This window comes from Periophthalmus magnuspinnatus, chromosome 6 (genome assembly GCF_009829125.3).
Source record: "Periophthalmus magnuspinnatus isolate fPerMag1 chromosome 6, fPerMag1.2.pri, whole genome shotgun sequence".
Lineage (NCBI taxonomy): Eukaryota > Metazoa > Chordata > Actinopteri > Gobiiformes > Gobiidae > Periophthalmus > Periophthalmus magnuspinnatus.
The window spans coordinates 24353772-24609764 of NC_047131.1; the positions used below are offsets into that span (position 1 = coordinate 24353772).

The 255993-nt window shown below is 38.5% G+C and overlaps 9 protein-coding genes across 13 annotated transcripts; 4 read left to right on the forward strand and 5 right to left on the reverse strand.

The window, feature by feature from the left end:
* Positions 1–8687: 8687 nt before the first annotated feature.
* On the forward strand, positions 8688–55426 carry LOC117372851 (NT-3 growth factor receptor-like). Its single transcript, XM_055222429.1, has 18 exons — positions 8688–9268; positions 19939–20013; positions 20690–20761; positions 25503–25574; positions 29624–29778; positions 30163–30305; positions 31903–32041; positions 34786–34898; positions 34987–35173; positions 35456–35479; positions 35595–35638; positions 36340–36442; positions 43844–44032; positions 45669–45799; positions 46826–46998; positions 49129–49372; positions 50936–51094; positions 53302–55426. Exons 1-18 carry the CDS (start codon positions 9012–9014, stop codon positions 53485–53487), a joined length of 2466 nt encoding a protein of 821 aa, XP_055078404.1. The 5' UTR covers positions 8688–9011; the 3' UTR covers positions 53488–55426.
* Positions 55427–58194: 2768 nt separating this feature from the next.
* On the reverse strand, positions 58195–90584 carry LOC117371885 (cytosolic carboxypeptidase 4). Of its 2 annotated transcripts, none has more exons than XM_055222428.1 (27): positions 90415–90584; positions 82980–83053; positions 78463–78526; positions 77939–78085; positions 77741–77872; positions 77398–77491; positions 75767–75804; positions 75191–75399; positions 74922–75087; positions 74770–74837; positions 73742–73858; positions 73051–73189; positions 72831–72921; positions 72285–72551; positions 69134–69217; positions 68967–69056; positions 68720–68868; positions 67556–67643; positions 67322–67454; positions 67099–67252; positions 66206–66386; positions 65728–65857; positions 64482–64607; positions 64018–64080; positions 63839–63952; positions 63127–63281; positions 58195–60632 (listed from the first exon to the last, which is right to left on the reverse strand). In XM_055222428.1, the coding sequence occupies exons 1-27, from the start codon at positions 90497–90499 to the stop codon at positions 60407–60409; spliced, it is 3384 nt and encodes a 1127-aa protein (XP_055078403.1). In that variant the 5' UTR covers positions 90500–90584; the 3' UTR covers positions 58195–60406. The 2 variants fall into 2 exon arrangements, with proteins under 2 accessions (XP_055078403.1, XP_033823450.1); XM_033967559.2 differs by lacking the exon at positions 90415–90584 and adding an exon at positions 83215–83339.
* Positions 90585–99528: 8944 nt separating this feature from the next.
* ska1 (spindle and kinetochore associated complex subunit 1) lies at positions 99529–104387 on the forward strand. Its single transcript, XM_033968193.2, has 7 exons — positions 99529–99599; positions 99754–99839; positions 100003–100118; positions 100490–100584; positions 100697–100828; positions 100954–101123; positions 101194–104387. Coding segments are annotated over exons 1-7 (750 nt in total). The 5' UTR covers positions 99529–99597; the 3' UTR covers positions 101343–104387.
* A 240-nt stretch (positions 104388–104627) lies between these two features.
* Positions 104628–179465, reverse strand: LOC117371886 (UPF0606 protein KIAA1549L-like). The gene is made up of 23 exons (XM_033967561.2): positions 179347–179465; positions 147477–148088; positions 145824–146684; positions 144658–144773; positions 141378–141600; positions 137255–137388; positions 134852–135020; positions 130264–130323; positions 129103–129263; positions 125739–125910; positions 125197–125357; positions 123818–123853; positions 117654–117841; positions 113614–113753; positions 110894–111018; positions 109864–110072; positions 109124–109256; positions 107444–107688; positions 106946–107102; positions 106603–106697; positions 105027–105184; positions 104786–104940; positions 104628–104695 (listed from the first exon to the last, which is right to left on the reverse strand). The coding sequence occupies exons 1-23, from the start codon at positions 179417–179419 to the stop codon at positions 104663–104665; spliced, it is 4416 nt and encodes a 1471-aa protein (XP_033823452.2). The 5' UTR covers positions 179420–179465; the 3' UTR covers positions 104628–104662.
* Positions 179466–180688: 1223 nt separating this feature from the next.
* Positions 180689–203502, reverse strand: LOC117372054 (homeodomain-interacting protein kinase 3-like). Of its 2 annotated transcripts, none has more exons than XM_033967776.2 (18): positions 203125–203502; positions 200338–201293; positions 200058–200249; positions 199621–199802; positions 194641–194764; positions 193266–193385; positions 188963–189049; positions 188700–188884; positions 188455–188617; positions 188220–188343; positions 188047–188141; positions 187815–187969; positions 187578–187733; positions 187143–187505; positions 186565–186726; positions 186205–186482; positions 185231–185382; positions 180689–184502 (listed from the first exon to the last, which is right to left on the reverse strand). In XM_033967776.2, exons 2-18 carry the CDS (start codon positions 201289–201291, stop codon positions 184014–184016), a joined length of 3981 nt encoding a protein of 1326 aa, XP_033823667.1. In that variant the 5' UTR covers positions 201292–201293; positions 203125–203502; the 3' UTR covers positions 180689–184013. The 2 variants fall into 2 exon arrangements, with proteins under 2 accessions (XP_033823667.1, XP_033823668.1); XM_033967777.2 differs by having other exon boundaries at positions 187815–187966; positions 203125–203493.
* Positions 203503–207177: 3675 nt separating this feature from the next.
* tcp11l1 (t-complex 11, testis-specific-like 1) lies at positions 207178–211380 on the reverse strand. Of its 3 annotated transcripts, none has more exons than XM_055222482.1 (10): positions 211140–211160; positions 210844–210985; positions 210567–210699; positions 210371–210491; positions 210022–210242; positions 209794–209930; positions 209432–209601; positions 209168–209349; positions 208905–209077; positions 207178–208821 (listed from the first exon to the last, which is right to left on the reverse strand). In XM_055222482.1, exons 2-10 carry the CDS (start codon positions 210977–210979, stop codon positions 208598–208600), a joined length of 1497 nt encoding a protein of 498 aa, XP_055078457.1. In that variant the 5' UTR covers positions 210980–210985; positions 211140–211160; the 3' UTR covers positions 207178–208597. The 3 variants fall into 3 exon arrangements, with proteins under 3 accessions (XP_055078457.1, XP_033823670.1, XP_033823671.1); XM_033967779.2 differs by lacking the exon at positions 211140–211160 and adding an exon at positions 211211–211380 and having other exon boundaries at positions 207300–208821; XM_033967780.2 differs by lacking the exon at positions 211140–211160 and having other exon boundaries at positions 207302–208821; positions 210567–210695; positions 210844–210924.
* A 573-nt stretch (positions 211381–211953) lies between these two features.
* On the reverse strand, positions 211954–215336 carry LOC117372056 (DEP domain-containing protein 7-like). The gene is made up of 12 exons (XM_033967781.2): positions 215192–215336; positions 214802–214987; positions 214583–214721; positions 214389–214484; positions 214174–214298; positions 213676–213880; positions 213388–213488; positions 213104–213280; positions 212827–212969; positions 212614–212739; positions 212293–212368; positions 211954–212196 (listed from the first exon to the last, which is right to left on the reverse strand). The coding sequence occupies exons 1-12, from the start codon at positions 215292–215294 to the stop codon at positions 211985–211987; spliced, it is 1689 nt and encodes a 562-aa protein (XP_033823672.1). The 5' UTR covers positions 215295–215336; the 3' UTR covers positions 211954–211984.
* A 477-nt stretch (positions 215337–215813) lies between these two features.
* On the forward strand, positions 215814–227900 carry LOC117371887 (coiled-coil domain-containing protein 73-like). The gene is made up of 20 exons (XM_055222223.1): positions 215814–215874; positions 217183–217261; positions 217370–217501; positions 219510–219581; positions 219652–219723; positions 219976–220050; positions 220576–220614; positions 221085–221220; positions 221435–221514; positions 221571–221696; positions 221765–221824; positions 221905–222009; positions 222460–222570; positions 222651–222791; positions 222874–223042; positions 223105–224609; positions 224695–224779; positions 224935–225074; positions 227272–227354; positions 227732–227900. Exons 2-20 carry the CDS (start codon positions 217217–217219, stop codon positions 227898–227900), a joined length of 3345 nt encoding a protein of 1114 aa, XP_055078198.1. The 5' UTR covers positions 215814–215874; positions 217183–217216.
* Positions 227901–242454: 14554 nt separating this feature from the next.
* On the forward strand, positions 242455–253793 carry LOC117372305 (Wilms tumor protein homolog). Its single transcript, XM_055222415.1, is given in 9 exon segments — positions 242455–242717; positions 242720–243040; positions 245377–245499; positions 246748–246850; positions 249771–249870; positions 251476–251620; positions 252204–252293; positions 252591–252683; positions 252824–253793. Coding segments are annotated over 9 exon segments (1236 nt in total). The 5' UTR covers positions 242455–242578; the 3' UTR covers positions 252946–253793.
* Positions 253794–255993: the final 2200 nt, after the last annotated feature.

The window sequence follows — 255993 nt, forward strand, 5'->3', positions numbered from 1 at the left end:
CACATTCCCATCTCTTTCTCTCTTTATATATATATCCTCCTGACTACCAGGAGAAAAAATGTTACATTTATTTTAAAATTCTCTAATCTTTATAGGGTAATTAGAATATTATAACTTTTTTTTTTTTTACAAAAAAAAGTTTTTATTTTCTAGATATCATGTGTCCACCACAGTGGACATCGGAACGCCATACATTTGAAACTGACCCTTGATGGAAATCAATTAGTGCCAAAGAAAATATCAAAAAGTCAACATGAAAATGTGTTTAACATCCACATAACTGTCAATTATAACTTTTGTTTGTTTTATTTTGCTTTGTTATTGTGTTTATTTGCTCTGATACTTCAAAAAGCAATTCCCCTTCTTGGAAACACAAAGGAATACTTTGCAATTTGTGCACATCACATATGTTTTGCTCTTGCAGCCAGATCTCCAACACCTTTATGCATGTGTTTCATTCACCATCTCTGGAAGATGGATGGCACCATAGTGTCTCATAGCTGCATTTGGCTGCCATTTCCACTTTTGACGTGGGGGAGTGTGTTCATCTTCGTTGCCCCTTATGATTCCTGCTTGAGCCCGGTTAATCAACTCTTCACCAAGGAGCAGTTTGAAGTAAAAAAAACTTCAGGGTTTTTTTCCCCCCAGAAACTGGCAGTCACTATAAATAAATAAATAAATAAATAAATAAATAAATAAATAAATAAATAAATAAATAAATAAATAAATAAATAAATAAATAAATAAATAAATAAATAAATAAATAAATAAATAAATAAATAAATACTTATTTATTTATATATTTATATATATATATATATATATATATATATATATATATATATATATATATATATATATATATATATATATATAAACAAACAACATGGATTTTAATTTTGAAAAAAATTAAGACATAATTTTGAAAAAAATTAAGACATAATTTTGAAAAAAATTAAGACATAATTATCAGTATTAGATTTGTGTCCCTCAGTTGTTCATGGTACTTGGATGAGTGCCGAAACGTATTCACTATTGTCTTTTGTCCAGTTGACAGAGTTCAGTTTTCATTTGCTATCAATATTATCAAGACTTAAGCTACACAGGATTCATATGTACAGTTACTTGAGAACAATCAAACAGTTATCATGAGTGTACAGCAAAGTGTAAAATTAAATATATACATTAAAGTTCAATCAACATTAACCAAAATTAACAAAGCAGATTAAAGATATTAGGCCTATCTTATTCAACTCCAGTGATTGTTTTTATGCCACCCTGCTGCCCCCGGAGTGAATGTGAGTGTAGGTCCTATCAGTGAAAGAGGATCTGAGGCAGAGTGGACTGACAGATGATGAAGGTCAAGGGCTGACGGTTCCCATGTGAAAGCTCAGCACTGTTAGCCCAGAGCCTGTCAGAGCAGTGCCACAATGTTAGCAGATGCTGGGGTCACGTTGGGGTCATGCTGGGGTCATGGCTGTCCGGACCTTGGATTGTACATGTGACCCGCAGCAGTTGCAAATTCACTGAAACATTTAAATGCACAGTATTAGTTTATATGGTTCACTTTTACACAGTATGGTCTGTATGGTAACGTTCTGTACAGTATTGTTTGTCAATATTAGAATCAGAAATTCCTGATTTAGATATTATTAAATCAATCTAAAAAAAAATAAAATACTTGTCGTAAGAAGGAAAATTTACTTGAGAAAAACTGAGAGCATTAAGATTTTCCAAAGCTAGTTATTTTATACATTTTGTATAGCAAGGTTATAAAACTCTTGAACTCAATACTTGAGTTTTATGCTTTTGCTTTGGTTACACTACAAGTCACAATAAAACATCCATAATAAATTACCATTTCAGAAACTATGTTATTCATCCAATCACACTTCAACCGTGCCAATAATAATTAAAAAAAAAAATATCCAAAGTAATAAAAGCATCATTGTGTTCACTGTGGCTTAAACACAGTTTGAAATCTTTGCAAGAATCTCTGTATTGATTGGCCAATTGTTGTGTATAGGCCCAGTCTGGAGATGTAGGGGGGGGGGGGGGGGGGGGGGGGGGTGTATGAGGGCAGGTCAGAGCAGCAGATGGACTGAGCAGCCAGTCCAGATGCTTCATCAGGTTTCAACATTCTATACCGATATCTACAGTGTACACACAGCCTGCATTGTAACAGGTTCTATCCACTTGTGGGTAAATACAACAGTTAGGCCTCAACAATCATGTCAGTTGCTATTTCAGTATTTTTTGCATTTTAGTGTTTGGTCAGAAACCAACTAGCGTGTCACACCAATGAACTACATATGTATGGGTCTGGTGATTTCTTTATGTGAGACAAACCCTGTGGCTAATTTCTTTAAATCCAGATTTAATTTTGTAATATCATCATATCAATAGGTCTGCAAACTTTTTTTTTTTTTTTTTTTTAAATACCACAATAAATTCCTCCCACGCATTTTTGAAAAAAAAAAAAAAAAAAGTCAAATCCAAAAAAAATAATTAACATAACATAAACAAAATAAAATTTTAGGAGTAATATTTAAATGGAAAGATAATGACATAATACATTTAAGGTCAACATTTCAATTTTTGAACATTCACAACAATCCATTGAAAAAGGCCACTGCTCAACAAACAATCCATAGTTAGTCCATTGTTTCCAGAAATGCTTTTTAATCTTTACCAGTTTCACCTCATTTGAAAAACAAATAACTCCCCTGCTGGTGTGTAATGTTCCCAGAGGCTTTTTGTCATAATGTTGTGGGCAGTGCATTAGCTATTCTGTGGCCGGACTTAGAGTCTTACCGGGAGCTCCAGGAATGCTATTGTGGTGCCATGAAGTCACATCTAAGGCCACAAAGAGCTGCTAATGACCCGGTCTTCTGCTCTATCTGTGCATATACAAACTGGAGATACACCAGCCTGCTGACTACTGGGGTTTGTGGTTAGGTTGCATTAGTAAATTAGGACATTAGTGAGGAGTTAGAACTTAGGAGACATTTTGGATCTGTGGTCAGCTTCCATTTACGCAGTTCAATAGACAACAAGTCACTCTGGGTGTGCCAACATAACAACATAATGCACTATGAAGTTGTAAAGGGGGAGATGGAGATAAAATGGCTTCAGATAATCAAGTTGGTAGGGATTGGTTTACGCCTCACTCGGCACTTTAGTCAGATAAGACCAGAATCATTTAGCTCTTTATTTGATTAATGACAAAAACAGCTTAAGGTGTATGGTTCGCAGTTTTACAAGAAATAGAAAATTGTATTAGTGGTCAAAATGGACTGAAAAGTATGGAAGAAAATGGAAAATTGAAGCGTAGTAGGATAAAAAAAAAAAAAAGAAAAAAAAGCTGAGTGAGAACATCAATATTATGTAGATGTAAAAGGTGGTAGACATTTACCTAATAAGAAATAGAATAAATAATGGGAAAGAATCTGTATTTCTGACTGAAACTACTCATTTTTGCTGCAAGCTGCCAGTTTACACAATGATGTTGTAGGTTTATATAAAATTGAATGCCCCAGGTAGAGTCTGCTGGGGACAAAGGACAAGTGCCATAGTGAATCGGTTTTCAAAGTGATAGAACAGGTCACATGCTGCAGACTCATTTGAAAATGTGAAAGAAACCGTATACTACACTGAAAATGTGGAAATGAGTGACAAATCTGTGTGTGAGAAGATGGTGGGAAAGGCAAACATTAGCAGTGAGGATTGTCAAAGTACTGATCCACTTTGTGTTGCAATCAAGCCCAAATACACTTTCTGCACTTGCATAGTTCTAAATCGAGGGACTTTGTTTGAAGAAATAAGTCTCAGTCCCTTATTACACAACTCACAGCATTTCAAGTACAAGCTGCTATCACATCACATGTTTCTCTTCATGTGCAATGTTCTACAGCAGCAGCCTGAGGGAGGAAAAGGAAGAGAAAGAGGAAGAGGAGGAAGACCAGCAGCATCCCGGGACAGTGCAGATTACAACCATTACCAGGATGGATGGTGCCTTAACAAGAGAAACAGGAGGCATTAGGAGATCTGAATGATGAAGACTGAGGTAATTGGACTTGGACCATGGATAAACAGGAGAAATGGTAAATGTATTGTGTGTGTGTGTGTGTGTGTGTGTGTGTGGGTGTGTGGGGGTGTGTGTGTGTGTGTGTGTGTGTGTGTGGGTGTGGGTGTGTGTGTGTGTGGGGGGGGGGGGGGGGGGGGGTGCGCGTGCGGGGGTGCGTGTGCGTGTGTGAGGACAGTGGTCTGGTCCATTAATGGATAAAGGCCCCATGGCTTTTACTGCAGCACACTTCATATACTCGTGCATGTTGTCTTTGATAGGACACAAACCAAAGCTGTTAGTGGCCAAATGGACTCAACTCCCTGGAAGGATCTCAAATATAACATAAAATAATCCAATAGTATGGGTATAAGTATATTTATTTGGGCTGAAAGTGTATTAAAGGGAAGGCAGATATGAGGAGGCCTTATCGGAGCAGGCAGTGTGCAGGTAGATGGACTGACCTCAGCCTCATGGGCCGTATCATCCTCAGTATCTCAAACCTCTTTAGGAGCTGCACTTCACCTTCACATAGGGGACTCCAAAAACTACAGCTTATAGGCCCTCAAATGCTGTATTTATTTATAGAGCTTACAGGAAAGGTGCAAGCTGTACTGCAGCTTCGTGAAAGTACGGTAGTCAGAATACAAAAATGCATAATATACCTCTAATACAGATATAATAGAACATCTTAACACAAACGTTTTTAACCCGACATTACATGTCTTATTCCGTAAAATATTTCTAAGTAAGAAAACCTGATAAACTTCAACAATATGACTGTATAATGATACAGTATATATATATATATATATATATATATATATATATATATATATATATATATATATATATATATATATATATATATATATATATATATATATATATATATATATATATATATATATATATATATATATACTTATATATGTATATAAGTATACATATATAAGTATTCTGTGCATGGCCCCGCCCACTGACTGCGTTTCAATTCTCACATGCATTAATAGTAAAAAAAAAAAAAAAAAGTAAATAAATAAATAAAAATAGCTTTACCAGAGCTTTACCAAAACAATATATTGCACCCTACAAATAATGTTGACTCTCAAGGATTAGCCTGATCCTGGAACAATGTTCATTAAAGAAGTGTGGTAGACAACACCCTCAGAGTAAACTCAGGGATTGGAGTGACCATAGCCATGTTTTTATTTAGAAGACATTGTAAAATGGGAATTTGCCCTTACTGATCTACCTACTAAATACAAAATGTTGAATGTTAAATTAATGATCAACAGTTATTGTTGTCATGGAATAGCTGTTTTCATCTGTACAGTTTTATCTGTGTTATAAATGTGTGTGTTATAAGTACTACATATGCTGTATATTTTGTACTGTGCGGTCTATTCCATGTCAATAGCTTCCACAAACCAACTTTTTTTTTTTTTTTTTTTTTTTTGCAAGAGGCTAGTTACATTTTATAAATTTTATAATAATGATTCTCAAAATATATCTTTCTCTTTATTTGTTTTTAACCAGATTCACATGTTCATGTGCCTGTTCCTTTTGCTGACAAACACAGCTTGGTGTGGTCCATAAAAGCCTTGAGTGCATGTCGGCCTTGATAACCACATAAAGCGTGTCATGGTTTGGCCTGTGTATGTGTGGCCTCTGATGTGTTTAGCTCTTTAGCACAGGCCACAGTGAGGAGCGGAACTTGGACCCCGAGGGCTCAGCGGAGAACGGGACGTAGGCAGGAAGCACATGTTTTACAGCTCTGTTAGGGGGAAATGGACTGACACCACACAGATGTTCACTTGTGTTTTGTGATTAGATTTGATGTTACAATGGACAAAAACTTATCTCATAATTTAGTTTCATGTGGGATAGTGAGTTATAGTATTTGGAATTTGGACCACAGCTGTAGGTGTATCTTCACTTTATTTGAGAAATTAAAGTTTAAAAGAAAAGCTAAATTCAAAGAAAGACTTTTTAGTTAAACACAGAAACTGTTAACTTACCGTATATTTTTGCAAAGTTCAAGCTAATATTTCGTCACATCCAATGATTTTATTTAAATGCATTTTATACTACTTTTTCTTTTTTTTTTTCTTTTTTTTTTTTTTTTTACATTAGGCAGTGATATATTCTAGTAACTGTTACTTTGTTTGCTTGTTGTTTTGTTTTTTTAACATTTGTAATATAGAGCCCCCATTTGAAATGCTGTGGTCACCACTACAAACTGCTGTAGTCTGTGAGGTAGTTTACTGGACTGTAAATGGTGTAAGTGGCCTCTGTGTGCCCACAGCTTTGACTGGTTACATTAGTGAGCCAATATCTGGAGTCCCAGCCTAAACCACAGGCCTGTTGGCATCATCAATAAAACATGATGCCCATTAATGAAGACTGTTGTGCCTCTGTCTCTAACCTGCAAAATAAATGTGTCCAGCAAAACATGGTTCCACTTTGACAGGCCACTGTGTAGAAGGACTTAAAAATAATGTTAATCATAATAGTTTTACTGCAGTAAGTGAATGTGACATTCATGTTTAGACAAAAACAATAACAAACACACTTTTGTGTGTAATCATAGTTTAACATACAAAAATAACTGTATGTTAAATTCTAATGGTTACGCTTACAGCTGTGTTTTTGCAGAAAGTAAAGAATTTGTCATTTCAGTCCAAAACTGAAAGTGATTTGGATGAGTAGTGAAATGTCTTCACTCCTATGACGTTTTGTCCAGTTGACATATTTTATATTCTTCTACTAAAGTTCATACCTGGATGACTGAGGGATTACACAGACATCATATGTGCAGTTATATTGATTTCAAGAGTTGGCTTTGATCCTGTGTCTTGACTTTGACACTATTATAATGTTGTATTCCTTTCTCTCACTTTATGCACTTGTCACTTTGTTGTTGCTTTCCGAGAAGAACCTGAAGGCATGGAGAGCTGTCAGCCACGTCCCTGCAGCAGTCCGTCACACTGATGAGGGGGATCCTCAGGTAAGACACCCTCACCCCCCCCCCCCCCCCCCCCTCACTGAAAGTATTTTAAGTATTCAGAATACAGTACTCTGATTGGACATAGTATATGACACAAAATACATTGTAATGCAAGTATTCAGTGTTCTCTAAATAAATACACTGAAAAGGCCAAAACTCAACTGCAGTCTCGGCTTTTATTAATTTTGGTTTAGGTTATACTGCTGACAAAATGCTTTATACTGCTTTAAGTCATCACTGATCACTCTTTATAGAAAAAGTTTAACATATTAATATATTTGGCCACAAAATTAGCACTGCTTTGGGGCTCCATATAGTGCAGCCTTCATGCCATGACAGCAAAGAGATTAATTGTATACTCACAGTGTTATGGTCTTTATGGTTAAAAGGCAAAACAAAATGTCAGCTGGAGATGCAGATCAGCATAACTGAAGATGGATGAGGTCATGGATGTGTCTGGGGAGTGGCATCTGGTATCGGCCAACCCAAGTGCCATCCCTGTCATACTAAGGCATTGGGGAAAATAACAGTTTTAGTTTAATTGCACATTTTCTCAACAATAAGGCCTCAAACATTTGTTATTATTTATACACAAAAATGCTGAAAAGGAAATGTTAGGTTCTCAATTGCAATTTTTCTTAAGCCCTCTGTAGTTTATAGAACAACTCCAATGAAAAAAAAAGACTGGACACACCTGGGTCAGTTCTTTGTACTTCTGCTAAATACTTTTTTACCCTAACTTGAGTTAGTATCCAGGGCGCTTACATGATTAATAATGCTACTTCAGTAGCCTTATATTAGTATTATTACTTGATAACTTGAGTTGCCAACCTGATATAAAATGTGATTAAATAAACTGGGTGGTATTTGCATTTATGGTGAAGGCATGTCTAAAATACATAGCTGTTAACCACAAAATAGGTCGTGGATTCTCAAGTTAATGACATTGATGAAAATGTAATTCAAACCTTATTTATTTAAATTACAAATTGGACAATCAACTTTGTACAACTTCATTTTAACAGTCATCAGTCAGTCTGATAGTTGGACTGGATTATCTGAACAAAAAAAACAAAAAAAAAACTGTGAAAAGAGAATCATATCAGGAGCCATCCATCATGAAACCACAGCCTGGTACACACAGTACATTAACTATCCATTAGGAATCAATGATTCATCCATAATGCATTACGGTCAAAGGTACATTAAAAAAGCATGGTTGGTCACAAAAATATGTCACACGAATGGGCGGGGCCAAAGAAATATAGTCTTCTGCTTCAAAAAACACATCAACCTTTTTATTATTTTGGGAAATGTGCTGAAATTTCATTTTAATAATTAATGCTAATGAACAAACACCAAAGCAAAACCAAAAGAATGACTTTCAGTTGGTGGATAAATAGGATAGGCTAATAGTAGGTCTAGGAGTGTATAAAAGGAAACCTACATACAGTATTCCTAAATGATGAGCCTGTCTATAACGTGCTCCTAACGTGCGTCAGTCAGTGCGCAATGTGGCCGCTAGGTGGAAATGCTTTAGAGTCTATTTCTCACATTGTTGGAGAGAGAGGCAGCGGAGGGGGAGACGTATAGGGATGGATGGGTGACATACACACACTGAAGAGGAGTGGAGACCGCGGTGCACCTGCAGAGGGCTGCGTGGATGTAGCACGCAACGTGGATGTGTCACGCCGCTGTTTTGCTGCAGGAGGTTGATAAAGTGGCATTATTAAAGCTAACCTTACGTAGGTACGCATTTCACACCTCACACGCACGCGCACCGGTGCTACCACGCGGATTTGGACATGTAGCCTTGGAGAAGACACTTGAACACGGACACAGGGACAGTGACCACGCTTTCAACATCTACGTACACAGACGCGGAGGTTGTTAGTGGACAGTTGCTGAGCGTGGAGTGGGATTGTCTCAGGACACACTATGGGGGGATTCGGGGCGGTGTGGAGCGCCCTGGATGGGACTTGGCGGTGGCCGAGGCTGCTGCTGGTGCTGAGCTTGTTGCTGCAGCGTTACCTGGGCTCCGTGTTGGACTGCCCGCCTACCTGCAGCTGCTCGCCCACCGACATATTCTGCAACAAGTCGGACAACAGCAAGTTCTTCCCGCTGCTATCCTTTCAGGGTCACAGCTCCAACGGCAGTGGTGGCATCGAGGAGCTCTTTCAGAACATCACCTCCATGTAAGTCACGCACACGCCGGTCTCAGTGCGTCTTTACAGCTACAGGCGCTTAGGCTTTGACTTATCCACATATGTGTTTCCATAGCTTATGCTTGATAGCGTACACAAATGTGCTAGGACGCCGCACATTGACCAGAAGTTTTTTTTTTCTTTCTTTAACACCAAAATGAAACTAAAATCTCATCTTAAGCTAAATCTCATCTTGGATCTAGAGTTGGATCTGATGAGGGTTCACAGTGCTGGGCTTTGTGCACGACGCATTGGGTAAAGACTTGTGTCACAGTTTGCCATGGTTACAGCGTGGGATACACAGAAAAGAAAAAAAAAAAACTAGGCCTATAAATAATAAGCATCTATGGCTATTCTGCATGCATCAGCCGATGAGATTCACAAGAAAGCAGACAACAATCTATAATTAAACATAAATAGACTAGAGAAGCAATTGCTATACTTTTCTCTAGATACTATTTGTGGAACTGAAAAAAAATTGCTGCACTCTTTAGTGAAAAGGCCTAGCCAAACAGTTTTATTGTGAAATAAAAGCAGTCACACAAAAATACAGAAGCGGGCCTAGATGAATACAAGTTTGCTCAGTCTTTTGAATATATCAGTAGTCTATTTTGTGTCAGCAGCCACATATGGTATTGTAATTGGTTTTGGTGTTGAACAGAAACCGACAGCCTACTACAGTTATATTTTAGGCATTGTTGAACTTACAAACTTTGGTAAAATAATCATAATAATAATGTCTTGGATTTATACTGTGCGAAAGCAGCATCAATCTCACTGCACTTCTGTAGTCACAGCTGCCCTAGGATTCACTGACGGAAACGTGGCTGCTGATTTGCAGTACCAGCTTGTACAATTCACTCACAAACTCAAACTATTGATGCTTGGGCCTGCAACAGTCTGAAAACCAAAACAATTGTGAGTCAGTGTCACCCCACTTCAGCTATCTCAACATCTTTTATTGTGCTTAACAATTTGTGCAACATCAATTTATCAGCAACTCCAATGCGTAAAAGGCTACTAATTCATACAGTCTGTATATCATACCTGTAGGAAAGTAAACTTAAAATAAACAAAATAGACATAGGCCTGCGTAACTTCCATCGCTTTCGTTCTATTATTACAGCAAACATTTAAACAGTTTATTTTAAATTATGGTTTGGTTGAAATGTAGAGCTTTTTGTCTGAAGCTCCCATTTAACATTTAGGATCTATAAATATACAAAGGTTTAGTCAAGAAACAGCTCACCATTGTTTCCCCTAATCTCATTTAATACCAAAGGCTGTTTCAACAGGTGACTTCACAAGACTAACTTGACCTTGCAGCTGTAGACAAAGGACACGAAGTGCCGAGCTCAGAGAACATTTAGGAGAATACAGTTAGTATTTTCTCCAAACCCCCCTTTTTATGTGACACAGCGTAATAAGCTGTGTTGGAAATAGCTTTGTTCTCTCAGTCATAAAAGCAGCCGTGATTCAGTGGCTCATAAGCACAAATGGAAATGTAAATGTCACTTTTCTTGGGATTGAGCCAGTCATCCGGATCTGGCGCTCTTCCCATGGCCCAGTACGCAGCAAACAGCATCACTGAACATATATATGGATTTATGGAGCTAGTCTTTTCTCACTGCTTCAATACTAGAGCCCTGCTTTCAAATGAGGATTTTCCTTTAGACTTTTGCTGCAGTTTAGATATACAACACAGAATGTGCATGTGACTATTTAATTCAACTGGTAGTTCATGGATAAAATATAAACTGATCGCAGGAGTTAAAAGTATGACTTTTGGTTGTGATAATTACCTTGAAAACTGTGTTTTACCCTGTTTATTTTAGTTAAGCTGTTTGTGGATTGGCAGAACCAACTGTGATATCCAATTAGACCAACGCCCTTTTGTAAATAGTTCAGTGGTTGAATTGTGTCTTCATCACTAAACTTAAAATACAATCAGTTAGAACTTTCACAAATTTACTTTATCCATTGATTAATGTTCTTGGTTTGTTTATTGTTTACAATGGGGGTCACAAGTAACCTACCTAAATGGAGCAGACCCAGAAGGACAGCAATCCGCTGCCTTGTGACTAACAAATGTAACACATTTAGATTATTTTTATTTCTGTTAATTGTTTCAGGCTGGCCTGGATATTTACAGGAAAAATGGTCTTGAGTAAGAGCTTACTGGAACCCTGCAGGTGGTGGAAAAGTATAGCATGTTTTATTTTTTGGCTGAAGAAAACATGCCATCGTGAAAATACTTTGGATCTTTGGATCTTACTTGAATAGGTCTACTAAATTACATGCATATACAGAAGGAAGGTAATGTCATGTGCATGACAACAAATACTATAAATACCGTATACCATAAATAAGCACTTACCATTTTTATTTTGTAACCATGTCACAAAAATGTACATCTCTACCTCATACTGTATTACTACTTGCCTTGATATAAGTATGAACCAAATTAGTTAAAATCGTAGCCTGGACTTTCTTGTTTATAGATGTTTTACATATAGTCTTTGGTGCTTTAGTCCTGGTTATGGAGAGGGCCTCACTGTATCTAAATGGGCCTGGTTATTGTGCATGCAGAAGCGGTGCCTGTGCTCCCTGCTGGGGGTTTTGGTGATTTCCCTGTTTACATCTGAACTGTGGCTGCCTCCTTCAAAAGATATACCCCTCCACATCCAATCAGTTTGTTCTGTTAGTGTCAAGTGGGCCTGAGGGGGGTAAATAACTGTGTTAATGTCTTTGTAGAATTTACCACTACGTCAGAATATTAAGTATGCTGCCATACACAATGGCATGGCTTATCAATGTTAAAGGTCCTGTATTAAGCAAATTGACTTGACTTGGCTTTAAGCCATGTTAGAATGTTGTTACCTCTTCAAAAAACATATTGGGAGTTGTGTTTTGTTTCATTCATGCAGGTTTTAGTGATCCTGCATTATTAGTCTGTCTAGCCTGTAGACATGTCCTGAAACCTGAACCTGTCTACGTCTCCAAAGCTTAAAATGCTCTCTTCCACCCTGTGATCTCATGAAGTTGTAGTTTTCATGTTAAAAGCTCCCTTTTACATTTAGTTCTGTAGAGATTGGCAATTCCAGTTCTGAAATCACCCAAATGATATGGAGTTTAAAAACACAGTGAAGCACGTCCTGACATCACGAGGTGGAATTAGAGTGTTTTCTGTTTGTCTCTAAATATGCAAGCTCTGTGTGTTAAATTAATGAAATAAAAAACACAACTCTGAGTATGGTTTTGATGAGGAAACAACATGCTAACATAGATCAGAAAATAGTGTAATATAAGCCCTTTAAGTCTTAATATTTTCAATAGACACCTCTTCATGCTTTAAAGCCAAAATAGCCCTAAATGTAAATGACTTCATTTAAACATATTTTCCCTCCTCATGTGACCAGTGTTCTTTAGCATGTGTTACAATAGTATGGATATTTTGCACTTACATCATTGTCTGCCCTCATATTAGGGCTGGGTGATATGGGGATGAAAATTGAATTGTGATCTATTGCTGTGACGACATCTTGCGATTCAGCACTTTTCTGTTTACCCACCCACTCTTTGCTTTGAGTGAGTGACAGGCAGATCTAACCAATCACAGAGAAGTATAATCTCCAATGAGCTGTAGGTGGCATTAATTGTTTCTAGGTTTGTCACAGTAATTACTATATTGATTTATCTTTCAGTAAATGATGGATGGAAAAGGGGTCAATGTTAATCGCGAGTACTTTTTCTTTGTTCTATTGGGGAACTGTTTGGCATTTTTCGGTACAAAAATACAATACAATACAATTACATTTGAATACATAACATGACTCATTATAGACCCAAAGTAACTACTAAAATGTTTCATTCTACAGTTTATTTTTAGCAGCTCATTTTCCCATTTGATTTTTAACAGTAATGTACAAGTATCAACAACTTTTTTGTCCATTTGACAGATTTGAATATTTCCTTTACTATGGATCATACCTGGACGACTGAGAGATTACACAGACAATATTTTTAGGAGGAATAAATCTGCTTTACTGTCATTGTGTCAGTGGCATAAAGTAGCTTCAATATTCATATAGAAATGTATGGTATATCATCTATATTTTTTATAGCAATATATCGCACATGAAAATATGCTATCATGACAGACCTAGTTTCTTCTTATTGGCATATTTAAAGATGCTTACTGCATGAATCATGATTAAAACAAAATTCTGATGTAGGTTCTTGAATATTTTCATATTTTTAGCATATCCCTCACCACAGCAGATGCTTTATATGACTTATCCAGGGCAGCATTCAGAGTTGCACCCAAGTCACCCTGGCATCAGTGAATAAAACCCTGTCTTTGCCTGTCACAGTCATCTGCCTGGAGGCACTGCAAACAGCACAAGCATATTATACACGTTCAAATATTCAATAACATTAGGTGCCACTGCAATTATGTCCATGTTAGAGTGACAGGAGCCATCATTGTGAAGGATAGGGCTAGCTGCTCTTTCACACTGTTAGGCCAGTTATGTGACTAGTGTTTTGGGGCACTTCTCTGGGCACTTAGCAAGAAGAATACAGGAATAATTAAAAGGAAATATTTAGAGCTGCTGCATATTTGTAATAAAAGATGGTAAAAATAAAAGATGGTCTGCTAAATGTAGATGAGAGGACTGGTATCTTGTGGTGTATGAGGCTTATTAATTGTATGAAGATTTTTTTAATGTGTGATATTTTGGTGATATGCAAGAGAACTGACCTCTTAATATACTAAACATTGTAGGCTAGATTTGCGAGATATCGGACATCTGCAAGATTTCAGATTATCCTTGCCTTCCTGGGTAGAGCATATTAAATTAGAGTTTAAAAAGTTTTACGAGTTGATATTCCACTTCTGTTTCTAATTTAATGGCAGATCTTTACTACAATCAATGGTTGATTTTAGGCTTTCTATAGAGTACTTGGGTACATTGGTAATGGTATTTCACATTGATGTATAACTTCATATTTATTACTTCAAATAACGGCCGTGAGAATGCAGCAAGGAGTTCAGACAGGAAGCCAGGATCTGAAGCCAAAAAGTAAATACCAAATATTCTATAGTAAACTTAAAAATACAAACTTTGCTAAAGAATCAATCAGCATTTGTATTTTTATGCCTTAGTTTTTTTTTATTATTTGCTAGTCCAGATAACTGCAGAAGCTATGATATTGTGGAGCCGTAGACGTGGACGGCCCGTTTCTCCTTCGCCTGGAGTGAAGCAGATGATGCAGTGGTGCTCTGCTGCTGTGTGAGCAGGTCAGTGCATTTATGCTCAGTAGTGCCACGCAGCGACAAGAGCAAATACACAGCACCTGTCAGTGGGTCAACAGTGTAGGGTTTTAATAGTCATAGTGCTAGATAAAGCCTCTCTCTTTTGAAAGCTCAAAATGTGGGAGTTGTACACAGTTAAATGCAGAACAGTTATACAAAATAACTGTAAACAAAAATTACTTTTTTTCTTTTGGTCATTTGCTTTCTTTTCTGACAGGGGTCCATCAGAGGAAACCAGTCACATGGTTATTAGCCAGATGTTTAAGTTGGATGCCCTTCTTTTTGCAGCTAGCCATGATCTTGTGATAGGAGTGGGCAATGGGGGACTTGAAGTGGTAACTGATTATAGTACCTACCGCTCTTTTAGCTTGTTTAAGAAGAGGATTTTTTTTTTTTTAATTCAAGAACACTTAAATGCCTGTGCCTGACAACCACATCTCATCAACGTTGTACAAAACATACCTTCAGTTCATGACTTCATTTCATAATCACAAAACCATCATCAAATCCCTTTTATGCTGGTTGTCTGTGGAGCTGATAATGAACAACATTATGACAGATGATCAATATGTGTGAATCTATGTGTCTTTGTCATCAATATTAACATGCTGTCCATTACACTTGCTGTCTCATATTTCATGAAAATGAAAAGACCAAGTCAATACTGTCCTCAGTAATGCATTAACACATTCAAAGAGGTCAGTCATGCTCACTGTTATGGATGGGCACAGGTCAAACTGACATGCTCCTTTACAAGGACATTGAAGAAAGAAGTGCTTTGTTATGGCTTATGTAGCTTATTTTACAATAGGCTGTATTCACGAATTTGATGTCAGAGGCCAACATAACTCTATGGGTAATTTACTTTGAACAAAATAAACAAACCACGTATTTTAGCTGGAACTGGGCCCCCAAATAAGCCATATTAAATTGTAGCGGAACGTTCTTTCAACTGGCAACAACTGGGCCTGTGTTTTGGAATCTAACAGCAAAAACCTTACATTACTGGTCAGACACCAAGCAACAGTTAGAAAATGTTTGAATGAATGAAAATCCCATGTGTATGATCCTGAGCTTTATAATGTCACCAATTTTAAAAAAAAAGGGTAAATAAAGGGTTTCATATGGTTAGGCTCTTATACATAGACTAGGTTATAATGATCTGCATTTTAATACCTTATACCTTACTTAAAAACATGAAAAACAGAGTTAGTTTATTTTAAATCAGAATGAACTAGCTAAACCAATAAACAACAATAATTAAACCACAGTGACACAGTGACACACAAGATTAGCTCTAATTTAAACTTGCTTTAGTAATATATTTGGTCTTCTTTGTATATAGGCCTGGTTTAGATGTTTGCGTCCTGATTTATTTAGCTCACAGTCCTTTTCTAAACAATAGATGACAATGAATCACATATTCTCCTCTGTTTATGAATCCTAGTATGCACCATAAACTGTTTAATAATTTCCCTGCCCTTTTTAGACACAGAGACAGTCCAAAATGGCACAGTCTGCTGGCGATCTTCTTTCCTCTTGAGGCTCCATTTTGGTGTTTTAATCATGTTAAAATGGGCTATGGCAGAGTCCTGTCAGACTTTACAGAATTGTGTGATAACAGTCTCCTAGATATAAATGTTCGACTTTCAGAGGAATCCTTGGAACAATACTAGTACTGTTTATGGGAAGGAAGTTAAAATTGCCATATCTTGACTCTGTTTGACTCTAAAATGTCACATAAAAATTGATGCCATAACAAAAAAATGACAACTGCAAATCAATCTTTTAACTAAATATGTTTATTTTGTTTATTTTAAGCCCATTCTTTATCATTTTTATTGTTTCTTTATTAACCTTGCCTTTTATTTGCTGGTTCTACAAACTGTCTGTTAAAGATAAGAACAGCTTGAACAGCGTTGTGAAGATCAGTTGCAAAATCATAGGTGCACAGATGTCCTGCTTAGATGCCCTGTGGATCAGGCAAGTGGTCCGCAAAGCTAAATGCGTATTAGGCCACCATGATGGCCACAACCTTAAGCAGGAGATCTTCCTAATGCCCTCCGGGAGGCGCTATTTTGCCCCCAGCTAAAAAACAAACTCACACTCATTTATTCCAGCAGCCATCACTTTTTTAAATTCAGTGGTCTGTAGCATAGAGTGGGCTAGCTTTATCACTGATTTATGATGTCTGGACCTTATTTGTTTTATTTGACAGCAGCACTTTTAGCTTCTGCTTTTTAACCTAGAGGTCCTGCTGAACCTACACTGATTAAAGTGACACTGTTGTCATTGTTTCTATTCTTCACGTCTGAACTGAATTGCCCTTTTGGAATGAATGAATAAAGTTATCTGTTTTTGATTCTGATTCCAATTACTCGGCTCAACAAACCAGTCTTATTCCCAGTAAAGGCAGATTTTGCTGGTCCAGCATTTTGAGCAATCCTGACCGCCCAAGCAGGAGCGTTATGATGATAACATTTGTATTATGATCTGATACCTGTAGTAATTTTTTGTGATATCCTCATTTCATATAATGATTCAATGCTTTTCTGTTCATTACAGCTCTATACTCAACTCATTTCTTCACTCGTTTTTCCTTCTCATCTGGCTCTGTCATGCTTCGACTGAGTGACAGGTGCATTTAACCAATTGTAGTTTGAACTCTTAGGAGCAGTCAATAGCTTTAATTACCTCTTAATGACATATATAAATATACTAGCTACATGAATTGTGATAAAATCGTGAACAATGCAGGCTTAAGTTCTTTGGGTTCCCATAGGGATTGTTTTCAGGCAATGATTTATTTACTAAATTATTTTTACCACTTCAATATACTTTCATTTTACTGTTAAATAGCCACACCTACTGATACTGTTTAGTATACTATTCAATCATTACATTACATGTTCCCTGATTTGTCAAATAGAACTTATCACAAAATTCAGACCAAGTGCCCCTTTTCCGCTCTTTGTGTCTGTTGGACGTGTCCGACAGTCATGTAGAAAGTGAATTGTTTGTTTGACATTTTGGATTTGTCAAGTCTTCTTTGCTGAACCAAAACTGAACACTAGAAGTTGTGCTATGTGCCTTTATCTCTTCTTGTATAACTCTTCTTGTGTTGTGCTCTCTCTGGCCCTGACTGTACACTAGCTGATCTAACCTAAGCCATCATGTCTTTTTCTATAGTTGCCCAATGCAGATCTCCTCTATGTGATGGAGGCCTGGACTGCCTCCTCTCAGTGTGTCATGCTTCTGAATACAAAGTGAGAGCGTCGAGCTACACGGACGCAGAGTGGTCTGTTGCCATAGCGACCAGCCACCGGCCACAATATATATTTATCTGCTGCTTCTTCAGTGGAGGCGCTTGTGTTGCACTAAGGCTGTTCCTTCAACATTAAGTGGATGTATTGTGGGTTTGTGGGATAAATAAGTAAAAAGGCTACTTCGGATAGAACTGCCACATATCTGCTTTAAATAATAACAGCTGTAATATTGGTGAAAAAAATGTATCCATGTTTTTACTTTTTTATGGTATAGACTAATATGCTGATGTACATTGGCTTTCACTGTGGCCAGTAGTAACACACTAAACAGGAGAGGATCACTCACATGAACCCACTACCTCTCTCTCTCTCCCTCCCTCTGTTGGCCCTTTAGTAAATGCAGCCACATGAATATTTAATGTGCATGAAACCAAACACTGCAATCAATTCAGGCCTTCACACCTCACAGTGCTACAATCTCAGCTCATAAGACTCATTCCCTGCTTTCTGCATCTCTGCTTTCTTGTCCAACACTCTCCTGGTGTAAACACATGCGATGACTGAAGACGTAGGAAGCTGAAATTGAGATTCAAGATTCATTATATACTGAGACAAAAGTGTGAAAGCATTTACAAGACATATTGACACATATTGTGAGCATACAGAAAGGACATTGATAGAGGGATGTAGAGGATAAAGGTTACAATCAACACAGAATGTAAACTTTTTAACCTTAAAAGTTGACATCTCTGAATAGTTTATACTATACTACTATACTACTACTTGCAATAGTGTGCTGACAGAACTAGTATTCATAGTTTATTTTGATAATTGGATCTACTTTAACCTGTTCTCAAACTTAATATTTCAAATTATTGCAATCCACTAATGCAAAGGCCAAAAGGGGACTAATCCATGGTGGTTTAACTTGATATTTTACCTTGCTATAACTTAAAGGTCATTTTTCCACAGATAAAGACATTCTGCCTTTCCCTGGAATGTTCCACACTATGGCATTAAACATGTCTATCTCATAAAGACAAGCAGGTGACAAGACCAAGTTAAAGAGACAGGCGACCCTGCTCACAGTAAGAATACATGTATTTCAAGTTGTTTTGAGTAATAAAACAATTTAATAAATGCAAGATAAATAAGTTTTATGCCATAGTGCGAAACATTCAAGGAGAACTTTCTGTGGAGACAAGCATGTGGCACACTATTCACCAGAAAAGGTACATGGTGCACTTTTAAACTAATAGGTTTATTTTCATTCTTATACAGCAGAATTCCCCCCCAAAACAAAAGCAATATTTGGTTTGTTATCTCCCTAACACAAGAAACAAGTTTTCATGTCAAAGAACCTTCTGCTTTTAAATAAATAAATAAATAAATAAAAGAAATCGCAAGATTAGTGTATTTATTTATTTAGTTTAACCTTATTTTAAGACTTGACAGCAGCTGTAGTGTGTTTGTACAAGCATCTGAAGTAAAATGTGCCGGGTGTGTAGTTTGTGTGAGGAGACTGCTAACTGGTGTCTAAATGGGTATTTAGATGTCTAATTTGATTGATCTCATTTGATTAGGCTGTAAGTCTGTGGGCCTTGGGGGAAACAGAAGCTGTGTCAGGTAAAAAATAACCCACAATCAATGAGCACGCTCCACTGAGTCTGCTCCGGTGCAGACATGTCCTCGTCAGCCCATCTGTAATCTACAGTCACGCTTATGTTTAGAGAAAGAAGTTTGTATTATTCACTTCTATTGTAATATTGGTGTTTATGTCTGTATTCAATATCACTGTCGTAAAAGTGGAGTCATTTGGAGAAATATGGAAACTGGAATTGGATTTCTTTTTCAGAAAATATGAAATGCTGTAAGGGTAATGTTATTTTGGAAATGTAGTAGAATTAATTTTAGAGTTTTGTTTTCAAGAATAATATCGACTGCTCGCTGCAATGACTTTGACATCCGGCCCGTGATCTATGCTATTGGCTGCATAACAGTGTTGCCAAACCCAGGAATCTTAGCACTGAAAGTGCATAATTGACAGCCTGTCTGATCCATGTGTTCTCTGTCCATAGATACATAGAGAACTGGACTGGTCTGCAGACGCTGAGAGATGTAGACATGGAGCTGTACACCGGTCTGCAGCGACTGTGAGTTTACAATGTTAAAGTGCATATAAAAGATTAAACTATACATTTACTAAAACATAGTTAACATCATAACAAGATATCGCTAGAAATCTTGCCATGTTTTCCCCTAGCCTCAAATTTTTTTTAAACGGGCATTTTCCGTATTGATGGCATGGATAACTTTTTACAACTCAGCCCTACTTCCTCTATTCGTATATATTTTTTTGTTTGCTTGGGTTTTTTTGTTTGTTTTTTCTACTTTTCTGTTCAAATTGACTCATGTAATGCTATGATAAATATTTACTACATATAGTATTCCACCAAACTAAGTAATAATCAGAAAAACATGAAAACCTGCCACATAAACTTTAAGAGTTGACATATTTCAAAGATTTTCTCATGTGAGTTTGTCTGCTAGTTTTGCCCCTGTGCTTTCTGTGAGAGTCTCCTAATTAACAGCTCCTCATTACAGTTACAGCAGGTTGATGTGGTGAACTCACATTGGTAGAAATGCATTAGACACATACATTTATTCATGTATTCTCCTATTTTAATTATTAATTACACTTCATGACTTACAAAATGAAATTAAAAATTGTGATGGTTTTAAATTGCAGCTAAAAGTATTCTGAGAATAAAAAATGTAATTCACCTCTTACAGTGATGTTGCTAACATCTTTTTTTGTTTATGCCACAGAACCATCACAAGGAGCAACCTACATTACCTTCAAGCTCGGGTCTTCTCCAAGAACCCTCAGCTACACTACATGTAAGTACCATAACAAGGGCAGCATTGTCACTCCTTACATTAGACCTAAGCCAATATATATGAACAATATTACATATCATCTCCACCCAAATCTAAGAGATTTCAGGGAGAAATTCTCCTTCCAAGCAAAAGGCATATATCACTTTTCCTAACCAGCAAACTATCAAACATATCAATTGGGCATACATCACTCTTTCCAGTGAAAATTAAAAAGTCCTAGTCCTTTTCTTGAAATGAAACTTTCTAGAAACTTTAACAAGTTACATATCACATTTGTCTGGTTGGTTTACTCTATCAGTTTGTGAAATGACTAGTAAGGCTCTTAAAAGCAGTTTCTACTACCAGGCCAAAGGTGGGTCAGAGGGTGAAGGGCATTTGGGAGGACACCTGAAATACTGTGGGCGATGTTGCGGCAAATGACCCTCTGAGGCTTTTGTATGTGCACTGTGCCTTTGTGATCAGATTGATATTCTACACAGCTACGGTTGTCCTTGTGTTTAATGGGCTCAAGGTGAGGAGCCCTGTGAGAGCTGCAGGAATCAATCAAGAACAATATCATTTGTTTTGATGTTTATTTAAATTACTGAGATTGGTTTTGTTTTGTAGCTCTGCATTCATTTTCATTATGATTTTAATCTTGAATATGGAGCCCAGATTCCATTTCAGTGTACATCTTGATGCTCATCTGAATTAAAATTATATATTGTTGATGTTTTGAAGTGGATTCTTACAGATAATCTTGGAGATTATATAGTACGAATATGGTGTGGTCAAAACTTCACTTAGCACATTAAAAGAAAACTATTTAGAACTGATGACCCCTATGTTACATTCATAGACTCTATTGCTTTTGTTAATAGCTTTGAACTTAGGGTTAAGATAGTGGTTAACAGTTCACTGAGATTTTCATATGCATCCATCAAAAATTAGAAATATGGAGTCAATATAATACACAGGTCTATGCTAAGTGTTTCCAAGGAGAACTAACCAACCAGGGTCTGAGCCGGCTTCACACAAGGGCGGCCATCTTGTTGCTGCTTCTGCTTCCTGAACAGCAGGAAGTGGGCAGATGGTGTTTGTTTCTCTCTTTGTACACTCTTGTGCCGCACAGTGTTGCTAGGAAACATTTTTCATTCACTCAAACAAGCAAGCGCCTGCAAATGTCTTTTTTCAGGTCAGATTAACAAACACACAGTTTGTGAATCAGGTTTGAATCCTCGAGCTTACTGTTAGGATTCAAAATGCCAATTTTATTTTGAATAAGTCCAATTTAATCATATCAATATCTGTAGCAATAATGTGAAAAAAAAACTGTATGGTCCAGTTCAGTTCAAAAGGTAAGTTAGGTAAGTTACCATCATATAAATTCTACAATTAGTTGGCCGTCATGTTATGCCTGAGTGGCTCTGTAATGTTTCAGAACAGTCATTTGCCAACCTTTGGCACCAACATGGATCTACTTGTGTTGATGTTTCCAGAAGCATTTTGTCTGTGAGGGTCAAATCTCCATATGCTTGGCATACTTTCTCTGGACTTACTTTAGTTCAACATGGCAGTATGTGATAAATGGTTTCTTATGATGGTTGTTTTTCAAAGTCGCAGCAGTTGTTGAGAAGGATGGTGGGATGGTAGGTGAAGCACACCCACAGTCAGCCACACACTGACAGATGTAATTACTGACACTCCAGCTCCGGGCCCAGTCACACAGCTCAGAATAGACAGGACTCATTCTGTTTGCGTGTCTGTGCCATTACTGATAATAGAACCATGCAGGGTTTAAAGAGGAGATAAAAATACTCATCAAAACTACCGTGGTGGTGGGAGGGATGTTGGGAGCTATGTATATGTCCAACCCCAGCAAAACACTCATCAGTACATTTTGAAATATATACTATGGAAAAGTTTATTTTAAATTATTTTACTACATTTGAATTAAAAGCACAAAATGATTATAAGTATGTAAGTAAATGGTAAGCATTGTAAGTAATAAAATAACTAGGTTTAGGGGACTAGCACTTGATAAATGACTCAGTACTGCTATAAAAAGTACACCTAGAAAAGTGACTAAAAGTGCATATAGTTACAGTTACTTTTGTATTTTAGCAGCACTGGAGCAGACAGGAAAGTGTCAAGCACAGATGGTCTTTCTGCCTGCCGTCTTGCACAGGAAGTGAAAGATTTATTCAAGAGGCTCATTTGAATCTTCTTATGATGCATATATTTACACTGATTCCACTATAGTCTTTCTAAGCTCTGTTGGTACAAGCAGCAGACCACAGCAGTGACCAGTGACTGTCCAGATCAAACAGAAAGAGAAAAGAAATGATTTGAGAAATATGTTCAGTCTTGTGGGTTTGTGCGCTGAGAGGAATACTGATGAAGTAGTCTATGAATAATAAAGACAGTTACATCACACGCTGCAGGAATCAGCTTCAGATGAGCTGCAATCAGACAGAGACAAGCAAGACCAGGAAGCAGAGAAATAGTTGTACTCATCCATTCATGACAGCTCAGCACTGTACAACACTCAAACAACAGGAGAGTCCATCCATAACAGAGCACACAGGTTTGGAGATGTAGGTGCTCAGCTGGGCATGGACAGAGTCTTCTATAATATGACTGTGTGGGTGAGTTAAGGATTAGGAGTTTCAGTTTCTCCATCAATGCTATAAAACAGATTTAATATGTGGCTTGTTTTTTCTTAATTTTTGTCTGCAAGTCTCTATACGTCAGAACTTTGGAAATTAGGGCAAATAGACAGCTTGTCAAATTCTTTTTCTATTTCCTTCTCAAAAGTTATAATATTTTATTTAAAATTATTCATTTTTTAATTAATTAATTCATCTAATTTCTTATCAAACCAATGGGTAAGAGGACAAGTAAACTTTCCCCTAAACTTTTCCACTTTCCTTAATAGAGTTTTTGTTTGGCAATGACAGTAATAAGGCTAATTCTAAAGATGCTTTGCTCAACAAGTGTACTTGCATTACATGACTGGAGCAGGAATATTCTTTCACTCCTCAACACAGGCTGTGAAATAATTTAGCCAATATGATGATGCAATGGTGTCATGCAGTACCTGTGCTCTGGTGGACAGGAGGCCAATGGGACCCTGACTAATCTGAATGCCATTATTAGCATGACCCTTTTAGCCTGGCAGCACATTAACCATGGAGCTGTGTTAAACATGGCGACACGCTCACAGTGTGATGGAGCAGCTCTCATTAGGTTATAATTAAAGTCATTTCTTTGGCTTGGCGCTGATATCTGACAATCACCATGGTAACGCACAGACAGCTTGACGAATGGGAGTGTGTATGGTGAATGGAGAGCCTGCTGTCTGCTCACATGTGACGGGTTTGGTTTTATCTTCTCTATTTCACATAGCTCAACTCAGAACTAGCCCTGGTTTTGAAAAGTCTTTGTAAAGTGAAAAATAGCTCATTACAGTTTCAAAACTCTGTAAAGTTTGCTGTCGATCTCACTCTAACATGATCTCAACTTTCAGACACAAGGTCTATGTTATACATCACCAGTTATATTTGTGTGAGTGTTTCTATATTCTACCCTTTATCTTTCTTTCTAGCCTTTTGGTAATAAGTAATATAATAGTCAAGTTCCTTAAACACATGAGATGCTCACAGTTAGATAATACTTTTATTCTAAATAAGCTTTTAGTATGAAATGTTTTCCAGGAGGGAAAATAAAGACGAGAGGGTGAGTTGAGGAGCATACATGTTTTATTTGGACACATCTAAATGGATTAAGCAAACAAGGATGGATTACTAAATTAATAAAATAATAATAAAATAATACCTTTGGTTTTAGTTTAAACAAGTCAATGGCTGATAATTGAAGGCCTTCATATAGGGATGATTTTGGTCATTTCTGGAAAAATATATCACACACATTGGTACGCATGTACCTCACACCAGCAGCTTACACTATCACATGGGCCTGTGTGCGTCCAGTTTGTGACCTCCATATGTTCATGAGTAATTTGCTGAGCGCTGATAGGAGAGAGTATAACAGAGGCGCGATGTGCTTGGTTTAAATGTGCATTATTGTAGCCAGGTTGACCTTTGTAAAGGACACATCTGCATGTTCACAGGCATGGACACATCCATACTAATGTGTTTTCATTTAAAATCAGAGGCAGCTTGAATGGAAGTGATCTCCACTCTCATTACTGTGGAACAAAATATCTCCGGTTTGTTATTTACACTTAGTCCTGAAATACCTATGTACCTAACATACTGATGTACTACATACTTATTTTAGTTAACCAAAATTAGCCTACTGTTAAACCTGTGAGAATCTTGTCTCCCAGGGGGATTTTCTGCCTGTCAGCTGCTCACTGTTCATATATAGAGTCCAAAATACTGAAATTACACTGTAAAAATACAATGAAGCTGCCTGGATTCAGCTCCTCTCCAAGGCTTCATGTTGTCATGGAAACACATGCGATATTTGTGAGACTCACATTTACAGGAAAACTGAGTCATATCTGACCAGGACAATTATGAAGGAACTGTGAAGCAATACATACTGTACATTCTGTTTTCTATTATTTACGTAACACCATGGGGAAATGATTGAAATATCTTTCTACTCATATAAATTGGCTAAATCAAAAGAGATCATTTTAAACACTAAATTAAGTGGAGATACCTGGTTCAATATTTAAAGATACATTAAACATCTATTTACTGATTGTATTTTGATATTTTTCTTCCCTCAGAAACTTATCGAAGAACCCCATGCTGACCACATTGTCATGGCAGGTCTTCGATCAGCTGCAGCTTTTAGAACTGTAAGTAACGTTTTCTACATGTAACATTGTACTGCATTTGGAGAACCTTGTGTATATTGTATTTTAGACATGTTTGTTTGTTTTTTTTGTCTATTGTAATATTAATTGCTATGTAACTTTATCTGTGCAAGGTTAAGGTTTCTCTGAAAGCAGACCTTTAACCATGTTATAGTTATTTCCCCTTTTCATATACCCGCTAAAACTTATATTTGGAGTGATTCCTGCGTGAACAATTTTTGAATCGCTTATTTTCAAAAAATTATATTGCCGATCAACCCCCTTTTTCACCGCCACCGGCATACAGCCACTGCTCTGTACTTCATTCTACCATTTTATTTTCTTGATTGGTGATAGGCATGGGATTTCAGCATCACATAGTAATAGTAAAAAACAGTAAAAATTTGAACTCCTCCACTTGAGGAAAGGACTCACCACCCACCTGGAGAGGGCAAGCCACCACTTCCCAGTCAAGAACCATGGCCTCGGATTTGGAGGAGCTGATTCTCATCCCAGCCGCTTCACACTCGGCCACTCACCGCCCCAGTGCCTGCTGCAGGTCCTGGCTCGATGAAGCCACCAGGACAACATCACCTGCAAACAGCAGATGGATGGATCTTGTCCAGCCCGGAGCCTTGCCACCGAGGACTCAGTGACTTCAGCCAGGATGATGGATGAGTCTGCCTCCGGGTCCCCAGTCTTTGCTTCCTCCTCGGAAGACGTGACAGTGGGATTGAGGAGATCCTCAAAGTGTTCCTTCCATCGTCTGACAACATACCCAGTCGAGGTCAGCAGCTCTCTGCCTGCGCTGTGAACAGTGTTGGTGAAGCATTGCTTCCCCCCTGAGACGTTTGCCGAATCTCTTTGAGGCCGATACTCCACGGCACGCTTGGCCTGTTGGTACTTGCTTGGTACAGCTGCCTTAGGAGTCCCACAAGCCAACAAAGCTTGATAGGACTTGTTCTTCACCCTGACGGCATCCCACCCTCCCAGTGTCCACCATCGGTTCGGGGGTTGCTGCCGTGGCAAGCACCACAGACCTTATGACCACAGCTACAAGTGGCATGGCTCACTCAGAATCCATGTCCCCAACTTCCCCGGGATGTGGGGACTTGGATGACGTTCCCAACAGACCCTCACAATATGCTTGGGTCTGCCAGGTCTGTCCAGCTTCCTCCTCCTCCAGCAGATCCACCTCACCATCAGATGGTGATCAGTCGTGGGGGGCTTGCGTCGAGCACCCACCGCGGCTCCATGGGTGGGCCAGGTTTGGGCGACATAGCTGGCCTTACTTTTTACTCGTCATGACGGACTTCTGAACCGCTCTTAGTCTGACCCATCCCCCAGGACTTGTTTGCCATGGGTGACCCTACCAGGGGCATGAAGCCCCTGACAACATAGCTCCCAAGATCATTCGGGCACTCAAACCCCTCCACCACGTTAAGGTGGCGGTTCAGGGAGGGGATTTAGCAGAGATATATTTTGTATTTACTGTGTTGCTCTTTGTTATAATATTATATTGTGATGTGTGAGCTGCTGTGTCCAAATAATTTCCCTTGTAGATAACAAGGTAAGTCTAAGTTGTGGGCGGAGAGAACAGAGAAGTGTGGGAATGTGTGGGGTCATGGTTAGGACATGTGATTGCCAGCTTGTAGAAAGGACTAGGACAAGACTGCTGCTGGAGTATGTAGGAGCAGGTATAGCTGCTCATTAGAAATACAGAAAAAAATCTCATGATGGGTCATGATAAATTCTGTATTTTTAGAATCCTTTTGGTCAAACCTGTTGACTTTTTACTATCAATTTGTGAGTGAATAATACGCCATAATCAATTAACCTCATGTGGACTGTTTAGACTGCCCACCCAAATAGTGCCCCCTGCTGCATTTATTAAGGAGGCCCGTACCCTTGCAGAAACCATGCAGCTGTACAGTGTGATTATTAACATCTGAGCAAGGTGCAATTTGTCACACACTTTCTTCCTTGCGCCTTCTCCGACTCAGCTGGCATGAAGTGTGAACCCTGTGTTTTATTATAAATCTTAAATTAAGTTGTTTTTTGTTTTTTTTTGCAAAAAGAAATTATTTTCTTGATATATAGGTAGATCTTTCGATGTATTATGTTTTGCTTTACAGCTTGATATTACTTCTATTTGAGTCCTGTGGGTTTTTCCTTCTGCAGACAAATCCAGTTTGTTCTATTTATCAAACTTGTGGTGGGAGGACTAATAATGCACCTATTGATCTGGGAGCTTGCCATATCCGTGTTTATGACTAGTGCACTCATACACAGTGTAGGCTGTAGGAAGCATTCATCACAACATGCCCCCAAGATGCTACACACATATACTCCTCTGTAAATACCCAACAGGCATCCATTTTTGCACGTGTTGCTGACAGATTTGATCACCGAGAGGCAAAGAAAACTAGTAATAGCTACTAATTGAAAGTAACCAAAATAAACTATGAGATCTATTGACTCTTGTTAACCTGATCAAGGAGCATATTATAGAGTGTGTATTTTATATAAATATGCACGAAAAATCTTCTGCACATTTGTGAAATTAGAGAGATTAGTAACATTGCAAAGATTGAGCTGTGTATTGTATTCTGTGACTACTTCTGTGTGCCCAGTATGTTCTGTTTCAGTGTGGGCTTATATATATTGTGTTCCCCTGAGTATATAGTCATCTTCAGTCCAGCCATGCATCACCGTCTTCCTGTCAACAACACGATCATCTCACATATGAAACCTCTTGTTTGGTGGCAGTAAGAATAATGCAGCTCCTTCCTCGTCCTTCACTGCTCTATAATTCTCAGCGTCACAAACATGTCCACAGCTGCAGATAGTGACATGAGAGGGGTCCAGCGGTGGAGATGGCTGTCAGGATGATGGGTGGGACCCCCAAAGCAGAGCCACTCGAGAGGAGATGCTGCTGTGTGTGTATATATCAGCCCAGGACAAAGGCCGTAAATATAACAGCGGTCTATGGAGTAAATGTAGCCGTGTTAGCACCGCTGATAGTTAGGGCTGGATTTATGGAAGTGCCCCGTACCAATAATGTACTGTGGATTATGTTGTCCACAAAACCTGAATGGAGTGGGCTGTGTCTTGAAGTTACTCCTCTGTCATAGGGTTGTGTTGTGTGTGTAAATATGTATTCTGATGGTCAAATTGAAATTGAGACGACAATTTGAAGGTCGGAGCTCAAACCAAGCTGTGCCGTTGTGTGCTCAAGCAACACACTTCACTCAACTTGCTTAGTATGAATGTGTAAGTAAAGTGCAATACAGGTGTAGGGTGTAGACATAAAGCATCATTTTTTTGTAAATTACTTCAGTTCAACTGCAACATTGTTCAAATGGCAATTAAAGTGTTGTTTATCATTGTCTTTCTTTAGTAGCCGTTTTTATGTGGACTATTTTGGGACATAAGTCTGATACAGTCTAGCACTTATCAGATTTTTTATAGTATACTATAGCTTCTTCAGATGCCCAATCTTTAGCTCCACAGATAATCTTTGAAGTTAAAAGAATAGATTTGATTTAAACCAGGGCCACATGTGAAGCCTAAGGCAGTTAAACAAAGGACGTCCAACCACTCAGCTCAGTTCTTACAGTCTGGTATATGTGGGAGTCTGGTCAGAAGGGTTTTAGTAAATACTTCACATGTTCAACAATTGCTTTACAATACACAAATAATACATGCATAATAAGGCAAAAAACAAAGATTAACAAATACCATATATAATCATTGATTGATTGGCATGTAAAATATTAACTACAGGCAGCCACACAGAGTGCCATCTCTGAGCCTGTCACTCAAACCTGTGTAGCCTAATCCACAATTTTCAGTGTTTTAGTAGGAGAAGTGTGTATTCATTACTTGTATTGAATTGCAGAGTGGTCCATGTCATTCAAAGCAAAGAAGAAAACAGCGCACCATCCTGATCACTGAGCGCCTTGCCTGCATAATGAATTGTGTTGTCATTTTGATGACTCTAAACCTGCAGATGTCAATGTTGAACTAATCAAATCACTTGTTGTCTACAGACATTTGGAGGACGTGGTGTTTGAGTGTGGCTGTGGCATCCGCTGGCTGCAGCTATGGCAACAGAGAGGAGAGGCGGGGCTGGGCAGTCAGGAGCTGTACTGTGAAAACGACTACGGGAAAATGCTACTGCAGGACATGAACATCAGTGGATGTGGTGAGTTCACACATAAAGCTCATGTGAGTTGGGCTTTTGCTAGTGTAGTTCAGTGTTAGAAAGGTCATTATGTCCCATGTAGAGGCAGTAAAGATGATACTTGCAAAGTTTTGTTTCTTGTTTTTCTTTTTTTTTTTTACTGACCTTTATAATCTGTTTACATTCACAAACAAATCTTTCCTCTGTGCCCAGTTCCATAAAGAGGAATGGATAAGGAATGAATCTTCAGAATATGATGCTTATCTCTTCAATGATAGAACCACACTTGTTTCATTATGTCCTATTGTAGTTTTTATTCAGCTGTAGTAGACTAAATGTCAATTATGCCATACTTTGTATACATTGTCTTCATTTATATTTGACCAGACTTCCTCTCACTCACAGAGCTGCCAGATATCAGCGTGAGCCACAGCAACCTGACTGTAGTGGAGGGGGACCGTGTCATTGCCACCTGTAATGGGACAGGTTCTCCGTTACCTGAGGTGGACTGGCCTGTCCATGGACTTCAGTCTATCGACATACAAAAGGTACCTCCACACTCGTGCTCCACTGGACGCTGTAGCGAGCTCTTACATTATTTACACATGTGCCTGTTTGCATCAATCATCAAAAGGCTGTTACACTCAAACTAGCCTGCAAGAAGGAGTGTTAGACTGTGCACTAGTGCTGATTCTAATTCAGTAAGAGTATTGTGGACACTATTTACAGCAGCTCCTTAAATGAAGCTCTTAACGTGCATCACAAGTAGACTGTTATTGTGTGTAACAGAGCAGCATTATCCATTTCAGTATTTTGCTTTGTTGCTGTTTAAATTATATTATGATAAGTTATATTCTAGATCAGAGGTCGGACACCTTTAACACGCAAAGAGCCATTTGGACCCAGTTTCCACGAAAAATAAAACACTGGGAGCCGCAAATACTTTTTGACACCTAAAATGAAGATAACACTGTGTATAATAATAATGTAATGGAATAATGTAGGTTTTATTTTCACGGACCAGCCTTCTACACGTGGCAGATAAATATGGCAAAAATAAGTTAAGTGCATAAAAAAATACAACTCACTATACTGCTGAATCAGTGGGAGCCCTGCTCTTGTTTCTTTGGGATGAGGTGGTCCCATCGAGGAGTGACAAGAGACAATGACACCCACAGTGTGATTATGTCTAGTCTGCTCTGCAGTTTCTTTCAAAAAACTCTAAAGGCTTATCTTTTAATTCCAGGTGCTTAGTCTCCATGTGCTGAAGCAATTTTGAAGGTTTCATTGCCTCATTTGCTTTTCCCGCATATTACGCAGAGTGGACTCTGCACGTGTGAGTCACCTGTAGCGACAAACCCATATTTTAAGTAGGACTCCTGGTATTGTCTCTTAAATTTAGTTTCCTTTTTCTTGGTGGTTGTAGTCTCCTCTTTTGGCTCCTCAGTTGGCCTTTTCCCCTTTGTTAAAAACCTCTCCAAAGACTTTTGTTTTGGCTCATTTTCACGCGTTTGTGGCTCTACTTTTGGGTGACGTGTCTGACGTGATACGTCATCGCGGAGGATAAGAGCAGATCCAACACTGATATAATATACTCGCCATTATATCAAATAGATTTCTGTAGTGATTTCCTCTCAGGATTTTCATGCTATATCTATGAAAGAGTTTATTAGTGCGTCATGAGGGACGGGCGAAAGTTACATCGGAGAAGATCCTCCTGCTCCTGACCCCTGTGCGCACAGAGTCTGAAAATCAGGGCTGTGTCTTTACGCAGGACTGTGAGCTGTGTCTGTGAGGCGTGAGCAGTGTTTGTTTTTAACATTGTTCCGCGAGTGTGTGAAAATATAATTTTATTTTAATATTTGAAGATCATAATAATCTTCCAGTTTAAACTACAATAAGAAAGAACTAATACAAATAAAATACACTTCAATTAAATACTTGAAATTTATTTTCCCAAGCCACACAGAGCGTATAAGGATGAAAAAGCGGCTCCTGAGCCGCAAGTTGCCGACCAATTACTGTAACAAATTACAGTATATATTAGTCAAATGTAAAAGAAAATAATGCTATAGCCGGACCAACTCATCTGACAAGTGTAGTACGTCTATTGTGAATGTGAACTAGTGCTGTTTGTCTCTGAAGGCGATGTTTTATGAGAACACTCACTCTGTCAACCTCACACTGGTGAATGTGAGTCGAGATGACAACAACTTCTTATTGACCTGCATCGCCACCAACATCGTGGGAATGACCAACGCCTCAATCCAGCTCACTGTGCACTGTGAGTAAACTCAATCTCTAGTAAAAGTGCTGCTATGGCAACAAACTTATTTTCTGATCAGTTATTATTTCAACAGTTAAACTGGAATATGTTTATAAGGTTGTTTATATCAGTCTTCTTTTGACAACTTATTTAATTTTGGAATAAAAAATACCAAACTGTACCTCAGTGTACTTCAATTAATTTGAGAGGATAACACATGACTATAGATGATCCATAATGATGATTGACACAAAAACAAATCAACTAATCGCTAGCGTGATCTCCCAATGATGATCCACTTACTTCATAAATTATAACTATTCAGCAGACAAAGGCATAATATGTCTTCTTTAAAAGTCTTTCAGAGCAATGGATGCTAACAAAAATGTGTATCCTTAAAGAGCACCTGCTTTTTGATTACTCTCTGGACCCAATTAACTATTCTTTTATCATTTCTTGATCCAAAGCTTGTATATACACATGACAATATGTGTTATATGTAGACATGAACAGGGAGTGCTTTGAGGGTTCTAAGGTTTAAAATTAATAAAATAGATTGAATCAAACCATGTCCTAATGCTTGTCCTGGTTTAGTTTATAAAATGGCAAACATAGATGAAGTCATTTTTTTAGCATAGTGTTTTTAATCAGTACGCTTTTTTTGGTTGTGTCAGCTAACAGATTGCATTGGTGATATAACAATGACAATATATAATAGCCAACAAAGTGACACAGGTTCACATTTGGCTGTGAATCAGGCTTTATAAAACTATGTTCAATTGTTTTATTGAGAATAGAATAAAGTTAAGAAAAGATCATGAAATTGTTTATTTGTGACCCTAAAACTGACATGTCAGTCTAGTTGAATATATTTGAAATACCTTTGTTCCTGAGTTAATTATGACAAGCAGAGTACATGACAAGTTGCAGACCTAAACCATCTGTTTTCAGACTGAACACCAAACACACTGCAGCATGACTCATCTGACCCCAGGCCTGAATAAAAGATGCTATTTTTACATTAAAAGTGGCAGACGGGTTAGCGCTTCCCTGCCACAAAAGACCATCATTGGTTTTTCTTTTTGCGAATTTAGTCATGATTTAATGTTGGTTGTGTGTTCTTGTCATTAAGCCACATTGTGCAAAATTTGAGCGAAAGAATAGTTTGTCAGTACCCATGAATTGTATCCTAATATGTACTAAACATGTTAAAAGTACTCTGACAGCTTAAGAGGTTAGTACCATTACCGAGTATCCTCCACACAATTGTAGCTCTGAACTACAGCTAGGAAAAGCCAGTAGAGAAACAAGTTATTATTGTATAGGAGCTGACTCTGTTTATGTGACAAGTTTTAGGTTGAATGTTTTGGTTTGTGTTTTGGTGTGTTGTCTCTGCCATTATAAGACATTCCCAATGCCTTTCATGGTCTGTTTATGCTTCTCCATTGGGGTTGTTCTTAATGAAGATGAGCATCTTTGCTTGGTAGACATGAAGCCATAAACAGGGTGCTATTGGGTCAGTGAGCGTGACGGGTGGGCTCTTAGACAAAGTTGATATATGCGTGTACTAAAAATGCCCATTAAATGAGTGACCCATTAAATGAGGCGTGCTATAGTATTTACAGATTATCATAAAACAAGGTGATGTGTTTGAACAGATGCTGCAGTGCTATTAAACAGGTCGAGAGTGGGAGACTACAAGATGGGTGCTTCATGTTATATTAATGTGCAAATTAAGTTTTTAGACATTATGCATGTAAATAACAACATTTTAGACTTGTACAGCATGGGTTAGTTTCATTATACAATTAAGTACAATGTAATCATTTTGATGGCAAGTAATGAATGAGATGCCACTATGTGAGACAGTTTGTAGAGCGACACACAGTTAGTCATAGGTTTAAGCTTTCAAAATAGACTTTTGTGGCACTGCCCTTGAGTACCATAAGTCATTCATCTATGAGCTATATTCACTTACAGCGCATTTTTGTCACTGCTACACAGGGCTTTTGCACAATAAAAAATAATAATGTTTCCTGATTCAATCCTGTGTCTGTTTATTTGACCCATTCTCAGGCCAATGGATAAACAGGAGCATTGAGCAATCACACCTCTATGATGTGTTTTGATGGCTTAGTGTCAGTACTCTCTGATTCTGGGTGTCTAAAGGGAAGCCACAGTAACAGGAGGAACCTGCAACAGCAGGCCAGTGTTTACATACACACAGCTTTCAACAGAGAAACACTAGAACACCAGTCACACGCTCACACATAACAAATCAATGTGGAGCCACTCTGATGAGAGAAGCGCATTAATAGGACAACCAACCTCAATGTGTCACCATAATTTTTATAGATTGTACAAAATATAGGCTATGCATACATAATCATATTGTATTACAAAATAAATTAAGTAATGCATTTGGGAGAGATGAAAATAAATGTAGTCTACTATGAGCACTCATTGCCAATAATAAAATATATAATGAACAGATAGAATTCAGAAGACTGGAAAAATATCTTGCCATTGGATATACCAATTCATTTAACCATAGCAAACCCCTGGTCTTTGGCATTAATGCAGGATATTTTGTCTGAGCTTGTTGAGCAAAGTTAATTGTAGGTTATCATCACCAAAGTCAACTTGATGAGACGAAAAACATTCTGAGGAAATCTTGCATTTAGTTATACCATTAGAATGCAATGCAGTTCTATAGCTTATGAATTATATTTTAACTCTAAGTTTAATCCCATCTGTTGCAGTCCCTCCAACCATAGTGAGGCTGAGAGAGCCTGAGCGCCGCTATGACACCTGCATAGAGTTCACGGTGAGGGGCTCTCCTCATCCATCCCTTCGCTGGTTCTACAACGGAGAGGTCTGTCCAAGTCCCCCTGTACTGCTTACTCTTGCTACTATTGGCTTAACTTTTATTTGGGCTTTATTGTCCTTTATATTCCTGACAGGAAATCTCTCACTCTGAGTTTCTGCGTCCAGACATGGAGTTTTTCCAGGACTATATTGAGGGCTGTCTCACCTTTAAAAACCCAACTCACCGCAACAACGGCAACTACACCTTAGAGGCCATCAACTACCTGGGTGTGGCCAACAGCACTGTGTATGGACATTTCCTCACCCAGCCTTTCGAAAATGGTGAGTGAAGATAATAGGACAAAGACAACCAATCCTTTAGATTTTTATGTAAATGTGGTAAATAAAATACAAAATCTGACATATATTTAGAAAAGGGAGTTCTAGCTCTGTCACTGGAATCATGTGATCTGTGAGTTGACACCATGCTTTAATCAGTGTTAAAATTATGAGGTGTAAATAATGAAGTCTTATTTTAGGAGTTTCACACACACCTCGTTCTCACTTCACCAAAGAAGCTTTTCTAACAGTGTAACTGTCTCTTTATCTGTCCTTCTCTCACAGAACCAGAAACGGACTATGACTATTGTAAGTGCTCTGCCTCTTGTCTATAATTAGTACATGGTAGAAAAAGATAATAGTTTAATATAATTAACCCAACATTACGTAATGCAGCACGTAATACTAACCTTCTTGTTTTCAGTTACTCCTACTCCAGAGACACACAAGCCAGATGACACCTTTGGTGTAAGTAAATTTAAATTTAACCTAATTTCAACATGAGCCGATCCCCACAGTATATCTCTTTGAAACTTGGATCTGGTAACTTATTGCCTTTATAGCTTACTATGATAAACAATCCACTAAATCAATCATGAATGCAAATTGATTTAGGGTAGGAATGCTCAGAATGCTAATGCTAGAATGCTACAATTTTGTTGCCAACAAAGTCAGAAATGTCTTGTCTTCAAAACACTTTAAATAAATTAGCCTGGTTGTAGAACAATAAAAACATTTTTTGTGTAAAGCACTTTAATGGAAGAAATGAAACACAAGAATCTCCAGTTTAATCCCTATGTTGAGCTCTGCCTTGAGTCTATCACTGGATTCCCCTGGCGCCTCCGAGCCTTAGAGTTCGCTACAAATGTAATTGAGTTAATCTTTTTGCTGTAATTGAGTGAGATATGTGCAAACGTCTTTGGAAGGGAATCTGCGTCATTGCATTATTCAGTATTATATGATTCAAAATGTCTACCGTACAATGCTTTAACACATGTTTTTGGAGTTTGATTTAAAAACTTTGTCCTTGTCCTGAAACCCCTAGGTCAGTTGTGTCAAATATTATGAGTTAATAAATAAGGAGTAATAAGAGAACTAGTTTTTACTTACAAGATAAATTCCTAAAGTACCAGTTTTGAATGTAGTTTTGATGTTCTTTATATTTGCAGGTGTCCATTGCAGTGGGCCTGGCATGCTTTGCCTGTGTGATGCTGGTAGTTCTCTTCCTGCTCATCAACAAATATGGACGCCGGTCCAAGTTTGGCTTGAAAGGTCAGGCTCATTTTTAAGTATTTTGAACATTAAAGCAGCTAATAGATGTACCAAAATAAAATGTTACTGGTGTTTTAGATGTCTCAGTGTCTAACTGTACTCTGACTTTAGTGCTATTTATTTATACTTCATTACTTCGTCTTTGCTCCTTTTGTAAGGGCTTTCTTTTAACCATAATCATGATTCCTGTGAGAAGTTTTTTATTAGGCCACTTATATAATTGCAATCATCAAAGCATTTCCTATTATTTTCTATTTTTATCTTATCAATCAAATTGGGCTTGGTTATAAAACACTTACATCATGATACACCAATGCTACACGTTTTTCCTGTGTTTATGCAGTGATGTTAAGGTAATCTAATCTTGCTATTATGCAGGAAAACAGTAAGCTAAAGTAAGATAACATAACGTTTGTAACCCTATTGACATTGGGTTGCAAGACCTAAGTAAAACCAAACAAAAAAAATGCAGGTTTCTTACCAAACCTCTCTTTCTTGGACAGTTACATCAGATTACACCATACAAAGTCCCCCCAGCACTGTAATGTTTTTGTGATAGTATGTTCCTAACACAGACTTGTGTCTCCAAGTGCCTCGGGGCCACTCTGAGACTCCCCATATCTCCATCTGTGGACCTGCTCCTTCTGTTCATTTAGCCTCACTCACTGCCCACAGGCCACACACATGATAACTGTTCTTATGGATGAGGCTTTGTCCAAATGGATGCTTTCTGAATGAGGACGAGATGTTGGATGACTGATGATCCTATCAGACACCATTTGTCCCCTCTCTGCTCTGGTAGAAATAACATTGTGTCTGTGCACACTGGAATATTGTCATCTTTATCTGGGAGTCATCAGATTTTAGCACAGGCCAGGATAAGAGATAGCTCTTACTGGGACTCTGAAATATGACATAAAAGAACCACATTATGCTAACTTGACATTTGACTCCAGTTCTTACCCTACCCCAATTCTTGTTGCCATGAGCCAAGAGCACCTTGAAGAGTTGAAGAGCACCTTACAAATGTACAATATTTGTACAGTACAGTAAAAAAAAACCTAGAAAATCAATTTCCTAAACAAGGAAAATTTTATGAAATATATACTTTATGAAATTACCACTTTTGTCTGTACTGTGTATTTACATATTGATTTATAGTTATTGATGCTTGGAACCAGCACAAGGGGTATGCCATGACCCATGTGTGTGCTGGATTACTCAGAATACAATGAATAATATTCCCACTGTGGTGGCATGGGCTGGATAAAAACTGACCTTAGAAGCTAAAATTGAAAAAGGGCAGTAATTTGACAGGCTGGTGAAGGATGCATGAGCGTGGAGCTAACAGCAGTAATAAGAGAGGAGCACAGTGCGTACCAGGCTGGTGCTGAGATGAGTGGATCTGAGAGTGAGAGAGGTACTGCTGCCTCTTATCTGTGTGTCTCAGATCACATCGCCATCTGCTGCGGCTTTTATTAAAATCCAAACTGCTCCTTCAGGCCTCAGCACGGAGCACACAGCCCAGGGCAGGACGTGACCAGCTCAGCTTCCATTGGCTCTCATATTTACACAAGATTTATTTGGATTTTGAGATTTCCATAAAATATAGTTAAATATAAGATAGGCAGTGGTGTTTTTTTGCACCTGACCACTGCATTGTCCAGTCTTACCTGAAATGCATACTGAGTCATGATCATTTGTCTGAAGACAACTGGTGAACAAATGGCTCAATTAATGGCAAATGTCTCATTTAATAATCTTTACTTAACCCCTCCCTCGAAAATTAGCAGCAATTGAATCGCATTACATTAACAATTCCCATATTGTTTTGTTCCCTGATCATATGTTTGATACAGGGTGTCCATGTGTCTCAGAGAGACTGTCAGATCAATATTTTAATAAACTGTTACATAACTTTTATATGCTTATGGAGTCAAAAATGTGATTCAATAAGCATGAATTAGCCTGTAGCACTGGACACTTGCTCACATTGTCTCATGTTGTCATGACATCTTAAATTGTAGCTTATGGCAAAGTGAATCATACTTAGCTCACATTTAGCATTTGTTTTGTGTTGTCCTGATTGAATCCACCATGACTCATGCGAAATGAGTTAGAGGCTCTCTCAGTGTCACCACAGTAAGAGCCAGTGACTAGAGAGATGACAGTAGAACAGTAGTATTCACTCATTCGGTCTCATTTATTTCCATTTTTATATCTCAGCATTTCCTGTCTCTCAAAGCACATTCACCCTAGATATAAAGGTTTTTGGACTTGCTCCATGCTATTGACAATTTTTTTGTTTGTGACTTACATCAGTAACATATGTGAAAGTACTTGATGCACTCCGGTCTGTCCATTTTGCACATTCTATTATTTATGCCTTGTGAACGTGGTTTATTTGTGTGCTTCTGTCTTCTGTCAGACATAATTGAGCAGATTGCAAATATTTGTGTAGGAAAAAAAAAATCTGGAAATTTAAAAATGGCAGCAGACCTTACCAACACAAGACAGTATACAAACCTGGTAAATTAAGACTAGAAAGAAAAGATATCCAAATCCGTGTCACAGAATACACATTACATCACACTAATCAAGGCATTTTTTAAATAATGTTCTCTACACTAATGCTAAATTTGAGATTTGAAAAACTATAAAGTGCAGTGTTTATAATAGCAAAATGCAACTTAGCAATATGCATAAACACTGACAAGGCTAAGTGAGCATTATTGCTGAGTGAATGACTTAAGAGCTTACATTATGGATTATTGACCATGCTCCTTTTTAAATAAATAAGCAAAACGCTCTGCATGACAGGAGCAGGCGGGTGGTCCAAGTCAAACCCTGGTAGTCCCAAAGCTCAAAGCAGCAAAGCAATTATGAGGACGAGGCAGGTTGTCCACAGGCTGAGAAGAGAGAGCTGCCTCTGATATTTACTTGCACTGAGGGAGGGACAGTCTGTACACTTCAGTAGTACATAATGAACCAAGGGGAAGCTATTTTTAAACATATATTTTCCATGAATAGGCCTTGTTGACTGCAAAGCAAAGAAAGGGGGAGAGAATGGAGAAAGGTGACAATTTTACAATTTTCTTATTAATTGTACACATGTAGCATTTTATCCTATTTATTACCATTGTTTTATAAAGAAGTACAAAAAACAGACAATTAAAAGTAAAAATTATATGGAATATATCTTGATTTGGCAATGATCAGCTTGAGTCATTTTAATTGGTAGATCCACAGCCAATCTCTATGTGTTTTGGAGCAGAATTCAGACTTTTAGAGAAAGAAATGTTACATTTTTTTGTTGTAAATAACAATTAGTAAAGTCTATATTATTTATGCTCAGAATAGTAATATTTAAATCCATTTGTTGTATGAAGACTAAATCAAATCAAACAGAAAATTGGATCAGTCAATATGAGAAAAAAGACTTGATAATTTTTTGTCATATAGCCCAGCCCTTTGGGTTCTGTTGCCTTGTTGCATCCAACCAGTTTATGTAACTATGAAATGTGCCAAATGTGCAGGTTAAGCATTTCACATATAAGGGAGGTATTTTTCTTCAAGCCAAAACAACAACCAATGTGTCCAGCATTATGTAACCATAGACTATGAGTGGTGAAAATGTCGCTTGTATAGAGCTCTATAAAGGGGAGGGCCTAATGGAAGTGACACAACTGAGATGCAGGGAGCTACAAAAGGTGAAGTAATTATAAGCCATCAATTAGCAACAGTGAACCCGCTCCACTCGGGATATATGACATGCTATCAATTTACACTGCTAGCCCCAAAGGACGTGTGTTTATTTCTGTATAGACTTAGTGGGAACTCATTTGTGCTTGACACCTTGCAGAAAGGACAGGCTGAACTAATGCTTCCCTCGTGACACTGGGGTAGCTTTGATTTTCAGGTCAGCTGTCAGAATGTTTTTTGAATTGTTGTTTACAAAAATCATTTTATAAAAGGATAACATGACCATAAAGAAACTATTGGATTTCATTAAATTTCTCAATGTCTTTGCTTCAATCTTGGCATTTCATATTTTTTATTTATCCTTTCTGTTACTGACTGTTACCATTTCTTTGTTTGAGTTTGTAAATTTTGTAAAGCCCTGTGAGGCAATAAAAGCAAAACTAATATTAGAAAATGAATTAAATTAACTGAATTACTGCTCTATCTGTGGAATCTATTAGTCACATTTTCATTCATTGTTAAATTTGGACACATATCTGAAATGAAAATGATTCATATGACCTGAGGATGCCCCCATTCAAAAACTTTTAGCCCCTTCATTATAATCATTCAAAAAGATGAGAGATGTGTCCCCAAGCTGTCATCAAACAAGCCAATGAAAAGACCTGTTGTACTGAATTCATATTAGATTTACTTTGGGTTTTTCTAGTGTCTACAACAATCAGAGTGACAAAACATCTCAACAGGTTATTTAGTGAGGTCATATGTTCAGGTAGACGCTTTTGGCACTGATACTGCCACCTGATCAAATTAATGTACGTGACAAACTGTACTGTGTATCGAGTGTAGAGCTCTGAGCACCCATTGGCCACTAAAGAAAATTGAGTGGGTGATCTAGCAATAAACTTACTGCATAAATCTCTGAGACTTGTGTACTTTTTGCTCTGTATGTTGGACACATTGATTCTGGGGTAGAGGGAATGTACCATTAGGCTGTTCCAGGAAAATAGACCATAATTGGGTACAGATGTCCCTGAAAAGTTCCAATGCTCTTCCAACTGTGTGGTATGGATCTATCAGATCTAAGTGTTATAGTCAGTAAGCTTCAGAACATAACATTGGGGTTGGATAAAATTGTGTCTTCATTTACACTGTATAAACCTAATGACTTATAGTCAATTCTTTTCAGAAATCTTATTTTAGCTATACATCTCATACATTCACATGCATGCTTATGACCTTTTCCTTCAGACATTTTGTATTTGACGCATTGAGAAACAAACCAATCAATCAATCAATCAATAGACTAGCATAACCTTCCTGGCCCATTTGATATTGACTAGTCGACACAGGCTGCTGTTGGTGTTAAAGCCTAAATTATCTTTGAAGCTTCATCTTTGAAATGTCTGCTGCTTGTCAAGCCGCTGTATTCCCCATTTTGCTGTCAGTCTGCTTCACTGCAACCTTTGACCTCTGCACTATAGGAAAACTGTCCACTTCACCAATTCTCATTTATTTTTCATTTTGACACTCTGCACTGGTTTGTGGTCTACTCCATACCTCTTTGACTGGACCATCCATTACCAGTGTCATCTCCTCAGACGCAGGGATTTTCCATTAACATACAGCCGTCCCGTAAATGACAGTGGTCACCGCCCTGATCCCAGCACAAACTGGAATGCCAGTCAAAACTGTTCTTCTGATGTGACCTTCAAGAAGAATTATGCTTGACATTTAACACATTGATTAAGGTTATTTGTCAATGTAAATGCTTTGGAATAATCTAGAATGAATATAGAAAGGATTTACAATGTATTTCATTTTGATACACTAATTAGTCAGGTCAATAGGAGAAACCTAAATGTGACAGCTGCTGCAAATATTTCAAAAAATCTAAAAGTATCCATGAACCTTTTGGAAATGAAATACAAATTATAGGGATGTGCTTACATTTGGATTGGTCAGAAAAAGATGGATCACTGGTGAGTTACAAATCTTGAGAAGCTATAGTCCAAAATAAACAGCTTTATAATTACAGCTAATACATACATTTTTTAAAAGTTTAAATGTGAGGTCAAAATTGTGAACTGAACAGCACAACTTGCATATAATTTATGTTAAATCTTATTTTGTCTTGTTCTCGTGGATCCAGTAGTGAGTCTTGTCTTGTCTCGTCAAATTTCATTGAATTGTGTCTATTTCCATCCCTAACAAAAGATAAGTTAGTGTATAGGACTATTTTATTTCAACAGATTCTTTATTTTGCTGTCTTCCTACTAGTGGAGGCAAGACGGCAGCGCCATCTGCAGTCTGACTTCTTCTTCAGGATATCCCAAAACACAAAACAGAAAAGGAGCAACTCAAATTTCTGAGTATTGTAAAAGAGAGAATCACATTATAGGACGGAGCAAACATCATTGGGACAGAGGACGATAAACACTGTCGCTGGATTAAGGAGGTAATCGAAATACGGAAAAGTGCCCACTGGGACGAGGGGGGCGTTTTTACTCTCACACACCTGGGATACTGTCCTGAAGAAGTCAGACTGCAGATGACATTGTTGTCCTGCCTCCGGTAGGAAGATTGAGCCAAAACCTGTTTAAATCAGCTGACCAGACATGTCATAACAACATCACATGACCACTCTGATTAAGACCACTAGTGAGCAGTCGAAACTGTCAGTTATGAAAACAAACAAAATCTTGGTCTTAAAAAATAATCCATTAAAATACTTTAGTGGAAGACCAAATTAACCTCATTGGACGAGTGTGTATGACTGTCATATCTCTTTCTATGACCATTTGAAGTGTATTTTTATCTCATTAAACTTGTGTCATGATTGTTTATGGGTATTTGACACACGGGCCACAATGGTTGACAGAGGGGCCGGGCCAGGATACACACACACACACACACATATATATATATATATATATATATATATATAGAGAGAGAGAGATAGATAGATAGATATGTATATGTATGTGTGTGTATAAAATTGAGATTTGGCCTGTAACATGTAGTAAAGCATGAATATGCAAGGCTCATTGTACAAATTGTTTTCCAAATGCATTCTTTTATAAAATTTCAGTTAAATAAAATTTCAGTTAAATAAACACAGCAGAAAAAAACTTTTAACAAGGTTTACCCTTACCTATTTTAATATAATTTGGGCACTTTTAGCGGGCCGGGTTAATAAGCTCAAAGGGCCGTGTGTAGTTTGCCCATGTCTGCTCTAACACTTCTTCTTGAGCTGTGAAGCCACCCTCTGTCTGAATCATTAACAGCACAAGTCCTCATGCTTGTATGTCCTTTGTACATCAGGGACCACAGTGGAAAATCATCCCCATGTGCTAAATTCAATTATAACAGCAGCACTAGAGCAGGATATAACCAGATACCTATATGTGTGAACTGAAACATTCCAATTAAAACGGTATAATTATCATCAAGTAAAACCAGAAAAAACGAGGAATTGGCCACAAATTAACCATCAAATGTGACTTCTATAATATGTTGTTTTTCATTGCACTAATGAGTAAACCTTATTTTTCCCTTTGTCTATTTCACTTCTGGGCAGAATGACAAATGACATTTATTTTGAGAACTGGAAAACAAGAAAATAAACTAGACTACTAAAGCCCTTTCCCTCATATGTTTTTAATTGGTCATTGTACTTGGCTGTGTTTGTGTGTTCAGGTCCTGTTGCGGTTATAAGTGGGGAAGAAGACTCAGCCAGTCCTCTTCATCACGTTAATCACGGTATCATGAGTCCCTGCACCCTGGACCCCACCTCAGACGCAGTGGTCATCGGGATGACCAGGATCCCCGTAATAGAAAACCCACAATATTTCAGACATGGACACAACTGCAACAAGCCTGCCACCTGTGAGTTTCCAGCAAAATCTAAAACGCCATGTAAGCAAAATCTAAAACGCCAGTTAAAACGTCTATAGACACTGTGACACATAATAATTCTGGCATTGCTTTTGGACAACAATAAGCCTTCGAACAATCACAGATAAAATGTAAATTTCTGTTTTGTCCCTGGGCAAGACACTTCAATCCCATTTAACAGTTCACTCATGCCAGGTAAGGCATCAGTTATATAATGTGTTAAATTACTATAAATAGCTAGTCTGCTGTGACATCCATGAAAAACGGAGCACCTGAAATATTAAACTCCACATATTAATACATGTAAGATGTACTTTATAAAAGCTTTATGTGCATTCATTGATTGGAAATAATAGGCTTCCTGGCTAATATATACAAAAAGTATTACTATTAACAAAATGCAGTCAGAATCTGAACACTACAGTACTGTAATATCTTCAAATATTTGTATTATTCTGAGACAATGTTGACCTCATCCATTCATCATTAATCTACTACGAGTTTAAAGTAAAGGAATATTGGTAACTCTTGTAATGTTACATGTTATTAAGAGTATATTTATCCAGTTTTAGCCATAAGTTTTAGTTCCATGACTTTTTCCTGACATATTTATCATTTGGGGGACTTTTTGACTATTCAAGAGATGTAATATTTTGTTTTGAATTGTTAATTGCTATGGCAATGATCACATTTTTTCCATTACTCTGAAAAGCTCCTTGTTGCTTATTGTCACTTGTATTCCTTGTCTTTCTTTCTTATTCACAAGCCTTTGTACTATAACAGCTATCCCCTCGTCTCTTTTCAGTCATGCCTAGACTGAATGGCCAAACAAATCATTCAGGCCTTTACTTCCTCCCTAGACCACCTTAATACTCCTAATACAGAAGTTACCTTGTGCCATCATCACGCAGCATGGATTCTTTTCGGTATTTATTGAGGACATAGATTTTTTTAGTGCAAATGCTGAAACTAATAAGAGACAGAAACCTTACCATGGAACAAAACACATTTCACCTTGACAAAAAGGTCATTAACTATTTGGGTTGTGTTTAAGTTTTTGCACACTGCGGTCCCCACAAGGCTAGATAGCAGATATAAATTGTATGTAGATGATATGGGTCCCCAAGCTCATTATCTTGGCACTAATTGCAAGCCAATAGCGTAACGGTCATCTCATTCTTTTCCTTGCATTTTGGAGTGGTGAGTGTGCGGGGCTATGCTGGTGTGGGGGGCACCCATGGCAGCGCTAAAGCCACTGAGCCGTGCACTTACTGCTGACAGCTACTGATTTAGAACAGGCCAAAGTTACACAGACTTTCACAGTTTAACACTAGAGGTCAAGGCAAATAAATGGACACCAATGGAACTGCATTGAGAGACTCTCTATAAAGCTTTGAAAATGTTATGTTTTTTGTATGTTTCTTGCTAAGAGTGTAAGATTTATTTTTCTCAGCCCTGAAATCCAAAATCCACACTACAGTCCAGCTAGGGACCCTTAGGATTGGGTCACTGCCTTGTTGGTGGTCTGCACCTTGTGTATGTGTAAATAGTCCATCGTGGTTACTTCTAAACTCACAAATTGTCTTGAAACATTCCTTCTCATGTGACCCTAGCTGTGTCTTTTCAGATGTTCACCATATTAAACGACGAGATATCATTTTGAAGAGAGAACTGGGAGAAGGAGCATTTGGCAAAGTGTTCCTGGCAGAATGTTACAATCTGAGTCCCACTAAAGACAAGATGCTCGTGGCAGTCAAGGTATGTCAAATACATCCACTGTTTTAGCATTTATACTCCAATGCATGTGCTGATTGATTAATTTCTTACACTGCAAGATCCACCCACAGTAATCAGAAATGTTCATGAATGATTCAGTGGTTTTAGTGCGTAGTAAATTAATGGAGATTCTGACAGATGTGAAGATAAATACTCAAGTTAATTTTGACTATTAAGTGTTCTGCAGTGTGATAAATGTATTCACTAGGGGTTACCCAGCAGGTAATAGGGTTGTTCTGTGGTTCTTTCCTGTTTTGGCATGACATCTCTATAGATTCTATCTGCTGACATAAACATGGTGGATTGGTCCCCCAAAATTAGATTATTGACACCTGATCTCTAGGCACTGACATCTTAAATAAATGTATGTATTACGCAACCATGTGTGATACTTGACCTCTATGAATGAGATTAAAGTTAGAATTAGTCCCACAGTGAAAACAAAGGGATTACGACATTTAAAGACAAATCCCTGGAGACGTAAAATGAAAGCAATAAGAACAGTGAACTGACCTGGAATGAATTGGTTGTTTCCATGGTGACAGTGTTGTTATAAAGCTATTAACAGTAATGAGAGCACTTAAAGCCATTACTGTCATTCACAAGATGAGGATGGATCAGTGCAATGTCTGTCTATTGTGGAGTGTGAATGGAATGGACCTAGTCTTTGTGTGTGCGTGTGTGTGTGTGTGTGGGGGTGTGTGTGTGTGTGTGTGTGTATGTATGTATATATATATATATATATATATATATATATATATATATATATATATATATATATATATATATATATATATATATATATATATATATATATGTGTGTGTGTGTGTGTGTGTGTGTGTGTGTGTGTGTGTGGGGGGGGGGTGTATTTATTTATTCTAAGTGTTTGTGTTATAACAAAATACCTACAAAAAAATACATTCTTACTGTGAGTGGTATCGCATTAGGTAGTGTACCTTTAATTCTAAAGATGCTTAAAATTGTTACCTTTCTCTCTCTGATCACAGACTTTGAAGGACCCAACTCTTGCAGCAAGAAAGGACTTCCAGCGGGAGGCTGAGCTGCTGACCAACCTGCAACATGAGCACATAGTGAAGTTCTATGGAGTGTGTGTGGACGGGGACCCTCTCATCATGGTCTTTGAATACATGAAGCACGGAGACCTCAACAAGTTTCTCAGGTCAGTCAAAGTGGTCTGGTTTTTGTCCAACCTTTTCCTAAAACAATCTGTCTTATTGGTTGATAGGTCATAATTAATCATTAGGAAATGCTGTTGCTTTTTCGGTTTGGAGTAATAGTTTGAGTTTGGCAGGATTACAGAAAAGCACAGGTTCCAATGAAAACATGCTGAGGTTTAGTTTTACTGTGGTGAATAACAAGGTGTGTAGCCTATCTAGTATTTTCGTTGCAAATATAGAAGCCACTCTATTCATAAATTCAACATGGAATCACACATTTTCAGAAGTTAAAATCTTTTATTTAGGTTTTCAGGGGATAAAGTATGGGAAGCGGGGGTTCTATGAACTTATAGTCAATGAAAGATAGATGCGACTGTCTCTGTGAGTGGATATTTTATTTAAACTATAGTATCCTACCTGCAACTTCCTCACTGGCATCTGTACTTAAAGAATAAATTATAGAAGGCATATTTAAAACGTGAGTGGGCTGCACAGGAAATGACAAATATGGGCCACTTGCAGTGTGGCTGGGATGTCGTGATGGTAAGGCACCAGTGCTCTTCGAGTGATGGATGAGGCTGTCTGTGTGAGTGGCAGTTTGACAAAGGTTAGATCAGCAAACACAGAAACTGCTACATGACACAGATCTACATGGAGACAGAGCATAAGTAATACAATGAAAATACAGTCAGAAATAGGGTTTTCAAAGTATTGAAAATCAGATACTAATTGATACAAATACTGATAGATTCTAAAACTAATATCATACTAGGTTCTCATTTGAGCAAGTATTGATACTGCAAAAAAATCACATTAACATTACAAAATTAGAGCTTTCCTGAACAATTTTAGAATTCATTTGAGATTTATCAGAACAAGTATAAGATCTCATCTTAACATAAAAGTACTATTATTTTGTGTTTTTCACATTCAACATTACATTATCTTCATTGTGTCATCCTGATTGGTAACAAGTATTGAGTCAATTCCTTAGTATTGAAATCAAGTTTGAAATTTTAGTATCGTGCCAACACTGGTGGTGGATGTGGATGCTGTGGATTGGTTTGATAATGCTAGCAAGAATCTGAAAAAGTATTTAGAAATATATATATTTTAAACCAAATTACCTCTTGAGCTTTGTTGAACATACCCTTGTAAGTCCTTGTTAAAATAGTTTCGTATACCAGTATTAAAAGGAATGAAAAATGTATGTATTTATATTGTCTAGTGGAACAAAGCATTTAGTGCTAGTACTCGTGATATAAAGTGTAAGCGCTAATCTCTGCAGTGTAGTCTGAACCTCCCACAAAAAATTCAATGGATAAGCACACTCTCTGAATGCCTAAATTTGTCCATTGGACTGGTAAACCAATGAGCTGCATTATGACCGCTTTGATTAGATGTTATTTCTTCCCATGATGCTTTACTCCACAGAATAGAACATTGTTGTTGCCAGGAAGTGAAGTCAGCCAGCGCTGTGTCTGAGTTCCACTGAGTCGCCCTGTGCCTCGGATGCTAATTTCAGCTCCCTAATTGTGCTTCCATTAAAATGCTGGCATCAATTCATCCAGGACACACTGCTAATTTAGCTCGTGCCCACTGCCCTCCAGAAACCACCTCAATCACACGACTCTTCACTGGCACCACTTCCTCCAAGAGAGAGGCTTAACACTCAATGAGGCTAAAAAGACAAACATATAGGGCTCCATTCCACTGGACTTTATATAAGCTAATATCAAGTCAGTGTAGTATGAACCCCTGGTATGTATGGGAATGTATGAGGAATGTAAAATAACAACAACAATAACAAGAATTTCTATATATTTCATTTTTATTGGTTTGTTATAGCATTTTACTGTGTTATTGAGAACAGGCAGTGTGGGGCAAAAAAATGGGTTCAGTAAATTCCCATTCTGGACCCTGCCTCTTTGAGTGTATTGTAGCATATTGCAAACCTATTATGAATACAAGAAACAAGTGAATCAGTCAAAAAGACAGTATGGTCAGCAGTCTTGTGAGGTACACCCAATTTGAAGGTAATGGACTAAAACATGTAAACCAATGGAATAAGATGGAGTATGTCAGGCTACATTAGTTGTATGTGGTTTTCCTGACACTGTGCTTCTCTGCAGAGCTCACGGGCCAGACGCCATGATCCTGGTGGACGGGCAGCCGCTGCAGACCAACGGAGAGCTGGGCCTGTCCCAGATGCTGCACATTGCCAGTCAGATCGCTGCAGGGATGATCTATCTAGCATCCCAGCACTTTGTCCACCGAGACCTGGCCACCAGGAACTGTTTAGTGGGCAATGGCCTTCTGGTGAAGATAGGAGACTTTGGCATGTCCAGAGATATATACAGCACAGATTATTACCGGGTAAGTAAAAAATAAAGTGTACATTATTCTGTTGTAAAGTTTATACACAAAGACATTTTAAAAATGTACATAAAATTTTAGATACTATTTTCGAAAAGTTTAACATCCACTACAGTCAATCTTAAATATCCACTAGGAAAGGCAAATAACATTTAACAGCACTTGGTAATAATGGAAAGTAGCTATAGAAAACATCCCTCTGCAGTAAACTTAGTATGTAGCACCATTATGCCATAAGGTATAGTTAAGCTATCTTGCAATACAGACATGAATAAAGTTAAATAAGGCTGGAAGGCAGTGTCAAAAATCCTCCAACTCTTTGCATGACACTAGAGCCTAGTTGATATTCATGCGACTATTTCAGCTCCATAAAAGCTGGACCGACCTGGTCAGAATGAGGTGCTGATTTACTTGCATTTTCACTGCACTCACTGACAGCCCGATCATCCTCCTCTGGGCCATTGTTGCCTGCCTCCGCCACAGCTCTCCTCAGCCTAGGCCGGTCGCACTAGAGTTTGGCAGCTGAATAATCCAAGACAACCTGGATTTGAGGGTCAGACAGAGTACACTCCCGTCCTGAATCCTGATCTGCTCTGGGATTCACATAACACAAAACCCCCAAAAGCATTGTATTCTTTTTCTACTAAACCCTGGTCTGGTTGGATCCAGCCACGGCCAAAAATCTATTCTGTGCCCCATGTGCAAGGATTTCCAAATATGAATTAACAGAAATTAACTTCTCAATACACATAACTCAATATGGTTTTACTACTGTGATCTGTAAGTAGAGCCTGTCCAACTAGCAGTGATGCACAAGGTCTCATGGCCTCTAAACAGTTTATAATTCTCAAAATAAAAATATAAATCAAAGATTACCACAAATTCAGCAAATATATTCAGAATTCAGTGAACACCCATATGTTGTCTAGTACTTTTAGGACTGCAAAGGTCCAAACACCTTTATATTTATTTAATATTTGCACATCTGTCTGAGGATATGACTGATTGAAGACCTGGGGTTGTAGGAAGGACAATTAGTTAGCAGTGCAATAGAGGACTTTGAGTTTGAGGTGCTGCTGATTAGGAGACACATATTTCACTAGATTAGTTCAGCTGAAGATGATTTCACAGCAGGACGACATCGCTGATGAAGAATGACTCTGTGTCATCATCAAAGATCAGAGGAGACGACAGCTTTGTACGCCTGCCCATATCTTTACCATTAGTCATGTTTGATTAAAGCAAAGATCCACTAGTGTCACTAACTCACAAGATGGCTGCCCCAAGAGATATAATGATCTGCAGCAGTAAAAAGCCTTAAACAAAGCCACTAATGAGGCCTAATAGATTTAATTAGGTTAAGCTGGAAACAGTCATGAAGATTCTTAAGCAAAAGTGACAGTACAGTATTACAGCCAATTAGCTGTTGGCTTTTTATATAACACCATACAATTAATTTGAATGCATATTCATGTTAAGATGGTTTTAAAATCAACAGTTTCTGTTCCCAGTGTGCTGATCCTTTCACTCAACCTGTCGCTGCATGCATTCTCATGTGCACAGGTGGGGGGTCACACCATGCTGCCTATCCGATGGATGCCTCCAGAAAGCATTATGTACCGAAAATTTACCACTGAGAGCGACGTCTGGAGCTTTGGCGTCATTCTGTGGGAGATCTTCACTTACGGCAAACAGCCGTGGTTCCAGCTTGCAAACAATGAGGTATACACTTCCTGTAATGTTTGCTCCCTTTAATATTGTATTGTTGAAGTGCAGTATCACCATTGTTATGTTTCACAATTATTTTATGTCATAATATCAAAATATTGTGTGAATCATTGATTGAATTTAAAATATCCCTTATTCAGCTGGCTACTGTAGAATTGTTTTGCTTGTCAGACTGGGTATGTAGCCTGCGCTCATGGCTACGGTAAAATCACAACTGAACCTGGATTGTCAGCACCTAACCTGATAACACAAGTACAATTTTGCTCATTTTCAGTATATGTCTGCAGGTGCCAGAGTCATTTTAGGTTTATTTCGAACTGGTTTTAGTAATAGAATCTGGCAACTCAAATGTGAGGCTCATTCTGTTTTCTCATTGGATAATCAGCTGGAGAAGTAAAACACCAAATGACATCAACAACTTGTCCAATGTTTTTGTGATTAAGAATACATCAGCAATGTTTGATGTATTTAGGGACACAGGTGGGTTATGCTTATGAATCTTAAATACAAATTATACTACATAACTCTTTGATAACAGTCGAAGAGTGAGGTGTTTCACCATAGGATTCGCCTAGGCGTGACCATCAGGCTCCATCCCCTCTCATGACACAGTTAGCCTCCTCCTACTGTAATCATTCTAAAACAATTTCTTTCTGCTTTGCATGGAGGGTAATGAAGGTGAAACATCTCACTGTTATCAAAGAACTGGGGTTATATGTAACCTTGAGTTATTTTTCTAAAGTTGTTTCACTATGAGAGAGACGTGGCCCACTCCAGGACTGCAAATAAAGCTCCTAAAGCAGTGGGTCACTGCGGTGCCAGACAGTAACCTTAAACGTAGCCAGACACCTTCAGTTTTAGGACTGCCTGTGCCAAAGAGGGCCAGAGACATCGATTCTATAGAACTGTACAAAGGTATGTGGCGATGCCCAACTGGATGATTACACCTCTGAACAGGGTCCAGTTGCTACAACGCTGGTGGAGTGTGCCCTCAACCCCTGTGGAGGTTCCATACCTCTGCAGGTGTAAGCCAAGGAGATGGCTTCAACAATTCAGTGAGAAAGCCTCTGATTAGACACTGGCATGCCCAAATGAGGAGAAGCCCATAACACAAACAACTGATCTGCCTTTTTAAGGCAGATCAGTTGTTGTAGAACAGCTATAGGCTGTATCCACCTTTGGCACAAAGGCTTGGTTGGGGTGCAGGCACATCTTAGACAAGTCAAGGGGCAAACATGTGAGGCTAACCGACAAGGCTGCAGTTCCCTAACACATTAACAGATGTTAAAGCAGGAAGCAAAACTGTCTTTAAAGCAGCATATTTCAAGGAAGCAGCCTCCAAGGCCTTAAAGAGGTGAAGACAAAGGGCACCCAGTACAGCTGAAACACTCCACAGAGGAACCAGGGGTTTAACCACTGCAAGTTTTTGACAGGTGTCCTTCATAAAATGACAGACTAGGGGGTGTTGACCCACTGTCCAAAACCCACATGGCAGGCTGAAATGGCAGCCAAATAGATGTTGATTGCAGAAAAAGCCTTACGCGTGTCCACCAACTGCTGGAGACCGATAAACCTGTGGGAGCTATTGTTGTGGCTTCCACACAGGAAGATAGCAAGAATGAGTACAGTAGGAGGTGGATGACTGTATCATAAGAGGGGGCAGAGCTTGACATACAGTCATTAGTCTGTCAGAGACTCATGTGGTGCCATGGATGGTCACACCCAGTGCAATTCCCATAATGAAACATTGAACAACCTTAGAAAAAGAACGTACCTTTAAAGGCAGTTGATTTTTAATCCCATCTCACTGGGGCCTAATTTCATTCATGATCATTTTCTAGTGACCCCTTTTTACTGAACCTATTTATTTTATTAAAATTTTAATTAAAATATTATTTGGCAGATCTAGTTTAAATTCAGTTCCATCCTTTGATATAATTGAATCAATGCTTAGACTTTGAATAAGGACCCATTTTTGGAAGGTTTCTTGTTTGTTTGGGATATTTTGTGTATTTTCTTTGCATCTTGACCATATAAATAGAAATAACATTGAAGAAACGCAAAATTAAAATACTCAAAATTAATATACTCAAAATTAATGAATGGACTCTTGTGAAGCCTTTAACTATTAAACATTAGTATTGTTTTAGTGATACCTGAAATAATACTACAATACTAATACTCTGTGTCTGTACCCTCAGGTGATTGAGTGCATAACTACGGGCAGAGTGCTGGAGCGGCCGCGGGTCTGTCCCAAAGAGGTGTATGACATGATGCTGGGCTGTTGGCAAAGAGAGCCTCAGCAACGACTCAACATTAAGGACATTCAAAAGATGCTGTTCACTCTTATGAAGGCCACGCCTGTCTACCTGGATATACTGGGATAGACATTGGGATAGACACTGGAATAGCCATTTTTGGGCTTTCTGGGGTCAGAGTTACTTGGTTGCTCACGACTTTTGGACCAGACCTAAACCATGGGCTGGTAACTAAAAATGAGACCACTTTTCCTCCAACTGCAGGAGAGAGAGAACTGACATGGACTCAAAGCATCAGGAATACATTGTAAGGATATGCCCATGTGGTACTATGGTATGGTAGGTTTTGGTTACTAGTATTTCAAGCTATGAAGACATATTTTCTAGCAGGGAGTATTCAGCAGGATTGGGTAAACATGATTGTATTAATTGGTCTGACTCTTCTCAACACTTGTTTCTCAAACTTATGCATTCATACTTCACTAGTTAGTGAATGGGTTCTTTTCTTCTCTGCTTTGAAACTCTAATTGTGTTACTATTTACCACTTCACAACCCACAACAAGTTTACAAAGATAACATTTACTGCTTTGGTGTCAGAATTTTTGTCATGACTCCTCATGTCCAACCATTGCTCTTAAGAAAATCCAAAAAAATAATGTATTCTCCAATAAATAAGCAAAACACAATTACCCCATATTATACTTTTTGGGCAATTGACTTACTAGCTTTGAAGTTTTACCTACTAACACAATACATTTTACTGTTGGTGTCATCTTTGATCTGATATTGGTGAAAAATATTGATTGGTGAGTTAGTCATTTTAAAGTGAGTTGTTTACGTAACAGGTTTACAATATAGTGACATGCAAAAGCTTGACACATTTTATATTTACTTTGATACTTATTGATTGATTTGATTGAAAGGCCAATGTTTTGTTAGTTTTTTTTTGTTTATTTGGTATTTACATTTGCAAAGCCATGTTGACTTGTTATTCTGAGCAGACCTTGTTAATGTGGGCAGTGTGGGCTGAGTGTCTGTCTGTCGCCATAGACCTAAAAGTGCCTCCTTCTTTCACTGAGGACTCCAACAATAGTCTTTTATGATAAGAGCACCTTTACTGTACATTTTGTTTACCTGCTTCAAATGTACACTAAATGTTTCTTTCTGTCTTTTACAACAAATACTACAACAGGAAAAAAAACAAAAACAAAAAAAAAAACAAAAAAAAACTCACACACAAAAACTTGAAATCTTTTAAAATAACCCTGTAGGGGAGGACAAAAAGTGCTTTTTCTACTCTTTGCAGCTTAACATATTGTGAAATACCTGAAAGATTAGTTACTTTCTGTTTGTAAAAGTCAATACAGTATATATGTTACATATTTTCTATTTATTTTTTATTTGAATTCAATAAGTGGACCTCTGCCATGCTCCAAAGCCATTTGAATATTTTGCTACAGGCTTTCATTGATAAGCTAGAAATGAATAAATTCATTTACCAGGAAGTATTGACATACTGTATGACCAACACTGTTCACATAATGACAACCATGCACAAATAAAGTTTTGTGGCAAGAACAAAAGATTGTTAATGAACAACGTTGTGTTGCTTTGATAAAGAATGTACATAGTGTAAATTTCTCTATGTATGGGGTATGTTAACTTATTTTGAGTTAGTTTTGTTCCTTAGTATGTTGTTATAAAAGTATGTACAAACAATATATTTTGATAATCTTCTTTACAAATATGATAATTGTCTCATCATGCCATTGTCGCAGCCATCTTAAGTTTAATATTTGAAGATAGTCAAGAGCAAAGGACAAACTTTCATTTGCTTCTATATTATAGTTTATGTTTTGGCAAACTTGAGTTTGCATAGTCAAGAACGCTGAGATTATATGAACATGTAACTTGTCAGCTATGATACGCGTGTGGGTGAATTGCTACATGAGCTTATAGAACACAATACATGGACAGTAAGTTGAATGTAAAGACTGTTGACGGTGAAGTATCTCTGTCACTAATCAAAAAATCCATCAGCGTAACCTAAACCCAGAGTGATCTACTGGTACAAAAGTCATAATCAGACTATGGTACTCTGTGTTAGATTTATAGATTTATTTATATCACAGGAAAATATTGGCTTGTTTCTAATATGGCAACACATGTCAACAAAAGGCATAGTAATGACTAAAAGATACATGTTTGCCCTGTGTAATTGCAATAAAAGTGGACTTATTGCCATGAGTGTACAGACTTCAAATGCCATGTATCAGATGTTCCTTTAATAGTTGAAGCACTAGTCTTTTCTATCTTATATTATTTGTCCTAATTTATTGTGTGACTGTATGTATCACGTAAGTCATACATGAAGTAGATTCATCTGTAATTATTATTTTAACACACTCCAGTTCTCATTTGTTTGCAATGTTCATGTCACTATTTTTCATGAAACCTTTTTTTCACTGCTCTTGCCCCTCTGCATCTGGATAGCATTGTAGCCTGTATGTATTCAAATCCTTTGATAACTCATATACAGTCCTTTTAAAATGTTGAGATGTGGTGAATTTTTGAGGTGGCTTTGTGTATGAATTTGACTCATTAAAATCTCCATCATTTAACCTAATAACCATCATGTCTTCATTATCTAAACATTATTTGGGTTGGGATTACAATGTACTAACTTGTTTTCTCCATAGTGTGGTCTTACTACTCTGCTCTACTGCACTTGTTTGGACAAGCACATGAGGACTGCACATCAAATCATTTGTTTTGCCTTTTCACATTTTCAAAAATTAGACCAACAACATGAAGTTAAGATACATATTAGATAATTTAGGTTCAAGTTAGACAAATAGTGATGATGGGTTGGGTTACGATCAGTCTCCAAGAAATGAATGTAAGTCAATGGTTGTGTCCCCACAAAGCATGGAAAAATAACCTGGGTGTGTGCATGCTGTTCACTAGACAACAGCAGCAGACAGGTGACCTCTGGGAAATGAGGATCTCAGTCAGGGCAGGTGGGCCAATTTGTTCAGAAAAGTGTGAGCTGGTGCCAGAGAGAGACAGCCAAAGATAAACAATAGAGGAAAGAGAGGAGCGATCAGAGGCTTTCACCACAAACATTTGGACCAGATGTTACCTATGTTATGTGGGCCAGGTGGATTCATGGTTTTGATTGGTCGTATAATATATATATAATGGAATAACTAGGATTTGATTTGGAACTAACAATAATATGTGGATGTAAAATAAAAACTCAAGGGTAACCTACAGTAGACACAACACTGTGGTGTACAAACAAGACATCAGATGGTTTTCTTTGGTGGGATGAGGTGTGTCAAGTAGTTTCTCTCAAGTTGTTCTTGAAGCCATTGTCAGTTTGAAAGTAAATTGTAGATCTTCAGCACTTTTGTTGAAATCGGCTTCTGGATTGTAGCTAAAAGGCTTCAATAAAAAAAATAAAAAAATAAACAACTATCCCTCTTTTCTGAGCCTCTGCGACTATCGCCCTCAAAGAGAAAACTACATGTCTAATTATTTATTTAAATATATTCATATTTTTATTTGTAGCAGTTGTAAAATTGAATTGCACTGTTAACCACTCCAGCCTTACACACTTGAATGTCTATTATAATAGACACATGTGGCCTGTAATGGATCTTTCTAATCAGTATTCAGATCTGGAGCCCTATCTATCTGAGCGTAATTAAGAAGGATGTGGAGAGGTGAGACGTCATATCGGCTCTCAGGGGGGATTGGGTGTCATCACTGAAGACCTCCACGTTTCACTGAGAATGATAACTGCAGCTTCGTATGGCACCACTTACACATTCTATTGATTAATGTTAAAGTGCCACTAGCCAATTTTGTTCTGTTCTGGGTGTAACACTGGAATCAGTCCTTTCCTATGTTCAATTCATGAGAGAATAAGTTTTTAAAAACAATCAACTAGTTCTTCATAAACAAGAAATGCCTGAATTGCAACCTGATTTAGCACACTGAGTAATCAGCAAACTGATTCTCAGCTAAATATTCACCTAATCACTCTTTCTCATTCATTTAAGATGGCACATTATACTGGAAAATTTAAACCAAACTGAGGTAAAGCATGTAAATGTCAAGTAGAGAAAGTAAATCAGATTTTTTAGATCAATTTCAGTTGCTGTTTGAATGTAAAGATACAGCACCAATCCATATTGGATGAAATGCTGCTTTTCCCCTGTCCAAGGTATACCTTATCTAAGGCCCAAAGCCACTCAAGACCGCTGATCCTAACAAGAAAATTAAGCAACAGGTGTGGCATTGAATGAATGAATATGAAACATAAATATGAAAACCATAAATGCAATTATGGGTTTGATTTGAAGTTGTTAATGTCTTCTGTACAACCCAGTGTGCAGTTCCTCTTTACTAGTTTATTTCCAGTAAGACATCTCTCTGCACTGTTGAGCCTTGAAGTGGTCCCTGAATACCACAGATCTGAAAATCCATACTGGACCTAAGGAGGCAGAATGATGCTCCGTGTGTAGAGTTACTGAGACTCTCAGTGTAGAGGTCTGACCTCTCCAGATACTGTTACGCTTTAACTGCTGCTTGTCAGAGCAGACGATGGTCCCAGGACAAATTTATCAGTAATATGCTACCAGTCCTGATTTTATGAATTTTTAAACATCAGCTTCCAGCTTTCTAGAGCAAAAGCCTTGTTTACTTTGTTTGCTTGAATGTGAATTCATTTTATCAGTGTGTCTGCACATTGGTATACGAGCAGTCATGAAGACAACAGAGTATTGTAGATAATTTCTCATTTTAGATACTATTTTGTTTACTTTAACTGAACGATCAACATTTCTCTATTTCAATATCTTGGAGACTATTTATTCACTGAAGTACTGAAATAAAAGTTTCCACAATATTCTCATTTATTGACATGCAGTGGTGAAGCCAATTTTTGCCCCAGTATCATGTTCTCCTCTGTGTCTGGAAAAGCCTCTGCCTCATCGCACTCAGATGGCTTTTCAATACTCAACTCAATTTGTGGTTTCTAGTGTTTCATTCAGACATATCCATTTTACTATAACTGTTATTATTCAGTGTACACGTGCTCTGTGACTCTGCAGTCAGGCTGGACTGCTGTCAGGCTGTGTAAGCGCTAGAGGTATAGTACAGCAGCCACATTAGTCTTGTCAACCAGACTAACTGTTCCTTTTCACTGCATAAACGTTTAGTAATTAAATTGTACTGGCATTTTTCTGAATGAAATTATATTCATGAATGCATTCAGTATCTCAAGATCTGGAAAAAACAAACAAACAAACAAACAAAAAACAACAAAATGTACAGTAGACCTATCTGAAATATTTTCTGAGTTCTTACAACATGTTTCCACTTTTTACAAAATAAAAATGTGATAAATACATACACTGTACGCATTTCAGGGCAAATTTGGATTATTTAAAAAGTGCACCTATGTAAACAGATGCATTGCATATTAGCAGAGAAGTTGATAACCTTGCGAAGTCTGACTACATATCAATATCTGTGCCTTGGTTCTGGCTTAGGCTGGATTACCTTTACATGAGTCACTGTGCCCCTGGGCAATAGGCCTTACCGTAGGACCAGAGGCTTTCAGACTACTAAATTATTCACTCATCACAAATCATAGTACACATTTACCACATGCTCCAGTTTCATATTTTGTTTTGGTAAAAACCTGATATCAGAAACTTGGCCTCAGAGGAGTGGTCTCTGTGCCTCTGTTTGATGGGCTCTGCACACCACGAAATGTGATGCCGAAAACTAAGGCCTAAAGACAGTATTAAATGTTTCTTAATAAATACATATTTTGTATTTTGGACAAGAGCCACATGCTACAGCTATTCCAAAATCAAAGAGGCCTGGCTGAATAATAACTATAAGCCACATCAGGGTATAATTATTCTCCCATTTTAGGCTACTATTGTTTAGCTGATATCAAGAAAAATCACATTGTGTTGTCGCTATATGGGATATCAAAGATGTGAACAAAGTCACAGTGTACATTTGTGATGAGGCAGAAGCAGCTCTGTTTCCTGTGGTTTCTCTCGTCCCTCACACTCTCACACAAACTGAAACCATAGCTGTGCTGAACAGGCCTCTGGGATTGGACAGTTAAACGTCCAATTAACAGAGGCGATCAATAGCGCTCCCTCCTGACTGGGCTAATTAACTGCTATTGTAACAAGAGAACTGCTCCAACACTACCATGTTTACTCTGCTCTACACAGATAGGTCTTCAGGGGCTACGGGCGTTAACATATTTCTATACAAACATTTTTCAAACACACAAAATGTCTGACCTACCCCTCTGAGGGAGGACGGCTAGTATTTTGTTTTATATATTATTTTCAATAGCATTGGCTGGTAAAAGCGGGGTGCAAGCATTCTTAACAGTTTAATTATTTAAGTCACTCACACAAATAGCATAAAAACAGTGGCAGGAATCAGGCCTGGCCTGCTGAATTTGGATGGGCAGACTGAAAATTTTGGCGAGAAAATGTGTATTTGCATTAGGTAGTAGGTTTGAGTGGGTGCTACAGAAGCACATATATCAGTATTTATATCATCACACATTATTTAGTTACATTCACCAAACACAGTCTGATAACATCTGAGTACAGACTACACGTTATTTTAACTTTGTTTAAATTCAAACTGAACCACATGCACCGCACAAGACAGAAATGGTATTATTTACAAGAGTATTCTACACACTTTTAAACTCTAAAGTATTTACAACATTTTATGTTAGTAATTAATCTGTTTTTTTTTACTTGGCAGACCACACAAACTGAATTATAAGACGTTCACACTAGCACCTGTAAAAGCCTCTTATGTAAACATGGATAAAGTAGTGCCAGTTTTCTAGATTTGCATACTCACATAACAATTCAAAATATGATTCATTTCTGTGAATTATATTCTAACATAATGCAATTAGCCTAGTCCAACCCATGATTAAACTACAATGAGTGAACTTTTGAAGCCCACGTATGAACTGTCCTGTGTTCACTCAGTCCCGATGGAGGTCTGTGAGATGAGGTGATAGAGTCTGCTCTTCATGCTGGATTGGCTGAAACTGTTCCTCTGCTGCTCTCCTTCACACTCCTCGTCTTCATCACAGCATGCCATGTTGTTGTTGACATCTGAGTCCAGGTCAGCTCCTTTTAGAGCAGGACAGTCTTTGGAATATTCAATTTCCTCAACACATGGAGGCTCATCGTCTTCAAAACAGCTGCAGAGAAAGAAGATGTTACGGTTGGAATAGGGCATATTTATAATTAGGTCAAAATTTTATTTTAATAAAGCAATTCAAGATAAAAGTACAGATTTGAATTTAGTTTTTCTTTTTATATAACTTCCAATCAGTTGAACAACTTTTTTTCTCAGACACAAATAAAATACATTACTGTGAAATTAGTTGCGTCATAAGATGTGACAAATGATAAGTATTGCCCTGAAAAGAAGCCAGGGATTAGACCTTGAATAAAACATGAAGAAGTTAGACGTAGTGTGTTCACAAGCAACAGGTACTAAATCTCTAATAAATTAATATTTATTTTACGGAGTAGTATATATAATGATCATTCATATAATAACTAACAGTAATATTTTCTTAATTCTGATGTGAACATAAACTGCACATTGTGGCTTATGTGGGAACTCTCCATGTGACTTGGGCTCCTACAGTTGAGATGATTGGCAAGTGACAGTAACACTCATATCCAGTAATCTGATTAGCCAAAGCCTGTGGGACTAAGAGAGAGGGAAAAAGAGAGAGGGGGAAAGAGAGAGAGGAAAAGAAGGAGAGATGAGGTAGGCACTCGTCAAAGGGGCATGTACAGACACACCAGGACTCCATTGGGACGGGGTATGTGACATGCACACTAATTCTCATTTTGGAGTGTCTGAGAAGAAGCACGGTGAAAAGGGAGAAGAAGAACGGGGACTGAGAGAGCACCCTGACAGGCTCAAAGGCAGCGTGAGGGGCCTACACAGAATACCAATGTGGAGGGAGATTAGCAGTGGATTCAAGTCTGCCATGGATGTCAGAATACTGGATATAGTCTTTCAAAACCACCAGTAGTAGAAAGTAGAATGGTACACAGATTTTTTTTTTTCTTTCTAGACAGAAAGCTAGACATAATACCAAAAGAAACAAAAGGTTAATCTCCAAAATAATTGTTTTGTTTCATTTCACTTATCGGGCTGCCACACATTATCTGAAGCTTGATTGTTTATCAGGTTTAAATTAGTATTTAATTGTTTAATGTGTCTTCATTTAAAAATATACTTAATGCAGCAGTATGTAATATATTTAGTGATAGGCATGTCACCTGCATATTCCCATAGAGTAACTTTTAGAAATCCGGTTTGGGAAGAGACAAGCCCGCTCATAGTTTTACACTATAACACAGCTATAATAACATAAATTACACTTTTTGGCTGAAAATGTTTTGCAGTAGGACTTTAAAATGATAATGAAAACCTATGTCCATCTTTTGTAACAAAATTCTACGGAAGCTCTGAGCGGCAAGTGGGACCTACATCATTTGGGCTCCAAGTTCTTTTCTTCCCAGGACATTATTTAAATTTGCAGCTCAAATTTTAACTTAAGTGTAGTTTTTGAAGTGTATGTATTCAGCTGGACAAAATCGCCAAAAAGCCCCAATCTTGTCTTTTTTTTTACAGTGAAAAAACAGGTTTTATTTGTCTGTCAATAGTAAGGTGGGAATATGAATCAACAATTACACAATCACACATGATATAGTTTGGAGCGTATGTAGCCACCCAAATTCAATCAAACTTTATTTATGAAACCTTTTTCATTAAAAATGTAAAACAAAGTGCTTTGCTGTCCATTAAAAACAATCCCACTTGCTCTTACAAGCACCCTCAGCCACTCTACCCCTACATTGCCTTAACCCCAATCAGCTGGTACTGGTGTGGTGCATAAAAGTGTTGTGTCTTTGTGAGTGCGTATGCCCCCAGCAATGTGTTAGTTCCTACGTGTTTCTTTTTTGTGCCATGTAGCGACAAGGCTCGTCTGACATTGACTGGACTGAAGGAGTGTAAAACCGTAGTGTAATTTAGTGTCATAACAAGATTGCTATTTCATTTTGAGATAGTATTTGACAACGTACTTGGCTACATACTCTCCAGCCTGTACAATGTCTGATTGTATAGTAAAAGAAAAATTCAAATCTGTCAACTGGACAAAATGTTGTTGGAGTGAAGACGTTTTGCTGCTCATCCGTGTAGCTTCTTCAGTTCTGGTCAGATTACTAGTGGACACTGCCTTATATCAATCTGAAGGGAGGAGCTAATTTCACTGAAGTCAAAGCAAATACATACACTTCAAAAACAACTGCAGTGGTGGGATGTGTAACTAAAAGAGCAGCTGCTATTTGAAAGTAAAATTAATCTGTAACCCTATAAATTCTACCACACATTGTGTGTAAGGCTGTAGTTGATTAAAGATTGATTAAAAAATTCTTGGTTGACTAAAGACATGCCCTGTGCATTGATTAATCTACAAAAAAGACTGGGTTGGTGTTGTGCTGGCAAAAGCTAGCTTAGGATCTTGTTCAAAAACAACTATGTATGCAAAAAGTACAAGCACACAGCACTTTCATAAGTGAAAAAGTGGAAAACTCCCGCCTAACTCAATGTCTTCTCCTTTATGCTGTTGTCTAAGTGATAAATTGTCTATATAAGTGATAACTTACTCATTGGACGTGTGGTCTAGAGTATTATGGTCCAAGTCTATGTGGTTGATGAGCCTCCTGCTGTAGAGGGTCTTCACATCTTTGGAAACTGACAGCAAACTGTGGCAGAACTTGAGCCCCGTCTCCAGCAGCTCTCTGGTTCCCATCTGTAAGCCCTGGTAACAGGGAGAGTGCAATAGATTCTATAATGCACAGAGCATAGACACTATACATGGCTAAGAGTGGTACTTCACATCGTTACAATGTGCTGCCTTGACCATTTATTGTTTGTCACACTGCAAGTTGATTCTTTTCTACATGGATTTCTTACAAAATTAAATTTGCTCATTAATATTATATGAAGGATAAAAAATTGCTTTATGGGGTCTTTTTGAGCACAAGTTCCATGCCTGTCTCCATGAAAATGTTGTTTTGTTTAGATTTTTCCACAGAATGGTGTTAAATTTATTTAATCTCCATAGAGACAAGAAAGTGATTCCACCAGGCAAAATTACAGGTAAGATCTGTGCAGAAGTGACTCTGCTCACAGTAAAGATGCATGTTTTTCAAAGCATTCTCTTTTGCAATATAAACGTGTAATTGAATAAACGCAACATTGATATATTTACTGTTATACTGTGAAGCATTTTAGGCAAAGGAATAACATCTCCGTGGAGGCGAGCAGGTAGCACATCCATCAGAAAAGGTTTGTGCTCCAAAAGAATACTTTTACCTTGTATATTCCCTGGTCACAGCCATTGTAGGTGCTCTCCATGGTGTAACTCCTGAGGACACCAATTTCCCTCCAAACCACCACTCTGGCCGTGGCTGAACGAGATTTCTCCACCTATTAGAGAGAAAGGGCCAATTCAATTCGATATGAAAAATAAACCATGTTTTCATTTATTTTACCAGGTAGTTGCAGCTGTTGAATGAAAATGCAGGTGCTATACGGTCCAAGGTCTTTGGAATGGTCTGATGAAACAAAGGCATAAATGAGAATTCAACACTGCAGCTCATCTTTGTATGCATATTCTCTAGTAATACACAACACTAATAAAGATGTATAGGAGAAGGTAGAAGTGAGTGAGCTGTTGTTTTGAAGATATGCAAAAATATTGAGTTTTAAAAAATACTGCAAAAATAATACAAAAAGAAACTTGCAAGGTATACATTGATATTTCTGAAGTTTTGTGGTTAATTTTACAGTCCAATCATTTTTACTTCAACCTAAATCAAGCCATTTAAATTTTTATTTTTATTTTGTCAGTATCTAGACAGATGATAAAACAAATTATCACTCAGACACCCATAGCCAAAAACGGGTTACCACTACATCCATCATGAAGTATATAGAGGATTCTGAGCATGTGTACCCTGTAGCCGGGGTCCTCCTTCACACCCACAGTGTCCACTGCAGACTGCCACAGCGTTTCCTTCACACTGCAGCCATACAAAAACACATTCTTCTTCCTTGAGTGACCGTGGTAGTCGCAGTACACCTGATGGCAAAACAATAATTTACCTATGTAGTTAATTTGGCACATTAGGATAGCCTAAATGTACCAGACCAAGCCTTTTTCTACTGAAAAAAAAAACACCTGTAATTGAACGAATGCAAGATAGATACCAGTAAGTTTAATGTCATTCTGTGGAACATTCCAGGCAAATCAATGACATTTCCACATAGTTAAACTGTTATATTATATATCAGTGGTGCCACAAAGGCCAAAAGGTACTATCAGCAAATGCAGAAACAAAAAATATTTACGTAAACCGTTATTACTAGGCACAAGTTAATTTTTGATTATTTTGCTCTGAAAGTGCAGACACGTGCAGCTTGTTTTCAGTCTGAGGTTCACTTGATAAATTGGACTAAAACACCACATCTCTCTAATCTAAACCAATTAAAACAACCAATGAAGGTCAATTCATTATATGTCTTTCTCATTAACATCATCTCATTACATTTGATTCAGTCGGTGGAAAACACAGACACACCAAATGGGACAATCAGACATTAATTTGATTGCTAATAAACTTTCTATTGATCAGAAAATCTGCTGCTGATGGAATATCTTCGAGGGTAAAAAATAATCTGGAAATAAAATTTAATTGACTGGTGATATCAACTCAGGTTAGAGTTAGATAGACTTATTGTTCAATTTTCTTCATTAAGATTGTCACAGCTTTGAGCTTCCTTTGGGACTGATGTTCCTTATCAAAATACCTTTAAAGTGCCACTGATTACATTTGTTAATAGATGTGTTTTTGAAAAGAGATTAGTTTGATAATCCATAAAAATTGTCATGGAGAAAAGGCATTTTATTAAAAATCAATTCAATTTGTAACTTTTCTTTACAAGTTAACAAGGGTTGTAGCGTGTTCTAGGAGGAATGTTTTTCACAAACTCCTCACTAAAAAAAACAATTTGATATAGATAGCCAGTTTGCCTGAATATGCATGGAAATAAGTATATTCCAGGGACAAACAATGTTTTCCTAGTTACTATTATTGTATTAGTAGTATTTTATTCATACATTTCTTCTCTGCTGTAAATATTAATCATGTGCCTACTCTTGTGTCCTAAATAAACATAGTTTGAATAAATTAATAACGTACCAGAGGTGTCCTTCCTATGCTGTTGAGATAATAGAGAAATCCCTTAGTGTGGTAGATGGTTGGACTGAGGACCGGGTCTGGTTTAGACCACTGTCGGTTCAGATCCTCACTGTTCAGATTACAGCGATGTCTGCGGACACATACAAAGAGACACAAATTAAATCAGAATGGAAATCATCAATCAGAATCAATATGATATGGTGGGATAAAAAAAAAAAAAAACTTCAACAGCTGAAGACATATATACAGAGAAATTGTCCCTTTGTTCAGGCCCCAATATGGTAGGAATTATTGACAACAAATATCAATGTCCCTGTTTTACATAATGCCTCAGGGAATTCTTCAAAATTAGTCTCCAGGATCCCTTAAGAAATCTATCTTTCAGATGTTAACAGAAAGACAATTCCAGCCGCAAAATGTTTGTCAAGCTATTATATGAACACAGGTAAATCATTGTTTTTTCAGCAACTGTACTCACGTGCCATTGATGACTCCATCAGGGTTCAACATTGGGATGATCTTAAAGACAAAAGTTTCCCTTAAACTCTGGGCTACCGGGTCATTGCTGCAGAGAAACTCCAGTGTGCCTTTCATAACCCAACTGGCATTGGACTCACCAGGATGGACTCTGCCAGTGAGCACAATGTAGATGCGATTACCTAGGAAGAATCACAACATCTACTCAAACAAAGTCAAAAATGGAGATGTAAATTGGGGGTGGGTCAAATGACAAAATGAAATAAAAAATATGCCCTTCTGACTAGAGACTAGATTATATTGTATTTTGGGGCATTTCTGTTTAGTGCAGCTGAATGCTAAATCAGACATCAGACATTAAACTGTCTTATTGTTCAATCTCTCAGTGTGAATGACAGTCAAATTCAACCAATCACAGAGAGGTGCGATCTCTTAGAAGAGGCTTATATCCTCAGTGAATAAGTATTACACTATGAATCACACTTTTTACTCTATTTGTAGGCACATGTTTGTGAGCATACAGGTGTTTTTGTTTTGTATATATTTGTTTGTGAATTCTGAAATTAATCTGATAAAAAAATGTGATTTAGAGCAGAGTTCAGAAGAAATTTGACTTTTTTTTAGCTTTAAACAGCAATTATCCGACTTGTTTGTGTTCAGGGAATTATTATTGAAACCTATTCAATTCATTTTTTATAAAACAAAATCTAAAAGACCAGTCTATGAAGCATTACATTTAACATACTGTTTCAATCAATATGAATAATAATATATGAGTATCAATATGAGTATAATTAGTAATAGTATAGTATTTTTAAATATTTTTATTTTTATTCATGTATTATTATAATAATGTGGAATTTTCAGAGATTGAACGTAAAAAGCAGTACTTACGTAACTGATGTAGATCCTTCCAACCTCGACTGGCCGGACAGGCAGTGATAGTGACCAGTGGACAGGAGTTTTCTGCCAAAGACCCGCACAGAGTCTGCTGCCGGAAAAACACTTTGGCAGGATCTACTGACTTTTGCAGCACTTTAAGATGGGCCTGGGACATAGTTTGCACAAGTCAGAAGTAAATCTAAACAAAGCAGTAATAGTGAAGCACAGGTAGTACCTTCAGTGCAGAGTAGGAGTATGGATAGTGGTAGGCCAGATAGCAGACGTCATCACTGTGTTTGAAGGTGATGCTAAATGTCAGTGTATAAAAGGTGGCCATCATTCTGCCTCGCACAGGACAAAAGTGGTTTCTGCAGGACACAACAATAGTGGACTAAATTACCATAAAATGCTCACTGAAAAGGGAAACTTCAAAATATTTAGGATAGATGTGACTTTACAGTATTTATACCTGTAGTAGCAGATTTCGGTTCCAGTTCGGACCCAGTGAGGTCGACCTTCTAGAGCCTCTCTCACAGAGTACAGGACTGGCTGCATGCCTGTCATAAAGAGACACAAGCTATTTTATTTACCATGTACATAGGTCTATTAAACCAAAAGTTGCATTTTGGTACACAAAGTAATAGATGAAAGTGAGTAGTGGTCCATTCTTAAAGCAGCAAGACACAATTTCAGAACCTTAAAATCTACCATTATTCTCAACAAAAAGGCAATCTGTTAAATAGGCACATATTTGTGATGACCTTGATGATTGTCAGATATAGACCCTGCTAACAGAGAGCCCTTTTTGTTGAGCACCTGAAAAGTCTCTGTTCACCCCCTAATGTATCAACATTTAGAGGTCCAAAATACAGTTGACTTTTTGTTTGTCATCAAATTACAACCTTTCAGAAGAGATGTCATTTTTGGAACAATACCTAGGGTCTATTTGGGAAGACAAGCCTTTCTTCTATTCATTCATGATTTCCTATGGGATGTTATCAAAGGCTATTTTCTGCTACAAAGGACACTGCATAAATGAGTGTGTGAGGAAGTGCATTTGAAACGAAAGATGCTATGGGAGAAATGCCCTTTTGTGAGTTCATTTGTGTGCGCCTTAGAGGTAATAGATGGTGTATTATGGCTGCAGAGATGTCTGTACAAAGCTTCATCAACTGTCACTCAGTGAGGGGTCAAAGGGCAGGGGCCACACAAAACAACTGTTTCCATCTGACAGAGAGTTATAAGAGGCAGTCATTGTTAGCCAGAACAACTGCTCTATTCTGCTCAGTGACTCAGTTCAACCATTCATAAAACATATTATATGTCAAGCATACATAGTTTAAGCATACAATACCAGTGTTATTCAATTGTGTGGAATGTGCACAACTTAAGTTTTATGTGAAGGGTCTGCCACTTGCTTGTCTCCATGGAGATGTTATTACTTTGCCTGGAAAGTTCTATGGTAGGTTATTAAACTTGTATATGTCCAGGTGACATCACCAGACCCAATTACAGATCAGATTTATGGAGAGAAGACCCTGCTACTGTAGAAAATTCCAGGAAATGGAGACCGGTGATGAAACCTCCAGCAGAAAAGCTACATAGTGTATAATCACCTAACACCATGATTTACCGTAGTTGAACTGGCTGTTGGTCTTTTCACAGTTGATGATGTTGAAGCAGTAGGGCACATTTGGCTCCATGTTACTGACCTCAAAGTAAAACCACTGAGTGTGCTGAGAGCAGTTCACGTCTGCATTCAGAATCAGATCATATTCATATCTGAAGAGAAGGACAAAATGATTATAATCCTTTGAACTCAAAGTCTGTACTTCATGTTTTACTTCTTAATTTACTAAAAACCTCAGATTAGAGCTTACCTGCGGACCTGAACAGCTTTCCGGAGGTTTCCGCATTCAAACTTGGAAAAGAACCTGAGAGACTCTGTGCTGTCAGAAGGGCACTGCAGACTGACAAACAGAACTTTTCTTGAGTCTGGCTCTACTGCATTGTACTGTATAAGCAAAAATACATGTCAGCCATATACCTGCTGTCCTCCACATCAAAAATAACCTTGTTGATGATGTCATCTTTATTCAGGAAGCGCTCGACATCCTTCAACACTTTTTGCCTAAGAGCAAAGACACTGTCACCAATGAGGCAAGTATAATGACAAGTTTAACAAATGACAAAGTCCAATAACACATCGGGTTCCAGTTACTTTGTACTACATTGTAATCTGAACACCTTTAGTAAATGCACAATAACAGGGCACAGTAGATTTTAATAGTAACTTGCCCATATTATTAAAGGAGCTCTATGTAACTTTTCTGGTTGAAGATCTGCCCCCTGATGGTCCAACAGTATGGTAATGAACATATTCATTTCCTAAGAGACGAGCAGGTGATGTCACAGGGGCACTATACAGGTCAGATAGAAAGACAAACAGGCTCTTTTACATTCTGTTAAGGTTTTTCTGAATAAATGCAAAATAGATTAAGTTTAAATGGAACATTCAAGGCCTAGCAATAACATCTCCATAGTAGAGGACCACAACCACAGAAGTTACATAGTGCCCCTTTTAGAGGCAACTTCAAAAAATGTTAGAACCTTCAAAAGAATTACTGCAAGTTATTCCTACAGTAGCTGTGGTAGCGACAATAAAGCCATACATATTTAGTAAATGTGGTCCAGACATGTGCAACTATGGCAACGCTTCTAAAGATCTTTTGCATCGTGTCTAATTTTACATTGCACCTGGGACAATTTTCTCATAAAGTCCCTTCAGAAATGGCACTGGCATCTGTTCTGTTAAAGAACTGCAGACGCCTTAACATGCTCTCTTTAGATGAGCACCAACAAACTGGCAACATAATTAGATTAAGGTCAAAGGGAAATTGCATCTTTAACATTTTTAAATGTCAGCATCTGCCGACCTCTTGAAAATGCTGAGAAAATGTCTCAGAGGAGGCCAGTTGAAAGACAGTACACACACTCTATGTTCAAGTTCAAATACTACAAAAAAAATCCTTCAATTGTTTTACTCCTGGATGAGCATTTACAGATTATGACAAACTGACTCCTATTCACTAGGTTTTATTGTAGCACAGTAGACCTTGTGGAGTCTGGGAATGAAAACTATAGCTGTGAGGCAGATGCACTCATTGTTCCAATGCTCAGACAAAGTGTTATAAACATTAACCACCATTTTATGTTTTTCAAGTGAAATAGCACAGTCAATTAGTTGGCAGTTCTCACAGATAATGTAAATGAAGATCTTATTGATGGGATTCTAGCAACACCAAAACGTTCGGCGGCAGAAGCCCGAAGCTCAGACACTGTACTGTAGTGGTTTAAAGATAGAGAGCTATGAATAAGCTCCCTGTGTTTACAAGGCCCTGCTGGTGGTGGGGACTTGAAATAAAAGACACTGTGGCACTCACTATCAGCAACAATCAACATAGAGATGAAGAAGGTCCCATTGAGATGCACTGCACAGAGAGGGGGAATTTTACACACCACTTTAAACAAACAGTTGTCTCTTTGGGCTCTGTGTTTAGGTTGTCTTTAATTCAGGTACAAATATACTCACAGAATACACAAAGAGCCAGCAAGTCAGTATTATAGCCTTCCACTTTTACACCCATTGTCCTTTGTTACTGAAATAATTACCATCTTTGCTATTTGTTTATTGCAACTATTTGCAGTCCTAACAGCTAAAAATAATAAGTCAAAAGAAATGCAAATTCTACCTACTTCAACATAATAAGGTCCCATTCCATAAATTGTCATCCTTGCTTTGCACAGCATGTCACTTTTGCTGTGAGACAATCACTCTCCTTTTTCAAGTAATCTAATGAAATTAATGAAATATTGGTGTCTGTCTCTGTTGAATTGTTGGGGAGTGCTTAGGATATATTTATTAAAAGTGTATTTTTAGTACATGACAGCAATTTAATTAGATCTTTTTAGTTTACAAAATTAAATTAATCTGATTGTATAGTGCTTTTGCACCTTGGTATCCCAGTAAAGATAATCAGTAGTTAATTCATGCCCCCACAAACACACCATTAATGTTTGTGGCGGCCTGAATTAGTAGTTTTCAGATTCTATAATGTGATGATGTCATAGTCCCAGATGAGGGGCAATAACGACTTTTCCCGATTGATTATATTGTACTTTGCCATAAAATATCCAAAAGGTAAATTCCAAAATGGAAAACTGGATCATTTAGGAACTAGACCTTAAAACTTTCTATATTACAACACAAATCTGCATTTTATATTATATTACTAATTACACTACACAACATTACAACATTGAAAATATCACCTGTTACCTGAAACCCAACAATAGCTCACAGAACAGTAAAAGCACTACAATGGGCTAAACACTAGATCTAAACAAGACAATGGCAAGGAGGGATATAATATAACATAGATACTCAAAGATAGATTTGCTGAGGCCATTTGGAGAATAGACAGGCACAGCTATAGAATAAGGCTTTCCTGGCTGTCAGATCAACTGCAGAGCAGAAATGATGGCGTAATAAAAGAAGAAATGGAGAAATAATGGAATGTGACAGGGAGCCGAGATATCGGTGGGGTGTGGGAAGACGGTAATAAGTGAAGAAAGAAGTGTGTGTGGTGGCGGAGTATGGGACAGGTGCAAGAGGAGAGGACACGGCAATCCTGTTCTGTCCCACTACATGCTCTGTCTGACAGCTGCTCTGTGGGAAATCACATCCAACTGACTCACAGTTTGTGATTCAGCAAACAGCATCTGAGGGCTTTGTTCTGCACAGTTTGATTCTGGATGTGACTGTCCCACACATTTAGGTATGCTGTGACAGAGTATATTTCATACAACAAAATGAAGAGGCAATAGAGTTTTGCAGCAGACTGCTGCCGGTCATCAGACCTACAATAGAAACTGCTGTATGTATTTTGCTTTTAGTTTCATAACTAAGGTACAGCAATTTCAGTTAAATAAGTAAAGACAAATACAAACATATATGTATCAGTATGTATCTATGTATGTATTTCACTGTTTGTGTGCTATCTGTCTTATTCATCACAGTAGATCCTTGTCCTCCATATTTATAGAACATCATTGCAAATATTTACATCTAGAAGAGCTTCATGCAACAGTTACTGATTAGACAAAGTTGCGTAAATAAAACAAACTGAAAATAGTACCTCTGCACATTGGGTTTACGTGGAGCCATAGGTTCGTGTCCTTTGGGTGGAAGGTGACCCCAGAAGTCAGGAAAGCCCAGGATGTTGAAGTCAGGGATGGACTTAGTTTTTGAGGCGGCAGAGCGGTACAGTTTGGGATCGTGGTGAGGGATACATGAGGCATTTCTCTCAAGTAATCGATCTATGATGGTCTGATGGCAGCTCTCATCTCCTGTCTCCTCCTCATCATTGTGACCATGGTCATTTTGCTGCAAAAAGTGGTCTCCCCTTTAAAAGAGACATAGAAAAAAATACATTGACAAATGATCTTTCTTGATTATGCTAATAGTGCATCATGAGTGATCTTTCCAACTTTTTGTGTGAATGCAGGAGGATATGGGACCAGACCATACAGAGCATCAAACAATAGTAAAGCGTTTTACAGATCAGTTAATCCACCTTTGAAAGAATGGTAAAATGTGGGCTTTGTTGCCCAGGCAAATATCATGTGTCCCTGGAATGTGCTGTGTTTAAATTTGAGCTAAAGAGAGATTAATTTTACTTTACCTTGTTTCTTTTGGTATAGCTCTAAAACTAGGACTGGTGCCAAGGACAGTGGACCGAATGTGAAAATTGCGAGAATCTGACTGTGCAACACCTGCAGAGGAAAAAAAGCATTCAGATTGGTGTTCAAAATATTATAGTCTGTAAAAGATGAACATTACAGTAACAAAATATAACTAGATACGTTTCTAAGTCTAATACTGTATAATGTAATTCCTCCCACCTTTAGGGTATTTCCTTTGGAAAGGATCACTCCCATTTCTTTGAGAGCCATGAGGTGAAGAGCTGTAACAGAGCTCATCTTCATCATCTGATGAAGATGCTGGTGAACTTCTCTCTGTTTCTGAACCCAAATCTAGCTCCTGTGGCAAACAGAAAAATGTGTTTTTGTGTAAGAAGAATTTCTGACAGTAAACTTTTGTTTAATGATTGCATTACACTGAGTTAGTTACTGTTCCTGTCTACGATGCCTACACACATTTTCAGCAAACCTAGAATGCATAATTTTTAATGCTACGCAATTGCAAAAGAGCAATGCATAATAGGGATATTCAAACAAATAAAACCAAAAGAACCAAGAAGTTAAAATGAATGAGCTAATTTGAGCGTGTTTACAGTTTCTAAAATAACCTATAGGTTTAAAACAGTCTTGCAGGGTCTCCATTAGTCTAAAATGAGAACATTAATCAGGAGTTGTGTCAGATCAGATCTTGTGTTGTATGACATGAAATATTACCTCAGACGGAGACACTCATTTATTACCCATTCCACTATTTCTGTGTCTTGATGCATGGGCACATTTATTCTGGTTTTTCAGCTTACATCTTAAGCATATGGTCCCAGGCCGCACATATCAGCATGTAAAAAACACCTAAAAGCGATATATAAGACTGAGATGTAAGGGAAGCCATTACCTGAAAATCATGGTAGAGCTCAGGGCAAAAAACGTTGTACTGTGCCAGGGCTTCTTTAGGTCTGTCCGGCTCAGGCCGATGGCGTAGTTTGCTCTGGTCAGTCTCCAAATCGTCATCCTTAATAAGAAAATTATGAGTTATAAATGCATAGCCTGGTGTTTATGTTGTTAGTCATTTTAGCCACTGTTTTATCCCAGGATGAACAAATGAAAATACAAATTGCTATTTATGAAATCAACTAGGTCAGACGAGAATTTTAAGATTCTCACTAGATAATCCTATCCGCATGGCCACAGAATGCACAGGTTTGATGAACCAGGTTGTGTTAAAGGCTGTGTGCCTGTGAGGAGCAGGGAAAATGTCAAGGATTAGGGGGATCAGAGTGTGCACCTGCTCTGATACAATACACCACAGGGAGCAGTCGCAGCTCAGTCCTGCAAACTGGCGGTAAAACCATATAATGAATAATAACATAACATTAATGCATTCAAACAAACAACCAAAATCCAAGTTGCATGTTTTTTCTAATGTTGAAGAGTGTGTAAAAGTTAAAAATAATAATAATAATAATAATAATAATAATAATAATAATAATAATAATAATAATAATAATAATAATAATAATAATAATAATAATAATAATAATAATACATTTTATTTATAAGGCGCCTTTCTGGGCACTCAAGGTCACCTTACATACAATATATAAGGTATAAAATAAGGCAACTGCACAACCAGATTATTGTAATTAATGCCATTTAGTTTGATCTCTAGGGAATAGAAATCTAAATGTTAAGCATCCATTTAAAATAATTTAATATAAAGAGTAATGTAGATTTGCTAAGAGGACATGTGCCTTGTTGGAAAAATACCATGTGAATTAAAAAAACTCATACTTTGAAAATACAATTATTTCAACAGCAACTAATGTACAGTGATGTAATAGTTTAGCATGTATGTCATCTTATACCTGTCATAACCTGTAACATAATCATGTAACTACGTATGAAGAGATACGCAGCACTCACATAGTTATTGTGTTCAGTCTCCTGATTTTTTTCAGGTTCCTCTTCATCGCTGTCCCCACAGCTGTCACCTACAGAAAGGAATAAAAAAGACATATTCAAAAACGTTACGAAATACACTATATAGGGCGACAATGTAAATGTGATTTTTGTACTGAATGCCATGTTGACATGAAGGTCAGAGTGGGGTCGTCCCGGTATTGGAAAGGAGTATGCAGACAGATCTGAGGTCAGAGGAAGGCGGGTTTTAGGTAGACATTTTCTCATGAGCTGAACTGAAGGCTCCACGAGAGAGGAGAGAGCTTTGTTCATCAAACATGTCTGCGTAGAGTAAAGAAGTAACAGACAACATTTAAGTTGCAATAAAATGAATAATGTAAAGTGATGCTGTCACATTGTTGAGTCATACAGAGACATGGGTCACCTGTGTTGTTTGGTAAATAAGGCGGAGGCCTCCGAGTGAAAAGAATGCCTCTCTGCCTGCAGTACTGTAAGTGACCTTATGAAGGCAACGCAGCAGCGCATGGCGGATTGCTATGGCAACGTGATGAGTATCCTTGCAGTGCCAGTCCTCATAAAGCCGCAATAGTCCAGAGATGTAGCCCTTAGATACCACCAGGCAGACGTTAGCCTCTGAGGAGCAAGAGGAGAGGAACAGCATTACAACCATATGAAATCTGTGAAACTGAACTGACATCATCAGTCACTCATGGTTGTCAATTGTCAAAAACAGTTGTTAGTAACTGCAGGACCATGTTTAACCTGAGAATTTGTGTTTTTACAGATAACAGGGGTTATCTAAACACTACCTCAATTAATCACTCCAACACAATTAATTCCCTTTAAAACTTTCCTTAAGGACAACAACAACTTCAACTGCAATATCAAAATCGCATACAAACTGCTCAAGTGCTCTATCAAGCTACAGTGCAACACTGACCCCTGTGGGTCATATAAGGCAGTTGCAGCTATGAGGCACGTCTAAGTCAAATACACTTACTTGTGCAGAGCACAGCCGCAAAAGCATTAATGGCTGCCCTGAAAAAGAATGATGGTAGTTAGATCATAATCACGTGTGTGTGTATGCCAAAATATATGTGTACAAACTGTTAATTATCAGAGCTGGTGTTGTTATTGTGACACATAAACTATGAATGGTAAAACATGATTTTTAATAAACTTGTTTGTCAAGTAAACCCACCACAAGAAATATCCTTTTGCACAAATACATGTTTCTGTGTAGGCATGCATTGTACAAATTATATTACACTATGAGAATAATGTTCCTGTCAGTAAGTAAACTGGGCCTCAGTGGCAGGAGCAGGGTGACGAGGGTCATCAGAGTTCACACAAGGAAAGGTCAATCAGTCTGGCCTCAGTGCACTCTAGGTTTATGTAATTTGAATATTTTCATTTTTGCAAAAAATACAAAATGTTAAGTCTTTATAAAATGTTTCAAAATATGTCAAATAAAATCAGTCTATTCAACAGTGTGGATGACTGTCAGAGGCTATTTTCTATGACTATGGTCATAGAAAAAGTCTCACAAAGGGTACAATGTCAATCATTTGGTGAGCTCAGAGTAATGAGGGCTGCTGCTGACAGCTCTAAATTGAATTTCTCCATAGATTTAGTTGTAGAACATCAGACAGCTTGAATGATATCACTGTTTTAACGTGTGGACAGCAGTCAAGCAGCACATTCAGTGGCACTATGCTGCATAGATCACTGTGACTGACACATCACACAAATGCCTTGTTTCTCCTGTTACATCAAAGGCATTCCCAGCTCCCAATTAGTCAAAGTCAAAGACGCTGCACGCGTTGTTATGGAATCTCACAATCTTCTCAATAAGTTAGCTCCTCTTGTCATGTGCGAAATGCATTAATGTAAACTTGGGCACTAAAACTTTTAATGTCCCATGAAACGGCATATTTACGAGGTGCAATGGCAAGAGCATGAATATGGCAGTGAGCCAGAGCTCTTGGCTCTAACTTCACTAGAAGCTACTTGAGCCAATGCTTCTACTTTTGACATAGATAGATGGGAAGATACCAGATAGTCCTTCCCTTCTTATGTAAGAACTGTGTTGCACCAAAGCTAAATTCTTCAGTAACATGATAGTGATCATTTTAACACAAGGAAATAAGCCTTACAACCTATAGCATGTATACTCACAATGCACTTACTGTATATTGTCTCAGTAGAGACAATATACAGTAGGTGCGCCTCAGTTTAATGTATGTACAAACTGAGTGGCCATCAGTGGTACTAAATTTTCAACACATGCACAAAATGTTGTTTTTCACTACTTACTACTTATAAAGGGAGATATTTTAAACATACAAAGATATTTCCCGTCATTAACCCTTGCATGGCTCTGTTCTGGACGTGTGAGGAAAGGATCTAGTGTCACATTGCAGGTCAGTCAGGGGGCAATACACATGTCATCTATCATTCATAGTTGCTGACACTGCCAGCTACCAGGAGGTGTTGAGTTGATGGAGTGATATTTTTAAGACAACTCTGCACTGTACCACACTGTTGTTAAAAATATGCTGGTCAGTGCCCTGCAAAGTCTATTTGCAGGTTATTGTGTGTTATGGAAATATCACAGTTTGAGGTACATACTTGATAGTATGAAGGTTCTTAGTGGTATAGTGTGGGATGAGGCGATATATGACATCTAGTCCACAGTGTTCTCCAATCAGGTTTGCAGTAGAAACTGTAACACAGAAATGACTACCTTTCATTTGTTCCATCACAGACATTCAAAGTTATTATCTTTGCTTGACTTTACTTAAAAACTTAAAATGCAAAACTTAATTGACTCCTGCTGTTTAGAATATATGACCAAGTATGCCCAGTTATTACAGTGTGCATGTTCATTTTGTAGTTGTGCATGTATTCAAATAACTCACAATTAATTGGTTTTAAAAGAATAATCAATATGTTGAAGATTAATTTATTTTACCTGAAGAAGCAAACACTTGAATAACCCAGAGGCAGGCGGCAGCTCTTTTGGCATTTTTGAGGTTTTGTTTAAGCAGATTTAAAGTTAGCACAACAGCACCAGCATCTTCTGCTTTCATTCCAATTCGGCGGTCTAAATGATACACAAATTATTAGCAAAAACACACAACATTGAGAAAAATGCCCACAGATATTGCACCTCTGTATCCCACTTTGGCCAGCAGGTGCAACAGTGGCAGTAGTATGGTGTAGTTGGGATTAAAGCAGCGAGCCGTATTGACCAGTGCAGTAAGTAGAGCCTCGCTTCCCCCTTTACTGATCATGTAGTAGATGCGACGATCTGTGCCTGAAAACACATGAGACTGAGCACCTGTACAGTCTAAAACTCAATATTAAAAAGTGCAGTGTGTAACTTTTCTGATGGAGGTTCCGTTACCTTCTTGCCTCTCTGGAGATGTTGATTGCTTTGGTTAAATTATCTATCTCCATGGAAACAAGTTACAGGCCAGATTGGTGGAGAAATTCACAGCATGAATGCATGTTTTAATATTATTTTTGGCAATAAAAACCTGAAAATAAATAAATAAAATAAATGCAAGACAAATATGTTTAATGCTATATTTTAGATGATTCAAAACAAACACAGTAAAACATGGAGACAAGCAGCAGATGGTGGACCCTCCAAAAGAAAAGCTACATAGTGCACCTTTAATGAGTGCTTACCAGCTGACAAAAGTTCATCTAGAACACTGAGAATTTTCAGTGTGCTTTCCACGTCCCCAGCATTCTGTAGAAAGAACAATACCATATTTATTATCATTGAAAATAATAACAATAACAATAAGAAGAAGAAGAAGAAAAAGAAGAAGAAGATATAGAAGAAATATTATTATATTGTTATTATAATTAATTATACAATTAATATAATGAATGATAAAAGTTTGTAAAAGTTTCTAAGCTGCATAAGTCATCCACAGAATAAAAAACAATATTAATTATAACAATAAGACAGGCTCGTGCAGCATTACAGGAGATGGACATTTCCAGTTCATCAAGCACTCGGGAGTAGTGTCGATTTTTAAAAGTGCTTTAAATTGAGATAATAAATTACAATATCATCAAATTCTGAAGTGTGCACCTAACCAATAAAATTTTGTCTGTGACTGCAACTATTTACCCCACCATGGAGAGATCTGGCTTTTTGGGGGAAAGAAAAACCTGAGCACCAAGAGGAAATGCCGAGATAGGGAGATGATGCAGGGAGATCTCTCCAGTGTAAGAATTGACACCAGGGCCTTCTTAAATGGAGACCAATGTCTTAACCGCTATTTGATAAATAAAGTAATTCTTAAATCATACAATGATACAACAGCAGAGCTACTTGTAGAGTAGGGATGAACGATTTGAGAAAAAATAGCAATAGCAATTGCACTGCAATTACAATTACATTATTTAGGACTCAAAGTTGACATTTTAAATGTGTCCAGAAGAATTGACAAAAAGACTGAAATAAAAAGTTACAAACTAATAGAAGAATCACATCTTAGAACACGTTTCCTAACCTAACTGCAGGGTTAGCAGTTTTCTATGCAGAAGATGACAGGATGTCTTGTTTTTTGTGGAGGAAATTATGATACTTAAAACATTGCAGTGATTTGCTAATTGCATTCAAATTGCACTTTCAGGTCCATTATAATTACTCTTGCAGCCCTATATAATATGTTTTTCACTCACATTCAGAATAACCTGCATCTAGTCAGAAAACAACTAAAATAAATGCTGGATTAAATTCTGCAGTTTCAACACTCCCCCCTCATTAGAAGGTGAATTGAAGGAAAAGCCAACTATCTATCTGATATTAATATCTGTATGTGAGATAGAACGGGCCAACAAACTCAGTGTTTACAGACAAACAGTGAGAAGATCTGTTGAGCCACTGTAATAAGAAGCTGCTGCTAAACGCAGACAGAGCTCACAGTTATCCAGTAGATCCTATTAACCTGCTGCACAAGCCCATTACTTACTGGTGCGGCCAAGTAAAGGGTCAGGCGTCACATTACCATGGCGCTAATGGGTTGTTCACCCAGCACACAGTGGAATAATCAAATGTGAATTATAGTGTCCCCTTTTGTTGTGTAAATTTGACATTTTAGCGTATCACAGAATTTAAACCTGATGCCCATTCTGATGCAACCCTGTTCATGTTTTGGGTTTGAAATTGTCTCTGTTAATTTGTAGGATTGCTTGAGGATGAATTTTATGTGTAATAAACACAGTTTTATTCAATATATTTAGGAATATTTGTATTAGTAAAGTATAGTTCGACAGTACTATTTGGTTTTGATTGGATACAGACATCTGAGCACATTTGATCACATTCAGTGTTGATGCCTTTCTATGCGTCAAGTGCACGTAGATGTTTCCTTTAGTAATGTAACACTGCCACATGTAGTGTGGAACTTTCAATCACGAAGTTTCCATTTGAAATGGCAATTTCTAAAGATAGTGCCATTTCAAAGTGTGTGGAAGTTCATATGTACTTTAATGTATAGCATGTATAGCTTTACTACTCCAGTCGAGGACAGTATGGTGGTGGTATAGCGGTTGCCAGTTGATGCCTCTATCTCACAGTAAAAACATGCAAATACAGTCCCCCGGGGTCTTGGTTAATTGAAGATTCTTTTGTCAAACCAAAACATGCAGTTGGTATAGTAAGAATATATACTGAAAGTGCAGACCATGCATGAAATGATATGCCACACTGTTCCAAAACTGATTTTTTGTGAGCTTTTACTAAAACATGTTACATTGTTCCTCATTATCTTACTCAAAGTTGCATTTGTAGTTTTTGTCCTACGGCTGTCAGCTTGCTAAATCCCTTAAATGTATAGGCATTTACTAAGCACTTTTATCTGATTTTTTTTTCTAAAAACTACACTCTTCAAAATTATTTAATATTATGCTGTTGATTGAAATTCTGTGTAGAGAACAACTGTGATAAAATTTTGTTCTGTGTACACTTCTGCATCTGAATGACAATAAATTCTAAGTATGTTGATTGATTCATGCATTTTTGAGTAATCCTGTATTATAAAATGTCTGTTTTCACCTACCCTCTGTCCATGCCCACTGCTCTGCATTTACTTGTAACTTACAGTTAAGAGATGTTGCATAGACATTTTTAACAATAAAAACATATAAATGAAAATCTGCTGCTTGTTACAATGAAGTGAAGAGGCAGGCTTCTACAGTTTTAAACAGGAAATTAATGGACCTGGTTCTAATACTAAGACGTTTTAGATTAGACTGGATTTTAATTGTTGTTATACAAAATGCAATGGCACTATGACGGAAAAGACAGCTGAAGGATCTAAAACTAATAAAATTAATAAATACCCACACATTCTCGCTCTTTGAGGTCAATATTACGGCTACAATCAACAAAACAAAAAATAATGACCTATGAATGTAATAATAAGTAACGGTGCCTGAAAAAAGGATGTTAAAATCTTGATAGTTTATGTTCTCGCCATAATGTATTTACTAAAACAAAAATGGCGTGATATGATACTATTGAGCCGCTTTGACCGGAAAATACATTTGACATCTATTTTTAATGATAGAGTTTCACTACTCATCAAAATCAGATCTCATTAAAATATAAGATGCAGTTTCATGATGTAGCTGAAACCACAGTGTTGGGCCAGGTTGAAAATGAATTTGCCACTTTTGGCCGAGTGTCAACCACAAAACCTCATCACAAGAACTTGATATGGCACATATACAGGCTGGGTTAGCTTTGATGCACATTTGGGGCGACAGTGGCTCAGTGGTTAGAGTGTTGGTCCCCCAACCCGAAGGTTGGATCGAGTCCAGCTCAGACCAAGATCTGTCGTTGTGTCCTTAGGCAAGACACTTTACCCACATTGCCTAGTATGAAAATGGTGTGTGTGTGAATGATAGGTGGTGGTCGGAGGGGCTGATGGTGCAGATTGGCAGCCTCGCTTCTGTCAGTCTGCCCCAGGGCAGCTGTGGCTACAATAGTAGCTTACCATCACCAAGTGTGGAAATGAATGAATAATGACTATAGTGTAGCGGTTTGAGAGGCTTTGTAAGCCATTACAAGTGTAAGTCATTATTTGATACACTGCACTGAGAATAACATGCCATCCTATCTAAATGCTGCACACATGTCATTGTTATGAATTCACTTTTGGGTAAAAAGACACAGAACTCAGTATAATTTGTTAAGTTTGTATCTGAGAAATTATTGGTTTCGGGCCACATTGAGAGTCTCAGTGGGTTTAGACTGTAAGCTCCAAGAGATGGTGTTAATGTTATGTCCCAGGCCTTGACCTTGGCAGAGATTAAGCCTGGATGAATTCACAGAGAGGAAGCAGATTCAGTATCAGCTGTCTCGGAGCTTGTTAGTGGTGATAGCTGCAGGAAAACTTAGCCCTAGCGACATACAGTGTAACCTACAGCTAAGACTGTAAACACACATGGTTTTACAGGCGTCAGTGCTATACAAATCTAAATTTTATCAGGGAGGACTTATTGGTCATTGGAGTACCTTACTGAACACACTCCCCTCCTAGTCTGTCTGGAATTTTACTATATAGCTCAAATGTGGTCAAATAAAACATGACTATACATTTAATTACATGTTATGTTGTTGTTATGAACATTACACAAGAAACATTGCAGTTTTTATCAATGAGTATCAATGAAAAATATTCTCCATCTAACTTGCAAATAATGATTTCATTAGAACATGCCCCAGTGAATTATCTCTCCTCCAATGCATCCACCTTCATGAAGTTCTCATTGAAGTTCTCATTCATAACATCTTGGGTTGCCTGTCCTTGTGTGTTTTTGTTTTATATCAGACTTTGACAACAAGCATTTCCTTATCCACATTCTCCTGAACCATTAATCAACATCATTGTTTTATATAAAGTGTACGTAAAAATAATGTGCATTCAGAACAAGGACCAAACCAATGTGTAAGTGTTACAGCTGGTATTGTTAATAATATTAGTAATGTTATGAAAGCAATGACTTGAGCAGGAAATTAATGTTTTGGAGTGCAGAATTTTTAGTTATCATAGGAAGTTATAATTTCCAAAGGTAATTTCTAAAGTTGAAGTAATACTTTAATAGCAGTTCAAATATAATGTAATCGTTTCTTGATGAATGACAATATGGTTATTTCATAGTAATAGTTTGTACAGTCCTACCTCCAGGGCTGACAGCAGGACCTCCAAGCCGCTGGACGAGTTGGAAGAGTCAGTCATTCTGGAACGGCGTCCCTCTGTGGCGATGGGTTATGGGTCAGACACAGACAAAAGAAGACGAACAGTTAAACAGCGGGCAGCAGAGTGGACAGGTATGTAGTCGGACAGAATGAGTTTGAGTCGAGCGTGTCGTCAATCATATGCATGAAGACAGCAGCTCTCTACGGCAACAGCTCACCACAGTGTTTCTGTGAGGCTCACGTCAAACGCCAAGCATCTGTCTCTCGTTTCCCTGCAAATGCCAACCACGACACACGCAGTGCTCACTGTACGGAAGGACACTACCCCCCATGCACCTCATGGGAAAACCCAATAGCACACGGGTATATGTACTACTGTGCAATCTGTTCATGTGTGAGTACATCCATAAAAGTCACACATTATCAAGCCTATATGATGGTGGTAAGCTCATATTTGTGGCTCACTGATCAGGGGACTGGTAAAATTATGTTTTGTGTGAACGTTCTTGAGTAATCCTACCCTTGAGAACAAAGTGCTGGAGAAAACATTTGCGCTGTGGTGTTGAGAAGACTGTCTCTATAAAAAGGCCTTGACAAGACCGGCTAGGCAGCTGCAGCACCAACTATATACACACAGCAAACTTCAACAAATAGGAAAAATAAAAACATCCAGTGTAACACACATTCTAACTTATGACTTTTTTCACCCTCATACTTAAACATATCTTTGCGCACTATGTAAATTAGGAGGTTTTGAGAAGCTATTGTAACATCTTTGCCATGACTGTGATCTGTTTTTAAAATGTGATTTAAGTTAATGTCCCTTTCTGTTGGGACCCCCCCCCCCCCCCCCCCCCCCCCCCCCCCCCCCCCCCCACACACACACACACACACACACAACAGAAAGGGACATTAACTTAAATATGTATATATAAAACACCATTTTTAATTGAATGAATTGACAACTTATCACAAAGCAGTGTCATCAGTTTTTATCTGCCAGTATAAATGTGTCCTGGAAAAATGTGCTGAGCTAAGTTCCCCTTTAAAACTTTGTTCTCAACAAAAGCTTAAACTAAAATCAAACCGCCTCAGTTTAAATCATCATAAGTCTGCAGTACATATAATATAGGCCTATGACTGTTATTCTATCGGGGAGGAACTAGGCCTCCTGGCTCTGTAGATGTCACCCTAACTGGCTCTCTAGGTATGTGTGTTTGAAGACAGACTACGTGAAGTTGAAGGTCACTGATTGAGAATACCCTTCCTTAATCCTCACTTTTAGCTGTTGAGCCCACGGCCTGCTCTCCAGCCCTCATCGACTTAACAACAGTTCATGCATGCCAAAAATCACAGAGGGACAGGGGTCTTGCTCTGTCATGTCCACACTGAGCGTTTTGACAAGCTACGCACACAGCAATAAAAAAATTTTTTTTTAAAAACGCACAGAATTTGGTATCTGATCTCAAGTCAAAACTGAATGAGAAATTGAGTTATACTGCCATTTCAGCCTAATACAATACAACTTTTCTTTTACCTGAGAATACTTTTTCCTTTTTAATTAAAGGATAATTTAATATATCTATACTTGGATGGTTAATACTCCTTCTAAAGTGTAAAGTAGTGAGTTGTTTTGGTCAGTGACGTAAATGCTCCACCTGTCGCAGCAGAATCAGATAAACTTGGACAAGGACACAGACAGTTGTACAATTAGTCCAGCTTCAAATGCAGCTTAACTAGGCATTAAAGGTATTGAATGACAAGAACAAATGTGACCAAATCAAACAGTCATGTGAGCGGCCACTTTTGAATCCACTGTCAACATATCCTGAGACCTCATTATCTCTAACAGGCCTTTAATCCAGGAAAGATAGCACCGGACAGGATTCCCAACTACACACGCACATGCACACACTTCCCGGCTTTGTGGGGACATTTGCTGGACACTGATCCTGACCTTAACCACAATCATTTACCTAAACCATAATTTTAAAAGAGACAAATTAAGCTATGCAAACTTTTATGAGCTTTACACCACGTTATAAAGTAGTATTTTGGTTGATTCAAGCATCTTCTGAGTAATCTTCTATTGTCCCACATTTGAGGCTACCCCCTATCTCAGTCCATATCCCTGTACTTAGTTGAGATTATTTGAAAATTAAAGAAAATAAAAACATATAAATGACAATTCAGTTTTACTATGGAAATTAGCATGATACTATAAAAAAGTGGGAACTTTCATTTCTATAGTTTTGAGCACAGAGACAATGGATCCTTTTTTATTATTAAACCATTTTGTATCAATATTGCAGTTTATAGTGAACACAATTTTAAAAAATGATCCATGTATGCAAGTATTTAATACTAAATATGTCTTTTGTATGTGTTTCCACGTCTTAACTTTAAACCATGTTGTTGGTCTAGTATTTAAGAATTTTTATTTCGTTCCCAAAAGGAAGGCCTGTCCCCATAAATTGACTGTATAAAAATTTTAGTCCCCGCAGTCTGATAAATACCCGCCCACACACACTCACACACACTGACATTTGGTAGCATTGAGGGAAGACCTGTGTGTTGTGTCAGCTGTGCTCCTTATCTCTTCTCCTGGTAACTACAGACAACAGTCGGAGTGTTACTGTGGAGCATAAAGGAAACATCAACAGCTGAGGCCCACTGACATTTCAACTACTTAATTACAAGTGCATCAGTTCTAACCAGGTTTCCAAAGCAAGTATAATTACCATGGAAAAAGAAGATGGATATGAGAGGATTTACTTATTATTTTCACTTTACTCTTATTTCAATTGGTCAATATAACAAATAACACAGCAAATGTAGTTTTAAATATATGAAAAATTCAAACATTGGACTTATTGTTTATTTTTAAATACAACCTCAAATGTTGCAAAAGAGAGTTTTTAAAAATTAAAAGTGATTAAAAGAAGTGATATTTCTGCAGTGTCCTTTCATAACTGACTGACACTTAAACCTCAACCTAACCTAATACATTTAAAAATGTCTTTTGGCACACTTCTGTTGAACTGCCCTTCGACAAAATTTCATCTGACAATCATTAATGGATTTGTACCACACAAGTATTTAGCATACCCAAATGAAACGGCAAACTTTAATACATACAACATCAACAACTAAACAGACTACAAGAGTGTTGGAATACTCAGAGAAGGAGAGGTCTCTGACTATTGAAAGCATTCTCATTTCTGGCTTCCTAGTTTGGCAGCTGCAGAGCTTATGAATAACAATCTATCTATATATATTTAACAGTCTGAATGTTTGGTCATGGTGCCATCGTTATGAAAAAACAATGTCTGTCATAACTAAACATTTTATTAGTGTCTTTAATGTCTATACGATGGACTATGGGTTGCTGTAATAAACACAGTAGCCTCTGAGTGTCAGTAGTGAGTCTATATTCTCCTCATGTATTTATGGGTCTTCAGTCTCTTCTATGGCAGGGAGGATTCTGTTCTTTTTGCTGTAAAGCCAATGCCACCTCTTAAATAAATCACAGCTATTGAAACCTGAAGTATGGGAGGTCCTTAGTGATAAAGTGAAGTCATAAATCAAGAGCCATACTGAGAAAAACAGGTGGGACACAGCCAGATTACCATAGCAGACTGTGGCGTCACTGGTCTCGAAATAAAATTAGCAAAAGACGGTACCTGAAGCACCCTAAAGAAACTCTAATCTGGATGCAGGCCATAACCATCTCCGCTGTCTGCAACCTGAGACCTGAACAAAATGCAGCCACAATTCCACTTAGGCCATCACTCACATGTCACCTGGGCATCTGAGTCCAATTATCATCATGCCATCTGCAGCTTCTAGGATACGTATGAGGAATGACAAGTGCACATTTACATAGAGGAGCAGTGACAGTAGAACCTGAGACAGGAATCTATAATTCCTGGTAACAGTAATAATACTCTGACAACATGACGGTTGGACAACAATAGAACAATAATGTAAGTGTATTGTTACAGTGCATCTGACAAGTTTTCTAATTATTACCTCATCTTCACCGTGTTGTACCTGTGTTAAATTGTTACCTTTTTTATATTAGTCTGCAGTTTGTGAGGAAAAGATGACAAAAGTTAGAGACCATACAGTCTATGTCACCAACACAAAATGCAAGGACAATTTACATACAAGGAACATAATTTTCTGTATGCTGAATGATTCATTTAATAAAAGTATTGTCATAAATATTTGAGTTGTCATGAGAGAAGCCTCAGCCCTTGTTGAGAGTATGGTTGCAAGGATTACAGAAGCAGAGTCACCTCTATATTTCACATTTGCTGCCTTCACCTTGTCAAACCAGGGAAAACAAGATTTTTACACAATAATTAAATGTAAATATGTTAACTTCCTTTCAGTGACATACCACTTTATATGCAGATGAATCTGTATCTGTGGTCTCAATAATTAATTTCAACCAGCCTGTTAAGCAGTGCTACGTGACATTGCCATGGAAATGCACTGAGAAGAATGACTCCGGGGTCAGGAGTAAGTAACAGGGTCAGGGTTAAACCACTTTAGATACCAGTCCACCCAAGCAATGCCAAAATCTGCATAACACACATTTCAGTTTTACTATTTCTAATTTGAAGGGTAACTGGGTCCTCCAGGTTCTTGTCTTCATAGAGATACTATTGTGTTGCTTTGAATGTTCCACAGTATGAATTTATCTTGAAATTATTTCATTACAGTTTGTCAAATTAACCTTGAAATACATGCATTCTTACTGTGTGTGGGCAACCCTCTCCATAGATCTGACTGCAACTTGGCCTGGTAACACCACATGCTTTTCTTGAGATGAGTTAGATAAGTTTAATGCTAGACTGTGGAACATTCCAGGCAATACAATAACATCTCCATGATTAAAAGCAGGTGGTGTACCCTCAATCAGAAAAAAATACATAATGCACTTTTAATGAGAGGCTACTCCAGCAGATCGTAAACCACCTCTTTTCTACTATTTAACAGCAGAAAAGAATAACTTGTATTTTTGTTACAATATCTTTCATTGAGGCAAAACAAAAGAGGGATATTAAAATAACTTATTTTTGAGGGTACAAAGAGGTTTTTACAGCATTTTGCTTAGTAGTGTGCAAGAATTGTGCAAGAATGACTTCAGCATTTTGTACAAAGTGCATAATGCTAACACTAAAGAGACACAAAACTGCTTCCAATGGTGAGACAACCCAAGAACACGTACAGCAGGTTTTGGTAATAGAATAGGTGCCAAAAATGTGTTTTTTAGAATATGTTATTTTGTCATGAACTGATTGATCCTTTCCATGAATATGATCATGAGCAAATTAATAAAAGAAAGAAACAGATTTAGTACTGTGTGATCACAGTTGAAATGTATTTCCACAATTGCATATAAGTATATTTTTTAAACCTTTGATAGCGGGTTTTCGTAGACACAATGATTTATTTTGTGTTCTGCAGAAGCCCATAAATCAGAAGTGAAGCTAAAGACGTACGAGTGCGTGTCAGGACGAAAGTGGAATTCAAACCAGAGGTCTGCCTTTTCTGTCCGACTGATATAGAAACATAACATGATCCAGCACTTAGGCAACAGGCCTCTTAACATACACATTTCTTCAGAGTAGCTCTAAATTGTCTGGAGGTAGCATGGACAGTAACTTAAATGTCACTGGGAAATAAGTTGAAATATCAGTATTAAACTACAAAGAATCCAAGTTTTAAATGAAGTGTATTTACTACTCTAAATTCAGAATAAAGGTGAAGATAACTATGTGTCATTACAGCATTGGTTATAGGGATGAAACAAACTAATACCAAGTGCCAGTACTCATTAATGTGCTCCCAATACCAAGAACTGATACCGCTATAAGCGCACAGCAGCATCTCGATGCTCAGTCTCAGTGCCCCTCAGCTGAGCTGTGCACAGAGAGCAGAGTGACCCTTGGTGACCATAAAGAAGTTCTGCACATTCAGCTCAACTTTAATCATATATGACTGGTCCATGAACTAGGGAAATATGTAGGACTCTCAAAGGTTTTTATAATTCAAAAAGGATATCGGTGCAGTGTTTGTGTTTACATAGTAGCAGGCTAATGTGGCCAAGTGGTGCTGGTGACTCTTTACTTGTGCATGCACTGGGACTTGTAATTGTAATTGACAAATTTACAGACTCAAGAGAGTGGTTTCAGTGCTTTTAAAAAAGGTATAGCATGTCCATATTGGCCAAAGTGTGGCCCTGGCAAAGGAACGAGAACATACATTGTTATGCTAAAGTGGCTCCTTAGCAGTTAGTGCGCAGTTAGCAAAGAAGATCACATAAATATTAAAGGTACTTATCTAAATTATATTGGAATTACACATAACTGCTGTTATTTTAGTAGAAATTTAAATCAGCCCCGCAAATAAGTATTCATGTGAAAGGGTAATAATGATACTGGAAAATAAATAATAAAATAATGAATTACATTTACCATTGTAATAGAACCCATGGAAAAATAATGCCTGTTATTGGTATCAGTACTCGGTATTGGCAAGTACTTAAAATGAAGTACTCATAAAAAAGTATCAGTGCATCTCTAAAATGTGGTTGTATCTAAATTATTGTGATTTTGTTAATATCACAGGACTTGGAGCTTTAGGAAACAGAATTCACACTGACATTGATGACATAGCTGAGCCGCATAGCACAGATAGCACTGACACTTGATCAGACGAGACTCGAGTCCAGCCAACAGACCAGATCCAGCAACAAGAAATATACTATGTTGTTATAAATTTCTCCTCTGTCAGCTTAACAGGTTTTGGGAAGAGCCATAGACGTGTAAGTGTCCTCCTCAGTATTCAGGTGCATGTCCAAGTCACTTTTTAAAAAGTTACAAAACAAAAAACACCAAAAAAATGTGAGAGTGGATTTTTTGTTGTTGTTGTTGTTGTTTCAGGCAAGACATCATTAACATGTGGAATAAATGAAAACTTGATTCTAATCTATTCTAAACAGTTTTTAAGATTCTACTACAAATCGACCTTCTAACTACACTACTATATACAAAACAAATCAATATCAACTACATGCGAACTTAACCTTTAGAATCCAAAAACATGACCTGAATTTAAAACTCAGTCAATATAAGTGGCCCCAAATCCATGTAAATAAACTGTGCAAAATTTCAATCTAATATTATTTTCACATTTCATTTCAAAGCTGAATCTCTTCTGTATAAGAAAGATACCACACACATCAGAGACTCTACCATACTGATCATAGGCCCCATAGCTGAAGAGTCGGCTGGATGACAAGAAAGACGCTGTCCCACTTCAGTTCCCTGCCAACATTCACACAGCCACAAGAAGAGTGACGGGTCTAATACTACATAGTTAGTTAGTGTTAAGTGCGGATTTACCTTTGCAGACAGATGAATGATAGGTGCCCTGCAATTCTTTGAGAGTCCCATTCCAGGTAAAATTACTCCGGCCATAACCAAACATTTTATCTTCCTACTTAATTCAAACCCGATTATAATCTATAGGAGTCTGTCTGTTAGCCTTTCTGCTACTGTTATCCCTGTCAAGCTTATGCTATGTGTTGTGAGAGCTTGTGGAGCATGGGCCGGCAGCACTTTTAAGCACCTGGCTCAGTTTTAAAAAGGCTCCTGTGCCATTTGCTGGAGGCCTGGGTTTGAAGTCCAAATGTCACCATGAGTGTGGCGGTGGCAAATGAGGTTGGGGTGTAGATGGGGTGAGTCTGTGCTGCGTATGCGTGTCTCACTGAACAGAGAGGAGAGAACGTGTAAATCAAACCCTGTCAACAAAGGCAGCCAGAAGGTCCACTGTTTCCTACTGACAACCTGCTGTGGAAGATGTCAAGAGGGGTGAGAGAGAGGGGGTGTGAGTGAGAGGTGGAGAGAAGAGGGGAGTGATGGGGAGGGAGTGGGGGAGAGAAAAAGGGAGAGAGAACATTGGTGAGGATGAGAGAAGGGAAGAGAGGGTGGGTTGGAGAAAGAAAAGTGGGGTTAGAAAGAATGAGAAAAAGAGTGAGGAAGGTTGTGAGAGGGGGTGAGAAATAGGGGTATAAAAAACCGTGACGGTGAAAGAAGCAGCTGAGAGGGTGAGAGAAAAGGGAGCAAAAGAGAGAGACACTGGGGGAGGGAGAGACAGCGGGAGAGAGAGGAAAGGGGGGTTGGTGTGGGGGTGAGAGAGGGATGGAGAGTTGAGAGAGGGGGAGAGAAAGAGGAAAAAAAGGGGGGGGGGACAGAGACACAGATAGGGTCAGTGGGAGAGAGGGGGGTGAGAGTGGGAGACAGGGATGGGAGAGAGAGGGGGAGAGACTGGTGGAGGGAATGCGCATGTGGTGTTCATTTGTCTTTGATGGGATTCCAGGGGTTTACTGTTGCAGCCCAAACTCTAAGTGGTGTTACAAAAATAGTCAGCCATTTTTAATTTGTGCAAATGGACCCCATACTGCTTTGCTTATTTAAATAATGTGTGTTATCATCTTGTTATTATTAACAGTTATTACTTAGTGACTAAGTGGCCAAGATTGTACTTTGACAAGGGCCCAGTTTTAAGCAGTAGTACCCAATAACAGTAAACAAAATAACCTGAAAAAAAACAAAAACAAATACTACATTACTTGTCTAGTCAGTTCCATACATTTTTGACATATTTATAAACTGGACTAAATATCTGGATTTGAATTGCTCTACTATAATATAGTCTGATATGATTTTTTTCACATTAGAGCAAAGCATATGTCTGAGCAAAGCCTGTCTTTCCCTAGAGCAGATGTATAAGCAGCTATGGACGCCAAAATATGTTTGCTGCATGCTGTCTGCATCTGATTATTAAGCATTTTCTTGTCAGATAATCAGGAAGTGCACATTAGCATGCTAGCTGTTGATAGCTTTACCGATGGCAAAACTCTGAGTCTCTGAGAGTTGTGAAAAACACTTATAAACGCATTGAAGTCAATAATAGGATGCTCTGAATAGGGTAAATGGGGAATAACTTTGCACAGCAACCCATTTAAAATGTTTTTCAAGTTTTTGCATTTTTACAATCACTTACAGTGGCTTTAATATTGCTGTGGCAATAAAACTGTCAAGCAATGTTTCTACGGTGAATTCACACACCGCTTCTCCTTAAGGCTGTACTTGTCCTGATCTGACTTCTTCAACTGCCCCTTTATTTTATGGTCTTGCCTTGGACTCCATATTCTATTTCGTCAAAGTCATGACTTGGCTTGGGTCATGTTGATCTGTGTGGACACTGGAACTTTTATATAAAGATCTATTACAAATAAACCCATATGATGCATTTCACTAAACCAAAAATAAACTTACACATTTGATTGGTATATCAAATAGCGATCCAATAAACAGAAAAAAAACATATTATAGCTGGAAGCTTCAAATGTGTTTTAAGTTGATCGCTGGGTCTATTATTTAATTTTTTTTTTAAACCTCATGTTGTTTTCATTCACAAGGATATGGATGCTGTTCCAGCAGCACACCCTGGACACTTGCCAGTTCCTCCTGTTTGTTGTTGCAGTTGTTGTTAGTTTGTGTTAGTGCTCAGAGCTCAGAAGAAGACACTGAATAAAAACAATTCTCAATTACTAAGATCTCCATGTGTTTACATTTGGACTGAACAAAAAAGGGTAAAGTGCTGGTCAGTTACACCTCTTGTGTAGTAGCTGTATTTCCAAAAGAATATATCGGATATGATAATTCATAACTAAATTATCTTGTGTCTATGCTCATCATGTAGAAATTGTGTCTTGGCCTCCCCAATCCTGCATCTCTAAATGAATTAAAACAAACAATAAAATTATGGTTGCTTCTTTATCTTATATTGTGTCTGAAATGTTCATCTTTCATCTTAGGAAGTAGTGTAAAGAATTCTTCAGAAAGTTACATCCTGATGGTCTTCAGGACCACTATCTGAAATATAAAGTTCAGTGTTGAGTAAACTTAAAAGTTTTGTTTCCCTCATTATTCTTCCCTGGTCCTTAGTGAAGACTATGAATCAACATTCATGTTATTCTTTATAAACTTGTTTAGAATCAGAATATGTTTTATTACCATTGTTGTGAACAAAATTCACAAAATATAGGAACTTGCTTCAACAGTTATAATAGTGTTAAAATAGATAAGAGGACGAATACTTGTCCAAGCGTATGGACCAGAAAACTGAGTTGTTTCCTTCATTTCAGCGAAAATAATACATCAACCACTATAATATTTATTCATAGGGAACAACAATTGTTTATAATGCAAATCAGCCAGTGGCCGATAAGCTAGGCCAGCATTTTGGGGCTGATGTATAGTAGCAATTTTGTGGCAAAAGGGGCAGGGGCAAAAAATATATATATATATATATATATTGTGAAACTATTATAACACTAGTTACTGTCAACACAGTTGACTGCTCTGCAGGTAGTCGGCCTAAACAAACATTGTCTTCTGCTGCAACTTTAAAGCTGATATATTGGCTAACTGATCTCTATCTCTACTGAATACAACCTTCCTGGTGAAGCATAGTCTACATTATGATCATGACACACTCAGCAATAGCACAGTCATAGAATACTCTCATAGTGCCTCCACCTCTCACTCTGTTTCTCAGTCAAAGCCCAGTGGAGGGACAAAGATATCTTGAACGAGCTTCTCTGATCTATGTGTCTGGCAATAGAAAAAAAGCCTGCTGAGTCGGACTGTGCAAAAGGAAATAGCATTTGTAAACAGTGTAGAAGCAGCTGTTACTGCATAGCAACATGTTCAGGAGACACCAGGGCTTCAAGCTTGAACTTTAGAACGACAACAACTTCCTGTCCCAGCAACAAGCATCAATGAAACAGACATGAGAATGATGTCTAGTGGTTTGTCAGTCTCATCTTTGAAATTGACAATGTGTCCTTAGGCAAAACACATCAAATCACAGGCATGAAATGGTTGTGGTTGATTGACTGTTGGAACAGAATGGCAGTCACATCTTCACCACTCTGCGCCAGGGCAGCTGGGGAATAAGGAGTTGCCCAACACCAAGTGGAAGTGAAAAGTGAATGATTAATGTAATTAATACAGCAATTTGAGAAGGTTGGGAAGTATGACTTCCGATATAAATCTGAGTTATGACTTATGTGTACATTTGGAAACTCATCTGGATGGCTATAAGTCTATTCATATTTCTTTTACTGTATGCACTAAATAGCTGTGGAGTATAATTTATCAGTGTTATATTATTAATGTTTGAAAGTGACTTTGCATGGCTGCCATGCAAATCCAACTACTATTTCATTGTTTCTGGCGTTTATATTGATTATGATAATCAGATCAGACTGCAGAATTTTTTGTTATTTTATTTAAGAAAAGGCTATATTTGATGAACCAAAGAGGGTCCTACTGAGACATACTTGTCATCTCAATGGCTTAACAGAACATCATCTTGACATGCCAACCATGCACTGCCGCTGGCTCCAGTTTCCTGCAGCTCACAGCTTGACTAAACAGGTAGAGGTTGGTGTTACATGGACTATGATTAATGACTGTCTAATGAGAATATATCTCGGAATCACTCAAGAAGACATTAACAGCTAAGTGTGGTAGCTGTTAATTAGATGTCAAGCAAATAAGTTAAGTTTAGGTAGAAAAAATATAGTTTATTCCACCCATTGGTAGTAAATCTTACTCTGAGAAATGGGAAATCAATGGGTTTGTATTAAATGCTTTCAAATGTCATTAACTGCAGTTCATATCTAACAGGTGACCTTTGAATAACTTTGTTGTTATATGCCACTCATCAGTCGCGCAGTAATCCTCTTCAGTCCGTAAAGGTAAACCCTAAAACATCTGTCAGATCTATTTTGCTCACAGCTCTCATTTGTTAGAGGTGCCATGCCAGGGGAAAACAGTTGATACAGCTTTAAATAGCCTTTGGTGTAACATAGTCTTGAGTGAAAATGCTCTGGCTTCATCACTTGAATTGGATTTGGCTCTATTTCAAGTGGATCAGATAAAATAGTGTCTGTGCAAATAGGTGGATGCTATGTGGGTATGGACATGGATCCTGCTGAGATATGTCCACTGTCAGGGACTCCCCGTTAGCAGTATGGAGCTTTGATTTTACTTTAATCAGTTACACAGCTAGTTAGAATATTATATTTTTTAATACTGCCATTGCCTTACACAACTAAGATGCTAAAAGGTTAAAGGTGCACTATGTAACTTTCTGGTGGACTGCCCCTCACCTGCTTGTCTCCACGTTATTACTTTGACTGGAATGTTCTGCAGAAAACCATTAAACTTCTATTTTACATTCAACTGCAGTGTTTCTATTGCTCAGAAAAAAATTTCTCCTCTCCACATATCTGACTTGTAACTCGGACTGATGGCATCGCTTACTTGATCCATGGACAAGCAAGTTTAATGTCATACTGTGGACCATTCTAGGCAAAGCAATGATATCTCCACGTAGACAAGCAGGTAGCAAACCCTTGGCCAGAAAGTTAAAATAATACAAACTGAACAAAGGGAGGGATATATTTTCAAGAGCATTACACTGCTGTCTCAACAAACAAGCAATCATTTGTAATAAAATTGTTTAAAAAAGGTATTGTAACTGACAATCGTGTACCTGTTTGACAGAATATTGAAGTAAAAAAATAAACTGTACAGTAAATTGTAATATAATGTAAAATATATTCTCAGTATATCAGTATATTATTGCTTGACTTTTCTGGTGAAAGCGAATCCTAGGCCTCCCTGCCTCTTCTGACGTGAGCAGCTATCTATCAACGCTGAAGGTGTAACATGAGTTTGCATTGATAGTCTGAACACTTGTCATGCCACCCTGAAACTCCAGCCGTTCTCAGGCACACTGCCCATTTCCAGGACAGACACACAAGAGACCAAGCCAAGAGAGGTGACCCATGTCTACAGCCACTGCAAATGAAACAACAAGACAAAGCATCGTACTTTTGAACAATTGCTTTAATCTGATGAGTGCAGGTTAGTTAGGATTGTTAAGATTCTGCAAATTAAAAGGAAAAATAATAAATCAAGACCTAGATTCAGTCATCTCTAATGGTCAATGATATGCTTGGGTCTTTTAAATGGACTGGTCTATAGCCAGTCCTTTATCTGTAAAAGCATGTAGTTTGGTGCAGAATTCATAATTTGGAGGAATAAATTTTATGACTGTTTTGTGTTAAATGGCAATTAAAGCTGTATATCATTTATAGTTAAAAAACTAATACTGAAAGCCATTTTTATTTTGTTTTTAAGACAGAATAAAATAAAATCAAATCGAAAATTGAGATCAGTCAGTACAAAGAAACAAATTTGTTTTATTTCTTTTATTGTCATATCGCCTTGCCCTAGTGGTTTCTGTTGTAATGCTGCAACATCTAGATTGGATCAAAATTTATTTTCTGCAAATGAAAAGTCTGTATACAGTCTATGGGTCTAATCCAGTTGCTCTCGAACTTGTTATGTCAAGTACCTCCTAGAAACATATTTGGTCTGTCGGGTACCACCTGTTCTACACCAGGACTTAAAGAGGACTATACAATTTCTATGAAGTTTCTAAACAAGGATTAACCTGAAGAAGCTCAGAATGTGAATAAAAATTACACTAGACCTGCAGATGGCGCACTATAACCAATAAAAATGAATAATATTATAATATTGTTAATAATATTGTTATAATGTCGGCATTTGATTATACAGTTTACTTCTCCTTCTGTCTGATATTTGTTCTGTGTGTATCCGATTTTTAAAATAAATTTACATGAATGAAAGTAACAGTAACATTAAAGCCGCAAGCGGCATCGAACGGCCCTCGCGGGCCGTGCTTCGCACTCGGCCGACCCGGCACTCCCTGTGGGTGGCGCTGACGCGCCACTTGCCTCTGTTTTATTGCGGCTTTGGACTCCGTTTGGCACCAAACAAGTGAAAAGACATCGGAAGTGCTGATGCACAAAATGGCAAAATTTGGCTTTTTCCAGGCATCGCCATGGCAACACCGTACAAAATACAAACTTGGCCCCTTGGACTTTTGTGACGGGGACAACCTGAAGAATCACTGTGCCAAATTTTATGTTCGTCATTGACGGTAATAAGTCGTTATAAGACTTTGAAATGTACGAAAATTTGGAAATTTCCCCTTAGGATAACATGGGCGCTTTCGCGCATCGCCATGGCAACCCAGTGAAAAATATGACATGGGTCTCATTGACTTTTTTGATCAGGATGACATGAAGAGTCATGGTGCCAAATTTCACATTATTCCATGAAACTAATATTTTTCCCATGAATGGGAAAAATTGGGAGGTTTCCCATTAGGATAACATTGGCAGTTTGGCGCATCGCCATGGCAACACAGTGCAAAAGACGACATAGGTCTGTTTGACTTTATTGATTGGGATGACCCAATGGAATTTTGTGTCAAATTTGGTAACATTTGGGAAAACTAAATTTTCGGCCTTCCATACAAATTTATTAGATGTTCTGTAGGGGGCGCTATTGCGCCGATTTAGTTTCTATCATAATGAGTAGCTTTAGACCCGAACGTTTTACAACTGATTCAAATTTGAGCCAAATCGGACTTTGCTTGCGCAAACGGGAGCAAATTTAGAAGTTTGAAAATTGCAAAAATTCCGATGGAATTTTGCGGCTTCGCCGCACGGAAACCGTGATAGGCATCATCATGAATTGGATAACTTTTGATGCCCCACTTGTCTAGATGATGTACAGTGAATTTCAGCCCTATAGGTGAAGCGCCTTCAGAGGAGTTGACGAAAATGCGAGGTCAGCGAAAACGCTGACTCGGCATTTTGGAATTTTCAATCCAAGATGGCCGACTTCCTGTGTGTCAGAGGGCGTGGCCATAATAATCTTTTTTGTTTGGCATCACTTGAAGAATGCATGTACCGAATTTGGTGGCTGTATGAAAAAGTTGACGTCGACGTCTCCCATTGACGTCAAAAATTTGACTTTTGCAGGGGGCGCTGTCGCGCCATCTTTTTATGTCCAATGATGCACCACATAAAAAAATAAATTTTTCGCCAGACCTGAATTATGGGCAAAATTTGGTGAGTTTTTGAATATGTTCAGGGGGTCAAATTCCTGCTCAAAAAGCAGAAGAAGAAGAAATAAAAAAAATAATAATAAAAAAAATAATAATATTTTTAGCAAAAACAATATATCCGATAACATTAGAAACACATATTATACGTTTTTTGAAAGCTCTCGACCTTTCCCACGTCACCGTGGGGTCAATGGCGAATGACGAGCGCTAACGCGCTCGTCATTCGCCATGACGTCGGGCTCCGCCATTGACCTCCCATTGACTTCCATTCATTTTAGCAGTTATAAGTATGGCCCATGCCTGCGGCATGGGGGCTTGGATAGGGCTCGATGCCAGGAGTGTGTTTGGGGACATTAGCGCTTCGCGCTGCGTCAGCGTCAACATTGAGTCAATGGGCTTCGCCCATTGACTCAATGTTGACGCTGACATGCTAGCAAGAACAAATATGCATGTCCCATGCCTACGGCATGGGTTGCTAGGACACAGGAGTCCGTGCAAGGTCGCGGTGCTGCCACGAAGTTGCGCGCTTCGCGCGCAACTTCGTGAAGACAGTTTGCAACGATGAGTGCTTCGCACTCATCGTTGCGGAAGCAATAGGCCCTACGCCCTGTAGGGGCTCGGGCCTAATGAAAGTAACAGTAAGAAACTGAGTACAAATTCAAATAAAAATTCAATCTACAACATGTACTCACCATGATTTATTTGAAGACATTCATCTTTCTGGGCATGTCTTCTTGATCTGGAGGTCAAAAATATTTTTAGAAGAAACACACATTCCAGATTAAATGTATATATTCAGATGTACACTTTAGTATCTCATATTAATTATTGTTAATGAACAGTCGGGGTCAACTCTTTCTCTGAAGGTGGATGCTGTAAAAATAGACTGAGGTCTAGAGTGTCAACCACAGGATTAAGAAACTGATTCATGGTAAAAGTCCCTGGGTTGAAAGTCTCTGGGGTTAAGAAAGGCACGGTAACTTTAGTTAGACAAGAGTTGCATGTGTGGTAAACGTGCATGTTTAAAATAGGCTCCATAATCTTTCCTATAATCCACAGAGCCTAGCTCTAGTTCCAAAATAGTCAGTGTATCCATTATCAGTTTAATGAGTCCCCAAGATAAATTACACTTTACCTCATCTAATATTTATCTCTGTTGCTAATGTATCTGTCAAGAATACAGGCTTATTCTGACATGCTGTTATGACTACTTACTGTTCCGTGTATTTTAGATATATGGGTTATACAATGAAAAGAATAAATGCTTAACATCCAAGTACTGCCTGGATGTAAAGCAAATCCCAAACAAAAATAGCCTACCAAACGCGCATTTTTACTCACCTTCAGGAGGTTGGGGGATGCTTTCCGCAGCGGTAGGGGGCGCTAGCGGTAGAGTGTCGCCACCGCACGATAGAAGAAGTGACGTATGAAGTTTGAAATTTCACCGGGAACATTTGAGCACATTTTAACATCTTAGAGGAGGAAAAAACGGAGTATTTATGTAAGTACAACATCACGCAAAGGATTTATACATATTTTGACAGTGTAGCATATTTGGCTGTTACTAGAGTCAGCACAAAGCACTCATAATCAGACTGCGTATACTCATAATATTGTGCTTGTCTAAAGTCTTGATCTAAACTCATGTGTTACAGGAACATGGCTGAACTAGAGGACTTCTCCAAACGTATTCAGGAAAGGCTGGCATCAGTTCAACGAATGCTGGATCTGTCGATTATAGGTAGACTTATTACTATGTATTTAGTGCAACAATAACAATGTGCACACAAGACCACTAACTATACATAGTGGCTGTGTAATCAAACTAGTCCGTGATGATTTGTATTCACGGTATAACTACGTTGCCATGTATGGATTTAAACAATTTATTTTTTTTCTTACAGACTTGCCTCAGAATAAGATGAAAAAACTTGGTCAAGTGCTGTTTGCTATTGAAGGGATTTTGGAGGAGTCTGAAAAGTATGTTAGTCGTCAAAAAGACCAACTTCAGCATCTGAAAGTATGTCACGTACATAATACATATTTTTTTTGTGAAGTATTGTCGTTTCACAGTACACCTTTTAACCATGTCCTGGAGCATTAACATTTGGGATATGTCTAAAATATGGATGAAAAACTCAATAATCTCATAAATTTCTGAACATGTTTGAAGGGGTCTAAACTGAACAGGACAAAAACCAAGTATACATCAGAACTAAACCGGCTATCAGGTGCTCTGGTTTATAAATTACACCCAATTAAAAAAAACAAAAAAACAACACTGGCCGGCCACAGTACTAAAACATGTTTCTTTTGAAAGGTACATTCTCCTTATATGAGAGATGTTTGTGTTTTCATCATTTTGTAGTTGGAAATTTGTTTGTTTTTCAGACACTTGAGCAGTCATCACAAAAATATTTGGAGGACCTCCGGCACCTTCAAGACAACATCCCCGAACATTTGCCAAAGAAAAAGAACCAAGTAAAGTGAGTAACAAACCAATAATTCTGAAGCTGTTAATTATAATTTTTCTAAGCTAAGTATTATTTTAGCATTTGCATAGTTGCAGATAATTTTCATTTACCTTTGTAAATTAAGTGAGCCAGTAAAGGTCCAGACAAACACGGAAGATAACCAGTCACGGCAACCTGAGAAGGTCAAAAAGGTTTGCAAGGGGTACATAAAAGAAATGGAGATCATCACCATTCCTGAGTATGAGAGCATTCCTCAGTAAGTAGTGTATCAAGTTGTGTCTAAGACTATTTTTGCACAAAGTGTAACCTCTGGGGATTTTTTTTATTTAATAGAGCTTGCTTGCACTAATAATACATAATAATATATTTTTGTTCCTGAAGGTATATGAAGGGGAGAGTGACATATGATCAACTTAATGCTGCTGTGCTTTGCATCAATGCATCTGTGTCATCGAAGTACAAGATACTGCATCAGCCCACAAAAACACTCAACAACCATTCACGCAAGTTACATCAAAGGTTTAAGGAGCAAGAGACCAAAGACACCAAAGGTTCAGTGAACCAACAAAATAGTTGCAGCTCTTGTTTGAATCGATCTCAATCTATTTTTAATATTTTTAGGTCAATTCTTCATTGTTGAAGCTGACATACGTGAATTTTCTGAGACGAAGGTTGACAAAAAGTTTCAAGGGATTTTGAACATGCTACGGCACTGCCAACGCCTTAAGGAGCTACGCGGTGGTGGTATTACTCGCTATGTTCTGTTATAAAATGTTTTTGTGTAATTATGTAAATGTTGTCATCAGAGTTTCATACATTTTATACCTCTCAGATTATGAAATATATATTTTAAAAGGTAAAGTTGAATGAGAATAAAAGTCTGGTTCACCAGTGCAGTTTTCACTAGTAATAATAATACTAATACATTTTCTAACAACACTTTCACTATTAGAGTGTAGAAATGAAAGCAGAAATATTTTGTATTTTTTATTTGTCTTTGTTGTTTCACCAAAAAGTTTGCTGCATAACTACATCCAAAAGCATTCATTATTGTCGTCACTGTGCTCTATCATTGCTCAAGTGACGATAGTGTGACATCATCAGTGCCGCCATGACATCACAGCGTCACGGCATGGCTCAAACAGCAGGGACAACAACATCTGACAGTGTATCCCATCAGCTGTCATTGCCCATAAAAGCAATTGTCCATTGCCCCTGGAAAAGCAAAACATTGCACATCAATTTAAATAGCATAGCATCCAATATCTTTCTTCAAATACCTTCTGAGAAACCAAACCCACCCACTAGCCCTGTCTTGCAGTTTACAATGAAAATTATATTATTCATGGTTGTATGATTTCACAGAAAAAAACAAATTGTGAAGTATAAGTTTAAATTAAACCAACAAATAAGTGGGCAAAATGAATAGCTAAAACATTTTTTATGATGTTTGCAATCATGTAACTAAAGTGACGTACAGCTCTATCCAAAATTTAACATTGCTTTGTAATTGTGTGAATTCAGTGTTCCATCCAACAGCATCTATGGCACCATCTACAGGCTTATAAACATTACAGAACAAAATAATTTTTGGCTTCCAATTAACAAAATACTTTCAAATAAATGGTACAAAAATGATCAAATAACTCATATCTTTGCACTGCCCTCCTCAGATCATAAATAGCATTTTCTTTAAATACATCATATACTCTACACATTTCCTTCTACATAAAGTCATATACTCTCACCTGGCAGAATTTATGTTTTTATATGTTCAGTGTACTTGGATGTGAAATATCTAGAGCTATAATGAATTAATGTTTGCTGTGATCACTATATTATCACACAATTAGCTCTAGGTTCTATTGTTTCTCCTCAGAAAAATTGAGGGCAGTTGGGTTTGACATTCACTCATAAACTACTAAAATGGCATCTATTTATTTATCTGTCAGATTAGCCTTATGCGATTTAACCACTTCCTTGACTTTTTTTTTTGACTTGCTCTCTTCACAAGGCCTCTGTTAAAACACAGTTGTAACCTCAAATTGTAGGCCCCATGGTTTCTGTCTGTGCTCCAAAGTAATTGCCACTATTACCATTAATTCATCCACAATTCTGCTTATGAACAAGCTGATTTGGTTGGGACCTGAAAGGTATAAACCTAAAGTAATATAGATCAACCCTCTTCAAAGTGCAAACTTAAAGATAACAAACGAAGCGAGCACTTTATTATACACTACACTGATGCACCAAACTCATTCAGTACAATGTAACATTATGTAATAATATGACCACCCTAACCCTTACCTCCATGTAATTACATTGTTGCAGTCACATGTACTGCAAATTAAAGTGTGAACCAAATGTATTTTAATGAAACATGTCCTGCGTACCCTCCCACATAACTTGCATAAAACTCTTCATTAAATCCTCTGTTATGTACAGTAATACATTAAATTCTTACAGACTGTGGGGCCCAGTGAGCCCCAACATCCCAAAACTTTACCAAAATCTGGTGACTACTGCCCATCAGAGCTAAAACACAAAATCAAATACAGTAGATTACAGTAGACAAGTTCAAGTAAAATGTAGGAGAAACTAAAACAAATCGTCAGAATGCTAATGCCATCAGTGTGTTTTCTACAACTAAAAAGAGATGAGGCCAGGTTGTGATTTTGAAATTGAAATACAATGATTTGTTTTGTTTCTAGACTTGATACTAAAACTGGTCTAACACTAAAGTGGACATTAACATTCTTAAAGCCAGACAATGTTGAGCTTGTTTTTGGAGTCTGTTCAAAATCAGACAGCAAAAAGTAATCCAATGATTACACAGTGAGTTCATTGTATTTTGTTCAATTAAGGAAAATTAAAAATACTGAAAATATTTTAAGAAGTACAGAAATGCTATTGGAATCACAGACAACTATAAGCCATCGAGTTCTTTGCATTTTGCCTTAAAATATAGCAAGTGAAATAGAAACACTTCTAGGTCTTTTTACATAAATAAATTCATAATTATTAATGCGCAAAAGTAAAAGACAAAGTACACATATATCCCAAAAAATCAATTTGAGACGGTTCAAGACAAGATTTTTTGTCCTTTTGGGGATTTTTTTCATACACATATTAGTCAGCGCTAGATGGTCTACATAAGAAAAAGCACAGTTTGAAGTCCAGCATCCTGGCTGTGATGGACTTATGTGAGAAGTCCCAAATACAAATGGTCCGGTCCAGAGGAGAAGTGGACCACTGGCCAATGGCTGATTTATTCCGCCATGTGCTGGGCAGACAGCAGTTTGTGTTACGTTTTAGTCCGGCTGTGGCCGGGTCAGTCCAGCAGCACGAGGGGCCTGCCATTTGGTGCTTTGACAGCACAAGTCTCCACAGAGTTGGGATTCTCGGGCTCAGGAGCAGAGAAAATACAGGAGCAGTTGTTTTTGAAGTTTTGCATCACTAAGAGAAGCAGTCCATGGTGTAGGGGCAGTATGAAAAGCCAGATAGAAGAGCAGGAGGAGGACCTGAGCGGGAAACGAACGAGGGCAAGAATATGAACCAAGAAAAGATGGCTTCCATATGATTAACACCTGCAATAAAACAGACGTGCCGTGTTTTAATGGTAAATAAATAACAAAGTATTACTTCAAATCTAGAGGAGACAGCCTTTGCAGTAGCAGGCCCTGAAGTGGAACGCCCTTCCGTTACACATCAGAGCCGCTACTTCCCTGTAGAGTTTTAAATCGCTGCTGAAAGCACACTTTTTTTACACTGGCTTTAAATCAAGTTGATTTTCTATAGTTTTATCTGTGCTCTTAACCTTGTTTTATTGTGTTTATTGTTGTACTTGTGTTTTACTTATGATATTATATTTTTACCTCTATTGTTAAACACTTTGGAACAGTATTGTGTTTTTAAAAGTGCTATATGAACAAACCCTAACCTTGAAGTATGTTTTTTCCACTGCATCTTACAGCACTGTACTGCATTTAGGATTCACAATAAGTAAATAAACAGCACTGTGCGTATGGATTGTGTTGAAACAGTACTTACTAGAGTTGCTGCTTGCACTCAGTGTCAGGGCTGCGACACTTCAGCAAATGGTCTCCAGGTGTCGTGAGTTCTGCTGTAAATTATAAAAAGCACAAAACGTACAGTGAATACATGCAGATGTACATTAAACACTATTATATAGTATTATATATAATAGTCTTACAGGAGCATCGCTCCACTGACGGGGAAGGTCCTCTGGTTCAGGGGGGTAGGACATCCATGAGGGGCTACGGTATGATGATGGTGGGGACATGACAAAGTAGTCTAGGCATCCAGGCCGATTGGCTGATATAGCATACACTGCTGTGATTGGGTTTCCTGTCATTAACACAAATCAATGCATGGTTCAGGAAGCTACACAGAAATACACATCATATAAAAACAGCTTGTCCCTAGTGACTTACCTGTAGCTGTACCTGAGTATGTACTGATAGACTGATCAACAGTGACAGCAGGGAATGGGGTTCTGGACAATGGCAGGTAGGGGGCGCCATTGTGTTGTTGAGCCTGCAGCTCAGAGGCCTCAGTCACACGGGGCTTGAGGCTCATGTCAGGAGTGGAACTGCAAACACAGACAAGAGAACATCTACTTTATCAAACAGATACCCAAGGACCAGTGATTGTGAAATCCTAATTTACTGAAGTTTTGAACGTGTATCCATTAATAATAGTCAAATAGAGCCAAAGCCTTAGTGGAGGTCTTCAAGTTAATGAAGTTACTTGGAATTTCTCCATACAAAACATTTCAGTTCAAACCACAAAAGTGAATCATCACACTACAAATTAGCATGTTATTTGAGACAGGCATTTCTTCCTCCCTCCAATCTAATTATAGAGTTTTTCAACTACAAAATGTATTACACATTTTTCCCTTGAGGCTGAGCTATTGCTCAGTGAACTGACATATTTTAATTTTCACAGTGACATGAACATGAAAAGTCATCAGAATCATCATTGTTTTGATCCTCTGCGGCGCCCAAAGGCATACTGCATCGGTGACTTCACAGCACAGAGAAGGCGGATGGTGTCAGAGCCATCAGAGCGCAGGACCAAGATGCACTGCTCTCTCACTTTGCATACTAAAGAGGGAACAGCAGCTACAGAATGAGCTGACTGATACAATATGGCTGCTGCTTGTTTGAACACTGATGGTTTTACGGTTTTACTGTTATACTTAGTTGCTTTGCACTGTATTATCCTTGACGGTGTGATGCAATTCACTTTTATGTGAAGCACCTTGACCAGCTGAAGTTTGAAAAAAAAGTGCTATATAATTGACTTGAATTAGTTCTAACTAAAACTGTATTACTGTAATGCAATTCAATTATTAGAATTTTTACTTTAAAAGAAAACAAAAAAAACATGCTATGTAAGTAAACGTTGAATCAAAAAAAAATTAGGTGCTGCAGGTGAACTCAGGAGATTTCAGTGTTTTTCTTGAGCTTTTGACCACTTGATGGCGGTGCTGTCCTTTGCATGAGTTCAGCCTGTCTGCAGTGAAAAGTGCCCAGCAACCAAGCAACCCCGCTCTCATCCACAGCATCCAAATGAACGAACGGCTTAGTTAACATGATGCAGCCAAACACATGGGTGAGCGAGCAGGGACATTAATATTCTGAAACTCTGATTCCCCTCTCTGATCCACCCAACGCCACTTTCATCATTTATACATGAATATAGTACAGCAAATGAACTCTGCCTCTGATTGGCTGAGCAGCTTCACGGAGAGATTTTGGAGGCCTTGTGTTGGTATTTGTGAGATCTATTTTTTATGAGTCTCATCTTTTTACATAACATGCTGCTTCAGAGAGAAAGGACACAACAAGTAGCCTAAAGAGGTTCATAGTGTTTCTCTTCAGTATTAACCAAACGTTTACTGTTACACAAAGCAAAGCCAACATAGACTATTATAAAGTGTAATTAACCATGTAAAAATGTATCAAGTAGAGCAAGCCAAAAGGTCTTGAGAATGTTTCGTACCGTCGTGTTGAAGTCCCAGGTGGCGGTCTTGAAGGGACCAGGGGAGGAGGTGGAGATCCTATGCCCATATCAGGCAGCTGGGTGAACCGAAAACCCTGAGGAAAGTGATACAATAAACAGTCACTACTTGATAAATCAGGAATCACAGGCAACATGTCTTGAAATATTTAGATTTATAAAACAACCCAACCCAAGCCCAAGTGAACATCTGTATTCATAATATTGAAAGGTATATATATATATATATATATATATATATATATATATATATATATAAATTGTCAAACAAAGGCTGCTGATCCATTGAAAACATATGACATTTATTTAATCTCTGTACATGTACCGGCTTTGGGAGGCTGCACTGGTGCATATCCTCATAGGGTACACTCCTCTGTCGGCCTCCACATGGGTGGTTCATGGTACCAGGAGCACTGGTCACCCCATCACTGTAGTGGCTCACGTGGGATGGGTTGTAGGCGCTGTGGGCATGGCGATGATGGCTGATAAAAAATGAAATATGTTATTAAGAACATAATTATGCAAAAGAATACGATAACTGAATAATAAAACCATAACTAAAGGTTGAATAAGTATGTTATAAACATGCAATAATTAAGAAAAACAAGGACTTGTGTTGGTTTATTTAACTATTGTCTTAAATATTCCTCATTTTAAATTAACTGAAACACTAGGATCTTTTTGCTGTTGTTACTTCCTCATGTTTTCTCTGCACTTTTAACTGCCTCTAGCAGACATGGGAGTGTGTGGGATCTGAGTTCAGGGCAGTTTCCTACACAGAACAGAAATGCTGAAATATGTTTTGAGGAGTGTATAAATGTACTTAGTTGGAGGAGATGGTGGGTCGTGGTCCGGAGGTGCCAGGCTGAAGGCGTTGCCAAGCAACATATGCATCTGTGTGCGGACCTCGTCAATGGATGGCTGAGAGCTGAGTGTGGAGGAGTCTGAGCCGCGGTGAGCTTTGACTCCCAGGCTGCCGCCAGTTCCTGTGCCTGTGGAGCCCCCACCGAAGCCCAGAGAACTCATCAGGCGGTCCACGTTTGTCTCCTCAAATGGCTCTGGCTCCCCCTACAGGTCAGACAGGGACACAAATCCTTAAAGTCTGTGCCACCACCAAAGCACTTAATTATACTTTTGATTACAGAAAAATAAAACAAATATTTTAGAAAAAGGCATCTTATGCACCTGTGTTGAGGCTGGTATTCAAGCTTTAATTTAATATATAATGAAACTCCATGAATATGAAGCAAAGAACTTGTGCTTTTCTTCAACACAAACTGCTGCCAGTTCCTATTAGCATCAAGTGAAGTGACTAATTTATCAGCACAGTTTCTAACAAACTTGGCGACTTTCCACAAAAAGGTTTACTAGACAAAAAAAACACCCATAGTGATTATGAATTTCATAAGGGCAACAGTTCATTGATAGGTACACCAGGGCTGACACAGTAAATGGTTTTGTGTGTATATTAATTTAAAACAGAACAATGATTATCTATATGTGCAGGCAGAGTAAGCGACAACTCTGAACTAATGGATGGCAGGAAAGAGGAATGCGCTGGCACTACGTAATGAATCATTATTGACTTTCAAATGGATGTTACAGGGATCTTTGGGTGTAGTCCAATCGCTGTCTGCTGGACCCAAATCTGATAAGACCAGAAGTTTACAATCTAGAAAAAAAAAATACTTTACTGGCATCTTAATAGTGCTGGGTGGCAAATACTATCCTTAATGTTAAAGTCTGTGAAATGTTAAACTAAGTACATTTTAATAGGGCCAGTTACACACCAGTTACACACAGTGTCACAGCACTTTTCATAACTGAACTGAAGCAGTTCTGCAATTACTTTTTAGCTCCTGGTTCCAACTTGCCAAAAATATAAAAATATATGTGTTATTTCAATATTTACTTCCACTACTACAGGTAAATACAAACATACCCACAATCCCTCCTGATGGCTGTCTTTTCCCATTTGATTTGGGTACACACAGGACCATTAGGCATTATCCAGCCTCCATCTGAATCATTAACATTCAGTATGGAGCCACATGCGGATGCTGTTACTGTGGCACAGGAGAGATTTCACACACATTGAGCTCATTTTCTCCTCTTTCCTCTCAGCTTTCATTGCTTCTCATTCTCCGACTGTCTCAGTCATTGCTCATACTTTAATATCTCTATTTTGTAAGGTTTTGTGCCGATCTCTTCAGGTTCAGCTTTAGGTCACTTGTTAAACCTTAAGATATAACCCCAACACATCAGAAAGTGAAGGAAAGGTGTGAGTAGAAAGGATGAAACTAGCACAATGGTAAGACTATCCTATTCATTTGTGGTAAAGCTTGTATGACTTTCTTGCCACACATCAAGATCAATTGACATGAATAAGGGAAAACTCAATATGTGCACTTGTTTCTTTTTAAGGTGTTGGATATGAGTTGAACTGAAGATAACATTTTTATCAAAACTAATAAAAATGAGGTGAAATCTATCACAGACTTACATCGTAGCCGTTATTGCGTATGCCCCTCCTGGACCTCTCTCTGAGCACGAGCAGGTCCATCTCTGTCTCCACAGGGCTAGGGCTGCTCAGGGACTGCCTGCTCCAATAAGTGGGCTCCCGCGGGTGAGAGTACCTGACACACCATATACAGACATTAGATATAAAACCTACTTTTTGTCAAGACCAATGAAACACTAATTATTAAAATTGCTGTCTTTATAAATTCTAGACAAATAGTAGTACTTTGAACATTTTTTTTGGGCATTTGCTTATAGTCAAGTCCAAACACCATAGCCGTAACCCTTTACCGTGTAATTTAAAAGCGATAAGAATAAAGGCATAATAATGATGTGAACACAGTGTCTCTCTGTGTGTTGCTAAGCAACTCTGTTCTATCACATAGAGCAGCAACTCAAGCTGTCACCTAAAACACATTTAAAATAGCCCTTTAATTATTATTGATTACATTAAACAAATTAAATTAAACAATGAATAGCATGAAACCATTGTTCAATACACCACTGTATCCCAAAAACTCTTCTAATAATGCAACACTTGTAAAAGACATAGTTAAACATGGGCTTAAAAGTAATAATAATAATAAACTTCCTTTTCAAATCTTCTTATAAGAGAAATGCTACAACATATTGATTTAGGTTTTAAGTTATGTTGTTAGAGTAATTTCATGTAGAATTAATTTACATGAGCTGAAAACAAAAAGCAGTTTAAATAAAAATGACCTCTTGTGGCAGCCGGCAAATGAGGCCCTCTTCTCCTCGGCTGTCATGGGCTCCTTCAGTCCATTGCAGCTGTACTGGCGGCGGCTGTAGCCGTGGCTGCCGCTCTCAGACAGAGAGAACTCCCCGTAGCCTTTTCTCCTGGGCTTCTGCCGCAGCTTGTTTCTGTAGTGCTCAATATCAGGCTTCGGCTTCAGTCCACTGTTGTTTGCCTTTAGTTACAAACATATAAAAAAAATTAGATTTTTTATTTATTTATTTAAATTACATTTTTTTTTTTTTGTGACACGTACCGACAAACCCCATCTTAGTGAAAGCCTACTGGCCTATATTTTGTTTAAAGATGGATAAATAATCTAACTTATACTGTGTATATTATACCTCATATACATTTCTGAGTGTTGGTACAATGGCATCAAGAAAATGTGAAGCAAATTGTACTAAAAGGGAAAAAAAAAAAGAATTAAACCTGACCGACAAAAGTAACAGGCATGCAAACAGTGTCATAAATGATATATCGACAGTAAAACAGTCCATTTCCCGTTACATGTCATGTAATTAAAAGTGCATTATGTGCTTACAGAAGGCCATTAGCTAAAACGTGGCTACAGTTTGAAGTAGAGGATGAAGTATTAATACCTCACTTCACAGATCATTTTAGCTTGTTCCTGAGGTAATTAACCCCTATCCGCTCTCCAATGTGCAGCATGAAAGTGAAAGCTAACACTCATCATTAACTGTGCAGTTTCCCACCAGGGGCTCAACCAGGACAAAAAAACATGTGACACACAGGCTGGGTAAGGGGTGTTTGTTTATTTCAAAGGGAGAATTTATTTGTTAAATGTCACTGGAGTCCTCCTCAAAATAACATGTGTCAGTTGCCCCAAGACACTTAAGTATGTACCAGGTGAATCACTAAATTAAACTAGACTAAATCAAATATAAAGGTATAGTAGAGGTGAGTATATTAAACATTTTCTATTGGCTAATATGTAACTCAACATGATGTGGTCAAGAGTGTGTCCAAACTCACATCTCCGTTTGGTATGACAGAGTCCTGGCTGTGGGACGATGATGTGGGGTAAGAGTAAGTGGGGTGAGCTGTCATGGGTTTGATAGTGATGAGACGAAGAGAGCTGGAGTGGTCCTCATAAGGGTCTAGAAGAAGAGCCAAGAATACAGCTGTTAGTTCAAAATGCAGTAGGCTATATGATGTAGTAATTATATTAAAATAATAAATACCCCTTAAAAGCTTGTAAACCATTAAATTTTAAAATCTGGAGTCAATTGGAGATAAAAGTGATAAATATACATGGCAGCTACGACAAGCCAGTAAACTGAAACTAACACTAAAAATGTACTTTACATAATTATATAATTAAGATTCAAGATTTGGCAATGTTTTTCCTTTTTTGACAATTTTGGTGATGTTTTTAGTTTTACCTGTTGATTGGACACGGGCAGCAGATGTACCATGCATAGAGATAATTCCATTATTGTCCATCGTTGATTAATGACAATAAGATTTACAATGTTCACACTTCATTATCATGTTGCAGGAGCCTAACAAGTTCACCTTATGAAGTTGTATATCTTGTTTCACTAAAAAAAAACTAAAGCCATACACATTTTTGTTCTTGGCGTGCTCAGAGTCCTATACAAGGCAGTGTTTCAGTGGAGCAGGAAGCAGCAGATGGAGTGTGTTGTCTTGTCCTGGCTCTGAGTCACTGCTTGCTGACATCATATGGACATTGGACATTGTGGGGCCACGGCAGTTTGTCATTAGCCTAGTCCCACTTCGCCTCAATTGGCGTCTTTTAGATGTATCTTTTGTAACTCCCAGTGTGACAGCTAAGGTCAGAGGCTGAGAAACCCAATTGGAAAACACACTGGTGCATGTAGACAATATTGTGAACACCCAGACCTAAGATATGTCCTCCTTGCTGAAATAAAATGCTTTTCTTAGCTTTTAGTTTTATGTAACCTTTTCCTGGAATAAAATTGTTCTATTTACATTCACACCAGGTGTTTGTTTGGGCTAAACCAAAGGAGGTAAACATTTTGCTATCATTTATCTCAACAGGCCACAATGGCTTGCTTGTTCTTCTGATATACATTTTAATCTTTAATTTTCTTGAACATGGCACCACAGTCTAATCTCCCCTGCCTGGCCCATCCAAAGCGCAGTAAGAAAAATGAAGCAATTACTCGTCCGTTTTTGTAGGTATTCAATCATCTGCTTGCATATATACACAACAGATCACACAGAGTACAGTTGTTTGGCGATGAAAAATGTCAGAGATCAGAAATGGTAGCATTATCAAAACTTAGGGCCATGTGTCCAGGAAGATCAGTGAAAACAAATTAGCATATTGATTTGGGAAATATCAACAGCAACTTAGCATCTTGATAAATTCTACACATTTATCCAGGCTTAGAACTGGCACAAAGAGATTGCGTTTCAATTTAGTTCAGATATTATTATTAAACCTTGTATATCATTTCATAGCTATTTAAAAATTTATGTCAAACTTTCAAATGAATAACAATGGCCTATGTTATTTTGAACCATATTTCAGTACAATAGATTATTCTTGCTGAATACAGATTATGTTATATTCACATAAACGAAATGCATCTTACTTCAATGCCATTACAGCATGTTTCAATGACTTGGTATTGTTAAAGGGCCTATATTACGGCCTATATTACAGTATTTTCTGACATATGTTATAATGTTGTTTCCTCATCACAAACATACCTGGAGTTGTGTTTTGTTTCATTCACACATGTTAACACATAAACCCTGCATATTTAAGGTGAGTTATTTTCCCAAACAGAAAACACTTTGTTCCAACTTTTGATAGCATGTGGTATTACAAAAAGTGCTCCACTGTGTTTTTAAACTCCTTACCTTGCATAATTTAAGACCTGAAATTGCCAGTTGGATCGTCAGTATATGACTAGACATTGGTGTTCAATGAATCAGTAGAATAACTATAAAATATTCGCAGTAATGACATCATAGCTGTAACTACAATAGAAACCACACTGTGTCCTTGACTTTTTGTATTTTTCCCTCATGAAAATCTGTCTGAATCTCACACATTTTCCTGTGAGTCATCAAACTAATGCAGAACCATATGCTCTGAGCTGTACAGGTGCAAATGCGGTTAGCCACTGTCACCACTGTCAGTACATTCTTCTCCCACTTCCTAGTATCACGGTGATTCAGCTCCATGTGTGTTATAAACAGAAACACACACACACTAATGCCAGCATTTGTTATCTTTAAATGTATTTTACAAACCCTTCAGCTCATATGTCGCTTGGAGTTAACTTGCTTGTCAAATTGTTAACTGAAACTTATAGTCTTTTTGACATTCAATGAAAAAGATCAGTTTGAGTAGCTTTGGATGTTAATAAAACAACTAGTTCTACAAAAGTTTATGTATCAGGCTGAGTATCAGACTGCTGCCATGATGGTCAAGCTGTTAGCACTTAGACCTCACAACAAAAACTTATTGGGTTTGATTCCTGGACTGGGTAAATGTACTCTCCTGGTTTAATAACATCTCACAAGAAAAACCCTCACTGAAGTTGACTCTAGCTTATGTTCTTGGATCCTGATTCCTGATATGGTTGTTTACTACTCTGCCTCCTACCCTTTTCTGTTTCGGGCTTATGTACTGGTGACAGTCCTTTGCCTGGCAGGCCTTCCTCTACACATAATCTCCCTAATCTCCTCCTCACCGCTCCTCTTGTGCAGCTCCTCCTTGGCGCTCTTGCTGATGCTGCCGTTGGTGGTTCTGCGGGCTGAGGAGCTCTTGCTGGTGTTCAGTTTCCCGGAGCCATTACTCGAGACAGAGCCGTCCTCTTCGCTTGGCAACCGACTGTAGTAGCCATAGCAACAGAGACAGAGGGGGAAAAGAGGACAGGAGAAGGTTTGTGAGTCTGGGCATGTACACAAAGAACAACGCTGGCACCAACACATCATTATGGTGAATTATTGTAATCCTTCAAAGTGTCCATAATACAAGTACAAAAGCATTTTCAATATCTAAACGACATGTGTTCACCAATAGGACAAACATATACTACCCACCCACCCCACCACACAAAAGTGACAGGAGATGTGTGTTTAAGAACTGATTTAACACATATAACACATAAGTCACATTATAGTTATGCTTTTGGTTGATTACGCCGACGGTAGCTCAGTTGGAGAGTTTGTCCACTGAGCCGAAGGTTGGCGAATCAAATCCTGCTCTCGACATAAACATCACTGGTAGAGCGATCAGATCCACTAACCCACAGGCTGGTGTGGTGATTCTAGCTCCCGCAGACAAATGCTGTCCTTGTGTCCTTGGGCAACATACTTTGCCACTTTGCCCACCTTTCCCCCAGTGTCTGTGTACACTAGTGTATGAATGTGTGTGAACAAGTGAAGCGCTTTGAGTACCCAGAAGGTGGAAAAGTGCTCTATAAAAATGTGACCATTTACCATAATTGGCTGATAGTAAAGAGACCAAAATTTGTATTGGTATTGCATTTTGGATAGGCCTATATCTATGTAAGAATTAATATGAACAAAAGCAGAAATGAGAGAGATTGAAGAGAGTTAAATGTTGAGTGTGAGTTCAATCTGCCTTTTTACATAAGGTATTCTCCGTACAATGGTAAACGGTCACATTTTTAAACGGGGCTTTTCCACCTTCAAGGCACTCAAAGCGTTTTACAGCAAGGATCCACTCACCCATTCACACCATTATACATTCCAACACCAGCGTATGTAGACACTGGGGCAAGGTGAGTTAAGTGTCTTGTCCAAGGACAGAATGACAGCATTCATCTGTGGGAACTGTGGGTCAGTGGATCTGACCGTTCAACCATGCATGAATAGTTGTTATCGTGTCAGATGTAAGTCAGATCATAGAAATACTTAATAGTTTATGCACTACGCTACGCCCCCTTTTGGTCGAGTAATCACTGCGCAGTCCATGTCATTTTTCAACTACAAATTTATTTTGTTGAATACATCTCAAATAATGATCTCATTGTGTTTTTATTTCCTAAAAAATGCATGCATTCTGGTCATTCACAGGCCTTCCACTCTCCTAATCCATGGATCTAGCTGTGGACAAACACAGAAGGCCTGCGGGGATGTAAGCTACAACAGTGCCTCAAAATGACAGGCTGCTCTACAGGTGGCAGGAACACAGCTCCGAGAGAGAGACAGAGATGAAGAGATCTGGATAGAGAAAGAGAGAGAGAGAGAGAGAGAGAGAGAGAGAGGGAAAAACAGAAAAAGAGGGAGAAACAGTGTGATAGGGAGAGAGACGGAGAGGAAAGAGAGCCACAGGGTTTTTCACACACTGGCTTATAAGGGCAGAAGCAGTCAATGTCCAGTCAAGTCCTGGTCAAGTGATCTCAAATCAGGCAATGAACCAAAACAGCCACTGTATGTGACTAATGTACATATGCATATCTGGGAAAGTACTAACACAGTTTCTCTTTTCTGTTGTTTCAACTGATGTATGTACTGTGTGTTTAAGAGGACAAATATTTTTTGAATTAAAAACTACTATATCCCCAAAATACTTTATGCTTTCAGACATATGCTAACCCTAATCTTCAACATATTGAAGCAGATCATATATACTCAATACATTCTCTGCACACTTCTGCTAATTCCTTGTGCACAGAGCTTGAGGCCCTGTGATTAGCATTCAGGCTGCACTTTTCTTATGCTTCACACACAAGTGAATAATGTGCTGGAATAATTGCAGTGGTCTGAAAGCTGTCCCACTTGTTACATGTTCAAAACAAACAAGCGGTTTGAAATGAGGCAAAAATGATGATGCATTGTGTGGAGACAAAAGCTCAATATTCAGAATTAGCAGGAGGCAAGAGTAAGTACTTCATCTAAAAATGATCAAACGTGAATATGTGATTTACACAAGTCTGTTAAGGACAAGCTAATAATTTGTAAGAGTAAGAGTTTGAAAGCTGGCCCTTTTTCTGTTCACTTTTTACTTCACACACACAAAGAGAACCATGGCAGGGGATAAAAAAAGAATATCTCCCATAACTGTTTTATGTGAAGATCTTGTCATGTCTGGCTCAATGAAAAGTATCTTATATTTATCTTAATATGTTTCAAATGAAAGCAAAAAGTATTCTATATTATGATTCTATTCTAAATGTTTTGAATATGTTGGTCCTTTAAAAAATAAAACCAATAAATATTTTAGAGACTAATTAAATGGGTATATGTGGGTAGCTCATTTTAACACTATTTTGTTTTTGTGATTATTTGTATCTACAATTCTTTTTGGAGTGTTCAAAATGCTAATTGTGTAACTGATGTAAGTACATGTGTTTGAATATCTTATAATTCACCACGTTCAAACATCTCCTCTTATAAGAAATGTAAGCGCAGCCCATCACAGCAGCTTTTAAATCTGTGATCAGTGCCGCTCCCTCAAGCAAAGCTGCATCCAGCCAACCTTCTAAATATACATGTGTTTATCAACCCCCAGAAGCTGAGCGCAGCTAATCCTGCCCCCATTCATGTCAGTTATAGCGGTGTAAATACAGGGCTTTGTAGTGAGTGTCCACATTTGCATTTTAGGAGGAGGAATCTCATTTTTCATTCCAAATATTCTTCAGGAAACATGTCACAGTTGGTTGGAGCAGAACAGAGTCAAGTCTTTGGGTTAAAGTTTAGAGTTTTTTTCGTTATGTGGCAAATGGTCATGGGGTTAATACACAACACTGGAGATAGTAAATCTCAACTCCAAGCAACATCAATACTTACACTGTATTGCAATGTGCAGTTTTTACAGTCTTGCACATAGTCTTAAATATTGCACTGGGCATTGTTTCTGAGCCAAGGCATTCAGCACAGTGTTGTGTCTCAAACACCTGTTTGTCCACAGTGTGAGACACAGATGCCAGACAACCTCTCCCAGAAATACTCATGTCAGTATCTAAGTGGAGTCAAAGATATTGGTTAATATGGCAGAAGGTGATCTCGTCTTTGTGTTTCACAGTGATGTTTGCCACCGTCTCACAATTAAATGGTTCGTTAAAACATAATTATGAGTTGAGTCTTTGGTTGTGCAGTTTATTATCTTATTATAATTGAGATGGGAGAAGCTGTGATCCCAAAATGACACTGGAGACAGATACCTCAGAAAGCTTTGGAGTCTAATGTCACTTTGAGTTATTTAAATGTTCACCGTTCCCTCTCTTTGATGATTTTTCAGGCTGACATCAGAGCAGTTGTGAGGCAGACATATTTATGTGTATCTTCAGGAGCTCCTCGTTAACACAGGACTTATGTTCAGATCACATCAATCTGTCTGAGTGTGCGCAGCTTGCACTGGGCTTCTCCGGCTTAACACAGACACACTCAAACACACTCTCATGTCAGAGACCGCACGGCTGTAAAGCTCGGGTTTTGTCTCCGGCTTGTTCACTCACTAAAACAGTTGCTTTAGAACATTAAGGCTTAAAGTGTAACAGCTCTCTGCAGGATACAGTATGTTCAGTCTTTAATAGTGGTTTTGAGGTAAATCTCTTTTAACACACCACATTTGGAAAGACTTTATACACATTTTATATATTGATCTTGTCACTTCACATTGCCTTCCCTCAGTTTTAAATGCTATGCCTTTATTGATACCTTTAGAGATACCAGTACAATTACATAGTTATCACATGTATCAATATAATGTGAATAGAGTAAAATGAGAAAAACAGAAATAAACAATGAATAACTTCCATACCCTCCTTTGATGTCTGTTGACGGGGGTCTTTTGCTGCCTGTCCCATCCTGGAGCACCTTCTTGTCCAGAGACATAGACAGTGGAGCATCCCTCACAGGGAGACCCAGCACAAGCGTCTCTTTGGTCACCGAAACAGCATCATCTGTACGACCCAAGTGCTTTTTAGCATAGTCAAATCCCTGGACAGGCTGTGAAAAAAAAAAAAAGTTTTTGATGAATGTAGAAAAAAAACGTAATCTTGTTTTAAATAAGTGTGCAATGACCAATGACCAAGACCATCAAATCATTACAAACTAAAATATCAGACGTGTGTATTATAAACGTAATCTATGTTTTGCGTCTTTGCTTAGTAAACGTTGTGAACAACACCACATTTTATGGCATCAGTGACTGAGGGCAACTGTGCTAACATTCAGATTTTACTCATTTAACTATCCTACTTTCTAAGTTTATGTTTTCTTTTTGCCGTGGTGTTTGCATTCAAAAGACAAGACATACTTTAATTGGACAGAAAACAATACAAATCCAGATCAATACTCCAATAAATATCTCAAAAATGTTTGACCAAAAGGACAACAGCAGTAAGCCTTTCTACAGTGCCTGAAGTGGACATGTCTTCATTACAGATAAAGGTAATTGGATAAACCTACACTTTTATATCACTGCACTTCCAAATTAAGAGTACCAGCACCTTTGAAGTTTGCTGCTTGGGAATAAAGAAGTAACATTAAAAAAAAATATTAATATGAATATGTTTCACTTAAGCTTGCAAGATCTTAGTTAGCTCTTTGGGTGGTTAAATGCTTTTCAATTTAAGATGCTAAGATAAATGGTCTAAGATCTCACTCCAGTTACACAACAGCACAGACCAAACCCTGATTCACCCCCCTCCCCCCATTTTCTATTTTGGGAACACTCTAAAATGGGATGCCTAATGCGTTTGATGATGTGCGCTGAATTGGCAGTGCATGTAAGGTTAGGCAGCATCTGAGGAGCATGCTACGTTCATGTTAATAATTTTTTTTTTTTTTTGTGTACAGTATGGTGACATTGAGGGGTTAAGCAGATGTGCAAATGGTAATATACATAGAAGTCTCCAGTAGCATAAAACATGGAGTGTGAGTGTTTGCATGTGTGGACTGAGGTGATGTATGGTGACAGCTGCGGCTCTGCATGTGAAAGATGTATGCGCAGTACAAACATCAACTCGCCTATGGCACCTCAGTGTTCCCAGGATGGATGGAGAAGCAAAAGCCCACAGACAAGTGTGAGGTTCAAAGGCAATGCAAAAAATATATGTGTTACAGCTTTAACTATGTGCAGAGTGGAATATGTTTGTCTACACATGTGGTCAATGACTTAAATGTAACCTACTACAGTAAATATCTATGTTATCTCTATGTTATGCTGTCTGTCTAAACGAGTAATGTGAAATATAACTACAATGCCTGTAGTTCAAACTAAGCTGGGGGACAGGTCAAGATTCTATGCTGTTTAACCATCTGATAGCTGATATTCTGTGCTGATTTATGGTTGATATCTCTGTAATTAGGAATCTAATTACTGGGCCTACCCAGATGAAGCAAAAATGGGGACAGTTCAATGTCTTCTCACAAAAATTAAATCAAAGTGAAATTATGGTTTCACAATAAAATCAGATTAATAATTGTAACAATAATATGGCAGGTGTGTGGAGCAAATCACTAGCAAATAATGACAAGTTTTAACATTTGTGGATTTTATGTAAAACTGTGAATCTCCCATAGAGTAATATAGAGATACTGTATAAAGGCCCCTTCTCTGGGATCCAGAATACACACTTCAATACTTTATGAAGGTGTGAGTCTGGTGAGCTCTCCTTTTCAAATGGACATGATTGACAGGTGGATTAGCCAATCATGGACATGCATGGTCCATCCATATTGGAAAAAATAGAGGAAAAAATATCACAGGGGGCTGAAAAACATTGTGAATTTCTGCAGAATCAATGACTGAAGCACTAAACTGTTAATCTGAGGTGAGATACATTTTTATTTTACAAATAATAGGCAATGTTGGGAGTAACGGCGTTAAACTATAACGGCGTTACTAACGGCGTTACTTTTTCAGTAACGGAGTAATCTAACTAATTACTTTTCCCAGCGTCGTAACGCCGTTACCGTTACTGACAATAAAATGTGGCGCGTTACTTTTAATTGAGTTCACTCTTCTCTTCATCAGAGTCTCAGAGATAATAGGTTTGTTTGAGATGAGGCGGGTTTACATTTGAATTGCCTTAGTTTTGCAAAACATGGTAATGTTTTCAGTATTATACTGAAAGCACTTTATTGTTACTGTAAATCAACATGTCACCCTGAAACTGCGCAGATACGACACCGTCGATCGGTGCGCAGTGCATGCCAGTTAGTTTTGTGTCCAAGATGCCACCGACTTGCTCTGACGTAACTTGTGCGCCGGTAACGGGGAGTTTTTGAGCGCAGCAGCTCTCCACCGACTGCGGCCGCCTGCATGGACTACAAACGCGTAATGCATGACATGTCACACTGAAATTGTGTGACATGTTGATTTATTTGCACTTCAAATGAAATGTTTTTTTTTTATTTTTGTAAATTCTATAATTTACTTGGAAACAAATGCAAAATAATTGCAATCTGTTAAAATAAAATAAATGTTAAAGGTTCACATCTGTGTTTTTATTGTTTTAACATAATAAGTAATGTGGAGTAAAGTAACGCGGAGTAGTTACTTTGCCTAGTAACTAGTTACTTCTTTGGTGACCAAAGAGACCCTTTGGTGACCAAAGAGACCTTTTCACATCACTGAAAAAAAACTAATCTGATTTCAACACAACAGAGAGATATCAATCTGTATAAATAATACAGAGAGATATTCTGAATTTGCCAGGCAAATAGGTCCCTGTCCTCCATTCAAAATTGTGACATTATCAAACTCTATAGGGATAATAGATTACATATTTTTCACATAGAATTTTTTAAATAATATTTACAACAATGGCAAAATATGCCATTTTTTTTTGCATGGGATTTACAGATCAATAAGATAAGTGCAGTGGCATGGTGCATTTTAGTCTACAAAGTCAATAAATTCTGCCGTGAACACATGAGGTGGCACACAACTGTTACATCACCCAGTGGCTTATGGGTAATGGCTGTCATCCGGGAAAATGGTATAGATTCTCAGAAATGACACGACCAAGGGCCATAACCTTGAAATGAGCACATGGCCTTTCACGACGATGCTCTTTTATAATGCTATGTCCTCTCCTCTGCCTCTCGCACATCCTTCTCTCCTAATTGCTTCTGCTTTCCTCAGAACCCTTCTCGTCCCTCTGTAGCCGCTGACAATGTTGACTTAACCAATGACCATCTTTCATCTCACACAAGCTGCTTGGTTTAATAAAGGCTTTGATTGGACCCAAGCCCCTGTCTGATCTGTCACTTTCAAATCATTAGCTAGTTTTTCAGACTTGTTAAGTGACGTGTTTCGGTCAAGCATTACTATTGGTGATGTTTGCCTGTTCACACTGTATACAACATTTTTTCTTTTAGTTTAAAGACCTGATCATTTATGAGCTTTCTATCCATAGAGCCCACTGCCACTTTCCCTTGGGATATCACATACACAAAATTGCTCCCCTGAGATTGTTTGCAATTAGGAGTCAATCAGTCTCCCTTTAGAGCTTCATAATCTGAACACGAGTAGTAATACAGACAGTACTCTTTAATCTCATAGGGCTATGGGCTATAAATAAATTAAGTCATTTAAGTCAAGGGAAATGAAAATGCAGTCTTGTCTTAGCAGCTATACATGCAAAATGACCAAGTATACTGATAATTGGTTTAAAACAATCTGACTTGGTAGTTCAGTGGTAAATGTTAGATCCAATTTTTCTTTTTTTTTTTTCTGTTACAACGACCAAACTTTTCCCCCAACATTCCTCTTTTCTTTGTAAAGTACAATGGTGAAAAACATATTTGAAACATAACATCTGACTTTTTTGTCCACTCAGTTAAAAATGTTTAGACATATTACAAGTGGCATACAGTGATTGACAAGAAAGCATTGATCACTTACATGTCATACCCTGCCGCACTAGCGCATTACAGACACTCATTTTCCCTGCTTGCCCCATCACAAAGATGTCTAATTTTAACTTGAGCAACAGCCAACAGTGGCTTGATGAGGTGCAGCAGATGGACAAGATATGCTCTACTCCCCTGGCGGCCATATTGATTTAAATTCAGATAGAGCTGGGAGGACGCTGAAGTGCTTTCTAAAAGATTCCCAAAGAATCTATGTATCTGAAATGAGGCACAAACAGCATTAGAAGTTGAAGGCGTTAAATAAACCTCCTCAGGGCCAGGTGGGCTATGAAGCAGCAAAATGTAAAATAGTTTGAGACCTTCAGATCTCAGCCACAAAGGACATAGGAGCATCCAATGAACCGCTAACAAATTAAATATTATGGATTACTGCTTGTGCTGAATCCACCCCTATCGTAATACAGTACTACAAGGAATATATTTGGCAATCTGCAACTATAGAGAATAAGAACAGAAGGGGAAATTCAGAGCAATGTTCCAGACTCTCAGTTAAGTTGAACTCGGCACAATAGCTCTTAAATGCCCAAACGCACACCTCATCAGGCCACGGTATTGATCCAAAGATAGTCTACCCAGTGAGGTGATGAAAGCCAAAGTGCATTATAGGAAAATGACAATTCCCCAAGTGCAATTAACGGCTGCCAAAGAGAAATAAATGAACAAAAACTCTTCTTATGTATTTAATTTAAAACATTTTTAAAAAATAATATTAATCCTGCAAACATCACTTCTACTGGAATGGATCATAAATCAGTTAACTGTCTTTTCATTAGAGGAGCCTAAATGTATTTGTGGATAAGTAATAGTAGCCTCATGGCACCACTTGTGAATAGCTCTTAGTTTGGGAGTCATTAAATATGTATGCAGCCTCTTGCATTACAAAACATGTGTTTAAAGAGCATTAAGAAAACAAACACATCCTCACAGCGTGGAAAATAAGTTATAACCGAAACATTTCAATGTAATTTATAAGTTGGACACAAATGTTGCTTGTTGTGGTATAGTTTTGGCCAACATGAAATCCCATTCCTTCTCTCATTCTTTTTTTTGTTTTTTGTTTATAAAGCCTGTTACATATGTATGTAACAGGCAAAGTTGATAATTCTAAGAATTCTATAGCATTTGGTTATCCTTAAGCATCATTCAGATGCTTAAAAATGCTGCTAAAACTGAGACAGCAGTGAGCGGTATGAAGTAGGCTAAATCTACCAGAAAAAAAGCCATAAACAGCTGGTAAGATATAACAAAGAATAAAAGCATGCTGATTTATCAGAGAAATAAAGAATGACTGCAAACTGTTTCTCTACTTTGCCTAAAGGCCATCAGGCTTCAATAGAATGCCTAGACAACCAACACACCAGTTGAACATTTTAATATGTCTTTTTCCAGTTATGAAGTCTGTATTTCATGATGGTGATATGTATGAGGGAACAACCATCCTAAAAATAAGTGAACACCAGCTGGCATATCCCACCAGAGCAGTCTGAGCCACAGGGACCATCCCCATGTGCTTCTGATGCTGCTTTCAGACCATAAATACTTTCCTATTTGTTTTGCATGCCCACTTTTGATCTATTGGAGACACTGGGGCTAAATACACTGCCTTGGTTCATAAGTGTTTAGTTGTTCTATTTAGTAAAAACCTAAAATATAGTATATGGGCCGACAAATTGCCCTAATTTGCCTGAAATGGGAGTTCCTTATTTATTCAGGCTTTTGTCTCAAACAAAACAATACAATGCTTATAGATCGTGTCTGTGAATTTTAACGCCCCTATTATAGTTTATACACTCCTCCCACCTAAGTATTGATCTCCAGTGGTCAGGGAGGACAAAGGAATAAGTCACGTTCAAGCAGCCACATGTAAAAATCTACCCTTCAACAAGAGCACACAGCACAAAGATTCACACTATTTTAGGAGGGTTTCCAGGATTTGAGAAAGAAATCACAGACTAAGAAAAAAGCCAAGCAAAGACAATGAATGCAGCAATATGCTTTCATACATTCCTGTATTCAAACAAACATAGCGACGGGAGGTACCTGGTGGTGGTAACTGCCCTCTCTGCGATATGACGTCTAAACAGAGAGAGGGACAAAGGGGAAAGGTCAAAGGAAAGAACAAGAGAAGCAGGCAATAGACAATAGGGTTTTGTTAAATGAAAGAGTGGGCTTTGTATTATTATTAGAAAATAAGTTTTATTTTTTACTTGAAACAATAACTAGATTGCTGTTGAGTAAAGGAGTAAAGATTTGGTCAGGTCTCTATCACATCAGTATAATCACTGCAGAGTAGAGCTGAAAGAGTTATATAACTGTGTTATATTAAGCTAAAATTGGTTTACTGAAAGGTGCACCTTCATATCTATGGAGATGTTATAGCTTTTCCTGTAATTTTTCTGTGTGGCACTAAACTTCTCTTTCTTCGAAAAAGCAAGTAATGGCCCAGGAGAATCTGCCTTCAACAGATACGGAATGCCAACATTCCAAGCAAAATAACATCTACATGGTTAAAAGCGAGTTAAATAGTGTACCTTAAATGAACATATATTTGATTGAATATTAAAAGTTTGAAAATACACAGATATGAGTCTCAGATCTGTATCTTGGCAGCCATAAATGGTGCTTTTAATAGCTTCACCATTTTGAATAGGCCCAGCAGGAATGCTGCTGCTAGTGCTGGGTTTCTCGGCAGCCTGCCAAAAGCAGATATATTCTTCATACATGACTGAAGTACCAGATTGCTATGTCTGCTTTAAAAATAAAGTGTGGGATAATAATCTTAAATATTTATACAAAGTTGGCTTCAAAAGTCTGTGCAACCTTAAGTAAACTAAAGGACGACTGCAATCCTGGAGTGCACCTCAGACGGTGGAGAGGAAACCTAATCAGGTCGCCAATCTGAGCCTATTCCAGCACAGGGCTCAGACACGCTCCAACAAAACACTTGTGGACTAACAAGTTTGGTCTGAGTCCAGCTTGTTTACCTCTTCACTCAGACATAGCCAACCCTTGAAATAAATCACATTCATTTGACAAGAATGATGTAATTAGCTGGTGACTCACATGTATAAGATTTTGCCTTAGGTTTGGTTTTGTCCTTCAACAATGCCCACTTTCTTTTTGCTGATTGGTCTTTTTTATCACACATGATTATCCTTGACCAGAGGCTACTGGACAGAGACAGTGAAACTGCCGCAGATGGCTCTTAGTTTAGGGACCAGAAGGACTGTCGTAACACAATCACTTTGAAATGTGATGTGACACACCTTATGTAATATTGCTTCAATTTTCACACTAGATTTGAATGTGCAGTCATGTCTATTTGGTGTGTGGAGATTAGAAGACAGACAAGAGGAGAAGAGTGGGAGGGGTAGAAGACATTTATGAAACGTAATAGTGTTTAAGTGTTCATCTCTTACCTTGGAGCGGGACTTGAAGTTTCTGAATGGGCCTGTTTTAAATATGACTCTGTTCCTTTTACAGATAATGTAGGCCACCATCCCGATAACCACCATCAACAAGAAGAGAGGGGTGAGGACAGCCATAATCCAGAGGTCACTGGGTGGGGTCTTTACTACAGCTGCACAAACACACAAATACAATAATTAAGATTTTTTTAAATTATCTTAATAATTCAGCAGTTCTGTGTTTTTTATACAACCTTCATTCTTGTTTTGACACAAATACAAATGAAATGTTAATGTTGTTTGGTGCTTCTACTAATATTGATCAGTTTGTAATGTAGAAAATCATGTTATATAATCCTCCAAACCATTTGGGTAAATATTTGATTGCCTCTCAGTTTGCTTATTCTGATTCCGAGTATTATTTTCAACAGGAGAGATCCTCGGGTGGTGTTAGTTAACAACTTCACTACAAATTCAGCAGATCTTGAAGAAACAGATATTCCTATATTATTTCAATGAAATGTATTATGTTTTGTTTTAATAATAAAACTCACGTTCAGCCTGGACTTGTACAAAATATCCCAAGGTCAGAGCCATGGTTTGGGAGTCCAGGCTGCTCAGGGTCTTGGCTGCAGTAGTCCCGGTGATGGGTGCTCCATTGTGCTGGGTGTAGTAGGTCATTTCAGCTGGATTTTTAGGGCCAGGCAAACGACGAATGCTAACCATCTGACAAGACAAGACAAAAATACTTTTTACAATAGTGTACATTTTGTATATAGAAGGAAATAAGACAAAATAATAAATATGATCACAAATAGTTTATGCATATTTATAAAGTTCAAATCTTTCAGTGAATAGCACTTGAACATAATTCCTTTACTGCATTTGCTTAAGTAGTTTAATCTGATAATAAACAGTGCAACTATTATGGTCAGCCATATTTCTGTAACTACTTTTATCAGTAAAATATGCTCACACAGAGAAATCGTTCCTTTCAGTTAAAATGAAACATGGGTAATTTGCTGGATTAGGAGGCAGTGTAAAAGTGCCTATAGAGCCATATATCTAGACCTCACACCATCAAACCAAGATATATAGAATCCCATATTGCACCCAATCCCATCTCTTATCTCTTAACATGCCCTTGGTATAGAACGATAACACAGCACCCTCCCCAATCAGAATTCACCATCGTCTAGCTTACTTTTCATACAGACCAGATAAGTACACTCTGCCGAGACACTCGAGGATAACTGAGCCACTTGAAACCCCAATTTCCTCTTCATCGTACATCAAACACATTTTTAATATGGCCAACACATCACACGCTTTAATCAAGTTTGATCATTTGATTTTGTCATAAAAAGAAGGGACGTGTTATTAAATGGCTGGTCCTCCCCCCTTTGCGCTATACACATTTGAGTTACTTCCTCCTGCATCACTATGGTGATAAAAAGGACTCATCTAACTTCTCATAAAACCTTAAGGCAATCTAATGGCAAAACCAGGAAGTTGCTCTCTTGAATTTGAAAAAAATTGACAAAACAACAAACACAGAGGAGAGGATTAGGTGGGCTCCAGGAGTAAAGTACACTTATCTCTACAAGTTTCCAAAGCAATTTCGAGTCCAAGACATGAGTAAGATATAATCAGGGGAGCGACTAATAACTACACAATCTGCTGGTCTATTCAGTCAATTAATTAATAATCAGTTCAATATAATGGAAATAGCAACAACAGCTGAAGCTAATTTCTGACTGGGGCTTTTGTGAATTTAAATGTCACCAGATGATACGAGAAAGCACAAAGTTAATTGGATGGCATTTTTTCATTCCACTCTTCTTTAATTGCTGTTTGATATGAAAGGGTATCATGTTGAGTAAGTGAAGGCAGAATTTATCATATGTTGAATATAATCATATTAATGATTTGTTCTTTTCTGAAGTAATGAACATAAATATGGAAAAATATACATATATACAATACATACACACACACACACATATATATATACATATATACATACATACATACATATACATACAAACACATATATTAGAGGAATAATGTTGATACAAAAAACACTGTCATGAATCAAGAAAAGCCCTCTTCAGTTATAACTTGCCTGGCCACAGGAGCTGTCTATGGTGCTGATTCTTGAGCCATGATGCACATAGTTTTGCAAAGTCTTATTTATCTTTCTCAACAGAGAGTATCATGTTTTGGTGGTCAAACCCAGCTTGAATTAATTATATGAGTATCCTTTTCATTAAAAGCTTTTCATTGATTTGACTTTCCCATGCTCGTAAATCGGATGTGTAGTGTTTACTCAAAAATTCCAGTTTTGGACTGTGGCTGTTGGGTTTTTGGTTACTTAGTATATACAGTAGGGTAAAAAAGTATTGTGCAAGTTCTCCCACTTAAAAAGATGAGAGAGCCCTGTAATTTTCATCATAGGTCCAGACAGAAAGGGGGGAAAGAATCCAAGAAATCATATTGAATTGGTAAATTCTTTGGTAAAATAAGTATTTGGTCACCTACAACCAAGCAAGATTTCTGGCAGACCTGTAACTTCTTCTTTAAGTCTGTCAAAGGACACCAGAAACAAAATTGTAGACCTACACCAGGTTGGGAAGACTGAATCTGCAATAGCTTGGTGTGAAGATATCAACTGTGGGAGTAATTATTAGAAAATGGGAAACATACAAGACCACTGATAATCTCCCTCGATCTGGGGCTCCACGTAAGCTCTCACCCCGCGGGGTAAAAATGATCACAAGAAGGCTGAGCAAAAATCCCAGAACCACACGGTCGGACCTAGTGAATCAGTACCAGACGTGTCCCCCTGCTTAAGACAGTACATGTCCAGGCCCGTCTGAAGTTTGCTAGAGAGCATTTTGGATGATCCAGAAGAGGATTTGGAGAACGTCATATGGTCAGATGAAACCAAAATAGAACTATTTAGTAAAAATTTAACTTGTCGTGTTTGGAGAAAAAATAATGCTGAGTTGCATCCAAAGAACACCATACCTACTGTGAAGCATAGGGGTGGAAACATCATACTTTGGGGCTATTTTTCTGCAAAGAGACCAGGACGACTGATCCGTGTAAAGGAAAGGATGAATGGGGCCATGCATCGTGAGATTTCGAGTGAAAACCTCATTCCATCAGCAAGGGCATTGAAGATGAAATGTGGCTGGGTCTTTCAGTATGACAATGATCCCAAACACACCGCCCGGGCAACGAAGGAGTGACTTCGTAAGAAGCATTTCAAGGTCCTGGAGTGGCCTAGCCAGTCTCCAGATCTCAACTCCATAGAAAATCTTTGGAGGGAGTTGAATGTATTGCCCAGCAACATCCCCAAAACATCACTGCTCTAGAGGAGATCTGTATGGAGGAATGGGCCAAACTACCAGCAACAGTGTGTGAAAACCGTGTGGAGACTTACGTATATAACAAAGTATTGAGATTAACTTTTATTATTGACCAAATACTTATTTTCCACCATAATTTACAAATAAATTCTTAAAAAATCAGACAATGCCATTTCCTGGATTCTTTCTCCCCATTCTGTCTCTCATAGTTGAAGTGTACCTATGATGAAAATTACAGGCCTCTCTCATCTTTTTAAGCGGTAAAACTTACACAATCAGTGGCTGACCAAACACTTTTTTGCCCCACTGTATCTGGAAGACCACTTCTTCTGCACATCCAATCTTGAATAATTATATTTTCATTATGATGCTGTAAATTGCATTACAAATGGAACTGAATGGAACAAATAACCATAAATGTTCTTATTATTGCAAATTAGTATCTTCAGTAAATTCCATGAGAAACCTTGTGTCTTGAGGTTTGCAGAAGTTTCAGTCCAATCATATGTGTACGGACCGATCTGTAAAGGGGCAGTAGACAAACCTGCACAGTGTAGCTCCCAACAGTAGTGGCACGGCGGGAGCGAGTGGTCTGGGAGCCTTGTCTTCCTGCCACCAGGAAGAGCTCAGCCAGCCTCTGCTCCATGAGACTAGCAAAGCTCTGGTAGTTAGCCTCCAGGGAGGAGCTGTCTACATCCTGGATCACTGTGTGGAGAGACAGAGAAGGGGGTTCAGAGGTGCAGAGGTGTCCAGTGTGAGAAGGTAGATACGTGAGGAGAGAGAATACATAAGGGGATCGCATCAAGACAGCCGCAGTGCTTAGAGGAAAGGAGATGAATGGGACAATACAAAGAACAATGTGATGGGCCAATCCATTTAAAAGCTGCTCATCCAGAAACCTTTAGAACAGCTGCAGTGACAAATGCATCAACCACAGTCCCCTCCTGGCTTAGTGTGGAGAGTTACCTGCTTTAACCAAAGAACAAGGAAAAATCTCCACTCCAACTGTATCTTATATCGTCTGTATCTTAACTGATTCTACACTCCTCAGATTACTGATTTGCATATAATTAGCAGGAGTGTTGCAGGGAATGTAAAGTGATTTGGCAGCAGATGCAACTTAGAAGAAACCTAAAGCCTCAAAGACAAACAACATTTTTAGCTTTAAACCACATTAATCCTTTCCTCAAATATTTTCAGGAAATGCTCCCCCAATTCCTAGACTGTGTATCCACATGAGATAGCAAAAATCATAAGTTGTTGCACATTCTATTGACAAAACATAAACATGTAAAACTAACTATACTATTTAAAAAGAACTGACATTATGACATTAGCCTACTCCACAAAATGTATACATTTAGTAAAATTTGAATGATTATATAATTCAAATATGTGTGGCAACCAGGATACTAAACAGATGTCAGAGCCCTGGTCGCATCTGACAATGATATGATGTGAAGTGATCCAGCTCTGTGCCCCAGTCAGGAAGCAGTGAATTATACATCAATACTTCTTAACTGGAAAACAGCAGCATAGAGCACAGAGGAGAGGGGAGGTAGCACAGTGGGGAAAGGATATTCTGCTGAGCTGCACCAGCGCCAGAGTTAGAAAGGTTTACTAACTGTAGTTTAGTCAAATCGATGCATCTCTTGATTAGCACTGATCACCCTCCACACACTGTACAAAAGCAAAATCTACTTACCTGTTATGACCCAATAGTTCTTGGTTGCGGTCGATGTGTTGAGATTATGGTATTCAAGGGCTGCACAGAAAAACAAACACAAAAAGAGGAGTTATTATGGGGAACTAAATAAACTGAGAAGTACGTTTGAATAGGGTTTGTATATAGAAGGACAACTTGAATTCAGATATTTGCAATTGTGGTTATGTTGTTTTAAAAGTGAAGATTCAAACCTCAACTCAAGTAGGAGACAATACATCCATGTCTGTAACCCTTAATCCACATCTATTGGAGAATATGCACTGTTTTGTCTCCCACTGGACTACAAAAAAGTTAATGTGCATCATTTGTAATTATCCTGTACAGCTGTAAAATGATTCACACTATACTTTGTAGCACTGGCCTTTTTAATTTTGCTAGTTGATGGTTGCCATGGGTTTATTTAAGGTCTGTATCGTTTGATGAAAGTTTCAGCCCATAACTCATAATTTCCTTTTCGCCTAAAACTACAAGGCAAATTACTTGCTACACTCAGGCTGTTCGCTCTGAAATTGAGTTTTGAAATTGCCTCGCATTTATTCATCCATGAATTCAGGCTTGCACTTCACATTCTGGGTTCAATTCAAAACATATCTGTTGTTCATACAGCAATTTATATCAATTTATATAACTGTGCTTATATGCTTTTTCAGTCTTTTCATCTAAACATCATATGCAGTCTGATTTGTGTGTAGCAGACAGATTACATGTTGGAGCCCACTATTATTTCCATAAACGAAAAAGTCAAAAATTGCATTGCATTACAGAGAAACAGAATTAGAATCAGAAAGAAAGCTTTATTGCTATTGTCAGTAAACAAAATTGACAAACTAATAATGTGCTTTGGCGATTTTAAAATGGTTAGAAAACAAAACATATTGTGGCTGCAAACAACAGATTTTCTTGAAGACAATACAAGATCTATTTTTGTCTACAGCTCTCTTTGAGCCTCATGTTCATCTGTCAACCTACTTCTTCCCCCTTCCCCTCTGCTCAGTCTGTCTTTTCTAAGCAGTAGAAAGGTGTACTTGAGTTGATCCATATCTGTTAATAGCATTGTGTGTTTGTGCTCTGGCCCTGTGTGCTGTACGTGAGTGCATTAAAATTCACTGCCTTCTTCCTGAACTTCGCAAGTTTACATAAACAGAGTGAGTGCTGAGGTTAAGCCTGAAACTGTGACCTGTGAAGCTTCTGCTCAACAAGAGGAGATCATGTGAGACAAATCCACTGAGGTAACTGTGCACAAGTCAGAGGGATAATCATTTGCTGAAACAATACAAACTCAATCAACTGCTCTAGTTTTTTCTTTGCATGTTAATGGAAATGCTATGATCAGTGAAACAGATTTTTTCTCTCATAAGTAGCACTGATGTGTGTATCTCAGACTTTAAACATTTTTTTTGTTATTTAAGTTCTACTGTGATCAGAGTTAATACTTAATGTGATCCTTTGGTTTCCCAGACAAGAAGCTTGGATCTGGTCCTCTTTGCATTCATGTTGTTTTATTTAGCAAACTCTGGATTCTGACCTCACCTAAAACAATCACGGAGACAAAACAAAACAAAACAAAAAAAAACAGTAAGATTTGTTGTGTTTAGCCTTGTCAAAAGTCTTTATTTGTTTCAGAAAAGATCGTTTTAACATTTCGTTTATTCATCAAATTAATGTGTAGCATAGTAAACCCCTAAATAATATTTTGAGGGGGTTGGGAACACCCTATTAAACCTCATCATGTTATAATATAGGCCTGACATGATAACACATTTTGAAGGGCGATATATGGCAACTGCGATAAATGGTCATTTTTAAACTACTTTAAGCCACATACACAATAAAAAGCAGGATAATCAAAGTAAACCATTATTTAAATAGACAGTATCATTTAAAGGCTTGAGCTGCAACAAAGAAAATAGCAGAATAAACCAATAATTCGCCATAGAAGTAACTTTTTCAACAATCAATAGCTTTTTTCATATTAAAACAAAAATAACAAAAATGTCTCCACTTTTGCGATGAAACTATACACACAATAAATACTGACCCCTGAAATATTTAGATCCAGCTATCATTTATTGAACAATAACGCAATATGGTAATTATTATAATATTCCATAAAACCATCAGAATATTATCATTTATCTTTGCTGAGAATCTCTCTAAACCTCACCTTTCACTGTGATCCTACTAATCAACAAACTAATCAATACAAATAATTTTAGATTATTATATAAATTATTTTAGATTTCATAACTATCCGACAATATTACCTCAACACCAAAAATACAACCTCAATTAGGTTTCTGTTTTGCGAGAACAACTGTTTTCCACAACACCGATTTAAGTGTGATGTAGAGCCCTGGGGTGTTGATAGCACGCACACAAACAGATACTAATCTAATCTCAGTGGGGCTAAAATTAGCTCATTCAGGGCCATGGTCGACACTGGCCCTAGGCAGGATTCGGGCGAAAGGATGCGTACAGCTGTTTGTCTCACTCCAGGCACAGATGGCTGCAGTGGGACAAGATCATGTGCTCATCTCTGAGGTCACTGGTCTTTCACTCAGTTTTGTAATGTCAAGGTGTCGCTCAAATGTGTCTTCGCCTGCTGCTAAATGAAGCATCACAGACAGAAAATGGCCTTTTCATTTAGAGGAGCTCATGGCATACAGAGCAGAACTAGAGACAAGGAAATGCCAAAACGCTACATTAACCTTGTGCTATTAGAGTTGTATTGATATGAATGTTCTTTTGAGGTTGACACAGCACATCTCCAGCCTCCCAAAGTGCAGTGATTTGCATATTGTTTTGGCATATGATTTTCCCCATATGGCCTTCTAGATGCAGTCTTTTTGATGGGTTGGTTGTTCTATATCTGATCGTGGTGAAGATGGTGCAATGTAACAATAAGTTGCATCATTAAACGTGCAAAGTTTGATTTTGTTTGAATGCGCTAGTCACTAAATTAATTAATTTTAATATAGATGAATTGCAAAAGTTCTCACTGATTTTGAGTAGTTGATCATGCACATTATCAAACAGGGGGGAACTACTCAAGTGGCGATTTAAAAGAACCTTCAATAATATTTTATGGACAATTACACTCTGCAATTATGCATATCTTGATGATGAATTCCAAAACAACAACGGTCAGACTTACTAGTAGATTTTGCAACGATTAGTGTGATTTAGAGGTTGTTTTAAAATGGCTATTTATCAAGCAGTGGTTCCCAAATAGAGGGTTGGGAAGTGAATATGCATGCAAAGAGCTTACTTGAAAAATGCTTAGTTTTTTGTGTTTTTATTGGTGTCTTTCTAGTTTTTGGCACCTTAAGCTGCACTATATTAGGGTAACGCAATTAACTGTACTGTAATTAGTGAGGCAAGGGGGTTATGTTTCAAATGCTCCCCAAATGAATCATTAGATAATTACACCATTAATCACTTTTGTTTCTGTAATTCAGTGTTTCTTAACCACCAAACTGGAACACTGTAATAGCTGATACTGATTTGTGGGGCAAGTGACTGCACTAGGCTATAATTCTCCTTATTGACTAAAAATGACAATGAGGAAATCTAGTGCTGACTTTTGCAATCAAAGCAGGTCAAAAGTGCCATGAATCATGCAGGGGCCTGTGGAGTCAGCAGTCAGTGCAGTGTGAGGCTTCGTACATGTGCTGTGAAGTCTGTCTCAGCATAGCACACAAACCAGAGCAAAATAAAGGTTATGCAATGACACAAAATGAGCACAAGGACTCAAACGGCTGTCCACGCGGTTGAAGACAGTGCATTGGCCTCATTACCAAAGGAAGCTTTAACCATAGATTTCTGGGTTTTTCCAGGACATCTCTCTGTGTCAAGACTAAAATGGCGCAGAGCTGCCGGGCGTTTATGCCACCTCAGTCTGGTGAGCACTTCAGAAAACACCCTGTTCTTTTCAGAGCGAGAGCCTCCTCCTCTACTGTTGATTCTGGGCACATTTTGGCCACACTATTACAGAACTCACGCTACTATATTTGCACTGTAGCTGCCAGAAGTTACAGTTATTGAATTAAATGATCATTATAATTTATAAATAATTTAAAATTCATAACTGATTTCTAGATTAAACACAGACTCTCAAATCCTGACAGAGACCATGACTCCCTGGAATTAAAATGTAGTAAAAATCCTATTTACAACTTTTTGATATCTAATGATTACTCTATTCTCAAAAATAATAAACAGATTAATTGATTAGCGAAATAGCAAAACAGTAGTTCACACACACCAATAATAACTGCAGCAGATAGGGATTTATTTGTGGGACCAAATTTAGGAATTTCATACTGAACACTATTTATGTGTAGAATAATTTATGCCCATAATAATTCGAATTTGGATGTTTGGAGCCATGAGCTAAATGAGCTTAAATGTCCACTGGCTGCGATGCCAACTCATGTGGCTGCTGGCCTCTCAAAATATCCACACAAGTTTGCCAGATGACCTCACTGCTCAAAGCTGATCGTTAATTAGACCAACGTGTCAACGCCACAGCTGCCCCTCTGGACATAACAGTGTGTAGTTTACTCACGCTCTGCAATGATGAGGGGCGGGTAGAAGAGGAAGTATCCCACCAGCTCCGCAGTCAGCTGGTTCAGGAGCCCACTTGAGATGGTCCCATTGAGAATGACCCCTTGGTTTTTCACAAGGTAGATGAGAGAGACCGAGGGAGAGCCGGGATCCTGGTGAACGCTGAGGATCTGTGGAGAAATGCATAAACATTATTTCACAAATGAAGAGTTCAAAAACAGCAATTTCTCTTCTTGTTACCATCTTCTACAGATATTGTAAATGAAAATAATGTATAGTGGGTTTTATCAAGGAGGGATGGAATCATAATTTGTTTGCAGTAAAATTACACACATGCTTTTGAAAACGTTGCTACACAAAGAGTGTCTTTTTAAAATGGCTCAAATGCATTTATGAATAAGTGTAAAAGTGTAAAAGTGTAAAAACAGAATTCAATTTTACTTATCTGTTGTTTTGTTTTAGGTTCATAAGCGATAAAAGATTTATACCACTTTCACAAACTTGCATTTTTCTGATAAGCAACACAATAACTATTCTACACGATGTAATATAAAGTGATCATTCTCTGTGTTGACTCTTTATTGTAAACTGTATAAACCAAATAGTCTAGAATCTACGACATAAAAATGTAAATAGGAACTTGGAAAAACATGTCAATAATGATTACCCAAAACAAATTGAGATGAGTGCACAATTTGACCCTAACTGCTTTATTGTCACAAATTGTATAAAATTTAATGAGGATGGACACTTCTGCGGAGCTGTTATGACAAACGTCTCATTTGATTGCACTGCCATCTGATGAGAACTATAAAGAAACAAGACCATCTGTTTGACATTGGCCAGAAGTACGCAGCAGACTTGAAATGGTCTAATGGACTGACATTACGAAATAGATTTTGGTTATTCTACTTTACACCAAAGTCATTCTAATGTAATACAAGGGGAAAGATAAACAAGGACACTGGTATAGCTGCATTTAGAGTAGGATTATTAATGGGTCTTGGTTTCACTTGGTTACATCATGATATCAGTACTGTATATTTTAATGAGGATTTCAGCTTAGGGTCAATATCACCTCAGAGGTTGCTTTTGTTTTGATTTACCATATTTACAAACATAATACTATATTTCTTCAGCTTTCTACAGTTCTAGAGAAGATGTATAATTCACTATATGCATACACAGATACAGTTCTTACTACGCCTGCCTAGTAATCCTATGCCCCAGACATAGTATGACACTTTAAATAAACAATGTCTATGAAAAGGGCCAGTGTGCTACTTTAAAAATAATGTCAGTGAGTCACCATAATGCATGGATGAAACAAGATATGAGAAATTATTCTAACACACACACAGGCCATAAGTGTAAATATTTCAGAGGATGAATTATGAATGGGCCCTATATCTGCTGCTCCATGCCGAGACCTACTTATGATGATGACGAAGATGATGGTCTCTCTCTGTAAATCGTGTGTGAAAGAGAGAGAGTTCAAATATGAGTTAACAGTGACTGACTAAAAATAGTAGAGATAACAGTTACTCTCTGTGAATGTATGTGATGTATTCATATTCCTATTCAATTGATATTTTATTTTAGAGATGCATTGTTCTAGCTTTTTCAGTTTGGCTTTAAATTTCTGATGAAGGGGAATCATCAGAAGGAGAAAGTAGACATTTCTCCCCTTAAAAGTCCAAAATATGTTTTATATTTTTGGCAAGAAACTATGACACAGTTTTGCATAAGTATAAGTTTCAACATTATGAGACCTCTGAGACAACAATATACAGTAAATAGTCTAATTACATTAAATGGCTAACCCTGTGATTTATAACCGATATCCTGGAACCAGTATTGGATCCCGTATATTTTCTGGATCAGAGCCAGTAGCCAAATACCATCAGTCCATCCCCAGTGAATCTCTGTATTGATTCAAATGAAATTATACTTTGGTAGTTACCTGTTCACAATAGCCTTATCAAACCTCGACTGCAATAATCCACTGTGATAAAGAATAGATGTTCAAGGCAACACATTTCCTTGTAATATAAAATTGGTTTACATTGTAAATTGCAACAATTTCATTTCTTAGCAAGATACCCAATAATCTTTCAGTCAGAGTTTTACATAGCTGATTTCTCTTTGTGTTCAAATAAACTCTACCTAATAAAAAGACCATTTGCTGAAAAATGTTGCCTGCACCTGCTTTAATTTACATAATACAACACAATGAACTGGATGAATGCGTGTAACAGTGTAGCAGAGTTTAACAGTTTGAGGCTTATAGCACAGGCTCATTAGACACATTACCCTCATTAGCATGTACAAGTAAATCTGACACACTTGGCTGTCTGAATCTTACACTAAAAATAGTCCATGTGTCGCCCAAAGTGCAACCTACCTCCACACTGAGCCTGTCGTACGTCTCCAGCACTTTGTCTTGGGCCTCATCGAATGCATTTTCCAGCCTTTGCTCGAGTGTTTGGACAAAACTGCAGGAGTAAATGTGGTCTGTTGGGCCGACAAACCTCAAAACTGTAGAGAATAAATAGACAAGATTAATATAACATGGACCATATTACAGACGGATTTTAGTCCATTAAGACGACACAAAAGGTATGTAATCGCCAGTCAAAACAGAAGACTGAAACTAAACCAGGATTTATCAGGGCTAAATCAGGATCACAATAAGGAAAACGTAGAATTGTCTAGCACGGAAAAAAATAAAATATCCTAATAAATATATTTTATTCCCTGGGCAACACAAAACTATACTTTTCCTATACAAAGAAAATGTGTAGTCTGGGGTAAGGTCTTATCTCCCTGAGTTTAGTTGAGTGTGACTGATAGGCAGATTATTCGGATAAATGCCTGTTGGTATCAAAACAAACATGGTGATTTATATGTATAGAAAGACAGAAAAACAAAACAAGCTTTTGCAAAGTCAATGAGCAAAGCACTAAACGCTGTCAATCTGAGGTGAGAGAAGTTTGATTTTGCTCAGGTCTGTCTGAAAAGCAGAGGAAGGTGTGAATACCAGGCTGAATCTTATACAGAGGATTTCAGTCAGGTATGAATTTGCATTATACTGTGTGGTCCTAATGGGAATTATATTTAATTGCTACACAAATGTGCAGACCTGTCAAATGTATAAGTAAAAGAAACAGGTTTAAAACTTTCAATGAACTTAATCGGGTTGCTTCTGGAAACTGTGCTGGTGGTATAATTAAAGTAGTGTTTCATTACGTCTGTGACTGAAAGCAACAAACGTAAGTAGTGAAAGAGGATTATACCGGCCGGTGAGAACAACCAAAAGAATTCTTTTTCAGCATCAGTGCTGAGGATCAGGGTAAACAATATTGAGTCCATCCACAGATTATAGAGCATGTTATTAAATGATGTGTGTCCTCACTCTCCACTCTGTCCTCTGTCTGAATCAGCTGTAAAATGACAGGGCTGTAAAGATAGAGCCTATTCAAGTTAAGAGCAGCTTCATAAGAATGTCCTCTGTATCCTGGGACACGTCATACTGATAGTTGTTAACTACACACAATGTACTGAGACTAACTGCATTAAATTATTTGTGAGCTGAAAGCCTGTTATAGATTTTTTATCAAGTGGCCACTTTGTAAACAACTGTATTCTAACAACTGTGCCTATCAATTACACACAAAAACATGTCAGTTATGTAATTATGTGCACTTTGTCTGTCAATAGAAATGGGAACATGAGAGCAATTATTTGTGCAAACCGTGTCTGAGCTAGAGCTCTTATTGCAAATGTTTATATGTGATAAGCAATGTGAAACATAACAGTTCTAAATCTTTTAGCTACAATGTTCAATAATATACATCTTTGTCAGCAGCCTATTAAAAGAGCTGTAAGAAAGCAATAAGCAGTCTAATTGGTTTTAATTTCAACCAGGCCTTAAGAGAGCTGCAACCAGTATAAGTTACTGTACCAGTCCAGTCCACTACACTTGCTTTTGTAAATGAGCCTTAGGGTATGTTCACACTTGCATAATCACTATATGAAAATTTTGAATAATCAGGGACTAAACTTGAAACTAAACTAATACCAGACCAGAACCAAACCAGGACTAGAATGGGCCTAAAGTCAATCTACATTAGGTCTCAAAATGGGCCAAAACCAGGACAAATGTAAACACACCCTTAGGCAGTTTTCACACATTAGTGCCCGCTGGAGTGGCCCCACTGCACACTAGATTTAGCTCTGTTTACTTAACTTTTGGGTCAGCCTTGTTCATTCACCCCAAACACACACCAGGAGCCACACGAGAGGCCTGATCAGTGACCAGCTGATAAACGTATTTCTATGACAACACGCTTCAAGCAGACAGAGTCTGTGAATACGCAGGCATATGCTTGCTTCCCCCATACATAGTGGACTTTTCTTTCACCTGTGGGTAAATACACTGTGAGGACTGTACATGCTGGTGGCAAAGGAGAACTTTTTTTTTTAATGACACACAGACAGACCCAGGCTGCACAGACAGAGGCAGGAGGAGATGTGTTGCTGATATGAAATTGATCCAAATTGCCTCGTCAGACGAACGCATCAAACAGTAGTTCTTCAGCGCCCAGTCATACAAATAAACATGATCCGAACGCTTTTTCGCCCAATTCCAAGTATTTTTACTGTGACCATGGACTGTGTAGGTTGGCCTGAGTACGGTCACCAGGCCCAAGTATGCCGCCCTCATAGCGAATGCTCTTTTACATCAACCTAACTAGTGGCAGTGTGAAAACGACTTTAGTCTTCTGTTCTTAAAGTTTTCAGTGTTGGGATTACCACAGATCATCTGTCTCGGCTGCAGTAATTAACATATTGGCTATTTTTACGCCCTTCCGTTTATCCAGGCATGGGAGAGAGAATGAGGGTATGCAGCCTGCACTTTTACTGGTTTAGAAAAGGAACAGCAATTACAACTGAGGTTGAGTTGCCAGTGCCATGACCAGCACACTGAGGACAGACATGTCTTTCCTATTCTCAGAGCCCTATCGCGCCTCATGTAAAAGCTCAAAAACTCGAGAATACACTCACTGGGCTGCAGAGGTTGCACTAGCACTGATTAATGGATCATATTTATGAAATTTACAAAATATAAATCTTGCATACCCTACCTTCACTATAATAGCACTACTTATTAATTACCTTAGAAAATCTGTCCTTTGACAGTACTGCAGTCTGTAGTCTGCCAAACACACAGCTGGCTGGGGAATTGCAGATTTTGTGATCATAGACTCCAAATGATGTCAAATCAGCAGCACAGAGTTGTGTCAATTGCTGGAAGTCACTTAAATGGGATATGGTTCTATCTGCTATAACAAGTAGCTTATATCAAATTTGACAAGGCAAATCAGAATGTAAAAGTTCAGCAGAGGAAGGTACAGTGACCTCAAGTTAACATTAGCTGTACAAAATAAGCCTGTCAATCTTTGTAATGCAGATTTTTTCCCTTTTTCCCACAGGGCTCCATTTAGAAGTGTGTGTGCAGGGTTTTAAGAAGCTTAAAAGGCTGACAAAACAAATAGACCAATCTGGTTTAGCTCTGCAGTGATGGAGTTTTGTATGGGATTTAGGGTATAAAAGGGGAGCAGAGGGGAAGAGACATGTAATCAGAATTTTCTAAATTGGGCTGTGCTCCACTCTCCCCTAGTGTATCCAGCTCAACACTTCCTACTGCAACTCCATCTCTCCCCCTCTTCCGATCCTTTCAAGTCCTGGATGAATATGGCTAACCAACCACCACCAGCAGAAAGACAGTGTAAAGGACTGACTTGTGTAAGAAAGAAATAGGGGAACTTTTCTTTGAATGATATATGGGTGGCAGTAGCTCAGTTTGTAGTTAACGTCCATAGACTGATTAGAAAGTTGGCAGCTCAAAATACACTCTCAGCATTAGCAAAGTTGATAGAGCAGAGCAAGTTGTGCTCACAAGTTGTGCTAGCAGTCCCCATAGGTGTGTACTGTGGTTGTGTCCTTGGGCAAGACACTTAACCTGCCTTGCCCCAAGTATCTGCATGAACTGGTATAGGTGAACGGGCGAGTGGTTCCCTGATGTAAAGTGCTTTTAGTGTCCACTGAAGGTAGAACTATGCCATATAAATGTGACCATTTTTATAAATGGCCTGATGCATATAATCAACATTTGAAATGCCTTGTTTGTTTGTTTGCCTTTCTGGCTTCTACACACTCATGTACATGATACAACTTTTGTTCATTATACACATGCCTTTTTTTATTGTTTGACTGCTCATTTCAAACCTGTTTCTATGAACTGTACTTTTTAGCAAGTGCTAAATAAATAAATAAATACATAACATTTTTATATCATGAAAGACCAAAATAAACTTTCAACAAGCAAAACCACCTTAAATATGTCTTTGATTACATAAAATGCATGGGGTATCTATATTAATCTTAATACAAACTGATTCATTGCAAATGTATTGTGCATTTTGTTTATGAAGTCTGAGCGTGTGTACAGGCCATGCACTCACCTGTTTTGAGCTGCAGATGGATGCTGGGATTAGGCATCAATGCTGCCACAGGGACCAGCACAGCCTTGACCAGTGGAGTGTGCTGCCGTATTTCTGACAACAACTTGTCAAATCCATAGACATTCAGAGCCTCAACCACCACAGAAGCGATGTAGACAGTTTTACCACTGGTCACATAGTAAACCAAGGTCACATTATGGGGGCCACAGTCATCGCGCTCCACCTGTGAACAACACATGCATTACTTGATACAATGAATAGAGGATGTAGTGTGAAGGCAGATCTGAACAGCAGCTGTACCATTATGAGGGTCAATGCCTCCACATATGACTGGTTTACCATCTATAGCGTGATTTATAAATAAAATAAGGAACATAAACATTAATTTGCTGGATTCATATTGGACACATTTGAAAGTGAGTCAAACAAATATGAGAGGAAAAAAGCTGGGTACAATGTGGATATAATATAATATTTTATCTCATACATCTTGTTCTGCAACATAACTTAAAAGCCTGTGTACAGAATGCAAATGCATCCTCAGCTATGAATATTTATCAAGTTTAAATAGAGTAGTTAATCCTTGGACTTGCTGTATCTTACTTGAGGGCATGTTTTTTTAAGCCGGAGCATGCCACCCTCATAAATCTGAGTAACTGTGTTCTGGAAAAAAAGAACATCCAAACAAGAATCAGCCGAGTCGAAGCTTGTATTTGTAGAGCATTTTCCCACCTCTCATCCTTCATCGCTGCAGCTGAGGCTCTTATGGCTACTCTTCCTCATGCTTCACTGCTGTGTGCACTGTGGGCCCCTGGGAACTATTCTTAGAGAAAAAGTTGCTTTTGATGAAACTGTTTCTTATTCTTTCCTCGTCTTTTCACTACCAAATAAGATGGTCAGACCGCACTGTTCTAGTAAATGTCTTTAAACCACAAAACATGTTTAGTATTGATTCACAAGGATTCATTCTTGCTTTACTCCATTCCTGTTCTGTATAGAAAACATATACAACATATTCAACATTTTTATTTCAAAAATCCTATTTGTAATTGACATTGTAGTTACATATGTTTTTATTGCTATCTATCTATCTATCTATCTATCTATCTATCTATCTATCTATCTATCTATCTATATATATATATATATATATATATATATATATATATATATATATATATATATATATATATATATATATATATATATATATATATATATATATATATATATGGTGAAAGTTCAAAGTACAATTTATCTGATAACCTCAACATGCTCTGGCTTGAACCTGTGCAGTGTCCAACTACTTAAGTAATTTAGTCATAAACAGTCAATAGTTATTGTCAGCTCATTAAATGGAATCAAATAGCTTTTTAGAGCATCATTATTTCATTTCACAGTAATGAGAGTGTGGTAATAAGATGCAGTGTTTTTCAGAAAGCCACATGCACAGAGACCCCTGAAGAAGGTGCTTCTGTTATTGGACCAGTGTGTGCTTATATGAAAAACAACTGTGGATGTAACAACACCACAATATGACCTTGCCTTCTTTTTCTCGCCTTTTTATGTTTGTTATTTTAAAAATCCCAGGCAAACATCGAGAGACTGCTATTTTTTAAAAGTCGCCACATAAAGGACCACGCACAGTGCAGAATGCATTATAATTATTACAGCGAGTTGCCACACTGAACAGAAAAGATGGAAGATGTTTAGATATTAACCTATGTCTCAGACAGCTACAAACTCAAAAGTGAAAAATTAGACTTACCATGTTAAGTCTATGGTAATAACAGTCTTCCTGAAGATATGAGATATGTAGGCCTTTACTATAGCAATGTTTAAATCCAGGCTCAAAACAGTTCTGTTTAGCTGTGCATTCAACTGAAAGGTTTTTATTCTGCACTCTTCTATTTTAATGTTCATTTTATGATGATTATTTATGTTTGGATTTGTTTGTATTGTGATTTGAATGTCTTTCTTATTTTGTAAAGCACTTTGAATTACTTTGTGTATGAATTATGCAATACAAATAAACTTGCCTTACCTTGCCTTTTAACTAAATAGCAAAGCATTAGTATTAGAGTCCAGAGTTTTAATATTTCAATATGTGACTCCTAAAATACTGACAAATGTATGCTAGTATGAATTAGAACGCAATGAATTGTCATTTTAAGCACCCTGCAATTTGCTGTACCTTGCTGTTCCTCCAATAGGCCAACATTACCCAGTGATGCTGCGTGTTATCTAATGCAGAGGAGTGGTTTGGTGAATGTTTGCATCAGCGCGTTGTAGGGCGCAGATGAAAGTGGACTGGAGCTCAGAGACTCTGAGTCACTCCCTGTGCAGGCTCACAAACAACAGGATAAAAATAGCGAAAGGCAGCAGCGGAAGACAGACTGACAGAGACATGAATCCAGGCAGGTGGACGCGTAGAGGCGAGAAGCACCACAGGCAAGCTGACAGTCAGGAGAGACAGACAGCTCTGCACTAAATCAATACGGTAAAACATATAAGGCAGAAATCTAATATAGGCAAGATGGACAAGGGGGCAAGAGCAGGAATGTAAACAACACTCCAAAACTGCAGTACATTTTAAAAACCCTACCTCTGTCATTAAAAGGAGCAAAGGTATTTTGTTAGTCTGTCTAATGCAAAAATAAAACCACCAATTTTCATCAGACTTACATGCTTCCAATTATTTATTCCTCCTCTATCGGATTCTTGGGAAAATTTAAATAGAGTGGTGCTATAATTGCATCTTTAAGTAAAATGGCATGACTCAGACTAAACTGTTGGCATGAGTCAAGGAGTGGTGCTGCTTCAAGAAGCAATCAAATGTAAGCCTTAAGTACAAAAACGGATATGTTTCATTACTGGTTAAAATATCTCGATGACTTGATACATATAGATATGCATATACACATACAAGATTCAGTCATGTACAAAGCCATCAGCAGCGTTTTTACTTCTGTATTTGGAATCATACTGTATTAATGCCTAAAGGCTGGCCACTGTAGAAAAAGAGGAACAAATTGTATGGAATGGTAATTTAAGATCATAGATTATAACTGGAATAAATCCATATGATTTTCAATTTTCAATCATAATGCAAACAAATCTCACTTTTATATTTAATGTGGCATCATAAATAACTGGGACGAAGGACACGGGCCTAAACGGCTGTGCAGAACAACCAAAGGAAGAACAGGTGGTCACCCAAAAATATATGTGAAATAATATGTGAAATGTATGTTGGCTGTGCCCTGTAAATCCGACTCACCTGTGCGTATGCTGAAGAGTCATTGAGGGCCCTCTGAAGGGCATGGCTCAGTCCTTTAGACAAATTCTGCTTCAGGATTAGGTCCAGGCGATTTTTGCGCAGCTCAAGTGACAAAACTAGAAGGAAAAAAAACAAAACATTATCCAGGACTTTGAAAACTTGCTGACCAGAAAAAGGCTTTAATATCAGGGTTTCGGTAATGAAATCTAAGCATCTACAGTTAATAATCTGAAACTGTGCCTCAGGAAAATCTACTCCTGCATTGTGCCACTTTTAATTAATTTGCAGCATGTAATTACAGCATGGGCACACATTACCTACTTTGTGTGTTAGCTTCGGATATTAAATAGAAGAAGTAGTGATTATTACTGTTGTGCATTGGCTCTGTGCACACATTTCCCACTGTGCGTGGCCTACATAATTTTTCTGAATTTATATTCTTCCCATTTATTTCCTGGATCATGGATAGTATGAATAATGAGATGAACTTGTAATCAAGCATTAAAAAGGCCTATTAAAAACACTGTCAATTTTAGTGTTATGTTTTTATTTGGGAGTTAGATGAACAAACTGACATTGATTCTTCCCAGAATTTATGAGTTATAACTTTCCCTTTAGTTTTACATGCCCAGGAGCTTGATAGTTCCCTTTTAGATTCATGTGGTTGACAAAAGGTAATAAATGAAGAAAAAACTGGAAAGGTTATTTTGGTAAATGGTCACATTTTTAAATAAGCCTTTTCCACCATCTAGGCGCTCAAAGGGCATTACATCAAGGAACCACTCACCCATTCATACACCAGTGTCTGCAGACACAGGGGACGAGATGGGTTAAGTGTCTTACTCAAGGACACAATGACTTTGTGGGACTTGGAAACGAATGAACGTGTGGATCAGTGGATCTGACTGCTCTAACAGTGATGTTTATGTTGAGAGCAGGATTCGAACTGTCAACCTTTGGATGAGTGGACAAATACTCTACCAATTGAGATACTGTCCCCTTTAATTAAGATGAATGGATTTTCCATGTCTAGTGTTAGATAACATCTGGGTGAATGTGTGAATGTAAGAACAACAAATGCAGCTCTCCATTAGTAGACCTCCATCTATATAAAAATATAAAATCTAAAAGAAATATATGTTTGATTTTTGCCCAAAAAATACTACCTGTTTTGACGTAGTACTTCTCAGTGATGTTGCATGGCAGAACGCTTTCTTCAATGCTAGTGCTGGATGGTGGTTCTGTGGTCGTAGTTGGAGGAGGAGTAGTTTGAATAAAGAGAGTAGTGGTAGGAGCCTGTGTTGTAGTAGTAGATGGTGTGGTAGTGGTAATAGTATCAGTAGTAGTTGTAGTAGTGGTTGTGGTAGTTGTAGGTGGCTCAGTGGTTGTTGCTGTAGTTGCTGCTGTAGTGGTAGTAGTAGTTGTAGCTATAGTAGTTGTGGTAGTAGTTGCTGGGTCAGGGGTAGTAGTAGTAGTAGTAGTAGTAGTAGTAGTAGTAGTAGTAGTAGGGACCGGTGTGGTTGTTGTGGCCATGGTGGTGGTAGGTTGTGTAGTAGTGGTTAAGTTGAGAGTAGTGATTGGTGCTTCAGTTGCAGTTGTGGTTGCATCAACAGAGCTTGAGGTAATATTTGTAGCTTTCTCAAAATCTGCCACAGCTGTAGTGCTGGTCGAGGGCGTTGTCATGGTTACCGTTGTTAAAAGCAGCCCATCACTCGTCACAGCGTCAGTGGCAGGTGAAGTAGCAATAGTGGATACAGTTGTTGATGTAGGTGTTGTAGTTAAAGCCTGCGTTGCTGTAGTTATAGTTGTCAGAGAGACATTTGGTGTGATAGTAGTAGTAATGGTGGTAGTCTGAGAGTCTGTGGAGGTGGTTTTTGGTTTTGCCGGTGCTGTGGTGTTCCATTGGTATGTGGAGAATGGGCTGGTGACGTTTGCAGGCAGGGTGAGGTCATGGTCGCCCACTGTGGACAGAAGTGACTCTGGGACAGTGGGGAGATCCCAGGCTGGCAGGCTGCCCACTGAATCATCTGAGAGAAAAGACCAGAACATTACATGTTTTTTAAATTAAATTTAAGTAGTTTAGTATAGTTGCCCATAGAAATAGACCATGAATACAATTTTACATTTCATCTCATTGACACTGATCACCCTTTGTCTGTTTATTATGTATGCACTTTCTATCATCATAATCAAGGCAACATGAGTGGTCAATTAAAGCTGAATTTCAACTGCTTTAGTTGTGTTTTAGGTTTTTTTTTTTACTTTAAACTTAAGAAAAGCCCAAAACATAACAAACACACAATAACAGATTTAGAATTGTTCTATTTCGATTGTAGTGTGACCCTGACGTTTTATGGGCATAAATGAGCCCAAACCAGAATACAGAAGTTTGGATTTATGGTCCAAGTGTTCAGTCCATCTACTTTTGCATAAGAAATTAAATTCTGACTTCAATGTGCAAACCCCATCTTCTGACTGAATATTGACATAAGTGGAAGTCAATGAGAGGAGACAGAGCAAATGTGATCTATCTCCTCGAACTGAAAAGGAGCCAGGTTCACCTCGTAATACCTTGAGCTGATTTACAAGTGCTTTAATTTAGATGAAACCAGCCTACACTGTATTTTATTTGAAATATTGAGGAAAACTAGATTAAAATGAACTGTGAGAAATGTATGACACAGGTATTTGCTCTGGTTACTGCTTCATAATCAATTTATATGATAAAAAATACAATGCATTACAATAAATGAAATTATATAACACCAATCTTGTCTTCCAATCAGTGCATCAAAGAGAACGATCTGAAACTATCGTACCCAAAGTGAAGCTGCTGTTGCTCTGAGAGGAGTTGTTGGCACTCTCTGGAGGGATGGTCTGTGTTGTACTGGCTGTGCTTGTGCTGGTGACTGGAGGAGAGGTGGTGGGGGCTTTTGTTGTAGTTGTGGAGGAGGAAGAGGATGACCTGGATGAGGATGAAGAGGAACTTTTGGTCCAAGATGCTTTTGATAGCAGCCCCAGCGGTTTGGCCTCCACTGGGGGCTGCAGCTCAGCTGTGCCTGCCAACATGCTGATCACTGACGAAAACGATGCCTTTTCTCTCAAACCCTGTCCATGTGTGGAACGCCATGCAGCCGAGCCCTGAGACAAGCCTGCATCCACAGGTCTCCACTCAGCTCCCACTTCGGTCCAGCTCCTAGCTCCAGTCAATGTCCCAGACTCTGCAATGACTTTCCCATCAGCCCTTGTGCGCACCTCTTCCTCAGTCTCAGTCCACACGGCTGTTTTGGCCTCAGAGAACACTTTGAGCTCAGCATCTGCTTCATCCATCACAGGTTTGTCTGCTGTCCCCAGTGCGCCTGAGAGGTTGGAGGGCACTGTCTGCTCCCAGGGCATCACCAGCCTCATTGACTCCTGTCGGCCTTGGTCAGCTGCATGAAACACAAAGAGGGAACACAGCATTAGAGACGAAAAGATAGAAACACAGTCACAGTGTAATTGGTAGTTCTAGGCAGAAGAAAAAAATGTGACCAATCTGTGAGTCATCTGTCCCACAGGCCGGACCAAGCGTTCTATTTCTAACTCTTTATAAAACACACTTGAGTGCACACTGACACTGTTACAGCGGCGATCATTAGTCCTTATAATGCCACCACAACTGTCCAATGTCAGGAGATTGACTGGAAAAGTGCTGGGCTCATCCGCGCACACGCATATTTATATGTCCTGCCACTCGGATGCATTTACGCAGCTCTGGAAATGATGACAAATCGCAGAGAACGTTAAAATGGGGAATTTTAAGGCAGGTTATCTTTTGACCTTCCATTTAAGTGACATTTAAGTATTTTCAGAAAATACAGAAATACAGCTTATCTAAGTTGTCTATATGATGTAAAATGACCAAACTGATAATATGAAAGTGCAAACCTTTTTAATTCCTATTTAGTCTTAAATCGTGATTTGACTTGCAGTTTTGATACAATACTAGTCCTACAGATGTGCCTTTCAAGCTTAATCAAGGAAATAACAATGATTATAAACATTTTTTCTGTAAATTCCCTGTTTTCACACTCTTTTTCCTACAGTGGATTAAATTAAATCTCACTGTGGTGGGGAAAAATAGTATTAAAAGCAAAAGTAGGTCACTTATGTTTTAAATCAGGGAATTAATTGAAATGTTCCAGAGTGGGTAAATTAGGACACACATACGCACTGCCTCATCAGCAGTGATTTCACAGATATTAATCTGATCTGACTCAGACGCAATTTGACATCGATTTATCATTCCTAGAGCCCACACCATACTTTGCTTCTGGTACGAATATATTTATAAGATAGTGGTGCTAGTTTGAAGAGTACCTATATTTACACAAACCAAAAAATATGCAAAGTATGCAAGTTATCATGTTTCATACCATAGCCAAGATTTGTTGTGTATTTGTCTGTATCTCAAAATGTTTGTCCTGTCAGAAGGAAAATTGTTCAGATCAAATACCTTTCTTTACTCTTTCCCACCTAGAGAGTGGAGCCATTTTACCTATTAAGAGGTTTAATTAACAAATAGAGCATTTACATTTGAATCAAATCATATTTTCCAAATGCGTAAATGCCTTGCCACATGTTTATTATCTGGAAGTGTTTTTAGTTTTCAAAAATTGAGGTTTATTGTATTATCAAAACCACACAATGATAGAGACTAATATGATAAAGCAACTATTATTGTGAAGGAGCTCTTCTTGAAAGGAACCAAATCATTTTGGAAAGGGAAATGACTCATTTAAATATTGTGTGGCGGTGAATGCATGCAGTCAAAGCGTTTAGTTTCAACATTTATCTCCATTCAGGGAACTGTCCTCATCTTTTCTGAAGCCTTCACAAAGCTCTTAAGTTTGGCACATAGACTATTCTCCTGCTTAATAGAACTAGAATTTAAGGCACCTTGCTTTAGTGGGAGATGAGAAGGGACAGAGACTGGCAGCCTCAGTGGCTATTCGGATACATGACAGACAAATTACATTCATTCATTTGTTGTGCTGTTAGACTGGGCTAATTTAGGGTTGGCGCCTCTTAAAAACAAAAAGCTTTACAATGACGATGTTTTATGGTTTTTCTTTAGCACCAGAGCCAGCGTAATAAGGACTGCACACGTCTTCCCACACGCCTTTTCTCTCTGCGGATGACTGGTTAATTAAAAGCCAGCGATTGTGGGCAAGTGGGAGCTTTAGTGGACCAGCTCAGAGCTTAGCCGCTGTATATCCTCTGGACACCTGCTATAAAGCATCCCCAACCAGCCAGCTATTAGCCACAGTAACGTAACAGTCTGTTCTCTATTACAGGATGTCACATCACAAACACTATTTTAAAAGGACATTAATCCATTAGCGATTTATATACTTTACGTCTATGTCTATGCCACATACATGCTGTATTATTAACAGCGTCTGTTTCATATTAGTGACAGAGAAGATCTCTCTGGCACTAGAGAAATAGGCAAATGCTCACAAAATGAAAGTAAATTATGGATGTATAGAAGTGTAAGTATGATGAAGTTATTTTACATTTTTGGCATAAAGTGTGAGCATTTTAATACTTTCTTCTCTACAAACTCGGAGATTGTGGATGACCAAATATAAGGTATAATGATCAAGTACTCAGATAGTTTAGCAACAACGTTTTAAGAGCCACCATAATTCTTGTATAAAGGGTATCAAGATTTGTACCTTTATATCAGTCAGAAAACTCCACTCCCAATATTGCTAAAGGTAGAGAAAAATTAGCAGGATCAGATATCGTCTTCCACATATTGGTTCAGCCAATATAAAAACTGATGTAATAAGACTAGTTTCTGGTCATAGTGGGCTCAGAAAGTCTCATAATGTTTGAATTTATATTTATACAAAGTTGTTCTGTCATTACTTGAGAGATAAATAACATCTACATAATACATTTGGATCCATTTTTTCTCATTTAATTTTTGTATAAAGAAAATAAGACTGTTTTCAGTCTCTGCACTGTTATTAGTTGTTATTAGCTATATCAAAATTATTGGTGCATTCCTACTTAAGACTAATACTAAGCAGTGGACCATCACAAATATTTAGTTACAACTGAGAATAAGAAATCATAAATAACAAACTAAATCAGCAAAAACAAAACCTTCTCAGAATATCCAGCCCTTGTATTTTATTCAATGCCTGATTACGCTCACAGTGATAGCAGTACTGCCACAGGACCTCAGACTTCATTTTGCATTTACATTCCTAATTCAGGGTCATACCATATGCAGAACAGTTAGCTGTGTTTTAGTGTCTTCTCCTCCAAGCACTAACCACCTGCTCAGGCTGAGAGCAGCATATGTGATCCCAGTAGACCTCTGACAAAATGCTGAGACCCTTCACAATATGCCTCTAAAACAGACAACCCAAAATGTGGATTAGACCTGGATCAAAGGAGGCCTGACCCATTTTATTTGTCAGGCAAACCATACAGGGGTATTTGTGTATGATAAAGATTACAGAGCTAACACAGAGATTAGCAGAATTATCATGTTGAAACAGTGCACTAAAACGGCAGTCTGTTTACATTGCTATAGACTAATGTTGCATTACAGTTGTGTATTGACCATAGTGCTGTGTGTATTCTGATACCCCTGTAAAGCGTGCCAAGCCTCTATCAGCTTACACTGGCTGCTTATGGGATATGGGTTTTGACTGTCAACATTGGGAAAAACTGACCCCAGGTGTCCATTGTGGCAAAATCCACAATGTAAACAGAGATTGTCTGTGGTTTTGGCCCTTTCCATCCTGTGATATATATTTAAAGCTATGAACAGGCTTGGCCTGACAGGTGGGTAGGAAGTGTGACTGTGCTGAGGGCCAACTGGCCCTATTTAGAAAAGCTCACAGAGAAAGAGTGAAGCTCCTACACTTGGAATACAATCAGTCCAAAGGTCTTTTTCTAAGGATGCATTCACAATTACACATTTGGAACTAAACCTAGGTTGTACTAGAATGAAATAAAGACTAAAAGAGAACCAAGCACAGTCGTCATCAGAACTAAAACAGGCTCAAATTAGGACCAAATAATGACAAGTGTGAATGCACTCTAAGTCCACAGTATTTGCAACTCAATTAACATTTTCACATCTAGCCACTGAATACCCTGCAGAAATATTCAGCGTAGATTCTTATCTCAATATCCATTTGATTATAGGATTGTTAAAGTGCTTAATTAAACAGGTCTGTTGAAGTGAGAGTGGGAGTAGTGGAAACTCACTGTACTTTGTGGGAGTAAAGATGGTCCCGGGCCAGTAGGCATCGTCCAACAGGAAACACTTACTTCCTAGATCCATTCAAACATAAATCTGTGTGATTATACTGATTTACAGGTAGTCCGTATGGACAGGTGCTGGCAGAATATTTACATTACACCACGCCTCTCCCTTTTTGGGAATCCCACAACCATCGCATTGATTGGACTGATTAGTGTCTCAACATGACACATACTCTGACTGAAGCGGGCAATGTGGGTGTAGTGTCTTTGGGACAAGTGAGTACTCATACGAGGCCCAAAGTGCAGGCCCTCCATAGAAAGTAAAAATAGCAGTGACATATTTGTTATTGTCTGTGTTCACATAAAGCAAGTACAACTTTCTTAATGTTTTACATTCAAAGCAGCAAAATGCCTGGAAACAACATTAATGAGTTAACATCAAAATAGAGACGGTACAACAGAAAAACTCTTTAATTATTTTTCTGAAAAATGATTTTGACCAGACTGTGTGTTACTATAATGAATAGACAGACTACTAGCATTCATAATCGACAGAAATTCAGTTAATTGTCCTTTCTCATATTGTAACAAAGGTAAGGAAAATAATGTGATTGAAGGCAACACATATGGCATAAAAAGTACCACTTACAAAGGACAGACATTTATCAAGTAACAATGGTCTCAAAGGGGCTATGCTATGGCAGCAAAGGTTTAAAGTGCATATGTGTGTTCACTTTGTGTTCGTTTTCGTTTGGGACAAGGAAGAACAAAAAGTCACCAAATGTCAAAGTGAAATGTCATTTTTACAGCTGCTTAGCTGAACATTGTGCCAGTTTGTCTCCACACTTACTGAGATAAATCACTGTGTCAAGTTTAAGTATTTCATTGTGTCCTGAAATGTTTGCATTTCCTCAGAGATTGAAGCACTGACAAGAAAATAACAGCCTTAAGTGTGTAACAATGGGAGAGAGCTCTGAGAACAAATGTCACTCAGTCAAAAAAGTCTGGTAATAGAGCAGTGCCGATAAAATAGACAGCATTTCTGTAAATCCACTGTTCAACCCAGCACAGGGTTATTTCTGCATAGTTTCCACGGCAACCGGAGGGATGCTGTCACCACGGCAACATCATCACAGATAAAGAAAGAAACCGTGTGCTCTGTGCCTATAAATGATGCGTGCTGCAATGAAACGTCATGAGCAAAGGAGTGCTAACAACATGACAGGGCCATGGCAGGGAAAGAAAGGACAGGTGAGCTCATAGCTACTTTTTCAGGTAAAGTAAAAATAAACATTTGTAGTTAGTTACTATTAGGGTTAAATTTACATTGCCGCTAAAATGTTGTGCAAATAACACAACTGTATGGTAAAAGTACACAATTCATGATCAATGTGATACAATTATACATAACTTATATTCGTCACAGTTCATAAAAAGTAATGTTTTATAAATGTAGCTTGTTTTTGTGTTTGTTTTTTTTTGTTTTTTGTTTTTTAAATTGATCAAAATTATCATACAGTGTTTGCAATTCTTAAATTAATCACACAAGATCAATAACAAAGACATATTTTAGACTGGACAAAATGAGTAAAGAAAAATGTGCAGATACGGCTATGAAGAAAATATGCACTGATATCATTTTGAGTGATGATTTCACAGCACAATCACCAGAGACAGAAAACAAATCAGATTTTGCCAAACCACTGCCTGCATTTAGACAGCTTATGATAAGAACCAGGATCAAAACAGATAGGAAAGCTTAGCATACCTGGCTCCTGATCAAGGATAAGCGGAAATAGACTCAAGACCTTTTTATTCATCTATTAAAACAAAATATATATATGGTACCAGGGAGTGTGGAATAGGCAGCAAGGAGTATTTTGACTCTGTATTAAAAACATGATCACTGTACTGTGTCCACCATATACATTAGGTGTCAGGGCCTTAGCAGCAGATGAATGATGGTCTTATAGTCTGCTGGCAGAGTTCCTACAACGTGCTCAGTTCTAACAGTTCACTGTTGGAGGTGTTTTTGGCGCTTGGCTCTGACTCTACCTGTGCTCCTTATCATCAGTCTGTCTGGCACTGCGCTGACCAGCTGCTGCAGCGGCTGCTTTATGGTTAGAAAGTGAAAATGTTGTTGTGCTGCGTGTATGAGAGCAGGAGGACAGGGAACAGTGTGCTCTGCTCATTACCTGCCATTGGCTCACGCAGAGCAAACATGGCAGCCCGACAAACAACAGACTGCTAACAAGCCCAGAGGTCAGTCACCCTAAGAGGGGGTTTGTGTGTACACAAAACTATTAAACGTTTACACAATAACGCAATTTATTATTTACCTTTAATGTATAGCTTTGTTGAAATTGTTGAAAATATAGTAGACAGAGTATAAAAGAATACCACAGAGACAGTACCATAGCCATAATGTAAATACTATGTGCATAAAGGATTCTCTGGTTTGCTTTACCTTGAGCATCTTCAGTCATACACATAATGCTTTGTGTATCTTCATCACCCGGGGAAGCAGCACAAGTTTTATAATCAACACACATATGGAAAATAACTACACTGTACTAATTAAGAGGAAACACTATGCAGACACAGATTTCGCTGGTACTCATGTCATGTGGCCAGCTCTGGGCTCTTGCTGGGTCATCAGCTCTGGTTATAAGCAGCAGAGAAAACCTTCAGCTTCACACTTATACTGTAAAAGCCCAGTTTGCATTTTTACTTCCATTTATATGTTCTGAGATGTTCACAAGAGTGTGATCCCATTCTTATGTACTTCCATACAGGACCATATTACAATTGCAATTTTAAAGCTGCAGCAAGATTTTAGTGAAATCCATAAATCCCTCATAAATCTTAAATTATCACTGAATATAAATAAAACTAAGTATATGATTTTTTTATCTTGGTATTATGTAACAATTTAAACTCAAAGATATAATTTAATTACAGAAACAAATCTTGTATCCCATTGAATTACAGAAAAATAAACTTTTCTTTCTGTACTGAATCATGCAGACTTCAGCCTCTACTTTGAAACCTTTAGATACACTCTTTCAGTCAGCCCTTCGTTTCATTACAGATGATGGATTTGAAACCCAGCACTGTACACTCTATGAAAAAGTAGGTTGGTCATCACTATCTGTTGGAAGAGAACAGTGCTGTATGAAATGTATTTATAAGGGACTGCTGCATAGACTGCCGAAATATGTCACTTGTGAATCATTGATACTGGAAAATTTAATACACGATCACATGATTGTATAAGTCTAAGGACTAGTCGCACCAGAACGTAGATGGAAAAAAGGACTTTTTGCTTCACAAAAATGGAATATATTTAAAGGACAAGCAAAATTTGATACTTTTGTGTTATACATGCAATTGAATAATCTGATAACAATCCTGTTGTTAATGTTTTCAATAAACGTATGTACTTATTTGTTTTTTACTTTTTTTTTGCTTGTATTTTTTCAGTATTTGAACAGGACGCACATGAAAAAGAGAGTCTCTAAGTTGCGTTGGGTCTTCCTGTATAGATAAAGATAAATACATACATAAAATAAATAATGATAAATAACAAATAATTTATTAATGACATACAACATAGGCTGAAATCATATACAGTAGTAGTGCTAAAAAAATAAGGCTATAATTTGCCACAAAGTGTAAAGCAAGCTCGTTGTGTGTTCACCTGACAGAGATGAAAGAGAGCTTGTTTTGTTCCCATCAGCCCTTGCATGTATAACAGTGTGACTGGAGCAGAGCAAGGCTCACAGAAGCAGGCTTCTGTGTCACTGTGGCTCCTCTGTTATTTCATGATTATTTCACAGTGTGAGCCACATCCATTTTGAATTTCATTTTCTCTAACTGCTTCTATAAAAAGCTTGCCCCCTTTATAATACCATGCAGAGACACGGTTGTGGCTGAAATGCTTGTGGTGTAGCTGCAGAGAATGGGTGCTGCAAAGGTCAATAGATTCTCCCGTCTATCTAATATGGTCTAAATCTGCTGCCCAGATCACAGTAAACAAAGCTAAACTACACAACAGTATGGTATGGGCTGGACACTGTCTACATTTATATGGGCCAGGATTTCATACAAAAAAAATAGGTGTATTCCATATAGATACACAATCTACTCATTGCATTTTAACAATAAAATGTGATAAATGAATAGCTTAACACTGTCACATGATGCAATTTCTTTGTGTTTAATGGCAAGGCAAGTTTATTTGTATAGCCCAGTTCTTACACTAAGTAATTCAAAGTGCTTTACAAAATAAGAAAGACATTGAAATCACAAAACAAACAAATCAAAACATAAATAATTATCATAAAATTAACACTAAAAGAGAAGAGTACATAATAAAAACCTTTCAGTCATGCACAGCTAAACAGAATCATTTTGAGCCTGGATTTAAACATTGTCAAAGTAGAAGCCTGTTTTTTATGTCGTGAAGTGTATCTTCTCTCTTTTTTTTTTGTTTTCTTATTTCAGAATGTAAATAATTTGTGCTTCAAGCACTTGGTAAATAAATAAAATAAATCTAATTGTATCATTATTAGTTTATGTCCTTTCGGTGCTTTTCATTTTGTATCCTGTGATGGGGACAGTGGTGCACTTAAATTGGCTTCATGAGCTGTATACAGAGCGCACAGGTCAGCACAGGAAAGCCACTGGGACCTGGTTTCAAACACTGTTTTTCTTTTCTCGCTTCTACAAAATAATGTGGAGCGGCTCAAGGTCAAAGAAAGGTCAACATCAAACTGCACTACACTTAATGGCACACAAAATATAGATATTTCAACAGACTGTGATGTCAGTTATTCATGATCAGTCAAAAATCAAGAAGAGTACATATTAAATGATTGGAAAGATGAGCCAAATATTTAAGCCTGGCTGTCAGTGCAAGTGTAATTATATACTGCCAGTTTATTACCGCTATCAGTACATTCTTGAGGCAACTTGGCACAAAAACTATACTTCACACACAAGATCTGTGAATGAGTAAACAGTAATAGTGATTAAGACTGAAGGAAGGCTGTTTGGCAGTGGTAGAACAAGTACTCAATTTTCTTAAGTAAAAGTACAGATACAGGAGCAAAAAAATACTAATACTACTAAAATTATCACATGAAAAAATCTACTTAAGTAAAAGTATTAAAGTGCATGTTTAAAAATGTACTTAAAGAGTAAAAAATATTTCATGCATATTTAAGATTTGTGCTGAATTTTGTGCAATGAAAACAACTGCATCAATTGTTTTTCTAGCTGTTTTTATTTGTATATTTTTATTTGCTCAAACTATGAACATGTTAAAAATGAACCCTCAGGCTTTTCACCAGGTCTTACACAATAAGGAAAAATACTTTGACTTTTTCATTCTGTTCAAAAATGTAGTGGAGTAGAAATTACAGATACTGTACCTGCTCTCAAATGTAGTGGCGTAAAAGTAAAAAGTATCCACTTAAAAATGTACTCAAGTAAATTACAGATACATAAAATTTGCACTTCAATACTTTACTACTTTGACTTTGTTAGATTCCACCACTGGCTGTTTGACAATGGGAGGTTTTAAACAGGGAAACATAAATAGCTTCTGACAGTATCAAGAGTTACATATTCAAGTTGTTAGCGAGTGCTGGGCTGTGAAGAACGATTATTATATGAGACAGACAGCATTTTTTTTATTTTTTTTTTATGGTTATGTGAGTTATAGTTGTTCAGGTTATGTGTGTATATTGTAACAGTATCAGTATAAATAAAAATGCATAGTGTTAATAGTAGACTCTTTTAATAGTGTTAGCTATAGTGTGAAGTGAGTCCACACTTTTGACCTATAGTTCACCTTGGCTGCATTAAACACAGCGGGACGGTGTTCTCTGGCTTTAACTTTCCTCCAGTTTTGCACCAGGGTTAGTGGGCAGGTCATTTGGAGAGGAAAAAGTGTTGGATGGCATCCATCTGTCTTAAAAATACAGTACAAGGTGTATTATTGATTAGCAGAGGCGAGTTGGCTGCTATTACTTTAGACAGAGTTATAATGTTTTGTCCCATGTGAGGCAAGAGACTAGGTTTTAAAAAGCATTGATTTTAACCCCAAACTTTCCATGGTAGTTGTGTAAATGTTGCATAAATGTAATCTAAAGGTTATCTGGTTTCAGTGTTATTATATTTTAGTAACTCTATGTAAACGGCGATTACAGAGAACTTTTTTCACATTTCTTTACTTGTGTTACTTCACTGGAGGCTGAGTGAAGTTTATAAATATGCAACCTCCTACCTCTTAGGAGAAACCATAGACTCTACAAAGAAGTGGACTAAGTGAATGTGACGTCATCCAATAAAATGAAGTACATCGAGGCTAGTAGTTACAGGGGTGAATTTGAAGCTGAGTTCCAACCGCGAGTATCACAACAACTAAAGAGCCAATCCGAAGCCAGGCTACTGAAGGTTACGGTTAGGGTTAATGCTAGCAGGAGCAACCTCGGGGAAAGAAGGCACCTGATTTGTCTGTTATTAATGTTCATATCTTGATTTATGGACAAAATAGCGAAATAAAAACACGAAGATCATGTAGAGCAGGTTAATGTGAACATTTTAAGACCAAAATGGCGAGTCTAACAGCAGCAGTTACTGAAAGAAGAGTAACAATTTTTCATTCTAACATGAATTAGAGCCAGAGTTGGTGGAGCCAGAAGCGCGCCCATGCTCACTTCTTATTGGGAACGCGACGGCTAGCAGGTTAACTATGTCTATTTATATATACAGTCTATGAGAGAAACAATATGCTGTTTTTGATAGACTTTTGTGTGTTTGTTTTACAATAATCCCTTTTCTTTAACATGTTTTACATTCACACTGTCCTCACTTTATTCCAATGACCGGCCACCAGCCTTGGTAAAATGCAGAATTTGCGATCTGGTGGGATGGAGGTCTATTTCTGGAGAGGAAGGCCGCTGCTGGACTAAAATTTAATAAAAGGTTGTTGTATCCAGGCAAGCTCCCTGTAATATGGTTATAGATACATTTCAGTTTTGGCTTACAGCTGAATGGCAAATTGATCTGTGGATCTTAAGACAACCTTTAGGCAAAACCAAACTTATCTATTAAATTCATTCGGCATAGTTAGATTTAAACTGTTTTATTTACAGACGATTGTGTATAGCAATCAAAATCTACTTTGTTAATACAAACGATGCTAACATTTAGAAAAAAATATGATCTGCGTATTGTTTTTGACAGCCCTAATATGAATGTAGCAAAGTATATTTATTATTATTATTCACCTTGCCATCAAATGTTTTAGATAGTGTGTGAGTCCAATAAGGGTCCCTCTGCAAAAAGATTAAAACAGGTCAAATGGATGCTGTCTGAAACACACATGTACTGCAGTGCTAAAACAGAGATAGTCCTAAAGCTTCAATTCGTTCCTGAAATCCTTTTAATTCAAGTGAGCCGTTAAACAGGCTTGCACCCACTTAGCCAGAGCATCGTCGTATTGAAAAACCCAGCTCTCTGATAGAGGACTTTAAATATTACATGTGTGAAATGCTCTATTGATTTGGCTGTAAAACACATGCCAAAACTGCTGCAGGATGACCATGTGCCTGCCTTAGCCAATCAGAAGAGGGGAAAGCTGTGATTGGTCACGAGCAGCTCCTGAGGGTTTTGCCCTTATTGTGTCCCCTGTGGAGACGCACTGTTGTATGTGGCTGAGTGCTTTATCATGTGGGACATAACACGAGCAGACGGTCACTGATGCATTTCCTGTATTAAGGACAATCACTATCAAGACACAGAAAGATGATGACAAATAACAGGAAACACTTGTGAGGCATTGTTTCTTTCTCACAGTGACAAAGATGAAGAGGTAGTTTGTTCACAAGTACATATTTTGGCTATTGTGTGATGTAGCTCTAAAAATACAAGGAAAAGAATACTACTGAAAGGTTTTTATTCTGCACTCTTCTCTGTTAATGTTAATTTTGTGATAATTTATGATTATTTGTTTTGATTTGTTTTTGTTATGATTTTAATGTCTTTCTTATTCTCTAAAGCGCTTTGAATTACTTGTATGAATTGTGATAGGCAAATAAACTCGCCTTGCCTTAAATTTGTATCTTCTACCATTGCACATGTCACTGAATTATCTAAAGGCTCACCTGAAAAAATGAATTTTATGATCCTTGACACAACCTTCCCCATTTGTTAAGTGTAATATTTAATAAGTTTCATTATCAGGTTAAGTACAAGAGTAGTCCCATCATGGCACATGAAAATGTCCATACAATTAGAATGTCTTATGAAAGTAAACTTCATTACTTTTGCAAGTTTAAAACTTTACAAAAGCTGTCTGACAGCTTTGAAAAACATAAGACATGTTCAAAATGAAAGAAATGCTTTCAGATACAAAACTTTCAAAGGCATCCATATTATGGAATTCCAGGAGATTTTTTATATTTCAGAATGTTTCACTGCCACAGTGTCCTATCAAAAGAGCGCAGAAAGACTAATCAAAAGACTAAAAGCTAAGACATGTCTTTTAATGCCTTCACAAAATATATTACAATGTACTTTACTAAAGTTTTGTACAATTAAAACTTAGAATCTAACTTTTTTTGCAGGTCATGGTTGTAAAATGAACACCGAAATCAAGTTTGTGTTTTTAAGCATGACATTGATGACAACAAACTGCATATCTGAACATGATTAGCCAGATTGTATTCTTATGATCATTGTCATAGGGACATAAAAGCCTTTAAAAACTAACAAGTCTTGTAGTCTAAATATCTTCTTAAACTTATGTGACTCTCAGAACTTCTATTTTAACACAACAATTCCCAGCATCACATTAAAATATGAATAACACTATGACTAGACCGTTGCCAGTACCTCATTGGGGTATGTGTGTGTGTGTGTGTGTGTGTGGACAGATGGGAGCTTCCTCACACCTAAAGTAGGTCTAGAACAGCATGTTTATGTGCTATGTGAATATGCCAGGTACAGTCTTTCTGGGGTCTGGGTAAATAGACAGGAGAGAGTTAGTCAGAAACATTGACTTTGATTTACCTGAGGGGAATAATTACCTTTTTCATCAAAAGCAATTGTTCTGCTGACAGGAAGAAAGCTGATGGTGGTGGATGAGGGCATTTGATTTAATAAGAAAAGTAAATTGTAATGCATAGAAATTCGATGTTTTGCAGGCACGTCACTATTGTATTGTTTACCTTGTGAGGGGCAGGGAAAGCTGTTTTAATACTTCACATTGGCTTCATATATTTCCCACATCACCATGGAAACAGCATAAGCTACTACTACTGATGAAGAGGAGCTTAAAGGCTAATACCATCACAAATGCAGCTGTTATATCACCACACTCTGATTAAATGGTATTACTTTAGCCTGACACTGAAATAATGGTAGTCTCATTTGGCAATAGGTTCATAGAGCGTGCTACTGTGGGACTGTGGTTTGCTCCTATGGAATGGTATTACACTTGAATAATAAAAAAATACAGTTAAAACCATGATTTTGACTGGATTTTTATTCCAAGAGACATGTTGATTTTTGCCTATTCATGGGTTTCAGTCTCCTTTTCATAGATGCCATTTCACCATTGAAAATACAGCAGTGTATGTAGTATCACTAGCATCTTTGTGACCTCCATCTTGCAGTTACTCACCGCCCCCTGACAGATTGCCCTATGCAGCAGCACTGAGGAATGGGTCAGATGTTGAGTACTTAATTTAATTAGGGGGGCAATAAAGTACACCTTAAACTTAACTATTAATATAATAATAATTGGTTTTGTTACATAATGAATACATCGAGCATATCACAGTCAGTATGATAAGAAGTGACCAGTGAAACTATCAAACTTGGCAATGAAAACAAGTCCACACAAAATTTCACTTTATAATCTGTTAAAGGTTCTGTTTGTGCTCCCATTCATTTGTTTAGACCAGAAAAAAGTCATCCGCCCACCTGACCCTGAAGACCGCTCTGTCCGCACTGACCCATGATATTACCAAACATAATCACGGCGAGGGCAGTCGGTGATTTGTTGTTGTAATGAACTGAGGGAGAGACAGCCGCGATGCTTTGGTAACTATCCATCAGAGTCACTGTATGCGCAACTGAGGCTGGGGTTTAATTGAGTATAAATTGAGGAATTAATCAAACAATGGGCCGCATCGGTATTGTGTGTTATTTGTTCTTACAATTATTTCCACCCCCGGTTTTGACATTTTATTCACGTTTGTCTCCATGGAGATGTTAACAAAGAATGATGAACTGTAACTGAATCCATGATAGATAAGTGTAAAATTCCAGACAAAGGAATAACATCTCCATGGAGACAAGCAGGTAGCAGATACCCCTTCAGAAATGTTACACGGTGCACCTTTAACTCATTTACTGACTGATTTATTTGTGGCCAGTTTCTAGATTTAAGTACAATACAGAATAGAAAAAAGTAAAACGTGACCAAAATGTAAGGATCATCTAAGGATATACATAAATAACATTAAATCCTTTGACACTTACTTTACGTTTAGTTAAAATACGTTGTTTTTTTAAGCCTTCATCTCCTTCAAGCTAAGAGCCACACTATTGATGTGCATAAAGCTATAATGGACATGGGGCTTTAATAAAAGAGTAAAATATGAGTCTGTGACCATGTGACACACAGGGGCATGGAGAGAGATGGAGAGTAGGGGTAGAGGTGAGCTGCAGCAGTGATACATGGAGGGCTGAACCTCAGGGGCCAAATGCTGTAAATCCTGGCCTCTCCTGCTCCACCCTAAAGAAGCAAGCCCTGATTAAATTTTCATTCAGTCTCGCGCCTCCTTCCCTTCTCTCCCTCTAGCCACATTTATTTTGTAGTTGAAAGAAATCCTTGCCGCTCAACTTTTGGGCTTGTTCTCGGCCTTAAAAAAAAAAAAAAACTCCTTAGAGACTGATAACACTTAAAGATTCAACTCAAACGGCTCATCTCTGAACCAGTAGATTTTTACTCAAGACATAACTTCTGTGTGTTTGAGAGGATTTGCTGAATTTGGGGTTTACACTAAAAGATGAATGGGAAAATTTTTCTTGTTTGCAATTTGAAGGGGCGGGTGCGGAGAGATGGAGACTAGCTCTGGGGACATGGAAAGAGGGGTTGGACTCTCCATTTCTCTGGCGTTCCCCGCGGGGAGCGGCGGCGAGCTGGTGTGGGCTTGCTCATTGCCCCACAGCTCAGCCGCTGCGTGTTGGGGTTCACTCCGGTGAACGAGAGGGTCGCATCCCTGCGCCTTCGGGTCGGGGACAGGTCTCTCACTGTTGTGTCGGCCTACGGGCCAAACAGCAGTGCAGAGTACCCGGCCTTCTTGGAGTCCCTGGGAGGGGTACTAGACAGTGCACCAACCGGGGACTCCGTTGTTCTCCTGGGGGACTTCAACGCCCATGTGGGTAACGACAGTGACACTTGGAGGGGCGTGATTGGGAGGAACGGCCTCCCCGATCTGAACCCGAGCGGTGTTTTGTTATTGGACTTCTGTGCTAGTCACAGCTTGTCCATAACAAACACCATGTTCGAGCACAAGGGTGTCCATCGGTGCACATGGCACCAGGACACTCTAGGTCGGAGGTCGATGATCGACTTTGTTGTCGTGTCATCTGACCTCCGACCGCGTGTCTTGGACACTCGGGTGAAGAGAGGGGCTGAGCTGTCAACTGATCACCACCTGGTGGTGAGTTGGATCCGCTGGCGGAGGAGGAAGCCGGACAGACTTGGCAGACCCAAGCGCATTGTGAGGGTCTGCTGGGAACGTCTGGCGGAGCCCTCTGTCAGGGGGGTCTTCAACTCCCACCTCCGGGAGAGCTTCTCCCTGATTCCGGGGGAGGTTGGAGACATGGACTCCGAGTGGGCCATGTTCTCCACCTCTATTGTCGATGCGGCTGCTCGTAGCTGTGGTCGTAAGGTCTGTGGTGCTTGTCGCGGCGGCAATCCCCGAACCCGGTGGTGGACACCGGAAGTAAGGGATGCCGTCAAGCTGAAGAAGGAGTCCTATCGAGCCTTGTTGGCTCGTGGGACTCCTGAGGCAGCTGATGAGTACCGGCGGGCCAAGCGTGCCGCGGCTCGGGCAGTCGCAGAGGCAAAAACTCGGGGTTGGGAGGAGTTCGGGAAGGCCATGGAGGAGGACTATCGGACGGCCTCAAAGAGATTCTGGCAAACTGTCCGACGCCTCAGGAGGGGAAAGCAGTGCTTCACCAACACTGTTTACAGTGCGGGTGGAGAGCTGCTGACCTCGACTGGGGATGTTGTCGGGCGGTGGAAGGAATACTTTGAGGATCTCCTCAATCCCACTGTCACGTCTTCCGAGGAGGAAGCAGAAACTGGGGACCCAGAGGCGGACTCGTCCATCACCCTGGCTGAAGTCACTGAGGTGGTTGGCAAGCTCCTCGGTGGCAAGGCTCCGGGGGTGGACGAGATCCGCCCTGAGTACCTCAAGTCTCTGGATGTTGTGGGACTGTCTTGGCTGACACGTCTCTGCAACATCGCGTGGCGGTTGGGGACAGTACCTGTGGAATGGCAGACCGGGGTGGTGGTCCCTCTGTATAAGAAGGGGGACCGGAGGGTGTGTTCCAATTACAGGGGAATCACACTCCTCAGCCTTCCCGGTAAGGTCTATTCCAGGGTGCTGGAGAGGAGAATCCGACCGATAGTCGAACCTCGGATTCAGGAGGAGCAGTGTGGTTTTCGTCCTGGTCGCGGAACACTGGACTAGCTCTATACTCTCCATCGGGTCCTCGAGGGCTCATGGGAGTATGCCCAACCAGTCCACATGTGTTTTGTGGATCTGGAGAAGGCATTCGACCGTGTCCCTCGTGGTGTCCTTTGGGGGGTGCTCCAGGAGTATGGGGTCCGGGGCTCTTTGCTAAGGGCTGTCCGGTCCCTGTATGACCGGAGCAGGAGCTGTGTTCTCATTGCCGGCAGTAAGTCAGACCTGTTCCCGGTGCATGTTGGACTCCGCCAGGGCTGCCCTTTGTCACCGGTTCTGTTCATTATATTTATGGACAGAATTTCTAGGCGCAGCCAGGGGCCGGAGGGGGCCTGGTTTGGGAACCACAGGATTTCATCTCTGCTGTTTGCGGATGATGTTGTCCTGATGGCTTCTTCGAGCCAGGACCTGCAGCAGGCACTGGGGCGGTTTGCAGCCGAGTGTGAAGCGGCTGGGATGAGAATCAGCTCCTCCAAATCCGAGGCCATGGTTCTCGACCGGAAAAAGGTGGTTTGCTCTCTCCGGGTGGGTGGTGAGTCTCTGCCCCAAGTGGAGGAGTTCAAGTATCTCGGGGTCTTGTTCACGAGTGAGGGAAGGATGGAGCGTGAGATTGACAGGCGGATCGGTGCAGCGTCTGCAGTGATGCGGTCGCTGTATCGGTCCGTTGTGGTAAAGAAGGAGCTGAGCCGGAAGGCGAAGCTCTCGATTTACCGGTCAATCTACGTTCCTACCCTCACCTATGGTCATGAGCTTTGGGTAATGACCGAAAGGACAAGATCGCGGATACAAGCGGCTGAAATGGGCTTCCTCCGCAGAGTGGCCGGGCGCACCCTTAGGGATAGGGTGAGGAGCTCGGTCACACGGGAGGAGCTCGGAGTAGAGCCGCTGCTCCTACACGTTGAGAGGAACCAGCTGAGGTGGCTCGGGCATCTGCTCAGGATGCCTCCTGGACGCCTCCCTAGGGAGGTGTTCTGGGCATGTCCCACCGGGAGGAGGCCCCGGGGAAGACCCAGGACACGCTGGAGGGACTATGTCTCTCGGCTGGCCTGGGAACGCCTTGGGGTCCCACCGGAGGAGCTGGAGGACGTGTCCGGGGTGAGGGAAGTCTGGGAGTCCCTGCTTAGACTGCTGCCCCCGCGACCCGGCCCCGGATAAGCGGAAGAAAATGGATGGATGGACTAAAAGATGAATGGGAAAATTTTTCTTGTTTGCAATTTGTGTGTTCAAATGTTATGCTTTAAATATAGGCTGGGTATAAAAGCAATTTACTGTATTATAACCTACAAGAAGACCCCCTTTGAGGCATCTTTCCATGCTCTGAAAACAACCTGTAGAGCTTGGGATTTTCTTGTCATGCCACAACAAATCCCTGCCAGTATAATGAACCAATAGAGATTTTAAAATGTAAATTAGTTGTTAGGTTTCTCACAAATGTATTCTGTTGCTAGTGTGTTTAAAATGTAGTAACCTCATATAGGCAGAGTCAGTTTACTTTATATTCTTGCTGCTGCTTACCAGAAACCGCATAGATCTTAATGTTCATTGTATGATGTATGATCCCGCTCTCTCATCTCTTTATTTCTATCTATATTTAGAAACATTTTTCCTCAGTAACCAGGGACAGTCGTAATAAGTGCGATGAAGTTGTTCTCACGCTGTCAGTCTCCTCCACATCTGTCAGCTGACTTCACATTTAACCAATCAGAACTGAGCGCTCTAACATGTCTGATTCCTGCTGTCGCTCTCTTCTCCAAACTCCAGGGTCCAATTCCATGGCTGACACTTTATCTGGGCTCTTGTCATTACAGGGGACAGTGTGTCCTCTCTATCAGGGAGAGAACATCAATTATTTGTTCCCCATAAGAGAGGAATCACACCAGCTCACAGAAATTACAGCAAGATGGGGTCATCCAAATGCCGTTTTATCAATTCAATCATCCGTCTCAACATAAGCGGCGTACAGAGAGCGGCACTTCGGCGCCTCTCGCTAATGAATTGAGAACATTGAAAATGAGCTAATACATTCTGTGGACTGAACGTATATTAGTGCAATTCCACAAAGTTATTATGATTGACACTGGAGCTTTACATATGTCTACAGAAGGTGCTGTTTGGTCACTACAACATGCACAGTTCAACAAACAACACAAAATACACTTCAATTCTGCAACTAGAATTTTCAGTAGAATTTTCACATTAGTGACAAATTTTCATTAGTCACTAATGTGTACAATTACTACACTTAAACTTTTGGTTAAGTTTAGAATATGTGATTTTCATTGTATTTTTATATTACTTTTCACCATATTAATTAATCTAAATTATATTTGCTCTGTTTGTAACCTGCCCAGGGCCTGCAGATGGAAACTAGCTTTAGCTAAATCCGGTGTAAAGCATCTCTTCTTTTGTGAGATTAATGTGTTTGCACACGGTCCCCGTTAAAATAAACCAATAAACTAAACTAAAAACAATAAACTAATTATGCTTTTCAACATTAATTTTACAAACTCTAACAAGACTTTACCTTGAAATTTGTTTTTACTGCCACAAGCCTGGCATTAGGGCTCTCATTAAAAAGATACATTGACTTGACTTGCAATCATGGTGGGATCTCAAGATTGACTATTAATTTCACTACCCTGCCAGGAAGGATAATTAATGTGTTATTCAAGAAACCTCATTTTGTTCAGTCAAAAAAAAAAACAACCCAAAGAAATCCAAAGCATTGTCTGTACTAGCGGCTTCAGCCTAGTTAACAACAGTCTACTCATTGCAGAGGTCTTGTGGCAAGTCAGTGGCAGAGAAGTAATTAAATTCTGAGTATTTATCTACACAGGAACATGTGCATAAGTCCTTATATGCTGCACACTGGCCTGACCAGTCCAAATCGTCCTCACTTACATTAGCACATGGCATGACTCTCCAGACTAGACTATGTATGCACACACGTGACTGAGCTTCAAACAGAAGAGGTCTTCACATGTCAACAGCATACCTCAAAATAATCAGCCCATCTCTGGAACATGAAACCTGCTTAGGTTCCCGCGTATTGGGGGCCGTAGAAACTGCGACTAATTGGGATTATAAAAACTATTTACCCAAAAGTGCCTCTGCTTCCCCATGTCTTGTAATGCAGAGCTGCCATGCATAATGTATTCAATGTACTAGCTGGGGAGATATTTACCATCTGCATATGAAACACTTGAACCAGAAATAGCTTTGACTCTGTGTGTAGAAAAGAAGCTCTAGTGAAAGTGGTTGGGAGAAGGAGCAACCAAATGGGACTTTTTAGTTTCGCTACACTTGATTGTCCCTTTATGGGGAAATACAGTAGAAAGTTCTGCGCTGATGATCACAGGGTTTGTGCACTGATTTTCTGCTACTAATGCATTTACTTTACCTTTCTTTTACACTCAGCTAAAATTGATGGTGACCAAGTCTCCTGGCACATAACACTACAAAGTGAATCTAGAGTTTATTGCTTGTCATTTTCTGCTTTGTGCAGCTTAAGACTGTAATAAATACATTGATTTAGGGCTAAACCATTTGGGGGGGGGAAATTCTTACTGCAATTTTCTGACAAACAGCAATTGCGATTAGGTTTACAATCAATGTCAAGTCTAGAAGAACTGACAAGAAATACTCAAAAATGAATCAACAAAGTAATACAGAATCACATTTCAGAACATTTTACAGTTTTGTTGTTTGATGATGAAATGACTGTACTTCCAAAAAAACAAAAAATCGAAATATTCTTTGTGATTTGCTAATTGTGCCATTTAAATTGCGATTTCAATTCATCTTGCAGCCCTAGTGATTGCAACAGAGGTATGGTATAAACAACTGTGTACGTTCTCAGTTACTGCAAATCCTCTTCACTTCGGTGCAAGATTTAAAACGGAACGACCCATTTAAACTGTTCTCTGCCTCCGCAATCTGTCATTCATTTAAAAGATACTCAACATTATATCACAGATTGTGTTTGTATTCTTAAGAAACATTATGCTTTATCAGTGACATTGGCTGTGCAAGTTGCAAGTGCAAGTAGTATGTAAAAGAGTGCTTGATAGGCCAAATTTTGTACTGTTTCATGATTTTCATGGTCAATACTTGCTCAGATGAGTATCTAATTTTAAGTGACTAGTTTCAGTATCGATTAGTATCTGATTTTTGATTCTTTTCACAACCCTCGTCCCGACAGTCCAGATAAAACCAGCATCAGGCAGCCACACCATTAAAATGCACAGGTGCCTCTTTGCAGCGCTCCCTGCCTAGCAACAGACCAAGAAGTAGAAATGTACTTAAACTTCCCAGCAGGCAGCATTACACAATCTCCTATCTCTGGTGATGACCAACCGACCACATGTGAGCCACAATCTGCTGCTCAAAACAAAAACACAAGACAACAACACCGTAACTGATATGGACATGAATGCAGCGATGTGTCTTCTTTGTATGCAAGGAAGATGAGACTTAACCAGGACTAAAGCACAAGTCAAACTGGGCACTTAGAGGACAAAATCTGGTATTTTTTATACATCCCAAGGTAATAATACAGAAAGGTTATTGAAAGGTTTGAATTGTCATTTTTATCTGATAGTGTAAAGTAAATCCTCTTATGAAGGATTGGGCACAGAGGTGGGAGATATACTGAAAATGAAGGGTTGTTTTGGAACTGTGAAAAATTATAATATCAAGTATACAGTCTGTAATAAAAAGACTGCAAAAGGAGCTGCTATAAAATAAAAAAGTGCTTGCAGTGTATTCTTCCACACAAGGGTATATATTATTATGATTATTATGATTATTATTACCATTATTATTATTATTGTTATTATTATTATTATTATTATTATTATTATTATTATTATTATTATTATTATTATTATTATTATTATTATTATTATTATTTCCCACCCCTAATCATACAACTAATTCTGATATTTTCATACAGTGTGTTCCAAAATGATGGATACTGATTTTATCTGACAGTGTTAAATACATATTGACCACATTACTGAGCTACATTTTATTTCTTGATATTTTTCCTGATGTTTCATTAAAGATATATTTGTGGCATTTTTCTACAGCTTTACTTGAAAACAATATTTTTAAATGTACTTTAAGAGTATTAGTAAACGTTCCTTTCTTGTTGGTATGAAAGGCTCAAGCAGAGCATAATCAGAGTGGCATAGAGACAAGTGCAGCAGAGCACAGCCAGGCAAAATGAGACTGCTGCTGCTTTAATGCTGAGAACATGTGCCGGGATGTTGCAGCGCCAAGCTACCCCTCACAAGCCCCCTCACAAGCCCCCTCACAAGCCCCCCACCCCCTGCGGGACCACATGCAGGATCTTTGGCCTTGGATGTTTTCCTGGCAGGATATGTTTGTATGTGCCGCTACACCTCACATCAGTCAGACTGTGAAAGAGAAGAAGAAACAGGGCATGCAGAGGCCTTAGTGGTGATGATGACGACGATGAAGCAGAGCTGAGCAACACAAACAGCTGGCTTTAATTAAGGCTGAACATTGCCTTGAACATGTTAGATCACAGCTACATTGCTAACCATCTGAATATAAATCTGGTATTGATTTTTTATTTGAGTAGTTCTATGATCTAAGTGTTAATTTGGAGACTAGATAAATTGGAGCCACAGCCCAGCTTTAGGACTGGTAATAGAATCTTTAACCTGTGATGATGAGCTGGTCACGTACCAAATCCAAACCATCTAAACATCTGCTCACAAAAGACTGTCTGCTTATCTACATTACTTAATATGACCTATTCATTTTATTATATTGTTTTTTGGTGTTTTTCTGCACTTTTTCGATATTTTTTTCAAACCATCTTATATTAACGGCAGTAAGCAAAACTGCACTCAACAAGTCACAACATATAGACCTACTAATCAAATCTAGTCAAAATTCTATAAAGCTTTTTGCTGTAGACTATCTTGGTTGAGAGAATGACTTTGAAGATAGTGGTGAAATAGACGTCATGGCGACACAGCAGAGATCTGAATGGGACAGTACCTTTTGGACCCTTTTGTGTCCAGTAACACAAAGGTCATGATCCCAAAAAACTATTCACTCAAGACTTATATATGCTTGCAGGTGCAGAGCACAATTGCATGGAGAATGATGTTTGTGAAATATATTTAATCAACATAGGCCTCTGCCTTTATATTTTAAAATATTTAAAGATCCTCTTATATTCAGAGAACTGCTGCATTTATAAAAGTTAATAAAAGTTAATAAAAATTATACTTGACATGACTCAGAAAATGTTTTTGGTTTTTCAGATTAAATTGTATTGTATTGTATTGTATTTCACATAGTTAGCAGTCTTGCGTTTTAATTAAAATGATCAATATATAATATGTTATATTATATTTGTATATATATTTTTATTGAACATGGTAAACACATTTCAAGCTTTTACATAACACATTGGATGGATTAATATAAGTTGATATAAAAAAATATATTAACTAGATCTTTTGGACTGAATTTAAGATTTAAAAGTCAAAGCCCAGAAAATAAATGAATAAATTTTTTTCACATTTTCCACTTTGTGTATACTGAATCTCCAAACTATTGCAACAGCATTTTCCATCTGGTTTTGTTTGTGACTTATACTTGCAGTATGGCTTGTAAAATCATTTACAAAGTGCTGGTCGTTTGAGTCTCTGTTGTCTTTTGTAGTCCCTGGTTCTGGTCCTAACTCCTTCCTCCAATGTTTGTTTGTCCCAGGACATTTGAATTTTTGACAGCAATTTTGCACAAGACAGACCCAGCCACATTAGTATCCCGCTCGCTCCTGCCGCTGAAAAACACATTAACGGGCTGCATCAAGAGCGCTGTCTGGTAACCATGGAAAAGATAAGCGAGGGCGCGGGCACGAGGCAGGACGGGTGATGAGTGGGGGGGTGAATACATTTCATGTCCTTGAAATGTATATTGTTTTTGTGAAGCAAAATAACCAAAAGCTTTTTGTTTTCAGTGAAGCCAGTTTTTAGATGTGGACAATCATGAGATCTTGAATTAGAAATTCCCGTATCATAGTTCAACAAGCAAGTGATACATTCAGGCAGTCTATCAAGTAGTCTGTTAATACTTTAACTACATTTTATACAGTGTTGTTCTCTTCTGACAGATAGCAATGGCCATCCTACTTTTTCATTGTACATTGATGGGTTTTAAATTCATCATCTGTTATGAAGGGCTGAGTGAAAATGTATCTAAAGGTCTCAAAATAGAGGCTGAAATGTTACATCTCCATAATCCAGTATAGAAAGAAAGGTTGCTTGAACAGTTTCTTTTCTGTAATTCAAATGGATACAAGCTTTGTTTACGATATGTATTTTAAAAGAGTGATATTTATAGGTGGTGATTCTTTCAATAAATGTACCATTCGTAGATTGCTTTGCACATCACTTTTTTTTTAAATATTGAAAATATTAAATATACTTACTTTTATTCGCATTCAATAATAATTTAGGGAATTTTGGATTTCATTAAAATCTTGCTGCAGTTTTAAATTGCCTGATCAGCAAAAGGAGCACTTTCATACACAATAGCATATAAATGTATGAGGCTTTCTCTTAAACTACAACCAATGGAATTAATAAATACAATAAAAAATAGTGGACCCAAAATTATAAATACAATATTTTTAATTCATATTTTTGTGCTTTCATATTCCAGCCATTTATAAAAGTATCAGGTGAGTCTTTTTAAGCAAGATATGCACTTTCAAACCGCTGTTCCCCATCTACATTTACTCTTTTCTTCCTGAAAATATCATTGCAAATAGGCTGTAATGATTTTTTTCAGCCTTACTTTTACACTGGGAAATACAACCCAAATATACACAAATTGGGTAAATTCATGATTCACATTTTATGATCACCTCAACATTAATGCAATGTATCATCTGGCATTTATTTCAATGTTGTGAGCAGAGCACACAAGCCTCCCTGTCCCATTCCCGCCATTAGGAGGCTGCTACCCAATAAATAGACCCCGCTTGGAATCATTACATTTATTTGTTTGATAAGAGTCCCATTAATGTCCACATATAATGTTATTATTACAGCCCAAGCACAAATGTGTGAGGGAAGCGAATCTGTGACTCGTGCGAGAGCCCTATTGTATTTGTAAAATTTTGAGGAAAATCACAAAAAAATGGGAGCCCGGCCAAGAAAAAATTTAATACAGAAAAATGAAACAAATGAAGCACAAAAAATGTAAAATGTCAGGACATGTAAAAAATCATATTATGGCCATGCCCTAAACCCTAAAGGAAGTCAGCCACGGGATCAGACCCAACAAAATCACTCATCATAATCTTTTGATATCTCCACCAACAATTTTCATCAAAGACACTCCAAACACAAAAGAGACAAAACCTAAATGCAATTTAAGATTATCAATTTGATTTTTAAATAAAATCTATCACAAACATTGTCAGATTTCAAGGGATCCAATAAAGTGTGCATGCACATTTCTGAACTGGACGGAATGATATAGATTAGGGCTCTACCTTTTAAAATAGCTCTCAGGCACCCCCTTCAAATTTTATTCAAAACAATTAATAAAAGCCAATCTGTTTGTCGTTGACTTGTGAAAGAATTTACAGAGGCTCTTCATAATGGGGAACAGAACAATGTGACAAAGTCACATTATTCTAAGTTTTATCATTTGTGCATAAAAAGGTATTTTATTATTATTATTATTATTATTTCTTTCTGCCAAATAAATCATATGTGAGAGAGACAAAAAATGCTCAAAAACTAATCCGCAATACAAAAGTAACATGTAGTGTGGTAGTAGTGGTGGTAGCAGTAATACACTATATATACAATAATACTGGGAGTAGCAAGAGTTGGGGTGTTTTGTGTCAATAGTAGTAAGTAATAGTCAGTAGTAGTAGGAGGAGAACAATATTAGCTGTGGGAGTAGTAGTAAGTATGTGTATTTATAAGTTGCAGTCACATTATTGAATTTGTCTTATTTTGTTTTCTATAGATATGTCCACATGGGCACAAAGTTTGGAAGTGGAGCACCCAGCACTACTTAAATATGTTATGCTGACGGGAGACTTCATGTTGGGTGTGAATGTCCTGTTGTCTGGAAACAAGTTCTGAAGTGGCACTTCTCTTCAAATGTATGAATATGGGAATGATTGACGGACAATGGGACACAGAAGATTGCCTACATGTACAGCTCCAACAAACGAGAGACCCAAAGAAACTCGGTCATCATGGAGAAGCACTGTTTCATGACAACATGTAGCAATCAATGACAATTATCTGATGAGGTGCACATTCTTGTGGAAAACAATGGACTGAGCCTGCAGCAGCAACGATCAATTTAACCATTTACCTGCACAGCATGAGCTTGTACTTCTCAAAGGCAATGATATAACAGTAGGGCTGGAATTCATTCATTTAATTTGTGTTTTTAATAATCGAGATTTTGAAAAATTATCGTGAAATCGAGGACTGCTATGAAGCAGGTTTACTCTTGATGGTGCAAAAAATGTAATTGTAATTGAAACTATTAAAATTACGTTATTTATCTATACAAATGTAATTGAAGGCAGTTTATGATTTCTTAAATGATAGTATATGATAACAATGAAAATGTAAAGAGCTTCCCCTGTTTGAAACACTAGCAGTCACTGCTTTGACTTCGACTAAAAGTGCCCAGTATGTGCAAAAAAATAGATTTTATTTTTTGACCATATCGCCCAGCCCATACAACAAACCTTTTATTCAGGTCAAAGCAACATGGCAAAAGAACTGAGCTTTTGCTGAAATCTCCACCTATATTTATGAAACCTTACTTTGAGATGTGTAGGGTTGAAATGGAATTTATGAATGTTACAGTTCCAATTGTTATAATTACAGGAAAAGGTACCATTCAGGTAGTCCTACCAGTACAAAAAAGGAAGGTACCCAGGCCTAGAGGTGAGATTAACAGCCTAATGCTGACATTGTTAGTGGTTTACTATTTTCTGACTTCAGTTGATGGTACAGTACCTAGTCTCCCAGATTGTGTCTCTATTTTGGGTCTTAAGAAACTTTTAAATGAAATAGCTGAACTATTATTTCAGCATCCATTTCTACAGTAGTTTTTTAGGTTAGAGGCTGGAATTAGTTAGATTTTCTTCATGGATTCTGCAGACTATGGCAAAATATGATTTTTACATACAATGGAGAAAAATATGCTTTGCTGTTCTGAAGAACCTGTGACTCTTTTACACACGCTTTACTGGAATATATTAAACAATTTCATTTTACCCAAATAGAATAAAAAGGCAGTTTCCATAACCATCAGGTACTGTTCTAAATGTTGGCTGCCCTGGTGTATGTTTTCAGTATGCTGATATGTTACGTCTTAAGGCTTGTTTTGACATAAAATAAATTGAGCAGAAGTGAACTGTGGCTTGGGGAGCCTTTGAATTGAATGTGGAAATGTTATTTACTTGGATGCATGAAGAGCACACAGTGGAGCGTGTTCCATTCATTCAATTTGTCAGGGTTTCTAAACCGATGAACTGAGCCGTGCAGTTGGAGCGACGATCTTTCTGAAGCCAAGGAGCTGACATCAACTACAGCAGGTTGTACGCTGTTATAACTGTCAGCCATCATCACAGTCTCCATCTGACACACTCCATGCATTAAACAGCAGCTCTGGGCTTTGAGGGGCCAACGTTATCCACACAAACTCATATCTCTGACTAAGTAGAATAGGGAACAATGTGTGAATTGATTAGTTTATGCTTTTAAGATGCAATTCCCACAATAAAGATTTTCAAAATAGGGCTACATGATTGATCACAAACAAAAAAACAAAACAGCCATTTGAAGGAACGCTGTAAATAAATTGCAAGACACCACGCAATTTTACAAGTTATCCAAGTTATACGTATATAAGTTAGTTTAGCAGTCCATATTTCACTCCTCTCTCAAATGTTAACCGCAACTATAATACTTGCAAGAAAAATCAATTCTGCCCAAATTCAAAGACATGATTTTTACTGTTTTTATCCTCTACGTCGATTGTGGTCTTTGCAAACTTGTGGCTGCAAACTGATACAAAACAAAAAACAAAAGAAAAAAACAGTAGCTTGATGCGGTGCCTCTAATCCAACAAGCGATTTTCCACACATGATGACATAGCCTGTAACTGTACAGTATATTTAAAATGTATTTGTAAACCTCATTCAAATACACACATAAGAAGTCATTCTTGGCTTGAAGTCAGTAAATATAAGAAAACCAGGATTGTCCATCATTTAAAACATATAGAGTATTTGTTGTGTTTATTGTTTTGTGGAAATTAAATTACAACAACATATTTTCATATTTTGCATGGCACAATCAAATGTGTCCAATGTAATTAGATTGTGGAAAATGCTGTTTATCGCCAGGCAACGATTGTAAATCAATTTTCATCAATCAAATATTTTACCTTACTGTGACCAATGAAACACATCAAGGTTTACATGGAAATAACATGGTAAATGGCTTCATATTTAATGCCTCTGAAACTAACTTGATGATTGATTAACTAATGGCATGCTAGATAGCTTAAGCGCAATTCTTTTTTTTTTTTTACTTTTTGTTCATATACATTGTGATAGTTAGATCTTAAACCTACGGGCCTAGTTAACTCAACATATGATTCTCTGAGAACATGTCATGCACAAGTCCTTGTCACATCAAAGTCAACAAACATGGCAAACATTTCAGACAATTGTAAATTCAGCTCAAGTTTCACAGAAGCCGAGGTGTCATTTGACTATTAGGCAACAGACTCCAACTTGGCACTTACTCGGAGGTTATTTAAATCCCTGACTGACAAACACAGACACACAGTGAGAAAAGTACTAGCTGCAGATCTGTTCCCATGGCAACGCCAACCAATAGATCTTTTGACTGAGGACGAACATCTCTGTAGACCTATTAAAGTACAACACCTACACACGTCCAAAAGTCCCACAAAAACACACAGACGCACACACCTGCCCAGCATCAACCTCCCACATGTCTTTATGGCAAAAATACAGACGAGGAACTCTCAAATACGGCAGGATCTCTCTTTGGCCAGAGAGCTACACACTGCTACAAAGCCCACTCCAAAGCAACATCGTGTATAAAGAACAGGATTTGGTGAAGGGTGAGTGGGCGGTAAAATGTTTTTCAAAACTGGCAATATACTCTCTCCCCTGGGTCTTTTCATTCAAAAACCCCAAAAGGTGAATGCAAATGTGCTCATCATTAGGAGCAGTTTTAGAGCAATAGTGAATAGAGTGAAGCAGAACAAAAAGCTCTATAAAGAACAGACTAATCAAACGTTACGTCATACCCTCCACTGATATGGTTGTGACCAAAATAATGTCTGTATCATCTCAGGAAGCCAAGCAGTAAGTGATTGTCGTGATTGTAAAATTATACATTTGTTTTTGGCACTATTGGAAAGACCTGATACTCCATACTGATTTTTATATGACAATGATAATTTAATATATACTTTTATAAGCTAGAGTAACTTCCCACAGAACATACTTTATATGTTATATTCTATACAAGTTCTGAAAAAGATCAATTCTACAACTATTCAAAAAATGTCCAACTTTGTCTCATGTATGGGATTTTATTAAGTACTGACACTTTTAGTATTTATTATTTAGTATCTGGTTATTGATCTTATTGACAACCCTAAAGCCAAGAGATACATAATTGGTTCAAGATCATCACGTTTGGTCAATCTGTCATCATTATGGACTATACAACTATAGTATTTAAACAGAAAAACTACTACACAACATTCAAAAGATCCCAAAGGAGCTATTATTTTATCTTCTGAATTGTGACTTTGTATGGCAGCAATACCTTGACCCATTTATGGTTCAAGTCCACCACTTTATTACATAAGACATTATGTTTAATATGCTTGGTTTAAAATAGTGCACCCGCCTCAACATGCCACACAGGACTACTGCCAACTAATTGTCTGGATTGATTATTGAAAATTTAAAGGGCCTTTCAGACACAGTATACATTAGGCCTGGTGCCAAGGAACACAATGTCCTGAGAGCACGTCATCCCCGTGGTGACCATCTGAAGACACCAGGAAAGTATAAAAACTTTGTCCATATGAGGTTATGTTATTGTAGTGACTAAGTGTGGCTCACTACAGTGCCCACAGGTGCCCAGCCAAAAGGAACCAAGTCCTATCATGTGGTTAAATGTTCTTAGAAAAACTATTAAGGTCAATCTGTGGGTTTATTTTCCAGCTAATCATCCAAATACTAAAGAGGCCCTGAAAAATATTATATTCTAAACTGTCTGACAGACATTAAACCTTCTAATTGAGAAACATATTTTACTTAATTATATATCACATAATAATTGCAGCAACATTTTGTTTAGAAAAAAAATTATAAAAGGCTTCGTAACTAATTGCAGACTAGACCACCATTCTAGTGTTGTCACATTAATATTCAAACAATTATTTCAAAATCAAATTTGATACAAAGAAAAAGGCTTGTTATTCGATATCAGTTTATATACAGCAATATGACTATATATCATGACCATATTATTGGATAGTATAATAATCATAATCACATATAATACAATTTCAACACAAAATGACAGTAGTTTCTTTTAGATTTTCATGTGGTTTGATACAGTTCTGATATTTTTAGTATTGATCGTTCATACTGAATCAATTAGCATCTCAATTCAATTTTAGATCGTTCATAAAAATATCCAAACATTTACTATTTCTGCTCCATAACCAACAAACTGCAGCAAAAAAATATATCATCTTTGGTTTCATTATTATTATTTTAGCCAACGTTTCGTTCAGTTATCTATTATTAGAAGAAAAGCAGGATACATCCTAGGCCGAACCTAAAGTTGTAGTCTTACATCTGCGCTCAACAAAGAATTCTCAAGTAAGGCACTGTTTTCAATAAAAGATCAGAGTAAATAAATCATTTCTCCAAGCTAAATGTTGCTCCTCCCTCGTGAATTGGCGTTCAAACCCTTGTAGTACACGCAAATAAAAAATGCAATGAAAGTAAAGAAGCTGAATGGGTTTTCTGGGGTGAGATTGTAAAGCATCAGAATAAAGTGGACTGTTTTGAGTGCACATACAGATACGGCATTTTCGTCTTTCTTCCTGCGCTTAACTGACACATTTGTAACTTGTGGGAGACTATAGCATTAAAGCACGGCTGAATATAATGTCTCAATTAAAAATATGAATACTATTAATAGCCTAAATACTTATTCTATATGAAAAAGGCCAATGGTTTGGACAAAGTCACCTAAAGCAAAATCTCAAAGTCTCAAAGCCAGTTACCATAAGCAAACAACAAAGCAGATCTTAAAACAGCTGGGATTTAGAAGTTAATAATTCATGCTGGCTGTTGAATTCCTCTACATATCCACTCACTGAGCTAATCATGGAGGGCAAATGTTTAGACAGTGGGGCAAAAGGTAGTAAAATAAGCACGGGTTGAAGCCAAGTGTAGCTATTCAATGTATTTATGTATTGAAATATCAGTCTAAAACCTGTAAGGTCCACTCTTACAGGTTGGACAGCTCGATAGTCATACCTTCAGCGGCCGATGAGCCCTGCATCACCAGCATCAGCACCGCGCACACGGTCGCAGTCCTCCGCGCCAGCATCCCGTCCTGCCTCTGCGCCCTTCTCCTGCCGGTGCTCCTAGATCCAGAGGTGCGGATCCATACGGCTGCGGCTGTCGGGAAGAAAGAGCAGTCGTCTTTAAAATGAAGCCCTCCGACCCCGGACAGGAGCGCGTGTTTTGGAGCCATCGGTCACCCTTTAATCCCGACTGGAGAACATCTAAAGGCGCTGAGCTGCAGAAAGGCATCCGACCAAGATGCGCCCGCTGCGGACAGTCAGGGCTGGGCTCGCCATGAGCGGCTAAGGGCTGTTGGGTTGATGAAAACAAAGAGATGCTGTGTACCTTAGCGCGTCTTACCGTGTCTCTGTCTGAAAAGTCCTACTGCGACCGCAAGGCGAAAGCGCGCTCCATCTCTGCGTCAAGGCGTCCACATTTCCGGAAACCACAAGCGCAGCCTTCAACATAAGACTGTGGACCTGAGATACATAAATAAATCATATCCCAGGTCTAGACTAACAATTTGGGTTATTTAGGTGATTTGCTACTCACTGATAAAAAGCACTGACAGCTAAAGATACACATTTACTTTTTGTTGGCTTATATTAATGGCGCCCCGAGTCTAGTGGATCTGTACAATATTAAACGCTAATGGCTCACAATCATACATTTACATGGGGATTCGTATGCAGAGCCTTTTGGAGCCTTCATACACTGCTCAACAATTTTAACTTACAAAAAGTTTCGATCACATGTTACCTGCAGGTCACAAACAAAGGTCTCCTGATGTGTAGATGGAGCGGGACAGTACTGGTTCTTCGACGCAGACTCGGTGCAGAGGGTTGAAAATTCGGATTTAAAATAAAGACAGTCAGTCACACTACATAATTGGGCTGGATTTTATAGCAGATCCATGCCTAAATGAGTTTGAGCTAAAATGAAAAAGTGACATGTGCTAAATGGCTAAAATAAAAACTGCGCCCCCTGGTGTAAAACCGATGGGCTCCTACAGTCCTATTTAGGCGGCATACAGTATAATTATAAAATCAGGTTAGATCAGTGCGTGATAACAAGACATATATTCTAGTTTGAAAATCTGTAATTTAGAGATACAATGTTGAAGGAGACCAAAAGGCTTATAGCTTCATAACCACCATTGTTCAAATAATGTTGGTTATAATTGTGATCATTGTTCTACACACATGAAAATGTGTTTTAGACTGGCATTACTAGATAGTATGTAAATATAATAAACTATATGTACTATACATAAAAGTAATTTGAGTGTTAGAAATGACACAAACACAATCACTGAAGCAAAAGATCCTTTTTAATTCAAAGTGAATCTTGACATAGTACGCCATCAATTCATAATTTGACACTAACCAATAAGAGTCACCAAGAAGGAACCCGCTTTTTGTGACAAAGTACATAAGGCTTGGTCACATCGAAACTCACTGAGAACCGGAGGGGGAAGAAAACAACCGCAAACTGGTAAGACACACATTATTACATCCAAACAATAATCATTTCCCAGTCCTCATATTGTTGAATATTGCACAGTGCAGTTGCTACATGTCAAACTAGTGTAGCACTTAAGAAATCAAAGACAAAATTATAAGCCACACAAAACTACACATATTTAGAACAGTAACGTTTCTATTTACCAACTGTATATAATTTGTCTAGTACAACTCAACATTGTGGTAATTGTGATACAAAGAAATTTAAAATCATAAATCTTTTCAGCCCAGTACCTCAATGAAACAATCCTTTTACAGTTTGGGGAAAGATGCCAATAAGCATCAGGCCTAAAGGTCCAAATATTTGACAATGTACTTTCTTTTAGCCAAAAGATTCCTACCACCATGTAAAGGCACACTTAGAATTGCATACTTTTTAGTGATGTAAAATGGTCCTCTTTAGGCCTGATTTTAAAGGCAGCTGGACTCCATAACCCCGGGTGACTTTTGTTATGCAGCTGTCAACATAAGGCTGCAAGGTGGATTATCTGTCCAATTCAATCAAGACAAAGTGGTGAGGGATTACTAGCACTGAGGTGGGACAATTTCATTACAGGTGCTGAGCTGACAGCAATAGAAACGTATGGAAAACAATTGTGAGTGAGGCTGCACAACACAAGGTTACACTTTTTCATTAATGTGAAGTAGAGAGTACTATCCACTAAGATCGTCAGCACAGTAGCAAGTCAAGTACACAAAATATACTTATATGCTTACATAACAAAGCCAAAATCATTACAAAATAATTAATGATCAGACAAGAAGCAATCAACTTTGGACCTAAACTTTGAATATGATTGACGATAGATAAAGCATTTAAAGGAAAGCCCTGACTTAAACTCATGATTTCTACTTCTACTATAATACCTACTAACAATTAACATATCACACATGACAGAAATTGCTTTGAAGCCATTAGAAATGCAAAAAAAATTGAGTTCTACAATACATTCAAATGTAAATAAAGCTTTGAATTTTGACTTTGAGCAGGCCCTACATTTTGAGTACTGTGCAGTGTTCTTGGTGAGGACAAATCCCTGACTTGTACTATTTTAGGATTTTGTGATTTTTTTTTACGTTTATTTGTCATCAGAGCACATCTTAATCTACAAACAAACTTCTCCTGGGTTGTTTAATGAAAAAAATAACGGCTTCCCATAGAGGGAAACTAGTCACAAGTTCCTAATCACTAAGCTAAACGTTATGTGACAGCCATTTGTTTTAGAGGAAGGCACTAGTTGTACAGTACAAAGAGTTGCAAATACAGTCGGAGAACGGAAAAAGCCGTGTTCAGAATCAAACTAAAAAACATCTATGACATACCGTTTACAGAATCCATAATTGAACCCAGTCTAGATTTTTGGAGAAATACTGATGCTAAATACACACATAAAATTCACACACACCAAAAAGCGACATTAAAGTAAAAATGAAAACTTCCATTACAGCAGTTTACAATCACTTCAAAACAACAAAGCTAATATACAGAGGCACTAGCATAGGAATAGCATTCACTATACGATATAATCAAAATAAAACCCACTCCTACTGTATTTTATCATAAGGAGTACAATACAAAGAGAATGCAGACTAGTAAGAGATTAATCCTCTAAATTCACAGCTAAGAAGTGGCAGATCATCAGTACATAGCAGCTTAGTATCAATACATTCCAAATACATTTTGCCAAACATAGCTCAGAAAATAAAACCCAGACAAGTCAGTTTTAAAAGAGAAAACATACAATATATTCCAATGCTGATAACTGCAACAGTATGCTAGAAGTGCGAGAGGAAATAGTATCGACCATGCTTCAGAAATGATTCATGAACAGTCTTTGGTGCTGATTGGAGTCAAATACTAGCGGATATACAACAACAGGTAAAGACACTACACTACACACAAGGCTATGCTTCCACCCTGAAGGAATGTATCAAAACTGACGACAGGTTTAATACACAGACAAAAGCTTTGTCTCACACCAATATGAAACGATTACCAATACACCTCTAATACTCAAAAGCCCAGCAATGATACTGTTAATCAATAGTATTTAAACACTGAGAAGCATTAAAGTAAAAACAAAAAACATTATAATCTACCTTAGTCTATGCCACTCCCAAAACGTATAATGCGTTAATGCAGGACTAGCCTAAATGCACAAAAATAAAAACACAGCAACCCAGAGGCCATCTAGATTGTATTGCAGTTACAGTAAACAGTGACAATACTGTTATGAATTAAGTACTATAGTGAATAGAAATCGATTATCAAAATATCAAATCACTCTATATGTACATAAAAAGCTCATTCAGTCAAAGCCCTAAAATGTGCAGCCTCTAGCTAAAGTAAATCTATACTCTGAGTTAGAAAGCAAATTGAAGTTAGACATTTGCTAGTATTTATAACATATCGACAAATAATAGTGATAAGCCAAGTATCTTCAGAGTCAAAGGGTTAAGTGCTGCAAGCCCATTTAAATGTACAATCTATTACGCTGCTCCTGAAAGAACGTCAGAGACTCTGGTTTTAAGGCACTAGGAGACGGCAGCAGCACAGAGCAGTCTGCCTCCAACAAAGACAGGAGTGTTGGATCCTTGCTAATGAGGGACTGGGATGGTTTCAACACAGCTGACAGGGCTAGGAGGATGTGCTACAAGGCAACGTCAATAAGGAAAGGTGGAACAGCTTGACAGCAACAATAACAAATGATTTCCAGCTTTATAAAAGGATCTCTGAACACTAAACACAAGCAATAGGAGGAGGTAATGTGCAAAGGACATATTATTTTTTATCATTTCATTTATTTTGTGGTGTGCTCTCATAAAGCTATTTTGTATAATCTCCTCCTTTTAACTGGCATTATATTTAGAATGTCTCTCAGAGCCTAAGTAGCTCTGACAATCAAACTACAAGCTCATAGTATTTCATGTGAAACGATGCATTTTAACCATATAACTTCAGTAAAGATTCTCCTTTCTCAAACTCTTTTATTCAATCATCTTTTCATCACAGATTTTGTGCTCTGCTAAAGGCTCTACCCGCCCAGGTGGCAGCCCCAGTCCACTTGCCATTGGCCTTCCTAGTCAGTAGGTAGTGCGGGCCGGTCCTGCTCTTCAGATATACGAGAACTGGGGGTGGTGGCTGAGCTTGGTGGGGCTCAGAGGAAAGCCGGTGTAGGCTGTGGCCGGTGACGCCATGTAAGGGTGTGCGGCGGGGGGCGGAAATGGGGGCTTGAACTGGTGGTGCGGGTGAGGGGCGTACGCCGGCTGCTGGTGTGGGTGGGGGGCATAGGCGGGCTGGTGGTGCGGATGGGTGCTGATGCCAAGGGTCACCTGGTGAACTATGGTGCCTCCCTGTGGATGGGACAGGCCGTAGCTGTGCTGGAGGAGAGGGGGAGGGCGAGAGGGCAGGATATGGTGGGGGTGGTGGGCGGCGCTGGGTGGGTAGGGCAACAGGGTGGGGGCTGAGGTGTGCGTGGGACTGCTGTGGGACAGGTGTGTGAAAGTGTGCGTGTGGACATTTGGGGTGATGAAGGCATGAGGTCGCAGGGGCCCAAAGTTGCCGTTCCATTCTTTGCTGTGGTTGGAACCGTACTGCTGCACCTGTGGCACAACAACATTTATAATGAAACAGTGACAGTCAAGATTACACACTTTTCCTACAGTTCACCAGGACCTATATTGTCTGGGTCCGGGTCACATGTGCCAGAGTTCTCATTAACCAACCAGAGTAACGCATAGTAAAAAAAACAAACATGGTGGCTTAGGAGTAACAGCGCAGATTTCACTCAATGTGCAAAACACTGCACACTGAGGTAAAAAGTTAGTAAAAAAAGTAAATTCTGTTTTGGATGACAAGACATTAGAAAGGAAAGTCCGCAGTATTTGAGAAATGTGCAAACTAAATAGACAGCTGCGATTAAACAGTCAAAAAGTGTTTGCGGACCAGCCTCTTCTGCATTTGACCCTAGCGGAAGAGGCTGGCTCATCAAATTTCCAAAAATTACAATATTATAGAATTTACAGAACAAGCAATTATGTAATGCAGCAAAATTGAGTGTTGGCATTATGATGTGAGCCACTGGAATCAGATATCTTTCCCATTGGGTTTAAAACTAAACTCATACAGGAGTTTTGTTACTAAAGTATATTGAACCACCCACATATCACACTGTGGGCTATGGGTCATTCCATTAAAATACCACATTCAGGACTATTGGGAGTACAGCCCACATCATGTTCAAACAGAAGGAGGAAGGTTTATAAAGAATGCTCTATATAAATCATACTGTAACATTTGGAAAGGAGAAAAATAAAACAGAAGAACTGACCTGCCCAAAGCCCAAGAGGTGCGGCTGCTGGCCTGAAACTTTTTGCTGTCGGGACAGGTGAGGTGCGGGGGGGAGGAGGGGGCCTGACGAAGGCTTGCTCTGTTGTCCTGTGAGGTTGCAACGCCCTTTGGACCGGGACCAGGACTCGGAGGCTAAAAGACAAGACAAAGTGAGTACTTTAACAGAAGGACAAAGAGTAAAAATAGATGGCGCCTTTAGTCCAAATGACCTGTATGACGCAGAGGAGTAAAGACAAAAGAAACGTCAAACGCATGCACTTAAGAATTGTAAATTCTGGCGTCAAACAAATCCAAACACACACATATATTGGCACTCAGAATAGCCATCAGGAACGGTGGAGCTAAAGAAAATCAAATAGTCCACTTCCACTTTGTAAATGTCGTTGCCAAGAACCACCAGAGAAACCAGGAGGCTGATACCAAATGAAATGCATCCTTCTTCATGGGACTTGTTTTTGCAAGATATTTTTAACTGCTTGAATTATAAAAGGTAAACATTTATGGATTATAAACTAATAACAAGGACACATTTCTAGGCAATGAAAATAATTCTTGCCAAATTGCACAATGCGTGATAAATTGCAGTGCCCCTCAGTAAACTCAAGTTGAGCATCAATCAACAGTAAACAGAAGGTGCACTACAAAATTTGCACTGTGACAGATTTGGTACCAGCTCTTTCAATTCTCTGCTAGTGTCTGCGATCACCTGTTTAGGCCTCTATGACCCACTAGAGGGCGGTAAGGCCCTACTTCTTCCATTTGACCTGAAAAGTAAACATGGCCAAAGCACAAGTAACTGATCACTAAGTGTAGTTAGATGAAATTCATTTCACATTGTTATACTTTTAAATATATAGTGTGAGACTTCATGAATTAAGTCAAACAATGGTTGCTACAAACTTGTGATTAAATACTTTGATTATAATGCAATTATGCAGTCAAATGAAGACTGACCCATTCTGTGCACCTGGTCCTCCGTCCCACGCGTGTTATTGTTATGCACTCTCATGGGGGGAACCACCATTGTCCTCACACCACGAGGCGTCCTGTTTTGCATGGTTGGGGCAGACAGTGGTGCAACCACAGCAGCCAAAGTTGAGCAGTTGCTATGGTTACTGTTGCTGTCCAGGTAATGGTAGGAGCTGTTGCCACGTGGAGAAGTTGATACATCAGATGTGGGTGACCCCTCGACTGTCTCACAGCCACTTTCATGACCGTCATCCTCTGACATGCTGCAGACAGAGCAGTTCCATGGGTCAGAACACAGCATAAACGACATTTTGACTTCTGAAAAGTCATCGTGATGTTTCTCACCTATTCGGTCTCTTGCATGGGGAGGCAGATGGGCTGGATTGAACAGAGTTGGAGGCAAAGGAGCTAGTACTGAGACTGCTCTCAGGGCTGCTGAGAGAGCACACCCTCTCCATAGACAGACTGGTGTTTCTACAAGCCTCACAGACACACTCCTCTTTGCACCTGTTAACAAAACATGCATTTGACCTTATTCTCTTAATTTTGGAAGAGACTTGAGCATTACCATTATACAATACTACAATACTAACCAAAAATAACATCTTGAATTGACTATAGTCCAAAGTTTAAAGGAAAACTGTTTCATGGCAATGCTCTATCAACAGTAACAGTCCTTTGCATCAAAGCTACCTATTTTGCGGAGAGGCAACCCGCCTCATCATAGGAATGCATTTACTTTAAAGTATTTTTTAAGCAGTAAAAACCCCAGCAATTGAATAAATGTAAGATAGATACAGTTAATACCATACTGTGGAACATTCTAGTCAAAGTAATAACATCTCCATGGAGACAGGCAGGACATTCTACCAGAAAAGTTACATGGTGCACCTTTAAAACACTTTCATATATACTCTGCTCACCCTCTCAGACGACACATCTGAGGCTCCTCCTCCTCAGCCTCTTCTCCGTCTGTAGCCTCACTGTGGATGCTGATGACACTAGGAGCAGGGCTGGGCGTATCCCCCATCAGAACAGCCACATCCCTCTGCTGCTGACTGTCCAACTGCCTCTTGCTGTCTGGTACTTCTTTACATGTTCTCACATTCTTCACAGGCTCCTCTTCCTCCTCGCTGGGGTTTTGAGCAATTGGTGCCTTGTTTTCGGTCTCTGGAACATCCCTCTGTGAAGACTGTCCTCTTCCTGTTTTCATTTGCCCCACTATGTCCGTCATCTTTGGAGTGCGACAAACTGATGTGTGAATGTTACTGGGTTGGGATAGATTTCTGTAAATATATGACAAATGTGTTAGATAAATTGCAGAAGACATTACATTTTGTAAAATGTAGAAACCCTACCTGTTATTGTGATTATGCCGATTTCTCTTGGTGGTGGACTGAGGCCATACTACATGGGCTATTCCAACATTGATAGGCTGATGGGCGGGTATCTGATTTGTGAGTAGAGACTGTTGAAGCATTGAGTTGTAATGGCTACTGTGAGGACGCACTTTCCTGTGATAAATAAAAAATAAAATATCAGTATTTGATATATACATCAGCCTTTCTAAAGGTGGCAAAATTAGAGTAACTTACCCCCAATCACTAATTCGTTGGGGGCCAGATGTGTTGGTGTCGTTAAGAGAGGATGGTGGCGGGGGTGGGGGGTGAGAGGGAGGAGGTCCAACTGGAGTCATCTGTTGCCAGGCTGCAGGGACCAGGAGCTGCTGCCCCCGACTTGACCAAGCCTGCTGTAAAGAGAGAAAACCATTTTAGTATTTAAAAATGGGATATAATTACAACCTGACAAATAGAGGCAATGTTTTACCTGGGCTATCACCCCTGGCCTCACTGGCAGTGGTTGTATGGGTGGGGCCTGAGTTACCATAGGAACAGAATACCCTGCTGGTTGGTTAAGGTTTCCTAGAGGAAATGAAATATAATTTTGAAATGACATACATACAAATGTTAAACATTCAATTATGTTTCTGGTATTTTTACCTTGCATGGTTGGAGGGCAGAGGAGAAGGGCAGGTGGAAATGAGTCACTGCAGCCAAACTGGTTGTTTGTAGTTGATAAAGCTATCCCAGGATGCAATACAGATGGTGCTGATTGGGTTATAGTCTAAATGTAAAAAAAAAAAAAAAGGTCAAGGTCAACAGGAAAAAAAAAGATCAAAAGATTCACAAAATGTAAAGGAAAAAAATATTATAAAACACAGTGAGCACCTCTCACCTGAGTGTGAACTGGTATATTATTGTAGCCAAGCGGGATACCAGAGGAGGCAGCAGGGGCCACAGGAGGCCTGGGGAAATGGATGGTGTTCTGGTTCAAAGCATCAAAGACACCGCTGACCCGACTGTGGCACATGTCCATGACACGGAAAGAGGATTGTACACTAAAGAAAGTAAAAACAATAGTGATTATTGTTTAAGATTAAGACAAACTATACCGTGGATAGAGGTAGAGTGTAGTCTTACTGGCTGCTGTGTGGGTAGTCCAGCAGGTGAGTCATGGTGAGAAAGGGATGATTGAGCACATTGGAGGGAACAGTCCTGTCCTCCGCATCGATCAGAAGCATGGTCTTCAGCAGTGACACAAACTCCCTGCGGTCAGCCTTCTCAGCCTGCATGTCACTATTGTCAGGGATCAGCACCAAGTTCACCTGGAAGCCAGAATCATGGTTGACAAATATGTGTTGTAAAACTAGGGGAAGCGAATTTGGAGCTTTGTATCAACTTACATGTGCTATGTCATCCAAACAGCTGAAGATGTACTTTCGGGCCTCTTTGGATTTAAGCCCCGTTTCCTTCTCATGCTCTTCTGTTGTCTGAGGAAAAAACACAAAACAGGGCTGGTTAATTTTAGGGGTGAACTAAATAGTAGTTAGTTTTGTGCGCAAGACCCCAGATGCCAATTTCAATTATTAAAAGTATACTTCTATGTAAGGAAAATGTAGCTACAAGAATATATAAAGGTCCTACAAATATTTGAAGATCTGAAGATATTATTTTATTATTTAGTTTTCTGCAATGAGTTTGTTCAGTCAACAGATTAAACTTTTACAGAATTTGGGGGACTGTAAAAATCCTTCCATGAATAAAGTCAGAGTAGGCCTGGTCGGTGCAGAATGCATTTATTGTCCTCGATTAATGATCACAAGGTGCATGGTTTTGCTCTCTAGAACACAAAATATATATTACAGACATATAGATATTGGTCAGCAGAACACAATTATACAAATCAACAGAAATGATATACTACATGACATAAGATGGATATTATCAAATGATGGTAATTTGATTTTAATTGAAGTCAGAGCAGAGAATGGTAGTGTTTCAAACAGGGGAAGTTCTTCACATTTTATCATATCATATACATTACATGTGTATAGATATTTAATTTTAATAGTTTAAATTATCAAATCATTATTATAATAATGCCATTTTTGCAACATAATCCTGCTTTGCAAGTAAAACAAATTAGGAGTAATAATCCTAGGCCATAATCCTTGATTTTACTATTTAAATTTTTTTCAAAATCTCAATTATAAAAAATGCTAATTAATTGAATTAACTTCATTAATTATCCAGCCCTAGGTACAAATTAAACTTACATGATGCATGCACATGTGTTGGCTAGACAAAGTAGATACAAAGGAGTGAGCCTACTAGTGATGGGCCAAATGAGTCGACGCGACAGCACGTGTCGTGCTCAGAGTCTGTCAAGCTATGCCACTGTGTGTGTGTCACTTGACCAACACATCTCCTGTATCATTTGGTGTGGTTCATGTCCGGAGTGCTCCAGCAGCTTGTATAGAGTGTTCATCACCACAAATCAGAAAAAGAACATAGGCCTGTTCTTCTGTGTGGGCCCATTTTGATCAGTCCCAAGAGGTGCTTATTGTAGATCAATTTGCTCAATAATATTACATATTTTTACAGATATTTACATTTTCACAACCATTCACCTCATCACGTATTATTAAATTTAGCCTACTTTATTGTACAATAGGCTAGGCCAATAGGTTTGTTGTTGTTGGTTTGGTTTAATATATGACTGCATTACCTTCATGGTCAGTTTTTTCATTTGCTGGATATCAGAGCACATCCATCAAAAATTTGTATTGATGTGTCTGAATGAACAAGCCCTGCACTGGGTCAACAGTTTTGCATAGGAAGCAGTTCATATCTAATCCACCGGATGGCACTATATAATGCACCAACACAGTATTATGCACTGGGTGTTACACACACCTTGAGAAGTCATCTACCCATCATTAGAGCAGACAATTAACAGAGTTGATGAGTGCATGTGTGGCAGGGTGGGTGGGGCTGGAGATGTGAGTGAGTGCTCGATTTCTCCACCTTAGCAGCTATGAGGACAGCTTGTGGTAATTTGTGACTCCACCTTGTCCAAGTCAGAAGGTAAGGTTGGATGAGCATGGGTGTGGGTAGGTGCCTCTGATCCTCATTGCTTTTCCATTGGTTTGATGGATAGACTGGCTCCTCTTGCCACTGATTGTCTCGACAACGTAAACCTCCTTTTGATGGGGCAGTTGGAGGACCAGACTATTGAGCAAGTCCAAGTGGACATCTGGTTCAGTTGGTGGACCCCGGTTGGTGGAAAGTGTGACCAAAACAATCTGGGTGGCCTTTGAGAGAAGGTTGGGTGACTGATACTCCAGAACCATCATCCAAGATAGCACAGGAATGTTACAAGCAGGTAAAAAGACTGGTTGGGGTGATCACAATGAACTGTTGTCTGCATTAGGGACTGCCATCTTTGGGTATCATGTCATGTAATTTTGTTCAGTGGAGTTGGTTGCAAACACCAGAAGTGTAAACTCAAAGGTTTTCATGGGTGTCACAAAAACCTGACATGACCTTAGGGCCAATCTCAAGAACAGGTAGACACGGATTAGGAAAGGCAGAGCAGGAATAACATATTTCCTGTAAATTAACATCTGGTAATGAAGCAGTAGGAGCAAAGACATTTGAGGAACCATGGAATAAGCTGTGGGGTGGTTTCTCCATGATTGGAAGAGGGGCTTCATGAGTGAAGGAGCTAATGACAACATTCTGAACCAGTGCCTGCAGAGATGGTGAAAGGGGGAGGCAAGGTAGGTAGAGGGACTGAAATGCGTAAGGAATCACAGCAGATGGGATGGAAGTATCGCCCATTGAAGGATCAGACCTCAGTGGAGCTAACAGACCTGCTGGTTGCGATGAGACAACAGAACCACACTGGTTAGCAGTGAGCTTGTACCAGCCTGGTGCTCTGAACCTGTTCCCAGTCCTTTAAAGAATTGACATAGTGAGTGCTCCACTATGTCAACTCTTCCACGTTCTGCCTCCTCCCAAGTTCTGCTTGACCTGAAATTTTCCTGGGTCAGAACAGGTTGTTAGAGAGCTGCTCACACGGCAGGTATGCATCTCGTACCTGTGCATCAATTTGCCTCATGCAGTCTGCAACCTTTTTCGCCTCCTGGTGGTGCAAGTAAAGTTCATTAAGCTCCATATGCCTCTTCCTCTGCACCAGATGTCCCATCTGTAGTGTACTGAGGGATTTCTTTAACAAATCCATTGTTCCCCGATTGCTGTGCGTGACAATTTATTGTCATTCATTCAACTTTAAAAGTGGACTGTTTGGATTGAGCTGTGAGTTCAGGTGGAGTAGGTTGAGCAGTGTCCACAGTAGAAACCTTCATGCTGTGTCCTAAAGTGTGGGTCATGTAGAGTTGGTTGTGCTGTGGGTCCAGTTAATGCTGATAGTCCATGCTGTGACTAAGGTTTGGGAACAGGGATGGCAGCAGAGTCGGGACACTTCATGAGACAAATTGTTGCCTTAGTGATATATGGGTTTCTTATCTGGCTCGAAGGACAATGTTAAATGTTCTAAAGGGTACATTGATTGATTGACTGAATTTATTATTGTGTCTTGCATACAAAGAATGCCAAGCCCTTTAATGGTCTTATAAGACACCATTAACAAAATACAATAGTCCAAACAATAGTACAAATGAAACTTATATGAAGCATGCGCATGCGTTGGCTGGACAAAGAGACAAAGGAGTGAGCAGACAATAAACAGGGTTGCTGAGTGCAATTGCGGCAGGGTGGGTGGAGATGGAGATGTGAGGGAGCGCTCCATTTCTCTACCTTAGTGCAGCTATGAGGACAGCTTGTGGTAATTTCTGACACTGCACGTGTCCTCTCTCCTCTTTATAAACTTAGATTAAATAATATAGAGGAGACTTAAATTATTGTTTTAATTGACAATTAAAAGAAAAAAAAAGTTAATTCCCTCGACTCTCCCCTCACCTCTTACCAACATCAAACCTGTAGATACTCCACACTGTTTAGTTACTTAAATCATTTAAGGTTTCTGATGCACGAGGTGAAACATAAAAACAGAAGGAAAAAGACGGCAAAAATCAACTACTGAAAATAAGAAGGCTCACTCTGCACTTGCTATAGTGAACTGTAAATATACCTAAAAGCACAGACCTCTCACTATTTGAAGCTAATAGTTATTTCATAGCTTTGTATCAATTAAACTCAAATAAGATATGAACCAATTAAGTTTTAACTTAAAAGACAAATTCTTAATGTTATCTGAACAAACTGAATATATGAAACCATATTCATTATTGAAATATTTAGTTTCATTTATTTTTTCATTTGATAAGTATAGTTGGAGTAGTTTATCCATTCACTAATTTATTAAGCCTTTATTGCTAAAGCAGTTTATGGGTAATATATTAAGATGGCTTAAATAAGTGGTGGGTTTTGGTGCACCTAAATCATGTTCTGGTACACCCAAATAAAACTCAAATTGTTAGTCTGGAGCACTGTCCCTAGTTGTTTGGTATGTCCTGATTTCTTGAGGAATTTCCTGTTATGTTATTTTAGGCTACAATCAAGTGGCTGAAATTTGTAGAAAACAGACCCTTTGTGAGAAATATGGAGATCATGCTCCATTGTCCTTTTAAAAGGCTGACTTAATTTGCACCTGAATATTTGACATAAAGTGTGAGCATGTACCTTTAGTCTCCATGAGGCATAGGGGGAGTCGGACTCTTTGGTGAAGAAGCGAGATGTCTTGGTCCCCTTGTTCAGCAGGTGCTCACCAGGCAGACCCTGAGTCTGAGAGATGTACCGGATCTGGGCAGTGACACAAGAGGATTAAGTACATGTAAACACTGAACATACTTGTATGCCATAGCTTAGGAATATTATGTCTCTCATTAGGGAAGAATATCTTAAAAAGCTCCACATCCTTCCAAATACTGCATAACAAGCTAAATTGTTAAAAAAGGTATTATAAGATCAGGAAATGTAATAAGGTGTTGGTTTTGAATGACATAAGTTATTCTTGGGAATGATGCAGCTACACTGAGTGTATAGTTTACACTTTTGGATTTGATCCAAGCCCTGGTATAGAAATTGCTTGTTATCCAATGCTGTGCTTTACAGTCCTGAACCTTCACCTTTAAATCAAAAGCGTGAAACAGGGAAAGATATAACATCAGATTAACAAGTGAATAGCCTCTGTAAAGGGAACAGTGGTTTTAGTTATACATTCTGTTGAGATAGAACAGACCAGCTGCCTTTAAACGCGACCACTTTCCAGAAGCCCCAACACAAAATCCTAAAATGTTATTAGACATTGTGTGTGGGAACACAGACTACAGCCTAGAACAAACATGCGAGCGGCCAGAGGGCACTGGACTCAAAACGTGCTGATGGGGCACCCAATGACCACTCCACATCTCCCATCAGGCTTATGTTTATAAATACATTTTGCTGTGCAGAGTGGAACTGCTACGAGCCTTGGCATAGTACAGCAAGTGGGGCTCAGTGTGTATGTGCCCTGCTATGGCCCAGGGTACAACAGAGCTGTCAGTGCCCCTCTGTCATGTGACCCACGAGAGGCTGAACATCCACCACACAAATCAACTTTATTTACTTAAAAAACTGGGGTTCTGAGACGTGACACTGTACTGTCCAAGCAGAAGCTAATGTGTGTGCTCAATTTGAGCACAGCCTAAAATTAAGAATCACAAATGAAACAAACATTTTATAATGCTTAAATGCTTTTAAATTCCAACTGTAACTATAAATTAAACTATAAAGAGATTAAATACTTCTATTGTTACAAGAATCTTTAATGGGATTGTTAATGTTTCATTTACAGGGCAGAAGTGCACAGTTATTGGAAACAAGACTTTGAAATGTTTCTGTAAGGAGATGTGAGACAGCATTTTTATTACTGGGGTCATGTAAAAGTTCACTAGGAAGTAAAGAAAGGGTAAAAGGTGTAAAAGTTATACTCCGAGTACTCTGCCCAGTCAAGCAGCACAACAACCATGTGTTGTGTGAGTGCAGCTCCAATTCTTGGGAGTGTGAGAAATGTTACCTGGTCGTACTCCAGGGCTCCGGGGTACAGGGGCCAGCCCAGGAACAGCTCCGCTATCACACAGCCCAGTGACCACATGTCGATGGCCTCACAAAATGGCAGGCCTAAAATAATCTCTGGAGCCCTGCAGGGAAAAGAAGGGGCACAAAAGGTTAGATGTAGGAGCTGACTGACTGCCGACATTCAGCTGAATGATGCCAACTAATGAACACTATCTCTTACACAGCGGACTCATTTGGAACAAAGAAAGATTCTTCGGTGTCCATTAAACAAGTCAACAAATCTTATCTATAAATTCTACTACTAGTTGCAAACTAAGCAGTGGGTTTATTTTATGCAAGTTTGTCAATAGTTCAGGAAAAGAGTAAAAGGGAAAGGTGAGTTGAGGTTTCACAGTTAATCTTTTCTTGGAAACAAATGCAACAAAATTGAACAAAAAACAATATATATGTACACAACAATATGGTTCTTAGAGAGGGGATCAGGGGCTTTATACTTTTGTAACCTCTGTAATTAGTGGATTTGAAATTCATACATTTGTGATGAACATAGAGCTGATCCAACTGCAAAATCTCCAGCAACAAGTGGACTTTGTCTTTTACACACAGAGCCTGTAATCTGGCAGTGCAGAGAACCAGTGCTGAAAAACAATAGGCTAAGGGCCTGGACAGCTGAGCAACAGCACTCCAAATAGCAACCTATGCTGTGACGACCACAGGGGAAATGACTGTTGCCAAGCAACAGCCGGATGCTGGACCATAATGTAACAGTATTACAAGGTGACAAATGGGGCCATCAGTCATTATTGAGCAGACACACGTAGTGCATGTGTGTGCAAAATGTATACAGTCAACTCCAATAATGCAGTGCTTCTCTGCTCAAAAAGGAAATTACACTTCCAATTTCCTTCTGGTCTTTCTAGGGGAATTCAAGTTATGCAATGCACAAAGAGCCTTGAAACTGACTTCCTCATCTTTGTGCAAGTTTTTAAAACCACCAACTTGTATAACATGCTTAAGTAAATTTTAGAAGCAAAAAGACATTTGTTGAATAACAGTCAATAAACAAACTTTTTAATGTGTCTTAATATTATGACTCTAATCCAGGAGGATAATGGTGCAGTATCATTGCCGGACTTGTGCTGAATGCACCTATTTGAACGATTAATTGTATTGACTACCAGTCTGTGGGGCTCCAGATACTTTGTTTAAATGTGTGGCCCTTGATGAAGAAAAGTTAGGACATTCTGATTAAAGATATGTAGAAGCAGACACGGCTAACCAAATTAAACTAAAGCTGCAACAAACAATGTTGGCGTATTCAACAGCCAATTATTAACAACAGTTCTTTTTAAACACCATTTACCAGGTCCAATGTTGATGTGACAGCTGATAGTAGATTAATTGTAATATTAAAATTCACAACATTTCCTCTACACTTGGTCAATGTTTATGAGAAAAAAACTTGTCATTCAAAACAAACTTCCCAAATCTGTTGGCATCGCATAACATAAGCCAGGCTGCTTCACCTGATCTGCTACTTAGCTGAATTATTCACATTGCCGTGTTCCATTTTCATTGTGGGAGGTAGTTTGACGTCACTGCCACGCGCTGACAGTCACCTCACCAGGCTCCACTGTGTCACACTGCCATAGCAACCACACATTAGACCGTGACGAGCTTTTAACAGCCCCCGAAAGACCCTGCTACAGTTAAGTGTTAGGGAAAAAAAACACATTTATTGCACCTTGAAAATCCAGACTTAAAAACAGCTTGAGAAAAGAAACCCGTCAAATGTAATAATCATATGCATGACTCTTAAACAAAGGCACAATCTCTTTATCTCATTCCTATTATTCAATGTGTACAACAGACACCCCAAACTTTGATGCACAGGTAGTTGAAAGTAGGAATAAAGAGGTAATGCCAAAACTGCCAGAACAACTATACAAACACTGTCAAAACACCCTTTAAATATATATTTTTGTATAGGCTACTTTGACCACATGACCACATAGTGACTCACTTAGCCATTCAAACATCCTCAGACAAACACAGTCTGTAAGCCACAAATTTCATGCTATAAACAAAGTCCTGCAACACAGCAACTTTTTATTTGAAAGACGACCCTTTGATATGCCCAAATTTATCGGTCTTGTCATAAAACCCTTAGACCCCAAAAGTGAGTGGATGGCAAACACAGGCTAGAGTAAAGCCTGTTTGCATGAGTAGAACAGGAAGTTAAGGCTTAAGTCTTAAACATTTTTGAGAATACTAATACTGCCCTGTGTTTGAGGTTTTCCTGTCCAAGTACAGCAACTTAAAAAAAATCTATCTGGATATAATAGAAGACAAAATTTTTAAATATCAAAAAATGCATATGCAGGAAAAGAACTTTGTTGTGAATAATTTTCAGTATAATGGAGTCCAGACGTAGAATAGAAGTTTAAATTGCATAGCTAATATCATCATTACCATTACCCCCCAGATACTAAACATTAAACAAACAGCCAATGACGTGGTTAGTACAGTCAGGACTGAGCCGGTACACAAACAAACTAAAGGGAAGTTAAACAGAAATAATGGTAGAGGACATTATGGTTATGAAAGTTACTTTACTGCTTTGGCTTTTTAAATAGAACATGAATGAAACCTGGTTGACAGATGCATTTGATAACAGGTTGAGTCAAGTTAAATTTTAGTTGAAGCGTGTAACATTCACAAGCTATGGGGAGGGTAAATCAGCCAGTCATTAAAGGGGAACTGAGTTGCAGGGAACATTTTGTAACATGTGTGCTTTGCCTTGGCAGCTGTTGTATGTACAGGGGCATATGAGCACACCCCAGCACTCACGGGAATGTCTCCATGTATTTTTACGTACCACATTCTTCTTCTATTTGTTTACGTGTCCTGAAAGACCACATTATTGCTCTGTGATCTCAGCACTGGAAATTTATGGACAAATATGCCTGAGAACTTGCACACATATCTAAGCAGGTCAACTGCAGAGCAAGGCCCTTGTGTTATGCAACAGCTCACAGTGTACACCCTGACTGCAGAAGAGGGGGGGCATGGAGTGCTTTCGTGAAAATTGTACATCAAAGTCTGTGCTGGAATTTGCATGACACGGACTTTCCTCTGCTCATCGACCCAAACAGAGGTGGAAGTTTAAAAAGTAAGTCCCTAGAAAAGAGGGTGTGCGTGTTGTATTAGGAGACATACCCAGTATCTCAACAGCAGATTGCACAATGTTTAAACACCCCAATCGCTTACCTAGCACACTGAACCTACGTACTTGCTGCAACTTGCAAGAATAAAAAGTACTGCTGATGAGATAGTAAATTTGCTCTGCACAGAAATAAATGCTTAAGTACATTACTTATCATTCATTGATTTGATTTCATGATAATCCATGATAACTTAACCATTTGACATTTTGGAAGTAACGTTCCCATATTTTAAAAACAGTTGTTTAAAGGGGTACATTTATTTATTTGATTCTAAGCTAAATAACTATTTCACAGCTCTCCTCTGCACTTAAACAGTTTCCAAGTTCTTCCGCACATTATGCAACAGCTTCAAAGTTTTAGGCGTGTCGATGTGAACACAGATTAGGGGCATGCTCACAGACTGGCATGCTTCCAAAAATACATATGTTCAGGCAGAAGCAAAGAACACTCAAGAAACAGACTGAAGACATAATGGACCAGCCGTGCACAAAGTAGTGTCCAATAACCAAAAAGTGAAGAAATTGTATGCTGTTAATCTCATCTCGGAACATTTTGTACTTCTTATACACACCAGTATGCTTTACAGCTGTAAGATATGGCAAACAAGTTTCTATTTGAAAATGTTCTTAAAAACAAATTAGAGATTTAATTTAATGAAAATAAACTAGACAGATAAGGCCATTTAACTGATATTATGCAGTGCCATCATGTTGGGGGTGTTCCACTGTATGGTGGAATATTCAGCAGTTACCATGGAGACACAATGTAAACATTAGCAACACTGTCAAAAAAATTAAGATTGCATGAAAAATAATAATAATACTAATGGATTTATACAAAACATTTTCTGTGATCAATATGAGCATTCATAGTCCAGTTTAGGTGTTTGATTTTCAACAAAAACTGTGAGCGTGACTAACTGAACAACTCCTGGCTAGCTTGTGACTAATGTTATTTGAGAGGGACTTGTTTAAACAGCACAATTATGTCACCTGTTGTAGTCTCAACTACGTCAGCTCTTTCTGGTCAGATTGTGTTAAAATAAGGCTCAGATTAAACTCTAATAAAGTTTCTGACAGTAGTGCCTATATTAGCAGCACACCCCCAAGGAATGTTGACAGCATCAGCTGCATAGCATCAATACAAAAACTGATCAAATTTCTCTAAACTCATGTCCAAACAACATGCTTTTACTGCCACAGGATTGGCTGTATACAAGTGGATAAAAAAAAAAATCAATATCAGTGCGGATTGCATCATTTCACGCATATACTGCTGGGCAATATGGCCAAAAAAATCAAATCTCAATTTTTTTGCACACACTGGACGATTATGATTTTAATAAATTTTAGTCGGAGTCAGAGCAGTGACTGCTAGTGTTTCAAACAGGGGAAGCTCTTTACATTTTCATTATTTTCATATCCTATCATTTGAGAAATCATAAACTGCTTTCAAATGCATTTGTATAGATAAGTAATATAATTTTAATTATTTAAATTAGAATGAGATTTTTTGCACCATAATCCTCCTTTGCAAATATGAAAATCAAGAGTAAACCTTTTTCATAATGATCCTAAATTTCACGATTTTCCAATTTTTAAAAAACTTTATTAAAAACATGAATTAATCAAACTAATTTGATTAAGTGCCCAGCCGTATCTGCATAATAATGAAATTAAATGCGATGTGTCCATTTAGTATTTTAATGTACACAGTACATGTGTGCTATTAGTAGAGTTTTGGGCACTCACCTGTAGTATCTGGACTGGAGGTATGTGGAGCAGACTGCTTTGGAGACATGGCTTGCAGAGCCGAAGTCAATGACTTTAACTCTGTAGGGCTGCCTGGAGGGGTCAACCAGCATGATGTTCTCTGGTTTTAAGTCCGCATGAATCAAACCCAGACACTTGAGCTTTTTTAAAGCTGTGGCCACCTATCAGGTTAAAGAGAAACACAGTGAACACAGCTGACCTCACTGCTTAACGTAAAAGAACAAGTTCATGTGGGAGCAATACAACTCTATTTTGCACAAATTGCAATGACCAGTGCTTCAGGTTATCTATACACAGAAGATTAATTATTTACATGTCACTGGGCCTTTGGTGATTTAACACTCAAGGATCCTGGGTTAACAAGCAAATAACCAAAACAAGAGCATAACCAGCAAAAACAGATAAAGTGTTTTTACCTGTTGCAGAATGGGCCTGATGATTCTGAGTGGCAGTGGGCTGAACTTGTTCTGTTTTAAAAAGTCATAAAGGTTTTGCTCCAGCATTTCAAACACCAGGCAGGTGTGACTGCGGTGCTGAAAGCACTCCAGTGCACGCACAATGTTGTGCTCATCTGCATTCTCATTGCTCAACCGGGCTAATATCTCAACCTAACATGGATAAACAAAACATAGTACATAGAATTAATGAAAAACAATTATGAGGCATGAAAAACTGGTAGATGGACTTAAAACTCACTTCGATTTGTCCCTGCCGTGCATAGGATGGGTGGTTTTTCAGGATTTTAACTGCCACAACTTCATTGGTTCCTCTCTTCCAGCACTTGACTACCTGACCAAAAGTCCCACGACCCAAGAACTCCAGGACCTCATAACTGTTCTTCAGGGAGCACAAAACCTCATGCTGGACCAACTGATAGTCACCGTCTCCAGTTCCTGTCCTGGTTACCGTGGCTCCAGCCCCAGCCTCATTGCTCCCCTTAGGCCGAAACTCCGTTCCGTCCGCTGCCGTTCCAGTGCCATTCCCCCTGTTGTGCTGAGCGAGCGGCAGCCCCTCACCCCCTCCTCTCACAGTGTCTGCATTGTTCCCCGAGCTGCTTTGTAACATGGTCACCGTGGCCGGAAGCACAGCAGATACCTCCTCCACTATCTGCATGCCTCCAGCACAGCTCTTGTCCTCTGCTTGTTCTCCAGCTTTCCCTGGCTTCTGCTCACATCTCTGAGTGGTACCTGGGTTTACAAGACGAACATATGCTCCTCTGGTTTGCAGCCTGTTTGTGGTCCCGTCTTTCACTGCTCTGACACACGCTCCCCTCAGCAGACCACAGTCCAAACCCACTCTCTCTCCACTAGCCCTTTGACTTCCAACTTCTTCTACTTCTTGTGACCTCTCCTGTGTTTCCAATCCACCTGTGTTCAAGGCCCACTCTTCTCTGTCTGAGATGTCCAACGTTTCTTGCTGGCCTCCAGGCTCTGCACCTGATGGAATAACGTTGTTGGGATATGCGATACCGTAGTTGACACCGATCACATAGGTCTTGGGTGGGGGTCGATGCTGAAAAGCTCTGCTGCTGGTGTTGTTACCACGATGGGCTTCACTTGGCTGTCTGCCGGTACCGCTACTGCTGGTTCCTAAGGCACTTGTCTGAGTTGAGTGCAGGTGTGATGGGTAGAGCAAGACTTGTGAGGCCATACCTGTAAACAGGAAAAAACATTTAAACATTTATTTAACTTTTGCCCAAATGTGGTCAAATAAAAGCAAATATCAGTATTGGAGTACCAGTATGAGTACAGTACATATGAATTCTGTTTTCAAATAAGCAGTCTTTGTCAAAAGAGCCATATTGGTTTAATGTCAAAGTTACTGGAAAGGAGAACTTGCATGTTGAAATGGGAGCTGGGGGAAGCCCATTGCAAATCTGGCTTGTCCCCACACGCTACACAAGAGGTCAGTTTCATACAAACATAAACCACAAAGCAAGCACTACGTCAGAGGCAATGATGCACCATAAGATAATGACTACTCGCGGCTTACATATACACATACAGGGAGATAAAAACAATAAATATTGGTTTTAGTACTCTAACTATTTCATTTGACACTTTGACAATATATGATCTTTTACATAACCAATTATAGACTGTTACAAATAACAGTTAGACAAAATAAGATAAAGAATTATCATATGGTGTATGTTGATTATGTAATTTATATAGTTATTAAATGAATAGGGTTTTGTTACAGTTATGTAATTGTCAAAATGCCCAGAAGGGACAGATGCCAAACCAATCATAGGTTTCCTATAAAACTTTTTTTTTAAGTTTTACTGAGAAGAAAGAGGTGCTTGCCAGCTAGTGACACTGTCAAACGCAGGCTCAGACAAGTAGACGGGTGCGCCACAAACATTTCTCATAATCAGGGCTGATGGGTTTTACCAGATACACACCTCACACAAATTGTCTACACTTCACTTCTTCTTACTTATCCAAGTATAGAGAAGCCTAGAACATAGGTGTGTGTGGATGTTGAGCTTCCTGTTTCAATTTGAGTCACAGAACGCCATTAAACAATACTATAAGCTAAATATAATTTCAGAAACTATACATGTAAGACGATTTGAAAAAAACAATTTGTCTTTACAGTCAGAGCTGACGTAGCCCCTACTTCATCTCCTTTAATGTCAAACTCTGAAGCCTGACACCCACAGGGCCACTAGACCCAGGCCTGAAATGGAGAGCGGTGACATGGAGCTGTGTGTGTTTGTGGTCACGTTTCCAAGGTTTGAAACACTGACAACTGAAAACACATTACTGCGTTACTGATAAACCAAAGTGCGTCCACGCGTGCGCATTTATGTTTGGGAGAATTTCAACTATTTTATGGTCACGCACTTTTGATGTTTATGTTGATTATTATGATGTTGTTGTTTTGTTTCATGATGTATGTGTGTGTCAGGAAGTATTTAAGTCTGGCTTTATGATCTATGCTCCTGAAACTACACGGACGTCTGTGTAAGAGTACTATCTGTACTGTCTTTAGTTACGCCCCGGGGGGAAGGGCAACAACAGGCAAGACACCTGTTGAAACTTATGTTGTACGTGACAGTCAGCCAAATAACGGATGTAAAACTCTATGCTAGATGTGTACCACCTACAAATCATGTATAAATATCAGAGTATGTATTACAATAGAATCCAATCGGTGAACTGTTTATGCTTACGCCTTTCATGTTTTATAGAGGGTCGTATAACATTTCCTTTTGGTCGGAAAAAACAACAACGAAACAGAAAAATAAAACAAGACAAAACGCAAATATTTTTCAACAAACACACAAAACACCAGTTGACATAGCCGTTGCACACAACTGTATCAGTGCCAGAAAAGGAACTGAAGTTGGTTAGTTAGCTTAACATTTAGCAAACACGCTAGCGACCAAAACAGCCCTGCCAGTTTATTAATGTATCCAATACCAAACTAACACGATTCAGCGTTTTAGTGAGTATACTGTAGTGTTTAATCACCTACCTTCAAAAAGAACGATTATATATATCACCAAAAGCGTCGAGGAACAGGCTAGCAACGAGGACCCACACAGCCAAATCCTGCAACGCTGCTGCTGCCATCTTGTTAAACGACGAAGCGAGACCAAGCGACTTTTCGCACATTTGAAGCTCCAAACAACCTAAGTTACGGTATATTATGAAAGCCAGCCACAATCCATGTTTGCACAGCCGCCTTGGATTTCAGCAAACGTTGGTTTTTAGTCCGCTCATGATAGAATATCCGTGTTTATAAACTTTTGCATCGTACGCCCTGTCCCCCACAGATAGCTGGTGGCTGCTAGCTGTTGCTGCTGGTTCAGTAGCTTGTTGCTTCTCCGCATGTGTGGAATGTCACAGAGGAGGGCCGAGCGAACCACAGCCGAGAGAGGGAAGGGGAGGAGAGAGGGAGAGAGGGGACGGGGGAGGGGGAGGCAAAGAGAGAAAGAAAAGGAGGGGCGGGTGAGAGAGAGAGAAAAAAAAAAAGTCAGGTCAATGTAAATGGTCCAATGGCTGGTTGTACTGTCCCAAGCCTCTGCTGTCTGTCACACGTCATTCATCTAATTTGAATTGAGACCCTTTTTATGCGTCATCTCAACTACACCTCACATTTGATCAGTAAAAATCGCATAAGTAAAACCAGAAAAAGCCAGTAAGATCTAATTTTTGGTGTGCGTTAATATGTGCAAAAGAAATCTCATCATCAAAAACATGTTTCAGTTGTATTTTTTTGGTAACTGTTATACAAACAGATGACTTGAACGAATAAATCTTTCATTTTTGTTTTTGTCTTTTTAATTTGCCTTTTTTGGGCATCATTTTTCATGTCAAAACCTGCACAGGTGTGAACATTCAGAAAGAAAAAAAAAAGAATTCTCATCAGACGCAACTGTTTACATGAGTTTAGTTGTATTTATTTATTTCACAGGGACTGCGTGGAAACATGAATCAAATAAAACATAACTAGCCAATGTCATGAAAACGCAAAAATTATTAATACAAGTAAAAGGTGACTAAAAAATTATAATGATCAGATATAGCACCACCTGGCTTTCAAATGTGTTATTACATTAAAGAGCTCAAGCACATATTATATGGGTACAAGATAAAACTGATTGTAACTATAAAAAAAAAAAAAAACAGTGGGCTGAAGGGCAGGCAGTGCTTTATTGACATGTTAAATTTACATTCATGCATTACACAAGTGATGTTGGTTTAAAATGTAAAAATCATATGAAGTAGGTGGCAAATATCAGCTAAGTGCTACCAACAAGCTAGAGTTTGGGGAAAAAAACAATAACAAAACAAAAAAGCCAATAAAATCTAATCACAAAATGGTGATAATTAAAATAATATTGAAAATGAAATGCTCTATATATTATGTTTTCCTTCAATATTCAAATAAAGAACAAAAAAGACAGCAAAGAAATTGTTCTAATGTAAATACTTCTGGGTCCAGTCATTTGCAAACTTTAACACTTAATTTAAAAAGTGCTTTTTAACAGATTTTTTTACACAATCTGTTGTGATCTTCGTTTTTCTCAAATCCATTCAACTTGATTCTTTGCTTCCATTCTAGCAACATGATTAATCCATATCAGTGATTCTCAAACAGTGGTATGGGTACCTGCATGGGTATGTGGGCAGATAGGGGGTACACAAGGAGCTTGACATTATATTAGACTAGTTAGATAATGTGTACAGTGTCCACAAATATTTCAGTCAAGTGTACTGGAATAGGCAGTATGTGACTTATCCAAAATCAGGGGGCGCGACTCTTACGACCCAGCTCAGCTAAGGTCAGGGAGGTAACAAAAAACAAATGGAAAAAAATGAAAAAACAAAGAAATAATTTAATTAACAGGAATGTAAAAGATCCGGGTAGCAGTCGAAGGCGGGGACCTCGACGACCGGATCTCCGGACATGGAGACTAGCTCTGGGGACATGGAATGTCACCTCGCTGGGGGGGAAGGAGCCTGAGCTTGTGCGGGAGGTTGAGCGTTACCGGCTAGATATAGTCGGCCTCACCTCCACGCACAGCTTGGGCTCTGGAACCCATCTTCTTGAGAGGGGTTGGACTCTCCATTTCTCTGGCGTTGCCCGCGGGGAGTGGCGGCGAGTTGGTGTGGGCTTGCTCATTGCCCCACAGCTCAGCCGCTGCGTGTTGGGGTTCACTCCGGTGAACGAGAGGGTCGCGTCCCTGCGCCTTCGGGTCGGGGACAGGTCTCTCACTGTTGTGTCGGCCTATGGGCCAAACAGCAGTGCAGAGTACCCGGCCTTCTTGGAGTCCCTGGGAGGGGTACTAGACAGTGCACCAACCGGGGACTCCGTTGTTCTCCTGGGGGACTTCAACGCCCATGTGGGTAACGACAGTGACACTTGGAGGGGCGTGATTGGGAGGAACGGCCTCCCCGATCTGAACCCGAGCGGTGTTTTGTTATTGGACTTCTGTGCTAGCCACAGCTTGTCCATAACAAACACCATGTTCGAGCACAAGGGTGTCCATCGGTGCACGTGGCACCAGGACACTCTAGGTCGGAGGTCGATGATCGACTTTGTTGTCGTGTCATCTGACCTCCGACCGCGTGTCTTGGACACTCGGGTGAAGAGAGGGGCTGAGCTGTCAACTGATCACCACCTGGTGGTGAGTTGGATCCGCTGGCGGAGGAGGAAGCCGGACAGACCTGGCAGGCCCAAGCGTATTGTGAGGGTCTGCTGGGAACGTCTGGCGGAGCCCTCCGTCAGGGGGGTCTTCAACTCCCACCTCCGGGAGAGCTTCTCCCTGATCCCGGGGGAGGTTGGAGACATGGACTCCGAGTGGGCCATGTTCTCCACCTCTATTGTTGATGCGGCTGCTCGTAGCTGTGGTCGTAAGGTCTGTGGTGCTTGTCGCGGCGGCAATCCCCGAACCCGGTGGTGGACACCGGAAGTAAGGGATGCCGTCAAGCTGAAGAAGGAGTCCTATCGAGCCTTGCTGGCTCGTGGGACTCCTGAGGCAGCTGATGAGTACCGGCAGGCCAAGCGTGCCGCGGCTCGGGCAGTCACAGAGGCAAAAACTCGGGGTTGGGAGGAGTTCGGGGAGGCCATGGAGGAGGACTATCGGACGGCCTCAAAGAGATTCTGGCAAACCGTCCGACGCCTCAGGAGGGGAAAGCAGTGCTTCACCAACACTGTTTACAGTGCTGGTGGAGAGCTGCTGACCTCGACTGGGGATGTTGTCAGGCGGTGGAAGGAATACTTTGAGGATCTCCTCAATCCCACTGTCACGTCTTCCGAGGAGGAAGCAGAAACTGGGGACCCAGAGGCGGACTCGTCCATCACCCTGGCTGAAGTCACTGAGGTGGTTGGCAAGCTCCTCGGTGGCAAGGCTCCGGGGGTGGATGAGATCCGTCCTGAGTACCTCAAGTCTCTGGATGTTGTGGGACTGTCTTGGCTGACACGTCTCTGCAACATCACGTGGCGGTCGGGGACAGTACCTGTGGAATGGCAGACCGGGGTGGTGGTCCCTCTGTATAAGAAGGGGGACCGGAGGGTGTGTTCCAATTACAGGGGAATCACACTCCTCAGCCTTCCCGGTAAGGTCTATTCCAGGGTACTGGAGAGGAGAATCCGACCGATAGTCGAACCTCGGATTCAGGAGGAGCAGTGTGGTTTTCGTCCTGGTCGTGGAACACTCTCGGCTGGCCTGGGAACGCCTTGGGGTCCCACCGGAGGAGCTGGAGGACGTGTCCGGGGTGAGGGAAGTCTGGGAGTCCCTGCTCAGACTGCTGCCCCCACGACCCGGCCCCGGATAAGCGGAAGAAAATGGATGGATGGATGGAATGTAAAAGATAAGTTAACATAAAAGAGCTAAAATATGTACAGACTTGATTTAAAACAAAACAATCACAAGAACAAAAATCCTTGTCATTTGCTTTTCTTAGTTTAACAAACATCTAAATCACGTCTCTCAAAAACCATGAGTCATGTAAGCCTACAAACAGAATCAAGTGAAATGAAAGCAAGAAACACATACAGCACAAATAATGTGTTTCGAGACGCTTGTTTAGTTTAAGTCAGACACATACATCAAAGTGACTGACAAGTGACACATGCATAATGGCATACAGGCCACAAAGGCCAGCAGCCCCAAGCAGGTGTGTAGAATCTCCTTAACCTCCTAGGACCTGGTGTTCACATATGTGGACAACACATTTTGGGTTGTCTAGTTCTCTACAGGGTCCACATATGAGGTCATTATACTCCCATTTAGTGGTGACAGAAGAGTATAATATTTTCAATTCAATTCATTTTATTTTTGTAACGCCCAAAATCACAACAACAGTTGTCTCGAAGGGCGTTCATGTTATTATAGTTTAGATTCAAGATGGACTTTGTTAAAGGCATATGTCTTCCTGCTCCTGTCAGCAGCACTTCAAACAAGCCACATTGTTCCAAGAGACACAAGTGTTGTTTCTCATTTTGTTTTTACACTCAGGAAAAATGTTGCTGTGTCAGGCACTTAATAGTTTTTGCAAATGATTATTCAAATGTGACTTTATTGTTTCAATCAAAATGATTAAAACGTAGAACAAATGTCCTCATATGTGAACATGATTTTTCTCATAATGTAAAAAGATAATTCTTTGGGGCGGGTCATGAGGGCAGCAGTCAAATCAGGCACTCCCAGACTTCCTTCACCCCAGACAGGTCCTCCAGCTCCTCCGGTGGGACCCCAAGACATTCCCAGGCCAGCCGAAAGACATAGTCTCTCCAGCGTGTCCTGGGTCTTCCCCAGGGCCTCCTCCGGTGGGACATGCCCGGAAACCTCCCTAGGGAGGCGTCCAGGAGGCATCCTGAACAGATGCCACCTCAGCTGGTTCCTCTTGACGTGGAGGAGCAGCGGCTCTACCCCAGCTTAGGTTCTGGAATCTAACTCCCTTAGAGGGGCTGGACTCTCCATTTCTTTGGCATAGCCCATGGGGAGAGGTGGCAAGCTTGTGGGGGCTTGCTTGTTGCCCCACAGCTCAGCCGCCACATGTCGGAGTTCACCCCGGTGAACGAGAGGGTTGCATCCCTGCGCCTTCGGGTCAAGGAGAAGAGTTCAGGTCCTAGGAGGTTAAATAGGTGAGGTGGCTGCAGGTGAGACACATTTTTTGGCCAGAGACAGAATTCAACCACACACAAAACATAAGAGACAGATACAACAGGGAGAAAGAGTTGAAGGCCTGGGGGCATAACAGCAACTGCAAAAAGTTTGGGAACCACTGACCCATGTTATTGCTTTGTCACTTAATACTTGATACAATAGTTAAAGAGGCCAGTAAGCTGTGTTTGCTTTAAGAATCTATATTCAAGCCAAAACTTGAATATGTATATGACTATGAAACTGTAAGTCGCATCTTGTTTGCGTTTTTTCCAACTTACCAGAAACACACTAACTTACTTGAGCACAACCTTTCTTGATGCTACACTTTATTTAAACATCTATGCTGGTTAATTCACTGGGCATCAGGATTTTCTGAATAATCCTTTGGTAAAATGGAGAGAACACTAGCTTGTTAAAGTTGACGAGGCGACTAAATCGAACTGCAAGCTCCTTTAGCTCTCTGCTCATCGGGGCCAAACCACCAGGAAGTGCAGGTTGGGTCTGGTGTAGAGTGGACTCCAGAGAAGCAAGAAGATAACTTTGAACTCGAGATTCTGAGGACAAGACAGATAAACATTAGCCTCATATGCCCTCTATGTGTAGCTAAAGGCACACAATTCTTAGTCAATGGTCTTACCTATGAGCTTTCGAACTGCATTGTCTGGTAAGACTGCGGCACTAATCTGTCCCTTTAAAGTTCCCTTTCTGTCAGCTGAGAATGGGGAATAGCCATGCTGACCCAAACAGTCATTAAGCTCAACACACATTTTTTCCCCAATGGAGGCTAAGGCTTCCTGTGCAGAAAAAGCCCTTGAGATGAATAAAAGAAAAATGAGAGTCATCAATTGCATGTAAACTTTTAATTAAAATAAAAGAAGAATGCATTAAGCTGCCACTCACGGTGAGTGCATGTCAGTTAGAATGACATTAACAGTGCTTTTTAGCTTCTCCATTAGTCCAGGTAAGCCAGATATGGCTTCTCCTGTTGTAGTGTATACAATGAGTAGGATAGAGGAGATCAAAACAAGGCGCTCCATGTCTTGTTGCATCTCCAGGAACCTCATCTGATCCATTAATACGGTCTGATTAAGGAAAACGTATAAATAAAACAATTGTGACTAGCCTTAAAAGTGCAGAAAGCCTCAACAGTGTGGAGGTTTGTACCTCTGGGAAAGGTTCTGCAGAATGGTCCCATCTGAGTAGCCGTAGATAGGCCTGATTATGAATATGCAGTGGAAGAAGAGATGGCGGATCAGATGAGGCACAACACACTTCTGACTCTCTCATAGCATTAACTGTGTCCTTTAACCACTTCTCAGTGTAATCTAAGGCATCTAAACAGAGAGGATGGTTTCATTAGTGTACTGAACATATATTCCCATCCAAAATAACAAAGTAACAGCATATAAAAGCAATATGCATGCACACTGACAAAAATATGAATGAATGAAAAAAAATCTCATCCAGAAAGGGCATTAATAAAAATAAATGTCTGTATCAATGAGGACTCATTAACTTGTACTTACTGGGTTGTTTTTCAAGAAACTCCTGGAACTTAGTCCTTTCATACTCCACTGACTGCTGCATCAGATGAGGTCTGATGCTGCTTACAGCGAAGTTAGCCATGTCCATCTTCATGAGGTCCAACACAGTGAATATCGATCTACATAGACAATCAGGTATACATTTAAAATAACATCAACGGATGTTCACAGAATGGTCAGTCTAATGGAACATAAAGCTTTAAAACTTACTTTAACAGAGGCACTATATCTGTGATCTCCTTTAGCTTATTGATATCTTCATCTCTACAAGGAGCGCACAGAGAACCCATCATTCCAACAATGAACTGGGACAGTTGTCCAATGTCAAGTGCTCCTTTCTCAGCCTGCTGCTGGATCAGGGGAAGGTCCAGAACTTCGTCGATGCGAGAGCGCAGACGACCATGACCAGGCAGCAATAAAGTCAAGAGAGTCTGAATAAAAAAGCAGAAATCACCTTAGTAATAATTATTGAACTAAGTTGTTCATAGAGTGCAAGTAAATTCCTTTAATCTGCTTTATTCATTCCTTACATGCAAGTCTAAAAATAACCCCATCTTACCTCTTTAATCTCAGACAGTAATTTAATAGCATGGTCATATGAAGGTGGATCCTGATTTAGCTGTGATTCCAAACAATCCCAGAATGCCTTGCGCATAATCTCCTTGACTCTGCGTTCTAAACTTTATGCCAGGAAGGAAAATAGTAAGAGTTAATGAAATAGCTAAATTATACAAATATATTTTACAACACCTAACCTTTCTTCTGGAAGTTCTGTGGGCTTCACTTGGAAAACCTGGTTCACAACAATCTCATGAGCCAATGCCATGTTAGTGACCCCTTTTGCTGTTTCCATGAGCTCCTCAATGGAGACAAACCTAGGAGGACTGGCTATGAGAGATGAAGATTTCACAAAGTGGCTAGTTTGACTCTCTTTATACAATTACATTTTAAATGTAACCTATAACTGTTTTTGGTAAGGTAAGGACCAAAATAGTCCAATTAATGTATACAAAAAATAATCCATTTGCTCACCTTGAGCAGTAGCTCCTCTGTGTGGGCTAGGAGTTTCTACTCGTACTCTCCTCCTCACCATCTCTGATGTTTCCTCTGTCATCTCCTCTTTTGAATCCTTTTCCCCCTTCCTAGACTCATCTGAATCCTTGGGCATCCTGGACTTTGGAAGTACAACAAACATAATGTCAATTGTTTGATGTCAACTAAATCAGATGTAATAAACACTGTTCATGCCCTTAAGTGTAGAGACTATCGCAGATGCTATGTAATTCTCAGGCACAAAATGCTAATATGCTAATACTAACAACAATTACATCATTTCATAGATCCATGGACGCAAAAACAGGCAAAAACAAAGCAGCAAATTACAGACAACGTCACTAACCAGGGTGATAGATGACGACGCTATCAAAAGGTTTAAAAAAAGCTGTAAATTATTTGAATCCACACAAACCCACGACGATAGCCAAAACTGCGCATACAGCTTTGTTAACAACCGCAGCCTAACAGTATTTAATCTCCAAAACAACTCGACTAGCGTTGGTGCAGTCCACTCGCTCCACTTCCTGTTTTGGGTGTGGCTAAAGACGTAAGTCTCTGGAAGATGCGATCAATGCGGTCACAGGCAGGTCTACAGTCATAAGATATAAAAAAAAGTGACATAAAAGTGTGATTGACTGTTTTACTATTGAAAGTGGTTTTATTTGTTTAACAATGATAATGGTGGAGTTAGTTTGGCAGAAATCTTGGGTTTGTGAGCGTAGTATAGTTCTCGTCTATAAGTGTAAATTTCATCACAAATTTCCATCCAAGTCAATAATAGTCAAGAAAAGCCTGCGCCCACTGTAAAAAAGAAAAGGACACAAATGTGTGTGTGTGTGTGTGTGTGCGTGTGGGGTGTGTGTGTGTGTATATATATGTATATATATATATATATATATATATATATATATATATATAAAGTAGTTTGTTAATGTGAAAGTGCTCTGTCTGTTAGATGCTGTTGATTTATAGACTACAGAATTTGACAAAGCAGCAATGCAATGCTTGAAATTATTTATTTTAATCAATCAATTAATTAAACAGCTTTACATAGAGGACACCCAATGACGATAGTTCAAGACTCATCACATTTTGCATATTTTTTATTGCTCAAAGTTTAAAGAAGAGAGACAGCAGAGTCACCAAAATATTGGTTAAAAACCTCTGGGTGTGCCTGGTAAAACTGTCGAAGTAAGCGTTTTCTCTCCTTGCTGGATATTTTTATGTTGCAGTGAATATTGTCCAACAGTTTCCATAGTTCATCATTGGTGGTTGTTTTTGTTGAGTCCACATATGTTCTCTTTGAGACTTGCACACAGAACATGGAGCCTGTCAGAGTAAAAGAGTAAAACTGAGTTACAATTAAAAGTCGACAAAAACAGTGATTTGAAAAACAATTTATAACCAAAAAGGTTCTTTTTTTACCGGCCACATCGGGCTGCTTCCCTTGTACAAGGTGAACCAACTTATCACTCACTTCTTTGTGCAGGGCACCAGGGATCTTCAGCAAAGACAATCAAGTGTAAATGATGACTTAAAAGCTAGATTAAATATACAAAACACTTACACTAAATGAGAAGACAATATATTGTCTTACTTTTGTCTGTAACCACAAAACTTGCCAATAATTATTATTTTATTGTTTACATAAATTAAATTAAATCTAATTAAATTACTTATCTTATAGGGATAACTAATAATATAATTCCTTAGATTAGGGAGTCATTATGTATAATTTAGGAGTACCTTAAATATGTCGTGAATATTGCTGAGCATGAAGACAACCATCAGGTCTTCTTTTTCCTTTGTGAGACTTTTGCTATGGAGAATGGTCCTAGAGAAAGCCCTCTTCACGACCAGCCTGTTTTCCATCTATAATTTCAGCCATTCTTTAGGTTAAACTACAACATGTTGTTCTAAAGATCTGTGAATGAGACAGAAACTCTTCTTCAGCCTTACTTCAGTGTCTAGCTTGATGGCCTCTGGTTGTGCTGCCAAGGCCATAAAGGTCAGCAGGCGACGCAGCTCCTCTCTGTTGCTGCTGGGCAACAGCTTTAGACACAACTGCAAGGCCTCCAGAGCAGTGCCCAACTTAGCTGTCACTACAAGGCGAGAGATCAACACAGCACATAATATTGTATTGTTGTGATTTTTTTGTGTGTGTAAATATCTAATTAGCTAAAGAAATACACACTAAAAGTTAAACATGTAAAGTACACCATTCATAAACTCTTACCAAGCAGTTCAATGATAGCTTTGTAAATGTCAGTCATGTGTTGGGGCATCAGTGGAGCTTTGTCTGTGTGGCTGTAGTGCTTGGCCAGTGCTCCATAAACCAAAAGTTTATAATTGTTTAAACTGCTAGAAGAAAGCAGAGGCTGTTCATAACAAGACTTCTGTATTCCACTAGGGTCTTCAAATGAGGAAAGAATCATAAAAGTTAGATGGTTTTTTTTTTTGCTTAAAGAAAACTTAAAATGATTTGGTGCATATCTTGCAACTTGGTGGTAAATTATTCACCTTCAGAGAAGCAACAAGGTAGAGCCCCACTCAAGCCCACCACTGACTGGTCTGGCAAAAAGTCCAGACAATCTAGAGCAGCACACAGCCATGGATCCTCCCTGCACAACAGAGTGTCCCCAATATAATTATAGTTATTTTGGTGTTCTGAAAAACCACACATAGCAAAACTGGTAGGTATTCAACCATTTAAATAAAGAGATTTGTGAGTAAATGTTGTAAATTAATACAAAGAAAACTGTGGCAAGTAATTTTAGCACAACTAACACAGAGAAAATAATGACATACTGGGAGTCCCTGAAAGCCTTGAGGACCTTCCTGTCCAGGTGGTTGCTGCTGTGAATGAGATCTGGATTAATGTGAGGGAGCGGTGGCTGTGCTTTTTGAGGAGACACTGGATTTAGACAGCGCTGGAGAATTCCGTCCAACACAGGGAGCTCCACCAGGTTCAGGAGACGGAGTAGGGTCAGTTCCTGCCATACCTCATCTATCACTAAATCACATAATTATCAAAAAGTAAAAAAAACAAAACAACTATACTATTAAAACACAATTTCACAAAATTGCAGAAATGTCACGTGGCTACTTAAATATTTTTTACTCTAGACGATTTACACAATATTCTAATTGTGCACATCTCCAGGAAAACTATTGCAATCTCATTCATTGTTCAACATATCTCCCAGCTCTATAATATTAATTTATACTATCAAAATGAATATTGTAGAATTTGCATTAGTAGCGAACAAATATGGTTTGTTTTACATGACTCTGGCAATTTTGTACCTGTTTTTTCTTTGCTTGGATTGAGACTCAAACTGTCCACAGGGGCCTCCAGTGTCAGGCTCTCCATTTCAGGAACATCCAGCATTTCAACATGAGATGGTGTGGGAATTGCCTGCTTCTCCAGTCTATGAAAGAACAATCAAACTATAGTTACATTGATACTTGCCATTACTATTGCGCAAAGCTGAGTAGAAATAACTGTTTTCTCCACTCACTTTTCTGAAAGGACATTGCAGAAAAATGTTTGAAGTCCCACTGCAAGAACACCCCTCTCCAGCTCGTCAACAGAAGGTATATGTACCTCAATGAACCTGTGAAAAGTTATAGAAAGATCAATTACAAGGCAAGCTTTACAGGGGTGTTTTAGAGGACATTAGTTTTGGGAAGTGGGAAGAAGCTGTCAACAAACCTGTAAAGATAGTTTTTACTGTCCTGAAACATCTGCTTCTGCTCTTTCCCCGTTGATTTTGCTCCCACCACCTCAAACACATTACAATCCAACAGTGCCTGACACACACACACCACTTTGTGTCGTGTCACATCTGTGTCTATACAGAAAATTATCAAAACCAAAAATCAGTAACAATTAAGTGACTTTGAATATGAACAAATTTACAGACACTGAAACCTGCTAATTTCATGGATAGCTTGAGATGTTCTGCCACAACATCCACAGCCTCTGAGCCCAGGAAGCAGTCACTGTGAGATTTCATGTGGACACGTCTCTTCTTTATGGTTACATTGGACTTGAGGTAGGTGATCAGGGAGCGCCACTGGAGACATTTGTGGCCTGGCGTAATGGCTTGTCCAAAAGCTAAGGGAACAACATGAGCAGACATGAACCAAGATGACTGCTAAAATGGGTAAGACATGCATTAGGTTAGGTGAATGGATTGTAATGTAAACTGCTAAATTTAGCATTGTGCATTCTACATATTTACCAAGTCTAGTGTGGCAATTTTTCTCAATTTGTTGGCCAATCGTGGTTCACATGATTCGACATTTAGCATTAACTCACCTGGACCCACAGAAAGTTTTTCTGCAAGATTTAGAGCCGCGGCTCTTTCCTTGATTGAAGACATCCTACTGCTAGAGAAAAGTAGAACATCACCGACCAGCATATGAAACAGATTCCCAAAAGTTGTATGTGTAGTGCCCCAATGTAAACGCTAGGTGGCAGTATCGTCTAGCTAAAGAAGATATCCCAACGCCTGCGAACTATATACTTAGAGCTAAATGTCTGCAAATCTATATGAGAGTTTTTACTGTCCTGAAACACCTGCTTCTTCTTGCCCCGTTGTTTTTTCTCCCACCACTTCAAAAAAATTACAATCCAACAGTGCCTAACACACACATAACACTACATATGCGCCTGTAAAAAACAAACATCAAATCACTAATCAGAACAAAATACATTACTTTGAATATGATCAAGACAGACAATGAAACCTTCAAATTCCACGATAGCTTGAGATGCTCTGCCTCGACACATGTTCTGCCCAGAGAGGAGCCTCTGGTCTCACAGGAGTTTGTTTCTGTCTGATGTGAAGCTGCGGCTCTGCTCAGGTTCACTCTGAGCTCAGCCTCGCACCAGTGAAGAACATTCTCACCTAAGTTGTGTTTTTACCTTGGTGTAGGCCCCAGTGTAGCCACTAGGGTGCTGTCTTGCTAAAGAAGAGATCCCAACGCAACCGAAGCGAGGTAAATGTGTAATTCGTTTAAATAATGGCTATCCATCAATTACTTTTTATACTTGTGTCAAATAAATATGTTTTTGCGGTCTGTGTGAGTGCGCTCCAGTTGATCATATTTTATCGCGCTTTTTCTGATGCTATCTTGGTCAAATGTAATTAGACAATTGAGCAATAAACAAATGTGATTTCTTTCAAATAGGTTACTAGTAAATAGAAATACTTACTTAGTATAAATACTTTTCCACAGTAAGTGATGTAGAAGTTGTTCTTGGTGGCAGGACGGGTGTTCAGATATTAGCCATAGGAGTATTAGCTTTATTTAGCATTAAACAAATGCTGCTTAATTTAAGTATTAAATTAGTTTAGTATTGCACACATGAAGTTTAATAAAGGTTTGTGTTTTATAATTTGCATATCTGTGAATCTATGATGGAAAGAAACGTGTGCGTAAAAAGGACGTGATCTAATGACTTTAGCTTTCAACACTTACAAATGATGATGTCTATTTTAAAATCCATCGGTCTAAAAGTGATGAAATACATGTATTTTTTACTGTTTCATGGATTATCGTTTATGGTTAAAATCTGTCCTGGTAAATAACAACATATAAAACTGGTGTAGACTACTCCTGTCTCAAATTTGATTGTGCTCTTGGACTCTTGCCCCTCTTCCTTCTCCCACTGCCTCAGGTCAATGTCATTTTATGATAGTAGCCAATTCTAACAGGGACCATTTAATCCCCTGAGATGATTGATTCTAGCCCAGGTTAAATGGGACTTAAGGGTCTGTTCTATTAGGAGAGCAGTGACTAGTGGAGTACTCCTACTAAAAGTGTCATATTCTGTGGCTATGTGTGCGTGTTTATGTGAGTATGAGGCTTGCTTATGTTGAAGGGACAGTTCCAGGGACCAACCACAGGTCAAATTAAATAATAAGATAATTTTAAAAGCAGTGACAGCACAATTTGTTCACTTGCTGTTATTGCTCTGACCCTTATTAGTGTCAATGGTGTGGTTCATTTGAACCTAGATGGCTTATCGAAGTATTATCTTCTTTGTGCAATAGATATTGTGTGACACAAGGGAGGGGAAAAATGAATGGTCATTTCACAGCCATTAGGTGAGATTATTATGATTGAGAAACATTTTGAGCCTTTAATGGACCACTCTATTATTTCTAATAAAACCATTTAGCAGGGAAAATGCAGATGAGAAGCTCATTATATGCTCAAAGGAAGTGGAGCGGTGGGTGTCTACCCATTAGGGAGTCTATTCTATTAACCTTTTTTAACAAAAGATATTTTCTCTCTATTAAGCGGAAATCACTTCCCCTGATGCCCTGGTCAACCAATGGATGTGTGTAAAGAGTTAACCCATCTCTCCAGTAGCATCACAGTAAGCTGAATACAGTTCACAAAGACCAATCTACATTATATTACAATGAAGTTAAAATGTATGTGTTTTCATTCAAACCAATGATGAATGACTCCAAGATGTGTTTAGGCTGCAGGACCTGAATGTGGACAGGGGCTGTCATTACCCGATCTTTATATGTCTGATGGAAATGTCTTCCTGCAGTTGCTTGAATTTAAAGCACACCTGCTTGAGGTAGTAGAGGAGCTGCACATTCGAAGGGTAACATTTATGTTTTTTATTGATGTTTTTAATATATTCATTTGTATAGGACTGGGCGATCTTAATCTGTCTCGATTTTTAATTAGATTTTATTTTTTCTTTTCAAAAACAAAATAAAACTGAAAGACACACATACACATACACACAGACACACATAAAATGTCACAATCCTCTGTCAATAAAAACATGCTTTTATTAACAGAGGATTGGCTGTGGACATCTCGATTTGGGACAACAGATGGAAATTAGCTTTTGGCTATAATCCAATGTGTTTACATTCATTTTGTATCATATCTGTTCATTAGCATGCATTGACCCAATCAAATACATAAATAAATTAAATAAATAAAAGGGGGAAGGAGGAGGGAAGAATAATGATATGTGGCTGATTGCTTCTAATAATTTTTAAGTGCTTTATTAGGCTATTTATAAAGCAGACCTTTTTTTAATTAGATGCCTCAAAAGCGTTTTCAGTATTACTGTTTATTGCAATGATTTCTGTAACAATATTATGCATTTCAAAATGTATTGTGACAGGCCTAATCATAACATGTTCATAACATATTTGTGATCCACATGCCTTGAATAGTAGGTACAATATCTGATTAGGTAGCTGCAGCTTTCACTTTTTTGCTAGTTAGTTTTTTTGCTATATCAGTCCTAAGCATTGTCTTTTTTTATAATTTTTTTTTTTATTTGGACAGCACAACTATCAGTTTTTGACCTCATAACACCAGATGTCATCTTGCAGAAAGGATTCAGCCCTGCTTTCCTCTTTTCATGAAACTGGACTGATGCCATCTGGTCACGGTGCAAAAAAGGTTTACAAAAGCCATTTGGCCCTTGACCAATAAGTACAAAATAAATTTATAATTTGCTTTTGGCAAAGACAGTTGAAATAAAGCCTGACTTCTAGCCTCCAGCAAGTAGTTTCAGCTTAACAACACATGGTGTGTGTGTTTAAAGGTTAAAGGAGCAAAAATAGGATGTTGGTCATTTGTTGTAATTTGATTTTTATAGTTATTGTCCTGTTATGCGGGACATACACATTTGCTATTATATCAGTTTGATGCTCCTCAGGCTCCTATCAAAGTGCTTGTGCTCATTGGGCGGAGGGTGAGAGGCAAAAAGGATGTAATGATGCGCCGGACATTCCTGTGGAGGTCACGTTCCCTTTTCGCTTAGACAGTGTGACCCAATACCGATTTAGACTGAGCATAACAGGATAACTGGAACCCCTGGGGGGATTCCTTTTTTTGTTAAAAAACACATTAAAACTTTAAAAAGTCAAAGAAACTGATAAACATTTATAATATTTTTTCCTCATCAAAGATGTTTATCTGACATACCGGTATTCTAGTGACCTCTGTATCAAATTATTTCTAGCTGTTCTATTTTATATTATGTGCAGAGCCACTGGTAGCACAGTTTAATAGGAACTTATAAAATCGTCTTAGAGGGTTAACCAGCTCCCACGTCCACATAAAAAAGTCTCCTGGATATAGAGAGCAATTGACTTTTACCTTGCGTCTCTGGGGTAGAGGGAGGATAAGGATGGGTTTCTCCAAATATTACCTCCCTTCTAATGTTCCTTATTGTATGTGCAACTCACCGAGCGATGCACCATAATGAACCAGTGAAACTTACTGCAGTTTGCAGTTTTGGAAAAAGTCCAGATTGTTTTTTGTGAGTGAAGTGAATGGAAGCTGAAGTTGGTTATTTTTGAAAGTTTGTTAATAATAATAATAATAATAAGAAGAAGAATAATAAGAATAATAAGAATACAGGTTATGTCCATTTTTATTGTGCAACCTGTACAATTGTATGTATGTTTTTGTATTAATTCATGAAGTCTAAACTCTGCTTCAAACCACTTGCTTTTACTGGCAGAGGATTAGCTGTAGCTCTCTTGATTAAAACAAAATTAATCTCAATGTTGTTTAAAACTGAATTGATTGCACAGCCTTACATGCATTTGATTTGGTGCACTGATGATTCATTTGCTCAGGATGCAGACAAACGCTTTGAGGAACAGATTACTAAGCTTGTTCTGGAGAAGCAGGAGCTGGAATGGGAGAAGGTACAGTGAGATATTACCTTAGTAAAAATATGTATCATAATGAATGTAATTTAATATTTACCCAACTCAGGAATCTTTACAACATCAAATGGGATCAGAGAAAAATCAGTATGCAGAGTCGCTCTCCAAGGCCAACAAACAAGTATTTTAACTCATGACATATTAGTCAGAAAGATACTGTGCAACTTTTAATACTACCTTCCTGATTATTAAAAAAGTTTCAGACCAAAATAAGAAATATTGAAGAGGAGAAGGTATGAAAATTATCTTTCAATTTCAATTCTATTTTCATTCGTGTGTGTATGTATATATATATATATATATATATATATATATATATATATATATATATATATATATATATATATTAACTTATAAAAATCTACTGTTTCAGAGCAGATACCAGCTAAGTGCAGAGCAGAAAGAAAAAAACATTCACAACTTGAAGGAAGAGCTGAAGTCTCTGCAGGTATATTGTCCCTGAGCTCATTTGAATAATTATATAACATCTTCATTTGCATTTGTATTGGGTCATGGTCGTCTGGAAAAGGCCTGTAGTCCTCACAGGGTCTGGCTGAGTGTTGCCCTGATGCCACAGAGATGATATACAGCTCACGGCACACTCACCAGCACTTAAACAGCCCAACCGTGGAACAGACAATAGAGACCTTTTTTGATATTCTGTCTGAGACACTGGACCAAGGGATGCCCAGTTAGTTAATTATTCTGGCTGCTGGCATCAAGAGATGCATTTGTCTAGGTCTCTTTACAATGTGCAGCACGTTAAGATTTTGTTTTTTTAAATGTAAAATGCATTTGCAATATAATAATTAGAATATATCATATGAAAGGCTTAAGTTAAGGCTTTTCTAAAAGTTATCCGATATATCAGACAAATCTGATACAGCACACATGAAAATAAACTTAACTTTGACATTCAACTACTTAACGAATGTAATTTTTTACTGGTATCATTTTTACTGTTGTTCAACAGTTAACAAAGTACAACTTGGAAAAGAAATCAAGTGAGCTGGTAAGTATAGAAATTTCTGCTCCTACAGATTGTTGAAATAAGATTGGTGGGAGTTGGAAGAATTAAAAGAGGAGGCTGAGTGAATGGTGCTAAGGAGGAATAGCGTTTGAGGTAAAGAGCTCATCAAGAGTAACGGATAGGGAGTGTGTGACACTTTGAACTGCCGGCACAGCAGAGAAAATATCTATTAAAATATTTTATAACTAGGCCTCGCTTCGTTTAACCTTTTTCACAACAGTTGCTTCGTGATAAGCATTTTAGAGTGTTAAGGGAGTGCGAAATAGAAAGAATTTTCTTGTTACAGGCAATGAAACTGTAATGGCAGTTTGCAAAGTTAGAATTAACCACATTCACATAATTATATACTTGTCTCATACATCTTTTTTTTTTTTACAGTGTTATTAAATGTTATTTTCTTTTTCTTTTTTATTAATCTACATTGGGGATTTTCCTTTTATCTGTGTTCACAGGAACAAAAACTTGCCTTGCAGAGTCGATCAAAAGATAGCCGCCTAAACCAACTTTCAGAGGTGGAGAAAAGATTTAGTGCTCTGGCCAGACAGTGTTCTATGGTCAAACAGGCTCATGATAAACTTGAACAGAATGGTAAACAACAGTTTCAATTTATTTTGTTGAAAACTGCTCTGGAGCTTATGTTTTTTCAGTTTGTCCCAGCATTAACTCTGAATGTAAAACAGTTTTCAAACCAATTCTGAGATGTCCTCTCCACTGTCCAGAATAGTTTTTGGCGATTTTGTGATCAGGACCAGTTTATATTTACAGTGCTTTGGCAATCATGTAGTATTCATCTTTCTTACAGTTGATGAAGCAGTGAAGCTTAATAAAAAGCTCACTTCTACCAATGAAAAACAAGAAGTCAACATTGCATCACTTAACAAGGTATGTGGAATTCTCAAGTGTATAATTGCACTGTTACATTCCTTGTGTATTTTCAGGAAGTAGAAGAGCTTAGAAATAAGTTGGTCAAGACCAAGATGGCCTTTGTGAATCCTGACAAAAGAAAAGATAACCTTTCAATAAAAGTGCAAACATTAAATCATCTGCATCAAAAGCTGAACATGGTAATTATAAGTAATTTATTTAACAGAAAATTATATTTTGTGTAATACTCACTTGTATACATGCTTAGGAATGTGAAATGAACAGGAAATTTAAAGATGAAAACAAAGCTCTACAAGCTGAAAAACAAGTAAAGTCATTAATATTTGAATTTGAATAAACAAATATTCTTAAGGTGGCTTTGGTTATTTATGTTTCTCTTGACTTCAGGAGGTGTTGACATCTTTGCAGCTTGCTCATCAGCTATTGTCAAAACAGACACAGACACTAAGTCAACTTGAACTGGATTTAGAGACTCAAAGAAAGCAGTACCAGGTGAGAACTTCCGCTAAACATTATTCACTGTCAATTGGTCTGGAATGGATGTATTAATAAGGTTATAATTTGAAGTCCAAAGCATGAATTAACTGAAGTATTAAGGCAGAAAATAAATGGCATCTTTAGTACACTATGTGAGAAATACAGTGATGTATATAACATCATGTACTTAAGTAAATATGGTTCGGTCTGAACCCAAATGAGTCTGAGTGGTTTTCCAATTTATTGCTTTAGCGTTTATTGCTTTTTATGTGTTTTCACTGGACATGCCTTTGGATTTCACATCCTCTATTCATTAATTTATTAAAATCATTACTAAAATGACACCGCTGATTTGTGTAAGCAAGAAGAGTCCTCGTTTTGTTCAAACCCTGCAGTTCATGTTAAATAAACTCATAAAAATTTAGTATTGCATTAAAATTGTATGGGTAATTAATTTTACTGCAGAGCCTTAAGCAAGACCACAAGGCAATGCAAGTGAAAGAGAAAACAGTGGAAGAGAAGATAAAACAACTAATGGAGGAGTACAGTGTTTCCAAAAGCAACTGGGACAAAGAGGTAGATATTGTGTCACTGATTGTTTAAATAACAAAACATTCTGTTCACAGTATTTTTGTTTATTGATTTATTTTGTACAGAAAGCTGGATTTTTAAATCAGATAAATAATGAGCAACAAGAACTTATGACAGTCAAAGAGGCCTACGAGGAGCTCCACCAGAATCGCATGGAGCTCTCATCAAAGGCTAAAGAACAGGCACAACAAATTCATGAACTGAAGGTACAACCACAAGTTCACACTACCACAACAGAATCATAATATAATAATAAAATGTAATATAATATTTATGCATCTTTGGCAGGTAAAAGTGAAGGAACTGGACCTCACTGTTATCCCGTCGAAATCCACTAAAGAGGGAGGCAGCAGTGAGAGTTCATCAAGGATTGAATTGTCCAGCAGTGTGCACACCTTGACTTTGGCCAAAGATTCAGATGAACCAAAAGACAAATGGGTCTCCATAATTAGAGGAGGTCAGTTAGCCGTTCATTTAATCTTTAAAACAATTTAAAACATTTTGTGGAATTGTGTTTAGGACAAGCTGTGTTCAACAAGGGATACATGAGTGAAACAGTCCTTGAATCAAAAATATATTCTACTAACAACAACAACAACAGTCCATCTGCAGCTATCCTCAGTGAAGACATGACTGAACATACAAATAACTGTACCATGAATGAGGTCCCAGCTCATGTGGTAGTGAGTAGTGTATTCAGAAGTGGTACAGCTCAAACGAACTCCTCAGCAATATTAAGCAATGGATTCAACTCTGCAAACACAAGTCTAAAGCTCATCACAGAAAGTTTGTTCCAAGGAGACGATGGTGCTATTAACAAAGCCGACATTGTAGCTATGGAAGAAAAAAATGGACATGAAGACACCAAAGAAAAGAAAGCAGAAGAGTCAGAAAATTCACTCAAAGAACAAGCTCAAATGACTGACCTGAACGAAGCATCAGTTACTGTTGAGGATGCCATGGTCGTAACATTAAATCTTATTGCAGAAAGTGTTGATGAAGATCATGCAAGAGGTGAGACATTTGGTGTAGTAGAGTCAGAGCAGCAGTCACAGATGACTGAGGAGGAAAATCAGCTACATGTGAGTAAAGATACAAGGAATAATACACAAGTTAGTCCCAATAAACCAAAAAGTGCTTTACAAGGCACAGTGAATGAAAAAGTCGACCAGGCTCTGCCTATTCAAGAGACAACAAGACAGGAAGTGTTGCCCGGGGACTTAATGGAGAGCCAAGTTTGTGAGCCCATAAATGATGTACAAAACGCTAGCCCTCTTGTAGAGTCACCTCCGCTTTCAGTTTGTCATGATTTAGAAGAAAACGCAGGAATTGTGTCCGAGGAATCCACAACCGCTGAACTTCCCCAAACTCTTAATAAGTCAAGTTCATGTCAGTCCCAAAGTGATGCTGCTCAGCTGGCCAGTGTCAGTGATCAGGAGACTATTAAAATGCAGACACAAACGGTTAGCCCTCCTGACACACCAGGTCACACGGAGGACACAGTTGATAAAAGTGCTAAAGAATGCTCTCCAGTAAGTGAAATGGTCAAACATGTAATACATTTTGTAAGTCAGAAGGAAATTTTTGAGGAAAAGAATAACTTGACTGATTCAGTGAGCAATAATCTGACTAATGATTGTGAGAAAAAGGGTGAGAACGAGCAAGTGGATATTATGGACAAATCTACTGTCAAGTGTAAACAGTCTGATGTTGATCAAATGAATACTGACATTGTTATATCTTGGGATGAATTCGGAAGTTCTCAGAAGCTGTCAAAAATCACTACCAAAGCTACAATGCACTGGCCAAGAGAAAGTGATTTAAAAAGTGACTCACCCATATCACAATTTAGCAGTGTGTCTGAATTCCAGAAGAATCCCTTAACAAAAGAAGCAAAAATGATTGAATTTGCTGGACCCTTCAAGACCACATACAAACCACTGTTTCAATGGGGCTCTGCACAGAGAAGAGCACCGACATTTAATGCCAAGTCTGACATGTTACCTCACAGCGCTCTTTATAATGTAAGTAGCATGATGTTTTAAGTATTAACTACAATAACTTATTTACTGCTGTTCACACATACAACTGTATTTTGTTATGTTACAGACATCCCAAATGTCAAATACTAGTGGCTACAATGGTAATTCTTCGAACACAGTTTCTTTGTTCCATAGAAGCAAACACAACAAAGGTAAGATTTCCTGCAATGTTGTTTAATACATTTTTGGGTTGTAAAAAAGAATTTGATCCAAGATAGTTAAATCATCTTAGGCCTGTTCATACAGGAAATAATGATACATTTTAATTATGAGTGGATTTGTTGCCATCTCACCTCATTCTTCTTAGCCCCCCTGACCATTACGAGGGCGACAGGCCTGTTGACGGCTTCCAGTGTCTGTGGGACGTCTGCTTCCTCCAGGAGACCCCAGCAGACCGAGTGGAGGACTCTCGCAGAAGCCCACAGAGACACAGCAGAAGGGCAAATGGTCTGTCTAAGAGCATGCTCTGTCTATGTCTGTAGTGCATTTAAATTGTGTTGAACCAGGCCATATAGGACATCGTTTTAGACCTAAACACTAAACACACTTGTTTAAAATCAATATAAAGGAAAACCTTTTAAATCTCATAGAAGATTATAGATTTTAAGTTCAGTGTGTTTGAATTGATGTGGAAAGTACATACTCTTAAAAAATAAATTAAATGTTGAGTATGTTAATTATACTCTTTCTCATGCTGAGACAGTGCAAAGTATTGTCTGTCAAACTAATTGGTTTGAGGTCATTTTCAGTTCCACAGATCCTGAGCTACACCACCCTGTACACTGTGGCTTGGTGAGTCTCAGGGGTAATTTACTCTAAAGCCTAATGTATATAACTTGTATGTAAAGCTGACAAGTTCCCATACAAAATATTGAAATGACATCCAAATATCTTACAAGTTTAAATTATTGTCCAAAGCAATGCTGTACTCAAGCATATTAGAAAGTTTGATGAATTCCTAGTTCACATTAAGTGATGAATGATGAACATAGCTAATGCCTGCTGAGCTTGTATACAGTGCATGTTCAGCAGACAGTTGTGGAGACACGATGAATGACCTGTGCAGAAGAATGGGGCTGATGACGCCTGGGTACCTTTCCTCTCTCACTCACTCTGTCTTATCCCTCTGTGCGCTCGCTCACTTCATCATCTGTCCCCTGTTCGCAGCACGTCTGCAAAGGGCTGCACTCTGTTTCACTTCTGTTTCACTCTCCTGCCCTTTTGTCACCATCACCACAAAATGTCCCTGTGAGTCTAATGGAAACCAGGTGCCAGCAATTGGAGGAGATAAAATGCTAAATAGTTAGAAAAAAATGTAGGGAAAAAATGAAATTGTACTTGATTTATATTTAACTTTGGAAGGATCACACAAAGTTCAAATGTTTATCTTCTTTAGTGGTGTGCAAAAATATTGATATAATGTGATACTTGAAACTAAGTTGTGGCAGCCAGGGCTGGACTGGCCATCTGGAGCTCCGTGAGTTTTCCTGGTGGGCCAAAGCACTTTTTGGGCCAGTCACTGTCAAACCCGTGCCAACACCATGCACAGTCCTGATGTAACACTTAAGTGGCCCACACTTATTCAGCTTTCCCCCTACTTTGAGTTCACAGCGGCCCCACACACATGTGGTCCTGGCCCAGCCCTTTATTCCCCAGGCTGGCCTAAAGCTGACAGGTTGAGGCTGGAGCAGGAGCGCCTACCCCTGTCCCGAGTGGCATTGATACACCTCATATTCGCATTGCTGTACTTATGTTTAGCTTATTGAAAAAAAAGATGCTCCTTTTCATGTGGCGCGATCAGCGTGTATTTCTTATGTTTTCTGTCACTTTAAAGATAACAGATTTGCTCCTTTGCTGAAATCACATTAGTTCAGACTCCCTGACACAATTGAGTGAAGCCTCTGGTGTTTAGGGCCCACTTCAGACCACGGCTGTCACTGCTGACAGTATCTGCACATCCAGGGGCATGCATAACAAGCAAACTCTGGGAGGATGCCTTAAGCTTATTTATTTTATATAGTAATTGATTTAATTTCTACCAATCATCATAATTAAAAAACACCAACATTTAATTACAATTAATAGCACTGACTTATTAAAAATTGCCAAAAGCATTAGGGTCTGTGTAACAAATACAGCTCAATAAAAACAGGCCAGCCATACCATTTTGGAACAAATCTCCCCGGATATAATCAAATTAAACTGAAATATTACATTAGTAAGCTTAGCCTATAAGATTAACTGGCATTGAAAAATGTCTTTTTTTTTTTTTTTTTTTTTTCTGGATCGCTGCAATCAGGGAGCTGGTCTAGACCATAAAGTCTAGGGTTGATTTCTTTTCCCGGTTCAGCTGTGGTGACAGCACTACACGTTTGTTACTTACTTAGAGAAACTTATGTATGTAGTGCAGTCAAAGTAATGATAATTTTGATTCTTAAAATAAGCATATTTCATTAAAACAAATGTGCAGGTAGTGATTTAATGCTGACACATCACTAGTGCTTATGAATTGTGTATCATGAAAGACCTAAGGCCAGGCCCAATCTTTATTATTGAACTATTACCAATTAATCATATTGAAAGCAAAAAGTACTTATTTGCAGTGTTGTTAAATTACTAAATACTTAATGTCTTCCCTGTGTAGGATGGCAGATTTTCACTGTCTGAAGCCTCCTCATTGGTCTGTACCTCCTCGGGCACAGTCAGCAGGACACAGACACAGATCAGGTTAGATACTTGTGTGTAAGCCAAAATATGGTTTGTTAAAATATTTTTTGTTTGATTTTTGTTGACAGAGTACCACATGTTCATTATGAATAGTGAAAATCATAGCGCTGATGCCTTGTGTGACTTTTATGGTGGAAGGTCCACCAACTACTTGTTTTCATGAAGATAGCACTACTTAGATAGTATTACTGTTTAATGGCAATAATCTTATCTATCTCCATGGATTCAAGCAGGTGGTACAACCAGAGTAGGTTACAGGTCATATATATATATATATATATATATATATATATATATATATATATATATATATATATATATATATATATTATATACATACATAGACTTACATAGAGCATCTTTGTCCTTTTGAGCAGAACACTCTCCCCTGATGCCAGTAGAAGTCCAGAGTCTGAGTTGGGCCTCAGCTGCTCCCAGGGTACAGAGGAGCAGCAGTCCTCGTTCAGGGTGCAGATCTCCAAAATCGAACAGTTCCTAAACACAGAAAGGCTGCGACTCCCAAAGAGAAGGAAGACTGAAAACTAAAAGACAACAACATGTCTAGGGTATAGTCCCACCCTCATCACACTGAGGATTTCAGTGTTACTTTCTTTCTATACGATTAGAATTTATTATTTAATAGTTTTGCAAGTGTTCATACTCGACTTTCCTCAGAAACTCATATGCTCTAAATTTAATTACTTGAAACAGAATTGAATCTTCCACTATTGTCCTGTTCGGAATCCACATTAGTAATTGATTTATTTCTGTTATTTGTGGCAAACAGCCAAATAAACAGAAAAGGCCACCCTGTGTTTGCCAGTTACAGACCCTGTTCCAGTTAACATGCTAATTAACATTAATTAACTTGATTGCCAGTCTCAGTGGCCAGTCTCAGAGGAGCTGTTATTGTGAAGTCACCTTTTGTAAACATGGTGTTGTTTTTACACCAGCTGCTTGTTGTTCACAGTCCAGCCTATTAACATGTACATGCACATACATTACTATGTAATAAAGCTCTAAAGCACAGTTAAATAAGTCTGACAACTTTATGTTCCGATTCTGATGAGACTGCAGAGACTGGAATGTTCCTCTATTAACAGAGGGGTAAGTGCATCACATAAGGATAATTTAAAAAACAAAGGACAAAAAGTTGTCATAATTTGGCAGAGGTGTCATGCTTTCCATCAGGTCAAATTACACTTACCAACTAGACAACTGGTGGTTAGTTTTTCTATGTAGCCTGTTCATATTGCCTGTGTGTCCTTGAGTAACATACCTAAAACACTACCAAGGTGTATGTTTAAACATAGATGTGTTATTGGTGATGGTCAGTATGGCTGTTTGGCTCAGTTTGCTAATTTATTATTGGTTAATCCTGTTCCCTTACACCTTATATATCCAGACTTTTGAGCAGCTCTAAAAGTAAATTTGCATCCTCTTGGGGTTGGGTTCAAGTTCCCTCTTGTACTTGCGTCCAATTTCACAGGGACTGCGTGTCTCTGTTTTGTCCACTATACTTCACTTACTGTTAATGAATCTGGCTGAATGTTAATGCGCTCGTAAAGAAATCTGAAGCGTTTGACTGCCTGTGCCCACTGCTGCTGACCCTTATCCACAGTGGGAGGAAGGGGAGGGGAAGAGGAGGAGGGTGGGATATTGAGGAGTAGGTTTTAATACACTGGCACATCCAAACACACACATGGGACATTGGGACACAGAGCCGCGCTTATGGAGGGTTGGTGGTTTGAAACAGTCAATTACCCTTGGGCTGGGGAGGATACCTTCTGTTAATTACTGCTCAGTGTTTTTTATGGAGAGTAAATAAAAAGACCGCTGACATTCACATTCCATCATTGTGTCCCCTTAACACACCCTATTTTTCTGTATAAAACTGGGAGCCTTGGGAAACGTTTCCATAGACTCAGGCTGACTCACTCCACACCAAATACAAGTTACAATATTTTACATCTTACATTTATTTACTTGTTAAAATATATTTTTTTATGCTCAGTGTTTTCTTGATGAAAACAGAAAAATAGCACACACACAAACACCATCACATTTTTGTCCAGGTTTGTTTAAATTCAGGCCTTTACACTAAAGCCACTACAAATTAAATTCAGCTCTGATTTACAGTACGACTTTATTGAAATCTTGTCCATGAGATGGGAGGAAAGCAATATATCTGCCAATCCTCCTGTTAAATGGGTCTGTGCTAAACATTGTTGAATGTCCTGGGGTTATGGGGCCGTGTTGTGTCACATTATACCTCTTTGCCTCAGAAGCATCACAGTAAATCTACTGAGGCTGTATTAAAGGCACTAGACTCAGACTGAGTGCAATCCTGGCACTCTGAGTGCACACATCCATCTCAAAAAGAAGCAGTGCAGCTGCTTTGCTGGTCTGTAAAATACTTCAATTACTATATTGTGTGGAGACTTCTAACCTACAGTGCATATATATACTGTATATATGAGCGATAGATAAAGCAAATAATTGACAAAATATTCATTCCTAATTGTAGCTGTAGATCTTTTCACGCTGCACCGTATTACTATACTATATATATTGAAAATACATGAACAACTTAATGTAGGTTGTTTAGTCAATTAATCGTGTGCTTTAGTCAACCAAATAGTGGATGACAAATTATTTTAAGAGGATTATTAGGATTTATATGCACAACAAAAGGAAGGAGATGGCATAGGGTGAGTTAGCAGGAGTTTTGGGGATGACTGGACAGCTTAATTTGCCTTTTCACTTATGGAGATGCTGTTCACTACAAAGATATTTTTGTGCGTTGAGTTCTTAATGTTTATTTTAACTCAGGCCTAGTTTGCCTAAATCAGCAGCATCTACTCTTTTTGCTCTTTCTTCGCATAGCAATTCTGATTGGAAGTCTGAAATATGGTTGTACCGTTAGTCTTCTGTGGTTTCTATCTGTGCACATTTTTACTGCGGTGAAACCTCCTGACGCTGATAAATAACAGGCTTCACCTTTCCTTAGCTGGGCTTAGCATGACGGACTGCACTGCTGGTCTCTCGGAGAGCTTGTCCTGAGCTGTGAATCACTCCTGTTCACCTCGCTCCAGAAAGCAGCACAGATTATCTCCAAAACGTCAAAGGGCAACACAGTTCAGAGGTCAGCATCATTTATAGGCTCTTAAGTAAGCCACATGCTCCGGTTAACTCTCCCTTTTCAGGCACTTATCACAAATGATGAGTATCTTCATTATGCACATGTCCACCTAGTTCACGGACGTGTTCCCAACAGCAAACAAAGAAAGCTTTGTAGAGGAAGACTTGTATATTAGGCTGGCACAACTTTCACTGCTGATATTGGCCTAGAAGGATTTATGGGATATTTTGGGTGAAAATGCACGACAGAGGTATCTTTTGCAAGCCAAGGTTAAATGTGAGAAGCAAAACAATGATTGCAGCAAGGGACCTAAAAGCAATTTGAAAATACATTTTTGATGATGGCATCTTATGGCCTTGTTACTGCTATAGCCCTTGCTTTACTAAAAGTGCCCATTACCTCAGACTGTATTGGTAGCGGATACCCTATAATAAATAAGCAAATGAATACTTGACTGTGTGTCTGAGTTGTCCTCTATAGTGGACCACCGTGGTGGCGACATACGTTTCTGATTTCCTCCAAAGGCTTTAAGTTCTTATGGGTACATGGTCCTCCCACAGAGTAACACTGTCACTGATGCCTATATATCTGCTGGAATGTGTGTGTATTTCACTGCACAAGGTGAAGCCACTTAGTTATTGATGGTGTCTGGGCCTAAAAGCTCAGCCCTGGGTCATAGCCTCACACACACACTCACACACACTCACACACACACGCACACACAGACACTGATGGAGGTGTTGGTCTGTCGGTCCCTCCTCAGCAGGCTGCGATGATGAAGCACTCTTTCCCTCCAGGGGATCCTATAAACCTGTCATGGCCATGCATCTCTCTAGATATCTTTGTTCAAGTTTTTTCTTAAGGTGCATGTCGGGGTACTGATAAATTTTCAAATATTTTAATCGCAACATGCCTTAAATAAAAGCTGCATATTTCTTTGTTGTAGTCTTACCTAGAGCTTTCTAAATCACAGGCTCACAACGACCTGCCAAGGCCCATTATGCTACAAATGTATTTAGTTACAGGGCTGAAAACGTCAGACATTGCAGGCCTCTAAGTGCCTAACAACACGGCTGTGTTCGTCTGGTTTTGAAGTTGGTCTGGAGCTATAGATAACAGCTGCTATGTTTGACCTTGTTTTCTTAGATTTAGTTTCAAATAGATGAGACCGGTGAGGCTGAAACAATAAACCCAGATGCACATTATTTGCACATAGGGCTAAGTTTGGAAAATCTTTCATACATTACATACATACAAGTGTGTGAGGAGAACAGTAATATTACATGATGAAGCAGCTCTATTAATTACTCTTGGGCCTTTCCTTTAAGATGGTTCAGGAACAGATTATTTAAAAAGGAACTTGACCTTAAGTAAGGTGTAGATATAATGACACCTGTTTAGACTCAATTTACTTCTCTATTTAGCAGTTGCAGAATGGTTACAAAATCAATGATGAACACTCCAGCTACTTCTATGACAGTGATTATATACAAAAAATGAATAACCTTATACAGTTAAGCAGTGATGGTGCTGACAGAAACCTGATAATTAAAGCTTCCTATGACTGTTGTAATTTGTAGCTTCTTGAGTTAAGATGGACTTCTATTCACATTTAAACGTCTAGGAAAGTAGGAAGGAAGAAAGATGAGAAACACTTTAGATTATTGAAAATAACATCAAAGACTTTTAATTATCGTTGCATAAGGTCATAATAATGCATGGCCATTGGAGAGTGAATGGGTCCCTTGACACTCTCATAGTCTGTTTACTTTGGGATGCGATGGTCCTGGAACAAAGTACGGGAAAACAACTTCCTGATCAAACATGAATCTTGACTAAGATGTTCAGTTTTTGTCATGTTTTTTTATAGGATTTTTCTATTAGTTGCGATGGCATTTTCTGAAGTAAATTATGACAGTACATTTATGTCTTACATATCAAAATTGTATTACTCAATTCAGTTTGGTTCGAGTGCTTATTTTATGTTCATTTTCAAGTCTATTTTAAACATGGTTATTATTAGTATGGCTCCAGTTGGCGATTTACTGATACACAGAGGTCATTGTTTTGACTTCCTTACTTCCTCTGTTATTGCTCTCTTTGTTTTCTTTTTTTTATTACTTTTTTATGGTAACCTATATTTAAAATAATTTTATATACAGTAAAATTGATGTTAACAAAAGCAAATCATGTTTTCTCATCACAGGACATCATAAATCACTGGCTAAACTGTTAAATAAGTATCTAAAGGGGGGTAATAAAGTAAATCGATGTTAATCTGTTGTTAGGTGATGGATAGTGCTCGGTCTGGGCCTTAATGACCTGTCAGATGGAGGGAAAAATGGGGTCAAAGGTTGCTGCATTGGAATCAACAGAGCGCTGCTGCCCCTATGGTCATCTCTCTTTTCTGGTTAAAGATAGATAGTGTTTGTTTATACATAAGGTTTGTCATGTCGGAAGTTAGATCGGCATATCTCTTTCAAACATAAAATTAGCATAGTTTTATTTAACATCTTATCAGCTATTTACAGACTTACAGATTTCGAAAGTTCTTTGACATCCAGAAAGTAATATCACTTTCACAACTCATCTATAGGGTTTTAAGCCTCTTTGTGACAATGTGGAGCCAAAGCATAACATTAAAGTCATCTATTATTGCACTTGCTGACTGAAGCCATAGCCCGCCATCATCATCCCCCGTCAGCCCATTTGTTATTAAAGTGCAGGAATGTGTCTGGTGCTTCATCATGGCAAGCAGCGCTCAGCAGTCACTCTGCAGCAGGAGGCCACAGGACACAGGCACAATACACACAGCAGAGAAGGGTACAATAAAAACACAGGTACACACCAGGCTTCGTACACCCAGCCACAGGCACTTACTGTAAAGAGACAAAAGGGAGAGACGATGGCCTCACTGTCAGTATGTGGGGTGAGGCGGTACAGAGAGAGGGGCATCTGGATGTCAAACTCAGTGTTTTTTATTGTCTTTTTGAGTAGGGTAACACTTTCTAAAAACTACACCTTGAGAAGCCTTAATAAAGCATTTCTGTTTAATCCCCAAGTTGTCCAGGTCTGATCCATAGTAAAAGCCAAAAGTAAAATAGGTAAATTGGACAAAAAGTTGTAGTTGTAACAAAGACTTAATTTATAATGAACAAATTAAAGCTGCGAGTGGTGCTAATGGCCCTTGCCACCATGCGCACGTCCATTCCATGTGACCTCCACTCACTCGCGATCGTTTCTGACTTGCGACCGTCCCTGACTCACCGTCTCTGAAATGCGACTGGCTTTGAATCGCAACCTCCTCTTTGTGCGACTGCTCAGAATGCCATTCATTCTTCCTCACAGCCGCCCCGGCCACTACCTGCTCTTCTCCCAATTTCTATAGTGAAGTGTGCCAGTTGCCTTATACTGGTGTGGTCCAGGGCATTGAACCAGCAACCCCTTGCATAATACACAAGGTAAATAATGTCTGTACATTTTAAATTACTTTGCACTTTGCATCCTTGATTCATAGAAACATAATTACATTGATAACTCTTATTATTGGAGCAATATTGGAGCAATACTCATTGGAGTATTGCTCCGCTATGGTGTTTAGTTTTATTACTCTTTATAGTCCATTACATTCAAAAACAAATTAAGGTGTTTTTCGCAGGCATGCCATGGGGAATCCCAGAAAAATTGATAACTTTTGAAAATCTATGTCTCTAGATATGGCATACCAAATCTGAGTTAATTTAGACCAAAAAACAAGGACTAGATAGGTTTTATTTAGGGCTTAAATTGATCTATGTGTGCTGGAAGATTTTGGATGCATTTTATGAAATCAAAGCACCGATTTACCTTAGTTTTTTTGTCTTCTTGCTGCCATTAACCTTCAGACAAAGCTGAGATGTGGACGAGGATGCACCCCCCTCATCCATAGTAAGCAATAGGCTACTATATATATATATATATATATATATATATATATATATATATATATATATATATATATATATATATATATATATATATATATATATATATATATATATATATATATACACACACACACACACACACACACACACACACATACACCCTGGACGAGGTACCCCTGAGATGATAGCGCTCTGGTCAGGGCACTCCGCCAAGAGTTGGAGCGAACGAGGGCCGAGCTCACAAATCAGGTCCAAATGAGTCAATCACTGGACCTCAGGCTCAAGACTCAGGAGACGATTGACCAAGAGAAAGACTTGGAAATCCAAAATCTCACTGATGCCCTCCAAAAGAAGGACGAAGAACTGCAACATGAGACTGAGGCCCATCGGCAGAGAAGAATCCTGCATCTCAAGTCATTGCAGGAGATGATGGGGCTGAAAAAGGACCTTCACAAGCTCAAAAAAGGTCACAGTCACTGCTTTGCTCTAAGAGAAAGAGAAGGAGATGGTTTCCCACATCAGTGTCCATAAACAGCTGAGAAACCTGTACATCTACGCAGGACAGGAGAACATGCAGCTTAAACAGGAGCAGGTTTGGACACCCCTGCCTTACATTGACATGTGACAGGCTAAGCCCTGTCATCAGATGGACAGAACTGTTTCAAACATATTCACTTAAATAAAATAACTAAAAAGAGCCGTAGAACAACCTGTAACATGAGCACTGAAAGCTCTAGGACAACACAATTGTTTGAGTTGATGTAAAATAGGTAAAGTTTCAATTTTGCAATCTCCAAATTTTGCATGCATTTTGGTTTTATAAAAGAAAATGGGACAAAAACTGTTTTGTGGTTATTATACACTGGTTTAAGCTATTTTAAAGCCTATAACAACCACTGCTTACTGGATTGTCAAAATTATAGTACTTTTGACAAGTGTGTAAAATTGCATTAATGTGGGACATTATTGGACACTTATCAGGTCAAAAATGGAATCCTGCTGTTTAAAAAGTAGGCAGGTTTGCATCACTTTTTTGTGTTCCTGTAACTGTTTTGGCCTGTTCACCTTGTCCACAAGTGTTCCTCTGAATATGAATTTACAAATTAAGCACTGGTTTCATACAAAGGCAGTAAATGACAGAACAGAATTTCAATCCAATATGGCCGAATTCCTGTTCATCCAACATTCATTCCAACTCAACTTTAGGCTTGGCTTATGGAGCTTTATCACTGTTTTCAGTTTCACGAGTCTACTCCAAAATTTGCCTGTTGTCACTGGAGTCCAAATTGTGGTTGCGGGGCTGAATTGGTACACGTCAGGCATTGTTATGAAAGCAATTTTATAACATTTTTTGCTGGGCCGGCTTATCCTATCCCCTCACTTGAGACTTTTCATCAATGTTTGGGGGGTCAAAACTGTTATTATTTTTGGTGAAAAATAATAAATAAGGAGAAGAAGAAACTGATCAGAAACAATGCCCCTCATCAGTTACTTTGTTACTGGCACAGGCCAATTATGATGATTGAGGCTTAATAACTTTTTCATTAATACCCTAACTCCAAACACTAACCCCTTTATTAAGTTACTAAGCCCGAATCATTCTTAAAACTATTTGTTCATTCGGGATTAACTATTTGTTCATGCTTTATTAAGGTGTGGTTATTATAAAGTTGTACTGAAAAGGGTAATTTTGCTGTTGCGTTTTTGCACAGTGCAGTATATTATTTTGTTGGTTCAGGGAGCTCTTGTCTGGTGTAGTAGGTTTGAAAGGTAATGTAATATAAAACTATTCAAAGTAACTTGATTTCTTGCAACAGTTCTTCTGACTGTTGATATAAAGCAATGGTGGTTTGCTGTTGTAGACAATGTGAATCAGTGTTTTATACATTTACATCACCATTATCATTTATCTATATAAGCCTCTGTCCCTAAACCCTTAAGTAAATTGCACAATGACCCAAACTTGTAAATTCCTTTTTACTTTTATTGTGTTAAATTGAGTAAAGGGTAGATGTGCAACAACTTCATAATACAGTCTTTAGATTTATAGCCTATAGATTTTCTTGAAAAATGGGAGAATAAAAGTTTTAAAATCATGACTTAATGAAGTGCAAACTCGTACAGTGCAACTCTTGTAATGGTACATTGATAAAGCACTTTCTCCTGACCAGTCGATGAACCCAGCAGACACATTCGCTCCTTCCTCTGTCTCGTATCTGTTTCTCAGCTCTTAGTTTTCTTGCCAGAAGTTTTGTTTCCAGTGGGGTCATGCAACCCCCGGTTTAGCTTCTTTATAGTGCTGCTTGCCTGAGTGACTTGGCCTCATTATGGACAGGTGACAAGGATAGGATGAAGATGGAAGGCTTAGGTCAGTGGAGTTGTCGATGACTGCCCTACTCTAACTGCCCATCGTCCAGTGTACAACGCTTTGGTAGGATTGTTCGGATCAGTCACCAACGGAGTGGTTTTATGGCCAGTCACAGCAAATTGCAATTGAATAAACTGATCAAGTTACCAAAGAATGGTTTTATGAAAGCTCACTGCGCATGAACCATAGAGTACATAAAGAAGCACAGCAGACCATGTAATCCTGCTGTAGCCTTGACTTTCTGGCTTTTCTTTTCACACTTTGTTGCCCGTTACTGTTGTTTTGACACTTTAATCTTTGGAATACTCTGATGCACTTGACAAATTGGCGTAGCTTTGTTCTGGGTGGATTACATTACTTTCTTTTTCATTGCTTTGAAGCATGTGCCTGTTAACAGAGGTCTGGTTTGTTTTCTCTTCCTATTTATACTCTTTGTTTTATCAGACGTCTGTCACTATCAGACAGCAGGAGCCAATTCTGTTTTGGGCTGTTTACATGAAGTCTGATTTTGTCTTTTTCCCCCCAGACTTTGCATGCATTAAGCAAACTATATTATTTTCAACATTGTGTTTTTCATATTAGGTCAAACTAGTTGATATTAGCAAGTGTTTGATTTGATAAAAATAAGTGATTTTTATTTTCATTTTTAGTGACGATCATTAAAGAGCCCAATAATATTTGTTTCCGTTAGTTGAAAATATGATAAATTAGTGTAGACGCACCATGAACTATGATTTGTGACACTGTTGGGCTCACCTCTGGAAATACAGGCTACATAATAATGTGGACGTTCAGCTGTCTGCACACAGACACAGATAGTATCTCTAAAGTATTGCCTTCTCTGGCCAGAACATAACTTACTGAAAGTTATCTGCTAAAGCTGATATCAAGCCAACAGTGTGTGCCTGCGTGTTTGAAACTGCTCTAGACTCTGTCTTTCCTCTCACATCTGACAAAACAAAAATCCCAATTGTTTTTTTCTTCTTGTAAATTACGGTTTCCACAAGAGCACTAGCAATCCATTGATTTGTAATGTTTTTGAGAACTATATATATAAAACGTCCAAATAATTTAATTGCAACAGTCATTGTAGTGTGATTAGAGTGGGCAATGTGTTTTACCCAGGGTCAGAAAGAGGATACTTGCTGCTGTTCAATGAGTTTCAACAAGCTGCCAACAGAGGCTAAAAGATATTTAAAATACAACAATATAAATATAAAAACACATGAATCAAAATTAAAATCCATTCATCATTATTTATAGTCCTATGTATTTATTGTATTTTATCTTTGTCTGAATTCCATTGTTGTGATTGTAATAATTTATTCAAACAAATTTATTTCCATCTGGATGCAATCCCACGAGTCTTCACCATCAGAGAGATAAAGCCTTCAAATGTCCGGGTCGTTTTAGTTCAACACCTGTGTTTGCACTGAGCATCTCTCCACAGCTGTAAATTTAAGACCAAAGAAAACATTATACTGGGGTCAAAGGTCGTGACATTGACCACTTAGTTCACCTCTTGATTGTTGTCTGGGTGTGGAAGACAAATCTTAATGTCTTGTAGAAATACTAGAGAAGTTATACATTCCGGTACCATTGCACTTACATCATATCAAATGTAGGTCCAAACTGATACTAAAAACCAAAGCCGAACTTGACCATAACAGTACCATGCCAAGTCTGCCATCAGGACTAAACTGGACTTAAACCAGAACCAAACTACCCTAAAGAGCACTAAACCGATTAAAATAGTTTGTTATATATTTGTATGAATAAGTATTAGACAGGATTTGGATTGGAAATGATCATTTTCCGATTGGGCTACATCCTCTTGTTCCTTTTCCTTATCGGTGCTGTCATACTAAAGGACTTAGCAAACACACTCTGAGCCAGATCTAATACAATACTCACCAATCAGGTCTTGAAAGACGTCAATTTTGTTTAAGTAATTCAAGGAGTTCTTTCTTCTTCATACTCCCAATTGGCTACTCTTTTGGACAATGCAACACCACTTCTATATATATTTTTGTACTGTTTTGTACATTATTTACTTCTGCCAATGAGGTTAGGGCTAGCTGAGTGATTTGTTTGTTGTTGCTGTTGTTTCGTGCTTCGCTGTATCCTTAGCATTGCAATTGACTTAAGATATAATTTTTGTTATTTATTACACTTTTATAAACTTCATATTTTCACTGTTTTCCTGTTGACTCTAAATTATCAATATAAATCAAGCTGTGCATAATTGTGTTGAGTTCAAAAAGTGCATGAGTTTTATAAACTGGTGCAGCCCTAAATTTAAATAAGCTCTCTTTAACCTCAGTCAGCCATGAATGGAAAAACAAAATATTTCCCAGATCATTGAAATCATTGTGTGTCCAGGGTGAGCACTGGGGGTAAGGTAGTGGAGTTTTCATTTGAAGATAATTTGTTGTTGGTGCAGCAGGAATGTGTTCCATTGGCCATGGGGCCCATCCATCTTCGGAGCAGATTGGGCGACTGGTTAGAAGTTTGAGTGCTCCCAGGGGGGCTACCGGGTATGTTACCGTGCAGAGCAATGACATGCAAGATTTTTGTACCAACACAAAAATTTGATCTAAAAATGAAAAATCTGTTGTGTTAATGATGTGACATTTTTTCACCTGACCTGCGTTCTTGAATCTATCACAACACACCAGCCTTATCATGATGGATCAGAGGTGGTGATCAGAGTGCATTTATCAAAACACAACAACAAACGTTCTTTAGAGTCGCTTTGATTGACTTTTACTAAAATGCATTATTAAATTGATGCAACTGAAATACGGTGGATAATTTACTGTGGGCTTTAACACCAACTATTGAACACTGAGGGAAATACAGCATATAGTGCTTGAATTATAACTATGTTAGAGTATATATAAGTAATTTAATAATAACTGGCACCACAGGAAAAAACACCCTCTATAGTTAATCACTACATGTGTACTTCTGTGTCACTTACTTCTGTGTTCTTAGTTATTTGTTCATTTGTATTTGTGGTTAGTTGTTGCAGGCTGACCTGGGCTGTGCTCATGATAGACTCTTTACCATTGCTTCTCTCCCCCTCCTCCTCCACCCTCTCCTCCGTACCTCGTCTCTCAGTGCTCCTCGTCGAGTTGAAAAGTTGAATCATGGGTCAGCAGTTCTTTGCACTGGGAGAGCCAGACTAGATTTCCAGATGGTGAAGTCACCATCTATCTCTGCTCATCAGTTCAGCACACCCAGCACTAGCATGGTACTTTCCAGTATCATTAGTTAATTTAATTTCATTACTGTATCTACATTTATTTAACATTTGAATTATTTTATTGTGGTACACAGATTTTAAAAATGACTATAGAGTCAACAAATACAGATCTATGTATTAATTAATAATATAAAATAATTCTTACACATTTGTTCAATAATTTGCTAAGTGCACAGACAATAGTAGTCTGCTTGTTCTGGTCTAAAGCACTGACATGATACAAAAAGAAAGGGAAAATCCACTTCATCCTCTGTGTGGTGTGCTGTTGTAACAGGACACAGTGCTTTTGCCGCTATGTTTAAAAGTTAAATACAGCTCTATGGCGTTAGCAAAGGGTTGAGTTTTCAAATCTTTTTGTCTCAGAGAAAAATCTGTCCCAGTGGCTTTGTACAGGCTGTTTCAGTCTCGCCTCATTTCCTTTGTGTTGACTTACTTGTGTTTGTCTTTTTTGACATTATGGTTTTCTACAAATTGACCATGTTTTTTAAATAAATTCTTTATTAAAATAAAACCAAATGAACAAAAATAGATACAGTTTAATAAATCAGAATATGGTTTGACATGAGTGACAGATAGGACTTGCTTCCATAGACACACTGCAGCTGGTAAGTGGCAGCTGAAGAGAGAGATAACCTTTAGAGACAGAGCTCAAGGACAGGACACTCATTGGCTGCCTCTGTACACATGTGCCTAGGTGTCAAAAATGTTAAATAAAACCACCTTAATAAATAAACTATACCAAGGCTTTCATCGCAGTGAACACAATATGACAGGATGGTGTCTGAAAAATGATGTTATTATGTCATATTCTCAGCATATTTAATATAATAATACACTTTTATTTGTAATGATTAGACCTGGCTGAATTATTATTTTTAGCATCATATTATAATATTATCTCATATATATAAATTTCATCCTCACCTTCCGTTTCTGGTCTCATCCTTTTTTCCACGCTCGAAAATCTCACGTAAGTTTTATTTTGTGGAGCCTCTGCGTGGCACGGAGACAAGGAGGCGCAGGAAACTGTCGGATGGATACACTCACTTGTGATTAAAACTGATAATATCGAAACAATAGCTTATACAGTCGTCCCTTTTAATGCTGCTTTGTGGTAGGTTAACAGGACAGATAACCTACAATAATAGATCCATGCAACAACGCACCCATCTCTCTGTGCGCTTTGTAATCACTCCCTGCCCAGGCATATTCCTCATTTTTCTGCACAATTTATTTTAATATAATTGTATCGTCTACGTTAGGGATTTTTTGATCTATGCACAGTTAAACTGCATCGGTGTTGCAGCCTCACGTGGCCTGCGCGCGGAGGACAAGGGGCCTCTTTCACGCGCTGGGAACCTTTTTACGCACATCCTTGGACAGCTAAGTGCACTCTTTCCTTTACCAATTGTCTGAGTTCGCAGTATTAATATAGCTTATGTCCTAAAGCTTTTGACAATGTGGAGTCTTTAACCACGCCAGGAAGAAGGCAAAACCAGGCTGCACGAGACAGGCCGAGTAATGCACTGCGACCAGGCCAAGGCCACGTTTCTTTTCTATTCACAATTGGGTTGACAAACTGACCAACTGTGACCTGAATTGACATTTGCTACTAAGCTTAAAAAAATATAGCCGAATAAAATAATTCTGTGCAGGCTATATTTCGGTTTGTGACAAAAAAAAAGGCCTAAATACAAAATAAAAGAAAGAAAGAAAACAGATAAGCCTAATGGAAAGATCAGGCCTTAATCGATTGTCGTGTGTCTTCAGATTCAGTGTCTTCAGATTCACGCTGCAGGACTCTGTTAAAACTGATAAACCAAGAATTTCAGATTTTCTTTTTCAAAGCAAAAATAATGTGAAATATAGTGAGAAGGAGAAAGCAAAATGAAAAAAATAACTTTTTATTGTGAATGTTTGGTTTAATATCTTGAATGATTATGTGCACCACTTAGCATTTGGTTTTATTATTTAAAATATTCTTAAACCTGCTTCTAACCTATTTGATTGTGTTGTGCTGATTGTTCTGAAAGAGTGACAATATTAATTTGTTATTTTTTTTATATTGTTTATATTATTCGCTACAGTGTTTCTGTTCAGTGTACAGTACTTGAATGAAGGGTCCTGTCCTTCATCACCACTGACTCCACCCCTGAGCCTCATCCCGGCACATACGCACCCTCACATGTGGGGTGGGGGTGTGTAGGGAGCAGTGGGCTACTCCCCCTCACTCTTTCACTGCTCCGTGTCCATTCACAGACAGCGCTCTGAGCAGGACCCCCTCTCCTCCTTCAATGGACCTCATCTCTTGACCAGGACTGAGGCAGAAAACTGGTTAGAAAATCCTTTTTCCTTCTCAATTTTCTGTTGGAACATAAGTTGGACTAAAGAGATCGCACAAGGTTTGATAAATCACTGCTTCTTCCAAATGTGAAGACAAAACTGGATAGAGACCCATAAGCGCTGCATTTGGAGATTCCACACTACGGCAGTTTGGACCACGTTAGTTTCCTGGACACTATGACTTCAGATGTACGTGATCTGAACTCGTTGCTGACCCCTCTCCCGGCGGGCCCGAGCCCTGGCTGCCCCCCTCTGCCCGTCAGCACAGCACCGCAGTGGGCCCCAGTGTTGGACTTTCACACGGCAGCCTCACCCTACCCTCACTGGGTGCTCCTCACAGCTCCTTGGGACCACACTCCTTCATCAAACAAGAACCCACATGGGGCACCACCACTGACCCCCACCACCACGACACAGACCCTCACTGTGGCCTGAGCGCCTTCACCGTGCACTTCTCGGGACAGTTCACAGGGACAGGGGCATGCAGGTACGGGGCAGCATTCGGAGGACCCCCTGCGCCCAGTCAAGCCCCCTCGGTGACAGCTCCTCACCACCACCAGGCCCCCAGCCGCATGTTCAGCAGCACGCCTTACCTGACCAACTGCATGGACACACAGGCCACACAGCGCAACCAGACAGGTGGGACAGCACACTCCATTACTGTGCATCAGAACAATGATTTTATATTTTATTAGCAGGTTATTTACTTATAAATACATAGCAGTGGATATTTTAGAAGCATAAATTACGAAATTTGAAGAAATGAAATCTTTTATAATGGATAATTATAACAGATGTACAGATGGATAGAATTAGAATAATTTGTTAAGACCGAAAATAAATATTAATATTAATATAATAAATAAAAAAGTTTAAAAACACAAAAGAAAAAAAAAATCGTTCATCTATAGAATGTTTTATACATGTACATAATGCATACATGTAGATTTGCCAGCTTTTTCGTCTTATAAAAAATGTCTGTGAGCAACTGTACAAGGACAGTGACAGTAATATAATATAGTAAAGTACAAATTAATAATTACATGATACATGATACTTACATGATAACATAGTTTAAGTAAAATAAAGATTGTCTTGGTTACTGCAAGTATAACATTTTGAACAAAGCTGAAAATCTATGTGCTACAGTAGCCATATATTCTGTAAGTAAAAAGAAAACAAAAACCAAAACACCACATAAAACATACAGACAACTTTTGTTTTTATAATTTTTTTCACAACTTTGAAAGGCCAATAGATTAATACTGGTGTGGCCCACTGTATTTGCATAAAGCATAATAGGAAATGTTAAGTGTAAGTAATTAGCGCAAGTGTTAAATATTTCACTCCACCTGAGATCCTTTTACTCTGTTTTAGTGACCTGCAAATCTCAACAATTTTTTTGTTGTGTGGTTAATTCAAGAGTAACACATTGTTGCAAAAAGTGATTTTAGCGTTCTATTCTACAGCAAATGTCTTCTTTCTCACCTTTTCATGAGTTTCATCTTCTTGTTCTAGGTAACATTTTGAATATTTGCACCATTCAAAAGATATATTTTGTTTTAAATTGTTAACTATTGTGACAGCTGTCCTAATTTTTCATAATTCTGAAACCCATGGCTGATCACAAATGGGCTTGGTCAGCAGTGCAATCAGCATTAACATGCTTATCAACTGTATAATGTAGAAACAACAGCACAGTCAAAGCACTGGCCCGACCTCTAACCTGTTTTATCTGGTCTCTGCCGAGGCTGGGCGAGCACACACACAGGACACACAGTTGACTGATAGGGTAGCAACAGAGTCACTTGGGATGGGCAAATCCAGGACCACATAACTCTCCTATGAGTGTATCATAACTTAATAGCTTGATTTTAGTCTTAAAGTTATCACCTCTGGCTTTGTTTCTAATTTATTATTATTTAAATTATTAGTTTTATCAAATAAGTAAGTGTGTGAAGTGCAAAAATATGGTATATATATATTTGTTTAAAAAAAATTATTTAAATAGCTGGCAAATATTGAATTGATAAAATTATAATAAATTATATCATTGCCTGAATTTATACCATACAGGTTTTCTCTGAAACATAACTACGGGCATTAAAAAAAAATGTGTGTGTGTTTAAATACTGTAATACTAGTCTTCAATATCTCTGGTGGTCATCTAACTAAGTTTTGTTTTCTTTTACAAATTACTATGTACTTGTCACATGTGCAACAAAAGCTATCGTCTTCAAAGCCGTGGTGAGTGAGATAGATGTGTGTTTTAATGAGATTTCTCCTCCCTTCAGCTCCACTTTGCAGTGACTTCAGTGAAAGTGTTTTTTAATGAATGTGATCTGTTTGTGAAGCTGTGATTATGAGGCTGCTCTCATGGCCCAGGTCACTCCAAGTCAGGTCTATGTCAAACTCTGCGGCCACAAAGAGACCCCAGTCTACTGCCATTCACACTGGAAAAATACACCACTAAAATTTGCTGTTAACAATAACAATTACAATAATCTCTGCGGCCAAAATTTGTACTTAATTATTATACGTCCATGATTTCATGATCATATCAGCATAAAGAAAAAATTAAGGGTGCACACACTGTGGTTAAGACTTTGTCCTCACAGCAGGAAGGTCCTTGGCTGGATTCCCGGAGCAGCACCTTACTGCGTGTAATCTGCATGTGCTCCCTGTGTCTGCATAGATTCTGTCAAATCTCCTCCTTTCTAATACCTCCAAAAAAGTTATAGTGATAATGGCCGCGCTTATTTGCTGCGGCTCAGGCTAACCTTACTGATCTGTGTAGTTTTGCTGTATAACTTGACAATAATGCACTTTACTTTTTTAAACACAGTCGTATAAATGTGCTGTACACAATGTTGTAACTGCTTTATGAAGAAGACTGATGATTTCCCACCCCAAAATGACTCTTAATTTTGACCTTTGATGCGTAATGCAATCTGTCTTTTGTTTCTATGTTGCAGGTTACAGCACAGTTGCCTTCGATGGAGCCAGTAATTACAGTCACACTCCTACACACCACAGCTCACAATTCTCCAACCACTCCTTTAAACACGAAGACACTCTAACCCAACAAAACACCATGGGTAAGAAACACTAAGCTCAGTGAACAATGTAATCATATTTTGAAAATTTTACACAAAAGCAACATGATTTACAAAATACAATCAACGTCTAAAAACAAATAGTATTATTATGGGGTTCTACTGCACCACACAATCAAACGTATTAAAAGTATGACTATTTTCCAAAGCCACTTCTCATCTTACATATTTTTTATTTATGATTTTGATGATAAATCATTGTAGATTTTGACATATGGGAAATCTTGTTTCAAATCTACGTTTAGATTGAAACAATGCAGTTGGGTTCAGTTTGTGAATCAATCCAGTATTTTGTGATCAAGGAAAGCAGTAAGCATAAATCTATAATGGTATTTAAAAACAAAAGAATGAGATGAGAGCTTGTAAATGCAGATGTTGAGGTGTATTTAAAGTTAGACACACAGCTGTGTGTAAGGCGGCTCCTTGACCCTCGCCCAGGGAGTGCCGTGTCCCCTGCTCCACAGCCTCCAGTCCGCACAGACTTGGCCCGCTGGTTGCATAAATCAGCACATCCTGACTATGGTACTCCCTGGCCTCCTCTTTGGTCCCTCTCACATCCTCCCCCTCACCGCCGCTCAGCCTGTTGGTAAATATCTCAGTGCGCCGAGCTGGGTCAAGTTCGGAAGCTGCTGATGTAAATTTAGTTGAGTCCATAGTAACCTACAACAGGTCATGACCGGAGCAGAGTGAGCAGAGACACAAGTCCAAGGCCCCAGGCACAGAGGTGCAAAAGAAAGAGGGGCAGGAGGAGTATGATTCACACACAGAGATATAGGGCCTATTCAGCCTGTTACATTCAAGACAGCTTCACTACCATACTTTATTATTGGTGATTGAATTTATTCAAAACATACATAAATTATATAACTTTATATCTTTCTACAGTTACAGATCTGCTTAGATATTATTAGTTTATGTAAATGCTGGCCACATGCGTACAAACGTGAATGAAATAGTTATGGTTTAAATGGATAAGTTTAAAAAGATTCTTAGTGAAAAGTCTCATCCTGTGGCTATTCATAATAAGTTTACCTTGTAAAGTATGTATGTAAAAAAAAAAAAAAGTAAAAAGTATGTATGTATGTAAAATAAATTACGTATTACATTTCAAGTATTTCATGAAAAATATTTGGTTGGCATTTACATTTAATTGTTACTCAAACTAGTTTGGATGTATTGTCTGGTGCTTGTCCAATGTCAGAACAAACCTAGTGTGTGTGTCCTCTGCAGGTGAGCAGCAGTACCCTGTCCCTCCTCCGGTCTACGGATGCCACACACCTTCAGACAGCTGCACAGGCAGCCAGGCTCTGCTGTTGAGGAACCCCTATAACAGGTAACACGTTTCACCATAACCTATTTGTATTTGTCATCTACAATTAGACCTGGCTTCATGTCAGAGACTATTGTCGATTGTTTCATGTCAGACTTCAGTGAAAGGTACAAGGAAGTTTTCTCTAAACAGGACATCCACCTTCAGGACAGGTTTGTCTGCCACCACAGCTTCCTCTGCGTTTGTTTCCTTTTTTGTGGAATTTACCAATTGCAATGGTAAATCAGTTGGCTCTCAAATTCTTCCTCATGTCATGCTGACACTAACTAGGGAACAGCTGCTGTAATCCTGCACATAAAAAGTAAAAAAGACAACTTAAAAAATTAAGTTATTCATGTTTTTAAAAGACATTTTCAAATATAGCTGAACTGTACAAGTTTTTTCATTAAAAAGGATGCTCTCACTGTAAAGCAAACATTCCTGGCATGCCACAGACATAAAGAGCTGTGGAATTCACAGCTTCAGGATCTCTGCAGGATATAAAAACATAAGCTAACCTAAATCTGAAGTTATTCTTTGTCATAAACATAACTGCTGCCTCTCCATCTCTATCACATGAGTTAAAGCGTTCTGGAACATGGTGCGAACAGGACGGCATTTGCCCTACACTTTGTCTTCTTGGCCTGAAATAAAGAAATGTAAATTGTTATATTTATATAGTACATTCACTGTTCATTCTCAAGTTATTTGGATTAGGTTTAGGTTTAAAAACATTTCAATAAAAAGGAAACCATACACCTCTGCCCCCTGTTCTCCGATAATACTCTTTGGTGAACTGCCCTGTACCAGACACTGAATGGACAGTGTTTTTAATGGTTTTGACTAATTCAGGAATGGCTTACATCGCTTTGCAACCAAGATGAAATACAGACAGTTATTTATTTTAAAATGTCATGAATTGATACTTTAGTTTTTCTGTTTAGCCTCTTTCCCAATCGCCCAATGTTTTTTGCTTCAAAATACCATTTGTGCTGTGCTGGCATTGTGCCCTGGCCGTACAGTAAAATAATAGCTGTGTAATGAGCGGGGTACCAGGCACCGCTGATTCCCTGGAGCAGACTGCAGTGCGGTGCAGGTGGGGCGGCTGTGAGAGGCATAAATCCTCTATGTGTGTCTCATATTCACTTCATTGTGCATATTGTGTAGTGTTTAATCATGTGGCAGCACTGACAAATGGTGCCTGTGTCTGTGGTTAATCAAAGCAAAGTCATCAAAACACATAAAGGTACTATAGCTACAAAGAGTCACTGCTAAACCTTGAAAAATCATGTAAAACTATTTTGGGAATAACTTATTAGTTTCTGTAGAGTTTATGAATCTTTCGAGATTTTTAACACAAAATGTTTTTCTCTTGTCTCACATAACAGTTTTTTGGTATTTTAAGGTATTAAAATAAGTTAATTTTACACTATTTCAATATGTTAAGTTTCAGATTTAGCTGTAAGAGAAAATAGAGCCAGTGCTTGACACTCTCTGAGGCTGAGTCACATTAAAGAGAACTCTAGAAAATGGTAATATATCAGTGCCGTGTGTGCTTGCTTTTATGTCTAGAATGAGGTCATATTTAGAATGACTTTGGTATAAAAAAAAAAAAAAAAGCATTAAAACTTGACTCAGATCCAATCGCATCTTTCTTGAAATAAAAGTTATTATTTTTTTATGTTCTGTTCACAGTGGAGAAAATTTATATCAAATGACCTCTCAGTTGGAGTGTGTGGCGTGGAACCCTGTCAATACACTGGCGTCGACCATAAAGAGGTAGGCACTGTTTAGCAGTGCAGCAGTTTACTCCCACCGAGGTAACAGAATGAGTTCATCCATTTTGGCCGAGCTCCTCTTTACTGAAGTGATGTGGAGTGTATTGTACTATATGTCAGAGCGACCTGCGCGCTGTTCACTGTCAGCGTCTGTGTCCACTCACAAATACCTCTGCTCTGAGCCAACAGTCATTCATCATCGTTCATTTGGGCTGCAGACTGGATATCGCACACACACTCATGCACTGGTACCAGTAGCAGCGATGTACTGTGGGCAGAATTATTAAAAAATAAATAAATAACTGAATTTTACTCTACTATTTAATACCACACCCTCACTTTTCAAAAATATAATATTAATATAATATATATAATAAAAGTCATAAAACCATAATTTATCATCATGCAAAGTGTTGAAAGATGAACAGGAAAGAAGTCTGTGATGTGAGTCTGAAAGGGAACATTTCAGACATCATAATAAATATCGTTCACAATCGTTTCGCCATTCAGGGCAAATCTGTTGTATCCTATGTTATTGTATTGTATAAAATTTAAAGCGTACAGTCTTTGTGCATAATGACAGGAACATATTTGTATGAACATCTGTGAATGCATATATAATATACTGCTGCATTGTTTCAGTGTCCTTGGGAAAATACAAACTAGAGGCACCTTGTAACGGCTGGATTGTGTAGCCTATACCATCCCCAAAGTCACAGCAGTCCAGGATACAACCTCCCATCCTCCGATTAGACAAACTGAAATATTGCACATTTCATAGACAAGAGCTGACTGTGTCTCTGTGTTATCATGTGGAGATATGAGAGGAAACACTGAGAAACACAGAGCACCTTTGTCTGGCCCCAAAAAACATGAACCAAAAAACTAAACAAAATGATTTATCTTTTTTACTTTCCACTTCTTTAATCCAACAGTGTTACCTAGAGTTGTTGTTCAAATGCTTCTGTGAACTGTTTTTTTTTTAATCATGAAATTGCAATGGTTGGTCTTATTACTCATTTGTTTGTTTTTGCAGTTTCATTAGAAGCATTATGATGTGATGTAGATAAATGTTTTGTAATTCACAACTTTTCTCCATAGATAACCAAATGATGGGTTTTAATTTTTGATTTAACAGTGAATTATTCTTTCCTCTGTGCTTTTAGCCATCCCGCTAGCTACGACAGTGACCCCAGCGCTCCTATGGTGTACAGTTGTAGCACGCAGTACCGTATCCACACACACGGGGTCTTCAGAGGTATACAGGTACAAGAACATATATACTGTTACTAGCATCTATATAATATTATTTACTAGCCTGATATGTTCATTATGAATATGATAATATAGTGTTTGCAAAGTGATGAAAGCACCCACAAAGCTTGTTCCAACATGGTAAATGAATACTATCCTGACCTTTTCTCAAATCAGAGAGGAAGTCTTCATTGAAAATTTCTTTACTTAAAATGTGTTCACTTAATACCCAAAAATTCTTAAATGCATATGTAGGAATTGATTGTAATTGGCTCCAATAAATAGCTAGATAGTATAATTATGACTCTTTTAATTATAATTACACTTTCCTTGAGATAAAATAGACTTTGCCTAAATACAGTGTAAAGACAAAATAATTGTCTCTGAAGTGAAAACTGTAGCGTCATCTTGATTCAGTGAAACGTGACATGCAGCAGCACAGATTTCTGAAAGAGCAGCTAAAAGGCCAAGAGCAGAGTTTTTCCACTGAACCATTAAAGAGAAACGCACAAACACACAAACACACACACACACATGGAGCTAGGCTGTGTACAGACACAGTTTCCATACGAGCATCAGCATGTTAATAAATCATTACATTTTAATTATTGTCTGTCAGCGCTTCTAAAGGACACGGAGCAGAGATTCTCCAGACCTGCGCTAAGTCCTCGGCACTACTTAAAAACATTTGTCTTTCTTTGTTTTCTGGAACGTGTACTCATTTTTACTTTTTTACCATTGATGCAGAAATGTATGGTAAAATGCATTAGCGGTAAGGGTCAGTGCGAAGGAATAAATACAGGCCGTATTCATGGTCCTCTCTATTAAAGACATTACACAACATTTTACATGCTGCCAAATTACACACATGGCTCCTAATGTCATCTGTCATAATTGTTAGTTTAATTTAGCTCAACATAATTTACTGGCATTGAAATACAATACATAATACTCAACATATGGAGAATTTAGAGGCTTTTTTTATTTGTAATTAGCTCGAAATTTGACTTCCAACGAGGCAAAGTAGCACAGGGTCAAGGTTAACCACTGCATCTAAGTCAGTGGCTGCATACAAAGGATGGCTGAATAAATGAAACAACGGAACAATCTATCAACTCAATCCAAGTCCCTCTAACATATATTTTAGAAAATGCATTGTTCTTTCATGTACTTTCTGATACGTAGATGAAACCAAGGTTTAAAAGTATATTTTCAGGCATTAAATCATCCATTGTTAGAAATCATCGTTATGAAAAACATTTTAATTGAGTAAGCTTGATCTACTGAACCACTTAAAACTTATCATTATTTTTTCTATTTTTAATAAGATCTTGACTTTGTTATCCTCAGTTCCTGTTGTTATTATCCTCAGTTTATTCATAGTAGTGGGAGGGGTGTGTGAGAGGCGTGACTAACAGCTCCCCTCGGACCACAGTCTGTCTGGGCTAATTTTACTGCTAATTCACAGCTAATGAATATATGAGCCGTTTATTGGGCTGACCCCCAGAGCGGGCTGGGTCACGCTCAAGTGCCTGTTATCTTAATTACATTGTACAGCGCGAGTCAGTGGTGCAGGGTGGGCTCCTGTCCCCTTGTTTATGTTGTGTTGTGTGGCAGGACGTGAGGCGGGTGCCCGGGATCACTCCCACCATAGTGCGCTCTGAGACCAGCGAGAAGCGCCCCTTCATGTGCGCCTACCCGGGATGTAACAAACGCTACTTCAAGCTGTCTCATCTGCAGATGCATGGTCGCAAACACACAGGTACATCTACACTGTACTGTTTATACTGTATGTAATGTACTTTATCTTTCAGGTCAGCATACAAGAAACTAATTAAGAAACTACTGTATTATAATAACAAATAATATTATAATACAGTATAATATTACAAAATTAGAACATCTAATATTCTGCAGTACTTAGTAACCATTAATGTTGTAATGATGTGATATTTTGTGTTTAGTTCAGGGTTCAACTTTATGTTATGGTTCGAGTAGTCAGTTCCTGGTCAGTTGGGAGACTGGCTCTGCTGAATTGGGACTGCTGTTGTTTTGTTCTTTCAGCTGCCCTTGTGTTCCTCAAATAAACAACTAGAAGTATATCAGCGTGTTTCCTTACACCGGAACACTAGTACCATAATATTTCAGCTGTGTACAATATTTAATCCTTTTTGTAATCAATCATGCAGAATACGTGAGAACACATAAACACAAAAATAAACATTAAATAAACTGTGCAGTAGCTTTAAAGATATATGTACCAAAACACAACAGAATATAACCCCAGTAAAACCCCAGACGCACAGCCCTATAGACTTGACCCCTCATAATGTGTTTGTGTCCAGGGGAGAAGCCGTACCAGTGCGAGTACACAGACTGTGGCCGGAGGTTTTCTCGCTCAGACCAGCTCAAGCGACACCAGAGGAGGCACACAGGTTCAATACTTTCTCTTCTCCACTTTGTCAAGCCTTTGGCCATTTCTGTCCATCTCCCTCTAATTTGCATGAAAGCTAAATAGAAGATAAAACATAAATTATTAAGAGCACTGTTCTTAAAATGAATTACTTCAGGCTGGCCAGACATTGGCATGGCTTCAGGCCTCTGTTCTACTATATTTTTCTTTCTCCCCGGGTGTTTGTTGGTTTGTTTTTGTGTGTGTGAACTTATTTGTGTACCCTGTTGTGCGAATGTGTGTGCGTGTACGTGTGCATGCCAACTGTACATGTGTTTAGGAGTAAAACCCTTCGAATGCCAGACGTGTCAGAGAAAGTTCTCTCGGTCTGACCACCTTAAGACACACACCCGGACTCATACAGGTAAAACAAGTGCGTAAACTTTTATTTTTATATTTCTTATTTAAAAATCATTCACTTTGATTTCATGTTTACTGAACATTTGCAGCTATTTAAAATGACTAATATCTTTCTCTCTTTCTGTTAACTTTCTGCTGGCAATGCACAATCAGGCGAGAAGCCGTTTAACTGCCGTTGGCCGAACTGTCAGAAGAAGTTTGCCCGGAGCGATGAGTTGGTGCGGCACCACAACATGCACCAGAGGAACCTCACCAAACTGCAGCTCTCAATATGACTTAGTCCACAATAACTCTTTATGTGTGTTTATGTCTTGAAGTGGTTAGAAGCCACAATCTGCCTCTGTTCTGCAGTAGTCATGGATTACGTAACCCTAACCGCTTAAAAGCAAAATCTGTCAGAATGGAAAAGCCAGAAGTCAGTGCCCAAGTCAGCAGTTAAAAATGACATTGCATTTTTTGTACACTAACACTAGTACAGTTTCTAATAAACACGCCCAGCTTGTGTAGCATATCTGTTCTTTGGAAAGAAAGGAATATATCAAACAAAGTTAAGTTAATCTCTCCATATCACCTATTTGTTACTTTTACCCATTTCTGTTTTGTAGAAATCCATGTGAACATTTAAGGTTAGCACAATTTGCCTACTCATGAGAAATCACACAGACAGATAACCAATCATTTCTTTCTTGGCTCCTTAGAAATATTTCCAGTGAAGCTGCCCATTACAGACTGGTTAATTTTTTGTTGTCATGGCAATTTGTTATTTGAACTCACATAACATCTGCAGACACAGGCCATCAAAGTGAATGAAGCCATGCACGCTCTAAACTGAAAATAGACTATATGTTATAACTTGTCTATTGTTGTCTGTTATTTTAAACTTTTGTATAAAATCTGCATGTGGAAGATGCTCTGGAAATTTAATTTAAAAAATATACACTGGGAAACACTGTAGGTCAACTGTAAGGATCTACACTAATTTTGTTGTAAATATTATTAGTATTATCAGACTTATTTATTATGTCTGTATAGATCGAAGATTTCACTGGAATCGTTTGAGACTTGCAGTTTGTCACATAATTGCCAGCAGCCTTGTAATGAATGTCTTGTTCTATCTTAAAGGGCCCATATTACGTTATTTTTTTAATCTATGTTATAATCTTGTTTCCTCATCAAAAAACATATCTGGAGTTGTTTTTCTCATATGGTAATACAGGAAGTGCTTCACTGTATTTTTACGCTTCACACACCTTCACTAGAATCATTTGGATGATTTCAAGCGAGAAATTGTCAATCTCTGCTGAACTAAAGCCTTTTGAATTACCTTGCGTGCGAATTGTGCTATACAAATAAACTTGCCTTGCTCTGCCTTGCCTAAAGGTAAAAGGTAGCTGTTAACTTGAAAACTACCACTACATGACATCACAAGGTGGAACAGAGCCTTTTGAGATACAAACAGACTAATAATAAAGGATTACTCAAACGCGTGAAAGAAACAAAATACAACTCCAGCTATGTTTGTGAGGAGGTAACAACATTCTAACATGACTAAAAGTTCACATGACTCAATTTTGCGTAATATAGAACCTTAAGGCATGTTGGCAATATAGAAAAATTACATTAGCATGAGTGTATTCAGTAATGCTCCAAGTTTATGTATTATAGAGCTGTTCTTCTTGTGTGTAAATAGTACTGAACTTTGGCAGCATTTTAGACTATTCCTAAAATATGTCCTCCGGGTCACACTGGCTCTGTGGCTGAGGTCCAATGGTCGAGGTGTAAATAATCCTTATGTTATTATGGGAACTGATCTCTTTCCAATTGGGAAAGCATGTAACTTAACAGAACTGTTTTATACTTTTCTTTGGATGGAACTTGATGTACATTTTGCGTAATCCTTTGTGTAACTGTACTGTGATTGCTTTTATACAATAACAGGCTGTCTCTATTGCTATGACTTATTACAATCTATGTTGTCTTTATTTGTTTATTTTTCCATTAAGATTGTCAATGGCACATTTGTTACGAGGATGATATTTGTTTAAAACCACCACAGAAAACAGCCCATGCATTTTATCAGTGACAAGTATCCGGTAAAAAAAAAAAAAAAAAAAAAGTAATAACAATGAAATACAATTGGCCTGATAGATTTGTAATGAAAATGAAAATACAATATTGAGCTAAATCAGAGTCCTTAAATGTCCATAGAAACTCACATAAAAGTGTATGTTATAATGTGTGTGTCAGATTAATGGTTGACCCTGTCTGAGGTGCACTCCCAGGACATGCGGCTCTGGAGTTCACTGCCATATATTCTTTAAATGTATCATATTTAAACTTTTAAGTCAATTAAGTGATTATTAAAGGAGGCTTTGCTAGTGATAAAAACAGGTCTGAGACACAGTGTTGCACAACCAGCACACACTCATAACTGTACCATCTACTTCTTATCGCTATGGATTCCTCATACATTCCTCAGCTCTTCTCTGGAAACACAAACTGATAAAACTATTGCATTTACTCACTATATTCTCTTGATGACTTCCTGTAACCTCTCTCCAACATTACAGTCTTAGTAATGAGTCAGCTGGGAAATGTAGGCTACCAAAATGCAGTGTTTTTATGGTTCTACAGCAACTGAATATTTTGTTTTTCAGTGTTTGCAGAAAAAATCTCTTCAAATATACAGGTCAATTGAAATAGATTTAGATTAGGGAGATCATTTACAGACAACAAGCCAGTTTTGTTTTGTGAGAGAGAAAACAGCAGAATCCAGAGACAAATAGAGGCACTGATGGATAAAGACAGATACGGCAATGTTTCTTTTGTGAACTTTTATCATAAGTTTAGCCAAAGTGTTAGTGTAAATCAGCGGGATGTGTCCAGTCCTGGTTGGAAATCCCCTGAAACTCCCCAGGGCCACGGTGCTATATCTCAGCTGTCCGGGCCGCCCAAATCTCTCATCTGTGTGTGTGTACTTGTGTGTGTGCATGTGTTTGGTGTGTGTGTTTGGCGCAGCTTTGAAGTCAGATAGCTGTTCAGTGTTAACTGCAATTGTATCCTCTTTCAGTAGTCACATTAAAACACATTCAAATGCTCTGCTTAGTGGAGATGTAAGGCACAGAGAAAAAGGCCCTAAGGTTTCCATTATATTTGCAAATGTTTGGACCATTACATTAAAAACACTATTTTGTTTTTTTCCTATGTCGTGAGTTGGTTCATTGAAAAACTTAGCTCAACTACTTTTCACATGCTCTACTTTCTCATCGATTGTGTTGGTACAAAAATAAGCCAATAAACAAACATAATAGAAAAAGGAAAGT

Bases quoted from the DNA above. Each gene is read 5' to 3' on its own strand.
- LOC117372851 (XM_055222429.1), top strand. From the start codon at position 9,012: ATGGGGGGATTCGGGGCGGTGTGGAGCGCCCTGGATGGGACTTGGCGG. The intron at 34,899-34,986 runs GTCTGTCCAAGT...TATTCCTGACAG, and splicing joins GCTGGTTCTACAACGGAGAG to GAAATCTCTCACTCTGAGTT. The intron at 45,800-46,825 runs GTATGTCAAATA...CTCTGATCACAG, and splicing joins AGATGCTCGTGGCAGTCAAG to ACTTTGAAGGACCCAACTCT.
- LOC117371885 (XM_055222428.1), bottom strand. From the start codon at position 90,499: ATGTTTGGTTATGGCCGGAGTAATTTTACCTGGAATGGGACTCTCAAA. The intron at 73,859-74,769 runs GTGAGTGCTGCG...TTTCTTATTAAG, and splicing joins AGACTGAACACAATAACTAT to GATGACGATTTGGAGACTGA. The intron at 65,858-66,205 runs GTGAGTACAGTT...ATGTGTCCGCAG, and splicing joins GATGGAGTCATCAATGGCAC to ACATCGCTGTAATCTGAACA.
- ska1 (XM_033968193.2), top strand. The intron at 99,840-100,002 runs GTAGACTTATTA...TTTTTCTTACAG, and splicing joins GCTGGATCTGTCGATTATAG to ACTTGCCTCAGAATAAGATG. The intron at 100,829-100,953 runs GTAAGTAGTGTA...TTGTTCCTGAAG, and splicing joins GAGTATGAGAGCATTCCTCA to GTATATGAAGGGGAGAGTGA.
- LOC117371886 (XM_033967561.2), bottom strand. From the start codon at position 179,419: ATGCTGGCGCGGAGGACTGCGACCGTGTGCGCGGTGCTGATGCTGGTG. The intron at 141,601-144,657 runs GTGAGTCGGATT...TGTTGTTCACAG, and splicing joins ACTCTTCAGCATACGCACAG to GTGGAGCGCGATGACTGTGG. The intron at 107,103-107,443 runs GTACATTTATAC...ATTTTTTATCAG, and splicing joins CCACCATCTCCTCCAACTAA to CCATCATCGCCATGCCCACA.
- LOC117372054 (XM_033967776.2), bottom strand. From the start codon at position 201,291: ATGGCCTCACAAGTCTTGCTCTACCCATCACACCTGCACTCAACTCAG. The intron at 188,344-188,454 runs GTGAGAGGTGCT...TTTTACATTTAG, and splicing joins ATATACCAGTTCACACTCAG to ACTATAACCCAATCAGCACC. The intron at 187,970-188,046 runs GTAAAACATTGC...CTCTCTTTACAG, and splicing joins GGCCAGGGGTGATAGCCCAG to CAGGCTTGGTCAAGTCGGGG.
- tcp11l1 (XM_055222482.1), bottom strand. From the start codon at position 210,979: ATGCCCAAGGATTCAGATGAGTCTAGGAAGGGGGAAAAGGATTCAAAA. The intron at 209,350-209,431 runs GTACAAACCTCC...TTCCTTAATCAG, and splicing joins CTGCAGAACCTTTCCCAGAG to ACCGTATTAATGGATCAGAT. The intron at 209,078-209,167 runs GTGAGTGGCAGC...ATTCATCTCAAG, and splicing joins CTAACTGACATGCACTCACC to GGCTTTTTCTGCACAGGAAG.
- LOC117372056 (XM_033967781.2), bottom strand. From the start codon at position 215,294: ATGCTGGTCGGTGATGTTCTACTTTTCTCTAGCAGTAGGATGTCTTCA. The intron at 214,485-214,582 runs GTTTGTTGACAG...AACTTTTCACAG, and splicing joins AGTAAAAACTATCTTTACAG to GTTCATTGAGGTACATATAC. The intron at 212,740-212,826 runs GTAAGGCTGAAG...CTGAAATTATAG, and splicing joins CCATCAAGCTAGACACTGAA to ATGGAAAACAGGCTGGTCGT.
- LOC117371887 (XM_055222223.1), top strand. From the start codon at position 217,217: ATGGATGTGTGTAAAGAGTTAACCCATCTCTCCAGTAGCATCACA. The intron at 217,502-219,509 runs GTAACATTTATG...TCATTTGCTCAG, and splicing joins AGGAGCTGCACATTCGAAGG to GATGCAGACAAACGCTTTGA. The intron at 223,043-223,104 runs GTCAGTTAGCCG...AATTGTGTTTAG, and splicing joins GGTCTCCATAATTAGAGGAG to GACAAGCTGTGTTCAACAAG.